Source organism: Acipenser ruthenus, chromosome 14 (genome assembly GCF_902713425.1).
Source record: "Acipenser ruthenus chromosome 14, fAciRut3.2 maternal haplotype, whole genome shotgun sequence".
Lineage (NCBI taxonomy): Eukaryota > Metazoa > Chordata > Actinopteri > Acipenseriformes > Acipenseridae > Acipenser > Acipenser ruthenus.
This window is the reverse complement of record NC_081202.1, coordinates 38,278,760-38,567,117: the sequence shown is the minus strand read 5'-3', so window position 1 is coordinate 38,567,117 and position 288,358 is coordinate 38,278,760. Positions and strand designations below refer to the sequence as shown.

Below are 288,358 nucleotides of genomic sequence, written 5' to 3'. Positions count from 1 at the left end.
TTTTCTGTTTTTTCTTTTTCCTCCCTCTTTATAGTGCACAGCTGATTAAATTATTGTCCACACCTGCGATCCAAACAGTGATTTCAAGCGGTAGACACCGGTGGCGTTGCCATAGGAACAGGTAACACAGCGTGTGTACGAAAACGTAAAAGCAAAATAAATCAATACATCAATAACGTGCTTAAATTAATCATTCCAACAACACATTGTGAAAAAAAGGAAAAATACATAAAACATTCTAACAATCACAACAATATAATTCAACAAATCATATATACCTTTTTCACCCGTGACACACTTATATGGCAAATATGGTATGAAATTATGTATACAACTACTACTGTACTTCTAATGTTATTATGGTACTAGGTAACAAGATTGATATGAATAATATTAATAGTAGTAGTAAAGGCACGACAGTGTCTGTCACTTTTCTAAGCCCCGCCCCTTTTGATTTATTTATGACCATAAGCCCCGCCCCTTTCACACCTTTTGATTGATTTATGACCCTAAGCCCAGCCCCTATTGGTTGATGTATGACCTTAAGCCCCGCCCCTTTCCATGCCTCTGAGTGATTTATGACCCTTAAGCCCCTCCCCTTTTCCCCACGTTTTGATTGATTTATGACCCTTAAGCCCCTCCCCTTTTCCCCACGCTTTGATTGATTTATGACCCTTAAGCCACTCCCCTTTTTCCCACGCTTTGAGTGATTTATGGCTCTAAAGCCTCGCCCCTTTTTCCCACGCTTTGAGTGATTTATGGCTCTAAAGCCTCGCCCCCTTTTTTCCCATGCTTTTGAGTGATTTGTGACCTGTCCCTTTTTACTGGACGTCCGTCAAAAATAGCCCTCCCTAAAAATGGCGTCTGTTGTACCCTTAGTTTATAGACTATTACAAAGAAAAGACAGAAAGAAAGAAGAGAAAGCAAGTTGTATTGTAGTGCTAAATATATATATATTTTTAAATAAAAATGTTACAATTACAGGAATCGACAGGATTCGAACCTGCGAGGGTTGGTTACCCGTTAGATCTTAAGTCTAATGCCCTGTTTTTGTATTTTAACTTTTTTTTTTTTAAAACAAAATTGCCATTTATGGGTTGTTTATAAAATAACGTATGAAAATGTAATTTAGAAAAATGTTAGCTGGTGGAGGACTTTGACCCCCCATGTCCTCATTGCAGAGAGCGGGTAGAGCGCAGGCATGTTTGGACATGTTTGAACATGTTGTAGGGTATGACGCTGTCTATGGGAGGGGCGTGTTTCAGGGTTCTAATAAAAAGGAGTTTCTTATTTAAGGTTCATACTGCTTAAAAGAGAAGAACCGTCAGCATGGATTCCGCAGCATTTGGCTATATTTCAGACAGCTCTTGCGACGAGTGGTTTGATTTTGATTACGTTCCAGAGAATAGGGATGCTGAAGATCCCGAGGCGCAGTGGCAATGGTGTGTATCTGAAAAAGTGTGTTTTCTACCTTCTTACGATCTGCCGAACCAGAGTCTTCCTAACACCTCTCCTACGGAGCCGGAGGTTCCAACCGAACCTGTCTTTATACCGTTGTCTCACGCTCTTCCTACAGAACCCCCGGAGGATCACGACGACCCCGACAGCCTTTACGGAGTGACATTCACAAGAATCCTCAAGATTGTCAAGGGCCTTCTGGACTCTCTACTGGAAGTGATCATAGACTGGGATCTGCAGAAAAATTGTGCCGGTTGCACCGTGGACCACCCCAGCCAGAGAGGTCATAGCTGTCTCTTTGATGCAGACTACGATTATTTCAACAGGAGGTGTGAAGAAATAATAGCTAAAATACATGTACATTGGTTAAAGATTCTGGTTTCTAAGGCTTCATCTACTCGATTTTTTCCTACCTCTGAACAAGATTCAGAAGCTGGTTGAGGATTGTTTAATTGAACTGAGTGAGACCTGAACCTTACATAAAAGAGAAGCTCCAGCAGCTGCAACAGGACCTGGACAAAAGGACTCAAGAAGTGGTTAACAAGATAACTAGATCTTTCTATCACAGAAACTTTACAGAACCCCAGGCTCCTCTGACTTATTACGGGGGCTTTTGACTTTGAAGATGGGGAAACGCATGACTCGGGACAGAATGCAGAGTGAGTTGGAGGGTCTTCTGTTTGAACTCGTAGTTGACAACTTGGCTTGCCGGGCCCACTTTAAAAACCCCTTGTCTGTCGATGCAAAACGTTTCACTGAGCTAAAAAGAGCTACGCTTGAAATACACGCCTTGGTGGATCCTAAATATTGGGCTGAAATGATTGCTGATTCTGTAAAATGTGAAATACCTTTAAATGTTTTTCTAACGGCGCTGATCCCTGAAATGTTTTACACTGTGTACCCCTGTAAATGGGAGTATTTACTGGTGTTGTATACATACGTGTCTGAAGCCTGTCTTTATCATCTCGTCAATGGTCTGAATACAGATATCTCTAGAGCTGTAAAAGATACTGTGTCTTGTTTAATGCATTACTATGAAAGGCAATGTCGCCTGTTTATGCGTCGTTTAAAGTATCCAATCATAATTGTTAATCTGTATACTGTGTGAATAAACCCTTTAGTACTTTACAATCACCGCATTTGTTTGACTTTTTTTCTGAAGGGATGACTCTTCAGCAAATGAAACGAATTTACTATGATGTTTCAAATCCTGGGGGGTTTGGAGGCCGACAGTCTCTACAGAGAGTTCTTAGGGAGGAGGGGTGTAGGGTTAGTGATAAGGATATAGCTGAATGGTTATCTGAACAAGACACTTACACCCTACATAAACCCTCTAGAATAAACTTTAAAAGAAACCGCGTATTTGTATCTAATATTGACGATCAATGGCAGGCCGATTTAGTAGATATGTCTAGTCTGTCAAAGAAAAATAACCGCAACATGTTTATGTTAACATGCATAGAATTTTTATCCAAATTTGCATGGGTTCAACCTCTAAAAAACAAAACAGCTGGGTGTGTGACAAAGGCTTTCAAGAAAATCCTTGAAAGCGGTCGTTCACCCAAAAAATTGCAAACTGATAAAGATAAAGAATTTTTAAACAAGTCCTTTCAAAACTTGTTAAAAAATATATAGTATAGCACACTTTACCATCGGTAATGAATTAAAAGCCTCTGTTGTTGAAAGGTATAATAGGACTTAAAGACTAAAATGTGGAAATATTTTACAGCCTTCAACACTCATAAGTATTTAGATAAGCTAAAGGAATTGGTTTGCTCTTATAATAATTCTTACCATAGAAGTATTAAAATGAAACCTTCAGAAGTTAATGAAGACAATTCCTTTAAAGTTTTTAAGAATCTATATACTCAGGAATTTCCGTACAAACCACCTAAATTCAAGTTTCAGATTGGGGATGCTGTTAGAGTATCAAAACTAAGGGCCCCCTTTATAAAAGGTTACGAGCAGACATACACGGATTAGATTTTTAATATATACGAACGATTGCCTAGGAAACCCCCTGTATACAGGCTGAAGGATTATGACGGAGAGGAAATAAATGGGACCTTCTACGAGCTTGAATTACAGAAGATAAAAGGGTCAGAAGATAGACTGTTTACGGTAGAGAAAATCTTAGCCAAGAAAAAAGAAAATGGTAAAAAGTATTGTCTTATAAAGTGGCGGGGTTGGCCGGACAAATTTAACAGCTGGATCGAGGCCAAGCAGCTGCAGAATATTAAGGGGACTCCATCATTGTAGATTTCATTACACCGAGGCTACTGACAAGATGGATCAAACCTCCTTTTATGTGACTCTACCCAGTAACGCCTCAAAGGATATATTTCCAAAGAACACTATAGCCGATTTTACTATACAGTTATCAAAACCTGTGAATCTACAAGGAAAATGGGAAGTTGGATTAGCAGAGATCCAATACCCTTATAAGTGGAAAAATATAAGTGATGCGGAGAATAGATTTTTTATCCGTAATATAGATACGCATGTTAAAACAGTATTTAAAATAGCCGCCGGTTATTATGATTCTGTAAAGGAATTAATAAACGCTATGAATAATGCTTTTCGAGATAGATTGATCAACATAGAGTTATTATACAAATCTGTAGAAAGAAAAGTTTATATACATGGAGATGCCAAATTGTACCTGTATACATAGGGTCAATTAGGAAGGATCTTGGGGTTCTATGAAGCCGCCGCTGAGAAAGCTTATAAGAGGGGGTTTTATCCGGCAGACATTAGAGCGGGATTTTACACTTTGTATGTATACACCGATATAATAACCCATCAAGCAGTGGGGGAAAGCTACGTCCCCCTTCTAAGATCTGTTCCTATTAATGGATCCCCCAATGAAATAGTAACAATAACTTATGACCGACCTCATTATGTAGCTGTCAGTAAGAATAGTTTTGACACTATAACTTTGCAACTTAAGACGGATCAAAACAGTCTTGTTCCATTTCGTTTTGGGAAGGTCATAGTGAAGGTCCACTTCAGACCTGTTAAACAGTCTCTTTATATATAATTGAAAAGAATATGAAAATGAGGGTCTATGGAGATTCTAACCCCTATATACAATATTATAAAAATAAAGCTGGAAATGGGATGCCAGGGTTTACTGGGGCTCCGGTAATGTACATGGCAGGGATCAGGGGTATATTCAGAGGGCTTTTTAGAAAAGCTATGCCTTTACTTAGGAGGGGTTTTGATATAGCTAAACCTCATTTAAAGTCAGCGGCTAAAAATATTGTGAAGGACGTGGTGTCGAACGTGATAACATCCTACGCTACTCACAACCATGAGGACCCCCAATCAGGATCGGGGTTAATGGTGATGTCAAGAGGCTATAGAAAAAAACGTCCCAGTCCTCCAGGAGCTCGAAGCCGATCCTGTAAAAGGGCTAGACGAGCACTTTCTAAAGCATTAAGCAGCAGATCGCGGAGGAAGAGGTCTGTTAAAAAAACGAAGGCACGTCGTAAAAAGAAAACTAGAAACATCTTTTAAAACATGGCTCTAGTTCATCATTTATCTCAAGAATGTGTAAAATCTGAACTTGATTTATTCACCGTACCTTACACCCAGACAAGTATAGATAAAAGCCTTTATGTTGAAATACCACCGCTCTCTGCCCTTTCGGACACCGCCCCTCTTGAATTTTATATTGCAGGAAACAGGGAGGATTATCTGGACTTAAATAACACTCTTTTAAGACTTGCTTGTAAAATCACAAAAGCTGATAACACTGATCTAGATGTCAATAGCCCTGTAAGCATTATCAACTATCCTATAGCTACAATTTTCTCACAAGTAGACATTTCCTTAGGCGAAAGATTAATTAGCCAGAGTAGTAGCACATATCCTTATAGAAGTCTTATAGAAGTCTTGCTCAATTACGGTAAGGAAACCTTGGAATCTCAATTTTCGGCTGGGATGTATTTCAAAGACACCGCTGGCAATATGGATGTTGGAGATCCTGCAGGGGCAAACGAAGACAAAGAGGTGTTTATACCCGAAGAAGTCACATATTTGAACTTTTAGGACCTCTACATTGTGATATTTTTTTTCAAGAAAAACTCATGTTAAACGGCATTGATGTAAAAATTAAAATGATTAGGGCTAGTGCTGGTTTTGTTTAATGGCAGGCGATGCAAACCAGTATAAACTTCACCTTTTAGAAGCCTCTCTGTATGTCAAGAAAGTTAAAGTGTCTCCGGATGTGAAAATAGGACATGCTCAGGCCTTGATGACTTCAAATGCTAAATATCCTATTGAAAGGGTCGCTGTCAAGGTTTATAGTATCCCTAGAGGACTCAGAGTTAGTAATCAAGAAAACATGTTTCTGGGGCAACTGCCTAAATTTGTAGTCATAGGTTTAACAGATAACGATGCCTTTAGCGATGATTATGTAAAAAATCATTAGGAGGGGTTAACAGTGTTAAAGTATTAGTTTCTTTTTCATCCTGTTTAATCAAGGTCAGATACCTTTGTAAAAAAACAGTATATAGTTTAATTTTTTCATAATCGCTAATATCTGTTCTCAGTAACACACTTTTCATATCGTTATCAAGACGGCTTTCCACTGCTTTTCTAATAGGTTCAGGAGAAGTGGAAGGGCCTTGTCGTAGTCTGTCAATCTGTTGTTGGGGTACAAGGTACATTTTCTGAGCATACTCCATACTTTTAACGTTTTGCTGTTAAAAGATCTGATAAAAAAAAGGGATGGCAATGTGTGACAGTCTGGCTCGCAGTGGTGAGGTGGATGACATCACGGACCAGGAAGTAACTGACACCAAAACAGTGGATGGGCGGGTGAAGCTGAATGCTAGTGCACTCTCCTCTGTACACTCAACCACGAGTGCAGAGAGCTGCAGGTTTATATACTCTGGCCAAGGGATTAACTAGTAGTTAATTATCTTATTATCCCTCGGCCAGAGTCTGCACGCGTTTGGTAAGGATGCATGACTGTCAGCTAGTTAAATAATCAGTAGCTGATCAGCCATGCATCCTCACGGGGTTTTTAAATATAATAAAAGACAAAGCGCTTTTATCCGCGCCGCAAACAAAAATACAAATAATAATAAATAGGGGCGGGACACTCCGCCACACAATTCCTAACAAAGAAGCTATAAAACCTCCTTTTTGGTTTACTGTTTTTCTCTTCTTTTTTAGAGATTGTTTCTTATTACATAACTTCTTTATTACAACTTTTTCTTTTTTAAGTCTTTTTAATTGGGCCTTGGTCAAAGGAATATTCCCCCTTAAAGTGTTTATGGCTATTTCAACAATAGATTTGATAAGATCATCAGAATTTGGGTCCCTTCGATCAAGATTTTTTCAGGAGGGGTGTCTCGATCAGGACTCACGAAATTCTGAACCAAATCTTTCAGAGATGAGAGATTAATAGTTTTGGAGTTTTCATAATTAAGGGTTATGCCCTTAATTTTCAGACATGTTTTGCCGTCCTTTGTTTTATAGCCGTATGTTTTAGGACCCCCTGAAACAAATTCTGTAATGTAATCACCCGGTTTAAGCTCGCTGGTCAATTTCTCCTAGATAATCACCTAGCGGGGGGTTCCAATCTCCGGGTTTGCTCACAAAGATTACAGAGTCGGTGTCATGGTAAAGGCACCTTCTCTGTAGTCGATCCATCAGGTTATACAGCTCTAAACGAGCGTATGCGGTTGTAAAGGCCGCGATAAAGATGTTTACATTACCAGGGGGTGTGTACGAGTCAGAAGCGTAGCGCCACTGCACTTGGGCCATGTTTTCACTGACAAAAAAAAAATGGGAAACCTTATAGCGTTTTGAAAACACATACTGAAAAAATTCTGCTGGGTTTCTAACCAAAGTCGTGGATAAAGGGTTTGTTTTCTGCCCGAACTTCCCCCAAAGACTGTTGAGAAACAGTTTGGAAATCTGTCTTTTGGCAGGGTTCACTGTAATGTTCTCAGGGTCTAAGGCTATACCTTCTTTGAGAAGGTAATCGCTGATGTACTTCTCTTTGCTCTGGTCATCAACGCATTGAGAAGGGTACCCAGAACTCTCTTGCTTGACCTTCAGATGGGCATTGATATACCCTGTAAACAGAGTATCAGAAGTCTGAGGGAAATGCCAAATTTCATGTATTTTAGTCACCGTATAACCCTTCTCAAGGGCTTTGAACACCTCCACAGAACACCAGACTCCTGTTGAGGATCTTTCAATATCATCATGGGTGCACGATTCTGATTTAGTGTCTCTGTACAAGTGCGACAATTATAATCAGTTTAACACAGATTCTAGATGGGAGCACCGGAAAATACAGACCCCTAGGGGGCAACACTGTTAATTTAAACAGACCAAAGTAATTACTCAAATCCTCAAAGTCATGATAAATTATGGTGGGGTGCTCTATGGGATACGTCTTGGTCTTGTTGACAAAGGGGTACAAACTTGTGAAATCATAGTACTCTATCCTCTCGTTTTCTTTAGCTACATAATGCAACGTGATAGCATTCGTACGGCCTCCGAATAAGGATTGGCGAGGATTAAGGCGTTCTGGACCCTCATATTTACTCACAAAAGTCTGAACCGACGGATCTTGCTTTTTTAAAGCATTCCATTCATGTTCCCATATCACCCGTACATCTAGACCATAGACCTTTTTCAGCATCTTAACCTTCGCGTTAAAATGCTGGAACATCGTCCCGCACGATTCCTTAGTTAAAGGATGGCTGTCATTAGAGTCGTAACACACGGCGCAGCCATGGTAGAAACAGCCTGCAAATTCATAGGCTGTAGGAACACCATCTACAACCGCGTAACCATCCACAAAATATCTCCCAAACTGTTTCTTACCATCTTTCAAAGCGTGCTGAATGTATATATTTTCAGTTTCAGCAACATACAACAGCCACTGTATTGAAGCATTTGAAAAACTCTTTTGCTGCTTTGCATAATTATCAGCGGGTACAATACCTATTGTGTTCTGAGGCAGGAATTTGGTCCTGTACATAGCCATGCACAAGGAGGCGATTGTAGTGCATTGGAAGGGGTCAATCTCGCCTACTCTGTAAACTTCTGTTTTGAAACGAATACACGCTTCTTTTCAAATCTCGACATCGTTCTTACAGTAAAACACCATCTCCTTTTTGAAATCAAACACGCCGTCCTTAACGGTCGCATACCATGCATAAAAGTCCTCACGGTCTTTAGCCATCATCTGGTGAATACCGTAGTACTTAGGATCCGGGTACGGTCCCACATAGGTCTGGTTTTCAGCAGTATTGAAGAAATGTGGGAAATACCCTTTAGAGGCGTCAAATCCCATTGCTTTAGGCATAGCGCTCAGTCGCATAGGTAAAAAGTTCAAAGAATCAATATACCTCATATTGAAAGTTTTGTCAATGAAACACATCAGCTTGCTCCCCTGAGATATAATCTGGGGGTAATGGCATTGTGTACTAGATGATTCATGAGCAGATAACCATCATAACCTTTTGAGTTATGCGCTATAAAAGTATAGTCTTTATATCTGTAATTACGGTATCTCTGAAAGAAGGCCTTCACACAATCCTCTCCATCCCAAGACCATTCGACACCATCCAAATGGATGCAATGCAGATAATTGGGTACATGAACACCATCCTCCTGTCTACATTCAAAATCATAGAAGACATAATTCGTAGACACTTCAGGGGCACTGAGAGGGGTTATGAAGCATTTATGTGGGGAGTCAGGGTCCAGCGGGACCTTGCATGTCCTACACTGTGCTGCTAAACACATATGCTTTTTTGGTTTATTGGGATTGATAGTGACTAACCTACAACAAGATTCACACATTTTCAAGGTATCACAATGTGAAAACATCAGATCTAAAGTAACTGTGGAAGGGGTCCAAGCAGCCTTATGAGAATCATAACAAGATTGTGAACGACAATTTCTATGACACTCATCACATTTAACTTTACCCCAAGGATCCGGAACACAGGAGTCTTGAAAGCAAACATTGCAATAGCCCTCACATTGATGGCCGGCCTTGTTGCTATAGACAGCGTAGCAGTGCTTACACAAGTAACGGGCACCCAGAAAGGCCTTCAAATTTACAATGCAGAAATAATGCTGGTCATGAAAAAACAGAAACACCATCTTTGCTTTAAGCTAGGGGGTTGTTTCGTATCTTGCTAAAGTCTCTGTTTCAGGACATCTGTAAACCACTACGATTTTAACTTCAAGAAGCTGTTCAAATTTAGAAATGTTTGCAAATGAAACCATCTGATCTTTAGTCAAGCCCACTGCTTCTTGCAATTTTAACCCCTCAACCATACATGCACTATGAGTTCTATCATCTTTAGGAAGCATCAAACCCGCTAAACAGTAAGAAAAGCACAGCTGATCGTCTTTGTTATAACAGATGAAGAGATGTTGGGCTTTCTTTTTAATGATATCGCTGCTCATAATGGTTGATAAACCGCGCCACACTCCCCCGCCTCGAGGGCAACGGATAACATTTACTACAAGCATCAGGGTCTCATCAGCCAGAATTGAACTATGACTTTGCAGTTGGGATTCAATATGGAGGAGAAATTCATCAATAGACAGAGTAGCACCAGTCATGTTTAGAAATACCGGGATATCCAGCGAATCAGCCCTTAACTCTAGGTGTACAATGTCGTCAGGTTTCAGGGTTTCCCTAATTGTGTCTATCATACTTTCTAAAACCTCATGCATTACAACAAACATTTCACCATAAGAACCAAGATCATACAGCCGTCTGAAATTAAACCTGTACCTCAACTCTGTGTTATTAAAGCGAGGGTGTTGAATAATCTGTAACCCATTCTCAGTGTTTTCAACAGATGACTCTTCTGAAGAGTTCATACTAGCGCTATCAATCGAAGAAAAAGATTCCTGACTACTATCAGTGTCCGCATCTCTTATAAGACCGCCTCCTTGGATCGGTAGAGTACCAGGCCTTGACATACCCGAAGTACCAGGTCTTTCATTATCAACAGTGCAGGGGTCAGACAATTTTGAAGTACCAGGTCTTTCATTATCGACAGTGCAGGCAGCAGACAATTTTGCTAAAGCAGCATCCAAACACTCTAGATCATACAAAGGATTAACTACAGAGCTTTCAACTTTTACAGTAATAGGAGTACATGGGGGAGTTTCTTCATTCAAATCAGGTAATGGAATGTTTGCACACGTTTCAGAAACCAGTAGTGTTATAACCTCAACATTACAAGGAGGGCAATTTAAATCAGATACCAAACTATTGATAAGATCTAAATTAGAGAACATGATGGGAGACTACATTTGGGGGCTGATTCGTGAAAGTGATTTACAGTATAATCATAAATCTCGAAAAACTACTCACTTCTAAATCTTTTGTAGTCATTTTTGTATTACTTTAGTATAAATACATGTTAATTTGGATTCATATGTTGTTTTTTTCTGACTTTATGTGAACGAAAAGACACACATTCGCCCGTTTTCTCATTGGAAATAGGTACATTTCAAAATATCACTGTCCTGGTCACAAAAGCAAAGTTTGGGGGGAATAATAGCCATTTTCTATACTTTTGAGGCATAAGCAATTAGGAAATAACACTTACTACCCAGGAACCAAAAAAAAAAAAATTTGGTAACACAGTGCCAACAGGCACAGGGACAGAGGCAGGGGAGGCCACTGCTGTGTCGTGGCTGTGGTTCACCCTCATGGATGTGGCAATTGGGGGAGGCCCTCTATTAGGCACCCAGTCATGATTGCCTCATCCGTCGAGGATGAATCACCAGGCACGTCTGCAGCAGTGGCTTCACAGAAGACAACAACTAAAAGAGAGGGCAGAGGCAGGAAGACACTATTTTAAATGTTCTGAAAGGGGAGTCAGAGAGGGAGGAGAGAAGGCCGCCGAGGAGTGGAGCGAGCGCTTCCTATCGTTGTTTGAGTGTTTAATTGAAAAACTTTAAATAACAAATATATACCAATAAACAAATAAAATAATTAACAGGAGGCTTTGGTTTGTTCAATTCATTTTAAAACAAAATCAATTAAAAACAACTATCGGTTAAACTGCTAACAAAACTACTTATAAGTAAAAATAAACACAGGGATTAAAAACAACTAACAAAACTATATACAATGAACACAGGGATTGGTGTAAGGATTTCGGGAGAGGGGAGCTCACAGAGCTTAAATGTAATCATGTTGCAGCAAGTGCTGGGGCATGAAAACTGGAGCAGATAGTTCTGCTGCCAGGGCTTTCCTGATTGTATTTCCACTTTCCTGCAGATGAGGTGGAACAGGAGCCATGTTGTCTTCCCCCTCAGTGGGCTGTCTGCAGGAGGTCGCCATGAGCCAGGCACACATTGTGCAGGATGGTACATGCTGTTATCACTTTTGGGGCAAATGATGGGTGAACTTCCAGGGCTTTAAAGAAAATGGCCCTCCATTGGGTTTTCAGCATCCCAAAGGCTTGTTCGATGATGGAATGATGCTGGTTGAAGCAGGCCTGAACCCTGCCTTGCACAGGCTCCTTGTACGGTGTGATCAGGCACACTGGCTCTTTCAGACAGGGGTACCCGCCATCTCCCAACAAGAAGAACCCTGGTGGAGGGTACAGCCCCCTGGTGTCCACAGGGCTGTTTTTCAGTACCCTGGAGTCATGCACTGACCCAGGGTAACCCACAAACACATCCAGGAACTGTCCTGTGTGGTCACAAATTGCTTGGAGCTGAACAGAATAAAATAACTTGCGATTAAAATAGCACTGCGCAGTGGCCTGGCCTGGAGCTTTAATGCGGACGTGACACCCATCAATTGCCCCCACAGCCTTCTGGAATGCTTGGTGATTGGTGAGCCGTCCAAATCCCTCTCCCACCGTGCTGAGTTCCTCTTGTTTTGGGAGCCTGATCACTTAAGGAAGGATTTTCATCAGCTCCTGTGCAATGTTGTGCACCGCTCTGTGCACTGTGGTCCGAGGAATAGAAAAGGCTGCTGCCACGACCCTGTAGGATGTTCCACAAGCTAGCCAAAACAAAAAAAATTAAGACCTCCAGCTGATATCCCCAGCTGTGACACCTCCCCCCACTGAGAAGGCCAAACAAGGCATTGAGCGACTCCCTTCTGAGGCGGAAGTGAGGCCGAATGTCCCGCTCAACGTCAAAAAAGAGGCGCATAATTGGCACACTGCGCTTAAGCCTTGTGTAGCTTGTGTGGCTCTGCAGACTAAATCCCTGAAAAGCGAATTTGATGACAGTGTTTAATTTTAACACATTTTTTTATATTTAATATTTATATTCACTTTTAATTGTTTGATTTTTTATTGTATATTTACATATCTCAGTTGTATTGGTTTATATTAGTAATTAGTATTTTATTCAGCATGTATGTTGGTATTGATACCTTCTCCCTTAAAAAAAAGGAATACTGTCCGCCGTGGTCTGAAATGTGACGCGGCGTGGTATGTATCTATGGAAAATATGCGCGCGAGCAAGAAGGGGTACAAGTTAAGAAGATGCTCGAGCGAATTCGCAGAAGGCGATTGGTGACAGAGACAGATAGTTAACAGAACTACTAGCTAAATATCTATCAGAAATAACAAACTAACAAATTACGTAATCAAATATCTATCAAAAAAAATGAATGAAACTACTTAAATATAGTATATATATATATATATATATATATATATATATATATATATATATATATATATATACAGTACTGTGCAAAAGTTTTAGGCAGGTGTGAAAAAATGCTGTAAAGTAAGAATGCTTTCAAAAATAGACATGTTAATAGATTATATTTATCAATTAACTAAATGCAAAGTGAGTGAACAGAAGAAAAATCTAAATCAAATCCATATTTGGTGTGACTGTCTGTCTGTCGAAAATAATTCACGTTAGTATTGTACATCGACAGACAACGAGTCAACCAGAAAAAGACACAATTTCAAGGTAAGGATACTGTATCGTAAAGTTTTAGACCTGCGAACTGTTATTTTGAAATGTGTTTCCACAGTAATTGTCTTTTTGATAAAGAAAAAAAAAAGCATTTATCTATTAATCTAGATACTAAGCCCGACCTGACAGAAAAAAAACTGGAAGTTCACAAAGATGTTTTATATATATTGTAAAATAGCGGGTTATGAGAAACAGCAGGGAGGGGGTTAAAACCTCCCTGCGAGAGAATGTTCCTTTGTTTGTTTGTGTTGCTTTATTGTTTTGTTAATTGTTTAATTGTTTTATTGTTAATTGTCTTCCGCACCTGGGCGTTATTAGAAATTAAGCCCAGGTGCGGGAGTTTAAAAGGAGAGCAAGCAGTCTGCTCGGGGCTGCTGAGTGGAAGGAGGCAGTAGGTGCGCTGTCTCCGAGTAGCCAAAGGAAGAGAAGAAAGTAAGTGCTGTTTAAACCAGTGTGTTTGTGAAGACGGGTAAACAGCTTAGCTGTCCCGAGTTAGTCAGGGGGTTTCCTGAAAGTCGAGTTAGTGCTCCAGAAGGGCTAGGTGTTATTTTGATTTTGTGTATTTTGTTTGTTTCCTGTTTATTAAAAAATTGCGCAAACGCGCTTAAAAAAATCCATTTCTGTGTGCCGGGTCGATTCTTAAAGGGGCAACGAACTCAAGTGAGTGTGAACCGTTTACATTTGGTGGCAGCGAGTGTGGGCGCCCCTGGAGACCCAAATGGATTTTAAAGAGTTAATTGAGATGTTCAATAAAAACACCGCTGCTCAGGTGGAGCAGATTAAGAAGATGGAGAGGCAGAGACAGGAGCTGGGCGGGGCCCCGTTGATAATACAAGAGCGGGAGCCAACGGAACTGGAGCGGCTGCTACAGAAGTGGGAGCTGCCGTCCCGAGAGCCAGAGGGGGAGGAGCTGCCGCTGCCGGAGCCCAGAGGGGAGGAGCCGCCGCTGCCAGAGCCCAGAGGGGAGGAGCCGCCGCTGCCAGAGCCCAGAGGGGAGGAGCTGCCGCTGCCAGAGCCCAGAGGGGAGGAGCTGCCGCTGCCGGAGCCCAGAGGGGAGGAGCTGCCGCTGCCGGAGCCCAGAGGGGAGGAGCTGCCGCTGCCAGAGCCCAGAGGGGAAGAGCTGCCGCTGCCAGAGCCCAGAGGGGAGGAGCTGCCGCTGCCAGAGCCCAGAGGGGAGGAGCTGCCGCTGCCAGAGCCCAGAGGGGAGGAGCTGCCGCTTCCGGAGCCTAGGGAGGAGGTGACGAGCGTACCTCCACCACAGCCCCGACCACCACCCCTACGGTCCAGTCCGGTGTCGCTGCGTTCAGTCCCTCACCCCTTGCTCCTGGACACCCTGTCGGTTAGCCTGGACCTCCCTTCACTTGACCTGGAGCCCAGGAGTCGGCAGGATCGGGCACAGTTCTCCACCTGGTCCCCTGCTCCGCTCCTCCCGGACATTAAGACGTCGCTGTGCTGCTCCCAGACGTCGCGTACGCTCCCCCTGGTCGCTGCGTCGCTCCCCCTTGCTGACCGGACGTCGCTGCACTGGGTCCCAGCTGCAGACCTCTGCCCGCTACTGCAGCCTCCAGTGCCCCGGTCGTCGTGCCGGTCGCCCCTGACAAACCGGTGGGGTCCCTCGTCGCCGGTGCGCGGTCCCTACCTGGCTGACCCAGGACGTGGACCGATCCACCCTCGAGTTCGCCCGTGGAGGAGGGCGAAAATTGACATTTATGGACTCGAGGGTGGGTGGTTGTGTTTTAGGGGAGGAGGTGGCCGTCTCATGGCCGGTGTCTTGGAAAGACAAGGGGGGGGATATGTAAAATAGCGGGTTATGAGAAACAGCAGGGAGGGGGTTAAAACCTCCCTGCGAGAGAATGTTCCTTTGTTTGTTTGTGTTGCTTTATTGTTTTGTTAATTGTTTAATTGTTTTATTGTTAATTGTCTTCCGCACCTGGGCGTTATTAGAAATTAAGCCCAGGTGCGGGAGTTTAAAAGGAGTGCAAGCAGTCTGCTCGGGGCTGCTGAGTGGAAGGAGGCAGTAGGTGCGCTGTCTCCGGGTAGCCAAAGGAAGAGAAGAAAGTAAGTGCTGTTTAAACCAGTGTGTTTGTGAAGACGGGTAAACAGCTTAGCTGTCCCGCGTTAGTCAGGGGGTTTCCTGAAAGTCGAGTTAGTGCTCCAGAAGGGCTAGGTGTTATTTTGATTTTGTGTATTTTGTTTGTTTCCTGTTTATTAAAAAATTGCGCAAACGCGCTTAAAAAAATCCATTTCTGTGTGCCGGGTCGATTCTTAAAGGGGCAACGAACTCAAGTGAGTGTGAACCGTTTACAATATATATATATATACTGTATATACACACACACACACACACACACACACACACACACACAAAAATGTTGGGTTGTTTTTGTAATCCAACCATGGGGTTACGGGTGTTGGGTCACTTTGTTGAGTTGTTTACCGTTCTGAGCAGGAGCAGATCTTAACCCAGCGCCTGGGTTATTTCTCTTAACCAATCACAATCAACTCCAGGCAGCTCGAGCTTCCCCAGGGGCTCGCGAGTGTGAAAAGTTGTTCAAATTTCTCCTGAGGTGATTTGAGAACGGGCAGCCAAGATTGAAAGTCACAGCTAAAAGGTATGTCATATATACTATGATAATAATAATAATTATTATTATCATTATTGATTGTATATATTTTTCTAATGTGGGTTTATTGTGTATCATGTTAAATAGGTGGGACGATATAGTGTCGTACCGCGAACATTCCAGCAACTGAGAACTTTAAGACATCTCACAGATTTTTATTTATTTATTTATTTATTGATTGATGTTGAAAAAGGGTAGACGGAACTGGTCGCGGGTATACGCAGGTGAACGGTGTGTACCCATTTTTAAATTTGGGTAATATAGCGTTTATCCACTTCTCATAAGTAGGGCTTCTGATTTTCTGTGTTTTCCAGTTCCACCGACTTTTCGACACTCCTTTAGAATTCAGTTGATACCCGTTAAGCCATTCATGTATCTCAATTACATACTGAGAAACACGTCAATAGTAAAATTGATTTAATTTCTTTTTTTCTGTGAAACAACTAAATGGGCTTTTTAATCGTGTCTGACTTTTTCAATTCAAAGCAGAAGCGACTCCTCTTATGTAAATACAGTCACGCATAACGATTGTGAGTCCAGCATCAAATACTTTATTTTTCATTGTAGCTTTAATAAAGATTTGTCACAACACGTTGTAATCTCTAACCAGAAAGTACTGGTTAGAGGAGAAACCTCAAAATGGAGCAATGTAACCAGTGGTGTACCACAGGGATCAGTATTAGGTCCTCTGCTATTCCTAATCTACATTAATGATTTAGATTCTGGTATAGTAAGCAAACTTGTTAAATTTGCAGATGACACAAAATTAAGAGGAGTGGCAAACACTGTTGCAGCAGCAAAGGTCATTCAAAATGATCTAGACAGCATTCAGAACTGGGCAGACACATGGCAAATGACATTTAATAGAGAAAAGTGTAAAGTATTGCATGCAGGCAATAAAAATGTGCATTATAAATATCATATGGGAGATACTGGAATTGAAGAAGGGAACTATGAAAAAGACCTCGGAGTTTATGTTGACTCCTAAATGTCTTCATCTAGACAATGTGGGGAAGCTATAAAAAAAGGCCAACAAGATGCTCGGATATATTGTGAGAAGTGTTGAATTTAAATCAAGGGAAGTAATGTTAAAACTCTACAATGCATTAGTAAGACCTCACCTAGAATATTGTGTTCAGTTCTGGTCACCTCGTTACAAAAAGGATATTGCTGCTCTAGAAAGAGTGCAAAGAAGAGCAACCAGAATTATCCCGGGTTTAAAAGGCGTGCCGTATGCAGATAGGCTAAAATAATTGAATCTATTCAGTCTTGAAAAAAGAAGACTATGCGGCGATCTGATTCAAACATTCATAATCCTAAAAGGTATAGACAATGTCGACCCAGGGGACTTTTTTGACCTGAAAAAAGAAACAAGGACCAGGGGTCACAAATGGAGATTAGATAAAGGGGGTATTCAGAACAGAAAATAGGAGGCACTTTTTTATACAGAGAATTGTGAGGGTCTGGAACCAACCAGTGACACAAGTCCCCACTTGGATAGCGCAGAACGATTCTCACACTGTTTTTTATATTAAATGTATATCTTTCAGGTTTCAAAATATTAATTTCTTTCTCCATTTTGATTTTTTTGTATATAGGTACATATAATGAAATGAATGTATTTTAAAATGATATGTTATGTAACTATTATAATTTAGATATTAAATATGATATTTATATATTGATATTTAGTATGATAAAAAAAAATTAGCAGTTAATGAAAATCTTTCATCGAAATGATCTTATAATTAGTTTAACTGAAACAATATTGAAACTGTGTTTTCCATTATGTTTTAAAAGTATTTAAAGCTCATAATAATTTACAAGCATACTGTAATCTAGAGCAAAGAATTATAATCTAGAGTTGTTAATAACAGACATGAATGACAATTGATGAGTAGATTAATAATTATTAATACTGAGATAGTTTGGAGTCCCCACTTGGATAGTGTGAAATGATGCTCACACACGGCTGTGTGTTTGTGCAATATAAGTACACTATGCCAGTACATTGTAGGGAACTGGTATAAAATAGTTATAGTAATTAGGCTGCTAACTGTGCTTTCAATTTTCTATCAGTTTTTCTATCAGGTTCATAATCCTTTATATAAATACTCCCCACATTACAGTCCCCACTTAGATAGTATTGAGCAACACAAGTCCCCACTTGCACAGTACAGAACGATGCTCACACGCTGAAATACGAATTTCTTTCTCCATTTAGATTTTTTTTTGTATATAGTGACATATAAATAAATGAATGTATTTTAAAATTATATGTCAGGTAAATATTATAATTTAGACATTATGTATGATATCATATTTAGATATTGATATTTAGTATGATAAAAATTAGCAGTTAATTAAAATTAAGTAGAAATAATCTTATGGTTATAATTAATTTAGCTAAAAATTACAAATTAGGTTTTTAAAACATTCTCATAATCATTTGCAAAGATTCTGTAATCTAGAGTAAAGAATTAGAACTTCAGAACTAGTAAATGCTGAATTGTAAGAAAGAGGAAGATGAATATGCAACATGTCTGTGTAATGGTTGTGAACAGCAGGACTCAGACACAGTCCTACTGCAGGCTGTGCAGGACCCCACTTTGTAGCGTAAACGTGGTTTAAGTCCCAACTTGGTGGTTTATTTCTTAAATATACTTTTTCTAATTTAAACAAATATTACACTATGTAACACAATTTTTGTTCCTGGGTAGTAAGTGTTATTTCCTAATTGCTTATGCCTCAAAAGTATAGAAAATGGCTATTATTCCCCACAAACTTTGCTTTTGTGACCAGGACAGTGATATTTTGAAATTTACCTATTTCCAATGAGAAAACGGGCGAATTTGTGTCTTTTCGTTCACATAAAGTCACAACAACTGAATCCAAATTAACATGTATTTATACTAAAGTAATACAAAAATGACTACAAAAGATTTAGAAGTGAGTAGTTTTTCGACATTTACGATTATACTGTAAATCACTTTCACGAATCAGCCCCCAAATGTAGTCTCCCATCATGTTCTCGTTATACTGTCCTTGGTAGCGGCGTTCAAAGTCCAGTATATCCTGGGGGAAGCGCTCACCTTGCTCCTCCGAGTACGCTCCCATGTTCTCCTTGAATTTATCAAGATGAGCATCAAGGATATGGACTTTGAGGGACATCCTTTCGGCCTTGTGATTGCCCAGGAAGCCCCGAACCACTGCGACAAAGCTGTTCCAAGCCGCTTTCTCCTTACTAGTGAGCTTCTTGGGGAATTCATTGCACTCCAGGATCTTCTTTATCTGTGGTCCGACGAAGACACCGGCTTTGACCTTTGCCTCAGACAGCTTAGGGAAGAAGTCTTGAAGGTACTTGAAGGCTGCCGACTCCTTATCTAGGGCTCTGACAAATTGTTTCATAAGGCCCAATTTGATGTGCAATGGTGGCATCAGCACCTTCCGGGGGTCCATCAGTGGCTCCCACTTGACGTTGTTCCTCCCCACAGAGAACTCGGTCCGCTGTGGCCAGTCCCGCCTGTGGTAGTGCGCCTTGGTGTCCCTGCTGTCCCAAAGGCAAAGATAGCAGGGAAACTTGGTAAAACCGCCTTGGAGATCCATCAGGAATGCCACCATTTTGAAGTCTCCTATGACCTCCCAGCCGTACTCATCATACTTCATACTGGGGCAGCAGTGTGGAGTAGTGGTTAGGGCTCTGGACTCTTGACCGGGGGGTTGTGGGTTCAATCCCCAGTGGGGGACACTGCTGTTGTACCCTTGAGTACTTTACCTAGATTGCTCCAGTAAAAACCCAACTGTATAAATGGGTAATTGTATGTAAAAATAATGTGATATCTGTATAATGTGAAATAATGTATAATGTGATATCTTGTAACAATTGTAAGTCGCCCTGGATAAGGGCGTCTGCTAAGAAATAAATAATAATAATAATCATACTTCAAGGCATCCAGCAAGATCTTGATGCTGTTGTAATCCTCTTTGAGGTGCACCGAGTGAGCCAGGGGAAGAGACGGGTACTTGTTACCGTTATGGAGCAGCACGGCTTTGAGGCTCCTGGATGAGCTGTCAATGAAGAAGCGCCATTCATTCTGGTTACAGGCGATTCCGATTGTCTCGAACAGACTGGTCACATTGAAGCCATCTCAGAAAAATGCAGATATGTATCCACTTAGGCAGCTGGAACTAAACTGAACTGGTGGGCTTAAGGCCCCTGTATTTATACTACTATTTATATTACTGGAAAGTTCTACACTGCCAAAAGTGATTTCTTGAGATTCTTGTAAGAAGAAGAATTCTCTTGTAACAAGAAAAAATGCTTAGTTATACCAGCTGCACAATAAAAAAAATCTTAATTTCTCTTGGTGTAAGAATTCTACTAAAAGTGATTTCTTGAGATTCTTATAAGAAGAAGAATTCTCTTGTAACAAGAAAAAAATACCTATTTTTGCCAGTTAACACATTTTTTTCTTGTTGTAAGAAACAACAAGAAACATTTAACTTAACATTAAATAAAGCTGGAAAACAGTACCTTCATTTCCAGGTTATACTTCAAACTGAATAATTTTATGTGCAAATGGTTACTGGTAAATAAAAATACCATACTTTTTGCCAGCTGTTACAACATTATGTAAGTAATAAGACAAGTTTTAATTGTATTTGAAATAATAACAGACTAACATTGCATTTAAAATATACTTTATTAGTGTTAAAGAACACAAATACATTTTTTTTTTAAAGAACAAACTTTCAAATGTGGAAAATAAATATTTTAGATAAATAAATAAATATTTTTGTGTACTAAAATGCACTGCCAATTGATTAAACTTTTAAAATGATGCATGCATTTTAAGAAAGATCTGTACTTTACTTACAACATAACTGAAGTGGTTTCTAGCATATCTGTCAAGCTTAAATCGTGTATTAATGCCATCAAAAACGTCTTCCTTCATTAGATCGTCACCAATGAAACTGGGATCTATGTCCTGCTCCTGAAGTTGATTGCGTACACCTTCCAAAATTCTTCTACGGTAGTTTTCCATCAGCCCTTCTGTTGCATGGACAACGGAATCCACAGTTTTCTAAATAACACAAACGTTACATTGTATGATTACAGTTTATTTAACCAGGTACTGTATTACATTTCCACAACTTTCGCTCAGCTTCACACTCTAAATTAGATAATTTGGGGTGTATATCGAATTCGACAATAAACATAAACTCTACAATTGCCTTTTTTTATATAATTCCCTCTACAATGCATAATAATAATAATAATAATAATAATAATAATAATAATATGCAGTTTTAACTAGCTCTGCTTTATAAATTGGCCAGAAAAAAAACATTCAAAATATAATCTTCTGATGGATATCATTCATGAGTTTTGTCAAACAAAGAATGCATAGGCCTACATTAAATAATAATAATAATAATAATAATAATAATAATAATAATAATAATAATAATAATACAAAATACGGTTAAACTACAAACAGATCTTCCAAGTATCACAAAGCATAAGGGTGATACACTACATTAGACAGTGTATCAGTAGGTGTAACATTTACCGACATCAGATCAGTAATCGGCTAGTATGTAACTTTTTTAAAAACTTTGGCAAAGGGTTCACTGATATTACAGCTGACGCAATATATCACTGCAAGGAAATGCATTTCATTCATAAGTTTGTGTAAGTAGCTAACAGTCAAAACAAACAAAACAATAGCAATGAATAGTCTTACCTGTGTTAGTAAATTCTGTTCCTTTAAAGAGAGCACATACAAAGCTGCAGACTCCTTTCTTTGTCCGTTTCTCGTCGTGGGATCATAGACTACGACTGGACCACTAATAGTAGCATTGGTATTACCGTACTCATCGGCTGTGGTCGTAATTTCCCTATCTCCCTCTGTACTTGTGCCTTGGCAATCAGTAGTTGGTGGTGGTCCCCCTGTTCGGTACAACAGGGCATGACATTTTGTTACATGCCTGTAAAAGCTGTCATACTTATCGTACGTTTTGGGGCATTGGTTTATATTACAGGTAATATGAAAATGTGGTTCATTTGAGTGTATATTATTTATATGACCCAATAGCACTTTCAGTGTCAAAGCAATGAAAATATGACAAATTAAACATCGCCAAGTCAGTCGATGGTTTTCCATTTTGCCTCTTGAAGAAGTGTCGTGAGGGATGCTCGGGACGGGTTCACGCGCATACTTCTAAGCGCGCCAAGCACGAGCAAGAATTCTGAAGAGGAGACGTTTTGTTTTTTTCGACAAAAGCAAAGGTAACCAACGAAGATGGTTGACCCACGATCAGCGGTTAAGAGAATGTCGACTGATACTCTTCAAAACTGGGTTACTCAAACTGCTTTCAATATTTCTCTCCCAAAAAACGAAGACGACCCTAGGGTGATTGCAGACCTTATTGGGGGTAAGTAACTTCCAACGCATGCTTGAATTAGGTTTCGAAAAATTTACTGCACACAGATAATTAACGTTAGCACATACACTTGAAGATCACCCTTAGGCATAGTTGGGTTTAGATATTATGTTATTTATGTTATTTAAGCGTTAATGAGAAGAGTGTAAGGGCCTCTGCAAAGAAAATAAATACTATTACTACTACTAAATAATAATAATAATAATGAGAAGCGGGGAGATCCTTAACTGACAAGAAGCCTGTATCTGACAGGCATAAGCTATCTGAGGGCATTTGGACTGACACAGAGGTCATTAACACTATAATAAACCTATTTCGTGAAAACAGTACGAGCGTTATTATTGTTGTGAGTTAACTAAATATATGAACAAATAGTGTATTTGGGTGCTGTGTCATTACACAGGGTACATATTGGAACATCCAGTTCAAACTCAGAATTCCATAATGACATGTAAGGTCTACACAGTACTCTTTACAATACTTAATACTTAAACTTATTACTTTACAACACTTACTGAAACTTAATACTTTACAACTGACATATATGTAGTAGGCATACATTTTAGGATTAATATGCATCTTAAGCTTTGTTTAGTACTGTACTCAAGTTTAAAAATAATGATTGTTTACTTTATAATGCATTGAAATCCTTTGTTTCAGCTGCTGAGATTGATGGGTCAGATTTTGTATCACTAAATGAACCTGAAATAGCAGATTTAATTCCAGTTAAAACTCCAAGATTCTTCCACCTCAGAAAATATCTGCGTACACTACTGAATTACTTGGTAAGATATATTTGTAAAAATGCTAATTTATGCAGCATGATATTATGTTTTAAAATACAATAAATTAAAGGTATGTTTATTGAATATAAGTGATTTTTTGTTTATTTGTTTTTGTTTTTTAAGAATCCCACTCAAAATAACACACCTTTAGGATCAACATCAAAGAAACAAGAAATAACCAAAGATGGGCCCTGCTTATCTTCAGCTGCGTACACCTTGACTGAAATCACAGTGGCTGAAAAAGTTAAGAAGCCACAGTGTTTTGCACAGACTGCAGTTCAACCTTATTATCCCGTTCTATGGTTACCTGCACTGGAAGAAAAGCAAAGGGAACAAATAAGAGAAAAATACATTATTTATGGGTGTGTGCAACAAGTTGCAAACATGTTTCACATTGCAAGAGCCATCAATCTGAAGAATACCCCATCATTACACGATGTTGAAGAAATGGCCAAGCGCTTTGTGAAAAAATATGACCTTGACTTTTCTGAACGGAAACACTTTATAAAGACTGTCAAATGAGATGTTAGGCTCATTTTGGAAAAGTATAGCTGCTTTCATCAGCCTAATCATGTATGAAAACACAACAAGATTGCATTTTAAAAGATACATAGTATATATATATATATAAAAAATCTACTCCTACTCTGACTGTGTATCGTGTGCTGGATTTTGCACTTGATTTTAGTTAAATTTGCTCTTATAGGACTAAAGGTATTGTATATTGTACTTGCTTTTATTGTACTATGCTTATTGTAATATATATCTTGTGACTGTAACAGTAAGGTGCCCTAGATAGGGACATAACAATATTTAGGCAATAATGCTTTTTTAAGAGTTACTTGGAAATGTATAACAGCTGGTTAACTTAATAAATGGTTAGAATATGTAATAACATCAATATGCATTCTTCCAGTTGCAGGATGAGATGAGCAGACATCTGCAAAAATCATTGGAAGGGTTAAAAGCAAAATGGGAACTTGAGGTCAACATTATCTTGAAGTACGGAGAAGAGAAAAAGCTTTTGAACATTAGCCTTGCATGGTCACTTGGTGAGTGCAGTAAGCACTTTACTATACTATACATTACTATATACATTACTATACATTCTTGGAGAAAAATTAATACCACATTTAAAACGTATTGTTATTAGTCCTATTATAGATTCAATAGTATTAAGGATATAGATAATATGTTGCGTCTCTTATTGCATAAAATAAGCCTTAAGATGATTTAACTTTGCGGTCTGCTCACACAAACTGCATGAGAAGACATATCTTATACTGTACACCCCAAATATAAAATATTAACTTAGGTTATTTCAATAAAGATATTTTTGTTCTTTACTTTAGAGAAGAAGACAAGTGAGGCTCTACAGATCCTGCAAGATCTCTTTGCTGCAGGAAAATCTGCACCAACTGGCTTAAAAAAGAGTGAGATGCTACTGCAGTTTGTGGACGTATGTACATACAGGTTCCTTATATTACACGTGGAAGAAAGTATTGTGTCATAATGCAGAATAATTGTTTATCCAATTAAACCACTTCCAAAAAGTAAACTACAAAAGTAGTTTGAAAAGTTTTGAGACTGATATAGAATAAATCACCAGAGACCATCAGCACCTGTTAGTGCTTCACAGAATGGAAGACTGGTCCGTAAGGTTCTTAGAGCAATACTAAAATTTTAGGACCCACATCCTATACAGAGTATAGAGGTAGGCTGAAATTAGTTTAAAACACGTCACTTTCCAACTTGTGTTTTGTTGTTGTTTTAATATGGTGAATTATTATTTATTTATTTAGGACCTGGAAAAAAAGGAAGAGGCCATGCAGAAAAGCAAAAAGAGGGAAGTCTGGCTGTTGGGTGTGCCATCACACAGAAAATGTTTTGTTTTAATTAAAGGGCAGCCCCTTTGTGAACTAAATTCAATGGTAGAGGCATTTTTCACTTTGCTTAGTGCCAGCTACACATTTTCAGTCTGCTACCATGAGTGTATAGGACCAGCAATGATGTGGTTGGAGTCAGCATTCCTTGGAGATGAGAAGGTAAACCCCAAGGACATGACCTCATGCAAGAAGTCAATTCAAAGTTATTTAGATTTCAAGGAAAAGCTCACAAGTCCATGTTGCAGTTTCTGGTAAGGGGGGTTATACAGTATCATTTCTAATTATACTTAAGCGATACAGCCCTCTGACGCAGTCTTTAACGTTTGATAGGTGACTACAACTGGAGTTATGCGTCCTGATCCAAAGGCGAGGGCGCTAACGAAAGACAAGGCCATCTGTCAAATGTAAGAGCCCGCATAGAGAGGGCTCTATTGCTTAAGTATAATTGGAAATGATACTGTATAAGATTAAGATTTTCAGACAATGGCTAATGGACACAAAAACACATCTGTCCAACATAATTGCATGTTTCACTGCATGTTTTTTACTGTATGTTCAAATGTATTATTTTTATATTGGGTTTAAAAGAGTAGGAAAATATGTTAAATCAGTTTGATTATAATATATTAGCATGCAGATTGTTAAGTATTTTAGTATTTTTACAAATTAGGTTTTAATTTAAGTATATGTAAGGTACAAAATATTTATACAGGTTTTGCATATTGCATTATTTGTTTGTATTGATTAAAGCTATTAAAACAAAATGTGTATTTTAAAATTAGTAAAAAATAGTTATGTTTATATTTATTAAATACATTATCCAAAATGTTTATTTTGATGGATCAATAAATGGAAACTTAAATTGAATACAATACCGTTATTTTTGGTTAATTTTGTTTTGCTTTTATCCATATTAATAAATATCTTACAAGATGCATGTCACACGTTTATCAATAGTGCAGTATAAGCTATTTTCTTTTGCTAATCACAGTATTTAATGTGTCATTTCTGTACACACTCTGTTGATTTCCCTCACATTCATATGGATTTTAGCGACAAATAAGGTAAAAAATATATATTTTTATTTTCCATGTTAGCCAGAATATCAGAGAGATTCTAGGAGTCAGTGCTGAGGGAAGAGCTATTGTAGACAGCTTGGACACAAATCATTGTATGAGCTTACAGCAGAAACAACTGGTGAGAATCTTGGTGTCCCACCTAATAGAAAAGTTTGGAGAAACGTGAGTATTATTTATATGTGGTTTGTGGTTTTTTAAATTTCTTAATAATTAAATTCACTAGTTAGAAATTATAATTGTTATGTAAGAATGGACAGACGATGGAAGAAAATGGGAGGCTGTGTGGTCCAGTGGTTAAAGAAATGGGCTTGTAACCAGGAGGTCCCTGGAGGTTCAAATCCCAGCTCAGCCACTGACTCACTGTGTGACCCTGAGCAAGTCACTGAACCTCCTTGTGCTCCGAGATGTTATTGTCAGTGACTCTGCAGCTGATGCATAGTTCACACACCCTAGTCTCTGTAAGTTGCCTTGGATAAAGGCGTCTGCTAAAATAAACAAATAATAATAAAAAAGCAATGAAAGATAAGATTTCATTTTTAGTATGTATATGTGAGGGGGGTGGATATAATTTGTATGTGAGTGTGAACTTGGAAGGGGAGAGTTAAGGGAGCTGAAATGCTGAAATAGATGAAGTCCTTTTCTAAAGTAATGGGAACAAATACACAAACACATATATACTTGTTTTTGTAATTATAATACCTATTATTTTTTTAATAATGAATGCTTCTTTTAGACCAACATCTGAAGTGAAGAAAGCCCTGGCATCTTCATTAGTAACAACATTCCCTTTTCTCAAGGACACAGAAGGAAATGGCTACGTAAGTATTTGGCTTTATCGTTTAATTGGTATGGAGGACACAGTGGGCCTCCAGGACTAGAATATACACACATATATATATATATACATATATATATATATACATATATACACTACCGGTAGAACACCTCAATTTTTCCAGTTTTTATTGAAATTTACGCAGTTTAATGTCTCAATGTACTCTGAAATTAAAGCATAGAACAAATAAACAATTGGAGATAAAAAAGAAATCATGGAATCGTTTTGTTTAACAAAATTTGATCTAAATTTTTGACTCATCAAAGTAGCCACCTTTTGCAGATATAACAGCCGAACACACTCGTGGCATTCTTTCTACAATGGAAATCACATATTGTTCGGAAAGTTCTTCCCAACACTGTTGCAGAAGTTCCCACAAATGTGTTGCACTTGTAGGTTGCTTTGCTTTCACCCTTCTGTCCAGTTCATCCCAAACCAGCTCGATGGAGTTTAAGTCTGGAGACTGTGCTGGCCATTCCATGATTTGAAGCCTACCGTCTTGTTCTTTTCTTCTAAGGTAGTTCTGACATAGCCTGGAGGTATGTTTTGGGTCATTATCTTGCTGTAGGATGAACCCCTGACCAACTAGGCGTATACCAGAGGGTATTGCATGGCGCTGCAACATGCTGTGGTAGCAGTTTTGGTTCAGGGTGCCACTCACTCTGTGCAAGTCGCTGACTCTGGATCCAGCAAGAGCCCCAGACCATCACGCTTCCTCCTCCATGTTTGACAGTTGGTGTCACACACCGAGGAACCATCCTTTCGCCTACTCGACGGCGTACAAAAACCCTGCGTGATGAACCGAAGATTTCAAATTTTGATTCATCGGTCCATAAGACCTTCTTCCAGTCTTCAGTAGTCCACTGGCGGTGCTTCATGGCCCAGGCAAGCCTCTTTTTCTTATTTTGCCATCTTAGCAATGGCTTTCTTACTGCCACTCGACCTGTCAAACCTGCAGCTCGAAGTCTTCTCTTCACAGTTGAAACTGAGACTTGCTTACTTCGACCAGTGTTAAGCTGTGCTTGAAGCTGTTGTCCTGTGAGCCACCTATCACGCAAGCTGTTGACTCTCAGAAACTTGTCTTCTGATTCTGTTGTGACTTTGGGTCTGCCAGACCTCTTCATGTCAGAGTTTCCTCCAGTTTCCAAGTGCCTTTTGATGGTGTAGGAAACTGTATTCACTGACACCTTGGCTTTCTTTGCAATTTCTCTAAAGGAAAGACCTACACTTTTAAGGGTTAAAATGGTCTGTCCGTCTTTCTTTGTTAATTGCCTTTTTCTCGCCATTATGAGAGCAATGTACTACTTCCTGCAGTATAATACTGTCCAAATAATGCTTAAGAGGGTGTAGTAACACAGTCTGTTCCAACACTGCTTTTATACAGACAGAGGGTTTGTAAGTAATCAACAAAAGTTGGGACACCTGTAGGAATTGTTAGCATCAACTTTCAAGGCTTAATTTACTTCCATTGCTGCAGAACAGCTGTAAGTTTTTAACCCATTTCTTGTTCCCTGAAAAAGGCCTTTTTGTATAACTCTGAAATGTACATTATTTTTCAGTTTTTGGTAACCTAAACTTTTTTTTTTAACCTCTGGCAGTTTACCGCTTACCTTTGTACCATTTCAGGTTATTCACTGGACTTGAACTGCTTAAATTTCAATAAAAACTGGAAAAATGGGGGTGTTCTAAAACTTTTGACCGGTAGTGTATATATATATATATATATATATAATCACATTTCTAAATGTTTCAGCATTTGCTCTTGCAGGAAGCATGGTATACCCAGGATGATGTAATTACATGTACTGCTACTCAGAGTGGTATAAATAACTAGAGCTTTTGAATTACTAACATGTAAATGTGTTTAATCTCAGATGTTTTAAATAAATATGTTAATTCTTGGATGTTCCTTTATATAAATCATCGTCTTCTTTCTTATTTGAATGGGATGAGAATATCACTTCTTAATCCTATAGTTATTCTGCAGTTTTTCATTAAGATTTTATTTTGATTGTTGCGCAACAAATATTTTAATAGTGTTACTTAAAGTTTTCTATGTTAACATATCGTTTCTCATAACACTTGAGTTCTCAGTTCTTGATTATTAATAGGTTTTCCATATACAGTACATCAATACTGTAGTATATCCCTGAAAAGTGAACAATATTTTCTGAACCTGTCAAAATAAAATATACATATATACACACATACATGCTTGTGGCAAAGTGTCCCCGCCCCTGTGTGCATTTGTGTGTTCTGTGTTGTATATATGCGTGCGTGTGTTAATGTTGGTGTATAGTCATTGGTACACGGGATATAAACGGGTCTGTGTTTCACATGTATTTAAAAAGTGTATATTTGTATTTAGGCACGGGATTGCACATCACGCACGTGCATTTAAAATATAATATGTGAGCACGGGGTTGCACGTAATGAATTCACGTGCTGGGATTCAAGTGAATAATTAATTGGTAATTGAATCCCAGCACAACAGTATAAATAGGCACATTTTTAGTCACTCGTGGTTGGGTGTTCGGAAGAGGAGAACGGGTGAGAGAGAGAGGAGTAATTAAGATCGTAAAAGTAAAGAGAAGTGTTTTGTTTGTACTCACCGTGTTTGTTTGTCTCTCCGTGCACCGTTTATTTAGTGTTAATCCGTTTTGTCTGTCTGTTTATTTTGGCTATAGTGCCGTGTCCTGTTTTTGTGCTGTTTGAAACCTTTTATTTGTTAATAAACGCTGAGTGCAGCCATTGCACTCAGCTCATCACAACCACTGTCTGTGTTTGAATTCCTTTCTGGTCTGACGCAACCCACTCTGGCCGTCTTTGTGACACGTGGTGTCTTCGTGGGATAGCCGCGCCTCCAAGCGTCAGACCAGGAGGGGTCTGGATTTAAAAAAAAAAAAAAAAAAAAAAAAAAAAAGGATTACAAATATTGTTTTGGGGAAAAAAAAAAAAAAAACGACAGAAGACGCCATCAAACTGCGGGGCTGGTTCCTGGAGAATGCTGGGCTGGAGGCCCAGTCTCTGCCCATAGTCGTCCGGGCCCTGTGGCTGATGGACAGTGAGAGATGGGAGGCCTATCAGCAGGAACACACCCCAAACACCTTGGAGGAAGGTGTGGAGTTTCTCCTCAGCTACCTGGAGGCAACGATAAACGGAACAGCAGCCCAGGTAGCAGGACCACCAGCAGAGGAGTACCTGCTGTCCCCATCTCCACCAGCAGAGGGTGAGTACCTGCTGTCCCCATCTCCACCAGCAGAGGGTGAATGCCTGCTGGTTTTGCCTCCACAGCCCAAATGGGAGGAGCCTGAGCGTCCACAGCCCAAATGGGAGGAGCCTGAGCGTCCACAGCCCAAATGGAAGGAGCCTGAACGTCCTACGCCTGAGTGGAAGGAGCCCGAACATCCTACGCCTGAGTGGGAGGAGCCCGAACGTCCTACGCCTGAGTGGGAGGAGCCCGAACGTCCTACGCCTGAGTGGGAGGAGCCCGAACGTCCTACACCTGAGTGGGAGGAGCCCGAACGTCCTACGCCTGAGTGGGGGGAGCCCGAACGTCCACAGCCCAAGAGGGGGGAGTCGGTGCGTCCACAGCCCAAAAGGGAGGAGTCGGTGCATCCACAGCCCAAAAGGGAGGAGTCGGTGCGTCCACAGCCCAAAAGGGAGGAGTCGGTGCGTCCACAGCCCAAAGGGAGGCAAGTCGGGGCTTCCACAGCCCTGGGACCCAAGCCACCAGCAGAGGGAAAATGCCTGCTGGTTCAGCCCCAAGAGCCGGAAGGGGAGGAGTTACAGGCTCAACCCCCTGAAAATTTTTGGGGAGGAGAGGGGCAGGAGGCTGGTGTCCCCCAGCAGCCTCTATTCATGCTGCTGAAGGCAGCACAGCGCGCACCAGCCCAGCCGCCACAGCGGAGGGAGCCAGCGCAGCCAGGAGCAGAGGAGCTGCCTCTGCCTCCGCCACCTCCACCGGTAGGAACAGAGCAGCAGGAGCTGCCTCTGTCTCCGCCACCTCCACCGGAAGGAGCAGAGGAGCAGGAGCTGCCTCTGCCTCCGCCACCTCCACCGCTTCCTCCACTAGGAGCAGAGGAGCAGGAGCTGCCTCTGCCTCCACCACCACCAGGAGCAGAGGAGCTGGAGCTGCCTCTGCCTCCACCACCGCCAGGAGCAGAGCAGCAGGAGCTGCCTCTGCCTCCACCATCTTCACCGGCAGGAGCAGAGGAGCAGGAGCTGCCTCTGCCTCCGCCACCACCACCGCAAGGAGCAGAGGAGCAGGAGCTGCCTCTGCCTCCGCCACCACCACCGGAAGGAGCAGAGGAGCAGGAGCTGCCTCTGCCACTTCCAGGAGCAGAGGAGCAGGAGCTGCCTCTGCTGCCCGTACCTCCACAGGGAGTACGGTGGCCGGAGCCCCAGAAAGGGGAGCTGCCGGCCACGAAGAAGGGGGACAAGGTCTGGAGACCACTTTCCCCAGCAGCAGTTTCGCTGCAGGAGTTCTTGTGGCCGGAGCCCCACAGGAGGGAGCTGCCGGCTACGAAGAAGGGGGAGGTCGGGGGACCACCTGCCCCCGCAGCTTTTTCGCTGCAGGACGGGACCAGCATGCTGTCAGCCGTGCCACTGCCGGCAGGGGAGCTGACAGCATTTCCAGCCATGGGCCCACTGAAGCCTCCCTTCCCAGCCCGAGACTTTGTCCTGGACTGCTGGGTTTTTAAGGGGGGAGGTGGCCGTTGAGGCCATGTGTGCTGCGCACAAGGGGGGGTATATGTGGCAAAGTGCCCCCGCCCCTGTGTGCATTTGTGTGTTCTGTGTTGTATATATGCGTGCGTGTGTTAATGTTGGTGTATAGTCATTGGTACACGGGATATAAACGGGTCTGTGTTTCACGTGTATTTAAAAAGTGTATATTTGTATTTAGGCACGGGATTGCACATCACGCACGTGCATTTAAAATATAATATGTGAGCACGGGGTTGCACGTAATGAATTCACGTGCTGGGATTCAAGTGAATAATTAATTGGTAATTGAATCCCAGCACAACAGTATAAATAGGCACATTTTTAGTCACTCGTGGTTGGGTGTTCGGAAGAGGAGAACGGGTGAGAGAGAGAGGAGTAATTAAGATCGTAAAAGTAAAGAGAAGTGTTTTGTTTGTACTCACCGTGTTTGTTTGTCTCTCCGTGCACCGTTTGTTTAGTGTTAATCCGTTTTGTCTGTCTGTTTATTTTGGCTATAGTGCCGTGTCCTGTTTTTGTGCTGTTTGAAACCTTTTATTTGTTAATAAACGCTGAGTGCAGCCATTGCACTCAGCTCATCACAACCACTGTCTGTGTTTGAATTCCTTTCTGGTCTGACGCAACCCACTCTGGCCGTCTTTGTGACAATGCTGTATAGGTCTTATGAGTATTTAGCTTTTTTTGGTGTTTCAGAAGTTATTATTTGATGTAAAGAACTTGACAAAACCATTATTATCTTTTAAATTATAAGGTTAATCTGTTTTTTCAAATTTTGGAGTTTTGGAAACCAATCTCAGATTATGTCTTCATAAAGACACGGTTTGGATTGATTTCCAAACTGCATTAGAAAAAAACAACAACCTTATTTTACAAGGCAGGAATGGTAGTTTCAAATCATTTACATCAAATAATAGCAGGTTCTAATTTCAACCCAACTATGAAGGTTAATTTAACCCAGCAGTGATATAATATAAACCAATAAATGTGTTGTTTTTTCACCCAGCACACTGGGTTATAACTTTAAAAGGTAGGGTTTTCTTTTCGTTTTTATAAAATGGCCGCTGCTCGAAAGACTACAATTCCCCTAGTTCCTGGAACTCGGGCTTACAAAATAGAGCAATATCGCTCACTATATATATATATTATTTCTTGTCATTTATTGTTATGAAGTCCGTTTCGTTTGGATTTTTTTTTCTCGGTTAGCTTCTCTTGTCTCACGCAGCGGAATCTACCGCTTGTTAAGGTGATCGGCAGGATTCTGAATTTTTACTGACATTAGAACAGATGTTACTAATAAGGTACAAGGGCGCGGGAAGTAGGGGTGCTGGAGGTGCTGCCACACCTCCACATGTCGAGAGAGGGTGAGGTGACGATGCAGCATTTTGGGGTTTTGTTTGTTTCCCGATCATTTTAGTTCATGAATGAGCCAGACTGTCTCTTCTCCCTGCCCCATGGGCAGGTCTGTGACTGTTCCCACTGCCCCATTACATTAGCTTCTATTACAACTGTTATGCTCCTCTGCTCTCGAAACGGCATTTCTAGTATAGCACAATTGCGCATTCTCCTGGTCCCAGCTAATTATTTCTTAATTACAATTATAAATAAGCAGGTAAATCTAATGCTTTACAAAAATCACTAGATTCTCATTCTGTACATTCTATTTCTTCATTTCATGGCATTATTCTTATTGCATTGCATAACTATTTATAATTACCTGTTCAAATATAAATAATGTTTTGGTTTTAAATTAATCATCATGTATATAGGTGCCTGACAAATAAATCAATTTAGACTTTGTGTTTTTGCCACAACCTTTAGTTTATATCCTATTAACTTTTTTTTCTGTTGAATTTTCAGATAGTGTAAAGAAAACCAACAAATCTACAGATCTGGACATCACTCAAGCTCTGTCTAAAGTACTGAAGTATGCATCAGACAGAAGAGGTGGAGGAGGAGAGCCACAACCTCAAAAAACATAAGTGATAGAGAGGGGGAGAGGTTGTTGGATGTTTTAAGAGTAGAAGATGGGAAAGGAAGTTCTATTGTATTCCTAAACATAAAATTGATGGGGTTTTGAATATCTATGAATGTTAATGGGAAAGGGGGGGAAAGGAGGGGGGGATACTATATTTAAAACGTTACTTATTATTTTTTATTCTTTCAGTGCACTGTAATTGTACTTGTTCTTGTTGTAACATGAATTATCTTTTACTATTTCTTAATAAACTTCATTAATCTACTAATAGTGTCATTTTTATATGAAGCTTTCAATTGCTATACCTGTGTGTACTTTGTCTATAGAAAATGTTAGTTCCCTTTCAAGTCGAAAATAACCATCAAGTATGGGACATTGCCGTCAGGCAGTAGGGATTGGCTGAGCTTTATAGCAAAGCTGCCGATAGGCCTCTGTGCGAGCTGCCACGTAAGCCCGCCCCCCTGGGAGCTTACTATGCGCAGCGCGCAGAGACTCTCTTCCTCTTTTGTCTTCAGCATTGGTAGCGGTAGGTAATAGAGCTTAACTGACTGTACTCACTAAGCTTAGGCTTGAGAAGCTGGTTTTTGCCCCTTCTCCGAGTTTATTTCAGTTATACTCTTCGTAGTAATTATTATTATTTGTTAATTTGGATTATATATTTGTATATTTTTTATATTACACTTATATATTTCCTTCACGCTTTGCTTTGGCATCGCGTTTTTGTTTACATTCGTGGTCTTCGTCTTTCCTGTGTTAATTGTTAATAATTAATTTTGTGGTGGTAACTGCAGTGAAGGACTCGGTTCAGTCCTCAGCTCTGAATGTGGAAAAACAGGCATTGCTCAGGAAGCGTGCCATTCAACAAGTAGACCCTGCTCTGATCGACCAGGGGTTCTATTCCAAATACTTCCTGGTGCCCAAAAAGGACGGTGGGCTCCGCCCTATTTTAGATCTGCGAGTACTGAACAAATACCTGAGGGTGTTATCGTTCAGGATGCTTACGCACAGGCACATCATCCAGTCAGTCCGACACGGCGACTGGTTTACCACGTGGACCTGACAGATGCGTACTTTCACGTTCCCATCTGCCCGGGTCACAGGAAGTATCTGCGTTTCGCATTTCAGAGCAGGGTATACGAGTTTTGTGTCCTTCCATTCGGCCTGTCACTAGCTCCTCGAACCTTTTCGAAATGTATGGATGCCATTCAAGCTCCCTTGCAGGCTCAAGGCGTCCAACTGCTGAACTATCTGGACAACTGGCTTGTCTGCGCGCAGTCGAAGGAGCAGTTGGCACAGCACACAGTGATGGTTACAGACCATCTTCAGCGGCTAGGTCTGAAGGTCAATTCAGAAAAGAGCCGCCTCATGCCGAGCCAACAGACCGAATTCTTGGGTCTGCATCTGGACTCTGTGTCCATGGAAGCGACCCTGTCGACACAAAGAGTTGCCTCGCTGGAGCGGTGTCTCTCCCTATTCAGGTAGAGAGAAACAGTCAGCATGGAGCTGTGTCAGCGCATGCTGGGGTTGATGGCTGCCGCCTCGCAAGCCCTTCCTTTGGGCTTACTACACCAGAGACCTCTGCAGGCCTAGTTCAATGCCTTCGCGTTGCATCCGCGGAGAAACAAACACCGCAGGCTAAGGGTATCCTGAGCCTGCTGGGAAGCGCTACGCTGGTGGAAAGTTACGTCCAACATCCGCAAGGGCGTACACTTGGGTCCCATTTTCCGGAGGGAAGTCATCATGACCGACGCTTCCAACCAAGGTTGGGGAGCAGTCTGGAGTGTGGCGTCTTCACCCTCAGGTGGTAGAGCACATCTGGGAATGGTTCGGCACAGTGCAAGTAGATCTCTTCGCTTCGCGAGAGACCATGCACTGCCCCCTATGGTTCTCAGTGAAGGACCTCGACAGCCCCCTAGGAGTCGATGCACTGGCTCACGAATGGCCACCAGAGCTCCTATATGCGTTTACGCCGATTCCGATGCTCCCCGCCTTCTTAGAGAAGGTCAGGGTAGAGCAAGCAACAGTGATTCTAATCGCTCCTCGGTGGCCTCGGAGAATATGGTTCCCGAGTCTGGTGCAGTTGTTGCACGGTCGCCCGAGGGAGCTCCCTCTGCGAGCAGACCTGTTGTCCCACTGTTGCCTACACAGTTCTACTGCCGAGAATCCTCCCTCGCGACGGCTTGGGTACACTGTTCCCGTACTTGATGGTTATTTTCAACTTGAAAGGGAACGACAGGTTGTGGATGCAACCCCGGTTCCCTGAAAGAGAAAATAACCATCAAGCCGCGAGGTCGCTCCGGAAGCCATCACGGCCTGAAGAGCTAAAGAGGAATAGAGTCTCTCCGCGCTGCGTATAGTAAGCTCCCAGGGGGGCGGGCTTACGTGGCAGCTCGTGCAGAAAGCTATAAAGCTCAGCCAATCCCTACTGCCTGACGGCAATGTCCCATACTTGATGGTTATTTTCTCTTTCAGGGAACCGGGGTTGCATCCGCAACCTATCGTTATGCTTAATAAAGATACTGGCTCACAGTTAATACCCTTTGCTATAGGTATACAAGGTATGCTGTTTCTATTTGTTGTAGATATTGAATTATTGAGACCGTTGTAGACCATTTTAATCTGCTCTTTAAATTATTCATTTTATTCACTGTAATGTAGCATCTAATAATGTTGTGTGTTTAACGTAAGTTAAGTCGTCTTGGATAAAGATGTTAGCTAATTAACCTAATAATAATAAAGCTATTGCAACACTTGTAATTCCATATACTGTCAGCTAAGAAAATCATTATTATTAATAATATTTGCATATGAATGTTAGGTCAGATTCTGACCTGATTCTGACGTCTGTTTAACGTTCATATTGCGACGTTGATATGACATTGTGATTCTGACGTCAGAAAAACTTCCATATACAACCTTATTCTGACCAATATCCAACGTCTGACATCTTTACGTCACTGCAACCAACTTTGCCCACTGGGCCCTGTCTTTATTTATTTACTTATTTAGTTGAACACCGCGTGTCTTTTTTTATTTATTTATTTATTTGAACACCGTGTGTCTTTATTTATTTATTTATTTAGTTAGTTGAACACCGCGTGTCTTTATTTATTTAGTTATTTAGTTGAACACTGCGTGCCTTTATTTATTTATTTATTTATTTATTTATTTAGTTGAACACCGCGTCTTTATTTATTTATTTAGTTAGCTGAACACCGCGTGTCTTTATTTATTTATTTAGTTAGCTGAACACCGCGTGTCTTTATTTATTTATTTAGTTAGTTGAACACCGAGTGTCTTTATTTATTTATTTATTTATTTGAACACCGCGTGTCTTTATTTATTTATTTATTTATTTATTTACCCACACAGCCATACGATGCCGGACCACTCTACACGTCCGCAACCTGAGGCGTCATAGAGTGCAACACAGATGCCCCAAATGACGGAGCAGAGGATTCCAGTACATTTAACCGGTAGAACCTCGTAAATGTATGCGGTGTAACCCAACTGGCTGCAGCGCAAATGTCAGACATCGGCACCCCTCTAAAGAGGGCCCAGGATGTTGCCATACCCCTAGTGGAATGTGCCTTCAACTGCCCTGGTGGCGGAAGGCCCATAGAATCATATGCTAACTGAATAGCATCCACTATCCAATGAGAAAGGCGTTGCTTAGACAACGGCTGACCCAAAGTCTTAGAACCATGGCATATGAACAGCTGTTCTGTTTGCCTCACAGTCTTTGTGCGGTCAATATAACACCTCAATGCCCACACAGGGCAGAGCATGTGTAACCGCTCTTCCTCTGGGGAAGAAAAAGGAGGAGGATGGAACGCCATCAACTCGACTGGTTGGTTGATGTGAAACGGGGATATGACCTTGGGTAAAAAGGCCGGATTTGGACGCATGGAGACCTTAGAACCGTCTCCTGTGAAACGAGTACATGATGAATGCACCGAAAGTGCATGTAACTCGCCCACGCGTTTTGTTGATACCACTGATAGCAAAAACGCAGTCTTTATAGACACGAACTTCATATCCACTGTGGAGAGGCTCGAACGGTGCCTTGGTAAGGGCTTCTAGCACCACATCAAGGCTCCATGACGGTAAACTGGTCGACCTTGGAGGCCGCAAGCGTCTTGCGCCCTTTAGGAACTGAGATGCCAGAAAATGGCAACCAGGTGATAACCCGTCAATGCGTACATGGCAAGCCGGAATAGCGGCCAAATACACTTTAAGTGTAGAGGGAGACTTCCCCTCATCTAGCAGCTTCTGCAGAAACTGTAATATCACTGCCATAGGGCAGGAGACCGGGTCATGGCCCTCAGCCAGACACCAACTCTGAAACAATTGCCACTTATACGCATATTGCGACCGAGTAGAGGGCGCTCTCGCACTCTGAATGGTGGATATAACCGCCGTCGAAAGCCCTAAGGCTGACAGGCGCTCCCGTTCAGGGGCCAAGCCCATAACTGCATGAGTTTGGGGTTTGGGTGCCATAGCCCTCCTTGGGCTTGGGACAACAGGTCCGCTCGCAGAGGGAGCTCCCTCGGGCGACCGTGCAACAACTGCACCAGACTCGGGAACCATATCCTCCAAGGCCACCGAGGAGCGATCAGAATCACTGTCGCTTGCTCTACCCTGACCTTCTCCAAGAAGGCGGGGAGCATCGGAATCGGTGGAAATGCATACAGGAGCCCTGGCGGCCATTCGTGAGCCAGTGCATCGACTCCTAGGGGGCTGTCAAGGTCCTTCACCGAGAACCATAGGGGACAGTGCATGGTCTCTCGCGAAGAGATCGACTTGTGCTGTGCCGAACCAGTCCCAAATGCGCTCTACCACCCGAGGGTGAAGATGCCATTCGCCTGCAAGAGGACCTCCTCTGGACAGGAGATCCGCTGCGTAATTGACTCTGCCCGGTAGGTGAACCGCACGCAGAGAGGCTAAACGCGGTTGTGCCCAAAGCAACAGCCGTGTTACCATCCGGTGAAGACCGGGGGACCGCAAGCCGCCCTGGCGGTTGATATACGCCACTACCGTGGTGTATGACCGCACTAACACGTGCTTGCCTAGAAGCACTGGCAAGAAGTGCCGAAGGGCGAGGTCCACCGCTCTGAGTTCCAGAGCATTGATGTGGGCCGACCTCCAGGGTCCTGACCACACTCCGCGAGTCCCCGACCCGTTCCAGACTGCTCCCCAACCCTGGTTGGAAGCGTCGGTTGTAATAACCTCCCTTCGGAAGATGGGACCCAAGCGTACGCCCTGGCGGATGTTCGACGGAACTTTCCACCAGCGCAGCGCTTCCCAGCAGGTTCGGGATACCCTCAACCTGCGGTGTTTGTCTCTCCGTGGATGCAACGCGAAGGCATTGAACCAGGCCTGCAGAAGTCTCTGGTGTAGTAAGCCCAAAGGAAGGGCTTGCGAGGCGGCAGCCATCAACCCCAGCATGCGCTGACACAGCTCCATGCTGACTGTTTCTCTCAACCTGAATAGGGAGAGACACCGCTCCAGCGAGGCAACTCTTTGTGTCGACAGGGTCGCTTCCATGGACACTGAGTCCAGATGCAGACCCAAGAATTCGGTCTGTTGCCTCGGCACGAGGCGGCTCTTTTCTGAATTGACCTTCAGACCTAGCCGGTGAAGATGATTTGTAACCATCACTGTGTGCTGTGCCAACTGCTCCTTTGACTGCGCGCAGACGAGCCAGTCGTCCAGATAGTTCAGCAGTCGGACGCCTTGAGCCCGCAAGGGGGCTAAAATGGCATCCATACACTTCGAAAAGGTTCGAGGAGCTAGAGACAGGCTGAATGGCAGGACACAAAACTCGTAGACCCTGCTCTGAAATGCGAATCGTAGGTACTTCCTGTGACCCGGACAGATGGGAACGTGAAAGTATGCATCTGTAAGGTCTACGGTGGTAAACCAGTCGCCGTGTCGGACAGACTGGACAATGTGCCTGTGCGTAAGCATCTTGAACGACAACACCCGTAGGTATTTGTTCAGTAGTCGCAGATCTAAAATAGGGCGGAGCCCGTCGTCCTTTTTTGGCACTAGGAAGTACTTGGAGTAGAACCCCTGGTCGGTCAGAGCAGGGTCTACTAGTTGAATGGCACGCTTCTTGAGCAATGCCTGTATTTCTGCATTTAGAGCTGAGGACTGAACCGAGTCCTTCACTGCAGTTACCACCACTCCCCTGAAGGGGGGGGGGGGTTTAACCGGAATTGAAGGGTGTACCCGGTGAGTATAGTTTTGCGCACCCAGATGTCGTTGGTGCATTGTTGCCAGAACAGGAGCTGTGGAACAGTGTAGGGGTGGGTTAACGGCTGCCGGGGTTTCTCAGGGCTGCTTAGGCTGCGCTCGCTCACGAGGGGCCTGGCCAGAGCCACGAGGACGCGGTCTGCCACCTCCTCTAGGGCGCCACCCTCCGCGCTGCGGTCTTGCAAACGCGGGTTGGCTGCGTTCTGAATCCCCCAAAGGGGCGGTTTTACTGCCCTGTGGGTGCGCTTGCTGCTGCGGATGGTGCCCTGCGCCACTGGCGCTCCTGTGGCCGCCTTGGCTGGAAGGGTTTGCTTGGCCACATCTTTGCCAACTGCTGCTACGCCTCACGCGTCTTGGCAGAGCGTTGCAGCATCTCCTCCACCGCTGGGCCAAACGTGTGCCCCGGGGATATAGGAGCATCTAGCAATGGGGCCTTATCAGGCTCCTGTACCCTGGCCTGCGAGAGCCAGAGCTGCCTCCTTGCCACCACAAGGGAAGCAATGCTCCTGCCCTGTGCTCGCGCATTCAGCTGAGCCAGCTTAACCAAAAGCTGCGCAACTGCACCCAGCTCGGTCCTAAGTCCAACAGATGGGGACTCAGGCAGATCGCAAATCTGCGCCGCCTGGTAGACCGTCAGGAGGCTGGCCACGTTAGACAGCCTAACTGCCTCTGTAGCCGCGGCATAACCCTTTTTCAGGTGGGCCTCCATAATCCTACACTGCCTGTTAGGGCAGGAGGGGTCCTTAGCCAGCCCCGATAATGTCGGCGCCTTTACTAGCGCAGCGAACGCGGTGCCCACTGGCGGAAAGGACGCTAACACAGCTTTGCTCGCCCCGTGCATGGTGAAAGCCGAAGCCTTGCGAGAAGTTGCAGGGGCGGATGCCGGGGCCCCCCAGGTGGACTGCACCTCCTTAATAAAATCCGGGAATGCCCGGAGCATCCTGGACTGAAGGGGCGGAGCCGATGGCAACTCAAATAGAGAGCGTCGTGTTGGCTCTAACGCAGGCCAGTCCACGCCTAAGTGACGTGCGTCGAGCACTGCCGCGTCAAACGCCGAGGTGCGTGCGTCGAGCGCCGAAGCGTCGAGCGCCGAAGCGTCGAGCGCCGAAGCGTCGAGCGCCGAAGCGTCGAGCACCGAAGCGCTAGCACAGACGCCTACGCGTCAGCTGACCCGCCAAGCGGAGACGCTAAGTGCTGGTACGGTGTCTGATGCTGTGCAATACCTACCTGATGGTGCTGGGGATTTTGCACGTTGGTGGTTGTCTTCCTCTTTTTTTTGTTGGACGCTGCAGAATAAAGTAAGAGGGTGTAGAACAATTACACACGTGGCGGGAACGCACCGCGGTGGGAAGGAACACTGCAGAGCAGACTACACGCACACGCACGGTCTAGGATGCAGATATGCGCGTGGGCCAAGGCCAACGCAACACGCGTCCGAACAAAAATATATGTAAACAATATATATAACAATATATATATATACACAATAATATACAAAAAACCCAAACACAATAATAATAGTAAGAACAGAGGAAAGACGGAGAGACCACGAAGAAACGCGATGCAAAAGCAAAGCGAGAAGGAGATATATAAAGAAAACAATATATATCTTAACAAATAATAATAATAATAACAATAATAATCACTGAAATAAACTCAGAGAAGGGGATAAACCAGCTTCTCAAGCCTAAGCTTATGGAGTACAATCAGTGTACAGCTCTAAGTCCTACCGCTACTGAGGCTGAAGGCAAAAGAGGAAGTGACTCTCTGCGCGTTGCGTATAGTAAGCTCCCAGGGGGGCGGGCTTACTCGGCAGCTTTGACATAAAGCTCAGCCAATACCTACTGCCTGACGGCAATGTCCCATACCTTGATGGTTATTTTCGACTTGAAAGGGAACTACAACACCGGCCCAGTGCTGGCCCAATGTTGGAAAATTTTTTTTTTTTTTATATGTACATACATTTACTAGGATTAGCTAAAAATAAAAATCAATCATATTTTGTGTTCAGTATGTGAACCTGTAGTAACAGTGAATATTATAATAGTTTATAATAAAAAAATATCTTTATCCCTTTTGATTTGTTATGTTATTGCATTCTGTGTTTCTTTTATTATGTATTACTTAACACAATTTGCTGTTTTGTTACATTTGTGAAGTGTCTTTATGGTCGCTATATAAAAAATAAGAAATTAAGCAGAAAACTGACCTACATAAAAAAATACCAGTAAGAAAACGAGTGTTCGATTTAAAAAATATTCACGCGCACAAGCACAGACTGAGCGAGTTTAAACCAAGAAACTGCTCGAGCTGAGTCGCAGAAGTTGGAGACGGGAAAAGAAGGGAAGAAATCATTACATAAATTGATCAATTTGACAAATAATTGTATATAATGAGATTTAGTTATTTAGAAGAATACTAATTTTCGGTCCCATGACGTTGAGTTTGAGAGGATCACAATAAATTCCGATTATTCTTTTTTTTACGTATATGGCTAAAAGTAAATAATTAAAAAAATGTAGTATGTTTAGTTAAGCATAAGTCACTGTATAAATTATATTAAAATATTTAAAGAAGTATAATAAAGCACATAATAAAATGACTACCTATAATCGTTGGTGACTTTAGAACATAGGTAGTGGTGTTCTTAAAATCTCAGCGCATCTTTTTTAAATTATTTTTTAGGTTCCTGTTGTTTATTACGACATATCAAGTTGGATATATCTGCTTTTATTTCTTAATGTTAATGTATATAGTTTTTCATTTACTTCAGGAGGCCTACTTGACGTCCCAAAACGCTCACATTTTTAAATTTACCTCAGAGAATATTCTAGCTGCGAAATTTGGGGCGCTCGAGCTCACATTTAAAAATACCTCAGACTACATTTGTTATAAAATGGGTTGGGAGATATCTGCGTCCTGATTGGCTGTATTTTAGAACGTTTAAAGACCCAGCCAACGTTAAAAATAATGCCCGCGTCATCAAACGTATAATTATATAACTCGCGCATCTGAAATCCTAGCTCTATGTCGTTTGCAGCAATGGAAAGCAGAAATGCTCAGCTTTCAAAAGAGCCCTTATTCATATATGTACGGTAATACTCAATTGCACCAGGCACTGCTGAGTGACATGCGGGGTTCCCTAACAACCACTGAAACCGAACCCTAATCCCTCTGAGCTATAAAAAAATGACTGCGCCTCCCCAGTTTACTAAAACAATACAACAAACTGCAAATCCTATTGTATGTTGCAACATAATGAATAAAAAGTAGAAGGGATTTGATCAATGGAATTCAGTATGAGTTTCAGAAGTATTAATCTTAAATTCAAAAACAATAGAAACGGAAGCAGCTGAAATAAAACTTTAAAAACATTTTAGGAAATATATCACCACACAATTTTAGATTAATTCAGTATAATATTCATCATTCCTACCTTATCAGTGGGAGGGGTGTGTTTGTTTCCTCGCTGTACAAAGTAGTAGAATTCGGGGTTGCAGTGTAGAAAGGAAGAGACGTAAGTCATCTTCAACAGAAAGCCGGGAGCGGTATTTTGTTTTGATTTCAGTTAATGCTGAGAATCCGGACTCGCATAGGTAGGTGGATGAAAACAGAATGAGTGCTTTCAGGGCCCGGTCTGTTAACTCATGAAACTCAGATCCCACTGATAACCAAAAGTCTGCGACTGGCATTTGTGAAAATCTCAGCTGCAGTTCCTTGTCGCTTGACAGGTACACAAAGCTTTCCTCTTCTTTTGAAGACAGCACATTTGTGGGGTTCGGCTTAAAGGTGAATGGGTTCCTGATCCACTGATTACATTTGTTTTCTTTCCCACTTCAGGAAAGTATTCACGAAACTGCTCCTTCTTGTACCCTTGTCACAAGCCCGCTATACCGTCCGCTGCAAATTCCAAAACAACGTCCCCAATCAAGGCCAGTGTCTTGGACAAAACCATTCAATAGTTTAAAAAGCTCTTCACCAGTTGCTCTTGTTGGAAGTGGACAGCAAAACAGAAATTCCTCTTAATTCTGTTGCTGTAGCAAAACGAATATACACCAGTAGCTATGCAGCATTGGATATGTCGGTAGACGCATCTATCTGAATTGAAATATATCGGCTCTGACAAACACTTTCTAGAGCTGCTCTTTTACATCAGTGGTCATCTCCTCAATACGGCGTGACACTGTGTCGTTTGAAAGTGGGATCACGTCTAGCTGTGATGCTGCTTTCTCTCCCATCATCACCGAGCACATATCCTTTGCAGCTGGAAGTAGTAGTATCTCACCTATGTTGTGCGGCTTACCAGCTTTGGCAAAGCCACACAGTAAGAAGCCTCCACAGCCTTCATGTTAACAGTGCTGTAGACTTAAAAAACTTTTTTGTCCTGTTAACTCATTGAGCTTCCTCTGAAAAAACTCTACAGGTTTAGATACTAAGGTCGGGTGTCTTGTTTCCACATGCCGGCGTAGCTTACAGGGCCGCACGTTTGCCAGTGGTTCGCCGCATACTACACATTGAGGCCTCGGAGCACCGCTGGACCCGCTCCATGTAAAGCCTCGTCATATTTTCGGCTTCTGCGTTTTGCAGGAACCTCCACTGCTGCCCTCACTTCGGCTTGTATTGTACGTTTTTCCCCCCTTTGTCACAATACGATCCATTTCTCACTTAAGGCTGTTTCTCTCAAAGCCGCTGCTGATAACAGTTTACTTCTTGGCGGAAAAATCACGTCACAGTTGCTAAGTAAAATTAGCACGTTAAACAAAATCTTTTTGTGTTTTATTTAGTTATTTTAAGTATAATACATTTTAAAATATATAATATATATATTTTAAATCATCCAACGTCAAAAAATAAATAAAAAAGAGAGCTTGCGCGCCTCATAGTTTGAGAACCTCTACAGTAAACGGAGGCGGGTGTATTGAGTTCAGATGCGGCGATAAAGGAACAAGATCAATAATAAAAGGTGGACACCCGGGCTTGTTTTAAAACGATTGTCAAATTGCTAACCACTCTATTTAATGCATTTAAAAAACTAAACTGAAATAAATTCGCTTCCATTAGCATTCAAAAGCAGCCCTTCTCGCCGCGCCCACTTTCCTACCGCACCAGTTGTAGCTTACACGCAGTTTGTCACCAAGCACGAGACGCGTACAAGCAACTGAACTCATCAAGCCGTAGTACGGTGTCCATATTAGGACATTGTCATTTCTCAAGTCTCAGCGTTAGTTATCAGGAATTTCTTTGCCATGGATCATCTAGTTATTTATTTATTTTTTGTCTTCATATTTTCAATTCATGAAAGAGGTTTAAGCTAGGGTATTTGTATATGTTCAAATATATTAGGCTCGTACCAAACAAATAAATACATTAAATACAACCGACAGCTAATGACTAATCCCCACAACAATCATGTAGAAAAGTTGTTTTCAGTTGATTGACATTCGCAGTAGCCAATGAAATCATAGGAGATGCAAACTTAGAAACGTGATTGGCTGTTACGTTAAGTCCCAGAAAAATGCCGCTGATGGTTGACAGAGAATTTCATTGACAGAGGTTTTCCATGACTCGAAATTTGAGTGACAGAGGTTTTCCATGACTCGAAATTCGAGTGACGGCGGACACAAAATACAAATGATGCCTGATACAAATAATGGCTGACATAACAAACACATGAGAGATGACAGAAAAAATGACTGAGAAATGACGACTGATCGCCAAACTAAATGATCTATGACAAAGAAATTCCTGATATCTGGCGCTGAGACGTGAGAAATGACGATGTCCTAATATGGACACCGTACTGCTGAACTCTAGCTCTGTCAAAGAGACAGTAACAGTAGTTCACACACCCACAACACGCTTTCTATTATTATTTTTAAAAAAAAAATACTAATAGGCCTGCTATTATAAAAAATACACAAAACCACAAATTGTTATTATTAATAACATTACTACTATTATTAAAAAATAATTAATGTATTAAATTCATTAGAACTATTGCATCAATTAGAACTATTTTTCCGAGCGTATTAATAGATTTAGGAAAAAATAAACCTACATTCATATTAAAATACAAATATGTCTATATCTTTATTTCTAAAAACTAGTAGCCCATTTTATAAGCGCAATAAGCCACTCCAGGGTGGTGGTTACGCTGCAATAACAGCACTTCCATGGCCGTAACTTGGCCTGCGGCCTCGTGCCTTACTACGCCCTGGGAGTGCGGTTATTACAGCGTAACCAACACCATGTCATGGCTTATTGCTTACATAAACATTTGAGAACTTCCATCCATCCATCCATTATCATTAACCGCTTAATCCTTTACAGGGTCACCGTGAGCCGGTGCCTAACCCGGCATACACAGGCGGGACTACACCCTGGACCGGACGCCAGTCCATTTGAGAACTTGATTCCCCTTAATTAAATGTTTATGATACAATAAGGTATATGGGTTTTTTTTAAATGTGTATTTATAAGGTTTTCCATGTTTTCGTTATTGACATTTAATGCAAAATTACTAACATGTTATTCATATTTTGTGAAATAAGTTATAAATATAACAAGTACCTACATTTAAATTTACATTATATCTTCAATTAATTTTAGGCAAAATGAATATGGAAAAAATGCAAGGTCCTGCCAAATCAACATTAAGAAGGAGGACACATGCAAGCATTAACAATGTGCTTAAAAACATGGCTGAGGAAATAGATCAAGAAATGAGTGTTGAATTTACAGTTCCTTTATCAACAGACTCTGATGATGAGATTGCTTTTGACATTGACAACCACAACAGTGAAGATACAAATCACTTTGTGTCTACTGAAATTCTGGATGAGTGGCCTTTAGATGATATCGTTCCTGTAGTTGACACAGACTCAGAAGACGAGTTAGAAAACGATGAGATTTCATTATCAGATAGCTTGACCAACTAGGCTTTACAGTATGGTATAACATTGGTAGCTTTGACCTCACTGTTAAAGCATTCTGAGGATTTACCATCCAAATCTCCCAAAAGATGCAAGGAGTTTGTTAAAGACACAACGATCTGTAATTGTTAGTGAAAAAGCTGGTGGACAGTACTATCACTTCGGAATTCTCAAGGCTTTCAAGGGAGTTTTAAGTTCGTTTATATATGCTATACCTGTGGGAACATGTTTGGGATTACAAATAAACATCGATGGTTTGCCACTGTTCAAAAGCACCTGTGAGCAGTTCTGGCCTATTCTAGGTCTACTTTTCGGATTTAAAATGGCACCTGTTGTGATTGGCTTGTACTGCGGGGAAAAAAAACCCAACTCTAGTACTGAGTTTTTACAGGAATTTGCTGTTGAATTGCAAACACTTCAGGAAGGATTTGTATTTCAAGGCAAAAAAATAAGTATGAAGTTGTGTTCTGTTGTGTGCGATACCCCTGCAAAATCATTCACCAAGAACACAAAATGCCACAATGCTTATCACGGTTGTGATAAGTGCACCCAACCAGGACAATATTTGAACCATCGCATGACATTCCCAGTAATTAATTTTCAATTAAGAACTGATTCTTCATTTAACCAAATGTTAGATGAAGATCATCACAACCGTCCACCACCTTTTCTAGGAGGAAATGTTGGTTTTATTACACATTTTCCAATAGATTATATGCATTTGGTTTGCTTAGGAGTTTGTCGGAGATTGGTGAATTTGTGGTTAAAAGGGCCCCTCAAATGTCGCTTATCTTCTCATCTTATCAACATGTTGGCCACGTCATTGACAGATTTAAAAAGACATATCCCCTCAGAATTCGCAAGAAAGCCACGATCACTTAGAGAACTGGACCGATGGAAAGCTACTGAATTCCGTCAATTTTTGCTGTATACTGGTCCTGTCGTTCTAGCCCCTATACTAGAAACTCCAGTATATAATAATTTTCTCTTGTTTTTTGCTGGTATTACAATTTTGGTCAATCCACAGCTGTGCAAAAAATATAGTGGTTATGCTCATAGCTTATTGGTTGCTTTTGTAGAACACTATGGACAACTCTATGGGAAGGATCTCATAGTTTATAATGTCCATGGGCTTCTTCATCTCGCCCAGGATGTTAATATCCACGGCCCTTTAGATTCATTCTCTTCCTTTCCATATGAAAATTATTTAAGAAAACTAAAAAAAATTGTCAGAAAACCAGAGTTCCCCCTTGCCCAAGTCATTCGCCGTCTTTTAGAGCAATCGAGTGTTCCATATCATCAAACAACTAACATGCAAAGTTTCAGGAAAGAACATTTTCTTGGACCAGTCTCAATAAATACTGAAGCAAAAAAACAGTATCAGGAAATTTATTTGGAACAGTTTTGCCTAAAAGTGTCTGAAGGAGACAATGCTTTTTATACTGGTAATGATATTGGCATAGTACAAAATATTGTTGAATCTGTAACAGGTATATATGTTGTATATAGGAGATTTACATTGAAAGCCCCACATTTTAAATATCCTTTTGATTCTAGCCTAATCGATATATTCTCAGTTTCTCACCTAAACAATACTTTAAATGTAGCGCACATTGAAGAAATTACTCGCAAGTGTGTTCTTTTACCATGCAAAGATGCTTTTGTGGCAATTCCTCTGATCCACACTGTTTAATATCTCGTTTCTATAGTCAGTGCTCTCGATATTCCATAAATTCGCTTTTTTAAAAAAAATTTTTACTAATTTTATGAAATTTCAAAATGTATTGTTTACAGTTGTCAACTGAGAAGAATTGGGTAGCACTTTTTATCTTTTGAATGACTAATATAAATAATTTCATTAATATTTTTTGCCAGAAAATGGTGGAATTTATTGAAAATAAAAGTATGAACATTGTTCCTGAGACTTGGGTTGAGGATGGCATGACATGGTGGCCCAACTACACAAAAGATGACAGGATCAACCGAGCTATTCAAAAAAAAGAAATTCCTGGGGATGGCTGGACTCGCCATGATGTAAGAATTTTGATAAAAACAGGTTAGTACTGTAATCGTGAAATTAAGGTAACCTTTGAAAAGCATGCTGAAGTACCTACTGTATATGATTCTATTAGTTCAATGTAAAAAATAATTGATGTGAATAGTTTTGTTTATGTTTATTATTATTAAGTAACAGTTTGGGGAATTACTATGAAAATGTATTCATGCTTCAACAAGCATTTCCTGCCACTGTTGCAGTTGGTGAAACTCCAACTCACAAATGACAGACATCCCTGTGCATGATGTAATCTAAACATACACAATGGTCAGGGGGCCCCAGTAATCCAAACAAGTATTTACAAAGGCACTTTTATTAAATTAGGGGTGGTCCAATAAGAGGATTTTTTAAAATAAATGTATGAGTATATGCATGTTTTGAAAAGGTTTTAAGCAATGTATACACAGTACTGAACTAAATTTTTATTGTATATTTTAGATGACTATTTGAAAGCTCGCCAGAAATACAAACAATCACTTCACTGCACAACATCAGACTTGCAGTCTGATCCTGGAGAGGATATGCAGTCATTATTAAAGCGTAAAAGAAAAAGAGTTACAAAGTATGTTAATTTATATTTATATTTTTAAGTTTTTCATTTACTTCAGGAGGCCTACTTGACGTCCCAAAACGCTCACATTTTTAAATTTACCTCAGAGAATATTTTAGCTGCGAAATTTGGGGCGCTCGAGCTCACATTTAAAAATACCTCAGACTACATTTGTTATAAAATGGGTTGGGAGATATCTGCGTCCTGATTGGCTGTATTTTAGAACGTTTAAAGACCCAGCCAACGTTAAAAATAACGCCCGCGTCATCAAACGTATAATTATATAACTCGCGCATCTGAAATCCTAGCTCTATGTCGTTTGCAGCAATGGAAAGCAGAAATGCTCAGCTTTCAAACGAGCCCTTATTCATATATGTACGGTAATACTCAATTGCACCAGGCACTGCTGAGTGACATGCGGGGTTCCCTAGCAACCATTGAAACCGAACCCTAATCCCTCTGAGCTATAAAAAAATGACTGTGCCTCCCCAGTTTACTAAAACAATACAACAAACTGCAAATCCTATTGTATGTTGCAACATAATGAATAAAAAGTAGAAGGGATTTGATCAATGGAATTCAGTATGAGTTTCAGAAGTATTAATCTTAAATTCAAAAACAACAGAAACGGAAGCAGCTGAAATAAAACTTTAAAAACATTTTAGGAAATATATCACCACACAATTATAGATTAATTCAGTATAATATTCATCATTCCTACCTTATCAGTGGGATGGGTGTGTTTGTTTCCTCGCTGTACAAAGTAGTAGAATTCGGGGTTGCAGTGTAGAAAGGAAGAGACGTAAGTCATCTTCAACAGAAAGCCGGGAGCGGTATTTTGTTTTGATTTCAGTTAATGCTGAGAATCCGGACTCGCATAGGTAGGTGGATGAAAACAGAATGAGTGCTTTCAGGGCCCGGTCTGTTAACTCATGAAACTCAGATCCCACTGATAACCAAAAGTCTGCGACTGGCATTTGTGAAAATCTCAGCTGCAGTTCCTTGTCGCTTGACAGGTACACAAAGCTTTCCTCTTCTTTTGAAGACAGCACATTTGTGGGGTTCGGCTTAAAGGTGAATGGGTTCCTGATCCACTGATTACATTTGTTTTCTTTCCCACTTCAGGAAAGTATTCACGAAACTGCTCCTTCTTGTACCCTTGTCACAAGCCCGCTATACCGTCCGCTGCAAATTCCAAAACAACGTCCCCAATCAAGGCCAGTGTCTTGGACAAAACCATTCAATAGTTTAAAAAGCTCTTCACCAGTTGCTCTTTGGAAGTGGACAGCAAAACAGAAATTCCTCTTAATTCTGTTGCTGTAGCAAAACGAATATACACCAGTAGCTATGCAGCATTGGATATGTCGGTAGACGCATCTATCTGAATTGAAATATATTGGCTCTGACAAACTTTCTAGAGCTGCTCTTTTACATCAGTGGTCATCTCCTCAATACGGCGTGACACTGTGTCGTTTGAAAGTGGGATCACGTCTAGCTGTGATGCTGCTTTCTCTCCCATCATCACCGAGCACATATCCTTTGCAGCTGGAAGTAGTAGTATCTCACCTATGTTGTGCGGCTTACCAGCTTTGGCAAAGCCACACGGTAAGAAGCCTCCACAGCCTTCATGTTAACAGTGCTGTAGACTTCAAAAACTTTTTTTGTCCTGTTAACCCATTGAGCTTCCTCTGAAAAACCTCTACAGGTTTAGATACTAAGGTCGGGTGTCTTGTTTCCACATGCCAGCGTAGCTTGCAGGGCCGCACGTTTGCCAGTGGTTCGCCGCATACTACACATTGAGGCCTCGGTGCACCGCTGGACCCGCTCCATGTAAAGCCTCGTTTTAAATAAGCTAAAAAATATTTTCGGCTTCTGCGTTTTGCAGGAACCTCCGCTGCTGCCCTCACTTCGGCTTGTATTGTGCGTTTTTTCCCCCCTTTGTCACAATACGATCCATTTCTCACTTAAGGCTGTTTCTCTCAAAGCCGCTGCTGATAACAGTTTACTTCTTGGCGGAAAAATCACGTCACAGTTGCTAAGTAAAATTAGCACGTTAAACAAAATCTTTTTGTGTTTTATTTAGTTATTTTAAGTATAATACATTTTAAAATATATAATATATATATTTTACATCATCCAACGTCAAAAAAAAAAAAAAAAGAGAGCTTGCGCGCCTCATAGTTTGAGAACCTCTACAGTAAACGGAGGCGGGTGTATTGAGTTCAGATGCGGCGATAAAGGAACAAGATCAATAATAAAAGGTGGACACCCGGGCTTGTTTTAAAACGATTGTCAAATTGCTAACCACTCTATTTAATGCATTAAAAAAACTAAACTGAAATAAATTCGCTTCCCTTAGCATTCAAAAGCAGCCCTTCTCGCCGCGCCCACTTTCCTACCGCACCAGTTGTAGCTTACACGCAGTTTGTCACCAAGCACGAGACGCGTACAAGCAACTCAACTCATCAAGCCGTAGTTACGTGTCCATATTAGGACATTGTCATTTCTCAAGTCTCAGCGTTAGTTATCAGGAATTTCTTTGCCATCTAGTTATTTATTTATTTTTTGTCTTCATATTTTCAATTCATGAAAGAGGTTTAAGCTAGGGTATTTGTATATGTTCAAATATATTAGGCTCGTACCAAACAAATAAATACATTAAATACAACCGACAGCTAATAACTAATCCCCACAACAATCATGTAGAAAAGTTGTTTTCAGTTGATTGACATTCGCAGTAGCCAATGAAATCATAGGATATGCAAACTTAGAAACGTGATTGGCTGTTACGTTAAGTCCCAGAAAAATGCCGCTGATGGTTGACAGAGAATTTCATTGACAGAGGTTTTCAATGACTCGAAATTTGAGTGACAGAGGTTTTCCATGACTCGAAATTTGAGTGACAGAGGTATTCCATGACTCGAAATTCGAGTGACAGCGGACACAACATACAAATGATACCTGATACAAATAATGGCTGACATAACAAACACATGAGAGATGACAGAAAAAATGACTGAGAAATGACGACTGATCGCCAAACTAAATGATCCATGACAAAGAAATTCCTGATATCTGGCGCTGAGAAATCCGTGAGAAATGACGATGTCCTAATATGGACACCGTACTGCTGAACTCTAGCTCTGTCAAAGAGACAGTAACAGTAGTTCACACACCCACAACACGCTTTCTATTATTATTAAAAAAAAAAAAAATACTAATAGGCCTGCTATTATAAAAAATACACAAAACCCACATTTTGTTATTATTAATAACATTACTACTATTATTAAAAAATAATTAATGTATTAAATTCATTAGAACTATTGCATTAATTAGAACTATTTTTCCGAGCGTATTAATAGATTTAGGAAAAAATAAACCTACATTCATATTAAAATACAAATATGTCTATATCTTTATTTCTAAAAACTAGTAGCCCATTTTATAAGCGCAATAAGCCACTCCAGGGTGGTGGTTACGCTGCAATAACCGCACTTCCATGGCCGTAACTTGGCCTGCGGCCTCGTGCCTTACTACGCCCTGGGCGTGCGGTTATTACAGCGTAACCAACACCATGTCATGGCTTATTGCTTACATAAACATTTGAGAACTTCCATCCATCCATCCATTATCATTAACCGCTTAATCCTTTACAGGGTCACCGTGAGCCGGTGCCTAACCGGGCATACACAGGCGGGACTACACCCTGGACCGGACGCCAGTCCATTTGAGAACTTGGTTCCCCTTAATTAAATGTTTATGATACAATAAGGTATATGATTTTTTTTTTTAATGTGTATTTATAAGGTTTTCCATGTTTTCGTTATTGACATTTAATGCAAAATTACTAACATGTTATTCATATTTTGTGAAATAAGTTATAAATATAACAAGTACCTACATTTAAATTTACATTTTATCTTCAATTAATTTTAGGCAAAATGAATATGGAAAAAATGCAAGGTCCTGCCAAATCAACATTAAGAAGGAGGACACATGCAAGCATTAACAATGTGCTTAAAAACATGGCTGAGGAAATAGATCAAGAAATGAGTGTTGAATTTACAGTTCCTTTATCAACAGACTCTGATGATGAGATTGCTTTTGACATTGACAACCACAACAGTGAAGATACAAATCACTTTGTGTCTACTGAAATTCTGGATGAGTGGCCTTTAGATGATATCGTTCCTGAGGTTGACACAGACTCAGAAGACGAGTTAGAAAACGATGAGATTTCATTATCAGATAGCTTGACCAACTGGGCTTTACAGTATGGTATAACATTGGTAGCTTTGACCTCACTGTTAAGCATTCTGAGGATTTACCATCCAAATCTCCCAAAAGATGCAAGGAGTTTGTTAAAGACACAACGATCTGTAATTGTTAGTGAAAAAGCTGGTGGACAGTACTATCACTTCGGAATTCTCAAGGCTTTCAAGGGAGTTTTAAGTTCGTTTATATATGCTATACCTGTGGGAACATGTTTGGGATTACAAATAAACATCGATGGTTTGCCACTGTTCAAAAGCACCTGTGAGCAGTTCTGGCCTATTCTAGGTCTACTTTTCGGATTTAAAATGGCACCTGTTGTGATTGGCTTGTACTGCGGGGAAAAAAAACCCAACTCTAGTACTGAGTTTTTACAGGAATTTGCTGTTGAATTGCAAACACTTCAGGAAGGATTTGTATTTCAAGGCAAAAAAATAAGTATGAAGTTGTGTTCTGTTGTGTGAGATACCCCTGCAAAATCATTCACCAAGAACACAAAATGCCACAATGCTTATCACGGTTGTGATAAGTGCACCCAACCAGGACAATATTTGAACCATCGCATGACATTCCCAGTAATGAATTTTCAATTAAGAACTGATTCTTCATTTAACCAAATGTTAGATGAAGATCATCACAACCGTCCACCACCTTTTCTAGGAGGAAATGTTGGTTTTATTACACATTTTCCAATAGATTATATGCATTTGGTTTGCTTAGGAGTTTGTCGGAGATTGGTGAATTTGTGGTTAAAAGGGCCCCTCAAATGTCGCTTATCTTCTCATCTTATCAACATGTTGTCCACGTCATTGACAGATTTAAAAAGACATATCCCCTCAGAATTCGCAAGAAAGCCACGATCACTTAGAGAACTGGACCGATGGAAAGCTACTGAATTCCGTCAATTTTTGCTGTATACTGGTCCTGTCGTTCTAGCCCCTATACTAGAAACTCCAGGATATAATAATTTTCTCTTGCTTTTTGCTGGTATTACAATTTTGGTCAATCCACAGCTGTGCAAAAAATATAGTGGTTATGCTCATAGCTTATTGGTTGCTTTTGTAGAACACTATGGACAACTCTATGGGAAGGATCTCATAGTTTATAATGTCCATGGGCTTCTTCATCTCGCCCAGGATGTTAATATCCACGGCCCTTTAGATTCATTCTCTTCCTTTCCATATGAAAATTATTTAAGAAAACTAAAAAAAATTGTCAGAAAACCAGAGTTCCCCCTTGCCCAAGTCATTCGCCGTCTTTTAGAGCAATCCAGTGTTCCATATCATCAAACAACTAACATGCAAAGTTTCAGGAAAGAACATTTTCTTGGACCAGTCCCAATAAATATTGAATAAAAAAAACAGTATCAGGAAATTTATTTGGAACAGTTTTGCCTAAAAGTGTCTGAAGGAGACAATGCTTTTTATACTGGTAATGATATTGGCATAGTACAAAATATTGTTGAATCTGTAACAGGTATATATGTTGTATATAGGAGATTTACATTGAAAGCCCCACATTTTAAATATCCTTTTGATTCTAGCCTAATCGATATATTCTCAGTTTCTCACCTAAACAATACTTTAAATGTAGCGCACATTGAAGAAATTACTCGCAAGTGTGTTCTTTTACCATGCAAAGATGCTTTTGTGGCAATTCCTCTGATCCACACTGTTTAATATCTCGTTTCTATAGTCAGTGCTCTCGATATTACATAAATTCGCTTTTTTAAATTTTTTTTTTACTAATTTTATGAAATTTCAAAATGTATTGTTTACAGTTGTCAACTGAGAAGAATTGGGTAGCACTTTTTATCGTTTGAATGACTAATATAAATAATTTCATTAATATTTTTTGCCAGAAAATGGTGGAATTTATTGAAAATAAAAGTATGAACATTGTTCCTGAGACTTGGGTTGAGGATGGCATGACATGGTGGCCCAACTACACAAAAGATGACAGGATCAACCGAGCTATTCAAAAAAAAGAAATTCCTGGGGATGGCTGGACTCGCCATGATGTAAGAATTTTGATAAAAACAGGTTAGTACTGTAATCGTGAAATTAAGGTAACCTTTGAAAAGCATGCTGAAGTACTTACTGTATATGATTCTATTAGTTCAATGTAAAAAATAATTGATGTGAATAGTTTTGTTTATGTTTATTATTATTAAGTAACAGTTTGGGGAATTACTATGAAAATGTATTCATGCTTCAACAAGCATTTCCTGCCACTGTTGCAGTTGGTGAAACTCCAACTCACAAATGACAGACATCCCTGTGCATGATGTAATCTAAACATACACAATGGTCAGGGGGCCCCAGTAATCCAAACAAGTATTTACAAAGGCACTTTTATTAAATTAGGGGTGGTCCAATAAGAGGATTTTTTAAAATTAATGTATGAGTATATGCATGTTTTGAAAAGGTTTTAAGCAATGTATACACAGTACTGAACTAAATTTTTATTGTATATTTTAGATGACTATTTGAAAGCTTGCCAGAAATACAAACAATCACTTCACTGCACAACATCAGACTTGCAGTCTGATGCTGGAGAGGATATGCAGTCATTATTAAAGCGTAAAAGAAAAAGAGTTACAAAGTATGTTAATTTATTTACAATATGTCGTCAAATAATAACTGTACTTTAAGGCCTGAACCAAATGAAAATTTTGATCCACCCGCTAACTGCAAATTACATACGTACCATTTATTGATTATTATTGCATTATTGATGGCGTCTTTTTTGTTAGAAGGTTATTTTTTCTTCCCAAGAGGGAACCATTAATACTGGGTTTGTAAATTGCGGTTAGCAGTAGGTTTTGATTTGGTCGAGGTCTTAATTGACTAATTAATTAGATTCTATTTATGTTCCCATGAACTACATAAACTTGTAATAATTCAACAACAAATAAACAACGTAGTAACATAAAAAATGCTACTTTTTTTAAAGTTGTAATGTAATATCTCCGTTTTCTAAATAAATTGCATTTATAAATACTGCCTTAGCCCATAATATGATTCCTTTATTAGAAAATGGGTGTGCCCAAGGGAAACTCATGGCTAACACTGTAGAAGTGGAAAACGGTGCCGCCCCAAGGAAAATTGCAAACTCATCCTATTACAGTTTTTTATCTCTATTGATATAAAAATGGAAAATTTTTATTTTTTTTAGAACACCTTTTGGTGATAATGACAGTGATGATGATGATGATGATGATGATGGGGTCACAAACAGTGCGAGGAACCTGAAGAGCAAGCAAATGTCCTCATTGCTGCCTGCAGCACCAGCCATCTCAGCCCTACCAGTATTTGTGGATTCAAGTGCTCCTACATCTGTGGATGTGGATGTGACATCTCATAACTGCTTGTATAGTCCACCCACCATTACCATGCCATCACCTGTCAAACAAGGACTAAGAGTTGGGCAACAATCTTCCTGACCCCATCTGTTCACTCCATCATACAGTTTAGGACTTGGACAGTATGGAAATGAATCCATTCCATGTACTGGTAAGCAAATATAGTATACTGTAGTTATACTTTCAGTTTATTTGAAGTGAAATTTAAAAAGTGTATTACATATGTATATAATGTGACAAAATATCTAATCTAGGGAATAAATAAATTAAATATCTAATAAATTAAATATCTAATCTAAGGACTACAGAATTTGTTTTAGTTAATAAAAATATAATTTTTATTTCTCTTTTCAACATTTAGATATTTCTCTTTTCCATAATTGGTTTGTAATTTTCTATACATTTCATGGTTTACTTGCATTGCAGCTGCAGAACTCCACATCATGACAATGATGGAAAATGTACGACAGCACCAGATACAGCAGGCTGTTACATTAAATAATGTGCTGAGCCTGCTGCAATCAGGTTCAAGCACCGTGGACCCGAGTCTCGAGCTACCAGAGGAATTTATATTCCCTTTAAAGGACATAAATGACCTAGATCATTTTGAGGCATGGCTCAAAAATTCTGAAAACAAAGCTTCTAAACAAAAAATGGTATTAAATGATTTTACTTTGATAAGTGTATGAAAACAGAAACACTTTGTATAGTCTGTGATTTATAATCTAAAATATCAGATGGAACTTGATAAGCACTACTTTTTGAAAATCTTATCAGATTTGAAGTTTGTTACTTGAACTTAATGCCTGCTGTCTATCATCTGTTTTGATCTTCCACATTTAACTTTCTAACTAATTACTGTTTTACTTATTTTACACTAGAATTGTACGCTGCAACTTCATGTAAATATTTTTAATTATTGTTTTATTATTACTTTCAGATATCATTCTTGGCAACAATTGGAGGGAGTGACTGTAGAAACACAGTCTGGAATATATTGAATCATGTTATACACAATGATCTTGCGAAAAAAATTAATTGGAAGGGAGTAAATGAAAAAAGACCATTCAAGAACTTGATTGTCAAATCAGTTATTTTACGTAAGTAACTTGATTAATTGGTACAATATTAACAGTACTACAGTGTTATAAATTGTCTATATATCTGAAAGTGTCATAATAAGTAACTAGTATGTACAAAAATGTTACAGAAAATACAAATATTACCTTATTATTGGTACAAAAAATGGTTTGGAGTGAAACATGCGAGGGTGATGTAAAGTTGTCTGGGTTTGTAAACAGTGAATGTAAACAAAAACATATATTGGTATATTTTTACTCTCACTAATGTATGACTAGTTTGTGAGCGACTATTTGAAGCATAAGACAGTTCTAAATATACAACAGGTGCAGTAAGAAGAAATCCCTTGGCAGCAAAGGCCACTGATAAAGAAATTGAACATTTTATTATAAGATGGTTCAATGTTTCATCAGACAGAGGTGGAGGTCGGAAGGCTAGGGAAATTAACAAATTGCAGAGAGAGGCTGCATCCACATCCCACTCTACAAATACTGCTGAGGACAGTGAATAAGTAATTGATCACTATAAGGTTTTTATAAATTTTCTTTAGTGCTGCATTTTCAAGGACACCACTAGTTAAAAGATTCTAAATAGGTTCTCACAAAATTAAAATCCTGTTGCATTTATTTGTTTTATCTCATTGTGGGGTTCAATTTTAAGTACAGTAACCAACTATGTAAACTTAATACTGGGTTTGTAATTTGGACAAACTTGAAATAAAGTTTGTTTTTAATTATTATTAACATAACATTAATAACATTGAGTCAAAAATGCTAAAATACAGTTGTTGTTTTTTTTTCTCTTCAGGCAAAACAATCTACTACTGACAGAATGGATGTCACAAACAGTGCGGAACCTGAAGAGCAAGCAAATTCCCTCATTGCTGCCTGCAGCACCAGCCATCTCAGCCCTGTCAAAAATGGGGCAGGGATTATGTTATGGGATTTGTAGTGTTTATTTTGTTTATGATCTTGTAATCTTGTATGTCTAGTTGGGATTGCTTGTTGGTTGGTTGTTGTTTAATGTATGTATAATTTAATTTTATGTAGAATTTATGTAATTTATGGTAATAAAGAGCATTAAGATTAAGAATTTGATTGACATGCTTTATTGAATACATAAAACCCTTATTTGCTGTTATTATAATCAGAGCGTTCAAAATAATCGGAGAGTTCAAAGTAATTTAGAGTTCTGAATTATCCTGTAGGGTAAGGGTTAAAAGAGGATTGAAATTATTAAATTATTACAAATCCATGACAGAACATAATACATGTCTTGATGCATAATGCAGAAGATTATTGCAATGACATTGTACCAGATTTAGACACACTTTCAAAAAGCCACCAAAGCTATGCATTTAATAATAATTAGATATTAGTGAGATTTGTATCTGCATTCTTGTCTTTCCAAACAGGTTTGAATAGCATTTTTACCTATTACATGGTGGTGGTAATAATCATTCAGAAATTAAGTAATTAAGCAAAAACCAAATATTTTGTGATCTGTTTGTAATTTAAATATGTTTTTTTTTAAAGCTGTGTAAAACTTGTTTTCATTTGTACATTTGCAGTAGTTTAATTTCATTTAATAGCTATAATATGGTTAGGGCTAATTCATTTAAGCAACAGTATTCTTAAAAGTTAGCTGTGGACCAGTTCAAACCCCAGCTATCAATGGAGGACTGCAATTTTAGGAATATATTTGTTAATTTTCCAAAACCGGGCCAAATGTGTATCGTATGGCTTTAAGCCGGTTGCCGCATTTGGGCTGTAAGTGGGCCAGTTGCACCATGCGTATGCCAGATTAGGGCCGAGAGTGGGCCAAATGTGCTTCATGTGGCTCTAAGCCACTTGCCGCATTTGGGCCAATACATACGGGCCAACATCGGCCCGAGGTGCAAAAAGACACCGGGCCAATACCGGCACCCTAACCTGGGCCAGTTTGGAAGCCGGAACTGGGCCAGTGTTGGGCCAAAATAGTTTGGTTGTCTGGGTAGTTAGTTAGTTGAAAACCGCGTGTCTTTATTTATTTATTTAGTTGAACACCGCGTGTCTTTATTTATTTATTTATTTATTTATTTATTTGAACACCGCGTGTCTTTATTTATTTATTTATTTATTTGAACACGCGTGTCTTTATTTATTTATTTATTTAGTTGAACACCACGTGTCTTTATTTATTTATTTAGTTAGTTAGTTGAACACTGCGTGTCTTTATTTATTTATTTATTTAGTTAGTTAGTTGAACACTGCATGTCTTTATTTATTTATTTATTTATTTATTTATTTATTTATTTATTTAGTTGAACACTGCGTGTCTTTATTTATTTATTTATTTAGTTGAACACCGCGTGTCTTTATTTATTTATTTATTTATTTATTTATTTAGTTGAACACTGCGTGTCTTTATTTATTTATTTATTTAGTTGAACACTGCGTGTCTTTATTTATTTATTTATTTATTTAGTTAGTTAGTTGAACACTGCATGTCTTTATTTATTTATTTATTTATTTAGTTGAACACTGCGTGTCTTTATTTATTTATTTATTTAGTTGAACACCGCATGTCTTTCTTTCTTTATTTATTTATTTAGTTAGTTAGTTAGTTAGTTGAACACCGTGTGTCTTTATTTATTTATTTATTTATTTATTTAGTTGAACACCGCATGTCTTTATTTATTTATTTATTTATTTATTTATTTAGTTAGTTAGTTGAACACCGCATGTCTTTATTTATTTATTTAGTTAGTTAGTTAGTTAGTTAGTTGAACACTGTGCGTCTATTTATTTATTTATTTAGTTAGTTAGTTAGTTAGTTAGTTAGTTAGTTAGTTAGTTAGTTGAACACCGCGTGTCTTTATTTATTTAGTTAGTTAGTTAGTTAGTTAGTTAGTTGAACACCGTGTGTCTTTATTTATTTAGTTAGTTAGTTAGTTAGTTAGTTGAACACTGTGTGTCTATTTATTTATTTAGTTAGTTAGTTAGTTAGTTAGTTAGTTAGTTAGTTAGTTAGTTAGTTAGTTAGTTGAACACTACGTGTCTATTTATTTATTTAGTTAGTTACGTAGTTAGTTGAACACCCTGGCTTTATTTATTTATTTATTTATTTAGTTGAACACTGTCTTTATTTATTTAGTTAGTTAGTTGAACACCGCGTGTCTTTATTTATTTATTTATTTAGTTACTTAGTTGAACACTGCGTGTCTTTATGTATTTATTTAGTTAGTTAGTTAGTTAGTTGAACACCGCGTGTATATTTATTTATTTAGTTAGTTAGTTAGTTGAACACCACGTGTATATTTATTTATTTAGTTAGTTAGTTAGTTAGTTAGTTGAACACCGCGTCTTTATTTATTTATTTAGTTGAACACTCTGTCTTTATTTATTTATTTAGTTAGTTGAACACCACGTGTCTATTTATTTATTTATTTATTTGAACACCGCGTGTCTTTATTTATTTATTTATTTAGTTAGTTAGTTAGTTAGTTGAACACCGCATGTCTTTATTTATTTATTTATTTATTTAGTTAGTTAGTTAGTTGAACACTGTGTGTCTATTTATTTATTTATTTAGTTAGTTGAACACTCTATCTTTATTTATTTAGTTAGTTAGTTGAACACCGCGTGTATTTATTTATTTATTTATTTATTTATTTAGTTAGTTGAACACCGCGTGTCTTTATGTATTTATTTAGTTAGTTAGTTAGTTAGTTGAACACCCTGGCTTTATTTATTTATTTATTTGAACACCGCATGTCTTTATTTATTTAGTTAGTTAGTTGAACACCGCGTGTCTTTATTTATTTATTTATTTATTTATTTATTTAGTTAGTTGAGCACCGTGTGTCTTTATTTATTTATTTAGTTAGTTAGTTAGTTAGTTAGTTGAACACCGCGTGTCTTTATTTATTTATTTAGTTAGTTAGTTAGTTGAACACCGCGTGTCTTTATTTATTTATTTATTTATTTATTTAGTTGAACACCACGTGTCTTTATTTATTTATTTATTTATTTAGTTAGTTAGTTGAACACAGCGTGTCTTTATTTATTTAGTTAGTTAGTTGAACACCGCGTGTCTTTATTTATTTATTTATTTAGTTACTTAGTTGAACACTGCGTGTCTTTATGTATTTATTTAGTTAGTTAGTTAGTTAGTTGTACACCGCGTGTATATTTATTTATTTAGTTAGTTAGTTAGTTGAACACCGCGTGTCTTTATTTATTTATTTAGTTGAACACTCTGTCTTTATTTATTTATTTAGTTAGTTGAACACCACGTGTCTATTTATTTATTTATTTATTTGAACACCACATGTCTTTATTTATTTATTTAGTTAGTTAGTTAGTTAGTTAAACACCCTGGCTTTATTTATTTATTTATTTATTTAGTTGAACACTCTGTCTTTATTCATTTAGTTAGTTAGTTGAACACCGCGTGTCTTTATTTATTTATTTATTTAGTTAGTTAGTTAGTTGAACAGTGCGTGTCTTTATGTATTTATTTAGTTAGTTAGTTAGTTGAACACCCTGGCTTTATTTATTTATTTATTTATTTATTTATTTATTTATTTGAACACCGCGTGTCTTTATTTATTTAGTTAGTTAGTTAGTCGAACACCGCGTGTCTTTATTTATTTATTTATTTATTTATTTATTTGAACACCGCGTGTCTTTATTTATTTATTTAGTTAGTTAGTTAGTTAGTTGAACACCGCGTGTCTTTATTTATTTATTTATTTATTTATTTGAACACCGCGTGTCTTTATTTATTTATTTATTTTTTTAGCTGAACACCGCGTGTCTTTATTTATTTATTTATTTTTTTAGCTGAACACCGCGTGTCTTTATTTATTTAGTTAGTTAGTTAGTTAGTTGAACACCGCGTGTCTTTATTTATTTATTTATTTATTTGAACACCGCGTGTCTTTATTTATTTATTTATTTATTTATTTGAACACCGCGTGTCTTTATTTATTTATTTATTTATTTATTTATTTAGCTGAACACCGCGTGTCTTTATTTATTTATTTATTTTTTTAGCTGAACACCGCGTGTCTTTATTTATTTATTTGAACACCGCGTGTCTTTATTTATTTATTTATTTATTTAGTTGAACACCGCGTGTCTTTATTTATTTATTTATTTATTTGAACACCGCGTGTCTTTATTTATTTATTTATTTAGTTAGTTAGTTAGTTAGTTGAACACCGCGTGTCTTTATTTATTTATTTATTTAGCTGAACACCACGTGTCTTTATTTATTTATTTATTTAGTTGAACACTGCGTGTCTTTATTTATTTATTTAGTTAGTTAGTTGAACACCACTGTCCCCTTACAAAAAAATCCTGCAATTCCTACAGGAATTGTTGGTGTCCTGCAGGAATTATATCTTAGTCCTACAGGAATTGTAATCGAGTGAGAAATGTATCCTGTGAGATATTCTGAAAGAATTATACAAAAACTCCAACCTATCTGTGCCAAATAAAATATTATTAGGATAATATTGTCTAAATATCCTATTTTGCCCAAGTATAATGTTGTATACTACTTTAATTTGTAGAATTAAATAATAACTTAAATGAATCAGATAAAAACATTTTTCTGTTTGCCCCTTTACATACAGTACATTCTTCAGGATGCTTTTATCCCCTAAAAAATGTTATCATTGTTTATAGCATTACGATGAAAGAACTACTTGAATTCATTAAAATTTAGTTGATGCACGTAAGTGTTTTTATTCACATCATGCAGACACATCAGCAGTTTTTGACATTTGACATTTAGTAACAGAAAAAGGTATGACATCTTTGTATGTAAAAACAAAAAGTCTTAAATCATTCATGTGAAGTTTAGGTACATTTTTTCAATTATTATTTATTTTATTACTGAAAGCAAAAAAAACCTTAAAATAAATACAACTATTTACTATTATTTAAAAAAAAACTTTATAATATTTGTAAACAGTTCAGTAAACTGAACATATCACAAGTATCACAAGTATAACTGAAGGAGGTAAAAACACTTGGTGCCATTTAGATGATACAATGTTAATTGCACTATATCTTAAGTGTAACAATAAACAGTAGTCAGTCACTTACTAGTACCTATTTAAAAGAATATATATATAATAGAAGTAGAGTTAACGAATATATTATTAACAAAACAGTTTCAATAAGAAATACCGATAAGTGTTTTGCTGATCCATGAAAGAGTCATTTATAAGAAGAGTCTTAGAATAAAATAAATATTAATTTCATTGGGAATTAGAGTTTTAAGGTTATGAATCCAACAGCTTTATCATAATCTGTCACTTTAGTCCACTTCCCACTTATTTGGTTGAATGCAATAAAAATGGTCAACAACATCAGGGATGTTGCATAAACAAACACATGTTGTCAAGATGTTTGAGCACTTGATCAACTGAATGTCATTAGAAACAGTCACTTTCCTTACAATTCCAGTAGCGGTAGCACCTGTTTGCTTATCTGTCACAATGCTGCTGTTACATGTGACAACAGAATTAATAAATGCAAATGATGTCATACACTCATATCCAACATCAACAAAAGATCTAACAATCCCAATTGATCCACCCAAAAGTACCACTGCACAGTTAATCCTTTTAAACAATGTTTTACATGTTCTTGTGTGAATGCGATTTCCCTATTATGGAATTTACAATTACGTACTTTTTCCAATCCTGTTTCTTTTAATAATTGAGCTTCTCTCTGTGTGGGCATTCTAATCAGTGGATAGCCAAGGAGCACAACACTATCTTTTAGGACGCATTTTTTTGTAAGTGTGTACCCCCTTAACATTTGTTCAACAAAACCTTTGCTCTGGGCTTCTAATCCCTCCACATAAGCAAGTGTCATGAGAATGGGGACATGTTGGTATAAGCAAAACATCTTAACAATTTGTTCAGGTACACCTTGCGTGCCATGAAACAGTTTTAGTAGAATGCCATTATTTCCCTCATAAGGAAAGGTACTTTGACACCACAATGGGACCCAATTCCTTACCGAATTACATGCATGCAGTAAAATGTGGACATTGTAACTCACATGACATTTGCCATATAACTGTTCAAAATAAATGACAATTTTTTTAAAGAACAGTTCAGCCAAATCAATGTCCTTTGGGGAGACTGAGTCCTTCAGAAGAATGAATGTACCTTGAATAAGAAGTAGTAAATGTTGTAAATATTGTTTTGGTAAGATTCCATTTAAGCAAGGAAGAGCATAGAACAAAATAAAATGTCTGTATTCAGAAGCTTTCCAATACCTTCGTGTATTAATAGAACGTGGTGCCCTTGTAATATTAGTAGGTGGTTTTATAGCAAGAATCCGATTGTCAACCATATCTATTTTTTTTGCTTACAGACCATGCATCACAATGGAACTTGATGTCAAACCACAATGTAAACATTTGACGGCAGATACCTAAAAGAATGCAGTGCATGTAGTCAAATGCAAATCCAGAAATCATGTTAAAATATGATAAAAACATTAGTCGTGATGGGCCTTTCACACCAAGCAGTGCAGCATCATTAGATTTGATGACAGATGCTGCATGCTCACAGTGTTCATTGTGTGTTCGTAATTCTGGTTCTGGAAGGTTAAATGGATACACTCTTGCATAACCATTTCCTTTTTGGACCACTTCTCCTTCATGGCAACACCAATTACAGCCAAATTTACCGTTGAACTGCTTCACATTTTGCACCAAACAACGAGCAACTGAATCACAAACACATTAAATTGTAGTCTTTTGTCCCTTCCACTCACAAGTCAAGCCTTGCCTTTCTAGAAGTGTGCATTCTTCTACAAATGCCTGCAGGAAAGTATTCATATCTGGCCTGGTAGATCCAAACCACAGTCCACCAAGCAATATAATTTCCTTTCTTAAATTTGGAGGAAGCTCATTCACTATGTAACACAATTTTTGTTCCTGGGTAGTAAGTGTTATTTCCTAATTGCTTATGCCTCAAAAGTATAGAAAACGGCTATTATTCCCCACAAACTTTGCTTTTGTGACCAGGACAGTGATATTTTGAAATTTACCTATTTCCAATGAGAAAACGGGCAAATTTGTGTCTCTTCATTCACATAGTCAGAAAAAAACAACACATGAATCCAAATTAACATGTATTTATACTAAAGTAATACAAAAATGACTACAAAAGATTTAGAAGTGAGTAGTTTTTCAAGATTTACGATTATACTGTAAATCACTTTCACGAATCAGCCCCCAAATGTAGTCTCCCATCATGTTCTCGTTATACTGTCCTTGGTAGCGGCGTTCAAAGTCCAGTATATCCTGGTGGAAGCGCTCGCCTTGCTCCTCCGAGTACGCTCCCATGTTCTCCTTGAATTTATCAAGATGAGCATCAAGGATATGGACCTTGAGGGACATCCTACAGCCCATTGTGCCATAGTTCTTCACCAGAGTCTCAACCAGCTCCACATAGTTTTCGGCCTTGTGATTGCCCAGGAAGCCCCGAACCACTACGACAAAGCTATTCCAAGCCGCTTTCTCCTTACTAGTGAGCTTCTTGGGGAATTCATTGCACTCCAGGATCTTCTTTATCTGTGGTCCGACGAAGACACCGGCTTTGACCTTTGCCTCAGACAGCTTAGGGAAGAAGTCTTGAAGGTACTTGAAGGCTGCCGACTCCTTATCTAGAGCTCTGACAAATTGTTTCATAAGGCCCAATTTGATGTGCAATGGTGGCATCAGCACCTTCCGGGGGTCCACCAGTGGCTCCCACTTGACGTTGTTCCTCCCCACAGAGAACTCGGTCCGCTGTGGCCAGTTCCGCCTGTGGTAGTGCGCCTTGGTGTCCCTGCTGTCCCAAAGGCAAAGATAGCAGGGAAACTTGGTAAAACCGCCTTGGAGACCCATCAGGAATGCCACCATTTTGAAGTCTCCTATGACCTTGATGCCATCTCAGAAAAATGCAGATATGTATCCACTTAGGCAACTGGAACTAAACTAAACTGGTGTGCTTAAGGCCCCTGTATTTATACTACTATTTATATTACTAGAAAGTTCTAGAAGTTACTCCAAGTTTACTCAGCACTGAATCTATCTGGAATGTTCTGGAAAATAGGTCAATTTCAAAATATCACTGTCCTGGTCACAAAAGCAAAGTTTGTGGGGAATAATAGCCATTTTCTATACTTTTGAGGCATAAGCAATTAGGAAATAACACTTACTACCCAAGAACAAAAAAAAAAAAAAAATGTTACACGGTGTTATAACTTGAAGAGGCCAAATATGAAAAGAGGAGGATTTAAATATGGGCACATCATCAACATTCCAAGACAAAGACAAATTCAGTTTTGATGGATCATTTAAATTTTCCACAGACTGATACATTGTACCATCATATATGTCTTCATAATTCTCTGTGCTAAGTTTTGTTCGAGACCATCTATAATTTAGTGCCTGGCAGAAATTTTTATCAGCCATCTTTTTTTCTAATTGTTTTTTAAGGACATTTTTAGGAAAACAGAACCTCTTTTAATAAGTGATTCATTATCTCCAGGGATGTTGCCGCAAGTCATACACTGGGCAGGCACTTCCTTACCAGAATAACTCTGGCAGTTTGGACAACAAAATTGCAAATGAAGAGTCATTAAAGCCTTCAAAGAAATGTAAATATTTAATATTTTTTTTATTTTGTACTGTGTGGGATGTACAGTTCTCAGGTTGTTCACTTGAAACTCCCTCTGAAAAATCGATGTTGTCTCTTTCAAGTATCATTTCAACAGAGCTGTCACTCTCCTGTAGAAATTATTTTACAACATTAATATGATGCAATAAAATAATTAAAAACCACAGTGAAATAAAGTTATAAAAGAAAAACAGTACTAATCTGAAAATAGTCCATTGAGTCCTCCACAAGACAGCTTTTTGGTAATGGAAGAACCTATAAATGAGAAATAAAGAAATAAAGAATGTTAGTTACCCAGTAACATGGATAAACTGTCTTCTATAATTATAGACATACCAGTAATAAAAAAATACAAATTACATCATTAGACCTACTCACTGTTTCTGATGACTGAACTTCAGCTGATGACTGTATAAGCCAGTTCTTATAGCATTTTCTCTTTGACTCTAAAAAAGAAACAAATAGGGGGGACACTTTTTTGTCACTGATATGACAAACTATACAGAATATGCTAGAAATATGCTAGGGCAGCAGTGTGGAGTAGTGGTTAGGGCTCTGGATTCTTGACTGGAGGGTTGTGGGTGCAATCCCCAGTGGGACACTGCTGTTGTACCCTTGAGCAAGGTAGGTTGCCTACCTTTTATTTTTTGTTTTTCATCTCCTCTTTATGACTGCAGGAATTTTTGGCAACTGGTTTTCATTGTTTATGTTTTTTTTGTATTCCATTCATCTATTAAGAAAACAAATGAAAATAAAATGTTCTGGTTAATATATTCACTTGTACTTTACTTTTATATAGCAACAACAATGAAGGACAAAATGATAATGACCATAACAAAATATTTAAACAGTTGTCAAAATAATTAATATTATATTTATACATAATTTCAGCCAGAACAAAAATAACAAATAATTTTACAGAAATGAAAACGTACCTCAAGGCTTAATTGTCTTCGTTTCTCCCGATGAGTTTTAAAAATACTCTGTTCCGTTGGTATTTTCCTTGTCTGCTCGTGTGCCCATGCCAGCTCGCGTGCCCATGCCAGCTCGCGTGCCCATGCCAGTTCGCATGGGCAACTTGAACTCCAGAGAAGTTTTCGGGACAGTTCGATAACGACTTTATTTCTCTGGTAAGTGGAAACATTATTCACATTTAAATTAAGTTATATATACTTTTAAAAGAAATGTGTCTACATGTCTACCGAAAAGGTTATTTTATTTATTACAGTAAGATATGTCGATCCTTATTGAATGGAGAGAAATTCCACCAGCATTGGATATTGTCCATAGGACCGATGTATTAAACACATCTTTCCAAATAGGAAGCATAGTTGATGTGAAGTATGAAGATGAGAGTTCTCCCGCGGAAATAATTAAAATTGACGGCAAGTAAAAAAATAATTAGTACATGAATATACTGTAGCTTACTTACAGGTATTAGTTACTAAGTTACATACAGAGGTATTAGTTACTAAGTTACGTACAGAGGTATTAGTTACTAAGTTACGTACAGAGGTATTAGTTACTAAGTTACGTACAGAGGTATTAGTTACTAAGTTACGTACAGAGGTATTAGTTACGAAGTTACATACAGAGGTATTAGTTACTAAGTTACGTACAGTTTAGTTCAAACTGATGCTGTAAATAGCCCTGCATGCGAAGGTGCTCACTATCGGTCCTAGAATATAATGGTTAAAATGGTCCATTAAAGGCAATTCGATAATTAAGAGCTAAGTTGGAATGAAGCATAGCACCCTAGACAGGAACTGCCTACCCCTGCTTTATGGATTAAGCGATTCATAATGAAACCTATACAGATGACCTCTGTCACATGACGAGTGTCTACCTAAGCGATTGCAGAAACCATAGAGGTAATCGTACAGGTAATGTGAATGCCTCAAAACGAATTTGGCTGATTGTAAAGAGTTAATACAACAGCCTTCTCAAAAAATGATTGTACAGAACCAAAACTGGAACGTGTTCAATATTATTAATCTTATATTGAAAGTTTCACTATTTATTTGAATATACAGTAATCATTTTATCATTTTTTTTAAAGCTAACAAAGACAAACTGACCAGGCACCTTCTAATACTTCAAAATAAAATTTAAAAAACTAAAGAAAATAATGATTCCCTTCCAGAGAGGAGATTGGTGAAAAAAAATAAAAGATATGTCCCTTCAGATTCGGAAGAGGAGGAGTGTCCAAAAAAAATTAAAAGGGTATCATTCTATTCCAGATAACATTCAATATGTACACATTCACCCATACCATTTATATCTCCTTGTACATGCATTTGATATAAAATAAACTATCAAGTGTTTCCATTTAAAAGGTAACTATAGATGTGTTTTTTTTAATTGAGAAGTAGCAGTACTCAAGCACTGGTTTTACTAAGGTTAGAACATAAATTGAATAAAATAAGGTGATTATTGTTTGTAGGTTATCTTAGAGATAACACTCAATTTTGACTGAGGAAAAGACCAGCACCTTTAAATTAAGCATGACATACTGTAGCCTAATCAACTGTTGAGGTGGTAAAAGTAAATAAATAAATATTTAACAATCGCTTTATCTTTACAGATATCTCTGGAAAAGAAAAAGGCTGATGTTATGATGTGAAAAATAATGAGCAGACCTCAGTCACAATCAACATTAGAGGAGGAGAATACAACATTAAAAGAAACTGTGACAAAACTAAAAAAGGAAAACGAGGACTTAAGAAGTCTCAATATTTCTTTGCAAAAAGGTAAGTGCATCAAATATTGCACACAAAACTAATTTCTGTTATTTCTTTCTGATATACTTTGTTTTATATGCCAGATGAAGCCATTGTATATACAGCCTTCAGGATTATTCATACCCTTAATACACTGTAACTGGTTTTAGAAACATAATGCAAGTCTACATGCAGTATCTGTTGCATAAATTGTAAGACTATCAATATTAGACATCACAAAAACATACAGGTATACAATATGTGTGTTTTTTTTTTTTTGTTTTTTTTTTTAGAATTTATACAGGACATCGAAAAGCTGCTTTCCAAAACAAAACAAAAGAACAAACAGGAGGAGCAAACCACAGAGCAGGTAACTATATATTTATAGAGAGAGAGAGGGAGGAGCCCTGCTTTGTGAACACACTACAAAATATTCCACATTCACTTTTTGTGACTGCTTTTAATATCCCGTCATAGTGGGCTGGTTTTTTTTTTTTTTTTTTGTTTAATGCTACCAGATACTGCAAAACTCATTGGCTTTTAGAAAGATGTTTTTTGGAGCTGTATACATCTGTGGAAGGGTGGGGGTATTCACTGACATGGGAGACATACGATTTGAGTTGAAGACACCACTCAGGTGCACTGTTATATTTTTACCAGCAGGTGGCACTGTGGTTCTGCTGTTCCCCTATACCAACGATGGTAAAGAGGGTTACGGTCCAAGCGTTCGCAGGTGCCTAAAAATAATAATTTAAAAACGTAAGGTACAAAGAAAAATAGAAAATAAAACTACAAAACAAAAGTGCTGCTTACGCAGTGGCCCCACTGCCGCTATGCCGGTCAGCTCGGGTCTCCGTCCTACGTTTCGTTGTGCACTATACACTAGGGTGGCCAAGGTTCTCCTATCACTACACACGTCCCCTCAGGTACATAACCATATGTTTTAAATATGTCTTCCTCAGCCGTGCTTTCCTGTTTTGGTCGCTCGCTCCAACCACTGGAGTTCTTGCCTGGTCTATGTTTACACTGTCCTTCTCAGCCAGCGTCTCTGTGTATTTCCAATCACAGCCACCCGAATGCATAACCAAGCGAAGTTCTTATGGGCTGAGCAATCCCCCAAAGCCTGCCTCTCAGCCACTCCGAGAGAGCGAAAGCCAACACACCCTCTGCCCCACCTCTCCGGTGGCCGTGCTTGTGTTTGGCCAGGCTACATTGCAGAGGCTGTCCAGGTTTGAGCAGACGGTGCCAGGAGTCCTGTGTGGTGAAGAGAGAGAAGGGAAGTGATGTTCATTATTATTCGCTTATTTTTTGGAGACTTTGATATATTACAAACTGTATATCCATAACTTATATTTATCCACCCTGAGTCAGCTCTGTGTTCTGTCAGGCTATGCCTGAAACCCACCAGGGTGATACTTAACGGTTCCACGTTGGAGATCAAGGTCCAGGGGTCCATTCCAGGGTAATACTTACCTGTCCACCGTTGGGGGTCGAAGTCCAGTGGTCCAGTCCAGGGTGCAACAGTCGGGTTCCAGAACTGGAGAGAGAGATACGCGAGAGTCAGAGATAAGCTAAGGGGAAGTAACCAGCTGGAACACAGGAGTGTGTGAGAAAGCTTTACTTACCGTTGTACATGTTTCTGACGGCCTCCTTCTTTGCCCCCCCCCCCTTCCCACTCTCAGGTTTCCCGAGATCTCCATCTTCATCTTCTTTAGTGGGTCGGTGTATCATTGCAGTGAGGTCCATTGGTGGTTCGATACGTAGGACAGTGGAAGTAGGGACGGGTCGGCAGCTGAGCGCTATATATATTTTTAGGGACTTTTACAACAGGAGGGGATTACCTCAGTTTCAGTTTTTTTGGGTTCTTCCTCATTTAACAGTTTCTATTTGTTGCAAGTTTGTGTGTGGTTTTTAAAGAGCATTTTTTACCCTGTTGAGAAACAATAAAATTTGTTTTAACCTACCTTGGTTTTTCTAAGTGTGTGTGTGTTGGACCCCCAGGAATCAAAAGAACCTGTTCCGGGAAGGTTTTTACTACTCGGTCATAAAGGTCCTTGCCCTTTTCAAACTCAATGTGGCGTAGTTGGTGCTATTCAAATTATTTATTTACTTGTGGTTACCCCTGGTCACCCCACCCGTGACATGTACATGTGTGTATGTGTATGTGTGTATATGTATATAGTGTGAGATAGTGAAGTCCTGGGGGAATGGGACTACATCTCCCAGAGGGGAACAGCCTTAGTTTGTTAATTGTTTTTTTTTTGTTTCTTTCTTTTTTTTTTGTAAATTTAGTCGTTGCCAATTATTTCTTATTATTTTTCTCCCAATTTGTAATGGCCAATTATTTTATTATGCTCAGCTCACCGCTACCACCCCTGCGCTGACTCGGGAGGGCGAAGACGAACACACGCTGTCCTCCGAAGCCTTTTTTTCACACTGCGGACTCACCATGCAGCTACCCAAGAGCTACAGTGTCGGAGGACAACGCAGCTCTCAGGCAGCTTACAGGCAAGCCTGCAGGCGCCCGGCCAGACTACAGGGGTCGCTGTTGCGCGGTGAGCCGAGGACATCCTGGCCAACCTAACCCTCCCTCCCCCCAGGCTGCGCTCGGCCAATTGAGCGCCGACCTCTGGAAGCTCCCGTCCTCGGTCAGCAAAGGAATAGCCTGGACTCGAACTCGTGACGTCCAGACTATAGGGCACATCCTGCACTCTACGCAAGTGCTTTTACTGGATGCGCCACTCGGGAGCCCTCCAGTTTGTTAACCCTTTGCAGTCCATTTATTAAATGCGCGCCAGGCATGCCAGGTCTAATTTATTTTCACACGCACAGTTAATTTTAGACGCGCTGTTTAAAAGTATTTTTTCCACAGTCAAACGGGTTTAAAAGGCCCTGCATAACAACAAAGCACCCACTAGGCATCTCCAGCCCCGCCCCACCCTTTCGTTCGCTATAGCTTTCACCTATGTAAGAAATAAATAATAATAATAATAATAATAGTCGTACATACCGATTAATTATCTCCTGATCACTCGTTTTATCACCAAACTCCTCAATAATGTGATCCAAGTCATTATTTTATTACTAAAACATCTCAAAAAAGCTCTACAAATGTCCGTGTTCTCTGTGCACTGACTCACAGGCAGCCAGCTTGTTTACTTATGACCGCCCAGTTATCTGATACCAGGGCCATGTATGACTATTCATGAGATACACTTTTTTTTCCGACTTGTCTCGGCTCCTTTTGCTCCCACTCGGCCATTGAATGGTTTTTCGGCTTTTTCCGGAGAAAAAAACGATTAGAAACCCGTTTTTTGCGTTTCTAAAGTGATGTCGGACAGGATCCGACAGTGGACCTGATAGGAATAATTTACATAAATAAAAAAACACTTTTTATTGGTTCTTCCAATGAAGCGGCTAAGATAAAACTACCTGCAACCTAACAGTCTTTTTCTTTACCAGTGACAAAGGTAAGTATATCTAATTGATGTTTACAATTAGAAATAATTCTTCAAATGTGTACTTTATTATTTATTATAATGTATCAAAGTATATATGGCATGCAAATATAAATGCGTTCTTATACATTTTAACATAGTTATACTGTAATGTATATGTGTATAAGACTGTTGCATTTTTATATGTTAAACAGCAACATTTGAACTTAATTTATAAGTATCAGCTGTGTCATTATAATACACATTAATCAAAAAATTGTGATTCACCTGTGATACCATGACACTGATAACATTATTTCGTACCCTGTTCAAAAATCCAGTGATACAAGTACCATGCATTTTTATGGGGATATAGATGTAGTATTCAATAATTTGTAATAGCCATGGTACAAGTAGCCTACAATTATCTTTTCCTGTGTGGTTAAATATAACATAAAAATACTGTGCTAATAAAATAATTAAGTTAACCGTTACCCATGTAGAAGTACATGTATCAGATAACTTTTTACAAAATACCACTACAAGTCAAAATAGAAATACCTATTAAATTACAAAAGATAAAGATTACTTAGAAACATAATATGATATACTTGTAAAAAGAGAACTTGTATCTAAATCATGGAAATTGTCAAAGTAACTCAATAAAAAGATAGATGTATTTGGAGAAGATTTATTAACGTATATTTTAAAGAGTTTTAAGAAATTGAACTGAAATCAAAGTGATCTTTGGAAGATGCGAGGACCTACCTCATGAAATCAACATATCCAGATGACATGAAGAAGAATCAAAGAAAGGCATTGTGGAAGTATGCCAAGAACTTCACGATTGAAGGTGAAGTACTTTTCAGTTTGTTACTGCATAAAACACAGTGAGAATAAGTTACTGTGAAATAATCAAATGTAATATTAACAGATTTAAGTCATGCTTACTTTTCAGTGTCTTATTTTAATATTCTGCTACACTTTTAGGCAAAGATCTGTTTTACATTAAAAATCAGATCCAAAGAAAAGTTGTCTTTTCTGAAGAAGAAAAAGAAGCTATTTTCCATGAATGCCACAATTCTGCACATGGAGCACACCAGGGAAAGGACAGGACCCTCCAAAAACGTTCCTTCAAGAATAGTTATATTTTACATCAGAGATAAGTTAAATCAAAACTTTGAATCACTTGATACTGTAAATTAAAATTACAACACAAGTCTTGATGGCAGGTTTCTTTTTTTTTAAAAAAAGGAAAAAAGAACCTTGAACACAAAACAGAATAAGTTGCTATGGAATACATGTTTGGATTAGTATTTGGGTCAAAGCTTGGATTTTGTGTAGACCATAGTTAAGATTGCTAAATTTCAGATTCATATTTTTGTAATAATTCACAGTCCAGCACTATCTGTTAAATGCAATCCTTATAATAAGACCTTGACAGTGTAGGCTACAGATTGATACACTAGTAGTAAAGGCATGACAGTGACTGTCACTTCTCTAAGCCCCATCCCTTTTGATTGATTTATGGCATTAAGCCCCGCCCATATTGGACAATTTGGACCCTTAAGCCCCACCCTTTTCACTTTTAGTGATTTATGGCCCTTAAGCCTCGCCCCCTTTTTTCCTCACTTTTGAATGATTTATGACCCTTAAATCCTGCCCACTTTTCCTATGCTTTGGAGTGATTTATGGCCCTTATGACTTGTCCCCTTTTTTCTGACATTAACCAGATACCTGTCAAATATAGCATCTGTGTGCCTTAGTTTATAGACTATTACATAGAAAAGAAAAAGAGAAAGAAAGTGTGTGCATTTCTTATTTGACCATGTTCGAGACCCTCCATAACAATAACTGGAGTTATCGACAAACAGAGAGTCTCAACATATGAAAGAGTTTCATCATCAATATATTATACACATATTACACAAAATAACAAAATTAATCCATGATGAAAATGTACTGGGCCCCTACATTTCAGCCAATTTCCAGGTCGTGGTAGGTATCAGTGTCTTTCCATAATCTTTTTTCTGTTAAAACTGAATGTATTTTAGTAGTTAACATATAGTCTTGATTAGCAGTTCCCCATACTGCCATCTGGTGGTTGATTTTTAATATTGCAGTGGTCTCTAACTGATTTCAAAATATAGTCTAAAAACCTATTTAAAGTCATTTTAGACGTTAATAAATGTTACCACTACATTCTTTGGCTTAATAAGATTATTTTATGACCAAATAAGACGTAAATACATTGAATAGGGGTGCCGAGACCGCTTTGAACTATTGAGGACATTTCCTGTATTTGTAAAGCAGGTTCATAAAACACCTGGGGCCGGTTGTACTAACGAGATCAAAAAACAGGATCAGATCCGGGCTCATTGGAGCCGGATCATGGAAAGGCATTGTACTAGCGGGTCAGGATCAAGCTCCACTGATCCGAAATCTTGATACGATCCTGGAGCTGTGCAGCCGTAACTAGGGAAACTGACCAATGAGAAGCGAATATGCATGGCACAGATTGAAGAATCCGAATGTCAGAAAATGAAGTGTGTTTAATTTAAACAACATGAATCAGAAGCAACTACTGTACATGTATAATTTAAAACCAGTCGAGTCTATAAAAACCAGATCGAGTATATTAATAACGGTATCGGGTTTTGTTTTGGTTTTTAACTTCTAAAATATTTTAATAAATGTTACCGTAATCACGGTCGTGTGTATTTTCTGACGGACACACAGATATTTCACAGCTGTATAGCCTCCATACACAGAAACATCTATCTGCAGCGTCGGTTCAGGGCAAATTATCAACACATTTTGAGCAAATGTAATCAAGTGCTGACAGACAGCTGCAACTGGAAAATGTTGTGGACAGGGGGAGATTGAGGCTGTGAAAAGGTAAGCTTAAGTTATTGAGAAAAAAGGAATTGGGGGGGAATGATATGCATTTAAAAAAAACTACAACGTTAAATCTAATTATTGTAATAATTGTAATCAATACCATGAGAACGCCTGTATGACTTTGTCAACACAGAAAACATAGAAATAATGTTTATGAAACCTCATTACGCAGTCAGGTCTATTTTTTGTAGCTATACGGCGAAAACAGAAATGTCAGTGTGAGGCGCGTGAGTAATAATGGAATGTCCAGACAGTAATTTACGTGCAAACAAAATAAAATTTGTTTTATTAATATTATTTGTTACACGATAAAATAAAACAAAAGAAAAATGGCGTGAGGGAGGGGGTGCTGGAATAATGATAAAAAGAAGTGTTTGGAAACTCCTTAGTCCTCTTCACAATATCCCTGGACATAAAAAGGGATAAAACAGAAAAGGAAATGTTAATGTGTATTCCGCCCTGTGATAACAAAAATGAAACCAAAACAAGCCAATGCTTCGTCTCTCCCTCCAGCCTGTTCACACCGCCTATGCTTTTTAGGACCAACCCCGAACACAGTAGTACGTTCCCTTTAGTATGCAACGCCCCGCCCCTGTAGTCAGTGGAACACCAATCCCCAACTGACAAGTGTCCTTATAACTCACTTGACTCCAGTGGCCGGAATTTACATACTCACACTTCCGCCCCTCACCAAGGAGATGCCCTTCAAAAAGATGACTTTCGTCATGGTCACGAGACCTTGGTAAGGGAAGTCCCGAGTTGGTTTGATGCCTTCTACTGTTGGGAGGCTGAATTACAGACCGAAACCCCTTTGACTCATCACATATCCCACCCCTCAGAGTGGAGCCGAAGGAACACTCGGAAACCTCTAACCCCTCCTTTTTCCCTCCCTCCCGGGAAAAAAAATCAGCATTTTGGTGTAACTTACCCGCACAATGCCTTATTTGTAAGGCGAAGGGTTGGAGTGCCAGGTACCACTGCGTAATCCTAGCATTTGAATCCTTCATCGTGTCTAACCACCTTAAAGAGGCGTGATCTGTGATGAGTACAAATGGTCATCCCAGAAGATAGTATTTTAAGGACTCTACAGCCCACTTTACTGCCAGGCATTCTTTCTCCACTACCGAATACCTCTGTTCTCTGGGCAGTAACTTCCAACTGATATATAGTATTGGGTATTCTATACCATCTCTCTCCTGGGACAGAACCGCCCCCAGACCAGTCTGCGATGCATCGGTCTGAAGGATGAACTCTCGGCTGAAATCCGGGCTTACTAATGCTGGGGCCTGACTCAAGTTAGTTTTAATAGATTCAAAGGCCATCTGACACTCTGCACTCCACTTAATTTTATTTGGAGCGTTCTTTTTAATGAGATCATTGAGAGGGGCGGCTATAGTGGAAAAATGTGGAATAAAGCAGTGGTAATAACCAGCCAACCCTAACAATGATCTCACTTGGGTTTTCGTGGTAGGTACCGGTGAATCCAACAAAGCCTGGACTTTTGAAACCAGCGGTTTCACTCTACCCTTACCCATTATGAAACCTAAATATTTAGTTTCTTCTTTTCCAATAGCGCACTTTGCCATGTTCGCTGTGAGCCCCGCCTTCCTCAGAGACTGTAAGACGGCTTCTAATCTATTCAAATGTTCTCTCCAGGAAGAACTGTAAATAACTACATCATCAAAATACGCAGCTGCGTACTCTCGATGAGGTTGTAATACCCTGTCCATCAGTCTCTGGAAAGTAGCAGGAGCTCCATGAAGTCCGAACGGCATAGTACAAAATTGAAAAAGACCATCTGGGGTTGAAAATGCCGTTTTCTCACGAGAGGCTTTCGTTAATGGAATCTGCCAGTATCCTTTCGTCAGATCCAAAGTTGAAATAAACCGAGCTCTCGCCCCAGCTTCTTCATCTACCTGAGGCATGGGATATGCATCAAACTTAGAGATAGCATTCACTTAGACCTCCTGCTCTTTCCACGGTTTGAGGAGATTAACATGATAAATTAGATTTTCTTTCCGATGCCCAGGCTGTCGGATCTCATAATTAACTTTTCCAACCGCTCAAATAACCTCAAAGGGACCCTGCCATTTAGCAAACAACTTAGATTCCAATGAGGGAAGCAACAACAACACTTTGTCTCCAGGTCAAAAGTTCCTAATTCTTGCATTTTTATTGTAGCTTTGCTGCTGCTTCTGCTGTGCAGCTTTGAGATTGTCATGTGCCAATCGACCGACTAATTCTAAGCGATCGCGTAACTGTAACACATATTTTACTACATTTTTAGACTCTTTTGACTGTTCTTCCCAGCCTTCTCTTATGAGATCCAAGATACCCCGCGGCTGCCGACCGTACAAGAGCTTAAACGGAGAAAACCCTGTTGAAGATTGTGGTACCTCAAAGTCTGATTAAATCGTTCAACAAGCCCATCCTTTTGAGGATGAAAAACTGAGGCTCTAATTGAACAGATTTTCAATAATTTGTATAGTTGCTGAATACAGCCAGACATAAAATTAGTGCCCTGATCAGTGAGAATTTCTTTCGGGATTCCTACCCTAGAGAATATTTTTACCAATTCATTTGCTACAATTTCTGCATTCATAGAGCGTAAGGGAACAGCTTCTGGATATCGTGTTGCGTAGTACCAAAATATACCGATATCCTGACTCTGTTCCCTCCAGAGGGCCTATCAAATCTACACCAATCCTTTCAAATGGTACCCCAATAATTGGCAGTGGAACCAGAGGTGTGGGGCGAACTGACTTAGGGGCAGCTAATTGACATTCAGGACACTCAGATACATACTTCCGCACAAGACCATAAACCCCTGGCCAATAAAACCGGGCCAGAATTCGTTCCTGGGTCTTTTCAGTTCCTAAATGACCTGAAAATGGGATATCATTCACCAATCTCATGACTTCCGACTGAAAAGGTCCAGGAACCAATAACTGTTTTACAAGCTGTCCCGTCCCGGGAGCCCGGGTTATTATCTAACCTGTTTCCAAGCATATTGTAACGTGGGATAATTTTGTTGTTCATATCCCAGGTCAATATCTCGGTCACAATGGTTAGATACACAGAGAGGAGTGTCTTTTATTATGTGACCTTCCACATCAGTAACCTCGCAGCCCCGGTTACACTGAACACCTACTCCCTTACCCTACCGTTTAAGAGATTGGTTTACCTTTGAGTCAGACCCCTCCCTTTGTCGTCTTTAGAGTTCCCTCATATTTCTCCACCCGACGCTCTCTTTTTGTTTTTCTTGGGCGGATTTTAGGGTTAAACAGGTCGGATTGCAATGGGAAAATCTAGCCAATTGTTTTCTCCCTTTGCTTAGATTGTCCCCTGATAGAAACTAAGACCACTTCCTGACCTAAAATACGATAAAAAAACGGCCAGTCTCTTCCCAGGAGAACAGGGTATGGTAAACATTGCGCTACAGCCACTTTAACGTAAGCTGAATAATCACCTACAGTGAGTCTAACTTTAGTGGTGGGATAAACCCGAGTTTCTCCATGGATACAGAAGATAGCCACTTCACCCTGTGGCTCCCAGGATACCCCATCCAAGAGAGATTGTCAAATCAATGTTTGTGCACACCCAGAGTCCGCAAATGCATAAATCCCCAACCTGTACTCTTAATTGATAAGGGCCCTCCCGACATTCCCCAGTGTTCTTACCTGTTACTGCTGACCAGGATCTTTTCGCCATGTCCACCTCCATTATTGGACAATTCCGGGCAATATGTCCAGGCTCATTACATCGATAGCACACTGGGGTAGGAGGCACCAACGGAGTCTGTCTGTCCTGCGAGTCAATAACCGGCAGGTTAGGGGATTTTTCTCTCGCCCGAGATGGGGCTAACCTCGGCCTCCATGGTCTGAAGGTCTGGTTACCCCCTCTGGGCTTCATTGGCTGGTTGGTCCGAGTTAGTTTAGGGGCAGGAGTGGGGTCTGAGACGGCGCCTTCGTTCGCGTCTTCATATGCCTCCGCCAGGATGATGGCATCCTCGAGAGTGGTAGGTCAATTCCTTTTAATCCACTTCCGATTTCCTGGTGGTAGTATAGACGCAAACTGCTCTATTACAATCTTCTGCACCAGTTCTTGGGGTGTATGTTCTCCGGCTGCAGCCACCGGGTGCACTGATCCATAAGATACTGTCCCGCAACCTGGGGCCGCATCCCCTTGGACAGCTGGTATTCCCGAAAGTGGCACCAGTATGTTTTCTCCGTGATCCCGAGGCGTGAGTGAATGGCTTCCTTCACTTTGTCATAGTTTGTTGCCTCTGCGGCCATCAACGCTCTGTAAGCCGCCTGGGCCTCCCCTGTCAAGCAAGGTGCCAATTTCATGGCCCAATGTTCCTTAGGCCACCCTGCTGCTTCCGCCACTCTCTCAAAGGTGACTAGGAAAGCCTCGGGATCATCTTCCGGAGTTTCTTCTGCAACTTAGGTTGTGCTGCAAACATCCAGGCAACTGCTGTCTCCGATATTGATGGAGGTGTTGAGAGCTTCTCCACCAGCTGTCCAAAGAACTGGGCGAGCTGTTCCTGGCGCAGTGTTTCTCTCTCCTCTCGCTTCTCCTCCTGCTCCCTAAACATTGCCAAGACTGTAGCTGGATCCATTTCCCACAATGACACCACATTTGAGGCGTGTGAGTAATAATGGAACGTCCAGACAGTAATTTACGTGCAACAAAATAAAATTTGTTTTATTAATATTATTTGTTACACAATAAAATAAAACAAAACGAAAAAAGAATGGCGTGAGGGAGGGGGTGCTGGAATAATGATAAAAAGAAGGGTTTGGAAACCCCTTAGTCCTCTTCACAATATCCCTGGACATAAAAAGGGATAAAACAGAAAAGAAAACGTTAATGTGTATTCCGCCCCGTGATAACAAAATGAAAACAAAACAAGCCAATGCTTCGTCTCTCCCTCCATCCTATTCACCCCGCCTATGCTTTTTAGGACCAATGCAGAACACAGTAGCACGTTCCCTTTAGTATGCAAAGCCCCGCCCTTGTAGTTAGTGGAACACCAATCCCAAACTGACAAGTGTCCTTACAACTCACTTGACTCCAGTGGCCGGAATTTACATACTCACACTTCCGCCCCTCACCAAGGAGATGCCCTTCAAAAAGATGACTTTCGTCATGGTCACGAGACCTTGGTAAGGGAAGTCCCGAGTTGGTTTGCTGCCTTCTTGTGTCGGCTGAATTACAGACCGAGACCCCTTTGACTCATCACAGTCAGATATAGCTAAACACAACTAAACTAGTATTGTACAAAGTTTTTTGTTTTGTTTTTAATTGATATTACCTTAATACTACACTGTTACAGCTACTTTTAAATGCCTTGTTGCTTAATGTTTTCTAAAACGTTAAATCATCTCTGTTTCAATCTATGTTTAGTTCCTCAATTTTTCAAAAGTGGGATCAAGTTCTGATCCTGCTCAAAAGCAAGATCAGGTTTGAGCTCAGATTGAGTACTGATCCATTTAGTACAACACAACTAGGATCAAGATCAACATCTGAGCCCAGATCCGGGATTGGATCCCTTTAGTACAACCGGCCCCTGGTTCAGCTATTAATATTACAGCGCACTCTAAAAAACTCTTTATAGTTATTTGAAGAAGCTAGAAAATGTTAGCACTACATTCTTTGGATTAATAGGATTATTATAAAACCACATGAGATGTAATTAGAAGTAAGGGTTCTCTTTTTCTGTTAAAACTGAATATATTTTGTGGTTAAATGATGGGGGGTTTCTCAGGACTAGTAAGAAATTATAGAGAAAGAAAGGAAGAGAGTCTTTTTTTGACCAAGCAGCGGGGTTATGGGGAACATGGTGAAAAGAATCTGTCTTTTGGCCAAGAGGAGAGAAGCGGCCATGGAAAAGAAAGGATAAAAAAACTGTTTTTTTTACTTTGTAAGAGATTCTTCTTAAATAATTGCTTTAACTACTATCCTTCAGAAGAATACATAAAGGCTTCTTAATAAATATTGTAAAATAGCGGGTTATGAGAAACAGCAGGGAGGGGGTTAAAACCTCCCTGCGAGAGAATGTACTTTTGTTTGGTGTTTTGCTTTATTGTTTCATTTAATTTGTTTAATTGTTTTATTGTTAATTATCATCCGCACCTGGGCGCTATTGGAAATTAGGCCCAGGTGCGGAGTTTAAAAGGAGAGCAAGCAGTCTGCTCGAGGCTGCTGAATGGAAGGAGGCAGAAAGGAGTGCTCTGCTTCCTGGCAGTCCCGAGGAAAAGGTACAGTGCAAACCTGTGTGGTTGAGTTTTGGTGGAACAGGGAAACGGCTTAGCCGTCCTGTGATAGTTAGGTTCCTGCGTGTGTAGTTAATGCTCAGAAGAGCTAGGTGTTTGTTTTGTGTACTTTGTTTTGTTTACTTTTTGTGTTTATTAAAAATATAGCGCGTCAGCGCTTTAAAAACTCCATTTCTCGTGTCTGGGTCGTATTCTTAAAGGGGCAGCGAACCCGAGTGGGTCAATCGTTTTACATTTGGTGGCAGCGGTGGGATCCTAACGACCGAAAACACACTTCAGTCGGACCCACAAGAACGTAACAAGATGGAGAACACCTACGCACTAATTCGTGCGCTGTTACATGCAACAGCCGTCCAACAAAACACTAAACAAAAGTACATTCTCTCGCAGGGAGGTTTTAACCCCCTCCCTGCTGTTTCTCATAACCCGCTATTTTACAATATGTAATATTCTATACTATTACACTGAAAAAGAACCTTATCTAATTGTGAAAAGTCTATTGAGCCTGTTCTTGTTTCGGGGAGGTAGACTTGAGGTGGGCTGTTGACTGTGTAATTATTTTTTTATTATTATTCATTTCTTAGCAGACGCCCTTATCCAGGGCGACTTCCAATTGCTACAAGATATCACATTATTTTTACATACAATTACCCATTTATACAGTTGGGTTTTTACTGGAGCAATCTAAGTAAAGTACCTTGCCTCCACCCCCATCTGGCTCTTGCACCAGTCCAGCCCTGTCCTCATCCCCTTCTGGTTCCTGCACCACTCTACTCTCTGTGAGGGAGCACGATGTCAGACGGATGCTCCTGGCAGTGAACCCCAAGAAGGCTGCCGGCCCAGACGGAGTACCTGGTAAGGTGCTCAGAGCGTGTGCCCACCAGCTCGCCCACATCTTTACCAGAATCTTCAACCTCTCCCTGGCCCAAGCAGTCATCCCGTCCTGCCTAAAATCAGCCATAATCATCCCAGTGCCGAAGAAGTCTCCCACCACCAGCCTAAATGATTATCGTCCTGTGGCCCTCACTCCGGTTATCATGAAGTGCTTTGAGAGATTGGTTCTTCGGCACATCAAGGATTATCTCCCCCCAGACTTCGACCCCTATCAGTTTGCATATCGCGCAAACAGATCCACAGAGGATGCCATCGCCGTAGCTCTCCACTCTGCGCTGAGCCATCTAGAGCAGCAACAGAGCTACGTCCGGATGCTTTTTGTGGATTATAGCTTGGCTTTTAACACAATTATTCCGGATATTCTTATCACCAAATTGGTCACTCTTGGCCTTCCCCCCCTCACATGTGCTTGGATAAAGGATTTTCTCACTAACCGGCCCCAGACGGTGAGACTCGGACCCTACCTCTCCTCCACTCACACGCTGAGCACCGGCTCCCCACAGGGCTGTGTGTTGAGCCCCCTCCTGTACTGTCTCTACACCCACGACTGTAGTCCGGCCCACAATAACAACCTTATCGTCAAGTTTGCTGACGACACCACAGTGGTCGGACTCATCTCAAAGGGAGATGAGGTAGCTTACAGAGAGGAGGTCCTGAACTTGGCAGCCTGGTGTTCAGAGAATAACTTGGCTCTAAACACTAAGAAAACCAAGGAGATCATTGTAGACTTCAGGAAGAATAACATCGACCTAGCCCCCCTTTTCATCAATGGTGAGTGTGTGGAGAGGGTCCACACCTTCTGGTTTCTTGGCGTCCTTATCTCCGCTGACATCTCCTGGACAGACAACATCACAGCGATTATCAAGAAGGCTCAACAGCGGCTACACTTCCTGAGGGTCCTCAGGAAGTACAACCTGGATTCCAATCTGCTGCTGACCTTCTACCGCTTGTCCGTTGAGAGCCTGTTGACATACTGTATCACGGTATGGGACGACAGCTGCACTGTGGCAGACAGGGAGAGGCTTCAGAGAGTAATAAGAGCAGCACAGAAGATCATTGGCTGCCCTCTCCCCTCCCTGATGGATATTTACATCTCCCGCTGCCTCAGCAGAGGAAAAACCATCATTAACCCTTTGCGGTCCATTGTCGGACTGGGTCCGACATTGCAATTATTCCTCACAGGTCCTTTGTCGGACTGGGTCCGACATCATTATAGCAACGCAATAAACGGGTGTTTAGTCGTTTTTTCTCCGGAAAAAGCCAAGAAAACCATTCAATTGCCGAGTGGTAGCGACAGGAGCCGAGACAAGTCGGGAAAAAAAAAAAAAGGCGTATTTCATGAATAGTCATACATGGTATCAGGTATCAGATAATGGGCGTCCATAGTAAACAAGCTGGCTAAGTGCGTCAGCGCACTGAGACTATCATGGACATTTGCAGAGCTTTTTTCAGATGTTATAGTAATAAAATAATGACTTGGATCGCATTATTGAGGAGTTTGGTGATAAAACGAGTGATCTGGAGATGATCGATCGGTATGTACGACTATTATTATTATTATTATTATTTATTTCTTACATAGCTGAAAGCTATAGCAAACAAAAGGCTGGGGCGGGGCTGGAGATGCCTAGTGTGTGCTTTGTTGATATGCAGGGCCATTTAAACCCGTTTGACTGTGAAAAAAAATACTTTTAAACAGCGCGTATAAAATTAACTGCGCGTGTGAAAATAAATTAGACCTGGCGTGCCTGACGCACGATTAATAAATGGACCGCAAAGGGTTAAGGACAGCTCCCATCCTGGTTCTGATCTGTTTAACCTGTTGCCCTCAGGGAGACGTTACAGGTGCATCAGAACAAGGACTAACAGATTCAAGAACAGTTTTTTCCCAAAAGTCATAACCACTTTAAACTTACACATGCATTGACTTCACAGTATAGGTATATAGCGTCTCAGAACTGTGCACTTTACAGCCCCCCTCACTTCCCCCCCTGGGCACTACTTATTTTATTTTATGTTGTTATATTTATTTATTTTATTTTATTTATCTTATTTATCTTATGTACATGTTGGCACTGAAAATAGGAGTGGTTTTTAATCTCATTGTACATGTGTATAGTGACAATAAAGGCATTCAATTCAATCAAGGGTAATGCATGTACTGTTTCCACAATGCTGTTGGCTGATATTCGAATATGGGATCTTTCTATCTACTGCATACAGGTTCTCTAATTATTTTCAAACTAAAGTCTAAAACCAAAAAAATCTGTCAATGTCTGCTGTTTGTTTGTGTGTAAATTCAATTCTTTAATAATATAATTACAATTATGTTAGTTAAGATGAAAACACTTACAAAGCGATGAAATTGATAATGGTTGTCTTTTTATGATACACTTTATATGATCTAACTTAACATGATATTGCCTGTATGTTATAATGTTCAAGATTTTACTGTATTTAACTAAGTATTTGCATTATTTTAACATAATCATTTTAGATCTTGAAACAAAATACTAAAAATACCTGAAAATCTTATCAAACACCTTTGTGGTATATTTCATACATGTGGATAGAAAAATAATTCTCTACAGAAGTTATTTGGGCCTCATTTATTTTGGAATTGTTTATTTTCTGTCAGATTAAGATTTCTTGCTGTCAAATTATAATAGATATGTTATAAAAGAAGAAAGATTAAACCAAGCATACATTACCCTGTAGAATGACTGGGCATTTACAAACAGTATGAATGAGAACAACAAAGCATATTGCATAAAGAGGATACAAAATACCCTTTATAAAGGGAATCATTTCAACGTTAACCATGGTATGTATAAAGAAAATCAGCATATCTCTAAACTAGCTGTTTTAAAACAGAAAGCTTCCTGTTAAACGTAACACCACAATCAGCATATCTCTAAACTAGCTGTTTCACATTCTTACAGAATACAACCCCAAAGAATAACATATTTAGAAGCCAGGCGACAAAGCATACATTTGCTGAACAGAGCGCGACTGCTTTTTCCAGGGAGATAATTTTATGTTTTATTTAATTACAGAAAACCAATGGGACAACTTTTCCAGGGAGCTTGTGCTTAGAAATGTATTAAACGTATCTATTGTTTGCATCAATCCAGTCATACTGTCCTTACACCCCCTTACCACCAAGTGTTTGTATGCTAATATTCTCATTGTGTTGTTACGTCTGTGGTACAGAGACAAAATAAACAAGTCTAAACAAGTTTAAACTACTTTGAAAGCCCCAGCATTTTAATTAAATACATAAATGTAATTACAAATTGGGTAGTTTTATTTTTATGACGCCGTTTCTGGTGATGAAGTTTGGGGGTAGTGATTGCTGCGTGTGTGTGTGTTTCGCCTGTTAATATAAAGTTTATGAAGGAGGGGATAGTGATGGTGTTAACAGGGGTGCTTTGTAACCTATAAGAACGGAATTACACTGTAAATAAGTGTACAATAAAAAATGGTTAAAACAGATGAAGCACAGATTACAACAGAAATAAAAATAATTACTGAAATGTAATTTCTTGTACCTTATTTTTAAATAAAAAAAGCTGTCATGCATCTTCAAAAATATTAATACTTAAAATTACTATTTAAAGAAATACACAGTAGTCGACTAATATTTGGATGAATTAAAAATAAATAAATAAGTGGTGTTACTTTTAACAGTAAGCTTTCTGTTTTATAACAGCTATGTTACTGTATGGTGTGCAGAATAGCCGTTGAGAAACATGATAATGCTATAAATAATGTTAAATAAAGAGTTATATTATGTACTGGCTATGAAAATTTTCAGAGCTTCTCTGAATTTACTATTCATAATCATAGTGAACTATTTCTGTTCTGTACTGGTGATACTTTATTAATACATTTGATAAACTCATCAGCATTAAATGAAATGGTGAAAGAAAAATGAACGTGAAGGATAACGTTCATGGAACTGCCCCCTGTTAAATCTGTTTTGACCAAGTAAGTTAGATGTAGTTCTGTACTTTGCCCCGATGTGCTCCTGCAATACAAGCTTACTGCATAGAGTTTGCAAGCATCATCTATTACATGTATATAAAACAACATGTATTTTAATCATGAAAAAGTGATTAAGAGGAACGGTGATACTCGAGGGTGGCCCAATGTATTCCCACCCTAGCGGTGTTACCTGAATCCTGCATGCTCTGTAACGACCTCTTCTAAAATATCACCAGATGGATGATTTCATAACTTTTGCAAGAGGGAAATTTTGTTACGTGCACGAATTGTTTACTATCCGATATTTTATTTTGCTTGTTGAGTTTCAACACAGAAGACTGGCCATGATAGTACTTTCAAAAAACGTTTGACGTGCAGAATTTTAAAATGAAAAAACTTGCTTATAGTAATCATTTACTAATTTATAAAAATATAGTATAGCGATTGTTTTTAGCAAATATACTATCTACTATCTACTCACGTCTTAATAAATAAAAAAATAAAGGGTCTTTAGTAAAATGAAATCTTAGCGGCCTAAATTGAAGAAGGCCTATAAGATAGAGGTGTGAACCTAGTCCATTTTATTACTTCCTTCTAATTTATTTTACAGTAATCAGGTCTACTGTATTTGATTTTGCACAACAGCAAAGCATATACAGTTGCTGTGTTTCCTGTTTTTCTTTCTCCAAACTTGCACTTTGAAGTACTAAAAATAGTATTAAAAATAACCCGGCCAAAAACAGAAAAGAAAAATTAAGTTTTCTAATAAAAAAACATCTTTATTGTTTTACTAATATATTTGTAAAATATTCTGTGTACAAAAGGTGTTTTTCGGAGGGAGGGGTGGGCTTCTCAAACGGGCAGCCTTCGTAGAGAGATAAATATGGGAGCTTGCCTCGCGCAATGAATGAAGCCAGGCATGCCACAGGGCTCCCCTGGGGCCTAACCCCTGCTAAGTACAGACGTGGATTACAGTAACCACAGACCTACATGCCATTTGCAGAAATGTAAGGTTTGTTGACAAAAGTATGTAAGAGTTTTTGAGCAAAATAAGAGAGAAAATCTGTCCCGGGAGTTAGAAATGACCATAAATTTGATATTTTATGTTAGCCTTTAGGCGTAATTCGGGGGATGACGTAGGGAGCTCTCTCCCGCTTTGCACTGCTTTTTTTCTTATCCTATATCCTTTTCTTTAGCCTGTCTTACCTTCCCTCCGTGGCGTCCTGCCCGGTAGCATCCGCCGATCTCTTCTGGGTGGAAGCTGATCCCAGTTCAGCCTCATTTAGTATTTCCAGCCAATCACACAAACGCCTCGTCAATTATTAGGGCATGGCCAGCGCTGCTCCACGTATGTTATTGGCTGCCCCTCTCTCTTTTTCTACTTTAACCCAGCACATTTTCCGCTTCCTTGTCTGTGTTTGTTTTTTGTTGTTCGCTCCTTTCACTGCAGGCCATTTCTCTGCTCAGCGCTCGCAAGATAGTATCAGCTATTTTCCTACCTGCCCAGTCTGCGCCGTTCAAAGCACAGTGACATTCTCAACTCGGTCTGCGTTTTCATCATTACAGCAAATCTCGGCTCCCTCTTCAGATCTGCTCACTATTGCAGCATGCAAAAGTTGCTTTAGTTTACTGTTTAAGTCTGCAACTGCTCTCCTCCAGAGCTTCCAACGCTCCAGCTTTCCTCCAATACCTGGATTTAAAAAAATATATATAATATATACGACGCGTTGACATCCTCAGCAATTTAGTCATATCCTCTCAGATACTACAAGCTTTAATACATGGTACTAAACTGGAAATCTGTTTGATTTATGAATTAAGGAGTTCCACTATTTGGAGAATGATTGGAGTTGTGAAACCCAAATCTCTGATTTATGAGTTCACCTTTTCCATTCCAAATCAATCCCATATTAACACAGGATGGTCGGCATCTCATCTCTCTGCCTTCGTTTTTAGAAACAACTCGGCAGTCGATTTCATATATTTGTTCAGGTCCAGCTGCCACCTCAGCCCTCATCAAACTCTGCAACACCAACATCTGCCGTTCAACTAAATACAACACTCTCCAACCTTCTGCAATCTGCTCATCACTACATGGCCACACTCTTAGTCCCAGCGACCAAATCTTCATTTACCACTGGATGGTAAACATTTACAACTTTCGGCACTCAAAACAAAATACATCCCATTGCGATTTAATGAACTCGGATTCTAGCCTCCATCGCCCATGCAAGGGATTCTCTTCACTTAGCCGCCACTACCGTTAAAGCCTACATCTCTGGAATTTCTGCCGCCTCATCTCCGTCCCTTCTCCAACACTCCTATCCATCCCATCAGTTTGCTGACACTCAGAGAGATCCTCAAGAGTCCCTCCCCCCTGCTGCTCCCTCCTGGCTCCCTATATCAATAGACATCCTTCACTCTTTAATCTCTACCCTCAGAAAAAGCTGCTCTGTCTATTCAATGACCTGAACATGGAAGTACTATGTCTTGTGAAGCACTTCCTCTGCAGGACTCCTGAAGGAACAGAGTGTACCCTGTGAACTTACCATGACAACACCAGTTGATTTACAGGTTTAAAAAAAAAAAGCAACAGTTACCAGGACATCAAGAGGAATACAATGGATAGACTTGTGAACCATTCTGTGCTCCCAGATACTGGACTTTGGCCAGCTGTAGTAATTTTACTACAGAATACTACACCTTGCAGTAAAAAAAAAAAAAGTTAACCATGCCCAGTGTTAAACATGGTGGAGGTGGTCCGCAAGTTTCACAGCCCGGTCCCAGAAGCAGACCCCAACCCGTGGCAAGTTGCTCCTTTCAATTAGCTGGTGTTCCACTAAACTCCCCACTCTCCAGCCTCCCCCAGCTGGCCTGCAGCTTCAGGGAGAATTGCCTTCGCCCCTTCCACTCGCTCTTCTTATTCTACTGCCTAGTCTTCCTTCACCACATTCTGTGCCCAGATTCGTATCTCTCTCACCACCTATAACCTTCAGCACCTCCTTGCCTTTATGACAGACCTCAGGCTATCCCTTAACCTGGCCTCTTCCTCCATCAGGAATTATCTCTCAGGTATCCAGCACCAGTTCCTCCTCAGTTCCCCCCCCCCCCGCCTTTCAATCCCGGAGGGATCCTCCTCCTCTCCATCAAGACAGCCAATCTCATCGGAATCTCCACTTTGACCTCGCTCAAGTCCCCGGAAATAACTTCCTCCTATTCATCAGGACTTCAAAAACAGACAGTTACATCAAGATCCAGAAGTTCCGCAACCTGGTCCCAGAAGCAGACCCCAACACTCGTCTCGTACCACCCTTCAGCAAAACAATATTCAACTGAATAACTCTCTCTCCAGCCTCCTTCAATCAGCACGTGGATTCATGGAGAACGCTCTCGCCCCATCTACCCGTTCCTCCTACTCGACTGCCTAGTCTTCATTTACTCACTTTTGCGAGCAAAAAACGGATCTCTCATACCTCTTACAACCGACAGCACCTCCTCGCCTTCATCACTCACCTCAGGCTGTCTCTATGTAGGCCCCCTCCTCTATTTAGATGCTACCTAGCGGGCATTCAGTATCAATTTCGCCTTCAATCTATCTCCTCTCGTCCGTTCTAGAGATGGCGGATCTCTAGAGAGAACGCTCAGAGGCATGGAGAAAAGCCTGCTCCACTCCTCTCCATCAAGTTAACCAATCTCTACAGACCTTCTCCTTTGTCTCATCACTGCTCTCCGGCAAGGATGCTTCAACCTATTCAACAACATCATCATGGAAACCCTGTGCCTGATCTTCAAAAACGGTCCAATTAAGCCAAGGATTCCGTGTCTTCCGTCGGACCCCTCTTCATCAACAGCTCCAGATCTATAGTTACGAGACACTGGTTCTCATCCCATTTATGCACCCTCTTGTCACGATCATCCTCTGCAGACATCGCCACAGCTCACTAAGCACTCGTTAGCTTGCCCGGAGTGGGGGGCGCCCTCTCCGCCAGGCCCACCAGAGGTTTCCTCCCTGCAAGGGGGGGGGGGTTCCTCTCCACAGTGCGGACGGCTTATAGGCATAGGTTGTCTACTAACATCTCTTGTCTTGTCTCTTCTCTTTTCTTCTAGCTTTTGTCTATGTGTGCGGCTCTGCGATCTCTTTTCTATCCCATGGTGCGGTTCTTGCGGGGAGCCGGGGGTCCTCTTTTGGGGGGGAAGTGAGTCTCACTCCCCCGGCTGTCCGGGTCGGCCTCTCATCTCAACCACTGCCGCCCGGCTGTTCCTTGCCGGCCAGAGGGGACCCCGGCCACATCCTATTCTTCTGCTGCTTATGCGCTAAGCCTTCCAGGCCTCAACCTTGCTGTCCCATCTCCTCTCTTTCATTTCAGGTCCAGAACCATTTCAGTCCCCTCATGCAGTAGGCCGTGCCTCCACCTGGGGGGGGGGGGGTGGTTCTCTGTTTTCGTCTCTCCTAAACGGACCCGAGACACTTTTCCTAAGCTCTCCACGTCGCCCAACTGCCAGCTTAGCTGCCTGAGGATGCTGCACTGAGTTGCGAAGGATCTGTCCTTTTGTCCTGGTCGTCCCCTTCCTGTCTCTTGCTCTACTAAACGCCCAGCAGCCAGAGGATGCTGCCTGACCCGTCGGGAGCGAGAGTCAGATTTGTTGTATGTTATGTGTCTAAACTTTGCTCTCTCTCTCTCACTTTTACGTCACCCAGCAGTCGGAGGATGCTGCCTGACCCGGCAGAAAGTGTTTATATCTAATCCTTTGCTCTTCTCGTGTCTCCCTCTCTACGTCGCCCAGCAGCCAGAGGATGCTGCCTGACCCGACGAGAAGGGAAAACTCTTCGTCCACCCTACCTCGTCCTGCTATCAGTATCTAACCTCAATGTTACTAGGCACCATTCCCAAACTCCATCCCTCAATCTCACCATCCCTCTCAAATTCGTCTCGCTCTTAAACTCTCAAATCTCTCAACCCTCCTAAGCAACCAGAGAAATCCTCTCATCTTGTCTCATTCTTAATATCTCAAGCCCTTGTAGGCAACCAGTGAATTTAGTATAAAATACAGATGTGCTCAAATTTGTTGGTACCCCTCCACAAAAAACGAAGAATGCACAATTTTCTCTGAAATAACTTGAAACTGACAAAAGTAATTGGCATCCACCATTGTTTATTCCATATTTAATAGAAATCAGACTTTGCTTTTGATTTTTTATTCAACATAATATTGTAAATAATAAAACAAATGAAAATGGCATGGACAAAAATGATGGGACCGCTAACCTAATATTTTGTTGCACAACCTTTAGAGGCAATCACTGCAATCAAACGTTTTCTGTAGCTCTCAATGAGACTTCTGCACCTGTTAACAGGTAGTTTGGCCCACTCTTCCTCAGCAAACTGCTCCAGCTGTCTCAGGTTTGATGGGTGCCTTCTCCAGACTGCAAGTTTCAGCTCTTTCCATAGATGTTCGATAGGATTCAGATCAGGACTCATAGAAGGCCACTTCAGAATAGTCCAATGTTTTGTTCTTATCCATTCTTGGGTGCTTTTAGCTGTGTGTTTTGGGTCATTATCCTGTTGGAGGACCCATGACCTGCCACTGAGACAGAGCTTTCTGACACTGGGCAGTACGTTTCGCTCCAGAATGCCTTGATAGTCTTGAGATTTCATTGTGCCCTGCACAGATTCAAGGCACCCTGTGCCAGGCGCAGCAAAGCAGCCCCAAAACACAGATAGGATAGATTGACTTAATTAAAATAAAGAAAGAAAGAATGAATACAAGTAACCTACACTAAACTATACTGAAAGATCACCTTTTAAAAACAAATGAACATCAACTGAAAACAAAAAATAAAGAAAACACAACACAGGAGGCTGTGTGGTCCAGTGGTTAAAGAAACAGGCTTGTAACCAGGAGGTCCCTGGTTCAAATCCCACCTCAGCCACTGACTCATATGTAACCCTGAGCAAGTCACTTAACCTCCTTGTGTTCCGTCTTTTGGGTGAGATGTAGTTGTAAGTGACTCTGCAGCTGATGCATAGTTCACACACCCTAGTCTCTGTAAGTCGCCTTAGATAAAAGCGTCTGCTAAATAAATAAATAATAATAATTAAATTACCTATGGCGTTTCAAAGAGTCCTCCGATTGAAAGTGTACACCCCCGTTACTGAACGACCAAGTGGAGATACCTAGGGTGTGCGTGGAGGGTTCAAAAAAAATAAAAAGTAACTTCGTTGTCATGGGTCAAAAACAGCTTGGGGGTTTGTTCGAGATCTTAACATGTAAATTAAGCAATGGTGTTTTATGAACCTGCTTTACAAAGACAGGAAACGTCCTCAATAGTTCAAAGTGGTGTCGGCACCCCTATTCAACTGTTCTGGTCTTGTTTTGATGATGCCTGACCCGACGCCACAGACGTGTCAAACATAAACAGAAGAGCCGATACAAGGAATCTATTAACCCTAAAATAAAGTGCACGTGTATATGGGTACTGCTTCTCTGTATGCTTGTCGCCTGGCTTCTAAATATATTATTCTTTGGGGTTGTATTCTGTAAGAATGTGAAACAGCTATTTTAGAGATATGCTGATTGTGGTGTTACGTTTAACAGGAAGCTTTCTGTTTTAAAACAGCTAGTTTAGAGATATGCTGATTTTCTTTATACATACCATGGTTAACGTTGAAATGATTCCCTTTGTAAAGGGTATTTTGTATCCTCTTTATGCAATATGCTTTGTTGTTCTCATTCATACTGTTTGTAAATGCCCAGTCATTCTACAAGGTAATGTATGCTTGGTTTAATCTTTCTTCTTTTATAACATATCTATTATAATTTGACATCAAGAAATCTTAATCTCACAGAAAATAAACAATTCCAAAATAAATGAGGCCCAAATAACTTCTGTAGAGAATTATTTTTCTATCCACATGTATGAAATATACCACAAAGGTGTTTGATTTTCAGGTATTTTTTGTATGTCATTTTGTTTCAAGGTTTAAAATGATTATGTTAAAATAATGCAAATACTCAGTTAAATACAGTAAAATCTTGAACATTATAACATACAGGCAATATCATGTTAAGTTAGATTATATAAAGTGTATCATAAAAAGACAACCATATCACATTTGTAGCTGCCTATTCCCCAGTAAAATCTGAAATACTGTACTAAAAACATATTTTTTTACATATTGTCTGACTATTTGTGATTGTAAAACAATTTTTGACGTCAATTCAATGATAAGCATCTATAGTTTGTCGCTGCTTACATCTGAACTAAAATATTTGTAACAAACTCTTGAACACTGTCTACAATTATAGACTATAATTGAACAGGAAACATGTAGGGGCCCAGCACATTTTCCTCATACCATCACTGGTTAATCTTCAGTGAAATATGTGTATAATATACTGATGTTGAAACTCTTTCATATGTTTAGGGACTCTCTGTTTGTCAATAACCCAGATTATTGTTATTGAGAGACTCAAACATGGTCAAAAGAGAAATACACACACACACACACACTTCTTTCTCTTTCTTCTTTTTATTTAATAGCCTATAATATTACATCTTTGTATTCATTTTACTATGTAATAGCCTATAATATTACATCTTTTTGCTATTCAAGACTAAATGGGTCCTACAGCATATATACAGTTTTAACAGAAAAAGATTATCCTTATTCCTAATCACGTCTTATTTATGGTCTTAAAATAATCGTATTAACCCAAAGAATGTAGTGGTAACATTTATTAACATCTAAAATGACTTTAAATAGGTTTTTAGACAATATTTTGAAACCCGTTTAGAGACTGCTGCAATATTAGAAATCAAACACCAGATGGCAGTATGGGGAACGGTTTATCCTATATGTTAACTACTAAAATACATTCAGTTTTAACATAAAAAGATAACCCTTATTCCTAATTATGTCTAATTTGGTCTTAAAATAATCATATTAGTCCAAAGAATGTAGTGCTAACATTTATTAGATTCAAAAACAACTTTAAATTGTTTTTTAGAGTACATTGTAATATTAAAATCAACCATTATGTAGACCCATGAGTATTATGGAAAGACACCGATACCTACCACGACCTGGAAACCGGCTGAAATGTAGGGGCCCAGCACATATGTACTGATTATGAAACTCTTTCATATGTTTAGAGACTCTTTGTTTGTCAATAACCCTTGTTCCCTTTCAAGTCAAAAATAACCATCAAGGTATGGGATATTGCTGTCAGACAGTAGGGATTGGCTGAGCTTTATAGTAAAGCTGTCGCGTAAGCCCGCCCCATTGCCCCTTCTCCGAGTTTATTTCAGTTACACTCTTTGGATTAATTATTATTATTGTTTATTAAGGATTATATGATTTGTATTTTTACATATTTCCTTCACGCTTTGCTTCTGCATCGCGTTTTGTTTATTTCGTGGTCTTCGTCTTTCCTGTTTTTAATTATTAATAATTATTTTATCATTATTATTGTTGTGTTTTTGGGTTTTTCCCCCACCGCGTGGTAGCTGTACTGTGCCCGTCACCAATCACTATATATAGTGTTGTTGCAGCATCCAAAAAAATTCCCTTTTTACTCAAGGAAGACGACCACCAAGCACATACTCCCTTAGGCACCTAAGGTAATTATTGCACAGCACCAGACACCGTACCAGCACTAGCGTCTCCGCTCTGCGGGTCAGCTGATGCTTAGGCGTCTCGTGCTAGCATCTCTACGATTGATACTCGCGCTCCGACACTCAGCGCCTCCGCGCTTTGGTGCAGCGCTCTGGTGCATTGTGCTTGGTGCTTAGGGCTTCAGCGCTCAAGGCTCGACACTCGGTGCTCGACGCTCGGTGCTCAACGCTTCTGCACTCAACGCACGCACCTTCAGTGCTCGGAGCTCGATGCTTCGGTGCTCAACACTCGATGCTCGACGCTCGGTGCTCGACACTTCGGCACTCGGTGCATGCACCCTCGGTGCAGACGCTCGGTACTCGTTGCGTCTATGCTCGGTGCACTCGCCTCAACGTTCGACGCTTTATGCTCGATGTTCGGTGCACTTCAGCGCTCGGTGTCTCAGCATGCCAGGCCAAGTTGGGTGCCTTAGGCCACAGACAATCTAGTCGGACCAGTTGCTAACCAGCCAACGGTTCCGCCGCAGCCCCTGTCCGCCCAGGTTGTCCAACAACCCCAAGAGGTTTGAGACGCCGACGTCATCTTCAGGGATGCGTCTGAAGGGGACCCTCTCCCTGAAGAGGATAGCGTGGAGGCAGAATTGGTGTCTCGCCACTCAGAGCAGGAGTCTGAGTTGGAGGGTTTGGACACCATAACCCCCTTTGGCCACTAGTGGAGCGAGCAATCTGGGGATCGAGTGGCCAGCTGTCGAGCAACCTCGGCGTTCTCTTTTTGAGTCGCCTTCAGCCCAGCCCCATCAGTCCAGGATGCTCCCGGCATTTATTAAGGAGGTGCAGTCCACCTGGGGAGCTCCGGCCTCTGCCCCGGTGACTTCTCGCAAGACCTCGGCTTTTAATATGCAGGGGGTAAGTGAGGCTGGGTTGGCGTCCTTTCCACCGGTGGACGCTGCGTTCGCCACGTTGGTGAAGACGCCAAAGTTATCAGGGCTGACAAAGGATCCTGCATGCCCCAATAAGCAATGCAGGATCACAGAGGTGCAACTTAAAAAGGGGTACGCTGCGGCCACGAAGACGGTCAAGCTGTCAAATGTGGCCAGCCTGCTGACGGTCTATCAAGCGGCACTCATGAGAGACCTACCGCAGCCCTTCCGCAGCCCTCAGGAACGAGTTGAGAATGGTCACTCAGCTGCTGGTAAAGCTTGCCCAGCTGAATGTGCGGGCTCAGGGCAGGAGCATCACATATCTGGTGGTGGCCAGAAGGCAGCTTTGGCTCTCGCAGGCGAGAGTGCAGGAGCCCGACAAGGCCCCATTGCTGGATGTCCCAATCACACCGGGGCACACAATTTGGCCCGGCGGTGGAGGAGATGCTGCAACGCTCCGCCAAGTTGCGTGAGGCGTCTCAGCAAATGGCTAAGATGTGGCCGAATAAGCCTTTCCAGCTGAAACGGCCACAGGAACACCAGTGGCGCAGGACACCGCCACAGCAGCAGGCACACCCACGGGGTAATAAAACCTCCCCTTCGGGTGCATCAGCGCGCGGCCAACCTGCGTTTGTAAGACCGCAGCGCAGAGGGTGGCGCCCTAGAGGAGGTGGCAGGCAATGCCCTGGCCAGGCCCCTCACGAACGAGCGCAGCCAAAACAGCCCTGAAAACTCCAAGCAGCTGTTAACCCACCCCTACACTGTCCCACAGCTCCAGTTCTGGCAACATTGCACCGACGACATCTGGGTGCACAATACTATACTCACCGGGTACACCCTTCAGTTCCGGTTAAACCTCGCCCCCCCCCCCCCCCCCTTAATGGTGAGGCAATATCAACAGTGTCTGAGAAGCCAGTGAAGAGTCTTGGGAGATGGTACGACGGAGATCTAAAGGACACAGTTCGTGTGGGAGAAGTTAGACAACAAGCAGTGGAAGGGTTGAAGAGCATAGACAGCTGTGCTCTACCAGGTAAACTAAAACTGGTGCTTTCAGTTTGGTCTACTGCCAAGGTTGCTGTGGCCACTGACTGTGTACGAGGTTTCTTTGACAACAGTAGAGAAGCTGGAAGCTTTAATCAGGTCATACATCAGGAAATGGTTGGGAGTTCCATGCTGCCTCAGCAGAGTGGGACTTTATGGTAAACGAATACTGCAGCTACCAGTCTCTGCTCTAACCGAGGAGTTTAAGTGCGCCAAGGTTAGACTGGAAATTACATTAGTAGAGTCACGCGACAAATGCGTAAGGGAGGCAGCACCTGTGTTGAAAACTGGAAGAAAGTAGGCAGCAAAGAAAGCTGTGGAAGATGCAAAGGCTGCCTTTCGAATTGGTGATATCATGGGGCAAGTTCAGCATGGAAGAGGGGGTCTTGGTCTCAGTTCAGCTCCTCCTACATGGCACAAGGCAGCCCCAGCTCAAAGGAGGAAGCTGGTAGTCAACGAGGTGCAAAAGCAGGAGGAGAGGATGAGGTGTATAAAGGCCATTTCCCAGGCCAAGCAGGGAGAATGGATGAGATGTGGAACAACGCAAGATTGGCTGGCAAGACCTATGGTCAATGGAACAGAGCAGGATCAGTTTCCTCATCAGGTCAACATATGATGTTCTCCCATCACCACAGAACCTAAACCTCTGGGTAGGAGAGGATCCCTCATGTCCTTTGTGTTCATCACCTGCAACATTAAGGTGTAAGGTGGCTCTTAGCCAAGGACGGTTTACTTGGCACCATGACCAGGTGCTGCGATGTTTGGCCTTAGCATTGGAAGACAAGCGTAACATGACCAATAAGTTGCCACCTGTTCCATCAAAACATTACACACAAAAGACAACATTCCTCCGCCCAGGAGAGCAACCACCAAGAAAAGGTGTTAAAACCAATCCTCGCCCAGGACAACTGGAAGCTGCTAGAGACTGGAAAATGCTGGCAGATGTTAGTCAACGGCTTATTTTTCCACCTGAGATTGCCACCACTAACCTTCGACCAGATATTGTCTTGTGATCTGGATCAGCATGCCTTGTTCACCTGGTAGAGTTAACAGTGCCATGGGAGGATGCTGTAGATGAGGCGTATGAGAGGAAGAAACTGCGGTATGCTCAACAAGCTACTGAAGCAGAACAGCGAGGATGGAGAGTCCGGGTTTACCCAGTGGAAGTGGGTTGTCGAGGATTTGTGGCACACTCTACAACCCGGTTTCTGAGAGACGTCGGATTCAGTGGCCAAGAGTTCCGTCGCACAGTGAAGAACTTATCTGAAGCAGCAGAGAGGAGCAGAAACTGGCTGTGGTTGAGACGGAAAGATTCTGGCTGGGGATCTCAAGCACAATAGAAAGAAAGAAACGCTGATGTACAGGTAAGTAAGCTGGGCTGAGTTGAGTGGGGGACGGAGGGGGGTGATGCTGGGACGCCAGAATCACCGTCGAGCCCTCTTTGAGGTGTTGTGGGCTAGTTGACGAAACACTGAGGATGGAAGGTGCCCACTTAAAAGACCCCTGAGATGTACCCTACTTAGCTCAATCCAGACGGTTGTCATGCTGATGCGCTGGGGAGGCCGCACTGTGGTTGATCCCGGAGCCAGCATCGCAGCTGTTGTGTGTGCTGATGCGCCAGGGAGGCAAAATAAGCTGATCCCTGGAGCCAGCATTACACTTCAGCCATTAACACCAGACAGAAGGATATCTACATCATCATATGGAAGGAAACGTAAATGGATGGAGACACATATGGATCACATTAGTTTACTGTAAAGCTACGTCTTAGTTGGTGCTTATCTTGGCGAGAGCCGAGTTCAAATCAGCATGAAGTTTTAACATCTACTCTCGTGTAATGGAAATCAATCAATCATCAACACAATATATATATATAGTACATATGCTTTACACTCCGAAAGGCACACCATTCAGCGTTCTTTATCAATCTATTGTTTGATGGACAAATTGCAAAGAAACATTTAAATCTAAGAAATCTTTTTTTTTATTTTATATTTACATAGCAAATTTCAAAAACAGAAAAAAAACCCCAGAGCTGCATTGCAATGAGTAACAAAGTCACAAGATCTAGAAGACAGCAATTTTCTCAAATCATAGCAAGATATCAAAATACCCTTAAAATATCAACACACATTTCAGAAAACCATTGATTTTTTCTCTTGCAAAATTTTAGATACATAATGTTTAAAACAAACCACGATTCATTTATTAAAAAAAGGAAAATAAAAAGCCAAATAAATACTGTACAATTTACACTACTGCATAATACATACCCTGCCTGCAGGCCAAATATTGATGTACATTTATTTCACCAAAAGATATGTGACCAAGGTGTATTAGGAAAATAGCTTAATGTGGTAAGAGAAAAATCAATTAGTGTTAGTGACCACAAAGGTAAATTCAATGCCAGAAAGACGAAGCTGGCAGGGTGGTTCAGCTCTTCAGTGCAGCGGTATTAATACTTAGCAATCAAAAGATGCAAGTTATAATTGAGCTGGGGATCAGAGATCAAGACAGACATGCAGTGAGGCCCACAACTCTCAATTTAATCCCAGCCATTCTCCCCATTTTGTGCCCGTCAAGGGGTTCTAACTTCACTTGGGAGTGGAACAATCCAGGAAAAGGATTATTAGCGAAACACATGGAAGGCACTGTAGAATTATTACAGGTCTTTCTGCACAAAGACAATGGGCAACTGCTTTCTCGGCACTGACTGCAAGGTGTCGTGTAGATGCCGTGGGCGTCATCTAATAAGCATTTTTATCAACAGCCATTTTCAGTGCTCTATTATTGGCATAACGTATAGTTATGCCAATAATAGAATTTAAACTTTTAGTATAAATATTACTTAATGTCGTTATACTTAGTCAAAATAAATAATTAGCTTAACAGAAAGTACTTTTCTGGCCCAAAGTAATGTAATTATGCCCATATTTTAACAAAAATATTGTTTACACCAATTAGTGCCAAGATAAAACAATATACAATGACCACCACCCCCAGAACCAATCTGCGGCAGACTGTGACGCACACCTGAATCTGGGAACTCTAGTATTATATCCCCTGAAGTAACAGTGAAGTGGCATTGGCTTTTTTGTAATACATGCTGGAGTTTAATGCATTAACACTGAATCTTTCATTGGGCTTTATTTATTTATTTTGCTCTGTTAATGAAGGCAATTCTCATGCCACACAACGCATTTGGCTCTTAGCACAAGAAAACATAGCCCTCATTTTTTAGAATAGTTGTGCTTCTATCAAAGTTCACATGGCTTCATGATGACACGCTTTTTCTTCATCACACTAAAGTATACATATAAAACTTCATCCAAAAATGTTTGACAAAATTGGGCAACTATAAAAGCATAAAACCGATGTTCAGCTTTATAAAATTAGTATAATAATAATAATAATAATAATAATAATAATAATAATAATTGGACTTCCCTTGACATGACTATGGTTAGTTATTGAAGTCTATGACAAACGTCTGGATTTGAAGTATTTTTCAAAGTATTAAACAACACAAATTTATAGCAGTCTTATATGTAGGGCTTCTGTTTTCTAGTTTATATTTTTAGCTATTTGAGTTTTACGTAGATACCCCCAAATCATTTTTTTTTTTTTTTTTGACGGGGCTTTCCCCTTTTTATATACTGTATGAAATTATGTTTTCGGTTACTTCCCAAAATTCTTGGGCGTTTTGTACACACAATATGTATAGTAACTGGACAGCACTTGACACTTCAATTGTACCTTCTTTTCTTTGCTGTCTTCCACAATGAAATCCTTCTGGTCACGGGCACATTCTTCTGGGGTTTTTGTGTGTTTAGGCATTTGTTTACATTTTGCCACAATTTGCAATTCTGTTTTAAATTCCAAGAGTGTGTAATTCTCCCCGTCTAACGGTAATGTAGCTTTTAAATCTCGCGAGCAAGAACAATCCTGTTTCTAATTGTAATCTTGTTATAAATCTTGCAAGTGTGTACAATCCTCCAATGGAAATGTAGGAGTTGGCCGCCACTCAGTAGTTGGAGTGGGTTTAAAGTATGCACAACAAATCAATGCAAGACACGTCAGGTTATATATTTATTTATTTTCACTGGGAAAGGGGTGAAGTCAACGTGAATTGAGTAACCATTTCCGGTGTTTATTGGAGACGCATCGATTTCATTTATTTTTTGTATTTGGGGTGTTTTATATGTGTGAAGCCCTACTTATATACTACCAAAATGCTCCAAGACAAGGGTGTGACACTTAATAAAAATAGCAACAGTTAGCTCAATTGAAATTAAAAAAATAACACCTCTATACCAGAAAATATTTCCCATTTTGGGTATCAACAAATCTGTCCTTTTTTGTTTACCTTCTGAAAATACTTATATACATTTTCAATGTTTGACCATTTTTTATTGCTTATCAAAAAAAGACTTGTAGCTGAAACATTTGTCATTAAAATTATTATTTTTAAATTTAGCACTATTGAGTGTTTTATAGTAATGTATGTTATTAAGACACACAATCATAAAATTATCTGATGAACAGTTCTCATCAAGTCAAATAAATAATCTTTGATGGCAGCTCTTCTATTTAAAAGAAGAGCAAAAATGGTGTTTAGGTCACTTCCACTGACGGCACTTTCCGTCTTTCTATTGACAATCAGCCATGATGGAAGACAGTTTGGCAGCCACAGTGAGGTCCACTAGCATTAAAGTCCATGCTCCCTCACATTGTCGGTAGTTCAATGTTAGGATCTTTTGACTTGAGAAATGTTTACTCTGTGTAATACTGAGTACAGGTAAAACCTGGTAAAATTATTTATCAGTTACAACACAGAACATAAGCCAAACAAAGAAGCTTAGAAAGAAAAAATAAAAGGCCCTGATTATCCCTCGACACAGTATGCCTGGTCTAATACCCATTATAAAATAAAGATCCTGATTATTATTATTTATTTAGCAGATGTCTTTATCCAAGGCGACTTACAGAGACTAGGGTGTGTGAACTATGCATCAGCTGCAGAGTCACTTACAACTACGTCTCACCAGGAGGTTAAGTGACTTGCTCAGGGTCACACAATGAGTCAGTGGCTGAGGTGGGATTTGAAAAGGTTACAAGCCCTTTTCTTTAACCACTGGACCAGCCGGAGGCAGATTAAAGTACACCGTCAATTTAGAAATAAGATGAAATAAATACCTTGTAAATAGCAATGTAATCCTTGCGCACCCTTGCGGCATAGCAATGCGCGGTCCATGAGGAAACCCTGTTTAAGTCTCCAAACTAAATATTTCAGATTCATTTATAATATATAGAAGACCCCAATGTGATACAGCCATCTGAAATGGCTTGCATTAGATGGAAATGACGTCACATTAAAATGAGATATTCTTATTTCATTACACATTTTATAAAATACAGTAAGGGTCCTGTGTAAGATACAAGCTGCTCTGATCGCTTGGGGAGGTGATCAGCTTTCATGGGACAGCATCCTATACAATAATCCACATGTAATGTGTATAAATATAAGAAACACGGCAAAATACTGGTGACATTCGGCCAGGTTTCCGTCTGGATGGAAACAGATAAAGGTGTTTTTATCACGAAACAGAAATATAGAAAAGCCTTCAATTCATAATATAAGAGAAAAAACATCACAAAATATTTAATAAATAGTTCATTCCAAAAGGTGTACAAAAATTCTGACAAATAAATAAACTGGAAAATTATTTCTTTCATTTCTCACTATATAAATTTGCACACTATCTATTTAGGCAAAAGTAAACCATTTCATTTTTTTTTCTCTTTTTTGTTATTTTATACATTAAATCATTAACACCACTGCCAGATGTATACTTACTATCTTTCAGAAGTTACAATATTTGTATGTAAAATGCTTTTCCACACTAGGGGCAAATCATCATTACATATTTGTATTTAAAATGACATCTGTACTTTAAAACTGCAGTGCCCCACTATAAAAAATCCTTGGTCTCTATCATCTTCTGTGAACCCTCAAAAGCAGTTTGCCCACTTTGTTTATATTCCACAGTTTCAGCTTGTGGAAAACTATTTCGCTCTTATTTACTACCTGCAGCAGTGGGAGGTAAAAATGACATATTGAGGCTTGTTATAGCCTTAAAATTAAAACAAAAGTTAAACAATAAAACAAACACATGAGGCACTACATCTTAAATCATATTAATGCTCACCAAATCACAAAAACACATCATTGAATTACCAGTATTTTCAACCTGATGTAGCAGCATGGATTTTTTTTTTCTTCTTTTTTTTTAAATGGGGATCCAAAACACCATTAGAAACAGGAACCCTCCTCACCCCTTTTCACTGCATGCTGTTCAGCGATGATACAGATAAGCTATAAAGATAATTATGGAAGCCACTAACGGAGATGTGGGGGTACTGTTTGTCATGCCACTTCTCCAACTTCATTATTGCTGGTGTGAATGTGAGAGAATGGGATGGGGAATGAAAAAGCACCTTCTTCAGAGGCTGTGTATTTTAGTCATTTGACTTTAAACCCTCATCCATGACTTTGGACTCCACCAGGGAGGGACTCATCATGAGATCCAATCTTACAACCCTCAAACGCACCTTCCTTTAGGACATCTGGTGGCTCGACTAAGCAATCTGCTAAGACAGGCTTGTAATGGCTCTTTGCTGTTTTACAATTTTAATAAATAGCTTTTAAGAGGGAGCATTTCTCATGGCTGCAGCGTTTATGGGGTAAGCTACAGGCGGCAGCTTATGCCTGCAAAGCCTACAAAGTAAGGTTTTGGAAGCAATCCATAATTGGCCATTTTTACAATTAAATCAAACCTATTCCTTTCGTTCCTGATTCAAAATATAAGACTGACAGCTGTATCAGCTCTTCCATGTTGCACTGAATTTGGAACCCCCCCCCCCCCCCCCCTCGTTTTTCAAGGTACATCTCTGTCAATCCCATCTTCTTTGCTGGACCAGCTTGGTGATCTGTGCAGTCAATCCTAGTCCTGGGCTTTCTGCTGTACTGGAATCTCCAAACACACTGGCTGTTTTCATTTAAGTGGCTTTGCCTTTGCTTGCACAAATCCAAATACTCTGTCACCTAAATAGTGAACATGTAGTTAGGTAATTTACTCTTTGTTCCCCAGGCAGTGATTCTACAGTACATGCGTCTCTCTCAAACACAGGACAAATAATCTGATCACTTCTTCATGCTCGTGGTGAAAGTGTTGCTAAACAAAAAAGCTCCTGTGCCTGTTCAACTTCAGGATCTTCCCCAGTCTCTGTTTTGCTGTTGCCATGCCTTTCTTCGGGCGTTTGCCTATAAACAACAGGACAGAAAGAGATTTATTGGTCTACATAAGGCCATGCAATAAGTAGCAATACCAAAAACATTCTCTACATTCTCTATGCAGGTCAACACCTAAACGATGCATTAACCCTTTGCGGTCCATTGTCGGACTGGGTCCGACATTGCAATTATTCCTCACAGGTCCTTTGTCGGACTGGGTCTGACATCATTATAGCAACGCAATAAACGGGTGTCTAGTCGTTTTTTCTCCGGAAAAAGCCGAGAAAACCATTCAATTGCCGAGTGGGAGCGACAGGAGCCGAGACAAGTCGAAAAAAAAAAAAGGCATATCTCATGAATAGTCATACATGGTATCAGGTATCAGATAACGGGGGCGGACGTAAGTGAACAAGTTGGCTGACTGAATCAGCGCACAGAAAACACAGACATTTGCAGAGCTTTTTTCAGATGTTATAGTAATAAAATAATGACTTGGATCACATTATTGAGGCGTTTGGTGATAAAACAAGTGATCAGGAGATGATTGATCGGTATGTACGACTATTATTATTATTATGATTTATTTCTTAGCATATGTGAAAGCTATAGCGAACGAAAGGGTGGGGCGTGGCTGGAGATGCCTAGTGAATGCTTTGTTGATATGCAGTGCCTTTTAAACCCTTTTGACTGTGGAAAAAAAATGCTTTTAAACAGCGCGTCTAAAATTAACTGCGCGTGTGAAAATAAATTGGACCCGACACGCCTGACGAGCACTTAATAAATTGATGCAAAGGGTTAAAGGGTGTATTCTGGAGGCGCACTAGAGGCACACTCATTCACTCGTTAGCGACAGTCAATGTTTCTAGCTGCCCGTCACAGACCTTTTGCTGCCAGTCAAACTGACGAGCGGCTTCAGTCTCTGCCGGTCAACCAGCTTCTCAAACCGTCTGATGGGTAATTACCAGTTAATGGAAGTGTTAAAGGGGGTAATTACCAGTTAACAGAAGTGTTAAAGGGGGTAATTACCAGTTAACAGAAGTGTTAAGGGGGGTAATTACCAGCGCAAAAAACCAGCACTTATGTTTTTTGGATTTTGTTATTGTGATTTAGAGGACAGATCTCAAACCCCAGTGCACTACAGTAGACATTTTGAAGAGAGCTTTGAAACAGACTTTACATGTGTAGAAAGTTGTCAGGATTTTAATGAAAAAAAAAATGACAGGTCAGTTATTTATTTAAACAGTGTAGCAACGTGTAGGGACGTGTGACGCTAGACTGGTTCACATTTACTGTACTGTATTTTGTTGGATTTAGTTTAATTCCTGTATGATCAAATTATAATGTGTAGTATTTCACTTTAGAAGATGACCTTCTATCATGACCTGATCCATGTTTGGTAAGAATTGCTGCAAAATCAAGGCAGTGGATTGTGAAAAGACAGACAGGATCAACACGCAAGGGTCCAGACCTTAACAATAAAGATTGCCACCTAGTGGTCAGCTGGTAGCAGGACTGACCTTTGGTGGCCTGGTTGCTAACAGGTGGGGGGTTTGAAGCTGGTCTCTTGGAAGGGTGGAGAGGTGGGGACAGGGAGGTCTCGCTGTACTGGAACTCTGGACTGTCGTCATCACGTAGAGGACTAAAGGTGGGTGGGAACTTGCTGAGTGAGAGCCTGTGATTGACCCAGCTGTCACTGCTACTGCTGCTGCTGCTGCTGCTGCTCTGACTGTCCATGAAGTTTTTGTTCTCTTGGATTCTCTGGCTCAGCTCTGCTGTGCACTCCTTCCTGATGTGTTTCTGCACTTTCATTTCATCCTGTGCTCAGAGACAGAGAGAGGAGAGAGACAGAGAGAGAGAGAGAGAGTTACCTCCATGTAGGCCCCCAGCCAGTGGACCCCCAAATCTGTCACAACAGTGCACTCACTCTCTGAATGACACCTTGGGGAATACGTTGAAATGCACTGAATTATGAAAGGTGAAAAACACCTGCTTTACAAAACTAGAACCCAACATCTAAGCAATACAATTCAAGATCTCTTACATACTGGGTAGTTTGTTTCACTACATAACAAACATATGATTTTCTCCTTTAAAAAAAAAAAAAAAAAAAAAAAGGAGATGAAAACTTCCCCAACTGATTTGTGACAAAAAAAACTTTATATGAAATATATTATTCTTACTCCATACACTTACTACTGTAAAGCTAACGTTAGATTATTATCATAACCCTGGTTCCCTGAAATAGGAATATTAACCATTACAAAATCGGTGTTTCCACTTTCAGACATCCAAACCTGAAACTTTATACCAAAGACTTCTCGTCAGAGCAGTGTGATGTAGCTGCTGTTCCACCCCCGAGATCAAGGAGCTGCGCACACTGACCACGATGGAGCTGCGCACACTGACCACGATGCCATTTTCTTTAGAGGATTGCGACCATGAACGCAGCGACCCCAAAGTTAATGGCTAATATTCCTATTTCAGGGAACCAGGGTTATGATAATGATCCCTACAAAGCTGAGCCGAAACCACCTTGTGCTAGTAATTAGCATCCAGCAATAGCTGGAAGAGACATAAGATGTAAACTCACCTAATGTTCTGTTGTGAGGGTGGACTGAAAAGCAGCAGTGCTTAAGGCAGTGTCACTGTGTGATTTTTGCGTCTGTGAGCTCCATGCTAACTCAAAAACGTTTCAAGAAGAAAGAAGGAAGAAGAGCCGTCTAAGGCTGCAGCAAAGTGTCCTAGGATTCACCTAATGTTCAGGTAAGCAATGAATGGCTGCACAACAATTTGTTCTCGACAATAACAATAACAATATTAATGTGAACTCACATCAAGTACTGCAGAAATCGGTTGTGTCTTCATATGTTAAGAGCCACTTGCACAGTTTGCATTCCACTGTGTTTGGATCATTTAGGCATTTCACAAAAAAATATCAAACAGCAGAGAGTCTTCAGGCCATTTCATTAGCAGCTGCTTCACTGTCTGCTATTTCACATGCACGTGAATATCGTTCAAATAATGTAGACCTATATTTAAATTTTTTAATTTACAGCTTAGTAAAAAAAACAAACACATATAACGTATACCACATTACACATAATCTATGATCATAGATGGTATGAGGAGATCTGATTGTAAGCTTAAAATTGCAATACTTTAAAATGCAACCTGACTCCTTCCATGTCTTCAGTGTATATAAATTGCTGATTTATATAAACATTTCAGTTACTGTTGCTTCTTTGTAATTCACTGTTATTCCCGCCAAAACATAAAAGCTAAGAATGAACACACGAAGTAGCTGTGTATGCCATGGTTCAAGTAGCAGCTCCCTGCGTTATAAACCGAGCAGGAGAGGTAACGGAATAGCGAACAAAACACAATAGAGAAGTGGATCGATTTCTGTTTTCATTTATTTTTGTGTAATACCTCACGTAGTTCTGCTTTTTAACTAGTAAAACGTGTGCTTTCACGAAAGGGATTAGAATGTGTATGCTTAAAAACAACATACCTTTTTTTTCCTGATTAGTGTCCAGCAATGCACCATAACAAAACTGTAAATCATTTACAACTGGAAATTTCAAGAACTGCGAAACTATATGAAGTCTCTCAAATGGAAACATCTAACATTACATACATCCAGCTGTTCATCATTGTGATGCAGAGCACTCTCCATTGCCTGACCAAGTTTCTATGTGCTCCTGGTGAGACTGAATCTATTTTTACATGACACACCAAAATGGCTGCAAAATTAAACGTAGAGGAGGATTTCCCCTCATCAAAAAAGTCCTGTAAAAATTGCAGTATAACTGCCACAGGGCATGCCGTGGGTTCAAAAACTCACAAGACAAGCATCACGCCTGAAACACGCCCCACTTGTACCCATATTTGGAATGGGTAGAGGCTGTCCTGGCATTTTGCAGGGTGTCAATCACCCTGTTTGATAACCCCAGATGGCTCAAATGCAGCCATTCAGGGGCCAGACCCAGAGCCGTAGGTTCGATGGGTTGGGGTGCCACAAAGTGCCCTGCGCCTGACTGAGCAGGTCGCGGCGCATCAGTTGTTCCCACGGCTGGTCGCTCCGGAGCTGCACTAGGGAGGAGAACCAAAACTCTCCTGGGTCAGTATGGGGCTACTAGGAGCACCGTGGCCCGGTCCTGCCTGACCTTCTCCAGACAGTGGGAGCAGCGCGAGCGGTGGAAACACATAGAGTATATGTGCTGGCCACAGGTGAGCCAGTGTGTCTACTCCTAGAGGTCCCCCGTCTCCTTTTATGAAGAACCACAGGGGACAGTGTGCTGGCTCCTGCGAGGCAAAGCAGTCTACCTCTACTCTCCTGAATCTCTCCCAAATGAGGCTCATGACCTGGGGATGAGCCGCCATTCTGCACCGCTGGGGACCCATCTCGAGAGGAGACCCGCAGCCCAATTGATCACCCCAGGCAGATGAGCTGCCCGGAATGAGAGGTTCACTTGTGCCCACAGCAGAAGCTTGTGGGCCACACTGTGGAGACTGGGTGACCACAATGGTGGTTGATGTAGGATGCCACAGACGTGTTGTCCGTATGAATAAGCACGTGTCACCTCCGAACCTGCTCCAAAAAATTCTGCAAGGCAGGTACACTGCCTGCAGCTCTAAAACATTTATGTGGCGACCCTTCCACGGTGACTGCCACACCCCTTGCACTGCTCGTCAATTCCAAACGCCGCTCCAACCCGAGTTGGACACGTCTGTGGTGACGACCTCCCTCTTGGTGACGCTGCCCGTGTCACGCCTAGGCATAGATGGGCTGTGGGCTGGCTGCCTCCACCAAGAGAGTGCCTATAGACACTGTCAACAGTATGTTGCGATTCAACACGGGCTGACAAGCCATGCGGTTGAACCAAGTCTACAGGGGGTGCATATGCAGGAGACCCAGTGGAAGGGTGTTGGATGCTGCTGCCATCAGGCCCATAAACCTGTGAAAAAACACTACTGACAGTGCTCTGCTGAGCTGAAACAGCTCTAGGCAGGCGGTTATTCTCAGCACCCTGTCATCTGACAGGGTGACCAACATGAGCCCCGAGTCCAGGAGCACCCCTAGATAGGTAACTATCTAGGTGGGCATTAACTGGCTCTTTGCATAATTCACCTTCAGGCCCAACTGATGTATGTTGTTGGCAAAGAGCTCTGTGTACCTGTGCTGGAGACTCGGTGCAAACGAGCCGATCGTCCAGGTAGTTGTGAAGTCAGCATCTTGCACCGTCTCTGACTCGTTCTTGTTGGAAGGGTTTACTATGTAAATGATTATTATTATTATTATTATTATTATTATTATTATTATTATTATTATTATTATTATTTATTTATCAGCAGACACCTTTATCCAGGGCGACTTACAATTGTTACAAGATATCACATTATTTTTACATACAATTACATTATTTTTTACATACAATTACCCATTTGTACAGTTGGGTTTTTACTGGCGCAATCTAGGTAAAGTACCTTGCTCAAGGGTACAGCAGCAGTGTCCCCCACCAGGGACTGAACCCACGACCCTCTGGTCAGGAGTCCAGAGTCCTAACCACTACTCCACACTTTCGCAGCAGAGCTGCAACCTCCTGAGCGGAGGCTTGTGGGTCCGTGACATTGTTACTGTCACACCCCGGAAGGGAGGAGGGCCATGTTGGAACTGGAGCGAGTAACCAGTTTGAACAGTAGTGCGCACCCAGGTTTCTGTGGTGCTGTTTCACTGTATTAGGGGCATAAGCTCTTCCGATAAGGAAAGCTGGGTCACCGGGGGGCTGTTAGAGTCCACATCATCAGATGGAAACGTTATATCCTGTTCATGAGCCAATAGACAGCGCATCACCCCTTAGATCACATGCCCTTGCCTGCACAGGGGCAGGTGGGACGAGTGAGGAAGAGACCGGTGGTACCGGTGCTGCTAAGCGCTTTTGCAGCAGTTCAGTAAGAATAACCTGCTGGCGTGACAGGACCTCCCAGATCTTATCTATCTGCTCCCTATCTGCTGAACGTGAACAGCGTGCTTTCTTCTTCCTCCGTTTTGGAGAGGGAGAAGGCTTCTCAACTGGACTCCTTTGACTGTGACGCACACCCTCCCTTGACACACAGCCAGCGTGGCAATGCCGAGCGCTGAGCGTACGTGAGGAAGCGTTTCCTGGAATGACGGGCCAGCCGACATTCCAGAGTATGCTTGGTGAAGGGGGCACAGAAATCACACGAAGTGCGATCAATCAGAACCTCCTGAGCATGCTCAGGACCCAGACAGACAATGCACTTAACATGTCTGTCCTCTAGAGGCAACTTGGCCTTGCAAGAAACACATGCATGAAACCCAGGCATGGCAGAACAGACTCTGTACTATGTAGCAGTGCACACAGTAGTACCAGTAAGCAGTGTCAGTACAAAGAGTAGTGCACACAGTAGACAATGCCAGTACACATAATAGGCAGTGTCAGTGCGCACAGTAGACAATGCCAGTACACATAATAGGCAGTGTCAGTGCACACAGTACAGTGTCAGTGCACACAGTATAGTGTCAGTGCACACAGTATACAGTGTTATTGTACACTGCGTCAGTGTGCAATAGACAGAGTATCGGCACACACAACAATTAGTGTCCGTGCACAATATGGACAGTGTCCGTGCACAGAGCAAACATGTCAATGCACTTAGAATATAGTGTAGTGCGCAGTAGAGCAGACAGTGTCAGTACATACAATACAGTGTCAGTGCGCAATAGACAGCAGTGTACAATACAGTGTCAGTGCATACAGCAGACAGTGTCAGAACATGAGACAGTATCAGTTAAACAACAGTGTCAGTATGCATAGTATACAGTGTCAGAGCGCACAGTATACAGACAGTGTACACAGTAGACAGAGTCACTTGCTACCAGTACTTTGGGTACTCGGTACCAATGCTCGGCACTGAATGGTTACCTCGGTCCAGGTATTGGTACCAGGAGCAGGGATGACAGTATCTTAGTTACCGTTAGTGGTGTATTAACAGGGGAGTGGCCTTGGTAAGACAACCACTGGCTAACCATCCAATCAGTACAGACATGAGACTGGAAGCAGCCTGCTTGTAAACAAGCCTTTGTAAGAGTGCTGATAGCGACACTGATACAGCATCAAGCTGCTAAAGCAGGCACGCCCACAGTAGCTGCTTGGTTTTGTTTCAATCCTTAGTGCGAAGTATCCCAGGAAGGACGGCACTTGAGCCGCAGGCTTCTCGCGGGGCAATAGGCCGCGGCGGGACTTTACAAGCACTCGGCTGAAAACACAAGAAAGGCTAGAAACAAACAATTTTACTTCAGCGATTCAATATATTAATTCAACATTTAAAAGGCAAAGCTAAAAAATGTGAAAGAAAGGTCATTAGAAAAGTGATCATTTTATATCGGCGCTCTCTCAAGTATTCAGGATCAGCTGAAATGGAAAATGGCATCACTGTCAGTGCGTGCAGCTCCTTCATGCTCTCGGGAGCGGAGCAGCAACAGCGTCACACTGCTCTGAGGAGAAGTCTTTGGTACAAAGTTTCAGGTTTGGGTGTCAAAGGGGAAACACCCATTTGTTATGGTTAATATTCCCTACTTGAAAGGGAACATCTATATTTAAAATGTATATCTCAATGTACATGTTTTAGCTCAATCATAAACATTTAGCAGTTGGCTACATTTTAAACTCTGAACTATCAACATCATTAATTGACCCCTATTAACCTTGCCACCTATCACACTCCTTGACATTTTAAGGTGTGCTATCCTTACTAGAATTATCCTCACACCTGGCTTTTGGATCAATCTAAAACACTGCTTTATTTTCATTCTGGATTCAGACATACCTGATGGTCGAGTCTAGGAGCTGCAGCTCCTAAAGCGTTCTCCTGGCTCTCATCCTTATACACTGGCTCCTCTCTACTCGGAATACCTGCAGGATATGAGCAGAAAAAGAATTACATACAGAAGTCTCTAGGCAATTCCATCTTTTGGGCCAGCGCTCCAGATAAGGTTTTGGGTCATTCAGGAACTTACTCTCCAATCTTGACACTATGGGTTCTATGTACTAATATTACTTACGCGTTTGTAAATACTGCATATTCACACAGCCTCCGTCCTTCGTAGAATTTTTGCTTGCGATGTACTAAACAGCTCTTTATGTGAACTACAGTAATATCACCCAAAGTAACCGAACAGCATAAATTACTGCTATTTATACAGGAGAGATGATAATTTGCATCTCATTATAAATATATTTGCAACGGCAAGATTAAGAACTTCCTTCTGGCAAAGATAAATGAGTGGTATAGTGAACAGGAAGAAGTAGCAGGCAAATATAATAGGATCGCGCTATGGCTTCTGCAGACTCCGTACCGGATTTAAATGTACTGTATTACAGTCCACGTGTCCACAATTGTCTTTTGGCAAGTGATATTTTCAGAATCATATCGTTCTGAATTAAAATACTTTGTCTGTTGCAAATATAGTACTGCACCAACAAAACCAACTACAGTACATCTAAATGGAAGCCTACTTACTTTAAAACAATCCTTTCAGATATGTATTTTTGTATCTTTTTTGTAAAATGGACAAGGGTTGGAACGGGCCAAAATGAACTAATCAGATATGCGTCACACTCGTTTAACCGACACTGAAGTCAAGATTTTACAGGGTTGGATATGTGAGCGCTGATTGCATTACCTTGAAGTCATGAGTACTTTCAATAAATACTGTACATACTTTAATGCTAACTTATGGGGTATGCATTAACTACAGCCTCACATTTGAACTATAATGTTACTTTGAACTGCTGTGTAAAAAGAAAGACACTGTTTTATATATATATATATATATATATATATATATATATATATATATATATATATATATATATATATATATATATATATATATATATATATAAAACACTGTCTTTTTCACAGCCATTTATTCCTGCCTTATATATTCTAGTCTGGGAAGCTGCTAGTCTCGATGTAGTGAGCTACAGTACTACGAGTCTCCTCCCACTAGTACTAGGCTGTTACAGTTTCTTTGTTTTCTGTAAATTTTCCTCTCTGTCTCTTGTGCTCTCCCTTTCCAAGTCGACAGACAGACAATGTAAAAACAAGCCGAAATGCACCGATTCTGCACTAATGCAAATAAAAAAACTGATAATATTGTATTCTTTATTGACCACCTTGCTATAGCAATATAAACCATATGCATTATTGTGACAGGGATGGCTTTGTCGGGACCCTCAGAGGTGACGGCGGCAGTGGACCCTCGGGAGGCGACGATGGGAGGGGAGCCCCTGGCCATGAAGGTGGCAGCAGGAGCCAGCAGGACTTCTCCCAATGGTGGTGATGGAGACAGAGGTAGCTCCTGCTCCTCTCCTCTTGATGGCAAAGGCAGCAGGGGCTCCTCCCCTTCTGGCTGCTGGTGGAGACAGAACCAGCAGGCATTCTCCTTCTGCCAGTGGAGGCGGGCACAGCAGGTCCACCTTCTCTGCTGTGGGTGGTGGAGGTGGGACCAGCAGGCACTCTCCATCTGCTGCTGGCGGTGGTGGAGACAGAGGCAGCTCCTTCTGCTCTGCTCTGCTCCTGCCGTTGGAGGTGGGACCAGCAGGCACTCTCCCTCTGTTGGTGGGACTGGGCGCAGCAAGCGGCCCTCTGGTAGGAAGGGGCAGTTGAGTGGGGAATGCCCCCACTCTCCGCAGGTGGGGCACCAGCAGGACGCCTCTACAATACAGAGGAAGGTCTCCCAGCTGATCTTCTCTGGTGGCTGTAGTGGGGCCAGCAGACAGTCTTCCCCTGCGGGTGCCGACTTGGGCTGTGGCTGATCGGGCTCCTCCCTCTTGGGTGTTGGCTGGGTCTGGTCTCGCCCAAAACCACTCTGCCACATCCCCAACCAGGCCCTGGTTCCAGGCCTCTTCATACTGAGGGTATCCATAGGGGCAGTCCTCCCTGTCATGCCCGAACTCGCCACAGGTGCTGCAAAAAGGAGCCCTCTCCTTCCTCCACTGTTCTTGCTCAGCTGCTCAGTCCGGGGGTCCAAATGGGCTGGGGACCCGAGACCACCACCTCTTGCACAGCTAGTTCTGGCTGCTGCTGTTGCGGCTGCTGCCGCTTCTGCTGCTTTCTGCAGCTCTTCCTTCCCATTCTCTGCTACTCACCCCACAAGTAAACAAGGGGAAAAAAAAAACAAAAACTGCAGTATCCACGCTGGCCTGAGTCGGAGGCTGTGGTTGATCCCACGATGACACCACGTGTGACAGGGATGGCGTTGTGGTGACGTCAGGCCAGCACCAGGAACAAAAACAAAGACCAGGTACTGCAGTGGAAAAAGACGCGGGGTGCGCCGTTTATTTAACCCTTAGCCAATTTACCAGGTCCAATTTATTTTCACATGCACAGTTTATTTTAGACACGCTGTTTTAAAAGTATTTTTTTCACAGTAAAACAGGTTTAAAAGGCACTGCATATCAACAGGACACTCAGAACTGCATCTCCAGCCCCGCCCCACCCCTTGTTCGCTGTATTTTTCACATACCTCTTCATAGTAGTGCATACCGATAAATCATCTCCTGATCACTCGTTTTATCACCAAACTCCTTAATAATGCGTTCCAAGTCATTATTTTATTACTATAACATCTAAAAAAAAGCTCTACAAATATCTGTTATATTCTTTCAGCGCTCGATGCAGAAGCAGCTATCTTGTTTGTTTATGTCCGTGTTATCTATGTGGTGCCAGGGCTATCTGTATTCATGGGATACACCACCTTTTTTTTCGGCTTCTCTCGGCTCCCATCGGTCTCACTTGGCCATTGAATGTTTTTCTCGACTTTTTCCGGAGAAAAAACGACTAGAGACCTTTTTGATGATGTTGGACCAGGTCCGACATAGGACTGCAAAGGGTTAAATACAAAAATAAAATAAATATTTTAACAAAAATAAACTACGCTCACAGAGCGAAATAAAAAAAATGATAAACAAAACAAATCTCGAACACAAAATACAAACACCACAGTTCAGGCCGGGCAATTGCTTTCACTGATCCTGTATTTATAGGTTTCGTTTTAATCTCTCCTCTCGCTCTAACGTACTCTCCTCGGTACACCCACCCCGAGCTGGGAAACTGCAGGTTTATATACAGGTGACCATCTCAACAATTTAAACAATTAATTAACTCGGGAGATGGTCACCTTCTGCACAAGGTTTTTAATTACTGTGGACGGGGCTTCCCATCCACGCTATTAAACAAAACAAAATAAAACAAAACATTGTCTACGCTGTCAAATTTACAAAACAATAAACCATAACAATAATAATAATTACCACAAAACAAATGCAAAACCCTGAAGGACGGCACCTCGCTTGTCCTATATAATAAATACATAAATCATAAAAGAAATACAAAATAACACAAATGAGACACAGGGGCGGAGGGGGAGACCCTGTTCTAAAAATAAACAAACAAACAAACAAACAAACAAACAAACAAACCACACATGTACAGGGCTTTCTACCGCCCTGCTAACTCCTCACGTTCTCCCTCGACAAACACTCACAAAAATGATTTGTCTGTATTTCATCAGTATTCATTACATACATACAAACATTTAGCTTTCAGCTTGTTTGTACGCTGTACTCATAATAATCAGGCGCAGGTAGAAGACAGAAAAAAAAAAATAAAACTCACTCACGGCAGTGCATTTTAGAACTCACTACTCAAAGGGTTCCAAGCTGGTTATCAGTCACATTTTACTACTACTAAAAATATAAATATGAACTTACGCTTGTCAAGCGACCCCAGAGATTGGTTATACCTCCATGATACGAGTCGCTTGCATAGTTTGCATTCAACAGCAGACATCAGAGGGGTTTTGAGACATTTCTTTCAATACAGCGTACGCTATACAACACTTTGCTGTCGAGATGGAGAATGAACAAATTAAAGGTTTGCTTCCGGGGGGGGGGGGGGGGGGGAGGAGGAGCTCAGTTTTCCAAATGAAAATTATTAGTGTTAGTGTATGTTTCAAACATATTCTACCATAGCACTTCTCTTCCACGGTCTTGTACACTAGGTATTCAGTGCATATTTTACTGAAGCACTACAACCACTACAGGTACCGCCCCAGTGCTATCCCCTGCTCCAAACATGGCAGCGGTGCCATATAGAGTTGCTACATATAACGATTTGGTAGCGGATTTTAACACTTTTGTTTATGTAATACTCATTATACAAATCAAAAGATCCAATTTTGCATGTGAGTGACATTTAATGAGTGATTACAGTATTTCACACATTGTCAAACAGTTTCTGTTAACATGAGGGAAAAAAACAACAACAACACAGTGCAAAAATTCGTTGACAGATAGGTACATGGTAAACTGGTAGATTAGGATGAGGGGGACTAACCCTTTGAGTAGTACGAACGTACCGGTACATTCTGCAACTTAAAACTTGAATTACTGAGCCTACAAAACTCCTGATCACATAATATTGTAAGACAAGGTTTCTGCAACACCTTTTATTGGTCTCTTGCGCCCTCTGCTAGATATTGACTGAATTACATATAATAAACCCAGTCACAAAAATGTCAACAGTGTTTGTAAACCGGCGAAAATCGATCAGTGAGAAAGTAGTATTAGAAATAATATTGAATTCAGATTCCGATTTAAAATTCAAATACATACAATTCTTCCACTGAATCAGATGTCAGCGAGTGTGTCCGTGAAGACAAAAGCAAAGAATATTTACCATCAACATCAAGCGACAGTGAAGAGGCGGCGCCAAGCTCTGTGCGTTGCTCCATGCTACAAGGAGTATGATACGCTGAAGCATTAGACACTCTCACTCCCTCCGCCCCCACAACCTGTTTACCCGGATATGATTTATTCATGTCTCTCTCTCTCTCTCTCTCCCTCTAGTTCAGCCTTTTTTTGTGTTGTGGTTGTTCCAGCCCGTTGTTTATTGTTTATTGCCTATATTATTTTTTAGTCAAAACCTTTCCCTATGACTAAATAAAAATATATATTTATTTATTTTATTTATTTACGGTAAACATGATTTGTCTGTATTTCATCACTATTCATTACATACATATAGCTTTCAGCTTGTTTGTAAGCTGTACTTAATAATCAAGCGCAGGCAGTAGACAGCAAAAAAAAAGTCACTCCCGTAGGACCGGCAGTGCATTTTAGAACTCACTACTCAAAGGGTTAAGATGACGCTGAGAAATCCTAAGGATCAAGAAACCAGTAGTTTATTCTCACCAGTCACAAAGATGCATTGCAAGCGAGGGGATTCAAAACGGACAGTTTTGGGCATGTGTTTCTGTCAATTCCAAGGCAGGCTACAATTAGCTGTCTGGCATTTCTGTGATCCACTCTCTAACTACCATATGTAGCATATTCAGAAGTCACCATTGAGACGACGGTGAAGGAATTTATAGGCTGTAAAGACATATCTTGTGAACGGTCTCAAATACAAGGGCAGTTAGCTAGGAATGTGGGTAGTTACCAGAGGGGCCTCTTATCTAGAAATTAGGGTTATGAAGGAGAGGGCTTCTGCTTATCAAGGAATGTGTGGGACACTGGTTTAGGTTACATGTAGTGTTATACAGTTAAACTCAGCACAGTTGGAAAAGGGAGGAGGAGAGCTGACATCGCCAACTGTCCGGAGTAAGCAGCTATTGGAAAGTATTAACCTATTATCTGTTACTCTGTATTCAGGCTAGTTCATATACTCTAGTAGTAATGAATTTCTCTGTATAACCATTTACTTGTATGTTAATAAAACCTTATTACTGTGACTTGAATTTGGTTGTCATGACTGTTGCTTTCCCTCTCTATGTCTCAAGAAATATTAAGGAAACAACAGGTTAGGCCATATCTTACAACAGGAACTAACGAAGTACAAGAAGCTTGGTAACATGTGAACTCAAGCTGTCCAACAAAATTGCGGTCTGTATTCTTTACACATTCAATTTCAATATCATACGTAATTCATATTTTTTTCAATATGCAGAACACCCAGTCCATAGCTTATCTGGAGTGATACTTTCAAGCAGGGCTCTGTCTTGGGTCCACTGTTGCAGGGTTCTCCCCAGGAACTCTGTACAGCCAGGCAGCAGAACATCATAGCTGGGAGCACTTTTAACGGAAAAATAAACTTGCCTTACCTTAAATATACAATATGACAAAGAACTTGAATAATGTGTTGTCTTTCGTTGACTGCTGAATGTTAGAACTTGAAGCTACTGCACTAACAAGTAACTACGATGTGATAGGTGTTACAGACACTTGGTTGTCTGAGATTGATGGAGACTAATATAATATTAGTGGGTACACACTGTATAGGAAAGACAGGCAGGACAGAAGAGGCGGAGGGGTAGCGCTATACATAAGAAATAGTCTTGAAGCCCAGGTGTTAAATCTGGACAAAGAAAACAATCAATATGGGTCAGAATAATGGACAAAAATTCAAAGGGCATAATAATAGGAGCATGCTATAGACCACCAAAATTCAGACGCCAAGCAAAATAATCTGTTATACAATGACATCAGAAATGCGTGTAGAAAAGGAGAAGCCATACTAATGGGGGATTTCAACTTCCCCCATATAAAATGGATTTAGTCTTTTCAAATAACGAAGACAAAGGTTTACAATTTTAGAAAAGCAAACTATGAAGGTATGAAACAGAGACTAAACAGAAGTAGATTGGAGTAAAATAGAGAAAACATCCACAGAAAAAGGATTGCTGTTTTTTAGGCGCAAAACAATTACATCCCAAAAGCAGACAAATCTAAATCTAAAACAAAATGTCCAAAATGGTTTAGTAGATCAATTTAAAAAAAAGCATTCAGCGAAAACAGGAGCATTTAAAAGGGACCTGTGATAGAGACAGAAAGGATCAATGTTGCAAATCTCCCTCCCAACCAGAAAGGACGCTGTGTAAGGGGGGTGGTATGCTGCTTCCTAGATGGACCGCCATGATGGTAGGTGGAAACTGGAAGGTGACCGTGTAGCTGCAAGTACTCAGGACGAATCCATTGCAATCAGCTGCGGGGCAGCCCTCTATTGGAGAAACCATGGCGACGGGGTGATTGCAGGGAGGAGTTTGGTGGGTACAAAGGGGAAGCAGCTACGTCAGTACACCCCCTTGCGCTGAGAGAATAAGCGACCAGCCGGAGCTGTTTATTTTGTTTTTGTGTCTATTACATGCTGTTTGTTTTTGTGTCTTTATTTAGAGGAGAAGTAGGACGGGAGGCTGTAGCCGTGGAGCCAGCACTAACCCCAGAGGACACCCTTCACAGCACAACACAGCACAGCGCACCCACCACGATTCCCGGAGGAAAGGAGCACATTTTCGTACATGGAGGATTGTGGTTAAGGAGTGTTTTTCCGTTTGTTTTCCAGAGACTGGACACTTTTCGTTTTACCCCGATACCATAGTTGGTAGAGGGGTGGATTATTATTATTATTTTTATTAGTATTATTTGTGTTATTTGTTTTTGAAAATAAACAAAGGACTTTGTTGGGAGAATTCTGTTTGGACATTGCACGTCATTTCACTGCACCATTCACATACTGTCACAGGACCAAAAACAAAGTACACAGAAAGAGTGCTTGGAACTGCAAACACAAGTCAAAAAGGAAGTTAGAAAGGCCAATAGAGAGATAGAAATCAATATTGCTAAGGGGGCTGAAACCAATTCCAAAATGTTTTTCCAATATTATAACAGCAAGAGAGCATTCAAAGAGGAGGTTAAATGTCTAAGAGATACAAATGGCAAAATCATAGATGAAGAAAAAAAAATAGCAAATATATTAACCCTTTGCGGTCCTATGTCGGACTGGGTCCGACATCGCAATTATTCCTCTCAGGTCCTTTATCGGACTGGGTCCGACATCATTATAGCAACGCAAAAAACGGGTTTCTAGTCGTTTTTTCTCCGGAAAAAGCCGAGAAAACCATTCAATTGCCGAGTGGGAGCGACAGGAGCCGAGACAAGTCGAAAAAAAAACAAAAATAAAAAGGCGTATCTCATGAATAGTCATCCATGGTCATGGTATCAGATAACGGGGCGGTCATAAGTAAACAAGCTGGGTGACTGAGTCAGCGCACAGAGAACATGTACATTTGCAGAGCCTTTTTGAGATGTTATAGTAATAAAATAATGACTTGGATCGCATTAAGAACATAAGAAAGTTTACAAATGAAAGGAGGCTATTCAGCCCATCTTGCTCGTTTGGTTGTTAGTAGCTTATTGATCCCAGAATCTCATCAAGCAGCTTCTTGAAGGATCCCAGGGTGTCAGCTTCAACAACATTACTGGGGAGTTGGTTCCAGACCCTCACAATTCTCTGTGTAAAAAAGTGCCTCCTATTTTCTGTTCTGAATGCCCCTTCATCTAATCTCCATTTGTGACCCCTGGTCCTTGTTTCTTTTTTCAAGTCAAAGAAGTCCCCCGGGTTGACATTGTCTATACCTTTTAGGATTTTGAATGTTTGAATCAGAGGAGTTTGGTGATAAAACGAGTGATCAGGAGATGATTGATCGGTATGCACGACTATTATTATTATTATTATTTATTTCTTACATAGGTGAAAGCTATAGCGAACGAAAGGGTGGGGCGGGGCTGGAGATGCCTAGTGAGTGCTTTGTTGATATGCAGGGCCATTTAAACCCGTTTGACTGTGAAAAAAAATACTTTAACAGCGCGTCTAAAATTAACTGCGCGTGTGAAAATAAATTGGACCTGACGCGCCTGACGCGCACTTAATAAATGGACTGCAAAGGGTTAAATGATTACTTTTCACAGGTTTTTACAAAGGAGGACACGGACAACATGCCTCACATGTCGACCTGTTCCTATCCAGTTTTAAATAACTTTAGCATAACAGAGGCAGAAGTGTTAAAGGGACTAGGAGCTCTTAAAATAAACAAATCCCCTGGGCCGGATAAGATCCTCTCAATAGTACTCAAAGAAATTAAAGAAGTTATTTACCATCCGCTAACCAAGATCATGCAACAGTCTCTTGACACAGGGTTTGTACCGACAGACTGGAAAATTGCAAACGTAATACCGATCCACAAAAAGGGAGACAAAACCGAACCAGGTAACTACAGACCAATATGCCTGACTTCTATTATATGTAAACTTATGGAAACTATAATAAGATCCAAAATGGAAAATTACCTATGTGGTAACAGTATCCTGGGAGACAGTCAGCATGGATTTAGGAAAGGGTGATCGTCTCTAACTAATCTGCTTGATTTTTTGGAGGATTGTGATGGGGTGCCAGCTCGCCCCTATAATTTGTGTTTATTATTGTTATTTTTACTGTTGTTTTTCTTAGAATTCTTGTTTGTTTTGGATTGGCAGGGAGGGGGTTAAATTCCTCCCTGTAAAATACATGTGAGAATGTGGCTGGAGCCTTAAGTGTTTAATTGTTAATTATTAGTTAATTGGGCTCCAGCCACAGACTATAAAAGACAGCTGAAACCCTTTGTTAGGAGGAGGGTGATTTGGAGTGTTTTGTTTGAAGAAAGACAGAGTAGATGTTGTCTGTAAGCCTTTGTTTGATGTTTAAACCTTTTGTTTTGCCCTTGTGCCTTTTTATTTGTGTTTTGTCAATTAAAATATTTTGGATTTACTGCATTTTCTGTCTCTGAGTCTTACCTCTGCGGCTATCCTGCCACAAGGATGCAACATCGACAATGGATAATTGCAAAGTATACAACATGGTTTATTTAGATTTCCAGAAAGCTTCTGACAGTCCCGCATAAAAGATTAATTCTCAAACTGAACGCAGTAGGGATTCAAGGGAATGCATGCACATGGATTAGGGAGTGGTTAACATGTAGAAAACAGAAAGTACTGATTAGAGGAGAAACCTCAAAATGGAGTGAGGTAACCAGTGGTGTACCACAGGGATCAGTATTACAGTGCCTTGCATAAGTATTCACCCCCCTTGGACTTTTCCACATTTTATAGTGTTACAACCTGGAATTAAAATGGATTTAATTAGGATTTTTTGGCACTGATCTACACAAAATAGTCCATAATGTCAAAGTGGGGAAAAAAATCTACATGTTTTTCAAAATTATTTACAAATAAAAAACTGAAAAGTCTTGATTGCATAAGTATTCACCCCCTTTGCTGTGACACCCCTAAATAAGCTCTGGTGCAACCAATTGCCTTCAGAAGTCACATAATTAGTTGAATGGAGTCCACCTGTGTGCAATTAAAGTGTCACATGATCTCAGATTAAATACACCTGTTTCTGGAAGGCCCCAGAGTTGTTAGAGAGGATATCTAAACAAACAGCATCATGAAGACCAAGGAGCTATCAAAACAAGTCCGGGATAAAGTTCTGGAGAAGCACCAATCAGGGTTGGGTTATAAAAAAATATCCCAAACTTTGAACATCCCCCGAAGCACCATTAAATCCATTATTAAAAAATTGAAAGAATATGGCACAACCTCTGCCTAGAGAAGGCCGTCCACCAAAACTCAGTGACCAGGTAAGGAGGGCATTAGTCAGAGAAGCAACCAAGAGGCCAATGGTAACACTGAAGGAGCTGGAGAGATCCACAGCTGAGATGGGAGAAACCGTCCATGGGACAACTATAACCCGGACGCTCCACAAAGCTGGGCTTTATGAAAGTGTGGCGAGAAGAAAGTCATTGCTGAAAAAAAACCCATATCAAATCCCGTTTGGATTTTGCCTAAAGGCATGTGGGAGACAAAGCAAAAATGTGGAAAAAGGTTCTCTGGTCTGATGAGACCAAAATTGAACTTTTTGGCCTTAGCGCAAAACGCTATGTGTGGCGCAAAGCCAACACTGCTCATCACCCTGAGAACACCATCCCCACGGGAAGCATGGTGGTGGAAGCGTCATGTTATGGGGATGCTTTTCAACGGCAGGGACTGGGAAACTGGTCAGGATTGAGGGCAAGATGGATGGAGCCAAATACAGGGAAATTCTAGAGGAAAACCTGTTTCAGTCTGCAAGAGACCTGGGACTGGGGCGGAGGTTCACCTTCCAGCAGGACAATGACCCTAAACTCACAGCCAAAGCTACACTGGAGTGGTTTAAAAACAAGAACCCGAATGTCTTAGAATGGCCCAGTCAAAGCCCAGACCTCAATCCAATTAAGAATCTGTGGCAAGACTTGAAAATTGCTGTTCACCAACGGTCCCCATCCAACTTGACAGAGCTTGAGCAATTTTGCCAAGAAGAATGGGCAAACATTGCAGGATCCAGATGTGCAAAGCTGGTAGAGACTTACCCAAAAAGACTCACAGCTGTAATTGCTGCCAAAGGTGCTTCTACCAAGTATTGACTCGGGGGGTGAATACTTATGCAACCAACAATTGTCTTTTTTTTTCAATTAACTTATGTGTCACAAATCAAAAATGTTTTGCACCTTCAAAGTGTTGAGTATGTTGTGTAAATCAATGGTAAAAATCCCAATTAAATCAATTTTAATTCCAGGTTGTAACACTACAAAATGTGGAAATGTACAAGGGGGGTGAATACTTATGCAAGGCACTGTAGGTCCTCTGCTATTCCTAATCTACATTAATGATTTAGATTCTGGTATAGTAAGCAACCTTGTTAAATTTGCAGATGACACAAAAATAGAAGGAGTGGCAAACACTGTTGCAGCACCAAAGGTCATTCAAAATGATCTAGGGCAGCAGTGTGGAGTAGTGGTTAGGGCTCTGGACTCTTGACCGGAGGGTTGTGGGTTCAATCACTGCTGTTGTACCCTTGAGCAAGGTACTTTACCTAGATTGCTCCAGTAAAAAAAAAAAAAAACCCAACTGTATAAATGGGTAATTGTATGTAAAAATAATGTGATATCTTGTAACAATTGTAAGTCGCCCTGGATAAGGGCGTCTGCTAAGAAATAAATAATAATAATAATAATAATAATTCAGAACTGGGCAGACACATGGCAAATGACATTTAATAGAGAAAAGTGTAAAGTATTGCATGCAGGCAATAAAAATGTGCATTATAAATATCATATGGGAGATACTGAAATTGAAGAAGGGAACTATGAAAAAGACCTCGGAGTTTATGTTGACTCCTAAATGTCTTCATCTAGACAATGTGGGGAAGCTATAAAAAAAGGCCAACAAGATGCTCGGATATATTGTGAGAAGTGTTGAATTTAAATCAAGGGAAGTAATGTTAAAACTTTACAATGCATTAGTAAGACCTCATCTAGAATATTGTGTTCAGTTCTGGTCACCTCGTTACAAAAAGGATATTGCTGCTCTAGAAAGAGTGCAAAGAAGAGCAACCAGAATTATCCCGGGTTTAAAAGGCGTGCCGTATGCAGATAGGCTAAAATAATTGAATCTATTCAGTCTTGAAAAAAGAAGACTACGCGGCGATCTGATTCAAACATTCAAAATGCTAAAAGGTATTGACAATGTCAACCCAGGAGAGCTTTTTGACCTGAAAAAAGAAACAAGGACCAGGACTCACAAATGGCGATTAGATAAAGGGGCATTCAGAACAGAAAATAGGAGGCACTTTTTTACACAGAGAATTGTGAGGGTCTGGAACCAACTCCCCAGTAATGTTGTTGAAGCTGACACCCTGGGATCCTTCAAGAAGCTGCTTGATGAGATTCTGGGATCAATAAGCTACTAACAACCAAACGAGCAAGATGGGCTGAATGGCCTCCTCTCGTTTGTAAACTTTCTTATCTTCTTAAGCAACGACAATAATACCGTTCTTAAGAAGCGCACATTCAAAATCATGCATGTTTATGTGAAAGAGTATTGTATGTACTAGTGTTACATGTTTACAACCACGTATTCTTCATCATTCATATATAAAGTACTAGTACGTGCAGAAAAATGAATTCAAGGCAACTGCAGGACAAAAAATAAATAAATACATAAATAAATAAAGTCTGCATACATAGTATGGTTGCCACCAAGTGCAAAAAAATAAATAAATAAATGCCACCGACAACGCAACTGCCCCGCCCCTCACAGTGAATTACAGGACTACATGTCTGATATGTATGTTAATAAACAATATTTACTTCTTATGTCAATTATATATACTATAACAGTGACTTACAGTAGCACATACACATGTATAGATAAACAGGTAGTGATGCATACAGAGGATAAATAGATACCGGTAGATAAGAGTTGACATTTTTCTTACCTTGGTTGTGTTTTCAGCAACATTTATTCAGAGAGCACAGAGAACTTGAATGTGTACCGATGTTTCAGAACGCTGTAGCGTACATAATATCCTGTTTGAGTCTATTTTTTGAATTTGTACTTGCTGTTTGATTTTGCCACTTCCAACTATTTATTATTTTTAACAGTGACATTGTAGAATTCCACAGGAATAGCTGAGGTTGCATCTAATGCAAAGTTCTCTATTGACCAGTCCAACAAATTTCACTTTCAAACCCAGTACTTCTCTCGCACGTCTCCTCACTCTCGTGTGATTTTCAGGCTCACACACGTGGTGCGCTTGCGTGTTGGTGGACAGACAGACAGCTGCTGTATTTTCAGTAGTTTAAATCTGTTCTCACTTAAACCAGGCAAGTGGAAATACTGCAACAATGATGTTCTTTGTTGAAATTAATGTTCAGCTTTCATATTTTGTTGTGTACTCATTTAATCAAACCAAGTAGTGTAAGAAGACGTTTTTCAAATCAAGTAAGCTTATTAGTGAATAAAAAAGGACAACAGAGTCGCAGTCCTTGTTGTGCTGCCGGTGTCTTTAAAGACACTCAGCTAAAAGTATAAAAGTACGAACTTGGCAGTGGACTGTCTCTTTAGTGCGGACGCAGGAACTGTGTTGAGAATTTTAAGGAAACGCATTCGAGAGCAAAAATTGTATGAGATTTTTAACTTTCATAACTGAAGAGGTTCCAGGGCTGCGACCCGGCACAAACCAAGCACTGCGGGCAATGTACTGTGGGGGATCTCAAGAAGAGAGGCGATGCCTTAAATCAAGCATGTACTAATTGCTTCCGCTCACTCAGAAAGAGCATTTACATGCACATCACAATTTTGGAAATGATGTACATTTCACATAAAAAGACATTTTAATACAACTCCTGCAGTTTACAGGTACAGTTTCGTACTTTGATGTAAACATCGTGATTTAGTGTCGCTTTTCTGTGTGTCAATAAGGCAAACATTTGCTGTATTTATATTCTCAAAAGTAACCCTGTGATTTAGAGAGACGTTTAAGGTAGACGGTTTTAAGCAGTTGCTGCGAAGTAGTTGTTCAGTGAAACAAACTAGATACATTGTTTCACATAGACGCATAAGTAACTTTTATTCAGTGATACAGTGCGGTTACATTGTGTAGGACACACAAAGTTACTTACCAGAGTCGGGAATTCTGGTACTTGGGTTCCACCACCACTGCTCCCTAGAATCCCAAGGCTCCTGGGAGCTCAATGTCCCTTCTGTCTGGCTGGGTAAACACTGAGGATATAGAAATCCTGCCATAGACAGCATGCCCTGAATAGCGTCTTCTTCTGTACTTGGCGAGGTAGGAAGTTCTCTGTAATTACAATTTAATGATTTTTTTTTTTTTTTTTTTTTTTTTCTGTTGCTTTAAATTCAACACCCAGCTCAGTTGTGAGACTGTTTTGCTTCAACATCAAACTCAGCTGTAACTGACTTATGACTTTGTTTATTTCTAACTGTTTTTAAAAACTTCAACTCGTTGAGACAAAAGTAAGGGTGGTATACCTCCTCTTAGAAATCACCATAATGGCAAGTCAAGTGGTTTGTGGTCACATGGTCAACTCCTTATCACAACTAATTGTACAGGCACTGAAATCATTTAAGCAAATTATGCATTATCCAATATGGAATTAAGTGGAGTGCACTGTGTGTGTATGTATGCATGTTGCTGAAACCATTGTTGTGTTCTATAGGCCCCAAGAGCACTACCCTATAATAGAAAAGCAAGCACAGAATGAGAGAGAAAAATATTCAAATGGAAAAAGCCGCCTCTTCCACACCGTTTGAGTGGTTTCTCTTGGTCCGTGAGTCTCTGGCTGGCCTGGTACAGGTCCATGATGCCCCCAGAGCCTCTCTGGGTCTCCCTCTTGGAGGAGGTCTCCTTTTCACCATCTTCTTCCAAGCTACCTGACTCTTCCTCGGAAGAACAGTTCTGCTTTAAAACAAAAGGCTATCAGAACATACATTTCCATCTGAGAAAGCAAGGTATGGATAGGACTGTCGATCATTGAATTCAATGTTTAGGCACAGTAATACAAAGAGTTTTTCATATGAATGCGTTTCTTGTTTGTTATGCATGACAAACTTGACTTTTCTTGCTATACAGTTTTTCTGTCAAGTTTCGAATTGTGTAAATTTTGATACTCATATGGTCAAGAAAGTGGGTTTAATCAGCTTTTATTTGGCATGCAAGTCCTCCTCGTGTTTTTACAACTGAACTATCCTTTTGTTATAGCTTTTCTACTTCAATATTATGTTTACCTGGGCTCTAGTTTCATTTTACGATTGACATGTATTTGGATAAATGTCAGGAACAAGCTGCTTTCAAATCAGACTATAAAATTGATGCCCTGGGCTGAACAGTGAATACACAAATGACATGTCAGAAGGGTTTTCTACTGACTATAGTACTTTAATTTCTGGGCAGGTCTTCTGAACAGCACTGTGCATTGTATTAGTATTGTGAGCTGACAATACCTTTGTAGCGCAACTGTGTTCAGATTCTGTTTCAGAATCTGACATGTCCGAGTGCCCTGATGCTCCATTCCTGAGTTCGGATTTCACGCTTTCAAAAAACACTGGAGAAACAAAAACAAAAGACAGTTGTCATAACAGCAGTAGCCATGCTGTAATATTCCTTCACAGGGCCACTCTGACCTAGTTTTTTCATTACCACTGTAACAGCAGAGTGACGTGTTGGAGAGGAAGGAAGGAAAAGGAATACAAAAGGCTTTCTGGTCAGTTAAACGTCTTAAATTAGCTCTTCAAAGCCTGACACTACCTGTCTCTGCTGTTAGATCACAGAAAGATCACGACTGCATAAATATGCATATAATTCATTACAAAAAGTTTAAGCATGTGCATATAATTCATTACAAAAAAGTTAAAGATTGAAGCCACTAAAGTTAGAACATTCTTTACAAAAAGTAATAAAAACTTAGCTTTAATGATGCAGCTTAAAGCCACAAGTCAGGAAATACCATACCACCCATAAGTCAGCTGCATCCAGGGTAGGGTTTTAGCAAGGATACTGAGATACGATGGGCAGCATGACATTCAGTGATAAGGAGAGCAGTGACAATGGCAGAGGTAAGAAAATTAATTAAAAAACCTTAGCAACAACACCTTTTAAATTATTATTATTTTTTTTATAATGAATTTCTTGACTTTTGTAAATTACAGTAATATTGGTATTTGTTATGTAAAAAGTTAAAAAATGAATTGGGGTAAACCAAGTTGGGTTCACAGTGCTGCCAGGTGTGCCAGACAAAGGGGGTATTTGAGGCTGGATGGTGTTTGGTGGGTCTAGTGGTAGAATGGCTGAAATCTACCCCCTCTGTCCAGGCAGGGGCTCAGGCTCAGTTTTCATAGGCTTCTTCCTGACCACTTCTGAGCTCCTTACTGGAGGAAGTGTCACTCGGCTCATATTCACTGCCAGAGCCATCTGCCACACAGACTCCATTAGAAGGTTAGCAACAGACTTGCCATTTTCTGCCCAAAATAACCTTCACTGCCCAGTAAAATGTATTAAAAAAATGCAATAATAAAGGAGATCCTATACAATTACAATGTGTGTTGTGAGGGGAGTGGAGATAATTCAACCTTTTTTTCAGAACATATATTTGGGGAGAACTGACAAATAAATGTAGATTGCAATATTCAAAATCAGAAGAAAAAAATCAAACCAATAATTACAAAAAAAATTTGGGGGATATGGGGAAAAAAGACAAAAAACTAAAATCAATATATTATAACGTTAGGTTATGTAACCAATACCGTATGGAGTATTTACCTCCTAAAAACCCTGAAACCGGAATAAGACGTATCAAATCTGCTCGCAGAGCCTGTGACGCAGCAATAGCCCATCCCTGAGGGCATCAAAGTACTGCACTCACAGATCTCTGCATCATTTTTCCTTCAAGCATTCTGCAATCATGGACGCAGCGACCTTGAAGGTTAATGGTTACATTTCTATTTCAGGGAACCAGGGTTATAATAATAACCCAACGTTCCCTATCAAGTATGACATGTAACAATTACCGCATGGGTGAGTGTACCAAAGCCATCGCAAGGGCAATATTCCAGAACGACTGGAATGCTACAAGGCTAAGCCGAAGGCTACCCTGAGCGTTACCATATGGAACCCCAGTAACAAGTAGCTAGGGCTAAAAAATGGAGGGAGACCATTGGTGGTACGGTACACATGCAGTGACTTGCACCAAGTCAGTACAGTACCGGTGCAGTACCCTCGTTCCCTGTTCGGCATGTACCGGGTCGGGAACGGAGCGGGACAGTGACCTACAGGTCCTCACGGTTTGAATTACTGCAAGAAGCAGTATTTAGGAATGCCCATCTATATAGCTTCTGGCAAATCCAAACAGTCTGAACAAATACAAGACTGACAAAAGCCTGCTGTTAAAGTCCTAACAGCCTTCGTAATGGTGCTGCAAGCAGGTGCCAGAACAGCAGCGAGATGCTATGGCAGAGACTGCAAGCAGTCTGAGCCAAAGCACATATCTCGGTTAACATACAGAAGAGACACATACAAGAGAAAAAACTGTCACAGAAAACAGTAATAACAATATTTCAAATCAAACAATAATACAATAGTTATTTTAACTCCAATACTTTTTACATTTTTTTTTCCTTACCCAATAAACTAAACTGATAGATAACCCATTAGATGGTGGTTTGCACTTACTGGAAACATGACAATTATTGAAAATAACATATTTAAGTATTTAACTCTGAAAAAAAAATGTAGATACTGCAATTACTTCAAGTAAGGTAGCTCTTACACAAGGCACTTTGCGGCAGGAATTGTTTTCATTTAAATCTGTTTATATTTGTTCTACTCGGATTTAATGACATCATTTCCAATATGGCTGAATAGGTTGAGGGTGGGGTCATTTTCTTAAATGTGTTTTGACCGAGATATTAATGGTTAAAAATCTGTTTAATATAAAAAACGAAGATGGAACCATAAATCATGACCACTATAATGTTTGAGTAAAGGAAGCAAGTTTCTTGCAACCATTAAATATTTTATTTAAAATCACTATTAAGTTTTAATCAACGTTGTAAAAGAAACAAGTGAAGATAGTGTTTAAATGCTGTTACTGTTTTGTGTGTTTCTGTGGCCGTCTTCAAAGATGCAGGAGGAGCAGGTGGCAGTGAGACTGTGTAAAAATGAGAGCCTGCTGGTCAAAGCAGAGAGTGAGAGCCAGCCTTGTGTTATGGACATGTGTCTTTGAGCTGGGGACCTGATGAAAAATCACCACCTCTCAAACACTTTGATGTACACGGTTACAAAAAACAACATTCAAAAATAAAACTACAAATCCAAATCAAATTCTAACCACCAGAGGAAATTAAGTCAGCAGAGACTGCTATGTCATTTTTCTGCTGAAAAATGACTTTATAATTTGCATTGTACACAGGGAAACATTTCATGTTTTGACCTCCCTTTTATCTTTTAAAATATTAATCATAATGAATGATCAGTTAACAATTTAAAAGAGACAAAATCACAGTGTTTGTTGCAAAGGACATCACTCTACCCCCTAATATTGACAAGATATTAATGGTTAAAAATCACATCGAAACAAACTTGAAACCATAACTATAGCAGAACGATATTATATAGTAGACCCTGACCTTGATATTGACGTGAAAAACTGACATTTGTTTGTGTTGGATAGTTTGTAGCAGATGGAAATCATAAGAACATAAGAAAATGAACCAATGAGCGGAGGCCATTCTGCTTATCTAAGCTCATCCGGTTTCTAGTAGCTGCTGGTTGATCTAATAACTTTCAAGTTGGGTTTTAACAGAGCTAAGTGATTCTTCCTCAACATGACTAGGTAGCCCATCCATACCCTCTCCACTCTCCGTGTGTAGAAGTGTCTCCTTCCTTCTGTTCTAAGTCTATCTCCACTTAATATCCAACTGTGTCCCTGGGTTCTGGTTAACTATGTCAACTCCTTTTAAGATTTTAAAGACTTCAGGTCATGTCCCCCCCTAGTTGTTCTTTGTTCTAGCCTAAATAGATTCAGAAACATATCATGAGCAGAAGCAACAGTCATGTAGAACTGTTCCTGTTAGCAATCTTAACCTCAAGTGTGCTGTAAAACTTACTGTTGAGCGGCTTCTGCTCTGTATCACTCTCCCTGGTCCTCTCCTGCTCAGATTCCTCCCCCCAGCACTCCTTCTCGCTCTTCACCTTCTTGGTTTCCATTGAAATTCCTCTGTCGTCATCACTGTTACCAGTAAACAGACTCTTCTCTGTAACTGGCTGCCTTTTGTCTCTACAGGGGAAGATAGTGATTAAGGTTATAGCTGTTCTAAAACCAACCCTGTCCTCATACACAGCAAACTTCAAAGTACACGGTGCAAACATAATTCCAGTAAATCTTGCCTGATACTGTTCTATATTTTGTTGGTCTCAGATTTTCTATACAAAAGCACACATTGTGAAAGGAGAATTAGATTTTTTAATGGCAATTTATTTGTAGCCTTTGGAGAAGAACATTTATCAAATGCAGCACTTCCGATCAAAGTCACATGAAGGAATTAAGTTGCCATTGAAAGCACGTCAGTCATAGGAAAAGCAATGATTGCTACTCAAATGCAAGCAAATTCTTCCAGCTTCTGGGAGTTTGGGTTATTTTAAAGAAAACAAATAGCAAACATTTTGAATGTTTATTTTTTTTTTTTTAAGTTTCAGAAGAGTCATTGTCTAAAAAAAAAATGATACGTTCAGAATTGTACAAGAACTCCCAGAAGCAACTTACATGTGTCAGAGGCATTCCTTCAACTGGATATGCAGCATGGAAGAGAGTACAAGATACTTTCAACAGCTGTATATGTTAAGAAAGCATTTATCTTACAGGAAAATGTGAGCTCTACATATTAGATTTACTGGAATTATTTTGTTAGCTAAATGTACTTTAACAAAACAAATGAGAAACTTCACAACCAAAATACAAAGTAATATTATTCAATGTCTCTGCGGCACTGCCCCTTGAACTTTATCACAGTTTTATTATATTAGCCAAAATTATAACATAATAAACAAAACTACTGGTTTTAGGGAACCTGAAGAGAAAACTATTAAAAAAACAAAAAAAAAGAAATATAATAGAAAGCCACAGCTTTTATTTCTCCTACCCCCACTTTTTTGCAAACTAGAATTTTTCCCTGCTGGCTGCAAATGAAGCCAATCTGGCTTACCTCACAATTTGCCCATTAGAAAGCACCAAGCGAATATTATTGTCATGGATCCTCCATTCAGGCACTGTGGACACCGGCTGGAAGATCTTGTTAAATCTGCTATTCAGATTGGCGCTGTAAACGGCATCCTGTAGAACACAACAGAAATGTATTTTTGTTTACGACCGTAAGTCGCCCTCCACTGCCAGTTACAAGATGGGTGTGCAAATCCTACCTGGACCCTGCACTGTTAACGCCTTCGCTTCTCTACTGTGCTTGAATCTTACAGCAGGTAAACAGAGACTCCTTACTGGTTGGAGAACTGGACATTTTAGTCACATGTGGTTGTTATAACAAATAACTGGGTCCAGGACAGTGGATTTAATCCTATTACCACACATGAGAAGTTCCAATCTGGACAATCACAAAACTGAGAATATCTGTTTTCATAAACCAAATAGATTATGAACATGAAAAGTAGAGGCTCAAATGTATAGTGTTTGCACAGAACACATGTGGGCTATTGTGGACAATACTCCACCTCTTCCCAAGGTGCCATCTCCAGCCTGCGCAGCACCTCCCTGGTGTGCAGTTCTAGGATGTCAAGGTTTGAGGGCGCCTTGCTCCCATGATCTCTGAGTCGCCTAGCGTTCCTCCTTGCTTGGGAGCTGGAGCCTCTCTCCAGTGTCGACCGCGTCACTGGGCATGAGCTTCCCATTCCCTGAGTTTTCATTGGCTTGCTACCACCGTGCTCCTCCTACAGAAAGTAACAAAGAATGGTTAGAAATAAACATAGAGTTGTTTAGTAAGCATTTACATATTAATATAATGCCTTTCATTTGATTTATGGATTGTAGAAAGTTATCCAATAATGCCAAATGTGTGAAAAATGAGGTCTGAAATAACAGTATAAACATTTTTTAAAAATAAAACGCCACAGTCTACTGTACAAAAAGGCTACTTCCAATGTAATTTGATGGGTTACTGGGCATTGCATATGAAACCCATGTTTCTTACAGCACCAGGGTCACAGGATCAGAAAAAAGGTGCTTGTATAGCACACAATGTTTAGTTGCAGTTTGACTCTGCGTCCTACATAAAAACGAGGCACAGGGCCAGCCTTAAGGCAAGGCGAGTGAAGCAGACACGTAGGGCCCCACCGTTTAGGGGGCCAGGTGCTCAACCGGACTGCTGTGATAATTCAAGTGCCGTGAGATTTAGTGTGTTCGTCACGTGCGTGTAAAACGCTCAGGGATGCAAATCTGGTTTACCTCATATAGCGGCAGTAACATTAAAATCTGGTGCCACTAGACATGTTTACATTTTTTTTTTTTTTTTATTCCTTAGCAACCATAGAGGATGATAGTTTCTCATTGGGTCTGGGCTACTCACATGACCCACCCACATACACAAGAGAGATGGTTCGTGTCGTGTGGGAAAGTGGTAGTAAACATGTTGCAGCACACTTTTATACAGTTATCAATTAAATCTTTGTTCAATAAGTCAAACAGCTATGTGGGCAAAAGTAGACTTAACAGGTTACAATACATTGTTTTGTGTTCGCAAGCCTCTTCATTCAGGACAAAAGTTAAGCTTTGCTCGTTTAGAAACACATGTTGATTTAAAAAGTACTCCTGCTTTGGCTAGATGCATATATTCACTGATTTATGTTAAAACCAAATCAGTTGTTGCAGCTACTGTAAATCAAATCCATTAATACAATTCGATGAATTTATGAGCTATTGTTTCGTTAATGTGTCAAACGTTTGGGCTACTCGTACTATAGCAATGCTGGTGTTATGCGATATACAGTGTCGTGAAAAAGTATTTGCTCCCTGTCTGATTTTCTGCATTTTTGCACATTTTTCACATTGTATTTGGTCAGATTTTTTTGTGGGTTGTAGTAGTATATAGAAGGAGTCAGAGAAAAAAATGACAGCAAAGTTTGGTGCTTCTTTCAGTTGTTTGGTGTGCAAGGTAATCAAACATGCAATCTTCAGGTGTGAAAAAGTTATTGCCCTCCCTAGCTAACTCAACCCAATTAAAGGGTCAGCTGTTTGAGTACTTTGGTTAACAACCAGGCCTGATTTGGGCCAGCCCTGCCCAATATAAATCTGACTAACTTTGGCCCTTACCATAAGAGTGAAGTTGTCAGCACACAGGTTCTAGAGGCACATCATGCCACGAACAAAAGAAATTCCTGAAGACCTCTGGAAAGGGTTACAAATCAATTTCTAAGGCTCTGGGGCTCCACCGAACCACAGTCAGAGCCATATTGGGCAAATGGAGAAAGTTTGGGACAGTAGTGAATCTTCCCAGGAGTGGCCGTCCTGTCAAAATTTCTCCAAGAGCAAGGCGTAAAATCGTCCGGGAAGTCACAAAGAACCCTAGAACATCCAGGGATCTGCAGGCCTCTCTCGCCTCGGCTAAGGTCAGTGTTCATGACTCCAACATCAGAAAGACACTGGGCAAAAATGGGATTCATGGCAGAGTAGCAAGGCAGAAACCATTGCTCACTAAGAAGAACATGAATGCTCATCTCAAGTTTGCCAAAAAGCACCTGGATGATCCTCAAGAGTTCTGGAACAATGTTCTATGGACAGATGAGTCAAAAGTGGAACTTTTTGGCTGACATGGGTCCCGTTATGTCTGGCGAAAACCAAACACTGCATTCCACAGTAAGAACCTCATACCAACGGTCAAGCATGGTGGTGTCATGGTTTGGGGATGCTTTGCTGCATCAGGACCTGGACGCCTTGCCATCATTAAAGGAACCATGAATTCTGCTCTGTATCAGAGAATTCTACAGGAGAATGTCAGGCCATCCGTCCGTGAGCTGAAGCAGAAGCGCAGCTAGGTCATGCAGCAAGACAATGATCCGAAACACACAAGCAAGTCTACATCAGAATGGTTGAAGAACAAGAAATTTAAAGTTTTGGAATGGCCTAGTCAAAGTCCAGACCTAAACCCCATTGAGATGTTGTGACAGGACCTGAAACAAGCAGTTCATGCTCGAAAACCCACAAATGTCACTGAGTTGAAGAAGTTCTGCATGAGGAGTGGGCCAAAATTCCTCCACGGCGCTGTGAGAGACGAATCAATAACTTCAGGAAGCGTTTGGTTGCAGTCATTGCTGCTAAAGGTGGCGTAACCAGTTATTGAGTCTAAGGGGGCGATTACTTTTTCACACGGGGGCATTGGGTGTTACATAACTTTAATAAATAAATTAAATATGTATCAAATTATTGTGTTATTTGTTCACTCAGGGTCCCTTTTATCTAATATTAGGTTTTGGTTGAACATGGTTGAAGATTTTTACATGTATTTATGTTTTGATTTTTATTGATAATTCACTGATGGCGAAAATGAAAATGTATTTTACAAGGGATTGTAAGGAACCGATTTATTCTGCTAATGAAGCACACTTATAACAATGCATAAACAGTGATACAAACCAGTACCCGAAAACAGTGGAAGATAGAAGGTAAGTTTACCACATCAATCACCCTATATGACGTGACTGGAAATTTGCAACACAAGTTTTCGGATGTATATGTGCTAGATAAAGACGTTGGCACAGATGAGAGTTTGAAGGCCGTCTGCTTTGAAATCTATAGCACAAAAAAGAATTTCTAAAAAGTTTTTGTTGCACTGTTGTTATAATGCTGCAATTGTAAAATTATATATATATATATATATATATATATATATATATATATATATATATATATATATATATTACACACACACACACACACACAGAGTGCCTTGCACAAGTATTCAGACCCCTGACCAATTCTCTCAGATTACTGAATTATAAATGGTACATTTAAATTTCGTTCTGTTTGATATTTTATTTTATTTTAAAACACTGAAACTCAAAATCAATTAATATAAGGTGACATTGGTTTTATGTTGGAAAATATTTTTAAGAAAAATAAAAAAACTGAAATATCTTGCTTGCATAAGTATTCAACCCCTGTGCTGTGGAAGCTCCCAGTTTACACCGATGAAAGAAATTGCCCTAACGAGGACACAATTACCTTACCATTGGCCTCCACCTGTGAACCATTAAAGTTGCTGTCACATTTTCTGGATCAAAAACCCCACTGTTGAAGGATCGTTGGTCAGGCTGTGAATCCGAAGGAAAATGAAGACCAAAGAGCATTCTACAGAAGTTAGAGATAAAGTAATACAAATGCATAGATTAGGGAAAGGGTACAAAATAATATCCAAGTGTTTGGATATCCCAGTGAGCACAGGTGGATCAATAATCAGGAAGTGGAAGCTGCATCACACCACCCAGACACTACCAAGAAAAGGCCATCCCTCAAAACTCAGCACTCAAACAAGAAGGAGACTTGTGAGAGAAGCCACAGAGGGGCCAACAATCACTTTGAAGGAGCTACAGAGTTCAGTGGCTGGGAGTGGAATAATGGTGCACCAGTCAACCATATCAAGAGCTCTGCATAACACTGGCCTGTATGGGAGGGTGGCAAGAAAGAAGCCGTTACTCAAAAAGTACCATCTGAAAGCACGTCTGGAGTTTGCCAGAAAGCATGAGAGTGACCCAGCTGCGATGTGGGAAAAGGTTTTGTGGTCAGATGAGACCAAGATAGAGCTTTTAGGCCAAAACTCAAAACGCTATGTGTGGCGCAAACCTAACACTGCCCATGCCTCAAAACACACCATCCCTACAGTGAAGTATGGTGGTGGCAGCATCATGCTGTGGGGATGCTTCTCATCAGCAGGGACTGGGCATCTTGTTAAAATTGAAGGAAGAGTGGATGGAGCAAAATACAGGGAAATACTGCAAGAGAACCTGCAAGAGAAACTGAAGCTTGGGAGGAAATTCACCTTTCAGCAGGACAATGATCCCAAGCATAAGGCCAAAGCAACATTGGAGTGGCTCAAGAACAAAAAGGTGAATGTCCTACAGTGGCCCAGTCAAAGTTCTGATCTCAATCCCATTGAGAATCTGTGGCACTATTTGAAAATTGCGGTCCACAAGCATCATCCAAACAAACTGAACAACCTGGAGCAAATCTGCCAAGAAGAATGGGCCAAAATCACTCCGACACTGTGTGCAAAGCTGGTACATACTTACTCCAAAAGACTTAAAGCTGTTATTGCAGCGAAAGGTGGCTCTACCAAATATTAATGTGTGGGGGTTGAATACTTATGCAAGCAAGATATTTCAGTTTTTTATTTTTCTTAAATTTTTCCCAACATAAAACCAATGTCACCTTACAATAATTGATTTTGAGTTTCAGTGTTTAAAAATAAAATATCAAACAGAACGAAATTTCAATGTACCATTTGTAATTCAGTAATATGAGAGAATTGGTCAGGGGTCTGAATACTTTTGCAAGACACTGTGTGTGTGTGTGTATATATATATATATATATATATATATATATATATATATATATATATATATATATAAATATAAAAGTTATACTTATATAATGCTGCTTATTTTCTTATTTAGATTGTATAATGCTACAATTGTAAACAAATTGTTATTTAAGTTCTACTGAAATAATTTATTTCTGTTTTTCATAATAACAATGAAAAAGTGTGCATTTAAAAAAAAAAAAACTGTCCAAATTGCTTAGAGGGCTAAGAATGAAAAACCTGCAAAAAATAAAAATTTTGACATGGATATTGATAAAATAAATGGGCAGCAGGGTGGTTAAAAGGTGGACAAAAAATGCTACAATTTAGCATTTACTGTTTTCCAGGTAAGCATTTAAATATTTACGAACATTTGTTATATAATATCTAGAGAAAATTATCAATTTTTAATGTGATAACACTTTTTTTTAATGTTTTTTGACAGTATGTTTTATATGAAATATCTTGAAATACCTGTTTTCAGACTGTGAAATAAGCCAGTTTTACAGTGATAACACTTATGTTTTTTGAGAGTGTTTTATATTTGAGAGTGCTGTCCCTTACCTCCTGGTAGCGAATTTCCTTAGAAAGTTCTTTAATGAGATTGCCCGGCCTGATATGGTCTGGAACCTCAGTAGCAGGCTCTGTTACCTGCAAAAAAAACAAACAAAACCCTCAGACCAAGAAGAAATGATTTTCACGGACAGCTCAACTCAAATGTGGAGGTCTGTTAGTTTATAAGCAGTAGTCATATACCTCTCTCTTTAGCCAAGATTTCAGTGCAGTGGTTAAAGCTTTCACTCCCTCTAACAAATAATCTGGGGGCTGGCAGCTGTCTTCCCTCAATTCTGCAGGTTAATAGAAAGAAGAATAAGAACACAGTGGGTCAACATTCAGCAACAGCAGCAGTGTGGAGTAGTGGTTAGGGCTCTGCGCTCTTGACCGGAGGGTCGTGGGTTCAATCCCTGGTAGGGGACACTGCTGCTGTACCCTTGAGCAAGGTACTTTACCTAGATTGCTCCAGTAAAAACCCAACTGTGTAAATGGGTAATTGTATGTAAAAAATAATGTGATATCTTGTAACAATTGTAAGTCGCCCTGGATAAGGGCGTCTGCTAAGAAATAAATAATAATAATAATAATAATAATAATAATAATAATAACAGTTCAACTCATTTTCTCATCCAATAGAACATCTATGGGTATGCGCATTTATTTGGGGACATTAAATGAGCCATTTGCAGTGGATTTATAGTTACCTGTCAACATTGTGGGAGTATCTTTCCTCAGCATTGCTCACCACATATATACTCAAATGTGTCGTCCAGAAACCAAAATACTACCAAATTCAGAAGTCACAGTAGGTAAAGCAATGTTAAAAACCTTCATAACGTCACTCATAACGTTAGCTCTTTCAACACTGCAGGCCAGGTAATTACATTTCCACTACATAAGACTCTCTCATTGAATTAGTTATAGTAGAGTTTATCATAATATACTTTATATAGTGGTACTTGCTGTAATTACATTGTAGTACACTGTTTAAGTGAAAGGCAACAAAGATGACAGAACTAACAGTGTTGATTAATATTATTATTATTTGTTTATTTGTCCAAGGCGACTTACAGAGACTAGGGTGTGTGAACTATGCATCAGCTGCAGAGTCACTTACAATTACATCTCACCCGAAAGACGGAGCACAAGGAGGTTAAGTGACTTGCTCACGGTCACACAATGAGTCAGTGGCTGAGGTGGGATTTGAACCGGGGACCTTCTGGTTACAAGCCTGTTTCTTTAACCACTGGACCACACAGACTACCTAATAACTTAAATATAGGTTACATTATTTTACCTTTCAGGGTTTCCAGCAGATTCTTGGCCACATACCAGCAGATAGCCTCAAAGTAGGGAAATTTAAAGAGATCAGGAGTCTTAAGCCGTCTCTCCATCTCATAACACCTGCGGGAGAAAGGGGTAGAGTGTAAACAGGGAGGTCTCAGATTGCAATGATCATACCAGATGTTCCTAATAAAGAATTGTAGGAATAATTACATTTTTGAAAGATATCACAGGCAAAGTACAGCAAATTCAATACCAAACTAGAACTTGCAATTCACAGGGATTTTACTCCTGGAGTTTATCTATATAAATAGGTAAAACAACTCACCTGAGCTGCATGCCTATATTAAGGTTATGAAGGAAGTTCCCCCCAAAAGCCATGCAATCCTGAGAGGTGAGAACAGCATGGATCCATCCTATCAGATACAAACAGATTTGAATATGATATGCCTAAATATATACATTATATAAAAAACGTTATGAAAAATGAAATGTTTTAACATTTTACAAAAATGCCAAAATGTACAAAGACATGTGTGTGTGCAATTTTATTATATATATATATATATATATATATATATATATATATATATATATATATATATATATATATATATATATATATATATAGACACACACACACAACCGATATATCGTGGATGTCAGGGTCCAATATAAATCTGCTATATATCGAGAGACCCACAGAAAAACAAATAGACTAACAAACACTGTACAACTCGTTTTATCGGGGGCGTCAGGGTCCAGTATAAATCCTCTACGCAACCTGCTTTTTCTCATTTTTCATATAAAAAGCAGCGCACTGATTTAATTCGTACTGTGGAGGGTAATTGCTTCTCATCAACTTCATTCTCCAATTAATTTCATGAGTCTTCCTCTTCTTTCTCAAATGCACAAACCTGCTGCACTGAAAGAATCCATTCCCAACACAGGAGGCTTGTTGCTAGGGAGCGGACGTCACTGCCCTGTGACTTTTGCTAGTGCATTGCTGCCACACGTGAACACCTCATTGGCTAAAATAAAAAAACTTCAGCAAGTGGATATTTCATTTGTTTTGTGTTATTGTGCAATGCATGTGTATATGAAAACAGTACAATATTAATATTGTTTTGTATATTGTTGTTTGTGATGTGCAGTACGAAATAAAACAAACAGAAATTTGTATATATGCAGCTTAGGCATACGGAGTTACAGTAAAGATGGCGAGCCAGCTCCAGGACCGCGATATAGCCGAATCTGCAGTATAGCGAGGGGCGATATAACGAGGGGTGGGTGGGTGTGTGTATGTATGTGTAATTAAATTATATATATATATATATATATATATATATATATATATATATATATATATATATATATATATATATATATATATATATATATATAGACACACACACACACACACACACACACACACACCCCCACACTTATTTGTTTATTTATTGTATTTATATAGCGCTTTTATACAAAAGTATTGCAAAGCACTGTACAGTACACAGCAGAAAAAAGAACCAACCACAATACATGTGTATAGCATGTCACACATATAAAACTGCCATATTCAGACCAGTTATATAATAGTAAATAATAATACAAAAGCAGCAGTTTTAAAGTTACATTAAAACTCACTAAGATAAGAAAGCTATTTTATGTCTTTAGTCTTGATTTGAAAACTGTAATGGTCCCAGCTTCCCTGACAAACGAAGGCAGATCATTCCATAATTGAGCGCTACAAGAAAAAGCCCTACCTCCCGTGTCGCTTTTGTTGACCCTAGGAATAACCAGCAGCCCCGCATCCTGTGATGTCAGAGTGCAGTCTTGAAGATACGGGGTCAGTAATCCCTGCAAATAACTAGGTGCTAATCCATTCAATGCCTTGTAAATTAACAGCAAAATCTTAAAATCAATTCTATACTGCACAGTGAACCCGTGTAAAGAGGCCAAAACAGGGGTAATATCTTCACTTTTCCTGGTTTTAGTCAGAATTCTAGTGGTGGTATTCTGAACAAGCTGAAGCGGGATACCACACGTTTTGGGACACCAGAAAAAAGTGCATTACAATAATCAATTCTAGATGAAACAAAGGCATGCATTAGTCTCTCGGCATCAGATACAGAAATAATTGTTGTAAGGTTGGCTGTATTTAAATGGTAAAAAGATACTTTAGTAACTTCCCTAATATGAGTCTCAAATGATAGATCAGGATCAAAGATGACCCCCTAAACTCTAGTTTAAGTTTTGATGAGAGACTGCAAGGGTCGAGCTCATATAATCCCACATTTCCTTTTAGCTGGTTCTGTGAGCCCACTAGCATAACCTCTTTTATCTGAATTCAACATTAGAACATTCTGTGACATCCAATGCTTGTCTGTAAGGCAAGTGTTTAATAACAACCAGGCAGATGAAATTCCTGGCTTTAGGGACAAATATAGCTGAGTATCATCAGCATAGCAATGGAAGTTCACTCCGTGTCTGTGGATAATGTCACCTAACGGTAGCGTATATAATGAAAACAACAAGGAATCAGAATCAGTGTCGACATGAAGGTTAAAATCACCCAATAAAATAATCCTATTCTATTTGACTGGCAACATAGATAGCAGATGCCCAAATTCAGTCAAATAGCGGGTTTGACTATAAATAATTACAATATGAACAGGTAATGGACTGTTTAATGTCAAGGTTAAAACTTCAAAAGATGAATAACCTTCAACAATTTCCTGTTTGATTCTAAGTTCATATGGAAAACAGTAGCAAGTCCACCTCCCCGCCCAGTACAGCGAGCTTTCTGGAAAAAAGAATAGTTAGGTGGAGAAGCCTCAATCAGGGAAACATTGTCATTCGGTCCAAGCCATGTTTCAGTTAAATAGAGAATATCAATGTTGTAATCCTGAATAAAATCACTAATTAACAGAGCCTTATTACAGACCTGACATTAAATAAACCTAGGTGTAAATTGCTCCAATCAAGAGCATGTGATTGTGCAGGGGTAATAGGAATTTGATGAAGGTTACTGTAGCACCAGTGTTTTTTTTAGTTAACGAAGGATAACGAAAATGTCTATTAACAAACATAAATCATATCCGTTAACTGTAACTATAACTAAAAACTATAAACTAAAAAAAAAAAAAATTGTTAGTTAGGCTCGCTACTTTGATTGTAATCAGTAAAGTTTGTTAACCCTTTGTGGTCCTATTATTTTCCCTTTCCGGTCCAATGTCGGACCCTGTCCGACATCATCAAAAAGACGTAAAAAACTGGTCTCTAGTCATTTTTTCTCTGGAAAAACCCGAGAACCATTCAATGGCCGAGTGAGACCGATAGGAGCCGAATGATTTTAGGAGATGATAAACTGCACGTGTGAAAATAAATTGGACCTGACGCGCCTGAGACGCACTGAATAAATGGACCGCTAAGGGTTAAACGTCGAATTCCCAATAAATTTATAAAGGATAAACGTCCCGTCTCCGTTCTGCTCTGAATGGATAGGTGTCGCTGTCAGTCAACTCAGTGGTCCCTTAATAGGCTACTGTAGTTTCACTGTCAATCATATAATCCTGTTCTGACAGATCTCGTTGGCTGAAGCAGCGCTAGAATGCTCTCATTTGTTTAAATGACTGTCAATCATCAAGACCTGCACCCTGTGCACTTTCATTTGCCAGCTACAGCACCTGTCATTCAAAGCGCCTACTTTGAAATTAGCTGGTTAAGTGTAGGTAAGCTTTGCTATAGGTATATGGTGACAGTTACTAGTTTGATTTGAAAATGGGAAAACACTTAATGAATATTGTGCACAATACCGACCGACAGCTGAGGTCTCCGCGGCAGGACGAAGCGGACCCGTCTGTCTTGCTTTCCTGTGAGTCAAGCTGTGCTAAAGTAGGAGGGGCGGCCCTCAGACTCTGAATAAGTGCAAGTTAGTTCTGTTCAACTATCTCTAGTTTTGTTCTGTGCATATTATTTTTACCTGTAAATTTATGCAATACACTTTGATATGCTGTGGTTCCTGCGGTTTATTTGAGACAATGTTTAAATGTGTGTAGGATCTTTATCTATACTTATAGCTCCGCTGTGACCAAACATTATTTCATTTAGAATGTTGGTAACCATGCTTTTGTTTTTTTAAAGGATAAAGGTCAATTTGACCCATTCTCTGCTTGAATGGAAAAATAAAGATCAAATAAAAACGGTAAATTCTTTAATCAAAGTTAATCAAACAAAGCTAGTGCGATATTACATGTATGGAATGAAAATGTATCTTGCGACAAAGCTGTTATCTGAATATGGAATGGTAATGTAAGCCTATAGCAAATGTACAATTTTTTGTGAATATGGTCCATATTCATAAAGCATTTTCAATCCAAAATAAACATTTGAACTGCCTATAGGGACTGTTAAATTAGCACATGAAAGATGTATCTGACACCACAACTTCTTTGTGTTGTTTTCTAATAAGGAACAAAAGGTAAATGCTTTATAAATGTGACCCTACAGTATGTTTTCTCCAGTGAGATTTTTGTAGCATCTCACCTACCGTGGGGCCAAATGTGTGACCTGGAGCGACCAGAACGTCTAGCAGTGCCATCTTGTCTCCGTCAAGCACACATGCTTGGCAGAGCCAGAGCTGCCTGCGCGCAGCCACCAATGCTGCCAGGTTTCTGCCTATCGCTTGTCCACTAAGCTTGGACAGCTGTAGCAGGTTCCTGGAAATTAGATGCAGCTCGTCCAGTTGCTGAGACGAGGGCCTATGGTTCTCAGAGAGGGACCCCATAAGCTGAGCCTGGTAAGCTACAAGGACACTATTGTGGTTAGCCAGGCAAACGCACTAGCTGCTTATGCTTTATTTAAAATGACTTCCGTCACTCTGCACTGCTTATTCAGGCACACCGCGTCCTTGGCTAGCAAAGACAGGTTGGTAGGCTGAACAAGCACAGCAATGAGGCCTCTACTGACGGAAAGTTGGTAACACCCAGCTTATCCACTTCAAACACTCAGTGTACAGTGAGTCTACAGAACAGGAAACCGTCGCTGCCTTAGCTGGGTGGGCCCAAGTGGACTGTAGCTTAAAAAGAAAATTTAGGTGGACCGGAGGGGCAGCAGGAGAGATAGAGGGCTGCTGGACATAAATTGAGCGCCTCTCGTCCCTTGTTTCAGGCCAAGGAACCTGTAACGCCGCAGTAGCTCATTGCATTAAAGGCATAAGCTCTGGTGACAGCGGGAGCTGCGTAATCGGAACGTCCAATTCAGCATCATCCGAAGGGAGCCCCATGTCCTGATCGTCAGCCTCCTCTGAGGCGGCGATGGACAGTATATCGATCTCTAGCCAACTAGCCACTGCCTGCAAAGGTGCAGGGGGAGTGGGTGCTGCAGGACCCGGTATTACCCGTGGGACTGAGTGCTCTTGCAGCAGCTCAGTTAGAATTGCGTGCTGGCGTGACACAACCTCCTAGATTTTATCCATCTGTCCCATTTGCCGAACGTGAGCGGCAATTTTTCTTCCTTCTCTGTTTTGGGGGAGGGGAAGGTGAAGGGGATTTGGAAGAGGAAGAGGAAGAAGACGAGGAACTAGTCTCGGCTCTACTCTTCTTAGCGCTGTTCTTCCCCCCTCTTGGCACAGAGCCTAGGAAGGAGGGTCCAGCCTCACTCATTGGTGACGCTGAATGCTGCGCAGGTGTGGAGGAACGCTCTTTTGAGTGACGTGCTACCCAATTCTCCAGCACACGCCTGGAGAAGGGAGCACATAAAATCACAAAGTGTCGTCAGTCAAGGCCCTATGGGCATGCTCAGAACCCAGTGCATTTATCATGTCTGTCACCTGCAGACAGTTTAGCCTTGCAAGAGACACATGTGGTTATAGTGCTGTGTTCACAACAAACAGTGTACAGACCACACACTGGAGTACTGACACTATGTGCTCAGAACTGACACTCGGTACTGACACTGCGTGCACTCGTTACCAACACGAAGCTCGGAAACCAACAGTCGGTACCGACTCGGTTGCACTCGGTGCCGACACGGGGCAGTAACCTCGAACTCAGGGGCGATAAACGCAGTTACTGCTAGTGGCACGTTAGCAGGGATGCCCACCTGCAAGTCAGCCACTGGATAAACTACTAGTCAGTACAAACACGAGACTAGCAGTAGCCTGCACCAGAACAGCAACCTCGGTCCCTTAGGATTGGATACTGTTTGTGGCTAGCAGCAGGGATGCCCACCTGCACAAGTCACTGGCTAAGTTCTAGTCAGCAGAACGTGAGACAAGAAATAAGCTGCTTGTGAACAAGCCTTTGTAATAGTGCTGCTGGATAGCTGCACTAAAACAGCAACGAGCTGCTATTGTAGGAACGTCCACAGTAGCTGCTCAGGTTTCAATACTTACCTTCCTGTAAGAAAAATGAAACACAGTATATAATACAACCGATAGCTAACGCAAAGCGAAACACACGGTAAACAATAATGTAATTTAATAATTAAACAATTATTAACACTAATATTAAATCATCAATAATAATAACTAGAAGTTGCAAGCAACTTTACAGCTTCAAAAGAGTTATTGTGAAATGTAAGCATTTTGATAGGTTGAATAAAGCATACATGGGATCCTATGTGTGTTCCATAGTAACCATGGCCCTATCTGCATTCTGTAATGAGTTATGAACTAGTTTTATATTTGACCTTAAGTAGAGGTCAGAGGTCACGGGCAAGGAACATTTTTGATAGATCATATATGGTTTCCTACATTTGTTCCATAGTAACCATGACCACATCTGCACTCTCAAATAATTTATAAGCAAGTTTTGCTTTTTACCTTTGGCAGAGGGCAGAGGTCAGAGGTCACAGGCAAGGATACTTTTTGATATAGCATATATGAGTTCCTATATGTGTTCTACAGTAACCATGACTATCAGAAATGTCTAAGGAGCAGGCCCACCGAGAGGGCGGGGGGGAAGAGGGAATTTCCCCGGGGCCCAACGCCTCGAAGGGGGCCCTGATGAAGAGGGAACTTTTATTTATTTATTTTTAAATATATATATAAATATAAAATGTTTTAACACAACTAGTCCTGCTCAAGACCCTTTGCGTTCCCACCACCTCATTAAAAAGAAAGACTCCCGTACTGCACACCGAGCCGATGTGCTTCTGTTGTGTAATGATTGTGTATCCAGGCACTGTCAAACACTTCCTTTCACACAGTGATTTGAACATTCGCATTTCATATTTTACTACACCAAAAAGCTGAAAAAAGGGCATAGCAATTTTATGTATTTTTTTAAAGACTTTAAAAAACTTTAAAAGAACCCTAAAGTTGCACAATATATACAACAGTATAAATTATTCTATTAAGATCTATAATTTGCTCAAAACAACATGGTGCAGCAGTTTGTTAGAAAAATTGTATTGTGTAAAATAAAGTACTTTCTTCAGCTGGTGGGAAACACAATTAGAGAATGATCGGTTATATTGCTTAAAATACAAATATATTCACCAATACAGGCTATTAGTTAAGAGCAGAGATGAGTGGTTTATTTTTGGCACAGGATAAATAAAACCAACACCAATCCTTCTCCGGGGCCCATGACGGCTCTCGGCGGCCCTGCTAAGGAGTTATAAGCAAGTTTTGCATTTGACCTTTATTAGAGGGCACGGGTAAAGACATTTTCTGACAGAAAATCAGAAAATATATGGGTTCCTATATGTGTTCCACAGTAACCATGACCCTATCTGCACTCTAAGGAGTTATTAGCAATTTTTGTAACCATGTTTTTTTATGTAGCAACTTGCTTTGAAAAAAACTTGATAGACAACCTTGCCAAGGCTATGTATGCAAAGTTTTGCTTCAAATCGGCATAACTGTTTCAGAGAAGACATTAGAATATTTTGGATAAATCCAATATGGCTGCCGAAACATGTGACCAATTGACTTCTCTTGAACAAATCCAAATCTAGTGCATAAGGGTAGTCTGTGCCCCAAGTTTCACATCTCTACCTTCATTTTCAGGCTGGCAAAACTTCCCACAGGCCTCTACCACCCTACCAAGTTTCGTGAGTTTTCATGCGGCACTGTTGATTTTAGAGCCAATTGAACAAAAAAAAAAAAAAGGGGAGGAAAAAATAAATATTATATATATATATATATATATATATATATATATATATATATATATATATATATGCCTAATAATAACAGCAATAATAATAATAATAACAACAACAAAAATACAAACAATAGGCTTCCCAGCCGTGCGCCGACATATCTGAATTTTGTGAACTTCTCCAATCACATGAAAATTATTTGTTACGTTCCTCATCTTGGTTTGACAAACTGTCTGGAAACGAGTAGCCATCGCACTGATAAATCAGTGAAATTGGCGGGGTATGGGATTTGTAGTTTTTAATGTGTGATTAACAGTGGGCACTGGACACCAATAAACTACATTCCCAGAGTACATTACGATTGAGCTATGAGAGTTTAGATCCGTGTTTTGTTTTTTCTTTTTATGTTTTATACTGTCAGCTAAAAAAAAAAAAATCACGTTTATTTTTTAGTCAACCTTTAGGAATTTCTATTATTATTATTTGTTTATTTAGCCGACGCCTTTATCCAAGGCGACTTACAGAGACTAGGGTGTGTGAACTATACATCAGCTGCAGAGTCACTTACAATTACGTCTCACCCGAAAGACGGAGCACAAGAAGGTGAAGTGACTTGCTCAGGGTCACACAATGAGTCAGTGGCTGAGGTGGGATTTGAACCGGGGACCTCCTGGTTACAAGCCCATTTCTTTAACCACTGGACCACACACAGCCTCCACACTGCCTCCCATTTTCTAGTGGCACACGTGCGCCTAAATTAATTTACGTTCGGACAAGCAATTTTTTTGTCGCATATGCGACCACATTAGTCGCACTGTAGAGCCCTGTTATTATGTTTCTGATTTAGTCCCTGAGAATACTCGCCAGTTCTTATTACTGAGGTGTACTTGCTGTGTTATTGTTTTCTGTAAAACATTGATATCCTGTCAGTTAAGAAAAGGCTTCATGCAAAAGCTTGTTTTAACTTTGACCCACCAGAGACCCGTGCTTACAACTGTATTGTCATATTTTCAACGTTTTCGGGTACCTGTGCCGACCTCTAACAAACAAACACACAAACGCACACACTAATTCACTGCAATGCGTTTTAACATGACAAATGGTAACCAAAGCATTTTTTCTAAAATATTCCAGGACTCTAGGTGTTTAAATAATCCTGCTGATGTGAATATGTGAGTAAGCTTAACACATTGCCTTTCATAAGAAATGAATTTATAATAGAGGATAAAGCACACATATTCTCATACAAATGCTGTAAATTTGGTTGTCAGAGACTCCTTGTGAACTCCTTACCTGTGGGGATGAAGAGAGTTGTTCCCTGCTGCACAACACACTTGTAACACTTCTCCACCTTCTCCCCGAAAAACACCTCGCTCTGATCGGGGGAAGAGCTCCATGCCTCGTATAGTGCAAGGTTTGTCTTGGTTGGCTTTATCAAGTAAAAAATCTTTTCACCCTTGTTTGGGGGGGGGGAGGGGGGGACAGAATAACAAAATAAAACAATTTTTATGCACAGGCATTTAGTTGTTGTCAGTCAGAATTGGTTTCTTGGACAATGTAAGAAGTTGGTACATCACACACATCAGTAAAACCTGGTTTAAAATAAAATGCCCGATTAACAGTTCATTAAGCACAGGACACTTTTATAGAAAACGTATTCATTTTGGGCTGACAGCGTGAGGCAATGTCTACAACATGAGTTCCTTGAAATGTTTTCAGGAATAAACATGGTTGCCTTTCTGGGGTTCAATTATTATTTCATTAAGGCAACAAACTTTAGGCAAAAATAGTTGTATAGAAAGCATCAATTCTGTCCCAGAAGCACTCAGTGGAGTGGAATCAGGAGAATGGACACATCTCACGTGACAGGAATCAGAATCTACTATTGCTTGTTACATTTCATAGTACATTTGAAAAACTTTGACAGGTCGAGTTGGGTTATGCATGAGGAAATGAGGATGCTCAATATTTAAAGATGCTTACCCACAGTACATGGTACCAGACAGATGTTCCCCCGAAGTCTATGTGGAAGTCTGTGTAACTGTCCTTCACCCCCATCAGGCAGTATTTTTGTACAAAAGGCTTTGGAAAGAAAGAGTCATCTGGCCAGTAGTTTTCAACCCAAGACATTTTCTGAGCGATGTCCGGAACTACCACCAAATCAGCCATCCTAGAAAATGAAAGTAGGTTTTATTATTTATTTATTTATTTATTTATTTATTTATTTAAGTAAAAGTCCACATTTTATGATAAAAAAGGTTAGGAACATGCAACTAAACTGATACCATTTAGCAGCAGCTGCAAACAACTTCGTCAATAGAAAACATTAAGCATTAAAGAGTAAGTAGCGGGGTTCCAAAAAATACAGTGTTATAAATCCCTACGTGTTGCTATAACTATTTAAGATACGACCCCGTTTATTTTCATTGTTAACATTCTAACATATTTTTACACTTATAAGTTTAACCCTTTAAGAAGCGTGATCCGTGATGGTGTAATGGAATGTGAAACATGCAATGTGATTGGTCGAGCAAGGTTCCAGCTGCCCGCATATTGGATGGATACGGACAGTTGGAGCCTTGTCACATATTCTAAATCACTGCGCTGCCTCACAGAATTTAAACTAAGTATCGGTAGCCAACTTCCTTACACTCACTTACAGATGTACAGCTGTAACTATGAAACTGAGTGACCAGTTACCTGCAAAAAATCCCAAAGAGGTAAGTAGACATTTAGATTTAGATGAAGAACAATTAAATGAACTGGAAGATAGCAAAACAGAAAAAAATACCCACAAAAAAATATAAAAATCAGTGCCTTTAGCTCACTCACCCCGACTTTGTCACTTCAAATAATGTATTTTTAGCGGTTTGTAAACACTAAAGAAAAACACAAAGACACTTGTGCACATTATCCACCCGTCACAGATCTTGAACAAATTACTGAAATCTGAGACGTCATTGAATTTATTTTTAATCCTCACGTCTGTTCTGCTCAGTGTGTCTGCACTGACAGGAAGAAAAAAAATAACTCTGTGCCGTCTCAACTCCGCCCCTGGTGTATTTTTTCAATGCCAACATGCACACTCAAAAAAATTATTTACTTTCTTTTACATGTTTTAATTGAATTAATTTACTCATCTTAACTTAGTGGGACTACTTTATTTGGCGTATGGATATTGAATAAAAAACGCAACATTTTTTGCCTTAAACATGATTTATGTATTTTTTTTTCTTTAAATCCACTGTTTTACCTGGATTATAAATGAAATAAGGCCCCTTAGGGCGTCCGTACACGTTGAATATACAGACTTCTTGGGGGTTGGTCACAACGCCCGAGGCATCTGAATATTCGATGTATATGGATGCCCAGCCGGGCCTTATTGCATACATATGGGACCTGAGCGTACTCCATGACACTTTCAAATTAGACTTTACATGTAGAATCTACACAAACTACTCCATACTGATAAAGCTAAAAAATGCATATAGAATATAAATAAGTAAGATTTACAGAGAAAAACAGATAATCTCAGTTGCATACATATTCAACCCCTTTGCAACTGCAGCCCTAAATCAGCTCAGGTGCAAATGATTTGTTTGAAAGGTCACACAATTAGTGAAATGGTTTCAGCCTGTGTGTACTCAAAGTGGTTTAACTTGAAGATAATTTCCCTCAGGTATATAAAGACTTTCAAGCTGCAACTCATAGGTGATCCAACAAAGCAACCATGAAGACCAAGGAGCTTTCGTAACAAGTCAGGGATAAAGTGGTAGAGAGACAGGCACAGAGCAGGAGAAGGGTACAAAAAAAATATCAAACTGAGCAGTCGGGCAAGCAGGAAACTGGTTCGAGATGTTATTCTGAAGCCAGAAATGACCTTGAGAGACCTGCATAGTTCTGTGTCTGAGATGGGAGTCAGTGTTCACACATCAACAATAAGCCTACACAAAGGCCTGTATGGACGGGTGGCAAGAAAGAAGCCATTACTCAAAAAGCATCATCTTAAAGCACGTATGGAGTTTGCGAAAAAAGCATGTAGATGACACTGCAAACATGTAGAAAAAGGTTTTGTAGTCAGACTATACAAAAATTGAACTTTTCGGTCTAAATTCCAAGTGTTGCGTCTGGCGCAAGCCCAACACTGTACATCACCCGGTCAACACCATCCCAACTAACAAGCATGGTGGTGGCAGCATCCTGTTATGGGGATGCTTCTCTTCAGCAGGGACTGGGAATATATATATATATATATATATATATATATATATATATATATATATATATATATATAGTGCCTTGCATAAGTATTCACCCCCCTTGGACTTTTCCACATTTTTTAGTGTTACAACCTGGAATTAAAATAGATTTAATTTACCATTACCATTTGATTTACACAACATACTTAACACATTGAAGGTGCAAAATATTTTTTATTGTGACACAAAAGTTATTTAAATAAAAAAAAAAAAAAGACATTTGTTGGTTGCATAAATATTCACCCCCCTGAGTCAATACTTGGTAGAAGCACCTTTGGCAGCAATTACAGCTGTGAGTCTTTTTGGGTAATTCTCTACCAGCTTTGCACAGCTGGATCCTGCAATTTTTGCCCATTCTTGGCAAAATTGCTCAAGCTCTGTCAAGTTGGATGGGGACCGTTGGTGAACAGCAATTTTCAAGTCTTACCACAGATTATTATTATTATTATTATTATTATTATTATTTATTTCTTAGCAGACGCCCTTATCCAGGGCGACTTACAATCGTAAGCAAAAACATTTCAAGCGTTACAATACAAGTAATACAATAATTCTCAATCGGATTGAGGTCTGGGCTTTGACTGGGCCATTCTAAGACATTCAGGTTCTTGTTTTTAAACCACTCCAGTGTAGCTTTGGCTGTGTGTTTAGGGTCATTGTCCTGCTGGAATGTGAACCTCCGCCCCAGTCCCAGGTCTCTTGCAGACTGAAACAGGTTTTCCTCTAGAATTTCCCTGTATTTGGCTCCATCCATCTTGCCCTCAATCCTGACCAGTTTCCCAGTCCCTGCCGATGAAAAGCATCCCCATAACATGATGCTGCCAGCACCATGCTTCACCGTGGGGATGGTGTTCTCAGGGTGACGAGCAGTGTTGGCTTTGCACCACACATAGAGTTTTGCGCTAAGGCCAAAAAGTTCAATTTTGGTCTCATCAGACCAGAGAACCTTTTTCCACATGTTTGCTGTGTCTCCCACATGCCTTTTGGCAAAATCCAAACAGGATTTGATATGGGTTTTTTTCAGCAATGGCTTTCTTCTCGCCACTCTTCCATAAAACCCAGCTTTGTGGAGCATCCGGGTTATAGTTGTCCATGGACGGTTTCTCCCATCTCAGCTGTGGATCTCTCCAGCTCCTTCAGAGTTACCATTGGCCTCTTGGTTGCTTCTCTGACTAATGCCCTCCTTACCTGGTCACTGAGTTTTGGTGGACGGCCTTCTCTAGGCAGAGTCGCGGTTGTGCCATATTCTTTCCATTTTTTAATAATGGATTTAACGGTGCTCCAGGGGATGTTCAAAGTTTGGGATATTTTTTTATAACCCAAAGTTCTCCAGAACTTTATCCCAGACTTGTTTTGATAGCTCCTTGGTCTTCATGATGCTGTTTGTTTAGATATGCTCTCTCTGGGGCCTTCCAGAAACAGGTGTATTTAATCTAAGATCATGTGACACTTTAATTGCACACAGGTGGACTCCATTCAACTAATTATGTGACTTCTGAAGGCAATTGGTTGCACCAGAGCTTATTTAGGGGTGTCACAGCAAAGGGGGTGAATACTTATGCAATCAAGACTTTACAGTTTTTTATTTGTAAATAATTTTGAAAAACATGTAGATTTTTTTCCCCACTTTGACATTATGGACTATTTTGTGTAGATCAGTGACAAAAAAATCCTAATTAAATCCATTTTAATTCCAGGTTGTAACACTACAGAATATGGAAAAGTCCAAGGGGGGTGAATACTTATGTAAGGCACTGTGTATGTATGTGTGTGTGTGTGTGTGTGTGTGTGTGTGTGTGTGTGTGTGTGTGTGTGTGTGTGTGTGTGTGTGTGTGTCTATATATATACATATACATATACACACACACACATTTATTTTTAACTATATATACATAAGGTATAAACCACAACGGGCCGTGCGGTTCCCATGATTTATACCACGCCTTTATACGGCTTATAACACGGCTACATGTCATTTGTGGGAAGAAAAATAATTAAAATAATTAAAACACATTTAAATTAAGACACAACCAGAAACTTTATTGTGTATACATCCGCAGTGTATTATAGTCCCACATTTTAATTTAATTTAATTGTTCGCTTATTAAATAAATTGCACATGTTCGTTTATTGTGAATTTCTGCATCGAAAGTGTCATCTCACCATTCGGCCCTTCTTGCTTGTTTGGTTGTTATTAGCTTATTGATCCCAGAATCTCATCAAGCAGCTTCTTGAAGGATCCCATGGTGTCAGCTTCAACAACATTACTGGGGAGTTGGTTCCAGATTCCCATGATTCTCTGTGTAAAAAAGTGCCTCCTATTTTCGATTCTGAATGCCCCTTTATCTAATCTCCATTTGCGACCCCTGGGCCTTGTTTCTTTTTTCAGGTCGAAAAAGTCCCCTGAGTTGACATTGTCAATACCTTTTAGAATTTTGAATGCTTGAATCAGATCACAGCGTAGTCTTCTTTGTAGGGTCAGATATGCGAGTGCTGACTACAGTACACATACATTTAGTCCCTTCAGATGTGTAGACTTGTGTAACCTTTTTCAGTACTGGAAACATTGAAATAATAAAAATAATAATAATAATAATAATAATAATAATAATAATAATAATAATAATAATCTCAGTTTGAATAGTTATGTTAAATGCGCTTCATGCTGCAGGATTCTCTGCAGCATGGCCATATTCCACTGTCGTTGTTGTTAATGTAATGTTATACTTGTATTGATTCAGGGCGATGCAAGGGTTCCAGTAATGGAGGTTTTATTTCTTCTCAATCGGAACACAGCGTAGTTTACATAAAACACAAGATAAAAGTAAAGGCAAGCAGTATATGTTACTTCTGCTTCTCTCTCTCGCTTTTCCTGTGAATCCCTTTTTGTCACATCTGGTTTGTTGTAACTTTATTGCTCACCGGTCTCTCTATGGCAGACACAGTAGTCCAAAACAAAACTTAAAGGTGCAGTCCTCCAAATCCGAACTGATCAATAAACATAAATCTTTCAGTCTCACATTAACATGGCAACCCAGCAAAGCACTGTGTGGAATTTCTTTATCAAAGCAGGAGAAAACGGAAACTCTGCCAAGGAAATATTTCATTCAAAGGAGGCAGCACTGGCACACTTACTTAATGTGCTCCACAAATATTTGTATTTAAACCAAAACAAAATAGGTCAGTGTTTTGTAAGTGTGTGAGGAATGTTTTTCTCATACCGATTTAATTTGGTGCTTTGCACCTTACACATTTTATAAATCTACTTCATTGAAATAAAAAAAATGTTTACTATCCACTCGTTGAAGCAGGGGCGATGGAGGTCTTCCCCTCTGTGTTGTAGACATGTCAGTACACATCATACAGAAGCCACTGCTGCACAATGTTGATAGTGGAGGCTGTGTGGTCCAGTGGTTAAAGAAAAGGGCTTGTAACCAGGAGGTCCCTGGTTCAAATCCCACCTCAGCCACTGACTCATTGTGTGACCCTGAGCAAGTCACTTCACCTCCTTGTGCTCCGTCTTTCGGGTGAAACGTAATTGTAAGTGACTCTGCAGCTGATGCATAGTTCACACACCCTAGTCTCTGTAAGTCGCCTTGGATAAAGGCGTCTGCTAAATAAACAAATAATGGAGCCCCACACAACTTACAAACAGCAGTGAAAGTTCCCATTCACAAGTCCTTCAGTTTGAGTGCTTTTGAGTGCATAACGCGGTTCCATGACTAATTGTATATTCAAACGATGACAACACTCATTCAATCCTGACATGCACTTGAGGGTATTAAAATGGTGCCGCAGGAAATTAATTCTGGTATGCTAAGAGGGACAAGTGCGCTTAAAAAATTCATCTCCAAAATCCCCACCCACCCCATTAGGACGTCTTTATTTCCTGATCACTTGATGATCAAACAAAATGGCAGCTTCAGTGATAGACAACAGACGGATTCATACAGTTAAAGGACAACAGATTGCACTATATATATATATATATATATATATATATATATATATATATATATATATATATATATATATATATATATATATATATATATATATATATATATATATATATATATATATATTTTACAATTACATATCATCTTGCAGTGTGTTTATAATGCTGTAGTCTATGAGCCTATTGTTTTGAAATGAAATTACAGCTGGACTATGTGCACATATTGGAAGGTTCTGTAGTAGTAGTCACAGCTGACACTGGTTTTGTTTGTATTTTTTTCTTTGCTGATCGGTATATTTTTTCTAGCAATCAAAAGCTTAAAACATCTTTAATAGTAAAAGACCTATAAGCATCAGATGCATTTAACCCTATTCGTGAATGTTCTATGCACAAACAGTCCAAGACATAGAGTGTTGTAAACAGGAATACAAACTACGCTTTAACCATTAAATTAATGAAGTCAACAACACATACATAAAATAAAAGTGCAGGTTACTTTTCACAAAATGTAAACAAACTAAATATTCCAGTAAAAAACTGGTGTGTGATCTAATTCATCTAATTCATTCCCGACTTCAATCTGTATTCAAACAATAGACACACACACACACACACACACACACGTTGTTGTTACATTAATCAGAGACAAAAGCATGAGAAAAACAATATCTGAGAAGAGTATCTGAGCACTGCAAAACCCTTAACATGTCAAAGCATGTTGATGGAGAAGTCATTACAAAAACAAACGTGCTTGGTTGGCTTTACACAAATAAATGTCCAAATAATCCACAGCACTCCCCCTCCTTTCCAGTGTCCAAGCTTCACCGCAGTACAGAGCTGAGAAATAACATGACGACTGACACAGTAACTTATTCAGCAAACCCATACTTCCAAATAAAAACCTACAATGTATACTTCGAGCAAGACTGATGAGTATCCTCTAGTGCAAGTCCTGTTTCTCGCTATATATTTCAAATATTGAATTTTGTAATGAGCACTGCCACGTTCATTGCCTCCCACAGAAGCACATCGATTCAGTGTGCAGTACAGTCCTGCATCACGGTCCACCCGCAAAAGCATCTTGGGTTCCAGACGGAATGTGAATTTTTTCGCAGTTTCCGGTTTGGATAAATAAAAAAAAAAATAAAAAAAATTAGGGTCTGAATTTGAACACCAAAAACATTTTTTGTCCTTTCAGAGTACATGTCTGCCTTTCCCAAATAACATATTCAAAGGTAAATGTACCGGTATTTCCTGCACTAAAAGCAGGAGACGATTAGGGAGGAGTCAGCTGACTATAATAGTGTTCTCAGTTTGTATTGCTGCTTGTTTGATAGGTTGCAAGATCTTTTTATCACGTCTTCTTGGTGATACTAAAAATGTCTGCGGAAGAGGTGAAACAAAAGATAGCGCAGGGTTTATATCATGTAGTGGATAATAGTTTGAAGGTGAATCACAAGTGTGGAATCCTTTGGGAATCATAGCGAATGAAAATAATGAACATGCGACTGGATTCGTTGCTTGTGAAACCATTACGTTTTCAGCTGGTGGCACGAAAGGAAGACAGGTATTTGATAGTAAAGTAAGTAGAGATAGTTAATATATTACAATGTTAAAATATATGCAGGCCACTAGAGAAAGCTACCACGCTGTATAGCCTATTGTATAAACTCTATCTGTGGAGAATGGCAGAGGTATCTGTGTGTGAATGTGAGAGAGTCAGTAAGCGCATACAGTAGGTAAAAGGACAAACACTTGCATGTTTGGGTCGAGTTGCAGGTCTAACTAAAGCGGGTCGGGTCGGGTTGCGGGCAAGAAGACAGTGCTGCAGCGGGTTGCGGGTTCAAGTCGGGTCTTGTAGTAGCAGATCGTAGAAAATCGGACCCGTGCAGGACTCTGGTGTACACTACTATAGTCTGTAGTATAGTGTAACGCAACCTTACCATTTTTCTTGTGTGGTGGTGGGTGCGAATGCAAATGGTTCTTAATATCCTAAAAGCAGCACCCTTTGGTAAGTGGTAACCTTTGCGGGTTATGTGGTGCACCTGTACAAACTAAACCATTTACACACCTCTTGAAGCAAAAACAGGTGTAAATATGATTCTATTTCTATCAATACTTTAATAACTCATAGAAACATTATTTTAAGGGTTGTACTTGACTCTTGAGGATGGCGCAACAGATCTTTCACCCTCACCAGCTTCCCTTTGCTCGTCCTTGGAGAGACCGATGAAGCAGGATGCAGTTAGTCAAAACAAAACATGATGATTCAGGAAGTGAAAAAAATAGTGCTGGGAAATAGAGCTGCTACAGTTAAATCGAAAATTGATTTTTAAACCGATTCCATTCCTCATTATATACATCGATATAAAATAATCTATTAAACAATTACGTTTTTGTAACACGCACAGTTAATAACATTATTTAAGTTTATCAACAAAACTGCACCAAACGCCCTGCCTTGCTATTTACAGTATTTCTGCCAGACAAGCAGTGGGCGTGCTCCTCTTCTCCTGCTCGTGTTAACTAGCATCTGATTTGCTGGTCCCATCCTACCAGCGAATCAGTTTTGATGAATGAATGATGAATCCAAATTGTAATTTTATTTTTGTGAAATTCTGAGCCACAACTGTACAAAACTGACAGACAGGCAACAGTGAAAAATAACATGCAACAATTAATACAATAAATGTAGATAAATTCACTTCTCTTTAGTGTTTTTTTTGTTTGTTTTGAACCCAGGCAGAATTCCGATTAATCAATTACTCTTGTCTAATTACTTTGCCTTTCATGATTAGGTTACCTCTTCTAATGTCCTATCCATGTCAAAAAACTGTAGAGCTAGTAAAAGAAAAAAATCATGAAAACAACAAACATTTTGACTTTAATCTTATACTGAAGACGTGGAAAAATTTGCATCATAGATGACGTTTTTACTAGTTCAAGCACTTCATTTTTCTTGAGTTTTAAGTTTCCAGTACAGAAGCAACGTTTCTAAAATCTGCGGATCTGATAAATGACACACTGCATCCGGTCTACAATGTTCCTGAACGCATTCATTTTTGCAGAAGTATTTAACACAACGCTGGTTATGCTCGTTTGCAGACACCATAATATTTGTCCAGTAAACAAACAAATTATTATTATTATTATTATTATTATTATTGCTAATAGTGTAAGGATCATTGCCCACATTGTCAAACAACAGTAACGGCCCATGATGTCGTACGAAACACAAAAGCCTGAGCACTTATTTTACTTTTATAAATCGCTCTTGTAAGGAATTTTGTAATAGTTTTTGTATTAGGACTAATTATTGTTTTATAATGTGATTTTCTACAGCAAACAAACTGAGAAGCTGGGTGTGGTATTTGAGCTCAGGAATGCAAGGAGAGAAGGGGCCTCTGCTTGCATGGGGGATGGATGGGTGAATCTCAGAGATAACAGATTCAAAAGGAATGTCTTTGTTAGGTTTCGGAGAGTACACCTTGAATACAGAGGAAGGAAGGGACATAAATGACGTCATTACAAGGGCTGTGTTGGAATCTACAAAACTAACGTGAATGCATTGTCCGCAGCTCGGTTCTCAATCACTGTAGCCCAGAGTGACGCGACTCTGTTCATTAAAATTATTCTTTTTCTGAGCTATACCAATAAACATATATTTGACATCAATAACATTGTTTATCAGTTCTAGATTTCTTACACTCTTGAGGCAGTGATCAGATGACACACCCCTGATCTCAAACCCGAGTGCACTGGAACTGACATGTTGAAAAGACCTTTGAAAACAGACTTTAAAAAGTATAGTGTAAAAAGTTGTCAAGATGTCAAAAATGCAACATGTGGGGGAGTATAACGCTATCCATTTTGGAACACTGCTACTTACTCTTTAAAATGAAAGGCATTATTAGTACATAAAGCTTACTTGGTATCTGAGAACTCCAGGCTGATGACGTTTAACACTTTTGGCCGATATGGTTTGTAGTAATACTCCACAAAGTCACAGAGTTTAATTTTGCTGTCTGCCTGTCGGGCCACATCAATGACGTCGATCACTTTATTACCACCTAGAAGGGAGAAAACAGAAACCATTTACAACAGAATCAAAGATACAGATAAAAAGGTAGATAAGCAAGCTGACAAGCAGCTAGAATATAACCTCAAAGTTAAGCCAACAATCACTATGAAGTGAAAGGTTAACCTCACACAACTTCCGGGCTACTTTTAAAGCTATGAAAAGAGCAGAAACTGGGGCTGCAGCAATTTCAACAGTTAAACACAGCTCACTGCATTTTCTTTTTAAGCCAAGAAGGGCAATGAACACTGGCTGGGTTTCCACGCATCTTAGACAGATGATGCTCTCTCTTCACTGTCATGATTTACAAGACGTAGCAGCACATACCATGCCCATGCAACATGCTATAGGAAGTGTACGTCTACAACACTGTACGGCTTTAAAGGGAGGGTAAATAGCCTTCTCATACTAAAAACCATACAATTGGCCAAACAGGATTTTTGCATGGAAACATGCTGGACGCAGTACCATATGTTTGGTCGCTGTACTACTAATAGCTGGTGGAACAATGTAACAATCACACAGAGTTTAATTAATTGAAGCAATCTACTTAAATTGAGTAATTGGTGCTAGAATAAATATAAAATGAATAAGAACAAATATAATGGGTGTTAGGTGCCGTGGAGTCAAATTAAGGGATAAATAATTAAACAGATTGCTAAAGAATTGATTACGATTTTGTAATATCCTATTAGAATTTACTGATATTATATATATTTATTGCATTTATATAGCGCTTATACAAAAGTATCGCAAAGAACTGCACAGTACATAGCAGAAAAAAAGAACAAACCACACTACATTTGTAGAGCATGTCACACATACAACTGCCACAATCAGACCATTTAAATAACAGACTTAAATGACAGCATACACAATACAAAAGCAGCAATTTTAAAGTTACATTACAACCCACTGAGATAAGAAAGCCATTTTATAAAAGTGCGTTTTTAGTCTTGCCTTGAAAGTTGTAACGGTCCCATCTTCCCTGACAAACAAAGGCAGAGCATTTCATAATTTAGCTCTACAAAAAAAAGCCCTGCCTCCTCCTGTGTTGCTTTTGTTGACCCTAGGAATAACCAGCAGCCCCGCATCCTGTGATCTCAGAGTGCGGTTTGGAAGACATGGGGTCAGTAACTCCAGCAAATAACTAGGTGCTAATCCATTCAGGGTCTTGTAAAGGCAAGAGCAAAATCCTAAAATCAATTCTATACTGCACAGAGGGCCAGTGAAAAAAAGAGGCCAAAACAGGGTTAATATGTTCACTTTTCCTGGTTTTAGTCAGAATTCTAGCGGCAGTATTCTGAACAAGATGCAAGCAGGATACCACACGCTTTGGGACACCAGAAAAAATAAATCAACTCTAGATGAAAGAAAGGCACGCATTAGTCTCTCGGCATCAGATACGGAAATAATTGTTCTATTTGTTTGGCTATATTTCTCAAATGGTAAAAAGGTACTTTAGTAAACTTCCCTAATGAGTCTCAAATGATAGATCAGGATCAAAAATGCCCCCAAACTCTTCATTTCTAGTTTAAATTTTGATGAGACCGCAAGGGTCGAGCTCATGTAATCCCACATTTCCTTTTAGTTGGTTCTGCGAGTAGCATAACCTCAGTTTTATCTGAAAATTCTGTGACATCCAATGCTTGATGTCTGTAAGGCAAGTAGCTAATAACACCTAGGCAGAAGACATTCCTGGCTTTAGGGACAAATATAGCTGGGTATGATCAGCATAGCAATGGAAGTTCACTCCGTGTCTGCGGATATTGTCACCCAACGGTGTAACAAACACGCCTTTAGCAAAAATGCCAACTTCAACGAAAAAAGTTACCTCCCTGAACTAAGTACCGAAAACATTTAATAAAAGGGGGAAAGGCGGGTCAACAGCGCAAAAGGATGCGGGATCTTTAACTTACAAATACAAAACAAAAAGAACGATAATCAATCATTTAAACCAGACAATACATTTACTGATTCTTCATAGGCGAACAAACACACACAGCGTATACAGACAGACAATGAGCACTTCAGCCTTGATCAAGATAAACAGGTATATTGAGCAGTAATTAAAAGTCCCGAACAGAGCAAAACCGCGGAGAATTAAAAAACACTGCATCAAAACAAAGTAGCAAATAAAATAAAATAAAAAACAATCCAGTGAAAAAAATAAATGGAAATGATCTCACCACTCCTGGGTACCTGCTTGCTTGAAGATTCCTTGATCCAGCGATGAATGAAAAAGTTCAGCCAGCCCAAACGATATCCAAAAATCCTTTATCAGCTATGACAATTTAACCAACTCACCAAACATTTAGCATTCATTTAAACTACGTCAAGATCGATATGCACATGCTAAACAACAGCTTGGGGCTGATAACAAACATCCTGACTTCTGAAAAAACAGAACGAAAAAATAAGTTTAAGATTGCCAAACAGGGCTCCCTGTATCTATTCCGTTCATAAAATAACAAACGCTTCAAAGACCAGACAGTACAGATGCACAGCTTCAGCAACAATGGCCTGTGGAGAAGACCTAGGAAAAAATATCAGAACTCCCCCTCCTGGCGCAACCTAGCCACCTTTTATAGGAAACCAAAAACAATCTCCCAATAGAAAAGACGCAACAATAAATCACTCGAACTTGCAGAAAAGGAAGAAATAAATAGAAACTTAGTGCTGTCCAATTAAGAACACCACATGGTACGCTTATTGTACCATAAAGAAATATATTATTATTGGAATTTATGCGGCAGGTGCCATATAGTCTCCCCCCCCCCCCCCCCCAGTGGAGTAACTATGGTAATACCCCAAAATATGGCTTTAGATTTACCACATTTACAATTTCGACCTTCTCAGGACGATCCACCCACTTCAATCTGTAATTAACTGGACCTAGTTTTGTTATTACGGAGGCTGTTCCAGACCATTTTGGGGCTAATTTAGCTGAGAAAAAAGCAGATGCATCAGAAATTGAGTGACTCCTCACCCAAACTAAGTCTCCTTCACTAAATATCACACGCCTTCTCCGGGCATTATGATTTTTGGCCCGACGCCCTTGAGCTTCCTTCACACGCTGTCTAACCAGCTTGGCAATACCAGCCTGTCTCTCAAGCACAGAGTAACTGGACTCTCCAGGTGAAGTTATTTATAAACATGGCAGAGTTGTATGTTAAGGCTTGTCCATCTTTTCATTTTAGAGTTATAAAATATAACTGGTGTTCAATTTGGTGGTCAGAAAAACAACATTAACACAACACAACCCAAAAAAACACCTTTGATATAAACAGACAATAGATCACTGAATGAGTTGAAACACTGCAAATGACCCTCGTTTTTGAAGAGAGTTCAAAACACTTAAAAGTGTATGCTGCTATCTGGAGTGCAGTTTACATGTCAACAGCAGCCGATGAGGCAGAATGGGAGCTGAATGAAGATTTTTTCGTACTGCTCTGCCTTTGTTTTGTAACACGTTTAATATACAAATTTCATTTCAGACACCAACATTAATCCTAGAACAAGCTTTCAACATCTGAACAAATTTAATCAAAAAAGACAAGATCACAAAAGGAATCTTTTCAGTGCAAAACGTCCCTAGATGGTTTCATAATTACCCCACATATAAAATGGGGTGGGGGGGGGCAGGAATATAAATTAAGATTCAAAATTCACTTTTTTTTGTTTGATAAACATTTTGTTATGTTTTAAATGTTACGATTCTAAAAAATAAAGAGAAGAAAAAAAGGAAAAATATGTATTTGTTTTTGTTAAATTAACCCTCCGTTCCCTACATTTCCCAAGCCTACCCACCCCCTCTATCTTTACTGATCTGATCAATCGATTAGCTGGTCGTCAATGTGGTTTCTAGTGTGATTATTGCTCTTCTAGCCAGGATGGAGCGTCTGCTCCGGGAGTTTTCAACTTGATATGGAACTGTTTGAGTGTCTGTTCAAGTAGATGGGTCCTCTCCGGCCACAGGCAATGTAGATCTTCCCATCAAGCACTGCCCCAGCATGAGCATACACCTCCTGTTTCAGAGGGTCGACAAATTCCCAGGTATTGGTTTGCGGGTCACAGCGCTCCACCACTTTGAGCTCATTGTGATAGTCCCGGCCCCCTATAGTGTACAGGTACCCCCCCAGGGTGCACACACAGTGGTCAGCATGCTGCTGCTGCATGGACTGGATCTGGAACCAGCGGTCGTGACGCGGGTCATACCTCCAGCACCTGGACTCAGCTCGGAAGCCCCTGGTATTGTTATCGCCCCCAATGAGATAGACAAAGCTGTTGATGACAGCGATGCCCTGGTTGGACATGTGGGGGGCCTGCGCTGCGGTGAGGCTCCTCCACTCGCCTGTGACGGGGTTCAGGAACTTGGCCTCATCGCTGAGGGTCTCCGAGCGGGAGGAGTACATGCCACCGAAGCCCACGATGCAGCGGAACTCGGAGCGCAGCTGCGTCTGGGGCTCTGGAGCACCGGGTGTAGGGCTTCCTTCTCGTGGTACTGGAGAGCTGCCGCCAGTCTGTCCTTCAGCGGGCAGCCATTGAGCTTGTCATGGAGCCACTGCAGCACATGCTTCTCCATCAGGCAGAACCGCACCGTCTCCAGCAGCTTCAGGGAGTCCTGCAGGGACACCTGGTCAGTCTCCACCTGCTCGGGAGTGTAGTAGTAGTGCAGAGCAGCCTCGTAGACCTCGTACTCAGAGCCAACCTCCAGCTGGTTGCTGGAGAGCAGGGAGTAGACCTTATCCAGGGGGAGCTGGCGGTAGGCGGGCGTCCGGGAGAAAGCCAAAAAGTTCTTCAAGTTATAGGCGTCAATTATGGAGTTTAGCTGACTCAGCCCAAACAGGTCGGCCAGTTTGTAAACCTCCATGATGTTGTCATCATCCACGCAGGAGATAAGGAAGTCACAGCAGAAACCAATCACATCCTGGATCTGAAGCAGGCAGGCAGCAGCCAGGATTTCCTGCACGTTCTCCAGGTTGAGTTCCAGTTCAGCGGTGTAAATGAAGTCCAGGAGTTTACACATAGTTTACACAAAGAGGATTCCGCTGTTTCGCAGGGCCACAAGTCCGTCCAGCAGGCTCTGAGAGTGCGCGCTGCTGCCGTACATCTAACTGCTGCACTGGGGAGGCAGCTGCGGCCCTGGGGCCTTGCCAACCTGGTTCAGCTCCAGATCCTCTGCCATCGCCCACCAATTCACATCAACCCAACACCAGGCCGCCGTTCAGCCACTTTTTACTGAATCTTTTCTGTAGGTCTTCTGTTTTTGTAACCAAACTCCTCGTGGAGCTCGGGCGATTTTAAACTGAGGTCTGCGAAAGCATCTCCGAGCTGCCTCTGGGTCTGCACCATCTGGTAGAGCTGTGATCCCAGGGTCTGCGCCAGTTTCACCACATACTTGTACTTCCTCTTGTTTTCGCACAGAATTTCTATCTGTGCCTCCAGCTCTACAGTTCTAGAACCTCTCCCCAACTTCTCCGACAGGATCTGTCTTGTGCATTTGTACGTTTTGATGCTCCATTTTCTCACAAGTCTTCATTCTACCCAGATGTCCACTCAATGGGTTGTCATGATAGTATTGTAAAAATATTGTAATTAATGACTCCGGAACAACCACTTGGTAACGCTGACCCTCACCTCTAGGTAGAGGCATTCTCCTATACAACATCCCCTGTTCAACCACAAACCCTATACGGTCAGATCATTGACCGTCCATTTTCTTCTTCAATTCTTGAAGGTTCGGATCTTGAGCCTGAGCCTCTGCAATCTCACTCATTTCAGAGGGCATATCAAGAACGGAGAACTGCTTTTCTTTCTCGGAAAAAACAGCAAGTCCTGCCTTTTCTATCTGAGGAGATCGAGACAGGTTATCTGGCACTACATTTAAACTTCCCTTTCGATATATAACTCGAAAAGTATACTGCTGGAGATGTAAAGCCCAACGAGTGAGGCGGGAGAGTTAAAAACCCAAATTAAAGCAGCATGATCTGTCACAACTTCAAATTCCACCCCTTCCGGGTAATGCTTCCATTTCTCAATGGCCCAGATAACTGCCAAGCATTCCTTCTAGGATGTGGAATAGTTAGATTCAGGTTTTGTTAAAACACGAGATGCATAAGCAACGATCCACTCGTTTTCTGAGCACCCCTGAATCAGAACAGCTCCTAATCCCACCTCACTGGCATCAGTATACACCTGGAACGGTTTCATTAAATCAGGGTGAACACAGGAGCTCTCTGCAAGGCTTCCTTTAACTGTTCAAAGATGTCTTGCCCAGCTCACTCCTTTCTTTTTCAGCTGATTCAGTGGCCAGCTATATCAGCAAATTGCGGAATAAACTTGTGATACCACCCGGCCAACCCCAGGAACCTTTGCAGCCCCCTGAGATTGGTCGGTGCTGGGTACTCCTTTATTGCCCCAACTTTCTCTGGATCTACGGACACCCCATTTCCTGATACTATGACCCAGGAACTTAAGCGAAGGCTGAAAGAAATAACATTTGGCTGAATTGAGGGTGAGACTGGCTTGATCCAGGGCCTGAAATACAGATGCCAGATCTCTCACATGCTGCTCTTTAGTGGGAGAGTACACAATGATATCATCTATGTATACAAAGCAACTGTTACCCTCCAGGTTTACCAACACTTGTTCCATCAGACGTTGGAACAACGCTGCAGCGTTCTTCAAACCAAAAGGCATCATATTAAACTGATACAGACCGAAAGGAGTAATAAAAGCTGTTTTTGGTTTACTTTGATCATTCATAGCCACCTGCCAGTAACCAGAAAGCAAATCTAAAGAACTAAAAACTGAAGCTCCCTTTAATGATTCCAAAATGTCATGGACTCTGGGCTTGGGATATGCATCAAGGTCAGTTTTCTTATTTACCCCCAGGTAATCAACACAGAACCTAAATGATCCATCCTTTTTTTCGGTCAAAACCATAGGTGCGGCCCAGGCTGAAGCGGACGGTTCTACAATGCCATCCTATAGCATTTGATCAAGATGTTGCTTCATAATAGTTTTTTTGTGTTCTGATGCCTGATAAGCTCGGCCACGCACTGGAATCTCATCGGTAGTAAGTATCACGTGGTGGATTAAGTCTGTCTTTCCCAAACGGGAAGTACAAACTGACGGCCACTGCAGCATCAGTGGTTCCAACAACCTTTGCCCCTCAATCGTAACATTCAATTTTAATATCGGTCTCTCTCTTAACCCCAGATCTAGCTCTTTCCTCACCACCTTAGTGGGAACTGCCACAAAATGCTGTGCCATTAGCTGCCACTCTGCCCCCCACACATTCTCACGAGAAAATGAATATCCCTCAGTCTTCTTTACTCCATACACCTGCTTCCCTAAGTCAAGCAATGTAGATGTTTTGACTAAGAAATCAAGCCCTAAAACTAAAGGCTGAGCTAAATGAGCATCATCCATTATGTAGGTGTCTACAGACCAAAACTCTCCATGAAGATTATAAGTCAGACGAAAAAGATTTCACTGTACTTGGAGATAGACGATCCTTTGATTGACAAAGCTGTAACCAAAGATTATTCCTCATTAAAGTGTAGGTACATCTCGTGTCAATCAATGCTAAACCTTCCCACCCCCGCACACATAGCTTCAAAGCCAACAATGAAAGATGGCCATTACCAGTGGGTGCTAATTGAGGAGTGCTTGCATTGTGTATGACAGCCATATCTGCTGCTATTCTGAACCTTTCACTGGCTTCTTTGCCCCTCTCTCAGTCTTTGCATTTACTTTTCCCCAATACTCCTTCTAAGAGGACCAATACCTTTCTACCATGGCCCCAACTCTAACCAAATCTGCCACAGACGACACCGATCCCCTAATAAAACTTGCTAGCTTGGGGTTTGCATTGCCCAAAATTCTATCTACAATTTCTGCCTCTGTCATACCCGGACGCCACTTAAGACAAAGAGCACGGTAATCGTATGCAAAATCTCTCACGCTTTCAGCTGGATCTTGAACCCGATCACGCAAACTTTTCTCCACCTCAGTTAAATAATCCGTGGGAAGAAAAGCCTCAATAAAAGCAGTTTTGAAAAGTGCCCATGTCTGAATTTTATGGCGTTCTGCAATCCACCAACTCTTTGCAGAACCCTTTAACACTGTTGACAATGTAGCTAAGATTTCTGATTCAGTCATAGTTACTACTGACAAGAAATCCTGGCAGGCATCTATAAAACTCAATACATCAGTGGAACCTTCACCCTCTCCAAAGACTGGAAAACTTAGTTTAATAGGTGGTTTATAACACTATGTAACACAATTTTTGTTCCTGGGTAGTAAGTGTTATTTCCTAATTGCTTATGCCTCAAAAGTATAAAAAATGGCTATCATTCCCCACAAACTTTGCTTTTGTGACCAGGACAGTGATATTTTGAAATTTACCTATTTCCAATGAGAAAACGGGCGAATTTGTGTCTTTTCGTTCACATAAAGTCAGAAAATAACAACATATGAATCCAAATTAACATGTATTTATACTAAAGTAATACAAAAATGACTACAAAAGATTTAGAAGTGAGTAGTTTTTCAAGATTTACGATTATACTGTAAATCACTTTCACGAATCAGCCCCCAAATGTAGTCTCCCATCATGTTCTCGTTATACTGTCCTTGGTAGCAGCATTCAAAGTCCAGTATATCCTGGTGGAAGCGCTCGCCTTGCTCCTCCGAGTACGCTCCCATGTTCTCCTTGAATTTATCAAGATGAGCATCAAGGATATGGACTTTGAGGGACATCCTACAGCCCATTGTGCCGTAGTTCTACACCAGAGTCTCAACCAGCTCCACATAGTTTTCGGCCTTGGGATTGCCCAGGAAGCCCCAAACCACTGCGACAAAGCTGTTCCAAGCCGTTTTCTCCTTACTAGTGAGCTTCTTCGGGAATTCACTGCACTCCAGGATCTTCTTTATCTGTGGTCCGACGAAGACACCGGCTTTGACCTTTGCCTCAGACAGCTTAGGGAAGAAGTCTTGAAGGTACTTATCTAGAGCTCTGACAAATTGTTTCATAAGGCCCAATTTGATGTGCAGTGGTGGCATCAGCACCTTCCGGGGGTCCACCAGTGGCTCCCACTTGACGTTGTTCCTCCCCACAAAGAACTGTCCGCTGTGGCCAGTCCTGCCTGTGGTAGTGCGCCTTGGTGTCCCTGCTGTCCCAAAGGCAAGGATAGCAGGGAAACTTGGTAAAACCACCTTGGAGACCCATCAGGTATGCCACCATTTTGAAGTCTCCTATGACCTTGATGCCATCTTAGAAAAATGCAGATATGTATCCACTTCGGCAGCTGGAACTAAACTGAACTGGTGGGCTTAAGGCCCCTGTATTTATACTACTATTTATATTACTGGAAAGTTCTAGAAAGTTCTAGAAGTTACTCCAAGTTTACTCAGCACTGAATCTATCTGGAATGTTCTGGAAAATAGGTAAATTTCAAAATATCACTGTCCTGGTCACAAAAGCAAAGCCATTTTCTATACTTTTGAGGCATAAGCAATTAGGAAATAACACTTACTACCCAGGAACCAAAAAAAAATAAATAATTTGTTACACGGTGTAATTATATGCACTGGGTCTAACACTTTCAGTCACCATAGGTCTCAGTGACAAAGCTTCCAAAGAGCTATTAGACACATCAGCCATATCAGGCTAATAAGAACGTGGAATAAAAGATACTTTTGGGGTGCTAGTGCTGCTCCACATAACCCTTAATTCTGAATGCCAATTAACCTCCCTTCGCTCAAAACACCCGACCACTGGACTCTCCAACTGATCTAGCATTTTAGCCACAGAACTCTCCGTACTTTCAAATTTGCTATCAATAAATGTTCTTAACAGTTCTTCTCGATTGATACTGCTCTGAGATGCCATGGACATTTCATGTTCCAGTTTGTCTATACGTGCCGTAATTTGCTCCATCCCACTGAAAATAAGACCAAAATCGTGAACATTACTATCATCCGCTATTCCCTGAGCAGCTGTGGGGGATTCACCGATATATAACTCTTCCAACTTTGAAGTTAACTCAGCTAGCGGCTGTCTACATGTGACACCTGAAACAGCAGTAAAGTTTGCAAAATCCATACTATCCTGTACATATTCGTGATCTTCACCTTCTGCCATATTGAAAATCCATAAATTCAGCCTAAATAATGACTAACGATCCCCGTACGGGCCACCAACTCTGTAACAAACACGCCTTTAGCAAAAATGCCAACTTCAACGAAAAAAGTTACCTCCCTAAACTAAGTACCAAAAACATCGAACTTGCAGAAAAGGATGAAATAAATAGAAGAAATAGAAACTGAAAACCTGGCCAGGTTTTAGTGCTGTCCAATTAAGAACACCACATGGTACGCTTATTGTACCATATAAAAATATATTTTTATTTGAATTTATGCGGCAGATGCCACAACGGTAGCACATATAATGAAAACAACAAGGGCCCTAGAATGGAGCCCTGTGGAAAACAGACAACTTCTGATAATGCCGATTTTACTTCACCAATAGAGACTAACTAAAACCTATCAGAAAGATAAGATTTGAACCAGGATAGGACAAGGCCAGACAATCCCACTGTGCTTTCAAGATGATTCAGTAGGATGGAATGGCCTATAATATCAAAGGCAGCACTTAGGTCTAGAAGAATTAAAACTGATGGAAAGCCTGAATCAGAGCTTAAATCAAACTGAAACTTCTCGAATATACCATTAACAATTTGCAGTCCGATATCATCAAAAAGATGTCAAGCACAGGTTTCTAGTCGTTTTTTCTCCAGAAAAAGCCGAGAAAACCTTTCAATGGCCGAGTGAGACCGATAGGAGCCAAAAGGGGGGGGGGGGGGGGGGGTCAGATCTAAGCAACAAAGTCCCTGCATCACAGACCTAACACGGACATAAACAAACAAGATAGCTGCTTCCGCATCCAGCGCTCAAAGAATATCACAGACATTTGCCAAGCTTTTTGAGATGTTATAGTAATAAAATAATGACTTGGGTCGCATTATTGAGGAGTTTGGTGATAAAACGAGTGATCAGGCGATGATTTATTGGTATGCATGACTATGAAGAGGTATGTGATAAATACAGCGAACAAGGGGTGGGGCAAGGCTGGAGATGCAGTACTGAGTGTCCTGTTGATATGCAGTGCCTTTTAAACCTGTTTTACTTTGAATAAAATTACTTATAAACAGCGCGTGTGAAAATAAATAGGACCTGACGTGCCTGACAGGCACTGAATAAAGGGACCGCTAAGGGTTAAGAATGGTAGGTTGGAGATTGGCCTATAGGTTATTGAGGACTTTAGGGTCCAAACTGTGTTTAAGCATAGGCTTTACCACAGCTATCTTAAGTGCTGAGGGAACTATACCGGAGGAAAGTGAACCATTTATAATTTTTAAAATTTAGGTATTAATAACACCAAGAACATATTTTAATAGTTTTGTAGGAATAGGATCAAGAGAGCACGTAGTAGCTATCATATGTTGAACTAGCTCTGTCAGTTCCTGAAAGGCAATCAAAGAAAAAGCCCCATAGTAGCCTTAATAGGTGTAGTTGGTAAAATTGTGCTGTAGTCCTCTTTAATAGAATGTGTCTGTGGAATCTCATTTCTGATGTCTAGTATTTTATTTTTAAAGAAATGTAAGAAGTCATTGCAGCTGTGAGAGGAGCCAATGTCAAGGGTAGGACTATTAGGAGAAGGATTAATTAAATTTATCTAGGGTAGCAAAAAGAAATCTAGGATTATTTTGTTTCAATTAAATTATAATATGATGATCTAGCCAACGCCAGAGCCTTCCTATATTTAACCAGGTGCGATGTAATGAACGTGCAGTTTAGATTCCTGCCATCTCCGTTCTATTTACAACCCTCATATTTCATCTTACGAGTTGTATCATTAAACCATGCAAGCTTTTTTAAAAAGACACTCTCCGAGTTGGCTTTATTACAGTTAAAATACAGAGGTTTCATATAAATTGTAATAATTTTATGTGCCCCTATAAATGTTAAAGAAGTGAGAAATCACTGAAACTCTGTCTCTAAACATTCTGTGATTTTCCTGTGTTTAATGTAAGGCTTTTCAAATCTACTGCTTAACGTGGCCCAAACCTGCGAACTATGCAACTCTGCACGCAGACATTCCGCACCTCCGCTGATTCAACCAGACCAAGATGAACTGGTATAACATCTCTGTTTGTCACAGGATGCGATCGCTTCAACAGCCGTTTCCTCAATTCTGCTGTAAAACCACAAGTCTGTCTGGTAAAACCAGACATGTAACTTTTTACTTCTGCTTGAAATGACGCATCAGAATCCTGCCCAGTATATCAATGTCTGTAACAATTGTTTTGGGGCTCGAATACCACTTTGTTGTTCAAGACTCCATCTGCTGAGACCTCGAAGTCTGCTTACAGTATTGTTTTGCTTTGTTCCTGAATACACTCTTTTGATTGAAGTTACCTGAAGAAGATTGGCTTATTATTAAGAAGAAATTGACACTTATACTGAGTTTGTATTTTGATAATTGTCCTGACTCATATATATTCAAACAGTTATCCTATTTACATGTTATATTCATGCTATTTGCTTATTTATTTGAGAGCGTTGCTATTATTATAGAAAGACCAATATAAATGTTGATGAATGCTTGATTTTACTTAATTAGGGCTTCTGTTTTTCTGTGCTTATTTTTAGCTATTTACTTTCCAAAATGCTTGGGCAGTTCTTTCTGTCAAAATATGTATAGTAACTCGACAGTACTTGCACACTTCAGTTGTACCTACTTTCCTTTGCTGTCTTCCACAACAAAATCCTTATTCTGGTCACGGGCATATTCTTCTGGTTTTTTTATGTCGCATTTTTTTACGTTTCGCCACAATTTGCAATTCTGTTTGAAATGCTCCATATTTTAACTGCAATATAGCTTTAAATCCTGAGAACAAGCACCCAATCCTAATTGTAATCTTGTTTTAAATCTCGCAAGCACAGGCTCCAGTAAAAATGTAGGAATGTGCTGTCACTCAGTAGTTGGGGCGGGTTTAAAGTATTCAGAACGAATCAATGATAGATACAAGTCAGGAAGGAGGGACACTGCCCAGCTGCACTGGGAAAGGTAGTTTGTTTTTGTAGTAGTTGCTAAACTTAATGTACCGATTGTTTTGACACTAATTAACTTTCTTACTTTTGTACCGTATTACTGAACTCACTTTGATAAAATGTATAGACTATATAACTGTGTCAAAGTCAAAAAGGAAGTTAGAAAGGCCAAGAGACAGATAGAAATGAACATTGCTAAGGGGGCTAAAACCTATTCCAAAAAGTTTTTTCCAATATTATAACAGCAAGAGAACTTTCTAAAGGAGGTTAACCCTTTGCGGTCCAATTATTCCTATCAGGTCCATTGTCGGACCCTGTCCGACATCTTTTTAAAAACGCAAAAAACTGGTTTCTAGTCGTTTTTTCAGCGGAAAAAGCCAAGAAAACCATTCAATTGCCGAGTGGGAGCGACAGGAGCCGAGACTAGCCGAAATTTTTTTTTTTTTTAAAAAGGCGTATCTCATGAATAAGCATACATGCCCCTGGCATTACAATAGGGGCGGGTATAAGGACACAAGCTATGTGATACCACACCAGCGCACAGAGGCTATCACGGACATTTGCAGAGCTTTTTTGAGATGTTATAGTAATAAAATAATGACTTGGATTGCATTATTGAGGAGTTTGGTGATAAAACGAGTGATCAGGAGATTATCGATTGGTATGTACCACTATTATTATTATTATTATTTATTTATTAACATCTGTGAAAGCGATAGCGAACGAAAGGGTGGGGCGGGGCTGGAGATGCCTAGTGAGTGCTTTGTTGATATGCAGGGCCTTTTAAACCTGTTTGACTGAAAAAAAATACTTTTAAACAGCGCGTCTAAAATTAACTGCGCGTGTGAAAATAAATTGGACCTGACGCGCCTGACGCGCACTTAATAAATGGACTGCAAAGGGTTAAATGTCTAAGGGATACAAATGGCAAAATCATAGACAAAGAAAAAAAAAATGTATTAATGATTACTTTTCACAAGTTTTTACAAAGGAGGACACAGACAACATGCCCCACATGTCAACCTGTTCTTATCCAGTTTTAAATAACTTTAGCATAACAGAGGCAGAAGTGTTAAAGGGACTAGGAGCTCTTAAAATAAACAAATCCCCTGGGCCGGATAAGATCCTCTCAATAGTACTCAAAGAAATGAAAGAAGTTATTTACAAACCGCTAACCAAGATCATGCAACAGTCTCTTGACACGGGTTGTACCGACAAACTGGAGAATTGCAAACGTAATACCAATCCACAAAAAGAGAGACAAAACCGAACCAGGTAACTACAGACCAATAAGCCTGACTTCTATTTTATGCAGACTTATGGAAATTATAATAAGATCCAAAATGGAAAATTACCTATGTGGTAACAGTATCCTGGGAGACTGTCAGCATGGTTTTAGGAAAGGGAGATCGTGTCCAACTAATCTACTTGATTTTTTTGAGGATGCAACATCGACAACAGATAATTGCAAAGCATACGACATGGTTTACTTAGGATTTCCAGAAAGCTTTTGACAAAGTCCCGCATAAAAGATTAATTCTCAAACTGAACGCAATAGGGATTCAAGGAAATGCATGCACATGGATTAGGGAGTGGATAACATGTAGAAACAGAAAGTACTGATTAGAGGAGAAACCTCAAAATGGAGCAATGTAACCAGTGGTGTACCACAGGGATCAGTATTAGGTCCTCTGCTATTCCTAATCTACATTAATGATTTAGATTCTGGTATAGTAAGCAAACTTGTTAAATTTGCAGATGACACGAAAATAGGAGTGGCGGCAAACACTGTTGCAGCAGCAAAGGTCATTCAAAATGATCTAGACAGCATTCAGAACTGGGCAGACACATGGAAAATGACATTTAATAGAGAAAAGTGTAGGTAGTGCACGCAGGCAATAAAAATGTGCATTATAAATATCAGAAGAATATGCCCGTGACCATATTCGACCCTCTCCAATCTGGCTTCCGCTCTGCTCACTCCACTGAAAGCACCCTCCTGTCTGTCACTAACTCACTAAACTCTGCCCGAGCTGCCTCTCTCTCTCTCTGCTGCCTTTGATACTGTCGATCACTCTATTCTACTATCTCGCTGACCTGGGAATCTCTGGCACTGCTCTGGTCTGGTTCTCCTCCTACCTCTACAACCGCACTTACCAGGTAACCTGGCGTGGAGCAAACTCCACACCTCGCTCTCTTAACAGGAGTCCCCCAAGGGTCAGTCTTGGGTCCTCTCCTGTTCTCTCTCTACATCCACTCCCTGGGCCCCCTCATCGCATCCTATGGTTTCTCAAACCATTTCTATGCTGATGATGCTCAGATTTTCCTCTCCTTCCCCACCTCTGACTCCACCATCCCCTCTACCTGTCTGTCTGCTATCTCCTCCTGGATGCACTCGCATCACCTCAAACTCAACCTCTCTAAATCTGACCTCCTTTTCTTTCACTCCTCCTCCTCTGATCTCTCTATCTCCATTTCTCTGGAATCTACCACACTCTCTCCCTCCTCCTCAGCTAAGAACCTCGGAGTCACCCTGGACCCCTGCCTCTCATATTCCCAGCGATTCTTCCTGAGCAACATACGAAGACTCTGACCCTTCCTCACCAACTACGCCACCCAGCTCCTTGTCCAGGCCCTGGTACTCTCCCACCTAGCTGGCCTCCCTGCATCCGCCACCCGTCCACTCCAGCTCACCCAGAACTCCGCTGCTCGCCTGGTGTTCTCTCTGCCTCACTTCTCCCATACAACTCCACTGCTCCGCTCACCGCTCGCATCCAGTTCAAGACTCTTGCCTACAGATGCCTTGACCAGACTGCACCCAGCTACCTCCAGACCCTGATCTCTCCCTACACAACCACTCGACCTCTCCGCTCCTCTGCACTAGAAGACTGGCTGTACCTCCTCTACGCTCCCCTGCCTCCAGAGCCCGCTCCTTCTCCATCCTCGCCCCACAGTGGTGGAATGACTTTCCTACAGATGTCAGAACTGCCCAGTCCCTGACCACCTTCCGGCGCCTTCTCAAGACTCACCTCTTCAGACAGCACCTATAGAACTCCCCTATTCCCTCTGGACACTATCACTCTTCCTTAACCCTTAGCGATCCATTTATTCAGCGCGTCTCAGGTGCGTCAGGTCCAATTTATTTTCACACGCGCAGTTTATTTTAGACACGCTGTTTGAAAGTGTTTTCTTTCACAGTAAAACAGGTTTAAAAGGCACTGCATATCAACAGGACACTCAGTACTGCATCTCCAGCCCCGCCCCACCCCTTGTTCACTATATTTTTTACATACATCTTAATAATAGTGCATACTGATAAATCATCTCCTGATCACTGGTTTTATCACCAAACTCCTCAATAATGCGATCCAAGTCATTATTTTATTACTATAACATCTAAAAAAAGCTCTGCAAATGTCTGTGATATTCTTTGAGCGCTGGATGCAGAAGCAGCTATCTTGTTTGTTTATGTCCGTGTTATCTATGTGGTGCCGGGGCTATCTGTATTCATGAGATACGCCCATTTTTTTTTTTTTTTCGGCTTCTCTCGGTTATCGGTCTCACTCGGCCATTGAATGGTTTTCTTAGCTTTTTCCGGAGAAAAAATGACTAGAGACCTGTTTTTTGGACCGGAAAGGGAAAATTGCAATGTCGGACCAGGTCCGACATAGGACGACAAAGGGTTAATGTGCTTAACTTGCACTTATCTGCTCCCTATTTTACTGCATTTAATCCTGTACTTTACAGAGTACTGCACTGTAATCTGCCACAAGTGTTAATCACTCTGTAGTATTTTGCATTTAATCGTATCTTGATGTAACTATCACTGACACTTATCTGCTCCGATATTGATTCATATTTTGTCATATACTTGTACTTACTAGAACTGAAGTCATGTATTTTATCTTGCTCTTAATTGTATTAATACTTGTACTGTGATTCTTGAAATGTATTTTTTCTTTATGACTGTAAGTCGCCCTGGGTAAGGGCGTCTGCTAAGAAATTAATAATAATAATAATAATAATAATAATAATAATAATAATAATAATAATAATAATAATAATAATAATAATTTTGTAGTGGAAGACAGCAAAGGAAAAAAGGTACAACTTAAGTACTGTCCGGTTACTATATATACATATTGTGACAGAAAAAACACCCAAGAATTTTGTTAAGTAACCAAAAACAATAATTTCATACAGTACATAAAGTGAAATCCCCCCAAAAAATTAATTACATAACTCAAAGATAGCTAAAAATAAGCACCAAAAAATGAAATGAACATAAAACCAAAAAACAGAAGCACTAGTTATATTACAGCTATGGCCAAAAGTTTTGCATCACCTTATAGAACGCTATCTAATTGTGCTTCATAAAGTAAAATGAAACCTGCTGAATAATGTTAATTAACATACTGAATTAAATACCGCTTTGTTAATAAAAAAATGCCATTTCGAAATTAGCATGAAAGTATACTACGTCTTCCAGTACACTGTTGCGATATAATTTTGTAGTTTCTTTGATTACATGATGTAAATAAAAGATCTAAACTATGTTCATACAGTTTAAATTATACAGTCTCAATCTTAAATTCTAGGGTGATGCAACATTGTTGGCCATAGCTGTAGGTGTTCAGACTGAAAAAACATCTGGCTCAGACTGTAGAAAAACCTCTGTAACATGACTTACTTCTATCTTAGTTTGCCTTTAAAAGGCAGCATAACTTAGGCCCTATTTTAAAGTGCAAATGCAACTTGCTAGTATCACATCACTGTATTTTGTATATAGTAAAACCTCTGTAAAGCATCAAAGTAATACAATATTAGTTATATTATGTGGTTTTCCTCTTATTTCTCAGGCCTTAATACAGTACATAACGGTCGATTTCACACATTCACTGCTTGAATTGAAAAATTTAAATCGAATAGTAGCAAGCCTATTTATCTGTGATCCTTGGTGTCTGTCTCCCCGATCATTCACTGGCAATGAAACAATGTTTGACAAATTATGAAGACATTAGTTTACACTTGTTAAGTGTACACAGTTTATATACCGAGAGTACAACTGTGTACTCATACGAGTTAAATTGTCACTACAGCGGTGTTTATATCACTCTCCCAGTGTTATTTCTGAACACTTAGGTAGTTCATTTTACAATAAAGGGGTGCTAGTTATACATTGCAAGAGACAGAAATTTAACTCCCACAGTGTTAAATGTCTTACACTATGAATATTTTTAATTTTTACACTGTGTAGTGTGGAGCCATATGTACACTGGAAAAGTGTTCGATTTGACTCCTACAGAGTTGATTTGACGCTGGCCAATTTGCTGTCTGGACGCAAAGACCGTCTTTATCTCGCAAGAGTAAGAATTGCCTTCTGAACCAAAACATGTATGAGACTGATTTAACGATGCTTTGATTATCAAATATTAACGAAAGTAAATATTTGTGTTACTAACGATGCCCATTAAGACTAACCTTCATCTTAAATAGCTGTCAGGAAAGCAGTTTAAGGGAATCTCCCATAGACTGCGCTGGATCGCTAATCAACCAGCGGAGTGTTGTCGTTTAAATCTTCTTTTCTGTACTGTTTAGTTTAGTTAATTCTTCCTTTCTGTATTACATTAGTTCTGTTCTTGCACCTTTAATTTTTCCTTTATTTAGTTTTATTTCCAATAAAACTGTTCCTTTATTATTCACTAGAAGCATTGTCCAGTCTGATTATTTCAATACTGGTGGGTCCTACATGATTTTTAATTCAAATAAGTTATTAAAAAGATTACAAATTAAACTCGTCCAAAAACAAATATACCTTGCACGCTACACCGGGCAAATCTGAAGAATTACTGAAGAGTCAACGTTCATATTTGCAACCAATCACAGAGAACTGCGGGCGGGTTCATCCTCGGACTGTTGCTAAAACGAAGTGGCGGCTATCCTTGTCTGAATCATCACTCTCACTGTCTGAGAGGTTAGACTACTGTAATTGAACAATAACAGATCATACAGGTAACATAGTATTGTGCTGGAATTATTCTCTTCATCCATGACATTTGTATATCAATCAATCAATTTATTTTATATAGCGCCTTTCATAGTGGACCACCATCACAAAGTGCTTTACAAGATGCAGTATATCTGCGTGCAAATGGCTTCGTGTGTAGCTATAGGCGACAAATCTATTAATGTATTTAAATCACACGCAGATCGATGTAATGTAAAGCATTATTAATTATTCAGGCACAGTAGAATGTACAGATCAGTACTAAACAGTACATTTCTATTAAGATAGTGGAAAACCTTCAAGCAACTAACGGGAACTTCTGGCTGGTATTAAATTTAGCGCATTTGCTACCTTAGATTGACGGTTTTTGAATTGGATTCAGATGCCAATTCCGACTGTCCGGGTCAAACCCAGATAGGTGGCAATTGGCGTTTTTCACTAGCACTTTCACAAAGAAATGTCACACTGTTTTCTATTTCTAGTTTTAATTTAAAAAACATTCAATTCAATTCATGCATGTTTACTTAATGAAATCTGTCTGCTAAAACAGTATATCAATTACAATAACTCGTTATAACGCCTAATGTTACTGTAGCAACTCGGGCAACAAAGAAAGCCTTGTAATGTAGTTACAGTATACTATTTATTGTTTTTATGTGGTCCTTCATTTTAAGATACCAGTAATTGGAAAGGAAAGGAAGGTTGGTGTTTCTTATGCGTTTCACTTAAAACCGACATTAGGGTATCCGGGCTTGTTAATTCCTGCCACCCGGATTCAGATGCCAATTCCGACTGTCCGGGTCAAACCCAGATAGGTGGTAAGCCTAAGTTCATCACAGGTACTCTAAGTCAGCTTTTCTCCGTGTCCGGGAGAGACAAGGTAACGGGCCACAGGCAGACCGGGACAGCGAAACAGACAGTCGTAGCACACTCACATACATTCTGATTTTTATTTTTATTTTTTTGGCTTTTTTTTTATGCTGAAAAGAATTACAATAAAACACAAAAAGTACAGAGAATAGTACTGCATTCCGGAATGTAGATGTGTAAAACACCACTCAGTGACGTAGCAACGTTAGTCAAATGGCGCGTGCTAGTATGAGAATAAAAAATAAAAAAACAGACTACATGCCTGTGACTGAGTACAGCCCGCCCCTGTATTATTATTTGTATATATGTATGTTTGGTATTATTATTATTATTATTATTATTATTATTATTATTATAATTATATTTGTAGGCGGGCGGACGAAGCCGTCCGTCCTAATCATTATTGTGTTTATGTGCGGGCGGTCGAGCACCGTCCGTATTTTTTTATTTGCTATTTGAGACCGGCGAGAGAGCCGGTTTTGTAATGTGTAGTAGGTGGGTATGGGGTTATAACTCCTTCCCTATAACTCTCGTGGGAATGTGGCTGGAGCCTTAATAAGGTCATTTATTAATATGTAATTAAGGCTCCAGCCACGAATATAAAAGACCCACTCTCGGCTCAGAGGGAGTTGGATGTTCAGAGGTGGAACGAGAACGAGAGAATTAAAAAAAGCAAAACGTCCAGGACCAGTGAAGGCATTTGCCCAGCCTGACCTGTATTGGCTGTTCGATTTTTGTGTTTGTGATTTTGTTTTGTTTAAATATTTATTTTGCTCTGTGAGCAGTGTTTTTGTGTTTAATCTTTTTATTTTGTTTTTGTATTTAATTAAACGGCGCACTGCGTCTTTTTGCCCTGCACTACTGCCTGCGTTTTCTTTCCGGTTCCTGAACCTGATGTCACCACCCACACGCCATCTGTGACAATGCCACGCACAACAAGATAAAAGGCTAGAAAAATATATCAGAAGATGGAATGTTTTTTGAAGAGAAAGATTAGTGATGGTAGAGAGAGTTCTGGAGTAGCATGAAAGTCGATGAGAGTAGTGATGGGGTGAGGTGTTGTCCAATTTAGCACTAAAGCCTTCAAAGCTGGAAATGCATTTACAAACTAAACACTCTGGATGCGTTGGAAAGCCAAGAGAATATTTTGAAACGAAGCGAGATCAGCTAAAAAGTCTGTAAGCTGGCCCGCAACACATTCTAAAAAAATCTCTGACAGCGTCTTACCGTGTTGCAGCCCATATCGCCCGCTGTAAAAAAGCCTACAGAATTGGAGAAGAGCTTATTTTGCCAAGTGGACATCGTCGTGAAATACTTGGTGACGCAGCAGCAAAAAAAAAATTCAGAGCGTTCCCCTTTCAAACGACACTGTTGCTAGAAGAAAAGTGGATATTAGTGATGACATTCATGGGGTTTCCATGCGGGTCAATTTACACGTGAAATGGCGATGCGCGAGCACGTTTGGGAGAATTACTCGGGTAAATCAGGTTTGTGGCCGAAAAAAACGGCCAAAGAGAAGGATCGGGTAAATCTCATTTACTCGTGTAAATGACGAAACACATGGGAAAACCACGCCCAGTCTCGCATGGAAACCCGCATTTCACGTGTAAATGTTAATGAGTGTGTTTATCCTTAACTATAAATATTGCAAGGGAGCAGGTCAGTTGTTACTGTGGATTCCAAGACGGCAGAAAGTAGTGGCTGATGGGTGATTTTATGGTTAGCAGTGGAGTAGTTCACCTTAATGCGAATGTGGGCGACCTTTTTTTATTATTGTTTTTTGCTGTGTCTGGTCTGTCATGTTGTATATATCTTGTGGGTTACAGTTCTGTATAAAACCACTTACCACGAACTGCATTATGAATTTGTTATAGTATTAAAGCAGCTGTTTGAGAATACCCTTGTTGTAAAAACTACGCTAAAGTTAAACACGAAGAGCAAGTGAGCTGCTTAACTGAATTAATTCCCGTCCTTTTTTTGATCCCAGCTATGTCCAAAGACAACGTATTGATTGTGTTATTTGTTTTGCATCATTAATATTTAACACAGCAGTAAATCCAACACAACTTAAAAGAAAGGAGAGCATCAGACAGCACGAGCCTCCTCAGATCGCTGCTGTCCAATTGGAACTGGCGGCTGATGTAACCTTTACAGTTGCCAAGTCCGCTTATAATACAAAGTCGCGGGTTGTAATTTGCATAAACACCCATACTCTAACATGGGTTGCGCTTGTTGTGAAATGCAGTGCCGTTTTTTTTTCTCGTGAGACTGTAACCTTCCCCGTCTGTCTCACATGTAGCCACTGATTCCTGAACACTTAATTTTGTTGTTGACAAGTTTGTGCAGGTAGCAGGCAGTGGCAATTTTGGGAATGAATTAATGCACTTCAGTCTGTTTCAGCAGTATCTGCCACCTCCCTTTCAAGTGCCCACTACCTGTATTTGCCCAAGCGTGATGTTGAATGCTTCCTCAGCAACTGTCAGCCGTCCGGACGGGTAGGGTTTCTAAGCCAGGGTAGTATACGCAGCATCACCTGATCCCCTATATGCTGTATTGCCTGAATGAAAGGGAGATATATATTTATTCTCCGCTGGTTTTCATCCATGGTATATCTGCAATACTTGTGTTGGTCAGATTCATTTTATACCTCCGAGTTAAATTAGTTGAAACCGGATTCAATACTAATGACAAGCCAACCCACCTGACATTTAAAAAACAAATTTGGTTAAGAGGAGTAAAACACATTATTAACCAAGCAGGCACAGGGTATCTTGCTTTATTACAGCAGCTTAGATTCAGTTCTCTGCGCATGGAAACCACATTCACAAAATGTCACTAGTAATCTTCAAAAACAGTACTTCACGCACAGCTAATTTTACATATCAACCCACACCCTTCCTATTCATTTGCATGACGTCGGGTGAAAAGCCCGGTTTACTCGAGTAAAATAAAATGAGCGAATGGAAACCCAAAAAAGCATTTTACAAGAGACATTTCTCGTGTAAATGTCTCGAGTTAAAAAAAAAAAAAAAAACTTGCATGCAAACCCCATGACTGAAAGTTTTGGAATGGATAAAGAAAAGCCAATTTTTAGCGATACAGCTGGATGAATCTACAGACGTTTCCAATGCAGCTTTACTGCTCGTCTTTGTTAGTTATTGCTGGAATGGTGACCTGCATGAAGACATACTTTTCTCTGATGAGCTGCCTACAAGAACAATAGCGGACACGTGTTTCTGTTGCCTTAACAGTTTCGTTGTTGAAAAGGGATTGGAATGGAAAAATTGTGTTGGAGTATGTACGGATGGGGCTGCACCCATGACGGGAAAACACTGTGGTGAAACAAATGAAGCAAAATGGATGCATTGTTTTGTTACAGAGAGAGCCTGACAACCAAAACAATATCACCAGAACTAACATTTGGATAAACTGCTTTGATACTATCAAGAACTTTTGCTAAAGAATGTACGTACCAGGTTGCAGTACAATTCAGTACATTGAATTGGCATTTTTTAATGAATGGAATTATCAATTCCATTTCATTCCACTGAACAGCACCCATTTTTGCACAAATCTATTGCACTGAATTGCTTTAAAAAACCTGAGGTATAGTATTCCCAGGGTAGCCTGGCTCAATAGTCAACACACCTGTATGTAATTCACACAATTACAACAACAGGTGTCATGACTGATGAGCGGATTACAGCTTACGTTTCCACAAGGAAGAGGAGCCTGAGATAGGCAGATCACTAGTAGCCACTTGTGATAACTTGCTCGTTGTCATCTTTACAAGTGAGTCTATTAGTATGACAGTTATGATGTGAATGTTAACTCCTGTTCAATTAATTGGAACGAGCTAACCTGCCCTACAGCTCTATTTAAGACCAAGCCTTACACTAAGTCTTTGCGGGGTACTTTTTTTGGAAAGACAAGGAGGGCGACTGGGAGTGTTAGGATTTGGAGAGTAGATGGCTGTGTTGGAGAGTTTTTGAAAGACTGCTTGGATTTTGGACCTGGACTGGAACAGAGAGCCCTGATCGTGTGATTGACACTGGACTGGATGAGGAACGGAATAATGACTATTTTGCTTCAGTTTTTGATCACTTTGAGCCAAGTGAAGGTAGTGAAGTGGGAAACCATTGTGCTATATGTAAACATGCGGAACATCTGGCTCTGGTTCAACAAATGCTACTTCCAACTTCATAAGGCACCTCAGACTGAGTTCCCCCATTTAGCCAAATTAGCCTGCAAGCATCTAGCCATACCTGCTTCATCTGCACCTGTAGAAAGACTCTAGTATGGCAGGCAAAGTTTTCAAGCCTCAGCGGTGCAACCCAAGTAATTTTGAAGAGCTCATGATGATCAGGTGTAACAGAATTGATAAGTGATGATAATCTCAGACCTGCCAACCTTGACATTTTTTTTTTTTTTTTGAGAAGCACTCTTTCACGCGCACATCTTGGGAGGTCCGGGGGGCTTCCCCCCAGAATTGTTTTAGGGTATAAAACAGCTAAATGCTACACTCTGATGAGTTTTGAGTATGATTTTTTTTTAGTATTAATTTAACTGAATTAAAAAATATATTTCAAGTACAGAATAGCAATTTTTGTAGTATGTTTGTATTTTATTTACTGTCAAAACATAACAAATTGAAATGTATAAGCTTCTAAAACAGAGAAACAAAGCACTTTCAAAAAAGGACAAAAAAACTTGTAAATAGTCACTGAGTTAATCACCAAATGTAATAGCTATCCACAAAGTGAGTTGTTTGGAACAGAAAGGAATCCAACAGGTCAAACTGCACTTTCAGATCTTGAATGTTTAGCTTCATAGGTGGCTGACTTTCCTGAGCAAGTTGTCACTAAAGGTTTGTGTGTGACACACTTGCTGCTTCGCTGATATCATGACTTGTGCGTTACCAGTGAACTTAGCATGTCTGTGCTCAGGCTGGCTCTCTGTTGGGTTTTGTTTTTGGTCACCAAGCTGAACACTCTTTCACAGTCAGCATTACTGTGGATGACCAAAATGCCTAGCGCGGTAACATTACAGTAATGCCCGATTATTTTGTTCTGGACAGAAATATAAAGTTTCCTTCTACAGGGCTCCTGCTGATCCAGACAGGAGGGTAAAATGGATTTCAGCAATTAAAAGAGAAAAAAAACAAAAACGAAAAAGACTGGACCCATTCGTTTGTAGTGAGCGCTTCATAAAAAGTTAATATCAGTGAACATATATTGGTAGTTCTGATATTACGTTATTATTAGTACTAGTAGTATTCCCACTTCAACACGCTTACTTGTATTGACGTTTTTTTCATAAATATTTAGCTATACAGTTAAACAGGATTACACTTATGCGGTCGGCGAATCCCAGTCCTTACATAAAAAAAATATTTTACCGTTAAAATCCATAATGCTACATTAATGATCTTACTGAAATTTAATATAAAATCACAAACCAACCATTTATGACTTGTTTAAAGCACAATGAAACAGCATTTATCTACAATGTAATTGTACGCTACTTGCAAAGTAAACAGAAGCCTTACGTACCTTAACCACATTAACAATGTTAATGCTGTGCTCATGTTTATAAAATCAAATTTTACTGACATCCCTGTATGGTAACAGGCGTTTGTGAAAAATGGGACAACGAGCCAAAAACAGAATATTAGGCTTAAATATTGTACTATATTATTATAACAAACATTTGTACTTCCTCCCTCGCCGTTCTCGTAAAATCCTCATTCAGCTGTATTTTCTTTTCATGCGATGCATTTATCTAAACCGAGCACGTTTTTTTGCAAAACGCAAGCAAGTTTTTTCACCCAGACAAAAATGAATGCATAACTAATGCATTCATTAAAAAACAAAGGTAGCGTAGCCAGTTTGAAATAAATAATTTCCTCACAAGTCACAGTACTTCACACTCCCCCAGTGTGTCTGAAACTGGCAGTTGAAACACAAGCGAGTCAGCTCAACAAAGCCTGATAGGCTACAGCAGAATGTCAGTGATTATACAAAGAAACTGGGCGGTAAGAATTTCTGTCAGTCAACCCACGATAACTTTTTTTTTTTTAAACGGAGGTGAAGTGCAAAACTAGCTCTTCTGTTTATACAAGAAATTAAATCAAAACTGCAAGTACTTCCACACCATATTGCTTCTAAGAGTTAAGCAGAATATCAACTTGACCACATTTGAATTGCACACTAGTAAAAATCTTGATAAAACCTGTCAAAACATTTGAGAGAATTGGGGCAAGCAGCAAGAGCCTTACCCACATAGTGCTCCACATCTTTAACAGAGAAGGAGGGAGGAGGCAGTTTAAGCCCTATGCCATCCAACGTGGGCACCATGATAGGGGACTCAAAACCCTGCTTCTCCAGATATTTCTGTGTCACCTGGCTCCCCTGCATCTTCAAAATGATTTCATCAGCACTGGAATACAAAAGAAAACAGAAAAATTAAACACAAACGCAAAAAAAGAATGAATGTTACCAAGGCTACACCAATACAAAAAACAGTAAGGGTGGAAACTTCTTCACATATCATTCTTAAGCTTACTTTGCTATTACAGTAATCCGTCACGTACCCGTCCGTCATATATCCGCCATGTTCATCCTCTTCAACAACGTTAGTTTAATATTGAACAGAGAAGGTTAGTTCAAATATTGTAGACCCTACTAAAGTTTTCATACGCTGTGTTGCATGTGCTCCATGCGCTGCCATTGCTGGTAACGGTATGTGAGCTGTTCAGTGTGTTGATATGTAAATAAATCCTGTTCACCTGCGGGGCGTATCAACTTCAACCTCCGTCTCGATCTCCTGCCTGTCACTTCGTACCGAATGCACACATCCACATGGCAGACCGCTACTCTGTCACAAGCATTAATACCGAGTATCTTTCTCAACAAGGGTTTTAGGGGAGCTCCCTAAAAAGCTGAATCTCAAAACAGTAATTGTGTGAATATAATAATTGTTACAGCTGTGTATCATGGGATTTAAAACAGGATTCATTTATGTGACTTTTTATATATCGGCCCTGTCTCTGGTCCGACCGCAGTCGGATATGCGACGGATTACTGTAGTTCAAAACAGATGTTCATGCTACTGCACAACCTTTTGCTAAATCTACTTGTATAGCAGAAGTACATTTCTATTCATACCTTGGAAACGATCGAGCCTGGAGTTCCCGCACAAACACAGAAGTCCCAGCCTGTACTGGTTTGCTGCCGTCCTCAGCCTCAGTATAGTCATGTCGATGCCAGTTATTCCGTTTCTTCACTGGATTAAGAAAAAAAAAATGACAGCATATTTTCATATTTCCCCTTTTTAAATAATCAATATTGTCGTCATCATCTTCCAAAAGAGGATATCCTAAATCATATTTGTTTTTCTTTTGTGGCATGCCATAGTTACTAGCTGAAACAATGTGTGGAAAGTGCCTGTATGTGTTCATGTATGCCATGCTACAGCAACACTGTAATATTTCTATTCAGACAGCAGGACTGGCCATCAGCGACTGTTCCAGGGAGAACAGTGATGTTCTAGGATCTAAAGAATTAAATCAATTCTGTGGAGTTGTATTAGACTTAAGGGGTGAAATGTAGTGCACCAGTGATTCAGTCACATCAAGTGGACTAAAATGTGGACTAAGTGACAAAAGCCAATTGGTATTTTCCTAAAATATTGTCTTGAGAAAGAATATTATATAATATTGAAAACTACAATAATGTACACATTAGATATCTCTAGTTATAAACTATTATTAAAGAAAATCCTGCAAATCTGTCCTAACATAATCCTGATTGCAGCGCACCAAACAGATGATCCCGGTAACTGGTTTAACTGATCAAACAAGTGGAACAAGTTAGTAGACCGATAATGAGGACTAACCTAGAGCCAAAAGCTTAGCATCACCCTACAGAAATAACACATTGTGCTTCATAAAGTCGGATGAAACCTGTTAAATAATGTTACATTAATATATTAAAATTGCATACCACTTTGTAGTTTTCCATATACTTAACAAAAAAGTGACAAATTGAAAAATGTGACATTTCAAAATCTAACATAAAAAAATAAAAGAATGTACAAAATAATAAAAAAAAAGACAAATGACTTACTCAGGGAGGGTCCGTGTAAAACGTCACAGCTGGGACAGTGGTACTGGTCAATATCAACAGCATGATGCTCTTCTACTTGCACACAGCTGGTGGCAAAACAAAAAGACATGATGAAGATTAACATAACACGTTTCCATTTATTTCTTGCTTCACTTTGTGCCAATTGTTCTCTGGGTTAAATAATACTCTACCAGCAACAGGAAAACAATAAAATAACAATTCCCTCAGCACATACCTTTCCACCCCATACTGTGACAAAGAGCAGGCAAAATAATATGCTAGAAAGCCAATAACGTAACACAATTCTATAGTATAAAAAGACCAAAACCATCGGCAGGCCCCTCTATTACAGTAAGCACAAACATATCCGTCTCTCATTAATCCATCACTCAGTTACCTGCAGCTGTCAGTCAGCGCTGTAACATTAATTCTATTATAAACTACTACATATAACATCCACACACGTTCTGACTTAGGGTTGGGAGGAGTTGCAATAACTCAGTAATATCGTATTGAACACAAGTCTCAATAATAAAATCGTGTTGTAAAGAAATATCACAGTTTATTGTGAAATAACAATATTACGTTACTTTCAGCATTTCTTTGTAATAAACAAATCATTAATAAGCCGTTTTAGTTAGACTTGTAAAATAAATAAATGTTTAAGGGAATGTCACTGATTGGGCAGCAGCTTTTGTTGCACTGAGTGAAAGCAACAGTTTAGTGCCTTCAGGCTCTCTTCAATAACTTAAAAGAAAGAAATGCTACAAGTTCAGTATGAGAACACTTTGGTCTTCTCAGAGAAGATGAATACAACCCGAACTGCAAAATATGCTTTGCCAAGATTAAATGCAAACAAAATACAACAAATATGTTTTCATACTTGCGACTTCACCATCCAAAAGAACAGGCAGACGTAGTTGTCTGAAAAGGACAAGCAAAGGTTTACACATGAGCACGGTTGAATTAAAAGCAGCCAACGCTTCCCGAGTTTGTTGAAAATTAAAAGCACTACGTAAATAACAGCTTAAAAGCGAAGACATTGGACAGAGCTGTGGGATACTTAGCCAAAGATGATAATGTCTGTTTACACTGTTGTTCGTAAAGGATTCAACTCTGAATCCTAAAATACCGCTTGCCTACTAGAAAGCATTTTTCTAAAAGCGTGATCCTGACTATGTATTCTGAATTGAGAGGCCATGGAAGTTAAATTGTCAAATTTAACTGGTGAAGGGCAGCTGGGGTTCATGAGTGCCACAATGGATCTGTATATGGATCCATATAAGGGAATCACAGTCCACTACACTGACAAAAAGAGTGGGCTCTTCAGTGCTTCTCCCTTGCATACCGTTTGACGCTGACCACACGGCAGAAAACGGTTTTTAAAAACATTTTCAGCGAGTGGAGTCTCTTGGTAAACAATCTTGTGTTAATCACAACAGACAGCATGGCTAACATGAACCAGCCTTGGCCACAACCTTGACTTGGCTATCAATAAAGGACTAAAGCCGGATAGCGTGGAACGGGCAATAAGGACTGCCAGGAAAACGGGAATGCTGTCACACAACGCAGGAAACATCAGAGAGACTTAAAAATGCAACAGAAGGTCACGCAACTTCCTGAACACACTCTTTATACACAAGTATAAATCACTTTTTAAAATATTTTAATACTAGTGAAGGCAGATGCAATAAATGTAAATATTTTACGTCTTTCGATTTCCTTGTTATTAATGATAGTTGAAGGCTTGTAATTCGATTCTACTCAATGACAGCAGAAAAAAGGCTAAATAGGCCAATATGGAGGATGCATGTATTTTTTAAATGTAAAAACAACCTGTTATGGATGTATTTACACATCATTTGTTTTTGCTTTAAATGTAAAATATGTCAGCTATGGATTATTATTATTTAGTTGACCCCTTTATCCATCAAAACAGTAGTAGTATAGTAGTGTCAAAGACAATTATACTTGATGCTTTCGTACTGTAAAAATAAATATTATCAATTTACAATGTATCTATCCTTACAATTCTTACATTTCAGAGTGAAGTATTTTTTATAAAATATATATTTATATTAAAAGGATGTACGTGATGGGGCTCCATGGTTGAAATGATCCAGCGTCTGCTTGAGCAGCAACAAGCCTTCTCATCTGTTTTTTCATCTGATCGCAAGTCTTGGCATCTGATGCCTTGTGACAGACATTACCCTGTTTGAGGACTTGACAAATGTACCGGTACCCTTGCTACAGTTCAGTGAAGCTCTCAGCGGAGAAAAATATGTCACTGCTTCTGCTACTCGTCGAATTCTGACCCACACACTGGATGATATTCTTACTGCCCAACCTACAGACAGAGCACTTGCAAGAGACCTGAAAGAGGCAATCAGAAACATCATCATCTTGATTCATGCACTGTTTTGGATCCAAGGTTCAAGACTATGCATGTGAAGAACCACAGGACTGCTGCTGCTCACTCGGTCGAGAAATGCATAGAATTGCACAGTATAATCAGAAAAGGCAGCAAGGTTTCAGAGGAAGAAGGATTGGATCCATGTAAAAAGAAGTAAAACCAAGTGGTCTGAATGATTTACTGCAACAGTTAACTGTGCTTAATGAAAAGCAATGATCTTTATGAATGCATACGCTGGCTTTTATTGGATGTTGATGTGTTTTGATATGGTTAACGGGACAGTTACTTGGGATATTTAAGAAAGGCACTAGAGAAAATTATTGTGTAGTCTATCTTTTGCTCTTATTAGATCATTAAAAGGCACCTAGATTACTCTATTAAGATTTGTCTTTACTGAGAAAAAAACTGCAGTAAAAAAGTACAGGTTTAGAAGGTAAAATACATTTTTAAATATGAAAATGTAGTAACCGCCTACTGATTTATTACATCATTTTTAAACTTGTCTTTAGATTTCAAGGAGGAATTCACCTCAGCCTCACATCGGCCTGCAAGATGACAATGTGCCAGAGGCCGTCCATAAAGAAGTTACAGCCTGTGTGAGCATGCCAGTCGCTGACATGAAGACAGAACCATTAGACTGGTGGAAAGGAAACGCAGAATCTTTTCCACACCTCGCCAGGAAATACCTACAAGCGACATGTGTGCCATCTGAGAGGTTCAGAAATACCGGAGTACAAGTGACAAGTGACATGTGTGCCATCTGAGAGGTTCAGAAATACCAGAGTACAAGCGACAAGTGTGCCATCTGAGAGGTTCAGAAATACCAGAGTACAAGCGACAAGTGTGCCATCTGAGAGGTTCAGAAATACCGGAGTACAAGCGACAAGTGTGCCATCTGAGAGGTTCAGAAATACCGGAGTACAAGCGACAAGTGTGCCATCTGAGAGGTTCAGAAATACCGGAGTACAAGCGACAAGTGTGCCATCTGAGAGGTTCAGAAATACCGGAGTACAAGCGACAAGTGTGCCATCTGAGAGGTTCAGAAATACCGGAGTACAAGTGACAAGTGACATGTGTGCCATCTGAGAGGTTCCGAAATACCGGAGTACAAGCGACAAGTGTGCCATCTGAGAGGTTCAGAAATACCGGAGTACAAGTGACAAGTGACATGTGTGCCATCTGAGAGGTTCAGAAATACCGGAGTACAAGCGACAAGTGTGCCATCTGAGAGGTTCAGAAATACCGGAGTACAAGCGACAAGTGTGCCATCTGAGAGGTTCAGAAATACCGGAGTACAAGCAACAAGTGTGCCATCTGAGAGGTTCAGAAATACCAGAGTACAAGCGACAAGTGTGCCATCTGAGAGGTTCAGAAATACCTCTGAGTACAAGCGAAAAGTGTGCCATCTGAGAGGTTGTTTAGTGGCAGTGGACTGCGACTCTGAATCGTATGGAGTTTTTGGCTATGAATTTATCTTAAAAGTACACGGAATTAAAGAAGTAGGCCTACTCTGTTAAAATGAGAAACAAGAGAAAAATAATGTATAAAACAGTATTGTGTTCTGGGTTTTCAATTCCCTGTTTTCAGTTTTCCAGCTCTTATGTAAAAATTAATTTAACAATTAGGCCTACTATATTTGCTGTTTCCTGATGATAATGAAGACTGATGATGTAGCTAAACATTTAAAATGTTATTTTCTGAATGTCTGTTATTTAGCATTAATACATATTCAGAGTTGATCCTTACATTTGAATGAACTGTCATTCCTCTTCTAGTTTTCATTCCAAATGAGCTCAGCTTTCCGTTACCAAACTGGCATTTTCATACACGTAATAATGTGCTAACCTCTGAAACTATTTTCAGCTACAACAAAAATAAAATAAAAAGTTCTAGGGAAACAAGATGACATGGGTCCTCTGGGACTAGGGTGGAAAAAATGAGTTTGAAAGAAGTTGGTGATCATAATTCAGTGGAAGAATGTTTTAGTTGCCAAAGTTTGATTTAAAAACAAAAAAAAGAAGATGTGCATTAACTGCGGTTTCCCAATGAGCAAATACCACAATAATCCCAATGCTGTGTCTTCTAATAATCGTTTCAGAGATTTTCAATATTGTCCCAACCCTACTCTGCCTATGTTTTTCTGTTACACTAGCACTATAGTCAGTGGAAAGATGCAATCAACAAGTTAAAAGGAAAGTGAAAGTTGTAGCTTTACTGAGAACATTTACTTCGACATTAGCAAGTTATTTATATCATTTCCGATACTGTATCAAAGTAAAAGCAAGTGCTACCCAACAGTACTGCTGGTGTCATAAGGGCACGCATGCTTTCTGCTGTAAGTATAATAGGCTTTTATGTTTTTTTCCATTACTGTACAGTAGGTTCCAATTGTGCAAGCTGAAGGTTTTATGTTGATGTTTCTCACTGCATGTAATACCATTTAAATACAGCACAGAACTATGAATGTCACCCCCCCCCCCCCCCCCGTACTATAACTTAAATTACAGTATAAACTGTATGCATGTTAAATTTTTATACAATATGAGCTCTTGGTGATTATTTCTGTTATAATGATGTCAGATATTTCATTTTTCTGGTTCAGCGTCGTAACCTAGTTGACTTTTTGTAAAACCATCAGGAGAATGAGAGGGGTTGGACACACGAGGGCTGACTATAAAGTGTGATAAAGAAAACAGGGATACTAAGAAAAACTGCAGCTAGGTTAGTGCTAGGCAGTGGAAAGGGTTTGATTTAGGAGTGTCGATGCCTATAGCGAATGTGAATGGTTTGTTACTGCACTGGGAGTGGATGGGATTTTCAACAAGGGAAATTACTGGGGATGGGAATTTCAAATAGTTTCCTATTCGTGTATTCGAATACCCGAAATAACGAATAAAAGGCAAATACGTAAGTGTACTACAGCAGACAGACTGCATAAAAAGTGTAAGCCGCTAACGTTTACGTTTACCCTCCGGAGGAGCTTCACCCTTCATAGGGTTCACGAAGTCTACAAACAATGTCCAAGACGAGACTTCTTTGTTCAAGTTACTTGGTTTATTCAATAACCTGTAAATAATTCAAAACAAGGAACATACCAGGCTGTACTATTAATGGTCAGTGCAAATGTTGACGTTATTCCATCCATTCACAGAAAGTCAACAGTAGATGTTTTACATTGCAGTGCAGTCCAGAGTTAAAAAACACTTCCACGCTGTTTTCTTATTAGTCACTGCATTCTTCTGCTCAGCACTTAGTATGTCTTTATATTCATCATTAAGCTAAATTAGATTTCTAATTTCAACGTTACCAGTTTGGCTTCCTTTTCTGCACTTACTATAACCATTTGTTTACAAATGTAAAAGTTAGCCGTGCTCCCGGAAGCTGTTTCACGACTGCCTAGCAACAGCGGCGGTGAGCTCATTACAGGGGAACTCAAGCAGGGGATTTGTTAACATGAACTGAACACAAGGCAACAATTTCAAACAGAATGCGTTTACTGTAGAACTTCGCTGTTAAAAGCATGATTAGTGTCCTTGCGTTCAATATGTCAATCTCATTGGCATGAACTCGCAGGTTTTAAACACTCTTTTTACACTTATCAAGCTGCAGCATTTAAAAAAAAAAAAAAATTTAAAAAACGTGTTTGCTTCTACTAGTAGCTAATAAGACTTTTACGAGTACTCGAGTAATATGCTATTCGAATAGTTTATTTGTGTAATCGTGTATTCGACTACATTGACCCATCCCTAATTATATATATACACACATATATATATATATTATATATATATATATATATATATATATATACACACACACACATATATACATATATATATATATATATATATATATATATATATATATATATATATATATATATATATATATACAGTGCCTTGCGAAAGTATTCGGCCCCCTTGAACTTTGCGACCTTTTGCCACATTTCAGGCTTCAAACATAAAGATATGAAACTGTAATTTTTTGTGAAGAATCAACAACAAGTGGGACACAATCATGAAGTGGAACGAAATTTATTGGATATTTCAAACTTTTTTAACAAATAAAAAACTGAAAAATTGGGCGTGCAAAATTATTCAGCCCCCTTAAGTTAATACTTTGTAGCGCCACCTTTTGCTGCGATTACAGCTGTAAGTCGCTTGGGGTATGCCTCTATCAGTTTTGCACATCGAGAGACTGAAATTTTTGCCCATTCCTCCTTGCAAAACAACTCGAGCTCAGTGAGGTTGGATGGAGAGCATTTGTGAACAGCAGTTTTCAGTTCTTTCCACAGATTCTCGATTGGATTCAGGTCTGGACTTTGACTTGGCCATTCTAACACCTGGATATGTTTATTTGTGAACCATTCCATTGTAGATTTTGCTTTATGTTTTGGATCATTGTCTTGTTGGAAGACAAATCTCCGTCCCAGTCTCAGGTCTTTTGCAGACTCCATCAGGTTTTCTTCCAGAATGGTCCTGTATTTGGCTCCATCCATCTTCCCATCAATTTTAACCATCTTCCCTGTCCCTGCTGAAGAAAAGCAGGCCCAAACCATGATGCTGCCACCACCATGTTTGACAGTGGGGATGGTGTGTTCAGGGTGATGAGCTGTGTTGCTTTTACGCCAAACATAACGTTTTGCATTGTTGCCAAAAAGTTCGATTTTGGTTTCATCTGACCAGAGCACCTTCTTCCACATGTTTGGTGTGTCTCCCAGGTGGCTTGTGGCAAACTGTAAACGACACTTTTTATGGATATCTTTAAGAAATGGCTTTCTTCTTGCCACTCTTCCATAAAGGCCAGATTTGTGCAGTATACGACTGATTGTTGTCCTATGGACAGAGTCTCCCACCTCAGCTGTAGATCTCTGCAGTTCATCCAGAGTGATCATGGGCCTCTTGGCTGCATCTCTGATCAGTCTTCTCCTTGTAGCTTGAGCTGAAAGTTTAGAGGGACGGCCAGGTCTTGGTAGATTTGCAGTGGTCTGATACTCCTTCCATTTCAATATTATCGCTTGCACAGTGCTCCTTGGGATGTTTAAAGCTTGGGAAATCTTTTTGTATCCAAATCCGGCTTTAAACTTCTCCACAACAGTATCTCGGACCTGCCTGGTGTGTTCCTTGTTCTTCATGATGCTCTCTGCGCTTTAAACGGACCTCTGAGACTATCACAGTGCAGGTGCATTTATACGGAGACTTGATTACACACAGGTGGATTCTATTTATCATCATTAGTCATTTAGGTCAACATTGGATCATTCAGAGATCCTCACTGAACTTCTGGAGAGAGTTTGCTGCACTGAAAGTAAAGGGGCTGAATAATTTTGCACGCCCAATTTTTCAGTTTTTTATTTGTTAAAAAAGTTTGAAATATCCAATAAATTTCGTTCCACTTCATGATTGTGTCCCACTTGTTGTTGATTCTTCACAAAAAATTACAGTTTCATATCTTTATGTTTGAAGCCTGAAATGTGGCAAAAGGTCGCAAAGTTCAAGGGGGCCGAATACTTTCGCAAGGCACTGTATATACACAGATATATATATATATACACACACACACAAACACAGTGCCTTGCAAAAGTATTCAGACCCCTGACCAATTCTCTCATATTACTGAATTACAAATGGTACATTGAAATTTCGTTCTGTTTGATATTTTATTTTCAAACACTGAAACTCAAAATCAATTATTGTAAGGTGACATTGGTTTTATGTTGGGAAATATTTTTAAGAAAAATAAAAAACTGAAATATCTTGCTTGCATAAGTATTCAACCCCCACACATTAATATTTGGTAAAGCCACCTTTCGCTGCAATAACAGCTTTAAGTCTTTTGGGGTAAGTATGTACCAGCTTTGCACACAGTATCAGAGTGATTTTGGCCCATTCTTCTTGGCAGATTTGCTCCAGGTTGTTCAGGTTGGTTGGACAACGCTTGTGGACCACAATTTTCAAATAGTGCCACAGATTCTCAATGGGATTGAGATCAGGACTTTGACTGGGCCACTGTAGGACATTCACATTTTTGTTCTTGAGCCACTCCAATGTTGCTTTGGCCTTGTGCTTGGGATCATTGTCCTGCTGAAAGGTGAATTTCCTCCCAAGCTTCCGTTTTTTAGCAGACTGAAGCAGGTTCTCTTGCAGTATTTCCCTGTATTTTGCTCCATCCACTCTTCCTTCAATTTTAACAAGATGCCCAGTCCCTGCTGATGAGACGCATCCCCACAGCATGATGCTGCCACCACCATACTTCACTGTAGGGATGGTGTGTCTTGAGGCATGGGCCACACATAGCGCTTTGAGTTTTGGCCAAAAAGCTCTATCTTGGTCTCATCTGACCACAAAACCTTTTCCCACATCGCAGCTGGGTCACTCTCATGCTTTTTGGCAAACTCCAGACATGCTTTCAGATGGTACTTTTTGAGTAACGGCTTCTTTCTTGCCACCCTCCCATACAGGCCAGTGTTATGCAGAGCTCTTGATATGGTTGACTGGTGCACCATTACTCCACTCCCTGCCACTGAACTCTGTAGCTCCTTCAAAGGGATTGTTGGCCTCTCTGTGGCTTCTCTCACAAGTCTCCTTGTTTGAGCGCTGAGTTTTGAGGGACAGCCTTTTCTTGGCAGTGCCTGGGTGGTGTGATGCAGCTTCCACTTCCTGATTATTGATTCAACTGTGCTCACTGGGATATCCAAACACTTGGATATTATTTTGTACCCTTTCCCTAATCTATGCATTTGTATTACTTTATCTCTAACTTCTGTAGAATGCTCTTTGGTCTTCATTTTCCTTCAGATTCACAGTCTGACCAATGATCCTTCAACAGTGGGGTTTTAATCCAGAAAATGTGACAGCAACTTTAATGGTTCACAGGTGGAGGCCAATGGTAAGGTAATTGTGTCCTCGTTAGGGCAATTTCTTTCATCGGTGTAAACTGGGAGCTTCCACAGCACAGGGGTTGAATACTTATGCAAGCAAGATATTTCAGTTTTTTTATTTTTCTTAAATATATCCCAACATAAAACCAATGTCACCTTACAATAATTGATTTTGAGTTTCAGTGTTTTAAAATAAAATATCAAACAGAACGAAATTTCAATGTACCATTTGTAATTCAGTAATATGAGAGAACTGGTCAGGGGTCTGAATACTTTTGCAAGGCACTGTATATATAATGTATTTATATATTTATTTTAAAATGGCGCAAATGAAAAATGAAATCAATCCAGAAACTAACAAATCGTTTTTGGGATTTCGGGAAATTATTTCTTTGTTTCATTTTTAGAGCTATTCAGTATAAATCGAAAAACCATCCCTCAAAAAACCCTAATATACTGTGAAATCCTGGAGAGAAATTCACGGCAGAATTATATAAAAAAATAAAAAAAAGGACACATCATAAAATTATATCCAATACAATTATAGAGATAATTCAATAAAAAAAAGAAACCGCAAAGAAATGTCAAAGCCAAGTCGTATTCACAACTGCAATACAACATATGTTTTACATAATAAAGTATTTTTTTTTGTTTTAGTTTGTTTTTTAAATGGAGCAAAAGAAAAATAAATTCAAACCAACAATTACAATCAATATCGTTATTTAAAAAAAAAAAAAAAGAAGAGATGAAAAGAAATCTAATGAACAGGAAAAAATCTGATGAAACATACTATGATGAATAAAAGTTTTTTGGGGGATGGTAGAGAGATTACATTAGATGTAATATAAAATTATAAAGTAAGAACGATGAATACAGGGATTACAAAAATAAGAAAGCATTTGAAAAATATGTAATGATCAGTTCTATGCTCAAACTCACTAGTTTCTCTCCAACCAACTAAACCGGACACAAGGTTTCACACACAGTACCTATACTAACACGTGCGTACTAATGTTTATTTTTACTGTGTAATCGTGGAATTTACACCACTGAACATGAGGCAGCAACAGCAGTTCCTGTGCGAGGTACGGCCACGCACACAAACAAGCTGAAGTTGTCGTGGACTACAAGGAGGCGTGGCTAAATTGGACCAGATGCTGGAGCTGTACAATGATGCTAGGAAGACCAAGGCATGGTACAAAGAACTTGCATGTACATGGTCCAGATTTCTTTCTACAACAGCCATGTAGCGTACAGTACGGTTCCAGAGAATCGGCTCACTTTTCTGGACTTTGAGACCTCTGTGATGACAAGTCTCCTGCTTGATGCAAAGCAAATGCCAGAGACTGAAAGAGTGGAAACAGTAGCAAGACTTAGTGAACAACATTTTATACGGATACTGCTACAGTCCAAGGAAAAAGCTAAGCCACAAAAAAGGTGCCGTGTGTGTTTCCACAAGGGCATGTGGAGGGATACATGGTACTACGCTCCCCGCTGTCCCTCTCAGCCAGGCCTCTGTTTGGAGGAGTGTTTTGAAAAATACCACACAGTACGAGTACTGGAAAGACTAAATAAACCCCAGTCACTTGTTTTTATGTCATGCAGCAACATTACCCTGGGCTCCAGAAGGATTATGCCACTTGAAATTAGGGTGGGTACTATGAACCATGGGCTGTGTTTTTCACAGGGGGAAGGTCAAAGTGGCCTAGTCTCGGTCTAGGGCCTGTAAATGCCTGAAAAACTAAAGAAAGGAGCATGTATTTGGTATTTTTGAATTCGGATCACTCAGGGCAATTCAAAATCATTGTCCTTTTCACAGGTCCAAATATAAGGAACAAGAAGTGACTTTTGCTATATACAGTGGCATTACCACAAATTGCAGAAGGATTATGGGTAACACACCATTGACATGCAAGGTCATGTTACCCATTTCTAAAATCCTTATTTTGTGCAGTTTAAAAAAAAAGTTTACTTATGCCAGGGTATCTCATTCTTTAGCAGTGTACTGGGCACATGAAATTGGGGTGGGTGCTATGGACTGTGGGCTGCATATTTCGAAGTGGAAAAGTCAAAGTTGCCTGGTTATCTGTGTAGAGCAAGTAAACCCCCCAAAACCGACGAAAAGATGTACACACAGGCACATCCAGCAGCTTAAAAGTTTCTATATATTCTTACACCAAACATTAGCATTTTAGCGACTAAATGTAATGCAGGTATAATACATTTTATGAAAAAGTACTATTTTGTTTACAATAGTAGCTGTATTTTGTGGTCACATGACCAAGTAAACGACAAAAACTTGGCACCAATAGAAACTATATATAGTTTGCCAGGGGTATTTGTTGTCAGAGATGCCATCTGCTACGATTTGGCCGTAGCAGATACTATTTCGGAGGTTCTGCTATGGCACTACGTCAAAGGCTTATAATACTACATTTATGAAATATTATTTCAATACCATATGTGTTTTCCTGTTTAATTTGTAATGAATTAATGGTTCTTTAATACTGTATTTCACTGACAGTGTATTGTAGCATTTTAACTGACATACTAAAAACTCTGAGCCAGGTTGCTTAGTAACCAGTTTAGGGGCCCTTCAGAAACAGATGTGCACATGTTGCTTTTTAGTCTGGGATTAAGGCACGGTGATCACAGGTTCTGTGATTTTAGTAGAGAACATAGAACTTTACCGACACAACTTGAAATTCCACCTTAACCAAAAAAGCAAAAAACGCTTTTTTCACGGTTTAGCTAATGATGTTGAACTAGCTCGGTTGCCTGACTTTGCAATGTAGTTGTTAACACTTTCAATTTTTTCAGCGCTGTTAATTGATTTAAACATACATGCAGGTGCAACTCTACTGCCCGGTTTTGTCAACCTGCAACTGCATTTTTCGATGCCTGTCGGGTCTTTGATTCAAATCAAGCGAAGCATCTCAGCATAGCTGAGAAATAAGTGTTTGAGGCCATTCTACTGTATTAAAGACAACTGTGTAGCACAGCGTGAATATCATGCTTACTACGAACTTTCAGTGAAAGGAAATGTTTACCAGTTCTGGAAAAACATGGAAACGAGATTCCCAACTCCTGCTGTAATCATTTTCTGCATAAAAAAATGTACTTGGGGAAGACTGGCACTCCAGAAAGGCATCAAACACGTACAACATGCTGTATCAGAATAATATGTAATCAAACAAACCAAAAGCGCAAAATAACTGCAAACTGTACCTCAGCAGAAGCAACATGCACACAGATAGTTATTTTGTAAAGGTATGTAAAACCTACAGTTTGTTTCCTGTCCAGCAGAAACTTCAGCAAATGTTAGGTAGAACAAACATTTTTGTTTATAGTTGTGTATGCTGTGAGTCTTACCGATTTTACAGGATTAAAACTTGAACCTGATGTTGTGAAAAACATAATAAATATTTAGGTTCATTTTCCCTTTTTTCTACTTCAATAGACAGGCTCATTGTATGTTTATGTAGGTAATGTATATTGTATTAAAAAATATACAGTTGAATTTTCATCCCCGTGACTTCACACATTTCCCTTCCTCCGTGATTTTGAACAAATTTACCGTGACTGCTCCATGATTTTTAGTAAAAATTTCTGTGACAAAATCCCAGCCTTACTTATCAGTTATTAAAATAGGAATCACTAAATCAACCAAAAAAAATGTCACTCTCTTTGTCAGAAATCTCGAGAGGAATTTACCACAGAACGGTCCTGCATTAAAAGAAGTGTCTCAATCTAGCGTCTACTGTGAATCCCGCCGGGCAGACTTCTCTGTGAATCCCGCCGGGCAGACTTCTCTGTGAATCCCGCCGGGCAGACTTCTCTGTGAATCCCGCCGGGCAGACTTCTCTGTGAATCCCGCCGGGCAGACTTCTCTGTGAATCCCGCCGGGCAGACTTCTCTGTGAATCCCGCCGGGCAGACTTCTCTGTGAATCCCGCCGGGCAGACTTCTCTGTGAATCCCGCCGGGCAGACTTCTCTGTGAATCCCGCCGGGCAGACTTCTCTGTGAATCCCGCCGGGCAGACTTCTCTGTGAATCCCGCCGGGCAGACTTCTCTGTGAATCCCGCCGGGCAGACTTCTCTGTGAATCCCGCCGGGCAGACTTCTCTGTGAATCCCGCCGGGCAGACTTCTCTGTGAAACATGGTGGGCGTCACAACTGCATCACTCACATAGGTACGAAGAAACGCCAGCAATAAGCACAATCTGACACTCCCCATTACTGTGTTTGCACAAATGGGTTTTAAGGTTTAACTTGCTTTAAATAATGAATTACTGGTTACTACACAGCATTTTGTGTTTTGATAGCTGCAGAGTAATAAAAATGGAAATAAAAACTATCTTAAATCTTTATTGAGGTGTTGAAGTTTTGAGGTTGAATATTTCAGTCCAGATTTGACAGAACTTAATGTTCATTTCTAATATTTAAATCCAGAATAAATAGAATTCCAAATTTAAAGTATTTTCTATTGGGGTTGTTAATTTCTAAATGCCATGTGTTTACAATGACCAAAAGTATAGATTGAACAGCAAAAATGAGGTAAGTGGTTGCCAGACCCTAAGAACCTTTTAATTTCTAGGGCTAGCAGTCCCTGGCTTTAAAAAAATAAATAAATGAATAAATCACCTATTCTACTATATTTCCGCTACTATTTTCTACTTTCATAAGTTGGCATCTCTGTGTCATATTTAAAATAAAAGTTTAGTTAGAAGTTAGTGTATTGTGATTCCAAACTCTGTTGTAGATTTCAACAAATATTTTATTCAATACAGTCAAACAGATGAGTATTCCATTGTCCTGAAGAACTGGTCGTAACAGAATCAACAAGACAATACAATGTTGGGCTTAATATAGACTTAACCTGATGACATCACCCCTTGATCCTTAACCTATCAGAATATCATTGACCACGTGGGTCCACTTTCGTTTTATTACCTTCAGTGATTGTAACATCAAAGCCTGTTTGATGTTCCACTCTGGAACAATAAAGTTTGAAGGAAGGAAGGAGATTGTTTCAGCTTTTGAAGGTTCTAGCCCCCAAAGTGTTATCTCTGATGAAGCACGGGGTCCCCTTTTAAATTGCCATTTGGTGCACTTTGAAGCTTTCCTCTTGCTATCTGCCTTCCTGCTCCAGTAATTAATATTAAACCCAAACTGTCTTTAACTAACTAAATGAAACCCAAATACTAACAATCTAAAACTAAACAGTTAATCTTTTAAACTATCATTTCTTAAAGTGCATGTTTCTCCAACAGTATCTAAAAAGGAACATGAAGTAATTTTGATGTAAAACAGGTGAGTCACACAATCACAAAATGCCTGTAGCACAGTGCGTCACCGGGGCCTCAGTAGAGCAGGGGTTAATAGAAATTTAAATATGGACTACCGTTGTTGCCATATTTAATTGTTGCCTTTTACTGTGCACCTCCCAGCACTAAAGCCATGAGAAAAACGTACTGTATCATTGGTTAATGACGGACAAACAGGGAGGGACACTGTTAGACTGAGCTCAATATGACCGCACTTCCAGATATTTTCAATCACACGTGTTCACTGGCAGTGTCACTGTGTGATTTTTGCATCTGTGAGCTCCATGCTAACTCAAAAACATTTAAGAAGAGCCGTCCAAAGCGGCAGCAAAGCGTTCTAGGAGTTACCTAATATTCAGGTAAGCAATGAATGGGTGCACAATTCGTCCCTGACAATAATAGTAATAACGTGAACTAACAGTTGTCAAGTGCAGTGCGGCAGAAAGGACGAGGTTAGAATTAAATTGAATTGTGACTGAATGGGCTTAAAATTGCAATACTTTAAAATGCAACAGTGCAATACACATTCTAACTCCTTTCATGTCTTCAGTGTATATATATTGCTAATTTATACAGACATTTCAGTGACCGTTACTGTTTGTAATTCGGTGTTATTCCCCCCCCAATTCACCAATGCTAAGAATGAACACACAGTAGATAATTATTAGTTTTGTTCAAATTCTTACACCAAAAATAAAAAAGAGCACGTCGCAGCTCCCTGCGTTATGAAACAAGTAGGGGAGATAATATAATAGTGAACAAAACACAATCTTGAAGTGTATCGATTTCTGTTTTCATTTATTTTTGTGTAATACCTTCACTACCTTATGTAGTTCTGCTTTTTAACTAGTAAAACGTGTGCTTTCATGAAAGGGGTTAGAATGCGCACACTTAATACAGCATAACTTTTTTTTTTTTCCTGAAAATCGAGTGCCCAGCAATGCACCATAACAAAACTGTAAATCCTATGAAACTGGAAATTTCAAGAACTGTGAAACTATATAAACTATATAAACATCTAACATTACGTACATCCAGCTGTTCATCATTGTGATGCAGAGCACTCTCCATTACCTGACCAAGTTTCTATTTCGAGTTTTATTTTCTTTTCAAAGCCACGTTTGTTTGTACAGGTTACAGCGGTTAGCAAACTACAGTTGCGCAGACACACTGCAGAACAAACAACTCATCTGACCTCTATTGTTGTTAAACTCCAGCCATGGGTACATCTTCTAACTTTCCCGTCACTGACATGGCTTATTTGTGCTGTTGTATCACTAGGCTGTATCTAAGCCTAGTCTAATCTATGCATTAATCAGTAGTGTGTGGCATTTAGTAAAAATACCCTGACTATTTTTATTATTTTGTCAAATTACCCTTTTGTATTTTCATTATGAAAGTTTGTTGTTTTTAAATTTGTTTTTTCTTATACCATTTTTACAAAGGTATTTTTACAAAGGAAAAGTGACCTATATTTTATTTTTATAACAATTAGTGTGTGAATCACTCAGAAAACAGTGATTTTGTGTTTGTTTGAATTACAATTTCATCAGCATACTAGGCTCTTAGTATTTCTTTTTTGTTGTTTTATGAAGGAGTATGATATCGCCTTAGTGCCTTTGGGTTGGATTTATGTTTTGCCTTTTTGCCCCCTGGACCTGCCTTGGTGCCCCCTGAATCTTCATGCCTAACGAAGGCAACATTGCCTTGCCCTTCATGACCTTAACTTCATGCCCTGATATACAGACGTGCTCAAATTTGTTGGTACCCTTACAGCTCATTGAAATAATGCTTCATTCCTCCTGAAAAGTGATGAAATTAAAAGCTATTTTATCATGTACACTTGCATGCCTTCGGTATTTCATAGAATAAAGCAAAGAAGCTGTGAAAAGAGATGAATTATTGCTTATTCTACAAAGATATTTTAAAATGGCCTGGACACATTTGTTGGTACCCCTTAGAAAAGATAATAAATAACTGGATTATAGTGATATTTCAAACTAATTAGTTTCTTTAATTAGTATCACAAATGTCTCCAATCTTGTAATCAGTCATTCATCCTATTTAAATGGAGAAAAGTAGTCACTGTGCTGTTTGGTATCATTGTGTGCACCACACTGAACATGGACCAGAGAAAGCAAAGGAGAGAGTTGTCTGAGGAGATCAGAAAGAAAATAATAGACAAGCATGGTAAAGGTAAAGGCTACAAGACCATCTCCAAGCAGCTTGATGTTCCTGTGACAACAGTTGCAAATATTATTAAGAAGTTTAAGGTCCATGGAACTGTAGCCAACCTCCCTGGGCGCGGCCGCAAGAGGAAAATCGACCCCAGATTGAACAGAAGGATAGTGCAAATGGTAGAAAAAGAACCAAGGATAACTGCCAAAGAGATACAAGCTGAACTCCAAGGTGAAGGTACGTCAGTTTCTGATCGCACCATCCGTCGCTTTTTGAGCGAAAGTGGGCTCCATCAAAGAAGATCCAGGAAGACTCCACTTTTGACAGAAAAACATAAAAAAGCCAGACTGGAATTTGCTAAAATGCATATTGACAAGCCACAATCCTTCTGGGAGAATGTCCTTTGGACAGATGAGTCAAAACTGGAGCTTTTTGGCAAGTCACATCAGCTCTATGTTCACAGACGAAAAAATGAAGCTTTCAAAGAAAAGAACACCATACCTACAGTGAAACATGGAGGAGGCTCAGTTATGTTTTGGGGCTGCTTTGCTGTGCCTGGCACAGGGTGCCTTGAATCTGTGCAGCGCACAATGAAATCTCAAGACTATCAAGGCATTCTGGAGCAAAACGTACTGCCCAGTGTCAGAAAGCTCTGTCTCAGTCGCAGGTCATGGGTCCTCCAACAGGATAATGACCCAAAACACACAGCTAAAAGCACCCAAGAATGGATAAGAACAAAACATTGGACTATTCCGAAGTGGCCTTCTATGAGTCCTGATCTGAATCCTATCGAACATCTATGGAAAGAGCTGAAACTTGCAGTCTGGAGAAGGCAACCATCAAACCTGAGACAGCTGGAGCAGTTTGCTCAGGAAGAGTGGGCCAAACTACCTGTTAACAGGTGCAGAAGTCTCATTGAGAGCTACAGAAAACATTTGATTGCAGCGATTGCCTCTAAAGGTTGTGCAACAAAATATTAGGTTAGCGGTCCCATCATTTTTGTCCATGCCATTTTCATTTGTTTTATTATTTACAATATTATGTTGAATAAAAATGTCTGATTTCTATTAAATATGGAATAAACAATGGTGGATGCCAATTACTTTTGTCAGTTTCAAGTTATTTCAGAGAAAATTGTGCATTGTTCATTTTTTGTGGAGGGGTACCAACAAATTTGAGCACGCCTGTATATATAATATGGGTATGGTCAAACAAACCTTATTTCCTTATGGTTCAGGACTGTGAGCCAAAACTTGCTCGCACTCTTTGTGATTTTTCTCAAGGATCCACACTACTCAGAAATCAAAAATTCATTTCATTTTTATTAAACAAACATTTAAATATATATTATATAAACTGTATTATGGACATTAACTGTATTATGGACATTAATTATTGGTCAGCACCTCTGTGGAAACGGAAGCATTGCAAGGTTTTTTCTTTGTTTTGGATATACAGTCAGCACTTGGATATCTGTTACTCAGCTACACGTCAGTCGCATTTTACCCCCCTTGTATTAAGAATAAAATCAATCCCCACGCGATTTTCTGACTCCGTCACCAGTTTTGTGATACAAAGTCCATCTCTTCAGTGTTACCATTTATCTGAATATCTGTCACATACTGCATTTTTTTTTCTCTGCTTGCCAAATCAGTCTGTGCAGTTACACAGTTAATCATTAAACAATTTTAATACTGTGATTATTTTTTCAAATCTGTGATCTTTAGTTGTTTTTGTGCATTTTCATTTGCAAGTGAACTGTGACATTAGGGCTTATCGAGCACTATATTCTGCAATTTTGAATACTGACTTTGAATATGGTTTTAATTTATAAACTGCGTCTTTTTTTTAAATCTTTTGCTAAATTGCATTACCTTTTACGTTGTATGCAGTTCTGTGCATGGGAAACATTTTGATTTCATTTTGCTGTTGGGTCGTTAACAGAGAATTTTACATACTGCTACAATACGTATCAGATTTAAAAGTATGTACTGTATTGCAGTCCACAGTCCTCTTTTGGCAAGTGATATTTTCAGAATCATATCGTTCTGAATTAAAATACTTATGTTGAAAATATAGTACTGTACCAAGAAAATCAATAAGTATATGTAAATTGAAGCCTACTTATTTTAAAACACAGTCCCTTCAGCTATGTATTTGTGTTCCCTGAAAAACAGACAAGGGTTGGAACGGGCCAAAATGCAATAATCAGATATGAGTCACACTTGTTCAACCATCACTGAAGTCAAGATTTTAAAGGGTTGGATATGTGAGTGCTGACTGTGTGTGAATATTTATAATTTTGTAGCGATCTCAGTTAACGCAGGCAGGCGCATCACACAGGGCAAGGCAATCCACACACAGGTGGAGGACGGGCGCGAACCCGGGACCTCTCGCACTAAAGCATAGCGCAGATACTGCTGTACAAAAGAGCCGGCTCCTACTACAACTACCAGCCCTGCTGCTGCCTTTCCCCGTGCACGCTACAATATATATATTATATATATATATATATATATATATATATATATATATATATATATATATATATATACACAGTTGTATGCAAAAGTTTGGGCACCCCTGGAAAAAATGTATGTTACAATGAATCTTTCAGTGAACAGAAGTTGACCTGACCTCTACATGGTACAAAGTTAAACATGACACCTTTCTGCAAATGTTAATACAGGATTACTATTTATTTGCATTTATTATAGATTCAAAATAATAAACAAAAGTGAACATGGCGTGTGCAAAAGTTTGGGCACCCTGTCACTTAGTACTTGGTAACACCTCCTTTGGCAGATATAACTGCTTCCAAACGTTTCCTGTAGCCAGCTAAGAGTCTTTCTATTCTTGCCTTTGGAATTTTTTCCCACTCTTCCTTGCAGAACTCTTCCAGCTCAGAAAGATTCGTAGGTCTCCTGGCATGCACTGCATGTTTGAGATCTCCCCACAGATTTTCAATAATATTCAAGTCTGGGGACTGTGACGGCCATTCCAAAACCTCTCCTTCTTTCTTGTAAATATTTCATGGTTGATGTTGAGGTATGTTTTGGATCATTGTCTTGCTGAAATATCCAACCTCTTTTCAGCTTCAGTGTCCTGACTGACTTTAGAACATTAGCTTCTAGGATCTGTTGATATTTAGTTGAATCCATTCTTCCTTCCACCCGCACAATATTTCCGGTTCCACTGGCTGCCACACAACCCCAAAGCATAATAGAGCCACCCCCGTGCTTAACAGTTGGCAAGGTGTTCTTTTCTTGAAATGCTTCACCCTTTTTTCTCCAAACGTACCTTCTTTGGTTGTGGCCAAACAGTTCAATTTTCGTTTCATCAGTCCAAAGAACATTGTTCCAAAAAGCTTCAGGCTTGTCAAGGTTTTCTTTTGCATACTTTAGACGCTGACTTTTGTGATGAGGTCGTAGAAAAGGCTTCCTTCTGACAACTCTCCCATGCAGATCCTTGTTGTGTAAGGTATGCTGTACTGTGGACCTGTGAACAACTACTCCAGTGTCAGCTAAACTGTTCTGAAGGTCCTTTGCAGTGACCTGTGGGTTCTGTTGTGCAGATCTGACCAGTTTTCGGGCAAGTCTATGTGATATTTTTCTTGGTCTTCCAGATCTTGCCTTGACTTTAACCGTTCCATTTAACTTCCATTTCTTGACAATGTTTCTGACAGTTGAAATTGCTAGCTGGAAGCGTTGAGAGTTTTTTTTATAGCCTTCTCCTGTTTTGTGAAAGTCAATTATCTTCATTTTCAGGTCCTCAGACATCTGCTTAGAGGAGCCCATGGTTTTTGAAACCAGGCAGAACAACCATCACAGTCTGACAGATAAGAAGGTATGAAGTTACTTCAGAGTAATAGTTCAACACTGGAATTGACTTCACCTGACTAATTGAAGCCCTAATGAGTGAATCAACCTTTCTGGACCTTAGTAATCATCTTTTTAAGAAGTAATTAAGAATGGTCCAAAAGGGTGCCCAAACTTTTGCACGCGCCATGTTCACTTTTGTTTATTATTTTGAATCTGTAATAAATGCAAATAAATAGTAATCCTGTATTAAAATTTGCAGAAAGGTGTCATGTTTAACTTTGTACCATGTAGAGGTCAGGTCAACTTCTGTTCACTGAAAGATTCATTGTAACATACATTTTTTCCAGGGGTGCCCAAACTTTTGCATACAACTGTATATATATATATATATATATATATATATATATATATATATATATATATATATATACACACACACACACACACAGTGCCTTGCAAAAGTATTCAGACCCCTGACCAATTCTCTCATATTACTGCATTACAAATGGTACACTGAAATTTCATTCTGTTTGATATTTTATTTTAAAACACTGAAACTCAAAATCAATTATTGTAAGGCGACATTGGTTTTATGTTGGAAAATATTTTTAAGAAAAATAAAAAACTGAAATATCTTACTTCCATAAGTATTCAACCCCCACACATTAATATTTGGTAGAGCCACCTTTCGCTGCAATAACAGCTTTAAGTCTTTTGGGGTAAGTACGTACCAGCTTTGCACACAGTGTCAGAGTGATTTTGGCCCATTCTTCTTGGCAGATTTGCTCCAGGTTGTTCAGGTTGGTTAGACTACGCTTGTGGGCCGCAATTTTCAAATAGTGCCACAGATTCTCAATGGGATTGAGATCAGGACTTTGACTGGGCCACTGTAGGACATTCACATTTTTGTTCTTGAGCCACTCCAATGTTGCTTTGGCCTTGTGCTTGGGATCATTGTCCTGCTGAAAGGTGAATTTCCTCCCAAGCTTCAGTTTTTTAGCGGACTGAAACAGGTTCTCTTGCAGTATTTCCCTGTTTCTTCCTTCAATTTTAACAAGATGCCCAGTCCCTGCTGATGAGAAGCATCCCCACAGCATGATGCTGCCACCACCATACTTCACTGTAGGGATGGTGTGTCTTGAGGCATGGGCAGTGTTAGGTTTGCGCCACACATAGTGCTTTGAGTTTTGGCCAAAAAGCTCTATCTTGGTCTCATCTGACCACAAAACCTTTTCCCACATCGCAGCTGGGTCGCTCTCATGCTTTCTGGCAAACTCCAGACGTGCTTTCAGATGGTACTTTTTGAGTAACGGCTTCTTTCTTGCCACCCTCCCATACAGGCCAGTGTTATGCAGAGCTCTTGATATGGTTGACTGGTGCACCATTTCTCCACTCCCTGCCACTGAACTCTGTAGCTCCTTCAAAGGGATTGTTGGCCTCTCTGTGGCTTCTCTCACAAGTCTCCTTCTTGTTTGAGTGCTGAGTTTTGAGGGACAGCCTTTTCTTGGCAGTGCCTGGGTGGTGTGATGCAGCTTCCACTTCCTGATTATTGATCCAACTGTGCTCACTGGGATATCCAAACACTTGGATATTATTTTATACCCTTTCCCTAATCTATGCATTTGTATTACTTTATCTCTAACTTCTGTAGAATGCTCTTAGGTCTTCATTTTCCTTCAGATTCATAGCCTGACCAATGATCCTTCAACAGTGAAGTTTTTATCCAGAAAATGTGACAGCAACTTTAATGGTTCACAGGTGGAGGCCAATGGTAAGGTAATTGTGTCCTCGTTAGGGCAATTTCTTTCATCGGTGTAAACTGGGAGCTTCCACAGCACAGGGGTTGAATACTTATGCAAGCAAGATATTTCAGTTTTTTTTTATTTTTCTTAAAAATATTTCCCAACATAAAACCAATGTCACCTTACAATAATTGATTTTGAGTTTCAGTGTTTTAAAATAAAATATCAAACAGAACGAAATTTCAATGTACCATTTGTAATTCAGTAATATGAGAGAATTGGTCAGGGGTCTGAATACTTTTGCAAGGCACTGTATATATAATGTATTTATATATTTATTTTAAAATGGCGCAAATGAAAAATGAAATCAATCCAGAAACTAACAAATCGTTTTTGGGATTTCGGGAAATTATTTCTTTGTTTCATTTTTAGAGCTATTCAGTATAAATCGAAAAACCATCCCTCAAAAAACCCTAATATACTGTGAAATCCTGGAGAGAAATTCACAGCAGAATTATATAAAAAAAATTTAAAAAAGGACACATCATAAAATTATATCCAATACAATTATAGAGATAATTCAATAAAAAAAAGAAACCGCAAAGAAATGTCAAAGCCAAGTCGTATTCACAACTGCAATACAACATATGTTTTACATAAAAGTATTTTTTTTTGTTTTAGTTTGTTTTTTAAATGGAGCAAAAGAAAAATAAATTCAAACCAACAATTACAATCAATATCGTTATTTAAAAAAAAAAAAAAAGAAGAGATGAAAAGAAATCTAATGAACAGGAAAAAAATCTGATGAAACATACTATGATGAATAAAAGTTTTTTGGGGGATGGTAGAGAGATTACATTAGATGTAATATAAAATTATAAAGTAATAAAGATGAATACAGGGATTACAAAAATAAGAAAGCATTTGAAAAATATGTAATGATCAGTTCTATGCTCAAACTCACTAGTTTCTCTCCAACCAACTAAACCGGACACAAGGTTTCACACACAGTACCTATACTAACACGTGCTTACTAATGTTTATTTTTACTGTGTAATCGTGGAATTTACGCCACTGAACAAAAAAAAAAAAAGTACACTCAATACATTACAGTGGTGCCATGTGATCAGTCAGGAGCAGGAAGTATCTTCCTCTACCATCAACAAACAAGATGTAGACAAATAGTCAGATGTTACTTCAAAGCTGACTTCATGAAGCACAGCTCAATAAAACAGCTACTAATCAAAGGTAAACTTTTTTTTATCTTCAATCCTCATTGAAAAGAAAACAGAAGTTACACAGATTGTTTTAAATTCATTCGGGATGTTTTACAGTACAAGCCAAATATATCCACCGCTTGCGTTCAAATGTCTGTAAATTACATTTTATCCATGTAATATAATGAGATTAACGCCACCAACCTAATATGTTATGCAGTAACTCCTGGATGAGCGACCCTGCGTGAAAAAAGAGCAATCCAGCGCTTTTTTTTTTTGACCAGGTTTTTAATCATGACGTACCAGTACAGTAGCACAGGGAAAGCACTTTTATGATGTGCCAGGTATGTCCATAGTACAGAAGAGGTTAATAAACATCACTAACCACATTTAATATATAATTTTGAAGAAAAAAAAAACAGTAGCCATATTTAAATTCGAAATAAATGACAGACGAGGTGTATCAATTTTGATCTTTCGGGAAACCAAACTGGAGATTTTGGATGAGTCTGAATCAGACACCAACACTTATTCAAGTGGTGAAAAAAAGTAATACTGCTAGACATCGAACTTACTGAAGCACAGCTTCTGGACATTGAAAAAGAAATGGAGGGAAAAAAAATACACCGAAGTCCACTGCCTGGGCATCGGGTGTCCTTTTTATGCCACTGTCTGAGTATTTGAAAATGCAAACATCATCTTTATTGCCACTCAAACGGTACCGCAAATCTGGCATGGATACCTCCTATCACTACCCCCATATCACAAAGGACAACTGAAAAAAAAAAAAAAATCTTGCAATACTATCATCTGACACCGGCGCAGGTCCTGTGTGAGAGGTTTGTTTTGCTGTGCAACTCAATGTGGCAAAGAAGGTCTGCGTGATTGTCCTGCTGCACTTCCTCAGACAACGACAACAATGAATCAAACACCACGCTGCTCGAAATCGCTTGCTGCAGCGCCACCTACTGTTCAGAATGAACAACTAAGAAAAGGGCCTGTAAAGCGTCAAAGCTGCACTTTCATGGCAGTGCTCACTTTAACATCTATAAATAGTGCTTCTTGTTTTTAATCGGTTCAATGTTTATAATAATAATAATAATAATAATAATAATAATAATAATGCATTTTTTTTTAAATTTTAAGGGACTATTTTTTAGGTCAGAGGCAGAAGGATATTTAATAAAATTACTTTTTTTGTTAATTAAAACATGTTTTACGGTTTGTTTTTTTATTTATTTTTTACTTGTGATCAATATATTTTTTGAAGGTACAATGTCGTCGTCCATCCACCCCCCCACCCCCCCCCCCCCCCCGTGATAGCGGAGTGATTTTTTTTTTTTTAAATTGTCTAATAAACATTTTCTTACTTTGAGCAAAAATGACTTCCCATATAGCCTTCACTTGAAGAATGAAATTAAGGTTTATATGGTTCAAACACAAACATACAGAGTAAGTATTAAGCCATAAAATGCATAGACATGTTACATCGTCACATGCCTCATTCACTACCATGTCACGATTCGGGGGGGGGGGCAAAATTTGCCATGGCAGCGGCGTGCGTGCATGCGTGTCGCGTCCGATGGGAACGACTCTTGAGACGGATTAGAGTGTCATCTTTCATCTAATGAGCTGTTTGAACCGATCGAGTCAGGGTTTAGACACAAGAACAATACTGAATCAGTGTTACGCAAGGTGTTCCCCAGGGCTCTGTACTGGGACCTTTATTATTTAGTCTATATATGCTGCCTCTTGGCCAGATTATTCGCCAGCATGGATTTAGGTTTCACTGATACACTGATAACACTCAGAACTATTTACAAACTAAACCACACACTGATGTTGCTGTTTCTGCACTTTATAGTTGCATGTCGGATATCAAGATATGGACACACCAGTGTGTCGATACCCAAGCGTCAATTCCCTTTCCCGATTAAAAAAAAAAGTACTTTATAGCATTACATTTAGCTCCCCCGACTGTTGCTCTTGCCTAATATACAGAGAACATATGGCTGTGTTTGGGAAGACATGGAAAGTGTGACATCAACAGAAGGAGGAAGAAGAGATTCATACTGCTGTACATAAGTTTGAACATACATTCCCATTTGACTTGAACTTCTTAAAGGGAATTTTAGTCTTCTAAAAAGAACGAACCTTTGTCTTTAGTCATCAAAGTATCTTGCAGGTCAAACACAACAATACATTTCTGTATAGATTTCATCAATAGAAATAAACAACAAACATATGATGGATTTTGCGTGGTGTATGGCCACACCCACTCAAAAATCGTGCTGGCCGGAATAAAACCGAAAGTTATGTATGAAAAGGTAAACAGACGTGGCGACTGCTGCTGAAAACATCGAAAATTGTCATGTGTTTGATTACCAATAATATACGCGTCTATATCTATACTTTATATATAATTAATTTATATGAGTTTAGCGATTGTCTGTTATGGCCTAGAATACCCAATTTTGCCTGTGATTACAGGCCACAGACTGTCACAGAACAGCAGACCACTGACAATGACACAATCTTTTCAAAGACGATAAACATTACAATAATGTACCGTAGACATAAGGATTGATAAGATGGCATTATATAAAGCAAGATGGGCCTCGTTTGTAAACTTCAGCAATGAATACGAAAAAATAAACATTTCTTTACTCAACATTACGTCAGTGGTACAAATTTTCTGATGCAGTACAGATCGGATAGTTGTTTGTAATCCAGAAATACAGGTTTACATTCCAATATGGTAATGCCATAACAACTATTTACATGTCTTGTATCCTGATGATGCACACACAATAATTAAAGTCTCTGTATAATTCTAAAAGTGAGTGCAGACATTATTTATTTATTTATAAATTTAGTAGGTCGGCAATTGTTTTTATCTTTTTTTTTCCTCCCAATTTGGAATAGCCAATTATTTTTAGGCTCAGCTCACCGCTACCACCCCCGCGCTGACTCGGGAGCGGCGAAGACGAACACACGCTGTCCTCCGAAGCGTGTGCCGTCAGCCGACTGCTTCTTTACACACTACAGGCCCACCAGCCACCTCAGAGCTACAGCGTTGGAGGACAACGCAGCTCTGGGCAGCTTACAGGCAAGCCCGCAGGCGCCCGGCTAGACTACAGGGGTCGCTGGTGCATGGTGATCCACAGACACCCTGGCTGATCCATCAGACACACACAAAAAAAAAAGTAGCCTACGGTAACGATATAAAATACAGTGTATGTGATTTTATACAGCACTGTATACATCCCTACAATACAACTTGCATTGAGATAACACCACTGGAACCGGAATAAAGGACGTTATTATGTAATACAGTTCACGAGCAGTCACGGTTTTGGTAAGTAGCATTTTCAAAACCATATCACTATGTGCAGTATTGAAATAAGCTACAAAAAAATATAGCAAATCCACAAAACCAAGGAAATACATATTGTATGTTTGACATTTTATTTTTAGTGTTCTGTGTAACACGGGCCATTGTTTAACCTTGAAAAAAATTAAATACAGAGTACCTGCAGCAGATGTACGCGTTTATCACATCAACAACACCAACGTGTGTTGTAAAAATAAAGCAACAATTGTTTTGAAAACTGTCCAAAATATTTACGTGGAATGAAAAATGTCAAGAAAAAAATGCAATGTTTGATATGGAAATTTTCAAAATAAAGGGGAAACTGGAAGGTAAGGATTTACCAGTCAGGACAACGGCATTTAAATACTACTACTATTAAACTGTATCTGTTGGTAATGTGGCTTCTAGCAGTTTTCAAACTTGGGTACGCGAGAAAAATTCTGAAATGGCAGACAACGCATTTTATTTAGCACCACTTGCCAATCTATTGCAAACTTTTGTCATGTAATCAAAATCGCTAACACCAGACTGACGAGCTGTGACAGAGCGTTCAGCGCACACATGACTAATTTACATATTAAATATGTACATTTTAAATAAGCCCTGTTGTTTAAATGTCATATAAACAGTTGGTCTGTCTGGGATAAAAAAAAAAATACATATTTTAAAAAACTAAAAGCCATAGTCTTTAACTCATTTTATTTCCTGTGCGTTCGTGCCTGCAAATCGATATTTATTTTTTTCAATGACCCGATTAAAGTTTATTGTAACTTAAGTACTTCATTTCAAAATACAGACTGTATGGCCAATCAGAAAGTATTGCCATGTGGTCTAGTTTGACATGCGTTACGTCTGGTGTGAGAGTTAAGATTTTTTAGTTTTCAATCCAGTGAAAAAATATGGATTGTTGGCTCAATACTAGAACATTACTAGCAAAGGGCGATCAAGACGAAATACCGTTATAGATTAAAACGCCAAAAATGTCTTGCAACTGAAGCTCTCTCCAATTTCCCTGCCATCATCAGTGATTTGTGTGGTAACAAGCAGGGACATCCATCACACTGATACTAGGTAAGCGTTTTATTATTCTTTATTAATTAGCATCAGTACTGTACGTTTTAGTCACCAATTAAAAAATGCCAATAATATGTTTTCGTAATGAGGTCAACTGTAGAGATGTGTGGACTGTGAACTTTTCTTTGCCTTCTTTTCTGTAATTTTATTATCAATAAAAATACATGATTGCCATTTGCTATCATGGAATAGTCCTATGTCATTTCTGAGTGATTGAGGCTAGCATGGAGGCTTTGTTGATTTTAATTAATATTTACAATAAAATGATAATGTTTCCAACAACTAGAAATCTGTTTGAGGGACTATTTTTAGCCCAAAGTAAATATATATTTTTCTTTTATAATACTGTAACTTTTATAATTGTATCCATCACACACTCCAAGGCTTGTGCGTTTTGTTGTATCATGTTATTGTACAGACCTTTTCTCGGTTTTCATTTTATGACTCTCAGGTGTGGGTATGCGGTGGACTACATTTTTTGGAAAGGGGTACACAGCTTAAAAAGATTGAAAACCCCTGTTCTAATGTGATTTGGTACAATAAATATCCTCTACTCAGTGATACACCAGCATCACTGCGACACATTTCCCAATATTTTCCCCAAAAGTTACAGTGAGTATTGTAGAGACACCTTGGTTGTATCTACAGCTTTACAGTTTAATTTGTTGTTCTTCAGAAACAAAAGGTCAGTAAACTGCTGGCATATTTAAAACAAACAAAAATAAGAAATGGTGGTTGGTTTTGAATCAAACATATTGACACCCTCACTGAAGAAAAAGTCCCCCTAAAATTGAGAGGGGGCCACATTGACCCTCAGTCTGTAAGTCCTGGAGCAAACACTGTACATGGTGCAGGGAGCTGCATTTAAAAATCTGAATCGTGTTCCGGGCTACGCAACGCCCTGTTGAAACATTTACAGAGCAATGCCTTTACTTATGCATGTAAACGATCATACTGGGGCACTTTTTAATGGTGTGGCAAGTGTGCGCTGTGCAGAATATAAACCTATGCATTCAGAACAGTCTGGAGGATGTTCCAGCCGTACACACATCAGTGGCAACAGCAAGAAAACTGGTTGCACATTTAAAAAAAAAGGAAGCTGGCACCGAGTGCTTTAAATAGAAAACAAACACAATGCTGAACACAGAAAAGGCTTCACTAAAGTTAATACAGGATGTGCAAGACGGAACACAGTATATTCTATGTTTTGAACGTCTGCCTGAGTTGAAGTGGCCAGTAATTGCAGCTTTTTCAAACCCTGATTTGACAAAAAAAGTTTGATGCCGCTACTTTAGATTAACTACTGAGCAGTGGAAGCTTCTGATTTTTCATGGCAGGCTATGGCCCTGTGAAAGTACACAGAAGGCTTGATTCTGGGCTATCTGTCTTGTATTGCGCGACTCCTGCCTGCTGACAAGCTCTGTCCTAGTACTAAGTAAGTTTATTGACTTCTAAACAAAAATCAAACCACAGAATACCACTTCCACTGTTGGTAATGAATGTTGAGAGTTCAATTCAAGTGACACTCATTCTTTAAGTATAAATTCATCTTATGAAGGCTGATTAAGTAGATGACAGCAAACCAGTTTAACAGGATAGGAGCCTAGTAACTGGCTGTATATGACCAGGGTTCACCCCAGGAATTCTGTGCAGTCGGGTGGCAAAACATTACAGCCGGGAGCACTTTTAACAGAAAAAAAAAAACCTTGCCTTACCTTAAATATATAATACGACAAAGAATTTGAATAATGTGTTGTCTTTCTTGACTATATCTGGTTGCACTTCTTATGTTCTACATTTTCTTTCATGACTTTGTTACGGAAAATTACCTAGGGATGCACCAAATCTAGGATTCGGTTTCGGATTCAGAGCAATATTTAAGGTTCAATGTCAGTTACTCAATGTAAATTATTCTGGTGCGCTTGAACAAGACCAACTGTACAGTTACTGCCCACTACAGTAATTACTCTAGGTACAGTACCGGTATATTAAAATGGCTGCACAGTGAACTTCATGAACATTTTTTGATGCAGATTTTAAAAGAAAAGTAGTTTTGTTTGCTGAAGAAAATAGAAACTGCTGCATCTGAGATGAGTCAGAAGATGGAGACGCAATCGAAAGGCTAGCCTATGTAATACTATAATATTACCAGTATAGTACTTGTTGAAATGATCAATGCGGGTCCAGCTTCAAAATGAACTATCATTTATTTATTTTTTATATATATATATATTATATATATATATATATATATATATATATATTATATATATTATATATATATATATATATATATATATATATATATATATATATATATCTTTCTTTCTCTATCTGGAGGAGCACAACAAACAGGAACACTAAGGTATGTACTGCTTAATGGCAGATTCATCGGTCTCCAATTCTCTAACTTACTCACTGTCATTATGATCTGTGCCTGGTTTAACTACGGGAACCCCACTAGTGTAAACTCCAAAGTCCTAACTCAAACCTAAAATGAATTACACATTTCTGTCTTGGACTAATTTTGCTTGAGAACATGAGTCACGTTAGCCAAATTAAACAAACAAGGACAATAAAGCAGACTGAAATAAAGTTCAAGGTAAATTACCCTTTCCCAGCTACCATGAACTGCAATGACTGTCATTCAATACTGAAAGTACAGTACTGTACGTATTTTCTTGTCCCATTTGCAATATAGTAGGTGACGTACTCTGATGCTTTAATGTACAGTAATACAGTGTTCCCTGCTGGCACCTAGAAATTCAAAAGTAATTTAACTGTTAATTTTGTTCTTTTCATTAAGAGTTAAATGTGACTTGCATTCAGGGTCTTTTTTTGTGTATCCATATTTGGGGGGTGTGACGAATTCAGGGGCGACTTAAATTCGAGTTAACACGGTATATATTTTTTTGTAATTTTACAGCTGTCAGATGTGTAAGATGTTGTTGAACAATATGCTTTACTAAATAAAATGTTACGTTACTATAATGTGCTAATACAAGTTGAACCATTTGTGAACTGCTGTGTTTTATTAAAATCATTTTTAAACTATTCTGTAGCCTGTGTGTTACACACACGGTGCATGTAAATCAACGTGGATTTTATTTCACAGGGAGATTCAGGTCACTCATCACGGTAATGTTTTCCTCATAGCTCTCAGATAGGGTTGTCAACAGGCTCCAGAGTCTCGGGACACTAAGGCAGGTCAGGTTTAACTCGCCTCTCTAAACTGCAATGTATTTGGCTTGCAAAGCGAGTGTGAATTGCTTGAGCAGTTTAGTAACTGTTTAATTGTGGTGCCGATTCTATCCGGAGAACCTTGTAACAACGATTAATCGTATTGCTTGAATTTTTTATACAGTAAACAATATCTATCAAAATAGTGCAACACCATTATTATAGACATTCACCTGCACTCTTTCATTTAACCTTGTGACAGCAGGTAAAGTTTCTATTTGTTTAATATGTCTTGCTTCACACAGTCCCACCCAGTCAGAGACTCAGAAAGCCAATCAGCTGCTGTATAGGTCTGATTGATGGAAACGATCCTCGCAGTCGTGTGTGTGCTTTTGGTGACAACTAAGTAAAACAATTCAATTAATTTAGCGACAGTTCACACAATTTATACTCCCTTTACTGGATACATTACAGTTTAGAGAGGGGAGTTACAAAACCTGACCTGCCTTAAAGTGTCCCGAGATTCTGGAGCCTGTTGGCAACCCTGCTCTCAGATCACGTGACACAGGTTGAAATGTCATTAAAAAATAGTGGGATATGGCAAAGATGCAGCTCTCCTTTCTTGTAAAGGTAAACAGTTCTGTATGTTAACGTTTCTGGTGAGGGTGGAGGGGGCTAGCAGTGAATTGTGTAATTTTCAAACTGAAATCTTATTCAGGAATATATTTCCATTCGGTAATAAAAACACTATGAACTCAGGCTCAAAACAATAGATTGTGCGCGTCCCTTGTTAGTAGCTGCCAGTCTGTTTTTCATTCAACAGTTTCCTTCAGTTTTCTTGACAGTTTTTGTAGATTTGGTATTCGAACGAATCTTTTGAGATGGATTCGGTATTCGGACAAATCTAAAAAACTTGGATTCGGTGCATCCCTAAAATTACCGTGCTTATTTAGGCACTCTACGATTTGACTGGGGAAAGATAACGTAGGGTTATTGGAGTTCACAAAAAAAAAAAACAGGTAACCGTTTCACTTCCTTTTTGGCTTAATTACTGAGCTTATTGCTTCATTTAAATTGTTTTCTTTAAATTTTCAGGGCATTTTGTTAATGCAAGTCTATTTTTTGTTTTTCGCTGTTCTACATTTTTTGAATGCAGCTGTTCATTTTTACACAGCAGTACACACACAGGTTTGGTCACCATCAGAACTGTTGCATGAAACCGCAGTGTGAAAATCCAGCACCTCTGCACTTAAGCATTTGTATGTCAGCTGACAATGTTCAGCTGATATCCCATCATGCCTTTCTTCTTAAAGGCGTATAGCCTCTATATATGAACCTCCAATATCACTCAAGCACCTGGGTACATACTGCTACGATATCACAACAAAAGTAATATGCTTTTTTTTGTGTATATATATATATATATATATATATATATATATATATATATATATATATATATAGCTATTATGTACTATATATCACCTTACAGTACAATAATACAACAACAAATTGACTGAATAATTATACCCGAAAATAATCTTAATATTTTTTTTAATAAAGGCGCAAATATAGTATTAGGCGGTGGATTGCACTGATCGTTGGCTTATTTTGACCCCCGGGATTCATTGTAACTATTTTTGCTTTGCAAATAATTGGTTATTTTTTTAGCAGTCATTTTTAACGTTTTAGCCTCTCGAAGTGCTTAACACAGAAAACCCGCCCCTTCATAAGAACATAAGAAAGGTTACAAACGAGAGGAGGCCATTCAGCCCATCTTGCTTGTTTGGTTTTTAGTAGCTTATTGATCCCAGAATCTCATCAAGCAGCTTCTTGAAGGATCCCAGGGTGTCAGCTTCAACAACATTATTGGGGAGTTGGTTCCAGACCATCACAATTCTCTGTGTAAAAAAGTGTCTCCTATTTTCTGTTCTGAATGCCCCTTTATCAAATCTCCATTTGTGACCCCTGGTCCTTGTTTCTTTTTTCAGGTTGAAAAAGTCCCCTGGGTTGACACTGTCAATACCTTTTAGAATTTTGAATGCTTCAATCAGATAATTCATAGATAATTCTGGTTGCTCTTCTTTGCACTCTTTCTAGAGCAGCAATATCCTTTTTGTAACAAGGTGACCAGAACTGAACACAATATTCTAGGTGAGGTCTTACTAATGCAATGTAAAGTTTTGACATTACTTCCCTTGATTTAAATTCTTTTCACAATATATCCGAGCATCTTGTTGGCCTTTTTTTTTATAGCTTCCCCACATTGTCTAGATGAAGACATTTAGGAGTCAACATAAACGCCTAGGTCTTTTTCATAGTTCCCTTCTTCAATTTCAGTATCTCCCATATGATATTTATAATACACATTTTTATTGCCTGCATACAGTGCCTTACACTTCATCTGTGATTGGTTAAATGTTGTGTCAAGACGTAACACAGCTGTCATGTGGTTTTTTTCATCCAGCAACGTGCAAGTGATCTAGTCTGCTAGAAGCTCAATCAATCCTTATTGTTAAAGGCACAGCAGCATCTGCAAGACGGGCGGATTGGGTTTTTTCAGCCGGACGGCGACAGCCACTTCGCTGAAAAGGCCTGGGGAAAACCCTGATGTCGTTTTTCATAATTAACTGGTCTGACGTGTCTGCAGTGCTGCTAACAGTATTAGTGAACACAGGTTTTCTTCCAATCCTATTAACCTATAGACACGTTGAGAATGATGGACACTATGCTACCAAGTAACTACTGGTATTCAGTTATCAGTTGTAACAAACCTGCTATTTTCCCCAACCAGGTGAAAGAAAATGGTGCGTCCCTTTAAAAAAAAAAAAATCGCATTCCTCTTGAATCCACTAGAGGGAGCCTCTGTCTGATATCTGTCTGTTTTTGTTAAAGGGGGGTATTTAAATGTCCAACCACTACTGTCAATCAAAAGCTCAACAATCACAACAAGGATTTTTTTTCTATAATCCTCAGCAAAACTACCCAAAAAAGAAACGCAGCATCGACACTCTACGTGAGCATGCCACAAAAATGGTGTTAATGCCAACTTCTTTTTTTTTTTTTTTTATAATAAATGTAAATAGATTTTCGTCTTTGTGTTATGACTAATCCTTACACAAAGATACCCAGTGTGATTTTTATTACTCTTTGATTTCAAAAACAGACGACGTATGAAAAAAGTTGTATGCAGCTATAATGGTTGTGTGGGCTTAAGGCTATGAGAACGGATATTAAGAAAGTTTACTGTAACACAAAACGCACAGCATGTTGGGTCATAAACTGCTGTAATAAAAAACTACAATAATCAATGTATTATTATTTAAAACGTTCAAAAACAATAAAACATGCTTTTACTCTACAGAATAACTATGGAAAAGTATGTTACCGACAAAACAGCAACCTGGTCCGATTTAACCTCCGTGTACTTTTCGTATTATTTTGACGTTCGCTTACGAACAGAAACAAGGCTGTCCTGTAACTTAAACGAAGCACATTTCTACTTTTTAATATGGTCTATTTTACGTCTTGTATCAATTTATGGATCTTGATTTTCAACTTCGCCACCGAACACCATACTTAACAAGTTCAGAAAAATGCAATCACACAAACACGCATAAAACAATATATATAGGAACACTGTGACCCGAGACAAGCCTACACCACAGTATTGCATGTCTTAGCTTCAAACAAGTGAAACAAAGTCAAAACAACGTGTTCTCCTCCAAATGTTCCTTTACATATCCATTAGTAACACACTTATTTCTGCTTTCTTTACAGCACTGTTTTCCCAACTGGCAAAATCACTTAACCCCCAAAATATACTAACTAATTTTAGAAACGAGAACAATAACTGCATATGTGTAGGATTACTTTGAAATGCAACTGAAATAAAAAATAAACAAACAAACAAACGGTTGAACGCATGTCGACATCTATCTGAGTGTAAATAACAACAACAATAAGACACATGAAGACCCCCCAACCCACACAGACTGGGACTGACACCGGATTAGCCCCGTTGTTTTCTGGGGGTAGTTTTTACGATATTTCTTGGTCGTTTTACACCGTTTTCAGATATGTGGTGAAGAAGGGTGTTGTGTTCTTACCTGCCATGGAACCAATCCTTACAAATATCACATTCGATCATAAACCGGCTTACATCGTAGGGCTGCCGGCAGACACAGTACAGCAGAGCCGCCGCCATCTTCCTACAGTCCCCAAACAACGCAGGGAACCTAGCGGGGCGGGGATTCCGGAGAAAGGCGTTCGATGACGAACAGAGCCGAGGCATAAATCGAATCTGCACGAGAAAGAAGAGAAAGTTAAAGGGGATTACCGAATACGTACGAACATTGAATTGTGCACCCTGCTGAATTTTCCATTGTTTTGAGACATACGCATGCGTCAGTTTTTCATTGAATCTTGTCTATGCTATTATTAATGTATTCACCGTGGTTTAAATGTCAACTTTTAAGGCTACTGTGGGGGCTTTTTCTTTGATTACCTTACAGGAACTGACAGAGCTAGTTCAACATATGAGAGCTACTACATGCTCTCTTTATCCTATTCCTACAAAACTATTAAAATATGTTCTTGGTGTTATTAATACCCACATTTTAAAAATTATAAATGGTTCACTTTCCTCCGGTATAGTTCCCTCAGCACTTAAGGTAGCTGTGGTAAAGTCTATGCTTAAGAAACACAATTTGGACCCTAAAGTCCTCAATAACTATAGGCCAATCTCCAACCTGCCATTCTTAGATAAGGTTCTAGAGAGAGTTGTTGCAATTCAATTACAAACTCTTAATGGTATATTCGAAAAGTTTCAGTCTGGTTTTTGTGCTGCACATAGCAACGAGATTGCCCTTGTCAGAGTTGTGAATGATCTGTTGATAAGCTCTGACTCGGGCTTTCCATCAGTTTGAATTCTTCCTGATTTTAAATCTTATCTTTGTGATAGGTTTCAGTTTGTCTCTATTGCAGAGGTAAAATCTGCATTATTGGAAGTTGTCTGTAGTGTTCCACAGGGCTCCATTCTAGATCCTTTGCTGTTTTCCTTATATATGCTACCGTTAGGTGACATTATCTGCAGACAGGGAGTGAACTTCCATTGCTAAGCTGATGATACCCAGCTATATCTGTCCCTAAAGCCAGGAATTTCTTCTGCCTGGGTGTTATTAGCTATTTGCCTTCCAGACATCAAGCATTGGATGTCACAGAATTTTCTAATGTTGAATTCAGATAAAACAGAGATTATGCTAGTGGGCTCACAGAACCAACTAAAAGGAAATGTGGGATTACATGAGCTCGACCCTTGCAGTCTCTCATCAAAACTTAAATTAGAAATGAAGAGTTTGGGGGTCATCTTTGATCCTGATCTCTCATTTGAGAACTGGTTTGTTTTAGTATAAACATGGGCACAAGCTTCAGATCAGCAAGTTTACTCTCCTTTCATAATGGCACACATTACCAGGCTCACAGAATAACAGTTAACATAATGCATATTTAAACATTACTTTAAACATTACAAATACTAACATAAAAACCCCAAATAGTATTTATATCAGTTGCTCCTAATAATCAGCTCAGCAGCATTCCAGACAGATAGTCCTGAGACGCAGGCATTGATCACAGAGAATAATCCACTGAAGTGACAAAACACATTCCCATTGATGTGAACATCATACTTGCCAAACTACTCAGAACTGAGTTTTTTGTCTGTTATTCTACAGCAAACTGACTCCTAGGATACCTTCTAATGAGGAATCTGCCCCTGAAGTTTCTAACACTTTGACACCATTTTTCTTCCTTTGAAGGTAATTGTGACTATTAATGGGACTGAGAGATTTGTGGTTGCATAGTTGTGTAGTGTAGCATGTAGTTTATTTCTGATTAAACTGGTTTTAGTCAAAATACACAATTACTCATATTCTGTTCCCTCTACCACATGTGTTTCATGGTGTGTTTTTCAAATTATGATATACTTACAATGAGTGATACCACTGCCTTTTCTGTACTTGTGTAAGCATTATAGTGTTCCAGAATACTTTTGGGGGTGAGTATTGCATTGCTCATTTTTTCTCTCTCAGACCCCAGCCAACTTGATCATCAATGTCTTCAGTATATGTTTTAGTACGGTTTTGTTTTAGTGTAGACATGGGTATATTTTTCAGTTTCAGATCAGCAAGTTTACTCCCCTTTCATGCTGGCACACTTTACCAGGGTCACAACCTGGTTACATGCCAGTGGGCTCGGCCATTTTACGCTGCTTTTAGAAGAAGCAGATAGGGTGACAGCAGCAAGTACACTGTTATTGTGAACGGGTCTTAATCTGTGCCTGGCTTGCAAGGATTCTGCTCCATTGTCATGGCAAATGCCATTCCCCCCACCATGCCTTATAAAAGTAAATGAACACTATTATAAATGTTATTAATACACAAACCAAAAACAACAAAACATCAGCATTATCGATTTATTTTTATAAATCATTGCTAAGATGTGTACTCAATTGATTGTGTGTTTTTTTTTTTAGAAATGCCATACAAGGGATCTCTCGCTCCTCGTTGTCGGAGAAGGTCTTTGAGTTCTTCCTGTGGAAGTGACAAGCACTGCAGAGTCTCGGGAGGTGTGTGTGTCTGTGTGTGTGCGTGTGTGTGTGAAAGCTATTTAATTCTTACATGTTTTTGACTCCCATTTTGTAAAAAAAAATATGTGGAAAATATACAGTGGCTCATTGAGGACATGGGGTGATGGAAGGCCTATGTTATCTCAATGCTTCTGTTTTCCTTCTATTTTCTCAAGATCCTGAGATAAATTATCTTGTGATCTCGACATTGCACTGCTTTTTTTTCAATGTCCTCAATGAGCCACTGTAAAAAAAAAACCCTACTGGAAAACAAAATATGTTAGATGCTCTTCTGCTATCTATTGTTTGTTAGACAGGATTATTTTCTAAAATTGTTCTATCTCCCTTGATATTGTTATGATACAGATCATCATCCATTGTTATGATACAGATCATCACCCATTGTTATGATACAGATCATTATTCATTGTTATGATACAGATCATCATTCATTGTTATGATACAGATCATCACCCATTGTTATGATACAGATCATTATTCATTGTTATGATACAGATCATCATTCATTGTTATGATACAGATCATCACCCATTGTTATGATACAGATCATCACCCATTGTTATGATACAGATCATCACCCATTGTTATGATACAGATCATCACCCATTGTTATGATACAGATCATCATTCTTTGTTATGATACAGATCATCACCCATTGTTATGATACAGATCATCATTCTTTGTTATGATACAGATCATTATTCATTGTTATGATACAGATCATCATTCATTGTTATGATACAGATCATCACCCATTGTTATGATACAGATCATCACCCATTGTTATGATACAGATCATCACCCATTGTTATGATACAGATCATCACCCATTGTTATGATACAGATCATCACCCATTGTTATGATACAGATCATCACCCATTGTTATGATACAGATCATCACCCATTGTTATGATACAGATCATCATTCTTTGTTATGATACAGATCATCACCCATTGTTATGATACAGATCATCACCCATTGTTATGATACAGATCATCATCCATCGAGCTCTTGTTCCCATAAGTTTACATGTTAATACTGTTAATTAAATGTTTTTTTTGTTGCAGATGGGTCTGTCAACTGCATTTGGGTTTTACCAAATATACTTTCTGTATTTTTCTAAAATTTTCATTGATATTAAAACATGGGACTAAACTATTGTAACTGGTATAGTGGATAGGGAACTAAACTGAATGTTTGAAAAGATTTTGTGAAATCTTGTTTCATGTGCAATAAAAAAGCATCCTTAAACAAATGTGTTTGGTATTAATTTAAAAGCTGCCTAACTGTTCTAGCTAACTTTACAAAAGTCTTGCATGGCTTCCTTTCTTTTTTAGTGTAAATACTGTACTTCAGGTATAATGAATATTCCATGAAATAAAGAACACTAGCAAGACCTTTTATTGTAACTTGAAACAGATCCAATCAAACGTCTTGCAAGTCGAGTAACTTTGCTTTGTAATAATTTGGCAAATTTAATGTCTATGGATATGTGCACAGCTGTTTACAGATGGTCTGACTGTGACAGTTGTATGTGTGACATAGGTGATCAAGTGTGGAGCCCTAGATGCGGTGATCAAGTGTGGGGCCCTATAGGTGATCAAGTGTGAGGCCCTATAGGTGATCAAGTGTGGGGTCCTAGAGGCGGTGATCAAGTGTGGGGCCCTATAGGCAGTGATCACGTGTGGGGCCCTATAAGCAGTGATCAAGTGTGGGGCCCTAGAGGCGGTGATCAATTTGGGGCCTTATAGGCGGTGATCAAGTGTGGGGCCCTATAGGTGACGATCAAGTGTGGGGCCCTATAAGCAGTGATCAAGTGTGGGGCCCTATAGGCGGTGATCAAGTGTGGGGCCTTATAGGCGGTGATCAAGTGTGGGGCCCTATAGGTGACGATCAAGTGTGGGGCCCTATAAGCAGTGATCAAGTGTGGGGCCCTATAGGTGACGATCAAGTGTGGGGCCCTATAAGCAGTGATCAAGTGTGGGGCCCTATAGGCGGTGATCAAGTGTGGGGTCCTATAGGTGACGATCAAGTGTGGGGCCCTATAAGCAGTGATCAAGTGTGGAGCCCTATAGAAAGTGATCAAGTGTGGGGCCCTATAGGCGGTGAGTACTTAAATGTTTTCTGTTGTAGATGGGTCTGCCAACTCCCAATAGTACTCAAAGAAATGAAAGAAGTTATTTACAAACCGCTAACCAAGAGCATGCAACAGTCTCTTGACACAGGGGTTATACCGACAGACTGGAGAATTGCAAACGTAATACCGATCCACAAAAAGGGAGACAAAACCAAACCAGGTAACTACAGACCAATAAGCCTGACTTCTATTATGTAAACTTATGGAAACTATAATAAGATCTAAAATGGAAAATTACCTATATGGTAACAGTATCCTGGGAGACAGTCAGCATGGTTTTAGGAAAGGGAGATTGTGTCTAACTAACCTGCTTGATTTTTTTGAGGATGCAACATCGACAATGGATAATTGCAAAGCATATGACATGGTTTATTTAGATTTCCAGAAAGCTTTTGACAAAGTCTCGCATAAAAGATTAACCCTCAAACTGAACGCAGTAAGGATTCAAGGAAATGCATGCACATGGATTAGGGAGTGGTTAACATGTAGAAAACAGAAAGTACTGATTAATGGAGTGAGGTAACCAGTGGTGTACCACAGGGATCAGTATTACGTCCTCTGCTATTCCTAATCTACATTAATGATTTAGATTCTGGTATAGTAAGCAAACTCGTTAAATTTGCAGACGACACAAAAATAGGAGGAGTGGCAAACACTGTTGCAGCAGCAAAGGTCATTCAAAATGATCTAGACAGCATTCAGAACTGGGCAGACACATGGCAAATTACATTTAATAGAGAAAAGTGTAAGGTACTACACGCAAGCAATAAAAATGTGCATTATAAATATCAAATGGGAGATACTGAAATTGAAGAAGGAATCTATGAAAAAAACCTAGGAGTTTATGTTGACTCAGAAATGTCTTCATCTAGATGTGGGGAAGCTATAAAAAAAGGCCAACAAGATGCTCAGATATATTGTGAGAAGTGTTGAATTTAAATCAAGGGAAGTAATGTTAAAACTTTACAATGCATTAGTAAGACCTCACCTAGAATATTGTGTTCAGTTCTGGTCACCTCGTTACAAAAAGGATATGCTGCTCTAGAAAGAGTGCAAAGAAGAGCGACCAGAATTATCCCAGGTTTAAAAGGCATGTCGTATGCATACGGGCTACAAGAACTGAATCTAGGATTGCCACCTCATGACTTCAAAAATAAGGGACAGACCGTAACACAACGCCACGCAACACCCGTGCCCCCCCCCCCATTTTTATGTTTTTACTCTCACAGATAAAGTAGACCTCTTAAAACATCATAGGCTTTTTACGTTTTCTATTGGCCAAAAACATTTATTATATGTAACGTTAGTTCCAGGGCACTTTTGTAGATTCTTGGCAATTCAAACAAATTTCAGGATTTCACACACATTCAATACAAACATATATCAATGAAAAACCTAGAACTATGTGGAATTACAAGTTCCCTTTAAAATAAATGTCCTCTTTAAAATAAATACCACAAAGCTATTGCACATTTCAAATGAAGCAGTGGACATGCAACCTGCCCTGGGTCCCGATGAAATTTTTGCTGACAGGAAGTCACATGCCAGAATGAATTTCCTGCATAAAGTTAAAGATAAATTAAATAAAGACATATTGATCTTCGTAAACTCTCTGCATATACAAATTCTGATCAATTCTCAGCCTGAGTTTGTAAGTCTTTACAGAATTGTTAGGAAAGTAGAAATTATTACTGATTTACAAATTGCTTATGATGAGCTAATAACAATGCTGTTGTGTCCAAACATGGATGGTACAAACATATATTGAATCTTTATTGGCAGCCATTAAGTTATTTATTTCCTTTTCCATGTATATTTTTGGTAGCTTCTTGATCAAGTGTGGGGACCTAGAGGCGGTGATCAAGTTCCGGCTTTCGCTCCATTTGTTTTGAGATGGACACCATAGTTGACATGTGTGTTGTCGCCACTAAAAGCTGAGTTCAGAGATAATCCAAACCTCTCCACAATGCCATCTGCAGATTCATCTGGATTTTAAATAACATTATATATATATATATATAGAATGCAAATAATAACAGCAATACGTTCAATACATACTATTAAAATGCAGATATATAAATAGGCTACATCTTAGATTATAAGAACCCAAAAAAAGATTGATACATTAAAACGCTATTTACATATCACACATCAAGAAAATACACTTAGAATGATGAACGAGTTATGAGTGCACGCACGTTAGCTACTAATTGGTGGTGCGCTTTGAGTTGTGACAGCGACCCAGAAAATGTATTTCATAAACGATCAAAAGTCAAAACTACACAAGAACAACACTGTCCAATGCGTAATTAATTAAAATAATTACACTTAAAGTCCACAAGAAAGCAAGAAAAAGAGACCGGAGACCGCATTACAGAAGAAAATCATAACTTTGTGCTCGGGTCTGTGAATGGCTGGAAATTGCGGTGGGTAACATTAGCTATCTAACGTTAGCTAATATAATTGTAATCGCTCTAGCTAGAGGAATAAATTATGCAAGGAAGTACAGTAGCCTGCCTACCTTATCAGCTTCAGGTGATCTCTCTGGAACAAAGAACGATTGAATAGCCTGATTGGTTCTCCTTGTTCGTTACGAGCATGGCCATCTCCCGCTTCATGCTGTCTAACTCCGCCGTGAGAGATCGAAAATTATTTTCTGCACACAGTGCACCGGGCTTTGAAAATATTATCATGAACTTTGTTCACCCATGTAAAAACCTCCTCCCATTCGTCTCTATATTTTTGCATCCATTTTTTTCTTACCGAATTTGCCATCGTGCCCGAAATCGGTCAGCTACATAGTTTCATAGCTACATAGCTGACAGCGGCACACACCACCCAATAGGATTTAGAACTGCCTCGCGCTAGTCGATCCTTTTCGCGCAGTATGTGTAAAGTGAATAATTGTTAATCAAATGAACTACACCTCCCATAATTACCTGCTAACTCTGAGATGGATCCGGTTCCACGAGGAAGTTGGTGCTTCACCAGAGACGGAGATCTCTGACTTATCATGCTTAAAAAATACATTTGCTCCGGAAGTGCAAAATACGGAACAAATTGCGTTCTGTATCGATTTGAAACGGGACGCAACATTTTATTTATCAATACGGGACGATTCCGTATTATACGGAACGGGTGGCAACCTTAACTGAATCTATTCAGTCTTGAACAAAGAAGACTACACGGTGATCTGATTCAAACATTAAAAATCCTAAAAGGTATTGACAATGTCGACCCAGGGGACTTTTTCGACCTGAAAAAAGAAACAAGGACCATGGGTTACAAATGGAGATTAGATAAAGGGGCATTCAGAACAGAAAATAGGAGGCACTTTTTTACACAGCGAATTGTGAGGGGCTGGAACCAACTCCCCAATAATGTTGTTGAAGCTGACACCCTGGGATCCTTCAAGAAGCTACTTGATGAGATTCTGGGATCAATAAGCTACTAACAACCAAACAAGCAAGATGGGCCGAATGGCCTCCTCTCATTTGTAACCTTTCTTATGTTCCCTTTCAATTCGAAGACGACCACCAAACATTATGTATGGGATATTCCTGCCCTTGAGGTAGGTATTGCCGAGCTCGCTATATCAGAGCTGCTGAAGGCCCCTTCCTGGGATGACGCACTCGGTCCCGCCCACTGAGGGTATATAACCGTCACTCACAGGAAGATCTCCCTCTTTTTCCCTCTCAAGACGGTACGGTAAGACCTCTGTGTTGAGATGAGCGTGTTGATAGAAAAGAGCTTCTCGAGTCGATTCGAGTCAGTTGTATTTCCCTGACATTCGTGCTGAAAGCTGGCTTGCCGCTTTCCTGGAATCAATGACTTTTAAAAGACTGAGTCCTTTTATCTTTCTGTCTTTCAGTGGCCTCCCGGCTTGCGTGGTAGGCCGCTCTTTATATCTGTCTGTCGTATGTGAGCGACTGTCTCTGCAGTTATCTGCGAATGGTTGTCTTTTCTTCCTGAGAGTACACGTGTCCTCCTCGGGGCTAGGCCTTGCTGTATCCCCGCTGTCGAGTGACCCCCAGCCACGCTCTCCTCCACGGGGCTAGGCCTTCCTGTATCCCCGCTGTCGAGTGACCCCCAGCCACGCTCTCCTCCTCGGGGCTAGGCCTTGCTGTATCCCCGCTGTCGAGTGACCCCCAGCCGCGCTCTCCTCCACGGGGCTAGGCCTTGCCTTATATCCACTGTCGAGTGGAACCGCCGGCCGAGCCCAACCACTGCGGTGAGTCGGGCCGTGTAATCTAACAGTGTACTCTCTCTCTCTCTCTCTCTCTCTCTCTCTCTCTCTCTCTCTCTCTCTCTCTCTCTCTCTCTCTCTCTCTATCTTTCTGAGATATTTTATTGTCTGCTTAAACTCAACCACCGCGGCTTCGGCCCTGCGTCCCCCCCTGGTACACGCTTCCACTGACCAGGTGTGTGTGTTCACCATGCGGTTAGGGTACGCATTTTGCATAGCAGCCTCCCCGGTGCTGCGGTACCGTGGTGCACGCATAGCCTGTGATATTTTTATCTCGGTGCACAAGTGCTCAGTGCAAGCGACATATAGTCCAGCGCCTCAGCGGTAGTGCACGATAGCATCACACGGTACGTGGTGTACATAGTACCCCAGTACTCAGTGTGCGCAGTGCTCGGCACGCACGGTGCATGTGGTGCACAAGTGCTAGTACCTCTACCGCTCTAGTGCGCACGGCACTTGGAACGCACGGGGCAAGCAGTGCACGCGGTGCACGTTGCGCTCATTGCTTAAGTACTGCTCTACTTAGTGCATAGCTCACGGTGCTGCACGGTACCTAGTGAAAGGATACTCGGTGCGCACAGAGCTCAGCATACGCGTTGCACGTGGTGTACATAGTACATGGAGCATACGTAGTCTGGTTTTACACAAGTGCCCATACGCTGCACGGTACGCGGTGCACTTCGTGCCCACGGTACCCTCAATGTGTTTCAGCTCAATGCCAAACGCAACATGCACCATGCTGGAGTTGCAAGCAATGTTCCTTGCTCTCCGGCACTTCCTCCCAGTGCTGAGCGGCACACATGTGCTGATCCAGACGGATGGCACAACAGTGGTAGCGTATGTCAACCACCAGGGAGGCCTATGGTCCCCGGGGTTGCATCGTATAGCTTTCAAGCTATTGATATGGGCTCAGAGGAACCTGCTGTCCCTGCAGGTGACGCACATTCCGGGAATGGTGAACTGGGCAGCGGACCTCCTCTCCAGGAGCGGCCCGCATCCTTCAGAGTGGCGTCTTCACCCTCAGATAGAAAGTCCGGTTAGAGTAAGCATCAGTTCTCCTAGTGGCTTCCAAGTGGCCCAGGAGAGTATGGTTTTGGACCCTGTGCCAGCTGTTGCACGGCCAGCCCTGGGAGATTCCACTTCGTTTGGATCTCCTCAGTCAGACGGAAGGCTCTCTTTGGCACCCGGAACCAGGCAGGTTCCAGCTATGGGTCTGGCCCCTGAAAGGGATCGCTGACTAGCCCTAGGGCTATCGGACGCGGTTATGAGTACGATGCAGAGCGCTAGGGCGGACTCCACTTGCCCTATGCCAGTGATTTTGCTGTTCCTGCAAGAACTGCTTGATGCTGGGAGATCACCTTCCACCTTGAAGGTGTATTTAGTGGCTATATCTACTTGCCATGCCCCTGTAGATTCTATGTCTCCGGGTGCACATTTTTTGGCTACCCGTTTCCTTAAAGGCGCACGGCAAGTACGCCCTCCTAGGAGGACTGTTCTCCCCGAATGGAGCCTTAATATTGTACTAGAGGCTCTCACAAAGGCACTGTTTGAGCCTTACACTTCATAGAGCTGAAGTACCTGTCTATGAAGACAGCCTTCCTCGTGGCTATCACCCCCCGCTAGGGTTACGGTAAGTAACCTAATGTTCTTATGTTCTAGTTTAAAAGCAGAGAAATGTGAATTTTTAAAACGTGCAGAGAAAAGCGAAACGTATTTGTTGAAAAAAGACTAAAAACGTGTTAAACCCTTTAAAACACTTCTTGACCAACACATAAATAAATAAATAAATAAATAAATAAATAAATAAAGCGAGACTTTCTTCTGGTATGTCCGTAGGCCCACAAAGTGTCTTGAGTTTAAAACATTAAAGCAGCCAATACAAAAAATAAAATAGAAAAATACAAACCTTGACTATCGGCTGCCATTATGCTAGACTTGTTACAATGTATTTGCTAAAGAAACAAAACATTTTTAAAATAAAATGCTACAAACCTTGAATGTGTCTGTGTTTGTCTGTGTCTGAGGCAAACAGAACACTGTTGTACATGAAACTGTGCCCTGCTAAGGGCGTTGCTCGAAGATAAGAAATGAGGGGCCCCCAGCACTGGCTAACAGTGTCGCTGGTCATGTGCTGAGGGCGTCGCTAGTACGTTTGTTCGAAGATAAGAAACAGGTCACGTGACAGAACCAGTGGCGAATTGAACCAGTGGCGAATTGAACCAGTGGCGAATTGAACCAGTGGCGAATTGAACCAGTGGCGAATTGAACCAGTGGCGAATTGAACCAGTGGCGAATTGAACCAGTGGCGAACTGTTGCAGTAAATGGTAAAACTGAGGTTGCAATGCAGTTACTTAAAAATGAAAAACAATTTAAAAGGGGAGAAATGTGAATTGTTAACACGTGTAGAGGCTGCATGCTCAGAGGTACACTGCCCCGACACAGGCTGGTTTTAAACAGAGAAGCGAGTATGTTAAGACAAAGTGTTTTAAAATGAACAAGGATCAGATGCTGTATGTACAGAGCTAAATAGACCTATACAGAAGTAAAGCGACACAGGCTGGTTTTAAACAGAGAAGCGAGTCTGTTGAAAAAAGACTGCAAATGTGTTTTAAAATGAATTCAATTAATTAAATTAACAAACACACCAATTAAATTAATTGAAGGCGTGTTTGTGAATTCTTTACTTATAAGTATTAATGAATATAGACTATGCTTTTTCTTATGGCAGTTTGTCCCCATTCCTTTAGGCATATTCATAGTTCATATTAGTTTCATAGCAAAACAAGTTTATTCATAAATGATAAGCAGCATGTTTACACATTTTACTCTTGTCATTTGAATCTGTGATATCCCTACATTTTATATTTTCTGTCAAAGACACATTTTCTTCATTATCATTTAAAAATGTTAACCTTGTGTATTTGAACCAATGCATTTGACCTAGTGCTTGCCTATGGTTAAGTGACATTCAAAATATCAATGCGTTAAGTTTTAGGGTGGTTCATTTATACTTGGTTGTTGGTGTCTCTGTTCACCAATAGAGCTGTCTGTTGTAATAATTGCTCAGGTCGTGACAAGATGTATCTTAGAAACTGTTGGAAATACTGAAACAAATTGTCCATCAGTTGAATTGACTATGCCACAAACAAACTTATCCAGTGACCAGGGATCTTCTTTATTAAAAAACTTAAGCCCCTAGGCTCTAAAACTACCCCAAGCTTGTATGGATATCAGACATTTACTTTTGTACTGTGTGTGTAGTGACTTCGTTTCTAGATGACATTGAAACAATTATGGAAGAAGACAAAAGAAATATGGTAAATTCATTTATGAGGACTTTGCATTGACTCTCACTATATTTTTATTTACTATTCCTAATTCCAGTCAAACAAAACCCCACACAGGAGTATTTGGGCGCTATTTCTGTTTAAACATTACAATGACTTGGCCCGTGTCCTCATAAGGTAGGTTTTGTCAGACTTTCCTTACTTGTGGAGACTTTTTTGACCCAGCAAGCACTATAAACCTGTCGACAACCCCCCCAACAGAGCACTAACTTTTTTTCTTAATTTCAGGGCTTTCAAATTTTGGCTTTCATTTCCAGGAACAAAACTGTGAAGTGTAAGGGCAACAAAGGTGAATAGTTTTATAGTGTGTGCCCCAAGTAGGCCTACCTGTTGTCAATATTTTGAAAATGTTTTGATGAATAAAATGTGTTTATTTTTATTTATTATTATTTCAGTTAGCATAACTGAATTACTAGAACCACATTTTTCAGTACTGCCCAGTAGTTCATTGCAGACCACTGACACAAAAGTGTTTCTGAAAGGACAGTCATGTGAATGTACTCCAAAAATCCAGTAGACAGATTTCACTGCAAAATTCCCGCACTATAAAGCACTTTAATGGTAACACTCAGATTGTTTTCAAATGCTTTGTCATGGGAATCTTTTTCAGTTCAGAAAAGCCTTGATCTCTATGTATTTTCTGAGTCCCCTCTAACAATTCCCAGTCAAGACATCCATGGTCTTGTACAACCCGAAAACACTGCCTGCAAACAAAGATTGTTAGCCTAGTTGTTAAGTCGATCAACACAGCTCTTTTCAGTGCTTTTGAATACATAATACAGTACCACTAAATGTCTGTGTTAACCGCCATCCACGTAGTCTGTTTTAGCCAGCAGCTCTGTGTGACAGATAAATTACACTCTACGTGCCCTGTGCTAAGAACTCCCCAACAATTGTTTATCGCAATTGCATTGGCGATTCTTTTGTGAAACTGGCTGGACAACCTATTGATATCAGCGCAGCATCAGCGGCACCAGAGAATTGTGATTGGGGGAGCTACGGGGGGGGGGGGGGGGGGGGGGGGGCTGGATTGTTTATAGCAGGTGCTAAAGAATTTTGACGCAACAAACAATAACAAATAATACTACTACAGAAAAACGAGATTCAATGATCCCGGGCTAATAGGCTACATAATTGAAATGCACGTTACTAAATGTTTAGCGTTATACAACAACGCAAGCACAATTCCGTGAATTTAGAATGAACAAATCAAATGCATACAAAAAGTTTACGACAACAAGCACGAACAAACAATCACAATCCAAATCATATTTACCACAGAAAGTATCTGTGGATTTGCTGGCCTATAAGTTTTCTTTCTGTACTCTTACAAAACATAATCCATCCCCCTCCTCCCAGAACACTGACCTCACACACACATAGGTTAAATGCTGACGGTATGATCAAACTACGCAAACAAAGTCATTTAAACCAGCATATCAACAAAGACTGCTGTACTGTACTCACCAGTCACAGGAGAACAATCCGCCTGTTGTTGTGATTTGCAGCGAAGCGGTCAATCACTGCATTAATGTCCAATTCTTTGGTCCTTCTGGAACTGATCGCCAGCACACCCAGATTGCTGGTTCGAGCGTCTCCGCTTCTATTCCTCAGATAGGTCTTTAAACGGCGTAAGCAAGACAAGCTCCTCTCACACGCAGCTGATGTGACAGGCAGTGTCATGGAGATGCACACAAGTTTATATATAAAACAGTGCTTACGAGAGTCGTCTGAAGTTTCCAATCGCTCTCTTGACCCTGTTTGGCTGTTCACCACAAACTCCTGCAGGTGGCGAGGCTGTGCTTTTCTCCTCATCTGTGGTCGCTGCATTTCAATGCCCACCGAAGCACACTGGTCACTGGCACACTCCCAGATTGCATTCCACGTTTCAACGTTGCGTTTCTCGTTGAGGGTATCGACAGCTGAACAGACCAGATCAGTGGCAGATGCCAGCTCCAAATCTGTGGCCTGTAGATGATCGGATAGGGTTTTTGTGAGGCTGAATATGCTTTCCAGCATAGTGACGTGCAGAACAAACTGTCCATCAATCAATCCAATCAGTGATTTTGCTTCGGTCGCCCTATGAGCATTTGACTGGTCGCTCACATCTGCTAGAGTCGCTGAAATAGCAGGGAGAGCTCTTTTTATTGCCCACAGTGTAGAATATTGGCTGGCCCATCGCGTGTCTGATAGTCTTTTCAGTTCCACTACCCGTTTGGTGGGCTCAAGTTCTTGCTGCTTCTCGACAAACAGTTTGTGAATAACAGACCCAGAAAAAAAGTTGTAGAGCATCTGCACTACTGCAAAACATTCTGCGACTGGTTTCACATTATGCACACAGTCAACTAAAACCAAGTTTAGTCTGTGTGCATAGCAATGGATGTAAAGCGCGTGTGGCACTTCTTGGCGAAATCTTTCCTGGACACCGTTGTTGCACCCAGACATAACTGATGCCCCGTCGTAGCACTGGGCAATGCATGCGTTTTTGTCTATGTTACACTTAGCCAACGTCTGTTTAACTGACTCGAGTAAAGACTGTGCATCTAAGCCATCTGCCGGAATAAGTCCAAGAATTCTTCATGAATGTTGTCATTGTTTACGTAACGCAATACAACAGATATCTGCTCTTTCTTGCTTATGTCTTTGGTTTCGTCAACCATTAAAGCAAAGTGCTCTCCCAGCTTAACCTCGTCGCTTACTTGCCCCCTTATCATGCTAGCCATAATGTCAATCAGTTCGTTCTGAATGTCATGGTGCACATATTTAGCATTGCCAGGCCCACTAGCTAGCTTTTTTGACACAGTACTGTCAAACTTTCCAAGCAGGTTCAACAGTTCAAGGAAATTACCTCTGCTGGTGGATTGCTCGTTTTCTCTGTGCCCTCGCTGACCAATCATTTGACAAGCTGTAAACCGTAGTGACTCAACTACTGCTCGCATGTACTGCCTGTTTCCTTGTACAATCTTGGAATGTCCAACGTCAAGTTGTGTTAAAATCTTTGACCCACTTTTCGATCGCACCTTAAATTCACACCATGCTTCCAAGGCTAGTTTATGGGAAACACTTGCATTATGTTGGGCCAGTTTCTCTGCTCCTTTTCTCCAGTTTCGAAACCCGGCATGGGTGAAGCTCTTTTCGATATGACCCGGCCCATGGTGGAAAAAATGTCTACATGCATAGCAGAAAGCAGCATCAACTGAGAGCGAGTATTCCAGCCACGAGTATTGTTTGAACCAAGAGTTGTTAAACCCCCTTGATTGAGATCCAAATTTTCGGGTAAGACTTTAATTGAGGACACCTTGGTCCCTCAGCTGGATCTTGGCTTAAATCCACAGGACCACCAGGTTTCTTGCCAGTGACGGCAGCTATGGCAGTGGAAGCTAACTCTTCTCTCCCCCCCCCACTCTCATTATCGCTCTCCGAGTCTTCTGCCAAAGACGAACCCTCCACTGCCACTAACGTTACCCCCTCTTCCTCTTCTTCATCGTCATCCTCGTCCTCATTATCCTCCATGTTTGGCATCACGATGTCCTCCACCACGTTAGCATTCACATTGCTGGAATTAGGAATCTGTGGATCGCCACCGACATCATCCACTCTCCCTCGTTTTTTTGGGACAACAAAAGTAAAGCGGTCCATAATCAGCTAAATAGCTCACTAGAACCTACGAACTTATTGTTTTTCACAGAATCGATTCGACACTTCGAAACTGCTAGACTAACCTTAATGTTATCACGCACATGCAATCACACTTGCAATGATATGAACCAACCAATCAAATCACACACAACAAGCAGCAAAGGTCAACGGTCATCATCACTTACTTAAATGAAAAATATGATTTCATAGTTTAGTTTTGTTACATATAAGTCAGTCCAATGTCTTCATATATATATTTTTTCCATAAATATTTTTCATCACAAAATTACTGGGGGTTTGGGGGGGGGGCTTAGGGGGGGGCTCAGCCTTTTTCAGGGGGTGCTTAAGCCCCCGCTAGCCCCTCCCTCCCGCCGCCGTTGCAGCGCAGGATAGAGCGGTGGTGGCTTTGAAATGCGTTGTCCACTTCTTTAGCTGTCTTGCTTGTCAAAGGGCCAGTCCCTGCATACTTAGACAGCGCAGCTATACACGCTAAAATGTAACCTAAAAACATCGTTCAATTTTGAATACCGGCACGTCTCTAGTTCATTCTGTCATTGTGACTCAATGTCAGGAACCACCGTTCTTTTGCTCTTAAAAATGCTCGCTATGGAGTATGGTTTATGCATCGTGTAAGCGTACTGGTCTGTTGACACTTATTTTCTTTATACAGACACCCCACTTATTCTGAGTACTTTTTAACAGGCTATCCGGAATAGTTTTTCGTGCAGTTTTCTGTAAATACATAACAGTCCTATGTATGAAAAACTTTAAAACGGGAGTGACATCCTGTGTAACGAGAAGTGTTCCATGTCATTATTGAGAGGGGCTCAATAATGTTTGTTTGTTTGTTTGTTTGTTTGTTTGTTTGTTTTTATTTAACACAAACACTAACACAGCCAATTCTTGTTTTAAATAATTTATAAATGGTTTACCATTCCCCGCTTTGAAACTGTTCTCATTCCACCTAAAGGAATTACAGCAAATTTGTACAGCTGCGTCTTAAAATAAAACACAAACAGGCACTTATCGCCTATATCTCCACAGGCCAGTGTAATCCCCACCCCCTCGCCCATGAGGGGGGCTTCGCTTGTAAACTGTCTCTCAGTTTGCCATGCTCACACAAGAATACACACAGCCGAAGTTTCGCGTTTTATTTTAAAACTGATTTATGTTTTACATTGTAACAAAGTTGGAAATTGCCTACAAACGCCCGCCGACAGTCAATGTGTATAGCCTTTTTGACGTTTTTAAGCTTTAAACTATGTAAATAAACTTTGCACAGACATTTATGATCCGTGTATTTCAGCATAAAAAATGTGTTTAAATACGTACGTAAAGGATGTTTTGTTCAGTTGATAATCCTTCAGTCTACTTTTGAAAATGTTTGTGTTCATGTACTTTTGGATAAGCTTACAGGCCATTTTATAAATTAAAAAAATACAACCAAAACGCTATATTTTTGTTTTATTTACTGTTTTACTGTAACAATTGATTTTCTGAAGATCAAAATTGACTTGAAACTACAATATTTAAAACTTGCTTTAAAACTACACACAGACCATTAACCGAGGTGAAACTTCTGTAAAAACTACAGGGGTAATGGCACTTCCAGAACGCCCTCAGCACACTGGGTGAACTGCCAGCCACACTCGCAATACGCCTTATTCACGCAGCGGCCATGTTTGGTTGAAAACGAGGCTTGGTGTGCGAGCAACTGTCATGACCGCCACAGCTACTGATAATATAACTGTGTGGACGAAATCTTTAATATGTGTTCCTCAAATAAGTTGACGAAATTGATAATTGGACAGATACTAATGCGAGCATTCCGGAAAAAAATACGGCAGAAATGATAAAGCAATTGGATCGAGGGTTATATTCGTGAAGTAGAAGGTAAATTAGAAAGCGTATTTGTGATCGGAAAGTGAATAGGCTACTAGTCTATACTAGATTTGTAAAATCTGTTAGCTCTCGCAGTTTTAGTTAGAGAACGTTTACTTTAATTAATATTGATGCTGATATTAAACCTCTGTATTGTTTCAAGCCATTTGTTTTTTAATTTATCGCTTTCACTCACTTTAACTCGATATCTACTTGTTTTATTTTTATATATATATATATATATACACATATAAAATAAATTAAAGAACCACAAAACGGAACGCAACAGTGCAAATCCATAACTTCTCTCCACTCAGTTTGTTCAGATACAGACAAGCACTGACACTGAAATGTTTGTCGTGTTTAATACGTATGTAAATGATGTTTTGTTCAGGTTTGTCGCGTTTTATTTTAAAACTTTTTTTCTTCTTCTGTTTAAGTAAATACAATGTAACAAGTCTAAATTACGATTGCCGATAGTCAAGGTTTGTATTCTTTTTTTATTAGACATTTTAATGTTTTAAAATACACTTGGTACGGACATTTCAGAAGCAGACCTTGCTGTTTTACACCTGCTTGTACATCCAGCTGTGTGAAATAAATAATGCAATATGGTTTTTAAAATGTTACCACATTTTATTTATGTGTTGTGTTAAGTATTTACATTTCTTAAAAAGGTTGTTCCTTATTTTAAACATTTTGTCTTTTTTCAAGAGACATGCTTCTCTGATTAAGACCAGCCTGTGTCAGTTTACTTCTGTATAGGTCTATTTAGGCATGTACATACATCATTATTATTATTATTATTATTTGTTTCTTATCAGACGCCCTTATCCAGGGCGACTTACAATCGTAAACAAATACATTTCAAGAATCACAGTGCAAGTAATAATACAATTAAGAGCAAGATAAATACAATGAATACAATGACTTTGGTTCAAGCAAGTACAAGTGTGACAAAATACAATTCAATAATACAGCAGATAAGTGTCAGTGATAGTTACATCAGGATATCATTAAATACAAAATACTACAGATTAAGCACTTGGCAGATTATAGTACTCTGAAGTACAGGATTAAATGCAGTAAAATAGGGGGCAGATAAGAGCAAGTAAAGCGCATTTAAGGAAGGGTGATATTTGTCCAAGGGGAAAAACAAAGGAGTTCTACAGGTGCTTTCTGAAGAGGTGAGTCTTGAGGAGGCGCCGGAATGTGGTCAGGGACTGGGCAGTCCTGACATCTGTGGGAAGGTGTTTCCACCACTGTGGGGCGAGGGTGGAGAAGGAGCGGGCTCTGGAGGCAGGGGAGCGTAAAGGCGGTAGAGCCAGTCTTCTAGTGCAGGCGGAGCGGAGAGATCGAGTGGGGGTGGAGGTAGCTGGGTGCAGTCTGGTCAAGGCATCTGTAGGCTAGTACAAGAGTCTTGAACTGGATGCGAGCGGTGATCGGGAGCCAGTGGAGTGAGCAGAGTAGTGGAGTTGCATGGGAGAAGCGAGGCAGGGAGAACACCAGGCGAGCAGCGGAGTTCTGGATGAGCTGGAGCGGACGGGTGGCGGACGCAGAGAGGCCAGCCAGGAGGGAGTTGCAGTAGTCTAGGCGGGAGAGTACCAAGGCCTGGACCAGGAGCTGCGTGGCGTAGTTGGTGAGGAAGGGTCGGATTCTTCAGATGTTGCTCAGGAAGAATCGGCAAGTGCGTGCCAGAGTGGAGATGTGCTGGGAATAAGAGAGGCAGGGGTCCAGGGTGACTCCGAGGTTCTTAGCGGAGGAAGAGGGAGAGAGTGTGGTAGATTCCAGAGGAACAGAGATAGAGAGATCAGAGGAGGAGGAGGGAAAGAAAAGGAGGTCAGATTTAGAGAGGTTGAGTTTGAGGTGATGCGAGTGCATCCAGGAGGAAATAGCAGACAGACAGGTAGAGATAAGGGAGGGGATGGTGGAGTCAGAGGTGGGGAAGGAGAGGAAAATCTGAGTTTCAGTGAGTGAGCAGAGCGGAAGCCAGATTGGAGAGGGTCGAGCAGAGAGTGGTTGGACAGGAAAGCAGAGAGTTGTCGGTGTACAGCCCACTCGAGGGTTTTGGAGAGGAAGTGTAGGAGGGAGACAGGACGGTAGTTCTGGAGGGAGGTGAGGTCGAGGGTAGGTTTCATCTGATCCTTGTTAATTTTAAAACACATCTGTAGTATTTTTTTTCAGTAGACATTCTTCTCTGTTTAAGACCAGCCTGTGTCAGTTGACTTCTATTTTTACTTTACTTTGTTTTCTTTAAGCAAATACATTGTAACAAGTCTAGCATAATGGCAGCCGATAGTCAAGGTTTGTATTTTTTTTTTGTATTTGCCACTTTAATGTTTTAAACTCAAGACACTTTGTGGGCCTACGCACATTTCAGAAGAGGGTCTCGCTTTATTATTTTATTTTGTTTTATTTATTTATTTTATGTGTTGGTTAAGAAGTGTTTTAAAGGGTTTAACGTGTTTTTAGTCTTTTTTTTTTCAACAAACACACTTCTCTGTTCTCTGCACGTTTTAACAATTCAAATTTCTCCGCTTTTAAACTTTTTTTTTCATTTTTAAGTACACGCATTGTAACATGTTACTGCCTTCATTTTCAAGCTTGCTTTATTTTTCAACTCTTTATACATTTTAACAAACTGTTTTAACATTTCCAAGCTTATTTAATTGTTTTTCTAGCAATATCTATCTGTATCAATAAAAGCTGCATCAACCATATGGACATACGGCCGCTGGATCTTAAAGTCTTTTCTTAAAAAGTAATTTGCCTTGTAACCATGTTTTAACATTTTAATGCTTTAACACTTTAAATATATTTTTATTTATTTATTTCTTCAACACTTTGTACCAGAGACGTTGCTAGGTACCGAAGAGATTCGGGGCCGGGCCCAACACCTCGGCCCCGCCCCCCACATCGAGGAAAAAACGTTGTATTTTCAAGATTTACCTCTTTTTTTAAATAAACAACAAACATACACAGGCTACTTAAGACAGTTCCGTGGATATAACAGTAAAGTTATGTGAGTGAATTCAAACAATAGCAATCAAATAAAATGTGTCCGTCTGTATTAATTAGTCCTCACAGAAATCTGTGTTACAATTTCCTAAACTCTGCAAAGAAAAAAGTACATTTTCCGTGGTGTCTTTTTAATGAAAACTGTATAAATCTGGTATTTTGATGAAATCTAAACCAAAGCAGTCTTTCAGATCTTTAATTAGTAAACAAATGTAACATGTTGATCAAAATAAAAAACGAGTTGTTACCACTGCACACGTCATGCAACTGAAAAGCACATTGATTGTTTCAGAGCTGTTCTGATTACTGTGAAACATATCTGCATCAGAAAGCACATTCCTCTCACGGTGTCACATCTCTCATTCATTGTACTGAAGAGCTTGGAAACAGACACTGATTGTCTGTGAGCTTGAGCACTGAGACTCTGACCCAATCAGAAAGCATCTCTTCTTTCTATACACAAGCGCGACCTTCGGATACCACAAAACAAACACGCAAGTTGTGATAATTAAAAAAAAATAAAAAAAAATTTCACCCCATTTGGAATTGATTCTAAGCAATTGGATAAAATCGAAACTTCCGCGGGCGGAGGCTAATTCCGTGGGTTTTATTTGCAATCGCGGAAACCTGAGGGCACGAATTAATTATTTGACCTAATTTCAAATATATTTGACACAGTATCAACGCTTCCCTTTACTTAACTTAGTACTGTATATGCTGTACCCTTGAGCAAGGTACTTTACTTAGATTGCTCCAGTAAAAAAAAACGGTATAAATGGGTAATTGTTATTGATATCTTGTAACAATTGTAAGTCGCCCTGGTTAAGGGTGTCTGCTAAGAAATAAATAATAATAATAATAATAATAATAATAATAATAATAATAATAATAATTTAGTAAACTGCCTACCTTTATCTTTTTTCAGGAAGCGTTAGCGAGTACTTTCTGTTGTGTATCTTTGCAAAGCGGTCAATAACAGCATCCTCTGGCACAGATTCCAATGCACTTTTTTCAATTGAAAGCATTGCAAGTCTGTTTTGTCCCATTGTGCTTCTCAGCCAGCTGTGTAGACGTCTTAAAGCGCTAAATGATCTTTTACAGCTGCAGCTACTGACAGGGATAGTAAGCGCTACTTGTACCATTTTTATAACAGTTGGAAACATGAGAGGGTCCAGAAGCTGATACACACTTTTCATGTCGAGATTCTCACCATTCTCTTGTTTGCGGGCCAAGTCATTTTTAGCAACAAGTATTTCCTCTTGTTTCATTTCTATTTTGTAGTGTTTAGCAAGAGTTGCTAAGTCTTCCACAGAGAGAAGGTTTGGTGAGGGGGCTGCATGCCTGAATTCCCATCACTAGCTCTGCTTTAATGCTCCAGAACTGCTTCTCAAGTTCAGCAAGCATCCGGTCTAGACAAGGATAAAATAATTTTGTCCTGAAATTATCTATTGTACTGACATCCTCGCCTACACCACATGCAGATTCAACCACAAAATCTTCCATGCGTTTTTGTTTCCTCCTTTTCAGAGCTGTTTCCTGGATGTCAATATCATTGTTGGTGCACCAAGCCCTTGCTTTATCATACGGTTCTTTAGCTTTTCCATCTGTTCTCATGTTCTTTAAAGTGCTGTATATGGCTTCAAGGTGTTCAATCAAGGTGTTCTTTTTGGAGCAGATTATGAAAGCCCTCGGTTGTAGTAAGAAGAGAATGGAACATAAAAAGACAGTACACGCAGTTTGGTTAACAGAGCGACGGCTGTTGTAGACTGAATATCGGAAAGGCACTGGATAACAGCTGAAAAGTTTGTTATCATTGCATTCACAGAACGTACCTGGCAAGACCATCAAGTATCTGAAAGCTGTACCAGTTCACTTTGCTTTATCCTAGTTGAGCTTGAACATTGCAGAATCTTTTGTGATTTATTATCTGAAGCAGCAGAGAGGAGCAGCAACTGGCTGTGGTTGAGACGGAAAGATTCTGGCTGGGGATCTCAAGCACAATAGAAAGAAAGCAACGCTGATGTACGGGTAAGTAAGCTGGGCTGAGTTGAGTGGGGGACGGAGGGGGGTGATGCTGGGACGCCAGAATCACCGTCGAGCCCTCTTGAGGTGTCGTGGGCTAGTCGACGAAACACTGAGGATGGAAGGTGCCCACTTGAAGACCCCAGAGACGTACCCTACTTAGCTCAATCCAGACGGTTGTCATGCTAATGCGCTGGGGAGGCCGCACTGTGGTTGATCCCCGGAGCCAGCATCGCAGCCGTTGTGTGTGATGATGCGCTAGGGAGGCAAATAAGCTGATCCCTGGAGCCAGCATTACACTTCAGCCATCAACACCAGGCAGAACGATACCTACATCATCATATGGAAGGAAGCACAAATGGATGGAGACACAGATGGATCACATTAGTTTACTGTAAAGCTACGTCTTAGTTGGTGCTTATCTTGGCGAGAGCCGAGTTCAAATCAGCATGAAGTTTTAACATCTACTCTCGTGTAATGGAAATCGTGAACCACTAAAGAAGGTGTACACATTTTCCAATGTACTAAAAAAACTCAGTAGCTTCTTTGATAGCTTTACAAGTGTGGCATAGCACAAGGTTGAGTTTGTGTGCATAACAGTGGACATATATTGCTTCTGGGTGATATTTCTGAAACTTAGCTTGAACACCACCACTTGCTCCACTCATAACAGATGCTCCATCATATGTTTGTGCCCCACACTGAAGATCATCTAATCCGTTTTAGGCAGTGCTGTATTGATTCAGCAATTGCTTCTGCATTAAATGATTTTAAATTGCTAAATCCAAGAAAACTCTCTTTTACAGACCCAGTTTCTGGATTGACATATCGGTCACAGAGTGTTAACTGCTCCTTGTGTTTGTCCCTTGCTTCGTCTGCCATTATAGCATACATTCCCGATGTTTTTAAATCACTCACTGTGCTAAAAGCTATTTCCTCTGAACAGCACTGAATAACCTCATTTTGAGACGAAGGGGAAATATAGCTACTATTTTCTCTATAGTTTATTATAGTTTTAGCTAAACTAATATCATCTAAACTGATATTACAGGTTTACAGAGGTCAGGTTAGAGGACCTGTTAAGTAATAATCACCTGGCAACTTCAACTTTATAGCTTTCAACATTTTCACCTACCTCTCTCTTACTACACTGACACTCAAGTTATCGCACTTTCTCAACGGCTGCTGCATACGAGTTTAAAAAAAAAAAAGATAGGGGCGGGCTTATTTTATTTACCATGGCCGGTGAGGAACAGCCGGGAGCTTTCTCTATGCAGCCTGCGCGTTGCTAGGCATATACGTCACACTATGATTTCAGTTGAATTAGTCTTCAAATACTTCTTGATTATTGTGGATTTTTGTATTACGATTTTTTTTATCCACAACGCTCTTTATCGATTCCCCTTCTGCTGTAGTAGTTACTGTAACAAGTGGTTTTCTCACATCTAGATCCAACTCCTTTGTTTTGACCATGCTGTGCTAAGTGCACAAACTATTTTGCTTCAGTTTCTGTGCGTGTTTTACAGCTAATGGTTTTTTTTATATATATATATAATATTGCTAAATTGATAAGTAGTGGTTTCTAATTGATTAATAGTGACTAACTCAATTAAGACTAACCTTAACTTACAGACTTTAATTGAAAATGTGCCAATAAGTTTGTGATCAACAAATATTGTTATTTACTCCAATAAGGCAGTATGATTAATATAGGTTATACAGTAGCTTCAGTGTATATTGTGAGAAATATTTAGGGAATGTCAAAAATTAAAGGAATTAACAGGTCAAAGGGTTTAATACTTAGCATTATTCATGCATGGTCTTGCACTAAATCTGCAAACAAATTTCTCTTAGTTTAACCATATAACTTGTCATAAAAAAGTGAAGTAATACACCCTCATTATATGTGCTGCCACTTCCTACAGTGTTTGTCAGATCATTGGCATCATCCTGGAATGGAGCCTGTCATTTCTCAAAGCAGGTCTGCAGATTGGTTGTTGTTCCTTTGTTATCAGTAATACTGTATATGCATTTGTTAAATATGTATGAAGCCAAATTATATCATATGCTATAAAATAAGAATGTTTCTTCCATAACTTCGAACACTCAAAAGTACAAATTTGGAACTAGAAGCAATGTGATTGTTAACCACTACATATTGTCCCTGACTTTAGTGTCTATAATTCAGGCTCTTAACTAATGAAGTATAGAGGATGTCAGATTTGTGTAAATGCTAGAGTAGAAGTCAATCTAGATCCGAGTTGTCCAGTCTTAGTGGTGCTGAACCCTTAACAGAGCACTGCATGGCGAGCAGAAATCTGACTTTAGTGAGTTGTGTATCAGTTGTAGTAGTCAGAACCAGAAAGACATTCACAAAAAAGGCACAACATGTTGAAAAATGTAACAAACTTTATTTTCTGTATTCTTCACAATAAAACATGATCAGTACATGATCAGATTGCATATTTCCATTGTAAAGTGCTATCCAGGACTTAATGCGTAAGCAGTGGTGAAAAAAAAAAAAAAAAAGCTATACTGTAGGTCAGCTTTGGTAAAAAGCCCACTCACCACGTCAAGGTCCTGACCTATGGAGTGGGGTGTTAGGAGCAGGTTTAACATAACTTTAAAATGCCTTCACACATAACCCACAAAAAAAGAAAGACTTTAAAGAGGCTGTCTGTCTAAAAATGACATTACCAATTATTTATAGTGACATGTGTTATCAGTAAATCATATGGACATTTCATACTCTTAACTTGTATAGTATGTAATTGTCTAATATCATTTAATAGGAATGGAAATCGAATTTGAAATTGAAGCATTACATGTACTGTCTGAAACATGTACATGTAAAATGTGAAGTTGTTTATTACTTCAGAATTACATTTACTGTACTTTTATATCATGTTACACCCACCTTATTTGGCACAATTTCACTTCAATACAGTGAATCAACCCCTCCCCCAGCTGGTTCACAATAACTACATTAAACAAGGTGGGTGTTAGAACTGACATCCAGTTTACTTTGGATATCTCTGCCCTGGAAATACTCAAGTCAGGCAATAATTCAGTAGCTCAGAAACTAAGACTACCATACCAATTAAAAATGAAAGTGCAAAAGCATCTGCAATATTTCTCCAAATAAAAACGTCTCAATACAGAATCAAGGTCTCCTGAAAAAAAAAAGTCTTCAAAATAAGTAGTTGTGTGCTCATGAAAAATAAACACTGAAGACAATGAGCCTTATTAACAATGCCCTACTGTACATATGTAAATAGCTATAAATTATGGTAAAGTTGTTTGACAGGCATTACCAAATTTTAGTGTTATATAATATACTAAGCTAATGCTTAGTATAAAATGTTCAAAAAAACATATAGTAAAAAACAAAATAATAAATCTGTTTCCCATGTGTGTAACTCTGCAAATGGAGCACATATACTCCTCCATACTTATGAGGTCACCTGGCTGTAGATCTTCACACTGGCCATGGAACCATTCGCCACACTTCCCACATTCCACCATCAGCTCCAGTCCAATCCTGTATGGTCTCCTGCATGTGCAGTAGACCTCCACATCACAGAAATGTACCTCTGGGAGGGGAGTTCTCTCACAGCTCGGGAAAGGAGTAAGAGATCCAGCTACAAAACAAGAAAAAAGATGATCACGCATTTGCTTTTGATCATAACATAACTTACCTGGATCTTCACCCATGCAGAGTGTGAGGCTGTTTGCGATGGTAAACAGTCCACAGTCACTACATCCCTGCTGTTGCTGTACATGTGGCCACACGATCCAAACTGTCTTTCCACTGTACTGCAGCAGTACGACCTGGGAACAGAAATCATGGTTATTATTAATTCCCAAAGAGTCAAACACATTTAAAGTACCTTCCTCACAGCCTATGTTACTTACCGTGACCCAGTGATTGCCAGACACATTAAGAATCTGTACAAATCCCTGAGCCGGTGAGCTGAAGGAAGTCAGCTGTGTCAGGCTGGTGACAGCATACAAACCTCCAACCTGTGGGTACTGTCTACGTAGCAGAGCCTGGCTGTGGTCCATCACCTCATCATCCAGCCACGTGTTTTGTCCCAGCACAATGTTCTGGATGCTTCCAAGGTTCCCCAGCAGTAACGGTGGTGCTGGCTGTCCCTGCTGAACCCCCATCAGCACAGTGTCATCCATCTGGCAAGTCACCTGTGTGGAATCATGAGATTTATTTATGGACTACAAGTGAAATACTGTAAAACTTTCAAGTGCATATTCTATTAATATAAACAGTAAAAACGTATGGTTTCTAATGTCTACAACACTATGTCACCATGAACCATCCAATTGCCGGGCTACAATGTTTGTTTATTTTTGCTTAATGTTCATCAGTGAACAATCAAATGAGTATTTAGTATTTTGGTGTTTTCTTTCAGTCCATGTGACACCACCTCTGCCTCTTCCTGATGGGATGACATGTCCATCAGGCACGTGTCCTCTGGGTGGTTAGTCTCCACAGACTGACTGGACACCTTCAGGTGGGTGTTGTTTCTTGCTGTAAGCAAAAATAAGAGAAATTATATAATGTTGCAGCCGGCAGGGGCTACATTATTTTAATTGTTTTCTTTTTGATGGTGTGGGGCACTAGGCACTCGGCTCATGGGTGTGTGGACAAGGGGGGGGGGGGGTTGCCCCAGAATTAGGAGTTATTTGTTTTATTGTTGTGTTTTGGAGTGGACCGCTCTGTTGGCCTGTGAGAAAGAAATAAAAAAAATGTCACTTCTTTTGAGCGCCAGCCTATACCCCTTCATTCTCCAAACCTGCAACAATATGTATATGCAAAGGCTAATAAACATAGGAATAATTGCCAAGTTGTAGCATGGTTAAAGGTAACATACAGACCCGTTCTGAATGGCTTGACACTCGCGTAGGGGGGCTGCATTTTTAGCTTCTTGCCATCTAGGGACTCCAGCTTCACAAGGTTGTTCATGACTTCAGTTACCCTTCATTGAAAAATTACATTTTTACACATAAACACATACATATTTAGCTAGTTAAGAAACAGTATATATTCACACCCTGCTAAACTTGCATCTTGAATGTTTAAAAAAATAGAGAGAAATGTAAACTCAATCTTTCCAGAGTAACTGTAAGGACCAAGCCAGTTCTGTTCCAGCTTAGAGCCTAGGCGTCCAGTTTTCCGCTCATTCTTCTTCAGGACCTCCATGCCCACTTTGATCCTGAAGCACTTCGTTCCTCTCTTGATCCGGCTCCGATACTGCTTCTTCTGTCTCTCCTGCGCCTTCTCCACTTGCATCTTTACCTATTATTAAAATAATAAAGGAATAGAAATGTAAAGGGGCATTACTAAGTTATTAAATAACAAAGTATGAAGCAGCCAAAAAACAACAACAACAAAAAATAAACCCTACCGTCTGGAATACCTCTTCATCCTTTGCAGCCCTGGCCTCCAGATACCTGTATCTGTTCTTCAGTTGGGGGAAGTGGTGCCACTGAGTCTATGTCATCAGGGTTGATCTGCAAAGACACATGAATACCTAAAATTATCAACAATAAAACGACCACAAAACATTGCTTAAGGTTCATTTAAACTGTGTACCTCACATGCCAGCCTTGCTTGCCTGCCGTACAACAGGAAGAATGGGGTCTGTATTGTTGAAGCCTGAATGCTGGTGTTGTGGGCAAACACAATAGCCTCTAGGCAGTCCTCCCACCTCTCTTGCTTTCCGGACAGAGTTTTCCCAATAGCTCTCTTGATGGTCTGGTTGGTCCTCTCATCAAGACCATTCGTCTGGGGATGGTATGCAGAGCTAATTCGATGCCGGATGCCCCAATTCTGGAAAAGAGTCTGGTTAACCTGATAATGGTAGAAATAGTTAGAAATCAAGAAATGTACAAAACACTGAAAATAAATCATTTTAAATTGCAAATATATTAGTAAACAAGGAACTGTAATTAATTAACTAATTTATAAAAGGCAGAAAATTACTTAAAATCAAGTAAGAAAATTTATGGAAGAAAATATGTATTTAAAAAAAAACCTACAATTGTACACTTACCAGCTGTTTGACATATTCATCATAACCAGTTTTTACCTATAGACTTTGATATTTTCATCTTACCTTGTTCCAAAATTCCCCACCCTTGTCTGTCAAGACAATCTCTGGTGCTCCATGGTGGTAGAACAGGGTTGCAAGAGCTGATGCAGTGCAAGCAGCTGACTTGTCTTTAATGGGGATGGCCTCAGTCCACTTCGTGAAGAAATCAGTAGCCGTCAAGCAGTAGTGGTTTCCTCCCTTCGATGGCTGGAATGGTCCAATGAGATCAACACCTAAAACAAATTAAAATGATATCAACAATTAAGGAGGATTTGGTTAATAGTATATATAATAAAGCTCTGTATCAATGCACTACATTAGCAAGTTCAATTATACAAATAGGAATGAGACCACATTTTTTCCTCTATACACTATTTACTTGTAAGACAGCAGTATATGGACCTAAACAGTGCCCAATAAAGCCACTTAACATGCTTTATTCTCCATGTTTTCTTTTGTACCGCTACCTAAATGTAGTTCTATCATCCAGATAAGTAACAGCATTTGAAAATGTCATTAGATAACAACTTTATGGCATTTTTTTTAGATTAATTGCCAGGGATGGGGCACCCTTTTTTTTGGGGGGGGGGGCAGTCATTGTTGTCAATGGGTGTTGCATCTTTTTGTACTGGAAATTGTCCTGATGCACCTATCTGTACAAAACATATAGCAGATTTCCACCCCCTGTGGACGACACATTAATCACATTACAGATGGATGTCATGTGACAATGTGACACTTGCTCTAATTAGTCTGTAAACTGCAACCTGTTGTCAAATGATGTTTTGTGAGCACATGCTTACAATCTGTTTAACTGGCTATCAAGAAAGTTTGTTACCAGACTAAGCTCTTAGTTTTCTACATATTACAGACTACATTTAAATTACGTATGTTCTTCCATTCTTTGTCTGACGTCACTATAAAAGTTTAATGATGTAATACTCACCAATCATGTACCATGGAGAAACAACTTTGATTGGCTTCAGTTCTGGGGCAACAGTCTTCACCCTCTCAAATCTCTGGCATGCTTCACAATTCAGGATCTTAAGGGAAACAGTAATGATGAAACAAGTAATACTTAAATCATGAATGGAAAAGCGACAAGAAGCAAAAAAATTAGGTTTTTAAAAAATAAAAAAGTACCCATTTCTCCACGTCCTTTACAATCCCTTTCCAGTAAAATCGTTGAATGATTTTCCCCATCATCCTCTTGATCCCAAAGTGTCCTGCGTGAACTTCATTGAGAATGGCAGTCTTCTCCTCTTCATCGGTCACAACCCTACGGAGACACTCTCCATTCTTCTCAGGGACATACAGGTACTTACCTGACAGATAAAACAAAAGGAAAGATAATACTACAGTAAATACTTTAATGAGTGGAGGTTTTTAAATGAATGTTTTTAAAAAGAATGAGCTAAAACCTATTCAAAAGAATCAGAACCACTGACAATACTAAGTACTAAGACAATACCTGTGCCTGAGGTAGCGATATACCGCTCTCAAGTTATCCATATCGATTGATAAATGTAGTTTTCTGAGGGGGAAAAAACACAGTATTACAAATTTGTACTGTAAAAAGAGAAATGATTTGATTGCAATTGTATGACGGCACCAACAAACTCCAACTGTCAGTGTCAAGATCTGTGGAGCAAAAGCAGTGACGCGCATAGCAACAGAACGCTGACATGTCACATTACTCAGGGGGGGGACAAATTTGGCAAAATTTGCCATGACACCGGGAGCTTTCTCTATGCAGCCTGCGCGTTGCTAGGCATATACGTCACACTATGACTCATCGTCCAATGATGAAAATGTAATTAATGCGTTAGCAACTCCCCCGTGCATTTGACATATTTAGCTTGAGAAAAAAAAAGAACGACTACATTACTGGTCCACCGTTTTTAATTTAACAGTGAAGGCCTCTTAAATAGATTCGGGGCACGAGCCCCATGGGCCGGTGCCTAGCGACGCCCCTGCTTTGTACCTTTTTGTTTTTCCCATTTTTAATGCTCATTTTATTTATTTTTTTATTTCTGAAATAAATATAACAAACTGTTACCCGTTTTTCAAGATTATTTTATTTTTGTAAAAAAGCTTTTTTTTTTTTTTTTTTTTTTTAAATCCCATGTATTGTACCACCCCTGGTTTTCCCAGTTTCACTGATCCTTTTATTTTTCTGAAATAAACAATATATAACACAAATAAAAAAATAATACCCAAACCTTTGTTTAATTCACCATTTTTATGAGACAAGCTACAAACACGGAACATGGTTTCCATATTTGCCCTAAAGACTGCATACATGTGACGGGGATGGAGGGTGGGATTTCCGGAATTGCATTAAAACTACAAACATGTGACAGGATGGGAAGGTGGGACTTCAGGAATTGCTTAAAAACTACAAATTTGGGCCCGAAAGGGAGGCGGTCGATCCTGATTGGCTAAAAAAGGGGACAGGCACCTGTCAAAACCAAATGCTGCATTCTCCTTGGTTAAAAATTAACATGGTGATATCTGCTATAGCGTATAACTACTTGTGGGGAATCGTTCCAGACTGTATTGCACCTCAACAGTAGATAACCCCTGCCTTCCCGATGCTCTCCAGACTTGTTCATTAACCTGCAGGTTTAGAATGAAAAATAAAAAAACACATATAAATAAAAAATAAAACAAATCACAAACACTGAGCAAACAAGAAACGAAAACGGAAATGGTTTAAAAATAGTAATGATCCTGTGGGTCACCGTAAAGGAAACACCCAAGCATCTGGTTTAAAAAGAAAAATAATGGACCAATAGTGTGTTCAATGTGAACTATATGTAATGCTGTTTTTTTTTTCTTATAGTTTTGCTATTTCTGCGAGATTATTAGGCACAGTGGCAGTAAAGGGATCGTTAGAATAAGAACTTTACTAAAATGAGGTACTTTTGCAGTACAGTATTACATTTCTATCTAACCAAAAATACATTTGTAACAGGGGAGGTCTGTGCTGACTGTCTGGCGCATGCGTGGTTCTGCAGGAAAGGGGCAGCAGCCTCGTAAGATCCGTCTGTCAATCATGGCAATGACACTGAGAGGTTGGGAGGAAGGTGTGTTGGCTTTCTCTCTCTCTGAGTGGTTGAGAGGCGGGCCAAAAGAACTGCGCTTGGTTGTGCATTCGGGTGGCCAGGACCGGGGAAACCCAGTGATGCTAGCTGAGGAGGCGAGCATAACCAAACACCAGGCAGGAACGCCAGTGGTGGGAGCGAGAGAATAAAATCAGGCAAGCATGGCTGAGGAAGACAGCCAGCCTTAAATAAACCGTTTATTAAAATATATGGTTACGTACCCGAGGGGACGTGTGTAGTGATAGGGGAACCTTGGCCACCCCGGTGTAGGATGGAGACCTGAGCTGACCGGCATAGCGGCAGTGGGGCCACTGCGTAAGCAGCACTTTTGTTTTGCAGTTTTATTACTATGTTTTATTTTCCCTTTTCATTTCGCCTTTGGTTTTCATTATTATTTTTGAGCACCTGTGAGTGCCCCTGCACAAACCTGCATATACCTGTGTTGGTAACTCTGTGGTCCTGATTACCGTTGCCAGTATACAGGCCACAGACAACAGCGCCTTCTGCGGGCTAAAATAAATGAAAAAGAAAATAAATAAAACTGGGCACCTGTACAGTGTTTTCAAGTACCATCTTCTGTCTCCCGTGTCAGTGAATACCCCCACCCTTCCACAACATTATAAACAAAATTACATATGTACTATAAGACTTAAATCATATTGGAGAAAATATGTGCCAATTATAACAGATACAGCTCCGGAGTCTGTCTGTCGACCCAAATCAGTCTGTCCTCTAGCTATGTGTAATGAGACTTAACTCCCGTGCTAGCGGAACTACAAATTGTACCATCATACACTTACTTTACACTATAAACATAATATAGCACTGATTACTGCAGCTTCATACCAGTTTAGAATCGTTCGTTTTAATCACTGTAATTCTTTCTTCAGGAGCACAGAGCCGAGCTGCAGGCTCCTAGGCTGACTCAAGAAGAACAAGGTGTGCAGGATAATATCAGAAATGGCATCAAAGGGTTACAAACACACAGCGGATACATGTGGCAATAAGATGAGGGCATTGTTAAGTACAGGCATGTGTTCAGTGTCTTTCATCCTAAACAAGTGCAAAACAAGGTGAAACTTTTTATTATTTAAATGTGTGCTCTAGATTACACTTTTAAATAGACATTTTAACATTCTACATTGTTACTACTATTTCAATGTGTGCTCTAGATTGTTAAAATTACTATTTAAATGTGTGCTCTAGATTGTTAAATTACCATTTGAATGTGTATTCTAGATTGTTAAAATTACCATTTGAATGTGTGCTCTAGATTGTTAAAATACACTTTATAATTGACACATTACCGTGTTCTATAGATTTATGTAACCTGTAAATGCTCTGTTAAGCCAGCTTGGTTAGTTCCTACAGGATCGATGTACATCTACACATACTGCATATACATACTCATTGCCTAAGCATTTAAGTAAATGTACAGCACCCACTCGATATATCACAGGTGTCAGGGTCCAATATAAAGCCACTATATATCGAGGGCTGCGATATAGCGAGAGACCCATAGAAAAACAAATAGGCTAAAAAATACTGTACAATCACTCCCTCGTTTTATCTGTGTTATTGTGCAATGTATGTGTATATGATAACAGTATGATAGTAATGCTTTGTTTTTAATTGTTTTGTATATTTTTGTTTGTGGTGTGCAGTACGAAATAAAACAAACAGTAATTCTAAGTGAAATTGCCTATGTATATTGCAGCTAAGGTATGTGCAGTTAGACTGTAAAAATGGGGAGCCAACTCCAGGACCACGATATAGTCCACAGAATAGCGAGTGGCGATATAACAAGGGGTGGGTGTATTTCTAAATTTTAATGTCCTTCAGGTACAAGACAATCAGCGACAGCAACAAGAAGAAGGCAGAGGTCGTTCCTCCTGGGAGTTTTTTGAAGTCATTCAGAACCTTCTGGCTGGAGACCAGCAGTCAGACCAATACAAACAGTGGCATCATTGACATCAACAGTAATTGCTACCCAACATTGCTTCTAAAAGGTTTGGTTGTTTGTGCCATAAAACTGTCGCACAACACTAGAAACCCTGCATAGTTGGCCAGTAAAAATTACATACCTATTTCTGTACTTGGAACAAAACTAATGCTCCAGCTGTGAACACTGTAGTGACAAGGAAAGAAATGCATGTAGCTCCTAGGTATAAAATTACTTATTTTACTGCTGTAGGTGACACAGATGCAGTGTTTGAAGCTGGGTTCAGAACATCTAGCAGCAGCTCTTCACCTAGCAGAAGCTCTACACCCAGCAGCAGCTCTACACCTAGGACTTTATCTACACCCAGCAGCAGCTCTACACCTAGGACTTTATCTACACCCAGCAGCAGCTCTACACCTAGCAGAAGCTCTACACCCAGCAGCAGCTCTACACCTAGGACTTTATCTACACCCAGCAGCAGCTCTACACCTAGGACTTTATCTAGACCCAGCAGCAGCTCTACACCTAGGACTTTATCTAGACCCAGCAGCAGCTCTACACCTAGGACTTTATCTACATCCAGCAGCAGCTCTACACCTAGGACTTTATCTAGACCCAGCAGCAGCTCTACACCTAGGACTTTATCTACACCCAGCAGCAGCTCTACACCCAGCAGCAGTTCTACACCTATGACTTTATCTACACCCAGCAGCAGCTCTACACCGAGGACTTTATCTACACCCAGCAGCAGCTCTACACCCAGCAGCAGCTCTACACCTAGGACTTTATCTACACCCAGCAGCAGCTCTACACCCAGCAGCAGCTCTACACCTATGACTTTATCTACACCCAGCAGCAGCTCTACACCTAGGACTTTATCTACACCCAGCAGCAGCTCTACACCCAGCAGCAGCTCTACACCTAGGACTTTATCTACACCCAGCAGCAGCTCTACACCCAGCAGCAGTTCTACACCTATGACTTTATCTACACCCAGCAGCAGCTCTACACCCAGCAGCAGCTCTACACCTATGACTTTATCTACACCCAGCAGCAGCTCTACACCTAGGACTTTATCTACACCCAGCAGCAGCTCTACACCCAGCAGCAGCTCTACACCTATGACTTTATCTACACCCAGCAGCAGCTCTACACCTAGGACTTTATCTACACCCAGCAGCAGCTCTACACCCAGCAGCAGCTCTACACCTAGGACTTTATCTACACCCAGCAGCAGCTCTACACCCAGCAGCAGCTCTACACCTAGGACTTTATCTACACCACCTAGTTAATTTATGAAGATCCAATTTAGAAATCACTTGCCAGCAAACTAAAATGTTGCAATTCTGCTTCGATTGGTTTCACACGAGAAGATCTCAAACAAACTATTTTTCCTCCAAGCGAGTTCAAGTTTCTACTGTAATCGCACGAGAATGCGTTTGTTTTCACACTGCAAAGTGAATCTGATCGTCAGGATTTGTGCATGTGACCAAAATGATACCTTCCTGTTAATGTCCAGACAAAAGTTCATTACTAAACGTGGAGGGTTCTGCCCGGGCACGGCTTGCGATATTAGTACTATGTATGTACATTTTGTTTATTCAACATCTGCTGGTAGAATGTCAGCATGAAAGCCGGATAATTAATATTGTTGAGCAACACCGACATTTTCGTGCTGCATTATGTGCAAGGAGGAGATGTTTTCAAAGGTGACACATGCCTAAGGAATGCCTTAGTTTTTCAATTTGTCGGCTGTTGCATTGTCAGTGGCATTACCCCGACATCGGTGAGTTGTAAGCAGTCCCTATCGGTCCCTGTTTATCAGCCTTTCTCGTCTCAATATGATTGTATTGTAATGACACAAACGCAGAAAAAGTGTGTCAAGGCAGAAAGACCAATTATGCGAGAGACCAAGCTATTTATATATGGAACGTAAAAATAATAATGTAAAAATAATAACTATACATTACATCACCACCAGTCGGTTCGGTTTCTGTTGCATTTTGAATTCTAACGCCATTTCTTTCACACTGGCCGACTTTGAGGGGAAACGCATTACAGTTACCCTTTTGAACCGAGACCACCCTTTCAGGTGAATCCTAGTCCTCTTCTTTGGTGCACACTCTAATGTGAAACTAATATTTTTGACATTTCACACCTGCACAAACAAACCAAACTTAGGTGTTAACTGAACTCTAGTGCGAATTACCCTCTCCAAACGAGCTAGGTGTGAAAGGCCTCTAAGTTGCAGGAAGCAGGAGCACAGAAAGGAGGAGAGCTGGAGACAGCGAGCCCCCTTCGTGTTTCCAAAACTTAGCAGAGGAACAGAAAAGGCAGACGCAGGAGCGCATGGAAATGCACAAGGTTGCAAAACAAAGAAACTAACTGCTAAAGTCATTGACAGATGTATTCAAAGAATCGTTGAAAAAATCATTTCTTTTTTTTTTTTAATTTGCTGTATAAAAATGTTACTGGGTTGAATAATTGTTGAAAAAATAAATTGTTCTATTTTTGGAAAGTTTGATTTTTTATTTTATTTTGCTGTTCAACAATACTTGCATACAATAGAAACATCTTAATTGCAAGTGTAAACTGAACTGTAGCCACCTGTAAATAAAACATGCAATATGCAACAATTTTTTTTTTTTGTTATCCAAAACACAGAATTCTGAAAAACACACAGGTAGAAATATAATGGGATTTATTATAAGTACAACATACATGAAACACTACATAACATACATGTATATACATGCTCATAAAATGGAAAAACGTTATAATTCACATCAAGAGATCTTGTTGCAAAAAAGTTATGTGGAATTACATGAAACTATATACACTTGGTTAAACCAACATTTATATCCCTAGGCCAATAAACTGGCAGTATCATCTCTTGCTTTGTGCTGTGCAATCAGCCTCTGCATTGCCAAGCTCTTGGTTAGCATCAGTGTCATCAGCAGAAAACCTTTCTGTGTTAATCACAAACGTTGTGCAAAACACACGCAGCACTGATGACCAGGGTAACGTTAACATCTGTGGTCACGTCCAGGTGTTTCAAACATCTCCATTTGCACTTGAACAGCTCTTTCAATGTCCACTCTAGCTGAGCTGTGGGCTTTGTTATTCAAATGGCTGTTGTCTCCGTACGGTGACAGAAGAAAAGTTTTGAGAGGATATGCAGAGTCTCCAAGCCGGTGGTAGTCTGATATATTGAATCCCTCTAGGTGGGATGTTCTTAAATACCCTAGCAGATCCAGGCCACCCTATGTACACATCCAGGGACCTCATGCTGCTCTCTCAAACAGCTTGCAGGTGAATACTGGCACATACCTTCCTATTAGTGTAGTTCCAGTGGAATTGGGATGTGTGTTCAATCCACAGCTCCTATAACCCCTGGAAATCCTGTTCTGTCTTGAAATCGAGGTGCCAGACGTTCACCTAGAATCTAAAAAAAAAAAAAAAAAAAATTACTTTCCGTCCTAACTATCGGACAGCTGAGTCGGTTACTGATTAAAAACTTTATAAACACATATGAAAGAGGTCTCTCCACACTGACAGCCTCTTGCCTTCTCACAGACTGCAGACTGTTCTGAACAAACAGGTCTCCCTGTTTAAATACCTGCCTGCTAATCCCAGGCAGGTGACACTACTTAAATAATGTTTTCTGCTATGTACTGTACAGTGCTTTGAGATACTTTTGTATAAAAAGCACTAGATAAATGCAATATACTAGCACTTCATACAGAGTTGTAAATGTTACTCTCTAATATAAAATACATTTGCAGGCTAAATGTAGCTACTTATATAAAAGTGACTAGGTCTAAGTAATCATGCAATTTATTTATATTACTCTGTGCTGTCCTCTTTTTTAAATCTACACATTTTTTGTGTACTCTGTCACTGCTAATGAGAATGCCACAGCTCTTAAACATCCTCAGATGTGTGCAGTTATTGATCAAGTGTACAGCAAGAGTAAACAGGGGACCACATGGCCGTCACTATTTATTCTGACGCTGGTTTTATGAATCAACAAAAAAAACATCACAGTTTATTAACATGATGTTCTGTGGGCATGGGCTCCATATTGCAAAGTTGGAAACAGACAGTGCATGGTGGGATACTATCGTATTAAGTCCCACAGTTCATTGCACTGCTAGGAACTGTAACCAAACTATTTTAATAAGTGTGTGTATGCATTAAGTCTGACTAAACATAATACGGTACTTTAGCTTACAATGTTACTAAAGTACATTAAGTAACATTGTAGGTGGTGTTTGAATTAGGTGAGGTAGTGTGTGATTAGTACCAGGTGAGTGTGGTTAAATTGAATAGAGGTTGATTTGCTATTTGATTGGTTTCCACACAGTTTAGTTTTTTTCCACCCAGTTGTTATATTAGTCAGGCAGGCTATTTGTAGACGAAGCGCCTCTCAACAAAAGAGCCGGGAGTCCAGCTGTGGGAGTCCAGCGAGAGGAGGCCTGCGCCTACACGCTGTTGGAAAAGATCCAAACCTAGCAGCGCTCTGGAAGATACCATCTACTAGTCAGGTCTGTACCCCCCCCACTGCTCCCACTCCCACTGTGCCTATTTGTCTCGCCTGTCCTGCTATGACTGTCTCTCACATCCCTGTTCTGTCCTCTCGCTCTCGTCCTCTGCCCTCTCTCCGCCGCTGCTCTTTCAACCCCTCTAACCTCATCCCTCTGCCTCTCCCCGCCTCTCACCCTCTCCCCCCTCGCACTCTCTCTGGTGCCCTCTGGAACTGTCACTCTTCTGCTAACAAAGCTGACTTCATCTCTGCCTTTGCCTCCCACCTCTCTCTTGATTTCCTTGCTCTCACTGAAACCTGGCTGTCCCCCGATAACACTGTAACTCCTGCCGCCCTGTCCTCCCTCTACATCCTGTCCCATACCCCGCGTCTCACTGGACAGGGAGGTGGGACTGGCCTTTCCTCTCTCCCTCCTTACTCTTTTCTGTCCCCTCCAACCTCTCCTCACTCTCTGTTAACACCTTTGAATTTCATGCTGTCCAACTAACCTCTCCCTGTCAACTCCTGCGAATTGTACTGTACCCCCTCCCCACTCACCTCTTTCAAGCTGCTTCTCCTGCTCTACTTCCCTTCCTCTCCTCCCTTCTCAACACCTCTCTCCTTTCTGGTCTCTTTCCCTCTGCCTTCAAACAAGCCTCTATCACTCCTCTCCTTAATAAAGTGAGACCCTCTTCTGAAATGTCCGTAGGCCCACAAAGTGTCTTGAGTTTAAAACATTAAAGTGGCCAATACAAAAAAAAAATACAAACCTTGACTATCGGCTGCCATTATGCTAGACTTGTTACAATTTATTTGCTTAAAGAAAACAAAGTAAAGTAAAAACAGAAGTCAACTGACACAGGCTGGTCTTAAACAGAGAAGAATGTCTACTGAAAAAAAATACTACAGATGTGTTTTAAAATTAACAAGGATCAGATGAAACCTACCCTCGACCCCACCTCCCTCCAGAACTACCATCCTGTCTCCCTCCTACACTTCCTCTCCAAAACCCTCGAGTGGGCTGTACACCGACAACTCTCTGCTTTCCTGTCCAACCACTCTCTGCTCGACCCTCTCCAATCTGGCTTCCGCTCTGCTCACTCCACTGAAACCGCCCTCCTGTCTGTCACTAACTCACTAAACTCTGCCCAAGCTGCCTCTCTCTCCTCTGTCCTAATTCTCCTCGACCTCTCTGCTGCCTTTGACACTGTCGATAACTCTATTCTACTATCCTCTCTCGCTGACCTGGGAATCTCTGGCACTGCTCTGGCCTGGTTCTCCTCCTACCTCTCCAACTGCACTTACCAGGTAACCTGGTGTGGAGCAACCTCCACACCTCGCCCTCTCTCAACAGGAGTCCCCTAAGGATCAGTCTTGGGTCCTCTCCTGTTCTCTCTCTACACCCGCTTCCTGGGCCCCCTCATCGCATCCTATGGTTTCTCATACCATTTCTATGCTGATGATGCTCAGATTTTCCTCTCCTTCCCCACCTCTGACTCCACCATCCCCTCCCGTATCTCTACCTGTCTGTCTGCTATTTCCTCCTGGATGCACTCGCATCACCTCAAACTCAACCTCTCTAAATCTGACCTCATTTTCTTTCCCTCCTCCTCCTCCTCCCCCTCCTCTGATCTCTCTATCTCTGTTCCTCTGGAATCTACCACACTCTCTCCCTCCTCCTCAGCGAAGAACCTCGGAGTCACTCTGAACCCCTGCCTCTCTTATTCCCAGCACATCTCCACTCTGGCACACACTTGCCGATTCTTCCTGAGCAACATCCGAAAAAATCCGACCCTTCCTCACCAACTACGCCACCCAGCTCCTGGTCCAGGCCCTGGTACTCTCCCGCCTAGACTACTGCAACTCCCTCCTGGCTGGCCTCCCTGCGCCCGCCATTTGACTGATATATGTACTGCGGCTAGCTGGGCTACTCCACATACATTTACCAGGTTCTACCGACTTAATGTTGTAGATCCCTCTATGCCTTCAATAGGCACTAGGGTCCTTGAGGTTGCACGCTCACACCACCAACAGTAGATGGCGGTAGCGAGATATCCCTCATATGCTGTCTGCTCATTCTCCCTCGTGATGGTTTTGGTATACTTTCCCAAAAGTATCATTGGCGGTCACCAAACAGATGATCCTGGTAATTAGTTTAACTGATAATGGGGACTAACCTACAGCTACGGCCAAATGTTTTGCATCACCCTTAAGACAAGGACCGCGATCGTGTTACACGATCATATAATAATAATCTTTATTTTTATATAGCACCTTTCATAGTGGACCACCATCACAAAGTGCTTTACAAGATACGAGACTAGGGTGTGTGAACTATGCATCAGAGTCACTTATAAACAACGTCTCACCTGAAGGATGGAGCACAAGGAGGTTCAGTGACTTGCTTAGGGTCACACAATGAGTTAGTGGCTGAGCTGGGATTTGAACCAGGGACCTCCTGGTTACAAGTCAGTTTCTTTAACCACTGGACCACACAGCCTCCTACAAATACTGAAGTGGGCTTCTAGGACCGCGATCGTGTTACACAATCATACTGAAGTGGGCTTCTAGGACCGCGATCGTGTTACACAATCATACTGAAGCGGGCTTCTAGGACCGCGATCGTGTTACACAATCATACTGAAGTGGGCTTCTAGGACCGCGATCGTGTTACACAATCATACTGAAGTGGGCTTCTAGGACCGCGATCGTGTTACACAATCATACTGAAGTGGGCTTCTAGGACCGCGATCGTGTTACACAATCATACTGAAGTGGGCTTCTAGGACCGCGATCGTGTTACACAATCATACTGAAGCGGGCTTCTAGGACCGCGATCGTGTTACACAATCATACTGAAGCGGGCTTCTAGGACCGCGATCGTGTTACACAATCATACTGAAGTGGGCTTCTAGGACCGCGATCGTGTTACACAATCATACTGAAGCGGGCTTCTAGGACCGCGATCGTGTTACACAATCATACTGAAGTGGGCTTCTAGGACCGCGATCGTGTTACACAATCATACTGAAGCGGGCTTCTAGGACCGCGATCGTGTTACACAATCATACTGAAGCGGGCTTCTAGGACCACGATCGTGTTACACAATCATACTGAAGTGGGCTTCTAGGACCGGGATTGTGTTACACAATCATACTGAAGTGGGCTTCTAGGACCAAAATGCTACTTTTGGAAAACTGAAAAAAAAATGTTTTAAACTTCCATAAAAAAAAAAAATACTGGCAATTAAATGTTTACACATTTATTTTACAGGGCATTACGGTGCAATGCGGGAGGAAGACTTTTTTTTCCTTTTTTTACAATCCACACTCTTTACCTTGTTTATTTTCTTTTTTTAATTTGTTTTGCACTTTTTGCATTTGTGCTGTGTTATATTTTGTCTTACTTTGTACTGGCAAAACTGTAATGTTATTATTTAACCCCTTCAGGTACACAAGGAATTGAACGCTTGTTGTTCAAAACGGTTTCTTCTTAATACATTTGAGAGTGACTAAAGTATCATAAGGAAACTGACAGTAATCTCCCTGATTATCAGAGATTCAGTGTCCATTAGCCTCTTCATACCTCCCTGATTATCAGAGATTAGCCTCTTCATATCTCCCTGATTATCAGAGATTAGCCTCTTCATATCTCCCTGATTATCAGAGATTAGCCTCTTCATATCTCCCTGATTATAAGAGATTAGCCTCTTCATATCTCCCTGATTATCAGAGTTTAGCCTCTTCATATCTCCTGATTATCAGAGATTCAGTGCCCATTAGCCTCTTCATATCTCCTGAATATCAGAGATTAGCCTCTTCATACCTCCCTGATTATCAGAGATTAGCCTCTTCATATCTCCCTGATTATAAGAGATTAGCCTCTTCATATCTCCCTGATTATCAGAGTTTAGCCTCTTCATATCTCCTGATTATCAGAGATTCAGTGCCCATTAGCCTCTTCATATCTCCTGAATATCAGAGATTAGCCTCTTCATACCTCCCTGATTATCAGAGATTAGCCTCTTCATATCTCCCTGATTATCAGAGATTAGCCTCTTCATATCTCCCTGATTATAAGAGATTAGCCTCTTCATATCTCCCTGATTATCAGAGTTTAGCCTCTTCATATCTCCTGATTATCAGAGATTCAGTGCCCATTAGCCTCTTCATATCTCCTGAATATCAGAGATTAGCCTCTTCATATCTCCCTGATTATCAGAGATTAGCCTCTTCATATCTCCTGGTTATCAGAGATTAGCCTCTTCATATCTCCTGATTATCAGAGATTCAGTGCCCATTAGCCTCTTCATACCTCCCTGATTATCAGAGTTTAGCCTCTTCATATCTCCTGATTATCAGAGATTAGCCTCTTCATATCTCCTGATTATCAGAGATTCAGTGCCCATTAGCCTCTTCATTTCTCCCTGATTATCAGAGATTAGCCTCTTCATATCTCCTGATTATCAGAGATTAGCCTCTTCATATCTCCCTGATTATCAGAGATTCAGTGCCCATTAGCCTCTTCATATCTCCTGATTATCAGAGATTCATTAGCCTCTTTGTAGGTGCCTTGAAGAAATTCAACCAGCCTCAGAGTGTGGATATAATCAAGTAGTTTATTGTGCATAATTCTGGAGAGAAACAGTACAAGCGATCTGCAGTTGGTTCTCTGACACATTATATACCAGCACACAGACAAGAGAATGATCAAAGGAGTAAACCTGTTTGATGTACGTGCTGAAGAACATGCACTCGTTTTTCAAAGGAACCATAAATGACAAATGGTAGTGGGGGAAAGTCTTTGTTACTTTTACTGCTCTGGGGGATGATCATTGTCTCTGTTTTATTGAGGCACCCAACTGTTACAAATTGTTGTGGGGGAAGACAACTAGCCAAACGCTGACTCACCTATCCTATTTCCACTGTATATTATACACACATATTATTTTGAGAAATATTCCTAATGCCACTGTATATTATTAGAGAATACATTATAATTCATTTGACCCCTTCAGTCCCCACTTCTGTACCCTAGAGGCAGAGGTTACTAGCACTTATCTTTTTGGTGTCTTAAAACAAAGCTTGCTTTACTTCTTTCACTCTCCTTTCAGTGCATTGATGACGGTGGAAAGTATTTCTTATATGGCAGTATAAGAAGAGAACAAGCACCAAGGTAACAAACGACCCAAAAGATGCAATTCTACCGGAAATGTTCCACCATCCAAACCAGTCAGAAGTGGTCCCGGGTCCAAAACTCCAGCCTGGTGCAGAGGCACGTGACCTAATGACTTCTGCTTGGGCCATATCAACATGTACCTCTGCCATCATGGCTTTCTTAATCTTCTGTATTTCGTTCAGGAGGGTGAATGGTCCATGGTCTCTAAGAACCCGGTGGCCCCATCCTGTCCAGTCTTAATATAACCAGGGCTGGGCAAGAACAGTCTTAAAAAAGGTGAGTGGTATTTACAGTGATGCAATATGCCACATTGGTGGAACATTGTCTATGTTTTATGAAAAGGTGAGTGCGATCAGAAGTAATGCACCAATGAGTATTGTTCTGCTGCACAATCTGCTGAAAGCCTTTAATATGCTAAACTTTGATTTGTCTCGAATGTAGAACTATTAATCTGCCATAGGCCAAGTTGCCACACGCCAAACGGATCCTCTGGACCAGGGCCGCAGTGTCTTCTGGCTTTCATTCCACCCAAGCTCTCAATTACTTAATTGGTCTAATTATTTGATGAACTGGACACATTTAACACTTCTCTTCAGGCCTCAAAATGTTTCATAGGTAGTGTACCTTGAATCAAGTGCATTTTTAAAACCATCAACTGTAAAAGACCTTGAAAAATATTAAATATGTCAAATTCAACAAATAGATCAATTATGTTAATTGAGAGCTTAAGTTGGAATGAAAACCAGAAGATCCTGCGGCCCTCGAGGACTGGAGTTTGACACACCTGCTCTGGACCGTATGCGTGTGGCAGCCAACGTATAATTGTGTTGCTGATGTTTTCAATAACAGACCCTCCTTGACATTGAGGATATTTTAGTCTTATAAAATACAATGTGTGATCGACAGCGTATATAGGGTCAGTCTTTACTTGTGAAATGAGAGGGACATGTGCTCAATTTCCTAGAATACTTTGTTTGTGTGTTTTTACATAATACAGTTCTACATCATTACAGAGCTTTCCTATCCTGAATTGCACCGGTTTTGTTTTATATGCAATTTGTGTTTCCCCTCCAACTTCTTCAATGATCACATAGTCAGTGGTAAGAGGAACCTGTATGTCGACCCAGGGGACTTTTTCGACCTGAAAAAAGAAACAAGGACCATGGGTCACAAATGGAGATTAGATAAAGGGGCATTCAGAACAGAAAATAGGAGGCACTTTTTTACACAGAGAATTGTGAGGGTCTGGAACCAACTCCCCAGTAATGTTGTTGAAGCTGACACCCTGGGATCCTTCAAGAAGCTGCTTGATGAGATTCTGGGATCAATAAGCTACTAACAACCAAACGAGCAAGATGGGCTGAATGGCCTCCTCTCGTTTCAAAACTTTCTTATGTTCTTATGTTCTTATGCCGTTTGTGAAGCCATACTCGGGCCAAATTATGAAACCCTAAATACATTCATTATTTAAATATATTATCATAATTGAAAATGTATAGATTTTTTTCTTATCTTAATGAAGAGGAAGATGACGTCCGCTCACATTACCAAGAAAATCAAAGTTATCGATCACTTGCTCCAAATCAATAGAATGTCCCTTTCTATATTTAACACGGCTAATCCAGAAAGTCTTTCCTGTCCGATTGTGTTTCGCATGTAGTTTTTTAGTCGACGAAGACAGGAAAAGTTTCATTCACATGCTGTATTCATGGGTATTGTGAGGAAGAGTCTAAAGAGGCTGTCCATGTTACCCAAGCTGTTTGGAAGGTTTTGTTCCATAAAAAAAGTCAGTCGGTGTTCAAAGTTATCCATGGAACTTTCTTTTCGAGCATTTTCTTGAATACAGACAACTCTGCTGTCAATTCCTCCTTACAAATGCTGTAGTTTTTGCAAATCAAATCCTAATGAGACTCTGTGGCAATGTGCCCCGCCCCTGTGTGCATTTTTGTGTTCTATGTTGCTTGTAGTGTGTTAATGTTGAAATATTGTAGTTGGAACACGGGATATAATGCGAGTAATGAGCACGAGTGTTTAAATAGTATCATTGTATTTAGGCACGGGGATTGCACTTCACGTGCATTTAAAGTATTTAATATGTGAGCACAGGGTAGCACTTAATTAGTTCACATGCTGGGATTCAAGTGAATAATTAATTAGTAATTGAATCCCGGCACAACAGTATATATAGATGCATGTTTTACTCACTCTGGGTTGTGTGTTAGGTGAGTAGAGAACGGGTGTGGAGAGGAGAAAAAGTAAAGTAAACTAAAATAAACTAAAATAATAATTATTAGTTGTTTAGACTCACCATGTTTGTTTGTCTACTTATTTTGGCCTCAAGTGCCGTGTCCTGTTTTCTGTTTAAACCTTTTATTTTACAATAAAACACTGAGCGTGGCAGCATCTCAGTTTCACTGCAAGTACTGCCTGTCTGTGTGATTCTTTCTGGCCTGACGTCACCACTAAAGCCAGCTTGTCACAGACTCCTTGATGCTTTTAGCAGGTGTTGTCAGGATGCTGTTAAGCGCAGTCAGGGCCTCCATGTCGTTTTCCTTAAACCTTTCTTTAATTTCATCAGCAGTTTTATCCAGTACTGCAAACAGAACTTCTCTTCTGTAAAAATCATCAACTTGTTTGGTTTCATTTACAGGATGTCCACAAGACTTTGCATGGATATATCTTTGCCTTGGCAACTGTGGGCCTTGATAGCTATTCTTAGTGCATATGTGTGACAGAAATACAATGATTATTGGTGGTAAATCTCCCTCCCGACCTGTGAGGGCGCTAAGCAGCGAGAACACAGTTCCCTGGATGGGCTGGCCTGACAGTTCTTTCCCAGGGTTCAAGGGAAGTCAGCCAGCTAGGAAGGGGGCAAGACTCAGTTGCAATAACGCATTGACCCGGAAGGGAAACGACGTGGCAGCTGCAGATTGGAGAGGCGGCTGCACTCGTTTACCAAGGGGTCATGTGTGACAACATAAAAGGGGATGGAGAATCGCAATCTGTTCCTTTGTTTGGTTTGAATCTTTAAACTGTAAGGACCTGTGAGAGACCCAGTGATAAAAGTACCATGAGTGTTTTGTTTTGTTTGTCTATAATTGTTTGTTTGTTATTATTAGACAGCTAACACGTTCCAGAGCTGTCGCCAAGGGCCAGCACAAAACTCGGAACAGCACTTCACTTTTGTCACAAATAAACTTGTATCACCCAACACGAGCAATACATCACGCACCCAGGACTGGTGACCACGTTTGTACATTGTGGGAAAGATACGTGTGTTTATTATTTGGGACTGTAACCCCTTTATTTACTTCAAGTGCATTACACATTGTTGTGTATTGCCTGGAGTTATTGTTTGGTCACCAGAGCAGGATTATAATTAATAAAACCTGTTTCCAGCTGGATTACAATTCTCTGTTCACTGCGCACTGCATCACTCCTGCACCTGTACACAATAAACCACTTTGTCACAATATGTCACAACTGCAAGAAGAAATCTTCAGTTCTCATGGACACAATTGTTTCCATGGTAGCACAAGCCATATCCTTAACAAAGTGAAAGTTGGGATTGATGCCATTATACCATTCGCTCACAGTCGCGCATTATTTTCAGAAATTTCGGCCAAAGCAGCAACAACTTGCTCTAAATTATCGAGAAGACTTTTCAGCGCTTCAGAACGACAGCTCCATCTTGTATCACTGAAGGATTTTAAAATTGTAGCCTGCTGTGGAAGGGTGAGTGGCATTTCACTGACACATACGGGAGACAGAAGGTTTTATTTGAAACACTGCACGGGTGCCAAATTTTATTTTGGGACTTTTTCTTAAAATTTTTTATTATTTGTCGCCAGATGGTGCTGGTGCTGCAACTCCCCTTATACCAACGATGGTAAGCAGAGGTTGCACTTGTATCCGTCAGCACACACAGGTGCTCTAAAATAATAATGAAAACCAAAGCCGAAATAAAAAGAGAAAATAAAACACAGTAATAAAACTACAAAATAAAGGTGCTGCTTACGCAGTGCCCCCACTGCTGCTAAGCCGGTCAGTATGGGCCTCCGACCTACGTTCAGCTATTTTCTATACACTGGGGTGGCCAGAGTTCCCTGTACAGCTACACACGTTCCCTCGGGTACGTAATTATTTCTTCTACTTTTTAGTTTCTTTTAAGGCAGGCTATCTCACTCAGCCATGCTTGCCTGCTCTTTGTTTACACTGACGTCTTCCGCCAGCGTCACTGGGTATCCTCTCTCCGGCCACCCGAATGCACAACCAAGCGCAGTTTTTATGGGCTGAGCAATCCCCCAAGGCCCGCCTCTCAGCCACTCAGAGAGAGGGAAAGCCCACACACCCTCTTCCCCACCTCTCCGTGTCATCGCCATGACTGATAGGCGGATCTTACAAGGCTGCTGCCCTCTTTCTGCAGAACCACGCATACGCCAGATAGTCAGCACAGACCTCCCGTTACACCTGCCCATAAAGTTCACCCTTCTTTAAAGCTTCAAAGATGGCATGGCGTTTAGCTGACCCCTCAATAAAGGTGTGTAGCGAAGACACATTGCTCATCATATGCCGAATTGCTGGGAGGCTGTTACATACACCCACAATGCAGAGATGAAGAATATGCGCGTAACAGTGCACATACATTGCTAACGGGTTATCTTTTAAAATACGAGAGGCAACTCCACTGTAAGCCCCCCTCATATTTGCTGCACCATGGTAACACTGGGCTCTTAGCTTTCCTATATCAAGATTGAGAATTGACAGCGTGCTTTTCAGGAGCAGCATCAATGCTTTGTCGTCTGTGTTTGTAGTTCGGTAGAAGCCGACAAAGAATTCCTGCACTTCAAACTCACTGCCACCGTATCTGAGGACAACTGCAACCTGTTCATGTTCTATCCTGTGTTTCGTCAGCGATTAAAGCGAACATGCATTCCGTACACATTGTGTGATTTCACTTTGACACACAGCTTTTAAATATTTTGCCTGTTTTCCTCAACTTGTCTGCAATGTTCCGAATTTATTTTAGAAGCAACGCTACCGGTCTTTTGGGAATCTTTGTAAGCAGAAAGCTTCACTGCTGCAGAAACATGAGCAGTGCTTTTTTGGTGATCGTTAAATCTGTCTGTTGCCTTTTTCCAATTTGAAAATCCTCTCGTCCGAAACGTTTCCTCTGTGCACCCACTTCCACCAAATCCACGACAAGGAAAACAAAATGCTCCATCTAATGCTGGACTGTATTCAAGCCAAGGGTAGGTTACATACCACTCTTTTCTAAATTTCCTCCCTCTACTCACCAGAATGAAGTATCTGGTTGGTACGGTCCGTTTTCAGTGAATCCAATATATAAGTGTGTTTAGCCATTCTTAAATAACCAAGGCCTTTGTAACAGGGCGAGCAGCCCTGTACATTGTTTTGTTTATTTTATTTTAGATCGGGGTCTCCCCTCCGCCCCTGTGCAGTGTGCTTTTGTATTTGTTTTGTTTTATGATTTATTGATTATTTATATGACGGCGAGCGCCGTAGTTTTTGGTATTGTTTTGTATTTTGACAGCGTAGCCGATTGTTTTGTTTAGCGTGCATGGGTAGCCCCATCCACAACATAATTAATAAACCCGTGCAGATTGTGGCTGAGAGGTAATAGGATGATTTACTAATTAGTTAAACCCCTCGGCCACGATATAAAAAGCCTGCAGCTCCCGGCACTTGAGGTGGGTGTGAGAGAGGAGAGAGCGAGCAGAGAGAGAGAGAAACTGTATTTAAAAAAAACAAAGGATCAGTGAAGGCTATTGCCCAGCCTGACCTGAGTTTTGTTATTACTTGTATGCAAGATTTGTTTTTGTCAACCCTTTTATTTTGCTCTGTGAGCGCAGTTTATTTTTGTTAAAAATATTTATTTTATTTTTGTTATTTATAAATAAAAAGACGAGTCTTTCTTACTTTAACTGCAGTCCCTGGTGTCAGTTTTTTCCCTTCCTGATTCTGCCTGACGTCAGACCAACAGTCACCCTGTCACAGCCTTACTAAAACTGTCTAACGAAAAGAGAGTACCACAGTTATGCAATACAAGATGGTGCAATAGAAACATACCAGTTGTTTCTATTATGCCATCTTGTGGTAAATCAAAATAATTACACACAGAAGATTCACTGTCAAACAAATCCTATTACATTTTACATTTTTTTCCTTACCGTACTTGTAAATCGTGTAATAAAGTGTGTGTGTACGTGTGTGTGTGTGTGTGTGTGTGTGTGCCCCCCCTTGCCCACCCCATAAACCCACCTATGGGTGCAAAGGTATCCATTAACCAGCACATCCACTGATGCTGACTGAATAAAGGCTGAGGTTGACAATACTTCTAGGAATTTAGCAGAGGTGTTAGAATTGAGAGATCGAGTTTTTATAAGTTGTTGCGAAGGTATTATTGGATTTGGTATTAATTGTTAAAAAAATCTAGGTTTACATTAACATGTATATTAAAATCACCTAACATCACAATCCTGTCATACCTGACAGCAAGTGTTGATCAAAGTTCACCAAACTCAGATAAAACCAGAGAGCTGGATCTAGGAGGACGATAAATAACTACAACCTGAATAGGGGTTGGACCACAAACAACAAAGGATAGAATTTCAAATGATGAATAACCTTCTGTGTTCTCATTTTTAAAATCAAATTCCTTGCCAAAAATTGTGGCAATGCCACCACCACGACCCACAGAACGTGCCTTTGAAAGAAAAGCCCGTGGGACAGGCCTCTACTAGTGTAATATTATCGTCCTGCTTCAACCAGGTCTCAACTAAGGTTACAATATCTATATTTGATTCCAAAATAAGGTTGTTGATTAGGAGAGATTCATTATTCAGAGACCTTGTGTTTAATAATGCTAGAAGGAGAGGGGTCGATGCAGGACTAATAGGCTTGTCACTAGCTGAAATATTCATTTTAATTAGATTCTCAGAGCATGAACCGCGGAAGAGGGCAGGAAATTGATAATGGGACTGATATTTCACTGGTTGCCTACGAGGGCTTGAGAGGAAGCAAAATTGGGAGTGAGATATTGAGAATGAGACAAGATGAGAGGATTTCTCCGGTTGCTTAGGAGGCTTGAGAGGGGCGAGAGATTTGAGAGTTTAAGAGTGAGATGAGTTTGAGAGGGATGGCGAGATTAAGGGATGGAGTTTGGGAATGGTGCTTAGTAACATTGCGGTTAGATACTGATAGCAGGACGAAATAGGGTAGATGAAGAGTTTTCCCTTCTGGTCGGGTCAGACAGCATCCTCTGGCTGCTGGGCGACGTAAAAGTGAGAGAGAAAGAGCAAAGTTCAGACACATGACATACAACAAATCTGACTCTCGCTCCAGACGGGTCAGGCAGCATCCTCTGGCTGCTGGGCGTTTAGTGGAGCAAGAGACAGGAAGGGGACGAACAGGACAAAAGGACAGATCCTTTGCAACTCAGTGCAGCATCCTCAGGCAGCTAAGCTGGCAGCTGGGCGGTGTGGAGAGCTTAGGAAAAGTGTCTCAGGTCCGTTTAGGAGAGACGAAAACAGAGAACCCCCCCCCCCCCCCCCTCGGTCGAGGGCCGCTCAGCAGGTGGAGGAACGGCCTACTGCATGAGGGGGCTGAAATGGTCCTGGACCTGAAATGGAAGAGAGGAGATGGGACAGCAAGGTTGAGGCCTGGAAGGCTTAGCGCATAAGCAGCAGAAGAATAGGATGTGGCCGGGGGTCCCCTCAGGCCGGCGAGGAACAGCCGGGCGGCAGTGGTTGAGACGAGAGGCCGACCCGGACAGTGAGACTCACTTCAAAATCCGGGGGAGTGAGACTCACTTCAAAAGAGGACCCCCAGTTCCCCGCAAGAACCGCACCATGGGATAGAAAAGAGATCGCAGAGCCGCACACGTTGACAAAAGCTAGAAGAAAAGAGAAAAGACAAGAGATGTTAGTAGACAACCTATGCCTATAAGCCGTCCGCACTGTGGAGAGGAACCCCCCCCCCCTGCAGGGAGGAAACCTCTGGTGTGCATGGCGGAGAGGGCACCCCCCACTCCGGGCAAGCTAACGAGTGCTTGGTGAGCTGTGGCGATGTCTAGAGAGGATGATCTATTATAAAGTTCAACAGCTGAAGAGGTCCAGCGCCCCATAGACTTAATCAAGTGTTGATTGATTCCTGCCCTGGCCACGGAGGCAGCTGCTCCGATCCAGAATGAATGGGGGGAGAAATAGTTTGAAGAAAGCCCGATCCGTGACAAGAGGGTGCATAAACGGGATGAGAACCAGTGTCTCGTAACTATAGATCTGGAGCTGTAGATGAAGAGGGGATCCGACGGAAGACACGGAATCCTTGGCTTAATTGGACCGTTTTTGAAGATCTGATGTGGAGGATAAAGTGGTTTCCGGGGATTTGAGAGAGATCGGAGCACTTGAGGCCTAGAGCTGGGAAGCTGGAAGTTGATGGAGTTGAGAATTCTGCACAGTGGAGAAATCCAAAGGCAGCGGTCAGGCACAGGGTTTCCATGACGATGTCGTCGAATAGGTTGAAGCATCCTTGCCGGAGAGCAGTGATGAGACAAAGGAGAAGGTCCGTAGAGATTGGTTAACTTGATGGAGAGGAGGGGAGCAGGCTTTTCTCTATGCCTCTGAGCGTTCTCTCTAGAGATCCGCCATCTCTAGAGATCCGCCATCTCTAGAACGGATGAGAGGAAATAGATTGAAGGCGAAATTGATACTGAATGCCCGCTAGGTAGCATCTAAATAGAGGAGGGGGTTAAACGTAGAGACAGCCTGAGGTGAGTGATGAAGGCGAGGAGGTGCAGTAGGTAGAAAGAGGTAGGAGGGGGGGGGGAACGGAGGAGGAACTGGTGCTGGATACCTGAGAGATAATTCCTGATGGAGGAAGGGGCCAGGTTAAGGGATAGCCTGAGGTCTGACATAAAGGCAAGGAGGTGCTGAAGGTTATAGGTGGTGAGAGAGATACGAATCTGGGCACAGAATGTGGTGAAGGAAGACCAGGCAGTAGAATAAGAAGAGCGAGTGGAAGGGGCGAAGGCAATTCTCCCTGAAGCTGCAGGCTGACTGGAGGAGGCTGGAGAGTGAGGAGTTTAGTGGAACACCAGCTGGAACTTGTCGCGGGTTGGGGCCTGTTTCTGGGACCGGGCTGTGAAACTTGTGGACCATCACACAACCTCCACCATGTTTAACACTGGGCATGGTTCACTTTTTTTTTACTGCAAGGTGTAGTATTCTGTAGTAAAATTACTACAGCTGGCCAAAGAGAAGGGACGGAGATGAGGCGGCAGAAATACTGAATTCCAGAGATGTAGGCTTTAACGGTAGTGGGGGCTAAGTGAAGAGAATCCCTTGCATGGGCGATGGAGGCTACAATCCGAGTTCATTAAATCGGAATGGGATGTATTTTGTTTTGAGTGCAGAAAGTTGTAAATGTTTTCCATCCAATGGTAAATGAAGATTTGGTCGCTGGTGCTAAGAGTGTGGCCATGTAGTGATGAGCAGATTGCAGAAGGTTGGAGAGTGTTGTATTTAGTTGAACGGCAGATGTTGGTGTTGCAGAGTTTGATGAGGGCTGAGGCGGCAGCTGGACCTGAACAAATATATGAAATCGACTGCCGAGTTGTTTCTAAAAACGAAGGCAGAGAGATGAGATGCCAACCATCCTGTGTTAGTTAATACGGGATTGATCAGCGGTTTGCTACCATCATGTCTGTTTGGAGTGGAAAAGGTGAACTCATAAATCAGAGATTTGGGTTTCACAACTCCAGTCATTCTCCAAATAGTGAAACTCCTTAATTCATAAATCAAGACAGATTTCCAGTCTCGTACCATGTATTAAAGCTTGTAGTATCTGAGAGGATGAGCAGACATGACTAAATTGCTGAGGATGTCAAGCGCGTCGTATATATTATATACTGTATATTTTTTTTAGATCCAGGTATTGGAGGAAAGCTGGAGCGTTGGAAGCTCTAGAGGAGAGCAGTTGCAGACTTAAACAGTAAACTAAAGCAAATTTTGCATGCTGCAATAGTGAGCAGATCTGAAGAGGGAGCCGAGATTTGCTGTAATGAGGAGATATTAACAGTAGAGGCAAGATCTGCTGAACGGGCAGAGATCTGAGAGAGTAAACGATGGAATGCTGTCAGTAGTGTGCAGTGGCCTGCTGTAGAGAGCAGAGAGCTGCTGAATGCGGTGGAAATTGGTATTTGAGAGTTAAGGCGTTTTTAGATGATGTCGGAGATAGGGCTGCCTTTGGGCAGAGATGAAGAATGCATAGATCTGAGGCCACTGCAGAACCTGAAAGGATAGGAATGCGTTGCTCGGAGGCTGCTGCAAAACCTATTGATTTGATCAGGAGCAGTCTAAGAGTGTATATTGTGGGGTAGGAGGACGCTTGACTGAAATGTTGATAATCGTAGCACATAGGTTACCGTATGTGACTGGTAGCTCAAATTGAATGAAATAGACTTTGAAAGTTATATTAAGTGCCTTGATAAAGTTGGGGGCAAATGAGGAAGTGCAAATCCAGGAACAAGAAGGTTGCAGGAATGGCCTGATGCAGGGAAGCTGGAAAATTAATGTGAAGGTGGATTCTTAACATCTCAGAAAGCTGATAAGCTTGGCTTCATGACGAGGTCCTCAAGGGGAGGGGTTTGGATTTGAAAAATTCAAGTTAATATAATGTAGCAAAAGAGGTTGAGGCAGGAGGGTACTGAGAATCCCTTGGAATGACAACAAACTGGAGGAATTGATAGAAAGTTTGGAGAGTGCGAGATTCGCAGCAATAGCAAATCAGCTTAAATTATATAGAGCTTGTGGTGTTATGCTGCCATCTATAGGTTGTGATTGCAATTGAAACTATTGGCTTCAGTGAAGCAGGGTAGCATATATTTGGTTAATTTGATTAAAATCCTCGTCTATGTATAAAACATTTGCTTTAGAACAGTTAGTGATGATATAAGTAAGTTAACGTAGGTATAGAAGAGGAGCCTGCAGTATTTAGATGTCATAATTCGGCGAGTTGAAGCTCTCATGTTGTAAAAGCGCAGCAGCAGGAACCAGAAGATTGCAGTAGTGAGGCACAGGCTAGCATTGCCTGTTAAAGCTGCCTGGTCGCCGTGGCAACTTACCACTCCCAGTAGTCACTCAATGAGGTGTTGCCGTGGTAACCATGGTCTGTGAGGCACCGGTGGGAAAGAGTTGCAGTACAGCGCTGACGTTGGAACGTCTTTCTGATGAAAACGCAGACCAAGTTGAGAATGACGCTGCGCTTTGAACGGCGCAGACTGGGCAGGTAGGAAAATAGCTGATACTATCTTGCGAGCGTTGAGGAGAGAAATGGCCTGCAGTGAAAGGAGCGAACAACAAAAAACAAACACAGACAAGGAAGAAGAAATAGTGCTGGGTTAAAGTAGAAGAAGAGAGAGATAGACAGGAGGGGCAGCCAATAACATACGTGCAGCAGCGCTGGCCGTGCCCTAATAATTGACGAGGCGAGTGCTGCATTGTGTGATTGGCTGGAAATGTTAAAAGAGGCTGAACTGGGATCAGCTTCCACCCGGAAGAGATCGGCGGATGCTACCGGGTAGGACGCCACGGAGGGAAGGTAAGACAGGCTAAAGAAAAGGACTTAGAATAAGAAAAAAAGCAGCCCAAAGTGGGAGAGAGCCCTCTACGTCATCCCCCGAATTACGCCTAAAGGCTAACATTACTGCAATGAAATGTTTGGAATGTAAAGTTTGAATACAAAGCTGAGGTCTGTGAGTTGCTTCACCAAATGACATACCAAGTAATGGTGTGCTTACATCTGCAGGGGGTGGTTGAACTGAAGAGATAGGGATGCATGTAAAATTATGATGTCATGCATTATTACAGTAATTCTCTATGTTTTGTGTTAATATGAATGAGCTATTCCTATTTGGGTGCAGACTACCTCTTTTAAAAGAACCCAGATCTTTCCCAATTATCAATGAAGTCTAGGTTCTCTAAGGCACACCATTTAGAAAGCCAGCGATTCAGAGAGAAGAGTCTACTAAAGGCTTCACTTCCCCTCCTAACTACGGGGAGAGGGCCAGAGATAATTATATTGTTACATAGTTTCTTTGCTTTTAGACAGAGTGATTTAAAATGATCCTTAAGAATCTCAGATTTTCTAAATCTGATATTGTTTGTCCCCACATGAATAATCAGCCCAGATACTTGACCACGGTGACCAACCAGGCTTTCCAATTTAGCAGCAACATCCGAGACTCTGGAGCCAGGACAGCATTCTACAGAGACCTGTTGTGTGCTTGCAAGTACTGGGCTGAATCTCTAATAATAGAATCACCCACCAAGAGCATTAAGATAGTTTCATGTCCCTCATGGTGAATAAGAGGGTTAAATCTATTGCTAGTCTCAAAATTACATGACACAAGTATAGGGACAGGGACCTTGGACTTTGAACCCCTTCTAACGGTCACCCAGTGATCTCTATTTATCGGCTGTGATAGCCAAGCCGCTTGTTCATGCCAGGTGCAGTGGGGCCGGCTGTGGTGGAGCAAGAAGCTCTAGAGTTGAAGCTGTTTTTATATGCCTAGAGCTTTCTCTAGTGAATGGCACTCGCGCCACTCATGCACGTGTAATACGCGTGCGCAAGAGCACAGTCCACACTTTAATGGAAGCAAGTCCCGCCCTCTGATCAGTAATCATCTCGTTCCCACAGATCAGGTGAAGGTAATTAAAAACAGTACAGCTTACTTTTTGTTTGGTAGCTTGTTGTTCGGTAGTTTTTATTTTGGTAGTTTGTTGTTTGGTAGCTTGTTGTTCAGTAGTCTTTTGTTTGGTAGCGTGTTGTTGGCCCCAGGGGGAACAAGTGATAGAAAAAGTGTCCCCTGGCTCAGGGAAATACTGCCCTCTTGGAGGGGGCACCGAACCAATCCGACTCCAAGGCTGGAAGCATGTATGCTGCCCCCAGGGGGAACCTGGGGCTATACTTATCAATCGTGCAGAAAGACATTATTTAAATTGTTCGTACGTAGAGATAAATTCTGATTTATCAATTTTGAGGAAGGCACTCTTCTAAGTAATACGTGTTAGTAATCTCAATGTCACTAAAAATGTTTGCACATGGAAATGTGCATTTAAAACGCCCCTGTATAGCCTTATATGTAAATGTAGCCATCTGTCACAGCTCCGTTTTCTCCACTAGTGCCCAAACTGCTGTTCTGAAGAATAAATGAATCATGGGTTCCACCTGGCCATTTAGCCACAGCATTTAGTAGACGGAGTCGGGTGTCACATAACTGAGTGGTACTGTCTCCTGTTCATGAAATTAAATTCATTCAATCTCAGTGCTTTAATTGCTATTTGGGTGCAGTCTATAACACCATCTGTATAAGGAAATGGAATGTAGGCTATGAGGACAAAGGGCATTGATGGAGTCCAAAACCACTGGCATCAGTGCACTAAAGAGGCTTGTGAAATCCGATCTGTCTTTGAAAGGTACCAGTGGCCAAAAAGCCAAGAGGTAGACAGAACTTGTACAGGTAGTGAACAAAAAAATGGAAACACCTGGGTAAATGAGGGACACCAAGTATATTGAAAGTAAGGGCTTCCACACAGGTGTGGCTCATGCGTTAGTTAAGCAAATAACATCCCGGCATGCTCAGGGTCATGTATAAAAATGCTGGACAGGCCTGGTTGCCTATCATTATGGCTAGCATGACTGCAAGAGGAGACCTCAGTGACTTTGAAAGAGGGGTGATTGTTGGGGAGCGTTTGGCAGGAGCTTCAGTGACCAAGACAACTCAACTTGCTGATGCTTCACGAGCAACGGTGTCTAAGGTGATGTCGGCATGGAACTCCGAGGGAAAGACATCATCAGCAAAGGGCAACAGTGGGCAGAAGCGCATACTCCAGGATCGTGATATCCGTGCATTAATTCGAAGTGCAAGGCAAAACAGGTGAGCAACTGCAGTTCAATTGACTGCAAATTTCAACCTGGGGCGCGAGCAGCCAGTTTCATCAAAAACGGTCCGCCGAGAACTACACAGAGCGGGATAGCATAGTGGCCCAACGCCCTATTAAGTGACTTTACATTGGTGTTTCAATTTTTTGTTCACTACCTGTATATGTGCTGGAATGGGATGAGTGCGCTTGGTTGGTCTGTGTAGCCTAGGTTCCAACATATCGCACAATTCCAATAGGACTTCCTTGGGAAAGCGGTATCTTGCAAAAAGTGCTTCTGTGCTTTGTGCAAAGAAGTCATAATGAACCCTAAACATTCTCTCTTGATAAAAAGTGACGTTAGCAAGGTCTTCCAAAAGGGCAAGATCAGCCATTTTCAAGTGGTTTGCAATATTTCTGTGAATTTATAGTAAAAATGTTTACGTATTAATAATCTGTTTCTGCTTATATTATTTTGTAATTCACAAGGACTAACAACAACATTGTTTTCTATTTAGTTTGTACTCATGGTGATGATGATTTCCATTACATGAGAGTAGATGTTAAAACTTCATGCTGATTTGAACTTGGCTCTTGCCAAGATAAGCACCAACTAAGACATAGCTTTACAGTAAACTAATGTGATCCATCTGCATCTCCATCCATTTGCGTTTCTTTCCATCTGATGATGTAGATATCCTTCTGCCTGGTGTTGATGGCTGGTGTAATGCTGGCTCCAGGGATCAACTTATTTTGCCTCCCCAGCGCATCAGCGCACACAATGGCTGTGATGCTGGCTCCGGGGGATCAACCACAGTGTGGTCTCCCCAGCGCATCAGCATGACAACCGTCTGGATTGAGCTAAGTAGGTTACATCACTGGGGTCTTCAAGTGGGCACCTTCCATCCTCAGTGTTTCGTCGACTAGCCCACAACACCTCAAGAGGGCTCGCCAGTGATTCTGGCGTCCCAGCATCATCCCCCTCCGTCCCCCACTCAACTCAGCCCAGCTTACTTACCCATACATCAGCATTGCTTTCTTTCTATTGTGCTTGAGATCCCCAGCCAGAATCTTTCTGTCTCAACCACAGCCAGTTGCTGCTCCTTTCTGCTGCTTCAAATAAGTTCTTCACTGTGCGACGCAACTCTTTATCACTGAACCCGACATCTCTGAGAAACCGGGTTGTAGAGTGTGCCACAAATCCTCGACAACCCACTTCCACTGGGTAAACCCGAACTCTCCATCCTCGCTGTTCCGGTTCAGCAGCTAGTTGAGCGTTCCTCTCATATGCCTCATCCACAGCATCCTCCCATGGCACTGTTAACTCTACCAGATGAACAAGGCATGCTGATCCAGGCCACAAGACAATGTCTGGTCGATGGTTATTGGTGGCAATCTCAGGTGGAAAAATAAGCCGTTGACCAACATCTGCCAGCATTTTCCAGTCTCTAGCAACTTCCAGTTGTCCTGGACGAGGCTTGGTTTTAACACCTTTTCTTGGTGGTTGCTCTCCTGGATGGAGGAATATTGTTTTTTGTGTGTAATGTTTTGATAGAATTGGTAGCAATTTATTGGTCATGTTACGCTTGTCTTCCAATGCTAAGGCCAAACATCGCAGCACCGGGTCATGGTGCCAAGTAAACCGTCCTTGGCTAAGAGCCACCTTACATCCTGTCAAAATGTGCCTTAATGTTGCAGGTGATGAACACAAAGGACATGAGGGATCCTACCCAGAAGTTTAGGTTCTGTGGTGATGGGAGAACATCATATGTTGACCTGATGAGGAAACTGATCCTGCTCTGTTCCATTGACCATAGGTCTTGCCAGCCAATCTTGCATTGTTCCACACTTTCCCATTTCATCCACTCTCCCTGTGGCCTGGGAAACGACCTTTACACACCTCATCCTCTGCTCCTGCTTTTGCACCTTGTTGACTACCAGCTTCCTCCGTTGAGCTGGGGCTGCTTTGTGCCATGTAGGAGGAGCTGAACTGAGACCAAGACTCCCTCTTCCATGCTGAACTTTCCCCATAATATCACAGATTCGAAGGGCAGCCTTTGCATCTTCCACGGCTTTCTTTGCCGCTCACTTTCTTCCAGTTTTCAACACAGGTGCTGCCTCCCTTACGCATTTATCGCGTGACTCTACTAATGTCATATTTGATACCACTGCATGGATAATAGTTATAATTAGGCTAATTATATATACACGTCAAATTTCAGATTTCACGCAATTGTTTTTCATTATGTAGTGATGGTGTATCTTTATTCTGAATAACAGGGGTTAGACTCTTTCTTGCAGTACCATCATTCTAACACAAAGAAACGATCGTACGCACGGTCCAGAGTGTGCGTGAGTCGAGGAACATTTCCATGCAAGGTTGTATGTTGATAGATCTCATACTTTCTGTTAGACTGTGCGTACGCACGGATTAGAACGAAATTTGTACGTATGTACGATTTGATAAATATAGCCCCTGGAGAGTTAGAGAGATTGTTAAGATTTGGCCGGGGGTCCCCTCTGGCTCGGAGACCCTTCATCTCGGAGGTCGAGGCCAGCTCGGCTGGCCCAAGGTTGTGATCGTCACTCGCCCCCAGAGGGAGACCGTTGCAGAGGTGGAGCTTGCTTTTTGGAGGAGGAGGAGGAGGAGGAGGAGGGGAGGGATGGAAAATGAAAAAACAGACAGAGAATGAGTGTTTGACCCAGGCCTTAAATAGAGAGGTTAATTGATAGATTGGCTTGATTAACCGGGAGAAGCCCCTGCACCTGCTCCCCGAACACCCAATGGTTACAATGAATCACTCAACTAATAGATGAGCTTTCAACATGGGCTAATATTACAATGAATTGTTTTTTATCCTAGTGTAACCATTTGGAAGGAAGCAAAACAAAACACAAATAAAAATAAAAATATACTTTGCTATTTTCAACAAGGAAGCATGTTTTTTCTCCTAGGACAAAAGGGACCATGGTCTCATTAAAGATTCAATTGTTAACAGACAACACTAAATAGACAATGCATTCCACACACCCTTCCCCCCATCTATGGCTGACAAACAGGTTTGGGAAGTACAGAGATAATGCTGCCCATATCTTCACAAGAATCAGGGCATAAGGACAGCTACACACAAAACAGGGCTCGCCCGCTAAGGGAGTACCTTTGCAAATCCAACACAGTGGCTCCACTCACTAGAACAATATCTCTCATTGCAAGGATTTTGTATCACAGATATTAGGTTAGACAGGGACCCATCCTCATTACTTTCGGTGCAATTGATGATGCACCTCAAGATTTACAGTGAAATCGCACAATTACTACCAAAGAAATGTGGAGAAGAAATGTCCTAATACAGAGTTCCAACATACTGTGAACACACAGAACATAGAAGTCTACCACAAACTTAACATGACATTTATTCAACCAGTAACATAGGTGTTTTTCAATACCAAGGTTATGCAAATCAAACATATATAGTATAGCTCAGAGCGGCTCAGTAAAATAATCAATTTAATGGCTTGCTCAGTTCCACTCCTGCTGAGTCGCTCACAGCGCTCCTGAGCATTTTTCATCAGTGATCAGAGTGAGCGCACGTTGATCGCCACCTGCAGGAAACAAGTGGAGGTGACAGACAGAATTGACAATGAATTGGTTTGACTTAAAGAAGGCATGTATTAATACATAAGATGGTAAAAATTACTGTCTTCAAATTTGTATCATTTAATTTAATTTTTTTCTAAATTTAGCGCTGTTTTATAGTTATTTATATAGTGCTTTGTTATAGTTACACCGTGTAACAAATTATTTATTTTTTTTGGTTCCTGGGTAGTAAGTGTTATTTCCTAATTGCTTATGCCTCAAAAGTATAGAAAATGGCTATTATTCCCCACAAACTTTGCTTTTGTGACCAGGTGTGGCAAAGTGGTAATGACGTGCAGGTGAGTGCAGTGCAGAATAATTACACAGACAGACGTTGGTACAGGTGCAAGGGTGTTTATTTATTTTAGTAAATGTCCAGAGCCTCAAGGCAAAACCTGTAAATAATAATAGTGCTGGAAGTGATACAGCGGCGTGTATCACTTCTAATTTATAATCCCGCGGGTTTGACCCGCAACCCCAAAGTCCCGTTCCGACACCCACACTAAACACGAACACAAAAGACAGTGCGTGATTCAAGTGCTAAAAGGTGCAAACACAAAGACAGTTGGTAGTGAAAGGTGAGTGGTGAAGTCCGGGTTTTTCGCTGGCCTGCGGCTGCAGCTCCGGATCGTGCTCAGTAATCTTCTGTGACAAATAACACACAAGACACACAGTGTTAATACACAGACACAGAACACTCACGGTTTACTCACAGTACGGGCTCCTTCTCGGTTATTTAACTTAACCATATGCAAAGGAACAGATCACTCAAGCCATGCCCCCTATTTATACCCTCGCCCATGACCCCGAGGTTAACGAGCGCATCCGCTCCTCCAGTCCTCGGATGCCACGCCACTTACCGTCTGGGTCACTGAGCTCGGGTGCCATGGCTCCGCCCCCTTCCGAACTGACCGACTTCCATCTACCCTACGGAATAAATTGTCGTGCCATTTCATTAAGGGTACTCTGTTCCTCGTATACCGTGCTCTCACAGGTCGAGAGGGAGATCTAACACTAAGACTCATTCGATCTCTGTCACACCAGGACAGTGATATTTTGAAATTTCCCTATTTCCAATGAGAAAACGGCGTATTTGTGTCTTTTCGTTCACATAAAGTCAGAAAAAAACAACACATGAATCCAAATTAACATGTATTTATACTAAAGTAATACAAAAATGACTACAAAAGATTTAGAAGTGAGTAGTTTTTCGAGATTTACGATTATACTGTAAATCACTTTCACGAATCAGCCCCCAAATGTAGTCTCCCATCATGTTCTCGTTATACTGTCCTTGGTAGCGGCGTTCAAAGTCCAGTATATCCTGGTGGAAGCGCTCGCCTTGCTCCTCCGAGCACGCTCCCATGTTCTCCTTAAATTTATCAAGATGAGCATCAAGGATATGGACTTTGAGGGACATCCTACAGCCCATTGTGCCGTAGTTCACCTGTCTCAACCAGCTCC

The 288,358-nt window shown here is 40.3% G+C and overlaps 1 protein-coding gene, 1 long non-coding RNA gene and 1 pseudogene across 4 annotated transcripts; 1 reads left to right on the top strand and 2 right to left on the bottom strand.

The window, feature by feature from the left end:
* Positions 1–23,813: 23,813 nt before the first annotated feature.
* On the top strand, positions 23,814–25,286 carry LOC117419473 (uncharacterized). 2 transcript variants are annotated; one of them, XR_004664020.2, is made up of 4 exons: positions 23,814–23,848; positions 24,192–24,327; positions 24,628–24,734; positions 25,078–25,286. It is a non-coding gene; the product is annotated as an uncharacterized LOC117419473 (long non-coding RNA). The 2 variants fall into 2 exon arrangements; XR_009307196.1 differs by lacking the exon at positions 23,814–23,848 and having other exon boundaries at positions 23,906–24,327.
* A 77,079-nt stretch (positions 25,287–102,365) lies between these two features.
* Positions 102,366–225,826, bottom strand: LOC117419857 (lysine-specific demethylase 7B-like). 2 transcript variants are annotated; one of them, XM_058986485.1, is made up of 20 exons: positions 225,622–225,826; positions 190,309–190,394; positions 189,349–189,466; positions 188,460–188,620; positions 162,031–162,172; positions 151,869–152,055; positions 151,179–151,341; positions 142,102–142,189; positions 141,787–141,893; positions 140,691–140,782; positions 140,499–140,585; positions 135,078–135,293; positions 134,558–134,685; positions 133,463–133,632; positions 129,803–129,903; positions 129,106–129,260; positions 128,461–128,639; positions 113,910–113,995; positions 107,576–107,873; positions 102,366–106,088 (listed from the first exon to the last, which is right to left on the bottom strand). In XM_058986485.1, exons 1-20 carry the CDS (start codon positions 225,804–225,806, stop codon positions 106,000–106,002), a joined length of 2,838 nt encoding a protein of 945 aa, XP_058842468.1. In that variant the 5' UTR covers positions 225,807–225,826; the 3' UTR covers positions 102,366–105,999. The 2 variants fall into 2 exon arrangements, with proteins under 2 accessions (XP_058842468.1, XP_058842469.1); XM_058986486.1 differs by having other exon boundaries at positions 129,106–129,257; positions 225,622–225,825.
* LOC131697461 (kelch-like protein 22) lies at positions 165,357–168,068 on the bottom strand (annotated as a pseudogene).
* Positions 225,827–288,358: the final 62,532 nt, after the last annotated feature.

Excerpts from the sequence above, each read along its gene's own strand:
- LOC117419857 (XM_058986485.1), bottom strand. The coding sequence starts at position 225,806 with ATGCCTCGGCTCTGTTCGTCATCGAACGCCTTTCTCCGGAATCCCCGC. Across the intron at positions 188,621-189,348 it reads CAGGCTCGATCGTTTCCAAG|TGCTGATGAAATCATTTTGA; the intron begins GTATGAATAGAA and ends TTTGTATTCCAG. Across the intron at positions 151,342-151,868 it reads TCTGGTACCATGTACTGTGG|GGTGAAAAGATTTTTTACTT; the intron begins GTAAGCATCTTT and ends CCCCCAAACAAG.